Source organism: Chlamydotis macqueenii, chromosome 27 (genome assembly GCF_036417535.1).
Source record: "Chlamydotis macqueenii isolate bChlMac1 chromosome 27, bChlMac1.mat, whole genome shotgun sequence".
Lineage (NCBI taxonomy): Eukaryota > Metazoa > Chordata > Aves > Otidiformes > Otididae > Chlamydotis > Chlamydotis macqueenii.
The window spans coordinates 4,822,828-5,097,368 of NC_141582.1; the positions used below are offsets into that span (position 1 = coordinate 4,822,828).

Sequence of the window (274,541 nt, forward strand, 5' to 3'; positions counted from 1 at the left end):
TTTATTTCAGTGGGAGCCCAGGTGCAGCTGGTGGTAAACGTCGAAGCCCTGTTCCTCAGGGAAAGCCCGGAGCCCCGATGTCTGTGGTGCTGTAGATGCGCTGGGAATGGCCGGTGAGGGGTAGCAAGAGCTTGAGTTGCTGGCACTTTTGGTGTGAGAGCAATCGTCCGACGTTCGTGATATTTGGGGATTTTTTTTCCAGTGGGCGCCTAGGTTCAGCTGGTAATAAACTTCTAAGCCCTGTTGGTCAGGGAACGCCCGGAGCCCCGATGTCTGTGGTGCTGTAGATGCGCTGGGAATGGAAGGTGAGGAGCACCTACAGCTTGACTGGCTGGCAATTTCGGTGTGGGAGCAATCGTCCGACGTTCGTGATTTTTCGGGGTTCTTTTCAGTGGGCGCCCAGGTTCAGCTGGTGGTAAATGTCGAAGGCCTGTTGGTCAGGGAAAGCCCGGAGCCCCGATGTCTGTGGTGCTTTAGATGCGCTGGTAATGCCCGGTGAGGAGCAGCTAGAGGTTGACTGTCTGGCACTTTCGGTGTGGGAGCAATTGTCCGACGTTCGTGATTTTTCGGGGTTTTATTTCAGTGGGCGCCCAGGTGCAGCTGGTGGTAAACGTCGAAGCCCTGTTGGTCAGGGAAAGCCCGGAGCCCCGATGTCTGTGGTGCTGTAGATGCGCTGGGAATGGCTGGTGAGAAGCAGCATGAGCTTGACTGGCTGGCATTTAAGGTGTGGCAGGAATCGTCTGATGTTCGTGATATTTCGTTTATTTTTTTTAGTGGGCGCCCATGTGCAGCGGGTGGTAAACGTCGAAGCCCTGTTGGTCAGGGAAAGCCCGGAGCCCCGATGTCTGTGGTGCTGTAGATGCGCTGCCAATGGCCGGTGAGGAGCAGCAAGAGCTTGACTGGCTGGCACTTTCGTTGTGGGAGCAATCGTCCGACGTTCGTGATTTTTCGGGCTTTTATTTCAGTGGGCGCCCAGCTGCAGCTGGTGGTAAACGTCGAAGCCCTGTTGGTCAGGGAAAGCCCGGAGCCCCGATGTCTGTGGCGCTGTAGATGCGCTGGGAATGGCTGGTTAGAAGCAGCATGAGCTTGACTGGCTGGCACTTTTGGTGTGGGAGCAATCGTCCGACGTTCGTGATTTTTCGGGGTTATTTTCAGTGGGAGCCCAGGTTCAGCGAGTGGTAAATGTCGAAGCCCTGTTGGTCAGGGAAAGCCCGGAGCCCCGATGTCTATGGTGTTGTAGATGCACTGCCACTGTCCGGTGAGGAGCAGCAAGAGCTTGACTGGCTGGCACTTTGGGTGTGGGAGCAGTCGTCCGACGTTCGTGATTTTTCGGGGTTTTATTTAAGTGGGCGCCCAGGTGCAGCTGGTGGTAAATGTCGAAGGCCTGTTGGTCAGGGAAAGCCCGGAGCCACGATGTCTGTGGTGCTGTAGATGCGCTGCCAATGGCCGGTGAGGAGCAGCAAGAGCTTGACTGGCTGGCACTTTTGGTGTGGGAGCAATCGTCCGACGTTTGTGATTTTTAGGGGTTTTTTTCAGTGGGCGCACAGGTGCAGCTGGTGGTAAACGTCGAAGCCCTGTTGTTCAGGGAAAGCCCGGAGCCGTGATGTCTGTGGTGCTGTAGATGCACTGCCAAAGTCCGGTGAGGAACAGCAAGAGCTTGAGTTGCTGGCACTTTCTCTGTGGGAGGAATCGTCCGACGTTTGTGATTTTTCGGGGTTTTATTTCAGTGGGCACCCAGGTGCAGCTGGTGGTAAACGTCGAAGCCCTGTTGGTCAGGGAAAGCCCGGAGCCCCGATGTCTGTGGTGCTGTAGATGCACTGCCAAAGTCCGGTGAGTAGCAGCAAGAGCTTGAGTTGCTGGCACTTTTGGTGTGGGAGCAATCGTCCGACGTTTGTGATTTTTCGGGGTTCTTTTCAGTGGGAGCCCAGGTGCAGCTGGTGGTAAACGTCGAAGCCCTGTTGGTCAGGGAAAGCCCGGAGCCCCGATGTCTGTGGTGCTGTACATGCGCTGCCAATGGCCGGTGAGGAGCAGCAAGAGCTTGACTGGCTGGCACTTTCGCTGTGGGAGCAATCGTCCGATGTTCGTGATTTTTCGTTTATTTTTTTCAGTGGGCGCCCAGGTTCAGCTGGTGGTAAACGTCGAAGCCCTGTTCGTCAGGGAAAGCCCAGAGCCCTGATGTCTGTGGTGCTGTAGATGCGCTGCCAATGGCCGGTGAGGAGCAGCAAGAGCTTGACTGGCTGGCACTTTTGGTGTGGGAGCAATCGTCCGATGTTCATGATTTTTCGTTTATTTTTTTCAGTGGGCGCCCAGGTGCAGCTGGTGGTAAATGTCGAAGCCCTGTTGGTCAGGGAAAGCCCGGAGCCGTGATGTCTGTGGTGCTGTAGATGCACTGCCAAAGTCCGGTGAGTAGCAGCAAGAGCTTGTGTTGCTGGCACTTTCGGTGTGGGAGCAATCGTCCGATGTTCATGATTTTTCGTTTATTTTTTTCAGTGGGTGCCGAGGTGCAGCGGGTGGTATAACGTCAAAGCCCTGTTGGTCAGGGAAAGCCCGGAGCCCCGATGTCTGTGGTGCTGTAGATGCGCCGCCAATGGCCGGTGAGGAGCACAAAGAGCTTGACTGGCTGGCACTTTCGGTGTGGGAGCAATCGTCTGATGTTTGTGATTTTGGGGGTTTTTTTTTTCAGTGGGTGCCCAGGTGCAACTGGCGGTAAACGTCGAAGCCCTGTTGGTCAGGGAAAGCCCGGATCCCCGATGTCTGTGGTGCTGTAGATGCGCTGGGAATGGCCGGTGAGGGGTAGCAAGAGCTTGACTGGCTGGCACTTTTGCTGTGGGAGCAATCGTCCGACGTTCGTGATTTTTCTTTTATTTTTTTCAGTGGGCGCCCAGATTCAGCTGGTGGTAAACGTCGAAGCCCTGTTGGTCAGGGAAAGCGCAGAACCCCAATGTTTGTGGTGCTGTAGATGCACTGCCAAAGTCCGGTGAGGAGCAGCAAGAGTTTGAGGTGCTGGCACTTTTGGTGTGGGAGCAATCGTCCGACGTTCGTGATTTTTCGGGGTTTTATTTCAGTGGGAGCCCAGGTGCAGCTGGTGGTAAACGTCGAAGCCCTGTTCCTCAGGGAAAGCCCGGAGCCCCGATGTCTGTGGTGCTGTAGATGCGCTGGGAATGGCCGGTGAGGGGTAGCAAGAGCTTGAGTTGCTGGCACTTTTGGTGTGAGAGCAATCGTCCGACGTTCGTGATATTTGGGGATTTTTTTTCCAGTGGGCGCCTAGGTTCAGCTGGTAATAAACTTCTAAGCCCTGTTGGTCAGGGAACGCCCGGAGCCCCGATGTCTGTGGTGCTGTAGATGCGCTGGGAATGGAAGGTGAGGAGCACCTACAGCTTGACTGGCTGGCAATTTCGGTGTGGGAGCAATCGTCCGACGTTCGTGATTTTTCGGGGTTCTTTTCAGTGGGCGCCCAGGTTCAGCTGGTGGTAAATGTCGAAGGCCTGTTGGTCAGGGAAAGCCCGGAGCCCCGATGTCTGTGGTGCTTTAGATGCGCTGGTAATGCCCGGTGAGGAGCAGCTAGAGGTTGACTGTCTGGCACTTTCGGTGTGGGAGCAATTGTCCGACGTTCGTGATTTTTCGGGGTTTTATTTCAGTGGGCGCCCAGGTGCAGCTGGTGGTAAACGTCGAAGCCCTGTTGGTCAGGGAAAGCCCGGAGCCCCGATGTCTGTGGTGCTGTAGATGCGCTGGGAATGGCTGGTGAGAAGCAGCATGAGCTTGACTGGCTGGCATTTAAGGTGTGGCAGGAATCGTCTGATGTTCGTGATATTTCGTTTATTTTTTTTAGTGGGCGCCCATGTGCAGCGGGTGGTAAACGTCGAAGCCCTGTTGGTCAGGGAAAGCCCGGAGCCCCGATGTCTGTGGTGCTGTAGATGCGCTGCCAATGGCCGGTGAGGAGCAGCAAGAGCTTGACTGGCTGGCACTTTCGTTGTGGGAGCAATCGTCCGACGTTCGTGATTTTTCGGGCTTTTATTTCAGTGGGCGCCCAGCTGCAGCTGGTGGTAAACGTCGAAGCCCTGTTGGTCAGGGAAAGCCCGGAGCCCCGATGTCTGTGGCGCTGTAGATGCGCTGGGAATGGCTGGTTAGAAGCAGCATGAGCTTGACTGGCTGGCACTTTTGGTGTGGGAGCAATCGTCCGACGTTCGTGATTTTTCGGGGTTATTTTCAGTGGGAGCCCAGGTTCAGCGAGTGGTAAATGTCGAAGCCCTGTTGGTCAGGGAAAGCCCGGAGCCCCGATGTCTATGGTGTTGTAGATGCACTGCCACTGTCCGGTGAGGAGCAGCAAGAGCTTGACTGGCTGGCACTTTGGGTGTGGGAGCAGTCGTCCGACGTTCGTGATTTTTCGGGGTTTTATTTAAGTGGGCGCCCAGGTGCAGCTGGTGGTAAATGTCGAAGGCCTGTTGGTCAGGGAAAGCCCGGAGCCACGATGTTTGTGGTGCTGTAGATGCGCTGCCAATGGCCGGTGAGGAGCAGCAAGAGCTTGACTGGCTGGCACTTTTGGTGTGGGAGCAATCGTCCGACGTTTGTGATTTTTAGGGGTTTTTTTCAGTGGGCGCACAGGTGCAGCTGGTGGTAAACGTCGAAGCCCTGTTGTTCAGGGAAAGCCCGGAGCCGTGATGTCTGTGGTGCTGTAGATGCACTGCCAAAGTCCGGTGAGGAACAGCAAGAGCTTGAGTTGCTGGCACTTTCTCTGTGGGAGGAATCGTCCGACGTTTGTGATTTTTCGGGGTTTTATTTCAGTGTGCACCCAGGTGCAGCTGGTGGTAAACGTCGAAGCCCTGTTGGTCAGGGAAAGCCCGGAGCCCCGATGTCTGTGGTGCTGTAGATGCACTGCCAAAGTCCGGTGAGTAGCAGCAAGAGCTTGAGTTGCTGGCACTTTTGGTGTGGGAGCAATCGTCCGACGTTTGTGATTTTTCGGGGTTCTTTTCAGTGGGAGCCCAGGTGCAGCTGGTGGTAAACGTCGAAGCCCTGTTGGTCAGGGAAAGCCCGGAGCCCCGATGTCTGTGGTGCTGTACATGCGCTGCCAATGGCCGGTGAGGAGCAGCAAGAGCTTGACTGGCTGGCACTTTCGCTGTGGGAGCAATCGTCCGATGTTCGTGATTTTTCGTTTATTTTTTTCAGTGGGCGCCCAGGTTCAGCTGGTGGTAAACGTCGAAGCCCTGTTCGTCAGGGAAAGCCCAGAGCCCTGATGTCTGTGGTGCTGTAGATGCGCTGCCAATGGCCGGTGAGGAGCAGCAAGAGCTTGACTGGCTGGCACTTTTGGTGTGGGAGCAATCGTCCGATGTTCATGATTTTTCGTTTATTTTTTTCAGTGGGCGCCCAGGTGCAGCTGGTGGTAAATGTCGAAGCCCTGTTGGTCAGGGAAAGCCCGGAGCCGTGATGTCTGTGGTGCTGTAGATGCACTGCCAAAGTCCGGTGAGTAGCAGCAAGAGCTTGAGTTGCTGGCACTTTCTGTGTGGGAGGAATCGTCCGACGTTCGTGATTTTTCGGGGTTTTACTTTCAGTGGGCGCCCAGGTTCAGCTGGTGGTAAAGGTCGAAGCCCTGTTCGTCAGGGAAAGCCCGGAGCCCCGATGTCTGTGGTGCTGTAGATGCGCTGGGAATGGGCGGTGAGGAGCAGCAAGAGCTTGAGTTGCTGGCACTTGAGTTGCTGGCATTAAAAGTGGGTCCCCAGCGATAAGAAATAGAGTTCCTAGTGGACTCTGGAGCAGAAAGTTCTACTGTTCAAAAATTTCCCCGGTGGTGTGAGACATCCTCGGAGAAAGTAGAAGTTATTGGAGCAAAAGGAGAGCCTTTTGGGGTTCCCGTAATAAAAAATGTGGTTTTGGAAAGTGATTCTAAATTTGGGGTGGGGTCCTTGCTGTTAGTGCCTGAGGCGGACTATAACTTATTGGGCAGAGATTTAATGATAGAATTAGGGATTGGCTTAGAAGTCATAAAAAATGAACTAAGAATTAAGTTGTGTCCTTTACGGACAGTTGATGAGGGGAAAATAAACCCTGAGGTATGGTACACTCCGGAGACCATTGGAAAATTGGATATTGAACCTTTTTCAGTGACAATAAGAAACCCAGAAATACCAGTGAGAATAAAACAATACCCCCTACCGATGGAGGGGAGACAGGGATTGAAACCTGAGATTCAAAGGTTAATTGAAAAAGGAATATTAGAACCTTGCATGTCCCCTTTTAACACCCCCATCTTACCTGTAAAGAAACCTGATGGGACATACAGATTAGTGCATGATTTACGAGAAATTAACAAACGAACGGTTACCAGATTCCCTGTAGTGGCAAACCCTCATACACTTTTAAGCCAGCTGGGCCCCAATGATCAGTGGTATAGTGTAATTGATTTAAAGGATGCCTTCTGGGCATGCCCCTTAAAGAAAGATTGCAGGGATTATTTTGCTTTTGAATGGGAAGACCCGGACACTTACAGAAAACAACAATTACGGTGGACCGTTTTACCTCAAGGGTTCACCGAGTCTCCAAATTTGTTTGGACAGGCATTAGAACAAATATTGAGGGGGTACGAATTAGGTGGGGGGGTGACCCTTGTCCAGTATGTGGACGATTTACTGTTGGCCGGCAGCGATGAGGAGGCAGTTAGGGAGGAGAGTATTAGGTTGTTAAATTTTTTAAGTTTACAGGGATTAAAGGTGTCGAAATCAAAACTGCAATTTGTCGAAAAGGAAGTGAAATATTTAGGGCACAGATTGAGTAAAGGAACTAAGAAGTTAGACCCAGAAAGAGTTCAGGGCATATTATCATTGCCGGCTCCAAAAACTAAGAGACAGATCAGACAATTGCTGGGCCTTTTGGGATATTGTAGACAATGGATTGAAGGCTATAGTAGGAAAGTAAAATTTTTATATGCTAAGATATCTAAGGATGGCCTATTAAAATGGTCTAAGGATGATGATGAACAATTGGAAGTTTTAAAAATGGATTTGGTAAACACTCCTGTTTTGAGTTTACCGGATGTCAAGAAACCATTTTATTTATTTATTAATGTTGATGAAGGAACAGCATATGGGGTGTTAGTGCAAGAATGGGCAGGGAAGAAAAAGCCTGTAGGATACCTTTCTAAATTGTTAGACCCTGTAAGCAGAGGATGGCCTATCTGCCTACAAGCTATAGTGGCTGCGGCTCTGCTAGTGGAAGAGGCTCACAAAGTTACCTTTGGGGGAGAACTGAAAGTATTATCACCCCACAATATTAGAGGAATTTTACAACAGAAAGCTGAAAAGTGGATTACTGATGCCAGGCTCCTGAAGTACGAGGGTATCCTGATATCTTCACCTAAACTAGAACTTGAAGTTACTGGTTTACAGAATCCAGCACAATTTCTGTACGGGGAACCGTCAGAGGAGATAACTCATGATTGCCTGCACACTATTGAAGAACAAGCCAAAATTAGACCAGATTTGGAGGAAGAAGAGCTAGAGGATGGGGAAAAACTTTTTGTAGATGGATCTTCCCGGGTAATAGAGGGGAAAAGAAAATCAGGATATGCGATAATTAATGGAAAAACATTTAAGGTAATAGAATCAGGGCCCCTGAGTCCCAGTTGGTCGGCTCAAGCATGCGAGTTATACGCAGTTTTAAGAGCTTTACAATTATTAGAAGGAAAAATCGGCACCATCTATACGGATTCCAAATATGCCTTTGGAATAGTGCATACATTTGGGAAAATTTGGGAAGAAAGAGGCTTAATAAATTCCCAGGGAAAGGGATTGGTTCATCAGGAGTTAATAATTGAAATTTTGCAGGCTTTACGGAGGCCGGTAGGAATAGCAGTGGTCCATTTAAAAGGGCATCAGCGGGGATTAACTCCACTGACAAGGGGAAACAATCTAGCAGATCAAGAAGCAAAACGAGCGGCTTTAATGATCTTCAAGGAAAAGAAAGATAGAAAGTTTCCTTGCAAGGATTGTTGGAAGAGCACACTTCATTGTAGCTGTGCGAATCCTAATTATCAGTTTTGTTGTGCGCATGGGGAAGAGTACCACCTGTACAGCTTCACTGTGCAGGAGAAAGACAAGTTAGTCCGAATGGGGGCAAGGGAAGTCAAATCTGGAGAATGGGAACTTCCTGATGGACGAGAGGTCATTTCAAAAACTATGGCTATAAGAATCATGCGCAAGTACCATGAAAACACCCACTGGGGGGTTCAAGCACTAGTAGATCAATTTGCCATAAAATATGCTTGCATTGGGGTATATAATATAGCAAAAAGAATAATTGGAGATTGCCTAATTTGCCAAAAAGTGAACAAGCACCAATTAAGAGAAAGACCATTAGGGGGAAGAGATTTGGCTCACCGACCCTTCGCCAAAATTCAGATAGACTTCACCGAACTACCGAAAGTAGGCAGGTATAGATATTTGTTGGTAATAATAGATCATTTAACACACTTTGTAGAAGCATTTCCAACAGTCAGGGCCACTGCCCAAACGGTGACAAAACTATTGCTTGAAAATGTGATACCTAGGTATGGCTCTATTGAAACTATTGACTCTGATAGGGGACCACATTTTGCTTCAAAAATCATAAAAGAAGTTTTTACTGCTTTGGGGACCAAGTGGGAATATCATACACCCTGGCACCCACAGAGTTCAGGAAAAATAGAGCGGGTAAACGGTGAGATAAAGAAACAACTGACCAAATTAATGATGGAGACCAAATTATCTTGGGTAAAATGCCTTCCCTTAGCCTTATTAAATATTAGAATCCAACCTCACACGGATGTGGGAATCTCCCCTTTCGAAATGTTATATGGAATGCCTTATGATTTGGAGGTTCCCCGAGATCATCCCCAGGCTGAAAATTTACAACTGAAACAGTACATAATCCAACTCATGTCTATGAGGAAACAATTGCGAGATAAAGGCTTAGCAGTACAAAGGCCTCCGTTGGACATTGCAATACACAATATACAACCTGGAGATAACGTTTTAATTAGGCCATGGAAGGAGTCCTCACTAACTCCCCGCTGGGAAGGGCCTTATCTTGTTTTACTCACTACAGAAACCGCCATCCGGACTGCTGAACGGGGGTGGACCCATGCCAGCCGGGTAAAAGGACCCATCTCCGAGGAGCAGTGGGAGAGCTCTGGAGACCCGAATACCTTGAAATTAAAACTGCGAAGAAAAAGACAGACTAATAAATTGAACTGAGCAATGAACATGTATCGGTAAGGCGGAGACGCTTCGCTTGTTAACCTTTTTTTTACAGAAGAACCACACTTGGAGACCTGGAAAATACATGGATACGTAAGGACTATATTGAAATCAGAATTGTGGTTGTAATTGTAATTATCATTATATATATGAGCCTTTAAGAAAAGTGATGTGTCACATAGTTCATATTAATTGTAGCAATAAGTTTGGTAGTAGCAGGGAAGGAACTTACATATCTTTGGAAGTGCCGAAAACAGGAGTAGCCTCGTTTAAACAATTTAAAAATAAAATACCAAAGTGCTACTCCCAGGAGAATCGGGAGCCGAACAGAAAATAAATAAGTGAGGGCCGATTCACTGTCACATTTCTCCTGAAGATTGTCCTTGCCACCAAGAAGATGACATTCCTCGTAGCTCGAAGCAACCGAGTTGACGAGCGAGGTGGAGGGACAAGGTGCTGTGGAGAACTGACCCCTGTCACTGCAGATGATTTAAAGGCCCTCCAAGTGAAAAGGCCCCGAGGTTCCAAATGGGAAAAAGGCACTAGTCAAATTGGCTTAAAACAAAATTGGAGGCTTCACCCTTTTCGGTACGTCCTGACTATTCTGTTTTTAATGTTACCACAAACATGGGGGAAACGGAGCCACCAAGCTCATCAGCCATTCGAATGGACACTGCATCAAGTGGGCATTGATGATGATAAAGTCATACAAACTATAATAACTCCAGGGGCCCCTGCCTTTAAGACCACTCTGTGTCAGTTAGCGCCAGTAGATGGAGCGTGTAAAAATGAAGGTACACCATTTTATCTATGCCCGAGCTCTAACCCTGGGAAATCGTATTGTAACCAACCAGGACAACATTTTTGCGCATACTGGGGTTGTGAAACAATTGCTAACCGGTGGATTCCAGAGCCTGGAAAAGATCCCTTCTTGAAGGTATCTTGGGCCCCTTATGGATGTAAGCCGCAAGTGGTACGTACACTGGATAGAAGTGGGTCTGTCAGTATCGCAAAGTGGAGTTGCAACTACTGGCACTTGAATGTGACCCGACCTCAGGACCCTAGCTGGCTAGTAGGAAGAACTTGGGGAGTTCGTTATAATAAGGAACTAGGGCAAGATAGAGGTGGGCTAATACACATTAAAAAGAAACCAGCCTCGAATGATCCACTGCCAGTAGGCCCCAAGCAGGTCCTGACTGATGATTTGGCTAAGAAAACAGACCCCGACCAGACATTGACTGATAGTTTGGTCAAGGAAACAGAGGGTGATGTAACGAAAGTTATTGTAATGAATAGTACCCAAGCCATCCAAACCCCTGACGAAAACTCTGGGGATAACCCTCTTTGGAAACTGATGCAAGCCAGTTACCTGGTATTAAACCACACAAACCCAAATTAAATCACACAAACCACACAAACACAAACATTGCTGGGTGTGTTGCGATACTAGACCTCCCTTCTATGAGGCAATAGGCATCCACTCAAAGGCGAAAAGGGTAAATGGTTCAAACCCAACACAATGTTTATGGGATTCTGAAGGTCGAAAACCAGGCCTGACGATGCAACATGTATCGGGACAAGGGAGATGTATTGGGAATGTACCCCCAGAGAAAAATAAATTATGCAAGATAAGAGCTTCCCTGAAAGGGAAGCCCCCTGCTGATTGGCTAATACCAGCCCGTAACACCAAATGGATCTGCTCCAAAACTGGAATCACTCCCTGTTTATCTCTTAAATTGTTCAACGAATATGAGGAATATTGCATCCAAGTGATGATAATCCCCCGGATCATATACCACCCTGAGGAATTTGTGCATAATAACCAGAATACCCAGAGTCACCACTTACAGAAACGAGAACCATTTACCTTTACGGTTTTGACAATAGCCACTTTGATAGCTGTAGGAGCAACAGGCGCGGGCACAGGAATAACGTCATTGGTCCAACAAAATCAGAAATTTCAATCACTTAGAATAGCAGTAGACGAAGACTTGGTAAGAATTGAACAATCAATAACTGCCTTGGAAAAATCTGTTAGATCATTATCAGAGGTGGTGCTACAAAACCGAAGGGGGTTAGATTTAATGTTTCTACAACAAGGTGGGCTATGTGCTGCCTTGGGAGAACAATGTTGTGTATATGCTGATCACACAGGGATTGTAAGGGATACTATGACAAAACTTCGGGAAGGCCTAGAAAAACGAAAACGAGAACAAGAAACGCAACAAAGCTGGTATGAGTCCTGGTTTAACCACTCTCCTTGGCTTACCGCATTACTATCTACCATTGCAGGACCCTTGATTATATTAATACTGGTATTAACTTTTGGACCCTGTATATTCAATAGAGTAGTTACAATTGTAAAAAACAGATTGGAAGCAGCTCATTTGATGCTTATGAGAGCCAAGCATGAACCTCTGGGAGGAATACCGGAGGTGGAGGAGACCCTCATTTTGAGCCAGCAGGTGCTTAAGCGATTTGATGAACAAAATAGTGAAAAGAAAAAGGGGGGATTGTAATAAACTGTGAGCTGTTTGTTCATCAAACCTTGTCAGAACAATGGAGAGTTATATGAAATACACAAAGTCGGCCACAAGAAAGTTACATTAAATACACAAGGTCAGCCACAGGCACCTGGCTATGTAAAAACGGCATGCAGGACTGCGAAAGGAGGGAGCGGGGGGGGCTCATAAAGATGAAGGGTATAAAACCAGTAACTTTCTAACCATATAGTTTGAAGAAGCAATTAGTGGGAGGGGGAAGTCTGGTTTGGAGCAAGAAACAGTCTCACATTATCTCGAGGGAGGGAGGGAGTGATTAAAAGGAGCAAGGATTCGAGAACAGGATGGCACCCATCACATAAATCTCCTTGTTCAAGAAGGACACGAATCGGCTCAGACTGATAAGGACACTGCCAACTTGTGGGAACAGCACATTCCAGGCAAAGGTGAAAAGTACACCGTGAAGAAGACCTACGGCCTTCCTCCCAAAAGACCCCCGAAGACCCTCGCCCACAATTCCTGGGAGAATTTGCGCAAGCGCGAAGGACTGATAAGCTAATTAGCATACGAAGCGAGAGTAGGTGGGTTTAGGTAATGAATATGTATAAGCATCAACGGAATATTTATTGTTTTTACTGTATAAGAATGGGGCGGTTTGCTATCTCGGCGCGCGCCGTTGGCGGAGCAGGAGACTCCCCGGCCGCCCAGCGCTGTTTTGCTTACTGGTCGCTTGCTTTAATAAACCAAATTTTTAATTGGCCAATCTCTGTCAGTTAATTGGACAAAGAGGGCAGATAAACTATAACAGCAGGACGCCATTTTATGGGGGCAGGACGCCATTTTGGGGGGGTAGAAGGCCCAGTTGTGGGGCAGGGGGCCACTTTCGGGGGCAAGAGAGCATTTTGGGGGGCAGGACGCCATTTTGGGGGGTAGAAGGCCCAGTTATGGGGCAGGAGACCACTTTCGGGGGCGAGAGCGCATTTTGTGGGGCAAGGAGGCCATTTTGGGGGTCGCCCCACCCACGGCGAGGGAGGACCCGAGACACCCAATCGCGGCGAGGGACGACCCGAGACACCCAATGGCGGCGAGGGAAGACCTCCGGTGTCCAATGGCGGCAAGGTGAGACCCGAGTGAGCTCCGCCCCCCACCCCCCCAGCTTATGGGCGGGGCCACGTTGGGTTGGCCAACCTGGTTGAGCTCTCAAGACCCGCGATGGCCCCGCCCACGGCGGCCATCTTGGGACAGAACGCTGGGCAGAGATGAGAGGCGGGAAGGGGCCCAGGGGAGTTTTTACTCGTGGCCCATGCCGCGCTGGCAAAGCAGCGCCGTCCCCTCCTCTTCCTCGGAGGAAGGGGGTGGGCGGGGCTTCCTCCCGGCACGGGGCCGTCCGCGGGGGCTCAGCCCTCGTCGCTGCCGGAGACGCTGGCCATGGCGTAGGCGCCGGCGTCGTCCTTGTCGTGCAGCCCCTTCCAGTGAACGCCGCCTGGCCGGGGGAGGGGGGCGGGGCCTAGGCGGGGGGTGCAGCCGCGATGGCCCCGCCCCCTCAGTGAAAAACCGGGTGGCCCTGCCCCCTTCCCGGTTTTATATCGCTCGATGTTAAGCTTGGGAAGAGGGAGGGGTGGAGGGAGGTTATCTTGTTCTCTGTCTCATTATCTTGCTGTTTGTAGTAATAAATGAATAGTTTTCCCCAAGTCGAGTCTGTTTTGCCCGTGACGGTAAATTTAAGGATTTCTCCCTGTCCTTATCTCAAACCTCGAGCCGTTTTTCCTTACATTATCTCCCCCTGTTCTCTCGGAGGGTGGGAGGAGTGAGAGAGAGACTGCGTAGTCTGGTCCTGATCGGGGCTGAACTACGACAGTGTTACTTTCTTAAACAGTCTCCAAACCCATAGGTACAGCACAATAGTTAATATTAATAAAACCCCTAAGCTAATCAATAAGATCACAACGGGGCGCACCATAGTATTAAGGATCCCTGTTGCCTCTGTCCCAGCCCCACTCATGCCCTGAGTACATTTCCATTTTGTGCATAACCACAGTGGCCAAGTTTAAGCCCGACCGTTTAAAAGGTGGTCCCATGCTTCCTGTAAACCCAAGGGAGGCGTGAGACCACGGCCATTTGGTGTCCTTTTGATTACAAGTTAGTGGTAAGATGCAGGAAAATATTGTAAGCCCAATCACAATTCCAATTAAACAATTGGTCATTTTAGGATTTAGTTGGTCTAGTGGATTAGTACAGCTACTTCTGTAGATAATGTACTGCCTTTGGTGACCTGCTAAAATGGGTTTTATATTTCCTATAATAAAATGACAAATAAGATATAAACTGTACCGATGACAGATTTGGGCGAGATTAGTTACTGGCCGGTCCCGGTTTCTTTGTCCGGTATCGTTTGCTGTGGTGTCCCTCCGGTTCACTACTGCACTGTTCCCGCCCTTATCCGTTCGAACGAGTTTAAGTCTCAAGTCTTCGTTGTTGTCTGGAGTTACTTTCCACAAGGTTGCAGAGGCTCTCTTGATCCGAGTATGGTGTATCCAGGAGTTCTGTCCCTTTACCTTAATTGCCGTGTAGGTGGAGAGGAGGACTTGAAAAGGTCCGGCCCACTGTGGTTCCAGAGTTTTTTCTGTAAGAGACTTAACATATACATAGTCCCCTGGTTGTATATCGTGAACAGGCCCATCCAGACCCCTACGACGTGTTCCCATTGCATGTTTTTCAATTCTTTTTAATTGTTTGTTTAGTGCCACCATATAGGAGGTCATTATTTCTTCACCAATTTGTGAAGACGTTCCCTTTTGTACCCCATAGGGTCGTCCATATAGAATTTCGAATGGACTAAGCCCTTCTCTTGCTCTTGGTCTGGTTCGTATTCGTATAAGAGCTAATGGTAAAGTTAGATTAGTTTCCTGACCCAACTTGACAATCTGTTGTTTGATTAGGTGATTCATTTTCTCCACCTGGCCACTTGATTGTGGTCGGTAAGAGATATGTAATTGCCACTCTATCCCTAGATGGTGGCTAATTGCTTGTACTATTCTGGACACAAAATGTGGTCCTCTATCCGATGACATTACTGCTGCAACTCCAAACCTAGGTACTATTTCCTGGAGCAGTATTTTGGTTACTTCCCAGGCTTTAGCAGTTCCGCACGGGAAAGCTTCTGGCCAGCCTGAAAAGGTATCCGTAAGTACTAATAAGTATCGATACCCCCCTTTTCTAGGGAGTTCTGAGAAATCAATCTGCCAACGTTGTCCCGGACCATTCCCCTTTCCGATTTTTTCAAGTTTCGGCCCTTTTACAACTTTAGGATTAGTCTGGAGACAAAGATCACATTGTTGAGTTACTTGTCTAACGGTAGTGGCTAAGTTTCGCGCTATTATGTTCCTGATGAGATCTTTATATAGGGCTTCTGCCCCCCCCTCCCCCCAGTGTCTTTTTCTATGTTCTTCTCGGACTACTGACCATATCATGTAGGAGGGAATTACTACCCTCCCGTGTGAGGGGTAGTAATTGGCCCACCCTTCCTCATTATATGACCCCTTTAGATCATTAATAAGTTTGCCGACTTCCTTTGTGTATTCTGGTTTACCTTCTAGAAATACCTGTCCATCAGGTATTAGCGCACCCTCTACCTTGATTGTTTCTCTAGCTGCTTGTTTTGCTTCCCTATCTGCCAGCTCATTTCCTCTTTCCAATTCTGTGCTCACTTTCTGGTGTGCTTTAATATGCATAATTGCCACCTTTTTGGGAAGCTGGACTGCATTCAGGATTTTCAAAATCCCTTCTGCGTGTTTGATGGTTTTTCCATGAGAATTTAACAGTCCTCTTTCCTTCCATATTGCTCCATGGGCATGTACCACCCCAAAGGCATATTTAGGGTCAGTCCAAATGTTTACAGTCCTTCCCTGGGCTCTCTCCAGGGCTCAGGTAAGGGCTATGATCTCGGCCTTTTGGGCTGAGACGTCGGCTGATAGTGGCCTGGACTCTATCACCTTTTCAAAAGTGGTAACAGCATATCCGGAATGTCGCCTTCCATTTAACATATAGCTGCTTCCATCGGTGAACCAATGTTCGGCTCCATCGACAGGGACATCTTTAAGATCCGTTCGACTAGAATACATGGTTTCAATTGTTTCCAAGCAGTCATGACTCACCGGCTCCCCGATGTTCCCATCAAGGAATGAGGCCGGATTGATGATGTTTGTGGTCACGATTTCAACATCATCCTGTTCAACCATTATAGCTTGATATTTCAGGAACCTTTGTGGGGAAAGCCAATGCCCTCCTTTTGCTTCAAGGACCGCAGATACAGTCTGGGAAACTAGGACAGTCATTTTCTGGCCTAGAGTGAACTTTCAGGCTTCTTGAATGTTTAGAATGACAGCTGCTACTGCTCTCAGACAGCTGGGCCACTGTCGCAGTTCAGCCCTGATCAGGACCAGACTACACAGTCTCTCTCTCGCTCCCCCCACCCTCCGAGAGAATAGGGGGAGATGATATAAGAAAAACGGCTCGAGGTTTGAGATAAGGACGGGAAGAAATTTGTAAAGTTACCGTTACAGGCAAAACAGACTCGACTTGGGGAAAAACACTCATTTATTTCTAAAACTAGCAGGAGAATGAGACAGGGAACAAGATAACCTCCCCCCACTCCTCCCTCTTCCCGGGCTTAACATTATCTCTACTACCTTCCCCTCCCGAGCAGCATGGAGGGGGGGTCGGGGGCGGGGGGGGGGGAATGGGGGTCGCAGTCAGTTCATCACGCGTTGTTTTACGCCTCTGTGTCATCGTTGGGGGAAGAACTACTTGCATTCCTCCTCTGCTCCAGCGTGGGGTCCCTCCCACGGGCCACAGTCCTCCGTGAAACTGCCCCGGCATGGGTCATCTCTTCCACAGGGTGCAGTCCCTCTAGAACAGCTGTCCCAGCGGGCCCTCCACGGGGCACAGTCTCCTTCAGGCCTCTACCTGTTCCGGCGTGGGGTCCTCCACAGGCTGCAGGTGGACCTCTGCCCCTCCGTGGACCTCCATGGGCTGCAGGGGGACAACCTGCTCCACCATGGTCGTCACCACGAGTTGCAGAGGAATCTTGGCCAGAAGCCATATTACTCCTCCCCCTCCTTCTTCACTGACCTTGGCGTCTGCAGCCGTTCCTCGCAACAGGCTGGCAGACGCCTCTCAGGATCCTTTTTACATCTTATTCACTTCAACTGCTCCTCTCCACTTCTTGCAGCCAGGCCGGGCCGAGTTGGGCCCAGTCGGCTGCCCGGCGGGAGGCCAGAGGGTGAGGCCTGCAAGGCCCACAAGGCTCGCGCTTCCCCCTCTCTGCCCCCCGCTCAGCTGCTTCACATCTCTCCCTTTTTTTTTTTTCTGTTTCCCCCTTCTTAAATATGTTATAGCAGAGGCATTATCACAGAACATTCTGCTACCAATTGGCTCGGCCTTGGCCAGCAGTGGGTCCGCCCTAGGCCCGGCCAAGTCCACTGAACAAAGGGGAGCGACTTCTAGCAGTTTCCTACAGAAGCTACCACCTTAGCACCCCCCCACTAACAAAACCAGAACAGCCACCCTTTCGCAGCGGCATCCAGCTGTTTGGAGAAGTATGCTACCGCCCGTCTGTATGGTCCCAAATCTTGTGCCAATATTCCTAGTGCCATTCCTTGTTTTTCGTGGGAAAATAGAAAAAATGGCTTACTCACATCAGGAAGTCCCAATGCTGATGCCGACATCAGGGCTTTCTTCAGCTGATGGAAGGCTCGATCTGACTCAGCATCCCACTGGAGATCCTTTTGGTTAGCTGCTATCAGGGAATAGAGTGGCTTAAACAGGCAGACCATAATCACATATCCAAAGTTGGCACCACCCTGTCATTCCTAAGAATGTCCGTAGTTCCTTTATAGTTTGTGGTCGGGGGCTTTGGCATATGGCCTCTTTCCGGGCTTGTCCTAGGATCCGTTGTCCGGCACTGATCTCGTACCCCAGGTACGTGACCTGGGGTTGTAACAACGCCTGTGCCTTTTTCTTAGAAACCCGATATCCCTGTAGTCCCAGGAAATTTAACAGACTCACGGTCCAAATGACACAGGATTCTTTGGTTCTGGTTGCAATAAGAAGGTCGTCTACATACTGTAACACCTTCCCTTCTTCTGAAGGTGGTTCCCATGATTCCAAGTCCTTTGCTAGCTGAGTCCTCAAAACTGTGGGGCACGAGAAGTGCCTGCTCCGGAGGCTTCTTGCGAGCAGCGCTAAAAGCACGCGAACATCGCGTTTCTGTGCTTTCCTGAACAGCTTGCGCTGGGACAGTTACAGCCGCGTTTTGCAAGCTGTCCGGGGTTCTGAGGCACTAAAAGTGCGGATGTGTGGCGACTGTCCAAGACGAGAACCGGCTGCTCTGAAAGCCCTTCCTGCTCTTCACGTACGCTTTCTAGCAGCTCTACGGACACACACGCGTCAGCCTCTTCACTGTCCTACACAGCTAGCACGCTGGCACTTACCGTCAACTTGGAAGCAGCCGCGCAGAAGGCAGTCGCCCTGCAACCGGCGAACAGCGCATCATCGCGGCTACACGCGAGCTGGCCGCACTCGGAGCTTTCGCGGCTCTTCTCTCGCTCTTTCCCGCAGAGCTCCGGCGATGCACAACTCGAACCGCGAAAGCCGCAATGAGCTTTGTGCAAGCTGCGCAGAAGAAACAAGGCACTAAACCGGCAAATGTCCAGCTAATCTCCAACGTGAAAAGGGTCAGCAAGGAAAGCTCTTGCTAACAGCCCAGAAGCATTGCGACGCTTCTCTGGATGATTTGCCCACCAACACTTCACATCAGCTCAAGCCGGCTGCCCGGAGGAAAAGAGGCTAGGAAAGATCGTAGCAGGCACGGTTGTTGCTGCACGAGAAGTGCCTGCTCCGGAGGCTTCTTGCGAGCAGCGCTAAAAGCACGCGAACATCGCGTTTCTGTGCTTTCCTGAACAGCTTGCGCTGGGACAGTTACAGCCGTGTTTTGCAAGCTGTCCGGGGTTCTGAGGCACTAAAAGTGCGGATGTGTGGCGACTGTCCAAGACGAGAACCGGCTGCTCTGAAAGCCCTTCCTGCTCGTCACGTACGCTTTCTAGCAGCTCTACGGACACACACGCGTCAGCCTCTTCACTGTCCTACACAGCTAGCACGCTGGCAGTTACCGTCAACTTGGAAGCAGCCGCGCAGAAGGCACTCGCCCTGCAACCGGCGAACAGCGCACATTCGCGGCTACACGCGAGCTGGCCGCACTCGGAGCTTTCGCGGCTCTTCTCTCGCTCTTTCCCGCAGAGCTCCGGCGATGCACAACTCGAACCGCGAAAGCCGCGATGAGCTTTGTGCAAGCTGCGCAGAAGAAACAAGGCACTAAACCGGCAAATGTCCAGCTAATCTCCAACGTGAAAAGGCTCAGCAAGGAAAGCTCTTGCTAACAGCCCAGAAGCATTGCGACGCTTCTCTGGATGATTTGCCCACCAACACTTCACATCAGCTCAAGCCGGCTGCCCGGAGGAAAAGAGGCTAGGAAAGATCGTAGCAGGCACGGTTGTTGCTGCACGAGAAGTGCCTGCTCCGGAGGCTTCTTGCGAGCAGCGCTAAAAGCACGCGAACATCGCGTTTCTGTGCTTTCCTGAACAGCTTGCGCTGGGACAGTTACAGCCGTGTTTTGCAAGCTGTCCGGGGTTCTGAGGCACTAAAAGTGCGGATGTGTGGCGACTGTGCAAGACGAGAACCGGCTGCTCTGAAAGCCCTTCCTGCTCGTCACGTACGCTTTCTAGCAGCTCTACGGACACACACGCGTCAGCCTCTTCACTGTCCTACACAGCTACCACGCTGGCAGTTACCGTCAACTTGGAAGCAGCCGCGCAGAAGGCACTCGCCCTGCAACCGGCGAACAGCGCACATTCGCGGCTACACGCGAGCTGGCCGCACTCGGAGCTTTCGCGGCTCTTCTCTCGCTCTTTCCCGCAGAGCTCCGGCGATGCACAACTCGAACCGCGAAAGCCGCGATGAGCTTTGTGCAAGCTGCGCAGAAGAAACAAGGCACTAAACCGGCAAATGTCCAGCTAATCTCCAACGTGAAAAGGGTCAGCAAGGAAAGCTCTTGCTAACAGCCCAGAAGCATTGCGACGCTTCTCTGGATGATTTGCCCACCAACACTTCACATCAGCTCAAGCCGGCTGCCCGGAGGAAAAGAGGCTAGGAAAGATCGTAGCAGGCACGGTTGTTGCTGCACGAGAAGTGCCTGCTCCGGAGGCTTCTTGCGAGCAGCGCTAAAAGCACGCGAACATCGCGTTTCTGTGCTTTCCTGAACAGCTTGCGCTGGGACAGTTACAGCCGTGTTTTGCAAGCTGTCCGGGGTTCTGAGGCACTAAAAGTGCGGATGTGTGGCGACTGTCCAAGACGAGAACCGGCTGCTCTGAAAGCCCTTCCTGCTCGTCACGTACGCTTTCTAGCAGCTCTACGGACACACACGCGTCAGCCTCTTCACTGTCCTACACAGCTAGCACGCTGGCAGTTACCGTCAACTTGGAAGCAGCCGCGCAGAAGGCACTCGCCCTGCAACCGGCGAACAGCGCACATTCGCGGCTACACGCGAGCTGGCCGCACTCGGAGCTTTCGCGGCTCTTCTCTCGCTCTTTCCCGCAGAGCTCCGGCGATGCACAACTCGAACCGCGAAAGCCGCAATGAGCTTTGTGCAAGCTGCGCAGAAGAAACAAGGCACTAAACCGGCAAATGTCCAGCTAATCTCCAACGTGAAAAGGCTCAGCAAGGAAAGCTCTTGCTAACAGCCCAGAAGCATTGCGACGCTTCTCTGGATGATTTGCCCACCAACACTTCACATCAGCTCAAGCCGGCTGCCCGGAGGAAAAGAGGCTAGGAAAGATCGTAGCAGGCACGGTTGTTGCTGCACGAGAAGTGCCTGCTCCGGAGGCTTCTTGCGAGCAGCGCTAAAAGCACGCGAACATCACGTTTCTGTGCTTTCCTGAACAGCTTGCGCTGGGACAGTTACAGCCGTGTTTTGCAAGCTGTCCGGGGTTCTGAGGCACTAAAAGTGCGGATGTGTGGCGACTGTCCAAGACGAGAACCGGCTGCTCTGAAAGCCCTTCCTGCTCGTCACGTACGCTTTCTAGCAGCTCTACGGACACACACGCGTCAGCCTCTTCACTGTCCTACACAGCTAGCACGCTGGCAGTTACCGTCAACTTGGAAGCAGCCGCGCAGAAGGCAGTCGCCCTGCAACCGGCGAACAGCGCACATTCGCGGCTACACGCGAGCTGGCCGCACTCGGAGCTTTCGCGGCTCTTCTCTCGCTCTTTCCCGCAGAGCTCCGGCGATGCACAACTCGAACCGCGAAAGCCGCAAAGAGCTTTGTGCAAGCTGCGCAGAAGAAACAAGGCACTAAACCGGCAAATGTCCAGCTAATCTCCAACGTGAAAAGGGTCAGCAAGGAAAGCTCTTGCTAACAGCCCAGAAGCATTGCGACGCTTCTCTGGATGATTTGCCCACCAACACTTCACATCAGCTCAAGCCGGCTGCCCGGAGGAAAAGAGGCTAGGAAAGATCGTAGCAGGCACGGTTGTTGCTGCACGAGAAGTGCCTGCTCCGGAGGCTTCTTGCGAGCAGCGCTAAAAGCACGCGAACATCGCGTTTCTGTGCTTTCCTGAACAGCTTGCGCTGGGACAGTTACAGCCGTGTTTTGCAAGCTGTCCGGGGTTCTGAGGCACTAAAAGTGCGGATGTGTGGCGACTGTGCAAGACGAGAGCCGGCTGCTCTGAAAGCCCTTCCTGCTCGTCACGTACGCTTTCTAGCAGCTCTACGGACACACACGCGTCAGCCTCTTCACTGTCCTACACAGCTAGCACGCTGGCAGTTACCGTCAACTTGGAAGCAGCCGCGCAGAAGGCACTCGCCCTGCAACCGGCGAACAGCGCACATTCGCGGCTACACGCGAGCTGGCCGCACTCGGAGCTTTCGCGGCTCTTCTCTCGCTCTTTCCCGCAGAGCTCCGGCGATGCACAACTCGAACCGCGAAAGCCGCAATGAGCTTTGTGCAAGCTGCGCAGAAGAAACAAGGCACTAAACCGGCAAATGTCCAGCTAATCTCCAACGTGAAAAGGCTCAGCAAGGAAAGCTCTTGCTAACAGCCCAGAAGCATTGCGACGCTTCTCTGGATGATTTGCCCACCAACACTTCACATCAGCTCAAGCCGGCTGCCCGGAGGAAAAGAGGCTAGGAAAGATCGTAGCAGGCACGGTTGTTGCTGCACGAGAAGTGCCTGCTCCGGAGGCTTCTTGCGAGCAGCGCTAAAAGCACGCGAACATCGCGTTTCTGTGCTTTCCTGAACAGCTTGCGCTGGGACAGTTACAGCCGTGTTTTGCAAGCTGTCCGGGGTTCTGAGGCACTAAAAGTGCGGATGTGTGGCGACTGTGCAAGACGAGAGCCGGCTGCTCTGAAAGCCCTTCCTGCTCGTCACGTACGCTTTCTAGCAGCTCTACGGACACACACGCGTCAGCCTCTTCACTGTCCTACACAGCTAGCACGCTGGCAGTTACCGTCAACTTGGAAGCAGCCGCGCAGAAGGCACTCGCCCTGCAACCGGCGAACAGCGCACATTCGCGGCTACACGCGAGCTGGCCGCACTCGGAGCTTTCGCGGCTCTTCTCTCGCTCTTTCCCGCAGAGCTCCGGCGATGCACAACTCGAACCGCGAAAGCCGCAATGAGCTTTGTGCAAGCTGCGCAGAAGAAACAAGGCACTAAACCGGCAAATGTCCAGCTAATCTCCAACGTGAAAAGGCTCAGCAAGGAAAGCTCTTGCTAACAGCCCAGAAGCATTGCGACGCTTCTCTGGATGATTTGCCCACCAACACTTCACATCAGCTCAAGCCGGCTGCCCGGAGGAAAAGAGGCTAGGAAAGATCGTAGCAGGCACGGTTGTTGCTGCACGAGAAGTGCCTGCTCCGGAGGCTTCTTGCGAGCAGCGCTAAAAGCACGCGAACATCGCGTTTCTGTGCTTTCCTGAACAGCTTGCGCTGGGACAGTTACAGCCGTGTTTTGCAAGCTGTCCGGGGTTCTGAGGCACTAAAAGTGCGGATGTGTGGCGACTGTGCAAGACGAGAGCCGGCTGCTCTGAAAGCCCTTCCTGCTCGTCACGTACGCTTTCTAGCAGCTCTACGGACACACACGCGTCAGCCTCTTCACTGTCCTACACAGCTAGCACGCTGGCAGTTACCGTCAACTTGGAAGCAGCCGCGCAGAAGGCACTCGCCCTGCAACCGGCGAACAGCGCACATTCGCGGCTACACGCGAGCTGGCCGCACTCGGAGCTTTCGCGGCTCTTCTCTCGCTCTTTCCCGCAGAGCTCCGGCGATGCACAACTCGAACCGCGAAAGCCGCAATGAGCTTTGTGCAAGCTGCGCAGAAGAAACAAGGCACTAAACCGGCAAATGTCCAGCTAATCTCCAACGTGAAAAGGCTCAGCAAGGAAAGCTCTTGCTAACAGCCCAGAAGCATTGCGACGCTTCTCTGGATGATTTGCCCACCAACACTTCACATCAGCTCAAGCCGGCTGCCCGGAGGAAAAGAGGCTAGGAAAGATCGTAGCAGGCACGGTTGTTGCTGCACGAGAAGTGCCTGCTCCGGAGGCTTCTTGCGAGCAGCGCTAAAAGCACGCGAACATCGCGTTTCTGTGCTTTCCTGAACAGCTTGCGCTGGGACAGTTACAGCCGTGTTTTGCAAGCTGTCCGGGGTTCTGAGGCACTAAAAGTGCGGATGTGTGGCGACTGTGCAAGACGAGAGCCGGCTGCTCTGAAAGCCCTTCCTGCTCGTCACGTACGCTTTCTAGCAGCTCTACGGACACACACGCGTCAGCCTCTTCACTGTCCTACACAGCTAGCACGCTGGCAGTTACCGTCAACTTGGAAGCAGCCGCGCAGAAGGCACTCGCCCTGCAACCGGCGAACAGCGCACATTCGCGGCTACACGCGAGCTGGCCGCACTCGGAGCTTTCGCGGCTCTTCTCTCGCTCTTTCCCGCAGAGCTCCGGCGATGCACAACTCGAACCGCGAAAGCCGCAATGAGCTTTGTGCAAGCTGCGCAGAAGAAACAAGGCACTAAACCGGCAAATGTCCAGCTAATCTCCAACGTGAAAAGGCTCAGCAAGGAAAGCTCTTGCTAACAGCCCAGAAGCATTGCGACGCTTCTCTGGATGATTTGCCCACCAACACTTCACATCAGCTCAAGCCGGCTGCCCGGAGGAAAAGAGGCTAGGAAAGATCGTAGCAGGCACGGTTGTTGCTGCACGAGAAGTGCCTGCTCCGGAGGCTTCTTGCGAGCAGCGCTAAAAGCACGCGAACATCGCGTTTCTGTGCTTTCCTGAACAGCTTGCGCTGGGACAGTTACAGCCGTGTTTTGCAAGCTGTCCGGGGTTCTGAGGCACTAAAAGTGCGGATGTGTGGCGACTGTCCAAGACGAGAACCGGCTGCTCTGAAAGCCCTTCCTGCTCGTCACGTACGCTTTCTAGCAGCTCTACGGACACACACGCGTCAGCCTCTTCACTGTCCTACACAGCTAGCACGCTGGCAGTTACCGTCAACTTGGAAGCAGCCGCGCAGAAGGCACTCGCCCTGCAACCGGCGAACAGCGCACATTCGCGGCTACACGCGAGCTGGCCGCACTCGGAGCTTTCGCGGCTCTTCTCTCGCTCTTTCCCGCAGAGCTCCGGCGATGCACAACTCGAACCGCGAAAGCCGCAATGAGCTTTGTGCAAGCTGCGCAGAAGAAACAAGGCACTAAACCGGCAAATGTCCAGCTAATCTCCAACGTGAAAAGGCTCAGCAAGGAAAGCTCTTGCTAACAGCCCAGAAGCATTGCGACGCTTCTCTGGATGATTTGCCCACCAACACTTCACATCAGCTCAAGCCGGCTGCCCGGAGGAAAAGAGGCTAGGAAAGATCGTAGCAGGCACGGTTGTTGCTGCACGAGAAGTGCCTGCTCCGGAGGCTTCTTGCGAGCAGCGCTAAAAGCACGCGAACATCGCGTTTCTGTGCTTTCCTGAACAGCTTGCGCTGGGACAGTTACAGCCGTGTTTTGCAAGCTGTCCGGGGTTCTGAGGCACTAAAAGTGCGGATGTGTGGCGACTGTGCAAGACGAGAACCGGCTGCTCTGAAAGCCCTTCCTGCTCGTCACGTACGCTTTCTAGCAGCTCTACGGACACACACGCGTCAGCCTCTTCACTGTCCTACACAGCTAGCACGCTGGCAGTTACCGTCAACTTGGAAGCAGCCGCGCAGAAGGCACTCGCCCTGCAACCGGCGAACAGCGCACATTCGCGGCTACACGCGAGCTGGCCGCACTCGGAGCTTTCGCGGCTCTTCTCTCGCTCTTTCCCGCAGAGCTCCGGCGATGCACAACTCGAACCGCGAAAGCCGCAAAGAGCTTTGTGCAAGCTGCGCAGAAGAAACAAGGCACTAAACCGGCAAATGTCCAGCTAATCTCCAACGTGAAAAGGCTCAGCAAGGAAAGCTCTTGCTAACAGCCCAGAAGCATTGCGACGCTTCTCTGGATGATTTGCCCACCAACACTTCACATCAGCTCAAGCCGGCTGCCCGGAGGAAAAGAGGCTAGGAAAGATCGTAGCAGGCACGGTTGTTGCTGCACGAGAAGTGCCTGCTCCGGAGGCTTCTTGCGAGCAGCGCTAAAAGCACGCGAACATCGCGTTTCTGTGCTTTCCTGAACAGCTTGCGCTGGGACAGTTACAGCCGTGTTTTGCAAGCTGTCCGGGGTTCTGAGGCACTAAAAGTGCGGATGTGTGGCGACTGTGCAAGACGAGAGCCGGCTGCTCTGAAAGCCCTTCCTGCTCGTCACGTACGCTTTCTAGCAGCTCTACGGACACACACGCGTCAGCCTCTTCACTGTCCTACACAGCTAGCACGCTGGCAGTTACCGTCAACTTGGAAGCAGCCGCGCAGAAGGCACTCGCCCTGCAACCGGCGAACAGCGCACATTCGCGGCTACACGCGAGCTGGCCGCACTCGGAGCTTTCGCGGCTCTTCTCTCGCTCTTTCCCGCAGAGCTCCGGCGATGCACAACTCGAACCGCGAAAGCCGCGATGAGCTTTGTGCAAGCTGCGCAGAAGAAACAAGGCACTAAACCGGCAAATGTCCAGCTAATCTCCAACGTGAAAAGGCTCAGCAAGGAAAGCTCTTGCTAACAGCCCAGAAGCATTGCGACGCTTCTCTGGATGATTTGCCCACCAACACTTCACATCAGCTCAAGCCGGCTGCCCGGAGGAAAAGAGGCTAGGAAAGATCGTAGCAGGCACGGTTGTTGCTGCACGAGAAGTGCCTGCTCCGGAGGCTTCTTGCGAGCAGCGCTAAAAGCACGCGAACATCGCGTTTCTGTGCTTTCCTGAACAGCTTGCGCTGGGACAGTTACAGCCGTGTTTTGCAAGCTGTCCGGGGTTCTGAGGCACTAAAAGTGCGGATGTGTGGCGACTGTCCAAGACGAGAACCGGCTGCTCTGAAAGCCCTTCCTGCTCGTCACGTACGCTTTCTAGCAGCTCTACGGACACACACGCGTCAGCCTCTTCACTGTCCTACACAGCTACCACGCTGGCAGTTACCGTCAACTTGGAAGCAGCCGCGCAGAAGGCACTCGCCCTGCAACCGGCGAACAGCGCACATTCGCGGCTACACGCGAGCTGGCCGCACTCGGAGCTTTCGCGGCTCTTCTCTCGCTCTTTCCCGCAGAGCTCCGGCGATGCACAACTCGAACCGCGAAAGCCGCAATGAGCTTTGTGCAAGCTGCGCAGAAGAAACAAGGCACTAAACCGGCAAATGTCCAGCTAATCTCCAACGTGAAAAGGCTCAGCAAGGAAAGCTCTTGCTAACAGCCCAGAAGCATTGCGACGCTTCTCTGGATGATTTGCCCACCAACACTTCACATCAGCTCAAGCCGGCTGCCCGGAGGAAAAGAGGCTAGGAAAGATCGTAGCAGGCACGGTTGTTGCTGCACGAGAAGTGCCTGCTCCGGAGGCTTCTTGCGAGCAGCGCTAAAAGCACGCGAACATCGCGTTTCTGTGCTTTCCTGAACAGCTTGCGCTGGGACAGTTACAGCCGTGTTTTGCAAGCTGTCCGGGGTTCTGAGGCACTAAAAGTGCGGATGTGTGGCGACTGTCCAAGACGAGAACCGGCTGCTCTGAAAGCCCTTCCTGCTCGTCACGTACGCTTTCTAGCAGCTCTACGGACACACACGCGTCAGCCTCTTCACTGTCCTACACAGCTAGCACGCTGGCAGTTACCGTCAACTTGGAAGCAGCCGCGCAGAAGGCACTCGCCCTGCAACCGGCGAACAGCGCACATTCGCGGCTACACGCGAGCTGGCCGCACTCGGAGCTTTCGCGGCTCTTCTCTCGCTCTTTCCCGCAGAGCTCCGGCGATGCACAACTCGAACCGCGAAAGCCGCAAAGAGCTTTGTGCAAGCTGCGCAGAAGAAACAAGGCACTAAACCGGCAAATGTCCAGCTAATCTCCAACGTGAAAAGGCTCAGCAAGGAAAGCTCTTGCTAACAGCCCAGAAGCATTGCGACGCTTCTCTGGATGATTTGCCCACCAACACTTCACATCAGCTCAAGCCGGCTGCCCGGAGGAAAAGAGGCTAGGAAAGATCGTAGCAGGCACGGTTGTTGCTGCACGAGAAGTGCCTGCTCCGGAGGCTTCTTGCGAGCAGCGCTAAAAGCACGCGAACATCGCGTTTCTGTGCTTTCCTGAACAGCTTGCGCTGGGACAGTTACAGCCGTGTTTTGCAAGCTGTCCGGGGTTCTGAGGCACTAAAAGTGCGGATGTGTGGCGACTGTCCAAGACGAGAACCGGCTGCTCTGAAAGCCCTTCCTGCTCGTCACGTACGCTTTCTAGCAGCTCTACGGACACACACGCGTCAGCCTCTTCACTGTCCTACACAGCTACCACGCTGGCAGTTACCGTCAACTTGGAAGCAGCCGCGCAGAAGGCAGTCGCCCTGCAACCGGCGAACAGCGCACATTCGCGGCTACACGCGAGCTGGCCGCACTCGGAGCTTTCGCGGCTCTTCTCTCGCTCTTTCCCGCAGAGCTCCGGCGATGCACAACTCGAACCGCGAAAGCCGCAATGAGCTTTGTGCAAGCTGCGCAGAAGAAACAAGGCACTAAACCGGCAAATGTCCAGCTAATCTCCAACGTGAAAAGGCTCAGCAAGGAAAGCTCTTGCTAACAGCCCAGAAGCATTGCGACGCTTCTCTGGATGATTTGCCCACCAACACTTCACATCACCTCAAGCCGGCTGCCCGGAGGAAAAGAGGCTAGGAAAGATCGTAGCAGGCACGGTTGTTGCTGCACGAGAAGTGCCTGCTCCGGAGGCTTCTTGCGAGCAGCGCTAAAAGCACGCGAACATCGCGTTTCTGTGCTTTCCTGAACAGCTTGCGCTGGGACAGTTACAGCCGTGTTTTGCAAGCTGTCCGGGGTTCTGAGGCACTAAAAGTGCGGATGTGTGGCGACTGTCCAAGACGAGAACCGGCTGCTCTGAAAGCCCTTCCTGCTCGTCACGTACGCTTTCTAGCAGCTCTACGGACACACACGCGTCAGCCTCTTCACTGTCCTACACAGCTAGCACGCTGGCAGTTACCGTCAACTTGGAAGCAGCCGCGCAGAAGGCACTCGCCCTGCAACCGGCGAACAGCGCACATTCGCGGCTACACGCGAGCTGGCCGCACTCGGAGCTTTCGCGGCTCTTCTCTCGCTCTTTCCCGCAGAGCTCCGGCGATGCACAACTCGAACCGCGAAAGCCGCAATGAGCTTTGTGCAAGCTGCGCAGAAGAAACAAGGCACTAAACCGGCAAATGTCCAGCTAATCTCCAACGTGAAAAGGCTCAGCAAGGAAAGCTCTTGCTAACAGCCCAGAAGCATTGCGACGCTTCTCTGGATGATTTGCCCACCAACACTTCACATCAGCTCAAGCCGGCTGCCCGGAGGAAAAGAGGCTAGGAAAGATCGTAGCAGGCACGGTTGTTGCTGCACGAGAAGTGCCTGCTCCGGAGGCTTCTTGCGAGCAGCGCTAAAAGCACGCGAACATCGCGTTTCTGTGCTTTCCTGAACAGCTTGCGCTGGGACAGTTACAGCCGTGTTTTGCAAGCTGTCCGGGGTTCTGAGGCACTAAAAGTGCGGATGTGTGGCGACTGTCCAAGACGAGAACCGGCTGCTCTGAAAGCCCTTCCTGCTCGTCACGTACGCTTTCTAGCAGCTCTACGGACACACACGCGTCAGCCTCTTCACTGTCCTACACAGCTAGCACGCTGGCAGTTACCGTCAACTTGGAAGCAGCCGCGCAGAAGGCACTCGCCCTGCAACCGGCGAACAGCGCACATTCGCGGCTACACGCGAGCTGGCCGCACTCGGAGCTTTCGCGGCTCTTCTCTCGCTCTTTCCCGCAGAGCTCCGGCGATGCACAACTCGAACCGCGAAAGCCGCAATGAGCTTTGTGCAAGCTGCGCAGAAGAAACAAGGCACTAAACCGGCAAATGTCCAGCTAATCTCCAACGTGAAAAGGCTCAGCAAGGAAAGCTCTTGCTAACAGCCCAGAAGCATTGCGACGCTTCTCTGGATGATTTGCCCACCAACACTTCACATCAGCTCAAGCCGGCTGCCCGGAGGAAAAGAGGCTAGGAAAGATCGTAGCAGGCACGGTTGTTGCTGCACGAGAAGTGCCTGCTCCGGAGGCTTCTTGCGAGCAGCGCTAAAAGCACGCGAACATCGCGTTTCTGTGCTTTCCTGAACAGCTTGCGCTGGGACAGTTACAGCCGTGTTTTGCAAGCTGTCCGGGGTTCTGAGGCACTAAAAGTGCGGATGTGTGGCGACTGTCCAAGACGAGAACCGGCTGCTCTGAAAGCCCTTCCTGCTCGTCACGTACGCTTTCTAGCAGCTCTACGGACACACACGCGTCAGCCTCTTCACTGTCCTACACAGCTAGCACGCTGGCAGTTACCGTCAACTTGGAAGCAGCCGCGCAGAAGGCACTCGCCCTGCAACCGGCGAACAGCGCACATTCGCGGCTACACGCGAGCTGGCCGCACTCGGAGCTTTCGCGGCTCTTCTCTCGCTCTTTCCCGCAGAGCTCCGGCGATGCACAACTCGAACCGCGAAAGCCGCAATGAGCTTTGTGCAAGCTGCGCAGAAGAAACAAGGCACTAAACCGGCAAATGTCCAGCTAATCTCCAACGTGAAAAGGCTCAGCAAGGAAAGCTCTTGCTAACAGCCCAGAAGCATTGCGACGCTTCTCTGGATGATTTGCCCACCAACACTTCACATCAGCTCAAGCCGGCTGCCCGGAGGAAAAGAGGCTAGGAAAGATCGTAGCAGGCACGGTTGTTGCTGCACGAGAAGTGCCTGCTCCGGAGGCTTCTTGCGAGCAGCGCTAAAAGCACGCGAACATCGCGTTTCTGTGCTTTCCTGAACAGCTTGCGCTGGGACAGTTACAGCCGTGTTTTGCAAGCTGTCCGGGGTTCTGAGGCACTAAAAGTGCGGATGTGTGGCGACTGTGCAAGACGAGAACCGGCTGCTCTGAAAGCCCTTCCTGCTCGTCACGTACGCTTTCTAGCAGCTCTACGGACACACACGCGTCAGCCTCTTCACTGTCCTACACAGCTAGCACGCTGGCAGTTACCGTCAACTTGGAAGCAGCCGCGCAGAAGGCAGTCGCCCTGCAACCGGCGAACAGCGCACATTCGCGGCTACACGCGAGCTGGCCGCACTCGGAGCTTTCGCGGCTCTTCTCTCGCTCTTTCCCGCAGAGCTCCGGCGATGCACAACTCGAACCGCGAAAGCCGCAATGAGCTTTGTGCAAGCTGCGCAGAAGAAACAAGGCACTAAACCGGCAAATGTCCAGCTAATCTCCAACGTGAAAAGGGTCAGCAAGGAAAGCTCTTGCTAACAGCCCAGAAGCATTGCGACGCTTCTCTGGATGATTTGCCCACCAACACTTCACATCAGCTCAAGCCGGCTGCCCGGAGGAAAAGAGGCTAGGAAAGATCGTAGCAGGCACGGTTGTTGCTGCACGAGAAGTGCCTGCTCCGGAGGCTTCTTGCGAGCAGCGCTAAAAGCACGGGAACATCGCGTTTCTGTGCTTTCCTGAACAGCTTGCGCTGGGACAGTTACAGCCGTGTTTTGCAAGCTGTCCGGGGTTCTGAGGCACTAAAAGTGCGGATGTGTGGCGACTGTCCAAGACGAGAACCGGCTGCTCTGAAAGCCCTTCCTGCTCTTCACGTACGCTTTCTAGCAGCTCTACGGACACACACGCGTCAGCCTCTTCACTGTCCTACACAGCTAGCACGCTGGCAGTTACCGTCAACTTGGAAGCAGCCGCGCAGAAGGCAGTCGCCCTGCAACCGGCGAACAGCGCACATTCGCGGCTACACGCGAGCTGGCCGCACTCGGAGCTTTCGCGGCTCTTCTCTCGCTCTTTCCCGCAGAGCTCCGGCGATGCACAACTCGAACCGCGAAAGCCGCAATGAGCTTTGTGCAAGCTGCGCAGAAGAAACAAGGCACTAAACCGGCAAATGTCCAGCTAATCTCCAACGTGAAAAGGCTCAGCAAGGAAAGCTCTTGCTAACAGCCCAGAAGCATTGCGACGCTTCTCTGGATGATTTGCCCACCAACACTTCACATCAGCTCAAGCCGGCTGCCCGGAGGAAAAGAGGCTAGGAAAGATCGTAGCAGGCACGGTTGTTGCTGCACGAGAAGTGCCTGCTCCGGAGGCTTCTTGCGAGCAGCGCTAAAAGCACGCGAACATCGCGTTTCTGTGCTTTCCTGAACAGCTTGCGCTGGGACAGTTACAGCCGTGTTTTGCAAGCTGTCCGGGGTTCTGAGGCACTAAAAGTGCGGATGTGTGGCGACTGTGCAAGACGAGAGCCGGCTGCTCTGAAAGCCCTTCCTGCTCGTCACGTACGCTTTCTAGCAGCTCTACGGACACACACGCGTCAGCCTCTTCACTGTCCTACACAGCTAGCACGCTGGCAGTTACCGTCAACTTGGAAGCAGCCGCGCAGAAGGCACTCGCCCTGCAACCGGCGAACAGCGCACATTCGCGGCTACACGCGAGCTGGCCGCACTCGGAGCTTTCGCGGCTCTTCTCTCGCTCTTTCCCGCAGAGCTCCGGCGATGCACAACTCGAACCGCGAAAGCCGCAATGAGCTTTGTGCAAGCTGCGCAGAAGAAACAAGGCACTAAACCGGCAAATGTCCAGCTAATCTCCAACGTGAAAAGGCTCAGCAAGGAAAGCTCTTGCTAACAGCCCAGAAGCATTGCGACGCTTCTCTGGATGATTTGCCCACCAACACTTCACATCAGCTCAAGCCGGCTGCCCGGAGGAAAAGAGGCTAGGAAAGATCGTAGCAGGCACGGTTGTTGCTGCACGAGAAGTGCCTGCTCCGGAGGCTTCTTGCGAGCAGCGCTAAAAGCACGCGAACATCGCGTTTCTGTGCTTTCCTGAACAGCTTGCGCTGGGACAGTTACAGCCGTGTTTTGCAAGCTGTCCGGGGTTCTGAGGCACTAAAAGTGCGGATGTGTGGCGACTGTCCAAGACGAGAACCGGCTGCTCTGAAAGCCCTTCCTGCTCGTCACGTACGCTTTCTAGCAGCTCTACGGACACACACGCGTCAGCCTCTTCACTGTCCTACACAGCTAGCACGCTGGCAGTTACCGTCAACTTGGAAGCAGCCGCGCAGAAGGCACTCGCCCTGCAACCGGCGAACAGCGCACATTCGCGGCTACACGCGAGCTGGCCGCACTCGGAGCTTTCGCGGCTCTTCTCTCGCTCTTTCCCGCAGAGCTCCGGCGATGCACAACTCGAACCGCGAAAGCCGCAATGAGCTTTGTGCAAGCTGCGCAGAAGAAACAAGGCACTAAACCGGCAAATGTCCAGCTAATCTCCAACGTGAAAAGGCTCAGCAAGGAAAGCTCTTGCTAACAGCCCAGAAGCATTGCGACGCTTCTCTGGATGATTTGCCCACCAACACTTCACATCAGCTCAAGCCGGCTGCCCGGAGGAAAAGAGGCTAGGAAAGATCGTAGCAGGCACGGTTGTTGCTGCACGAGAAGTGCCTGCTCCGGAGGCTTCTTGCGAGCAGCGCTAAAAGCACGCGAACATCGCGTTTCTGTGCTTTCCTGAACAGCTTGCGCTGGGACAGTTACAGCCGTGTTTTGCAAGCTGTCCGGGGTTCTGAGGCACTAAAAGTGCGGATGTGTGGCGACTGTCCAAGACGAGAACCGGCTGCTCTGAAAGCCCTTCCTGCTCGTCACGTACGCTTTCTAGCAGCTCTACGGACACACACGCGTCAGCCTCTTCACTGTCCTACACAGCTAGCACGCTGGCAGTTACCGTCAACTTGGAAGCAGCCGCGCAGAAGGCACTCGCCCTGCAACCGGCGAACAGCGCACATTCGCGGCTACACGCGAGCTGGCCGCACTCGGAGCTTTCGCGGCTCTTCTCTCGCTCTTTCCCGCAGAGCTCCGGCGATGCACAACTCGAACCGCGAAAGCCGCAATGAGCTTTGTGCAAGCTGCGCAGAAGAAACAAGGCACTAAACCGGCAAATGTCCAGCTAATCTCCAACGTGAAAAGGGTCAGCAAGGAAAGCTCTTGCTAACAGCCCAGAAGCATTGCGACGCTTCTCTGGATGATTTGCCCACCAACACTTCACATCACCTCAAGCCGGCTGCCCGGAGGAAAAGAGGCTAGGAAAGATCGTAGCAGGCACGGTTGTTGCTGCACGAGAAGTGCCTGCTCCGGAGGCTTCTTGCGAGCAGCGCTAAAAGCACGCGAACATCGCGTTTCTGTGCTTTCCTGAACAGCTTGCGCTGGGACAGTTACAGCCGTGTTTTGCAAGCTGTCCGGGGTTCTGAGGCACTAAAAGTGCGGATGTGTGGCGACTGTCCAAGACGAGAACCGGCTGCTCTGAAAGCCCTTCCTGCTCGTCACGTACGCTTTCTAGCAGCTCTACGGACACACACGCGTCAGCCTCTTCACTGTCCTACACAGCTAGCACGCTGGCAGTTACCGTCAACTTGGAAGCAGCCGCGCAGAAGGCACTCGCCCTGCAACCGGCGAACAGCGCACATTCGCGGCTACACGCGAGCTGGCCGCACTCGGAGCTTTCGCGGCTCTTCTCTCGCTCTTTCCCGCAGAGCTCCGGCGATGCACAACTCGAACCGCGAAAGCCGCAATGAGCTTTGTGCAAGCTGCGCAGAAGAAACAAGGCACTAAACCGGCAAATGTCCAGCTAATCTCCAACGTGAAAAGGGTCAGCAAGGAAAGCTCTTGCTAACAGCCCAGAAGCATTGCGACGCTTCTCTGGATGATTTGCCCACCAACACTTCACATCAGCTCAAGCCGGCTGCCCGGAGGAAAAGAGGCTAGGAAAGATCGTAGCAGGCACGGTTGTTGCTGCACGAGAAGTGCCTGCTCCGGAGGCTTCTTGCGAGCAGCGCTAAAAGCACGCGAACATCGCGTTTCTGTGCTTTCCTGAACAGCTTGCGCTGGGACAGTTACAGCCGTGTTTTGCAAGCTGTCCGGGGTTCTGAGGCACTAAAAGTGCGGATGTGTGGCGACTGTCCAAGACGAGAACCGGCTGCTCTGAAAGCCCTTCCTGCTCGTCACGTACGCTTTCTAGCAGCTCTACGGACACACACGCGTCAGCCTCTTCACTGTCCTACACAGCTAGCACGCTGGCAGTTACCGTCAACTTGGAAGCAGCCGCGCAGAAGGCACTCGCCCTGCAACCGGCGAACAGCGCACATTCGCGGCTACACGCGAGCTGGCCGCACTCGGAGCTTTCGCGGCTCTTCTCTCGCTCTTTCCCGCAGAGCTCCGGCGATGCACAACTCGAACCGCGAAAGCCGCAATGAGCTTTGTGCAAGCTGCGCAGAAGAAACAAGGCACTAAACCGGCAAATGTCCAGCTAATCTCCAACGTGAAAAGGCTCAGCAAGGAAAGCTCTTGCTAACAGCCCAGAAGCATTGCGACGCTTCTCTGGATGATTTGCCCACCAACACTTCACATCAGCTCAAGCCGGCTGCCCGGAGGAAAAGAGGCTAGGAAAGATCGTAGCAGGCACGGTTGTTGCTGCACGAGAAGTGCCTGCTCCGGAGGCTTCTTGCGAGCAGCGCTAAAAGCACGCGAACATCGCGTTTCTGTGCTTTCCTGAACAGCTTGCGCTGGGACAGTTACAGCCGTGTTTTGCAAGCTGTCCGGGGTTCTGAGGCACTAAAAGTGCGGATGTGTGGCGACTGTCCAAGACGAGAACCGGCTGCTCTGAAAGCCCTTCCTGCTCGTCACGTACGCTTTCTAGCAGCTCTACGGACACACACGCGTCAGCCTCTTCACTGTCCTACACAGCTAGCACCCTGGCAGTTACCGTCAACTTGGAAGCAGCCGCGCAGAAGGCAGTCGCCCTGCAACCGGCGAACAGCGCACATTCGCGGCTACACGCGAGCTGGCCGCACTCGGAGCTTTCGCGGCTCTTCTCTCGCTCTTTCCCGCAGAGCTCCGGCGATGCACAACTCGAACCGCGAAAGCCGCAATGAGCTTTGTGCAAGCTGCGCAGAAGAAACAAGGCACTAAACCGGCAAATGTCCAGCTAATCTCCAACGTGAAAAGGCTCAGCAAGGAAAGCTCTTGCTAACAGCCCAGAAGCATTGCGACGCTTCTCTGGATGATTTGCCCACCAACACTTCACATCAGCTCAAGCCGGCTGCCCGGAGGAAAAGAGGCTAGGAAAGATCGTAGCAGGCACGGTTGTTGCTGCACGAGAAGTGCCTGCTCCGGAGGCTTCTTGCGAGCAGCGCTAAAAGCACGCGAACATCGCGTTTCTGTGCTTTCCTGAACAGCTTGCGCTGGGACAGTTACAGCCGTGTTTTGCAAGCTGTCCGGGGTTCTGAGGCACTAAAAGTGCGGATGTGTGGCGACTGTCCAAGACGAGAACCGGCTGCTCTGAAAGCCCTTCCTGCTCGTCACGTACGCTTTCTAGCAGCTCTACGGACACACACGCGTCAGCCTCTTCACTGTCCTACACAGCTAGCACGCTGGCAGTTACCGTCAACTTGGAAGCAGCCGCGCAGAAGGCACTCGCCCTGCAACCGGCGAACAGCGCACATTCGCGGCTACACGCGAGCTGGCCGCACTCGGAGCTTTCGCGGCTCTTCTCTCGCTCTTTCCCGCAGAGCTCCGGCGATGCACAACTCGAACCGCGAAAGCCGCAATGAGCTTTGTGCAAGCTGCGCAGAAGAAACAAGGCACTAAACCGGCAAATGTCCAGCTAATCTCCAACGTGAAAAGGCTCAGCAAGGAAAGCTCTTGCTAACAGCCCAGAAGCATTGCGACGCTTCTCTGGATGATTTGCCCACCAACACTTCACATCAGCTCAAGCCGGCTGCCCGGAGGAAAAGAGGCTAGGAAAGATCGTAGCAGGCACGGTTGTTGCTGCACGAGAAGTGCCTGCTCCGGAGGCTTCTTGCGAGCAGCGCTAAAAGCACGCGAACATCGCGTTTCTGTGCTTTCCTGAACAGCTTGCGCTGGGACAGTTACAGCCGTGTTTTGCAAGCTGTCCGGGGTTCTGAGGCACTAAAAGTGCGGATGTGTGGCGACTGTGCAAGACGAGAACCGGCTGCTCTGAAAGCCCTTCCTGCTCGTCACGTACGCTTTCTAGCAGCTCTACGGACACACACGCGTCAGCCTCTTCACTGTCCTACACAGCTAGCACGCTGGCAGTTACCGTCAACTTGGAAGCAGCCGCGCAGAAGGCAGTCGCCCTGCAACCGGCGAACAGCGCACATTCGCGGCTACACGCGAGCTGGCCGCACTCGGAGCTTTCGCGGCTCTTCTCTCGCTCTTTCCCGCAGAGCTCCGGCGATGCACAACTCGAACCGCGAAAGCCGCAATGAGCTTTGTGCAAGCTGCGCAGAAGAAACAAGGCACTAAACCGGCAAATGTCCAGCTAATCTCCAACGTGAAAAGGGTCAGCAAGGAAAGCTCTTGCTAACAGCCCAGAAGCATTGCGACGCTTCTCTGTATGATTTGCCCACCAACACTTCACATCAGCTCAAGCCGGCTGCCCGGAGGAAAAGAGGCTAGGAAAGATCGTAGCAGGCACGGTTGTTGCTGCACGAGAAGTGCCTGCTCCGGAGGCTTCTTGCGAGCAGCGCTAAAAGCACGCGAACATCGCGTTTCTGTGCTTTCCTGAACAGCTTGCGCTGGGACAGTTACAGCCGTGTTTTGCAAGCTGTCCGGGGTTCTGAGGCACTAAAAGTGCGGATGTGTGGCGACTGTGCAAGACGAGAACCGGCTGCTCTGAAAGCCCTTCCTGCTCGTCACATAGGCTTTCTAGCAGCTCTACGGACACACACGCGTCAGCCTCTTCACTGTCCTACACAGCTAGCACGCTGGCAGTTACCGTCAACTTGGAAGCAGCCGCGCAGAAGGCAGTCGCCCTGCAACCGGCGAACAGCGCACATTCGCGGCTACACGCGAGCTGGCCGCACTCGGAGCTTTCGCGGCTCTTCTCTCGCTCTTTCCCGCAGAGCTCCGGCGATGCACAACTCGAACCGCGAAAGCCGCAATGAGCTTTGTGCAAGCTGCGCAGAAGAAACAAGGCACTAAACCGGCAAATGTCCAGCTAATCTCCAACGTGAAAAGGCTCAGCAAGGAAAGCTCTTGCTAACAGCCCAGAAGCATTGCGACGCTTCTCTGGATGATTTGCCCACCAACACTTCACATCAGCTCAAGCCGGCTGCCCGGAGGAAAAGAGGCTAGGAAAGATCGTAGCAGGCACGGTTGTTGCTGCACGAGAAGTGCCTGCTCCGGAGGCTTCTTGCGAGCAGCGCTAAAAGCACGCGAACATCGCGTTTCTGTGCTTTCCTGAACAGCTTGCGCTGGGACAGTTACAGCCGTGTTTTGCAAGCTGTCCGGGGTTCTGAGGCACTAAAAGTGCGGATGTGTGGCGACTGTGCAAGACGAGAACCGGCTGCTCTGAAAGCCCTTCCTGCTCGTCACGTACGCTTTCTAGCAGCTCTACGGACACACACGCGTCAGCCTCTTCACTGTCCTACACAGCTAGCACGCTGGCAGTTACCGTCAACTTGGAAGCAGCCGCGCAGAAGGCACTCGCCCTGCAACCGGCGAACAGCGCACATTCGCGGCTACACGCGAGCTGGCCGCACTCGGAGCTTTCGCGGCTCTTCTCTCGCTCTTTCCCGCAGAGCTCCGGCGATGCACAACTCGAACCGCGAAAGCCGCAATGAGCTTTGTGCAAGCTGCGCAGAAGAAACAAGGCACTAAACCGGCAAATGTCCAGCTAATCTCCAACGTGAAAAGGCTCAGCAAGGAAAGCTCTTGCTAACAGCCCAGAAGCATTGCGACGCTTCTCTGGATGATTTGCCCACCAACACTTCACATCAGCTCAAGCCGGCTGCCCGGAGGAAAAGAGGCTAGGAAAGATCGTAGCAGGCACGGTTGTTGCTGCACGAGAAGTGCCTGCTCCGGAGGCTTCTTGCGAGCAGCGCTAAAAGCACGCGAACATCGCGTTTCTGTGCTTTCCTGAACAGCTTGCGCTGGGACAGTTACAGCCGTGTTTTGCAAGCTGTCCGGGGTTCTGAGGCACTAAAAGTGCGGATGTGTGGCGACTGTCCAAGACGAGAACCGGCTGCTCTGAAAGCCCTTCCTGCTCGTCACGTACGCTTTCTAGCAGCTCTACGGACACACACGCGTCAGCCTCTTCACTGTCCTACACAGCTAGCACGCTGGCAGTTACCGTCAACTTGGAAGCAGCCGCGCAGAAGGCAGTCGCCCTGCAACCGGCGAACAGCGCACATTCGCGGCTACACGCGAGCTGGCCGCACTCGGAGCTTTCGCGGCTCTTCTCTCGCTCTTTCCCGCAGAGCTCCGGCGATGCACAACTCGAACCGCGAAAGCCGCAATGAGCTTTGTGCAAGCTGCGCAGAAGAAACAAGGCACTAAACCGGCAAATGTCCAGCTAATCTCCAACGTGAAAAGGGTCAGCAAGGAAAGCTCTTGCTAACAGCCCAGAAGCATTGCGACGCTTCTCTGGATGATTTGCCCACCAACACTTCACATCAGCTCAAGCCGGCTGCCCGGAGGAAAAGAGGCTAGGAAAGATCGTAGCAGGCACGGTTGTTGCTGCACGAGAAGTGCCTGCTCCGGAGGCTTCTTGCGAGCAGCGCTAAAAGCACGCGAACATCGCGTTTCTGTGCTTTCCTGAACAGCTTGCGCTGGGACAGTTACAGCCGTGTTTTGCAAGCTGTCCGGGGTTCTGAGGCACTAAAAGTGCGGATGTGTGGCGACTGTGCAAGACGAGAACCGGCTGCTCTGAAAGCCCTTCCTGCTCGTCACGTACGCTTTCTAGCAGCTCTACGGACACACACGCGTCAGCCTCTTCACTGTCCTACACAGCTAGCACGCTGGCAGTTACCGTCAACTTGGAAGCAGCCGCGCAGAAGGCAGTCGCCCTGCAACCGGCGAACAGCGCACATTCGCGGCTACACGCGAGCTGGCCGCACTCGGAGCTTTCGCGGCTCTTCTCTCGCTCTTTCCCGCAGAGCTCCGGCGATGCACAACTCGAACCGCGAAAGCCGCGATGAGCTTTGTGCAAGCTGCGCAGAAGAAACAAGGCACTAAACCGGCAAATGTCCAGCTAATCTCCAACGTGAAAAGGCTCAGCAAGGAAAGCTCTTGCTAACAGCCCAGAAGCATTGCGACGCTTCTCTGGATGATTTGCCCACCAACACTTCACATCAGCTCAAGCCGGCTGCCCGGAGGAAAAGAGGCTAGGAAAGATCGTAGCAGGCACGGTTGTTGCTGCACGAGAAGTGCCTGCTCCGGAGGCTTCTTGCGAGCAGCGCTAAAAGCACGCGAACATCGCGTTTCTGTGCTTTCCTGAACAGCTTGCGCTGGGACAGTTACAGCCGTGTTTTGCAAGCTGTCCGGGGTTCTGAGGCACTAAAAGTGCGGATGTGTGGCGACTGTCCAAGACGAGAACCGGCTGCTCTGAAAGCCCTTCCTGCTCGTCACGTACGCTTTCTAGCAGCTCTACGGACACACACGCGTCAGCCTCTTCACTGTCCTACACAGCTAGCACGCTGGCAGTTACCGTCAACTTGGAAGCAGCCGCGCAGAAGGCACTCGCCCTGCAACCGGCGAACAGCGCACATTCGCGGCTACACGCGAGCTGGCCGCACTCGGAGCTTTCGCGGCTCTTCTCTCGCTCTTTCCCGCAGAGCTCCGGCGATGCACAACTCGAACCGCGAAAGCCGCAATGAGCTTTGTGCAAGCTGCGCAGAAGAAACAAGGCACTAAACCGGCAAATGTCCAGCTAATCTCCAACGTGAAAAGGCTCAGCAAGGAAAGCTCTTGCTAACAGCCCAGAAGCATTGCGACGCTTCTCTGGATGATTTGCCCACCAACACTTCACATCAGCTCAAGCCGGCTGCCCGGAGGAAAAGAGGCTAGGAAAGATCGTAGCAGGCACGGTTGTTGCTGCACGAGAAGTGCCTGCTCCGGAGGCTTCTTGCGAGCAGCGCTAAAAGCACGCGAACATCGCGTTTCTGTGCTTTCCTGAACAGCTTGCGCTGGGACAGTTACAGCCGTGTTTTGCAAGCTGTCCGGGGTTCTGAGGCACTAAAAGTGCGGATGTGTGGCGACTGTGCAAGACGAGAACCGGCTGCTCTGAAAGCCCTTCCTGCTCGTCACGTACGCTTTCTAGCAGCTCTACGGACACACACGCGTCAGCCTCTTCACTGTCCTACACAGCTAGCACGCTGGCAGTTACCGTCAACTTGGAAGCAGCCGCGCAGAAGGCACTCGCCCTGCAACCGGCGAACAGCGCACATTCGCGGCTACACGCGAGCTGGCCGCACTCGGAGCTTTCGCGGCTCTTCTCTCGCTCTTTCCCGCAGAGCTCCGGCGATGCACAACTCGAACCGCGAAAGCCGCAATGAGCTTTGTGCAAGCTGCGCAGAAGAAACAAGGCACTAAACCGGCAAATGTCCAGCTAATCTCCAACGTGAAAAGGGTCAGCAAGGAAAGCTCTTGCTAACAGCCCAGAAGCATTGCGACGCTTCTCTGGATGATTTGCCCACCAACACTTCACATCAGCTCAAGCCGGCTGCCCGGAGGAAAAGAGGCTAGGAAAGATCGTAGCAGGCACGGTTGTTGCTGCACGAGAAGTGCCTGCTCCGGAGGCTTCTTGCGAGCAGCGCTAAAAGCACGCGAACATCGCGTTTCTGTGCTTTCCTGAACAGCTTGCGCTGGGACAGTTACAGCCGTGTTTTGCAAGCTGTCCGGGGTTCTGAGGCACTAAAAGTGCGGATGTGTGGCGACTGTCCAAGACGAGAACCGGCTGCTCTGAAAGCCCTTCCTGCTCGTCACGTACGCTTTCTAGCAGCTCTACGGACACACACGCGTCAGCCTCTTCACTGTCCTACACAGCTAGCACGCTGGCAGTTACCGTCAACTTGGAAGCAGCCGCGCAGAAGGCAGTCGCCCTGCAACCGGCGAACAGCGCACATTCGCGGCTACACGCGAGCTGGCCGCACTCGGAGCTTTCGCGGCTCTTCTCTCGCTCTTTCCCGCAGAGCTCCGGCGATGCACAACTCGAACCGCGAAAGCCGCGATGAGCTTTGTGCAAGCTGCGCAGAAGAAACAAGGCACTAAACCGGCAAATGTCCAGCTAATCTCCAACGTGAAAAGGCTCAGCAAGGAAAGCTCTTGCTAACAGCCCAGAAGCATTGCGACGCTTCTCTGGATGATTTGCCCACCAACACTTCACATCAGCTCAAGCCGGCTGCCCGGAGGAAAAGAGGCTAGGAAAGATCGTAGCAGGCACGGTTGTTGCTGCACGAGAAGTGCCTGCTCCGGAGGCTTCTTGCGAGCAGCGCTAAAAGCACGCGAACATCGCGTTTCTGTGCTTTCCTGAACAGCTTGCGCTGGGACAGTTACAGCCGTGTTTTGCAAGCTGTCCGGGGTTCTGAGGCACTAAAAGTGCGGATGTGTGGCGACTGTCCAAGACGAGAACCGGCTGCTCTGAAAGCCCTTCCTGCTCGTCACGTACGCTTTCTAGCAGCTCTACGGACACACACGCGTCAGCCTCTTCACTGTCCTACACAGCTAGCACGCTGGCAGTTACCGTCAACTTGGAAGCAGCCGCGCAGAAGGCAGTCGCCCTGCAACCGGCGAACAGCGCACATTCGCGGCTACACGCGAGCTGGCCGCACTCGGAGCTTTCGCGGCTCTTCTCTCGCTCTTTCCCGCAGAGCTCCGGCGATGCACAACTCGAACCGCGAAAGCCGCAATGAGCTTTGTGCAAGCTGCGCAGAAGAAACAAGGCACTAAACCGGCAAATGTCCAGCTAATCTCCAACGTGAAAAGGGTCAGCAAGGAAAGCTCTTGCTAACAGCCCAGAAGCATTGCGACTCTTCTCTGGATGATTTGCCCACCAACACTTCACATCAGCTCAAGCCGGCTGCCCGGAGGAAAAGAGGCTAGGAAAGATCGTAGCAGGCACGGTTGTTGCTGCACGAGAAGTGCCTGCTCCGGAGGCTTCTTGCGAGCAGCGCTAAAAGCACGCGAACATCGCGTTTCTGTGCTTTCCTGAACAGCTTGCGCTGGGACAGTTACAGCCGTGTTTTGCAAGCTGTCCGGGGTTCTGAGGCACTAAAAGTGCGGATGTGTGGCGACTGTCCAAGACGAGAACCGGCTGCTCTGAAAGCCCTTCCTGCTCGTCACATACGCTTTCTAGCAGCTCTACGGACACACACGCGTCAGCCTCTTCACTGTCCTACACAGCTAGCACGCTGGCAGTTACCGTCAACTTGGAAGCAGCCGCGCAGAAGGCAGTCGCCCTGCAACCGGCGAACAGCGCACATTCGCGGCTACACGCGAGCTGGCCGCACTCGGAGCTTTCGCGGCTCTTCTCTCGCTCTTTCCCGCAGAGCTCCGGCGATGCACAACTCGAACCGCGAAAGCCGCAATGAGCTTTGTGCAAGCTGCGCAGAAGAAACAAGGCACTAAACCGGCAAATGTCCAGCTAATCTCCAACGTGAAAAGGCTCAGCAAGGAAAGCTCTTGCTAACAGCCCAGAAGCATTGCGACTCTTCTCTGGATGATTTGCCCACCAACACTTCACATCAGCTCAAGCCGGCTGCCCGGAGGAAAAGAGGCTAGGAAAGATCGTAGCAGGCACGGTTGTTGCTGCACGAGAAGTGCCTGCTCCGGAGGCTTCTTGCGAGCAGCGCTAAAAGCACGCGAACATCGCGTTTCTGTGCTTTCCTGAACAGCTTGCGCTGGGACAGTTACAGCCGTGTTTTGCAAGCTGTCCGGGGTTCTGAGGCACTAAAAGTGCGGATGTGTGGCGACTGTCCAAGACGAGAACCGGCTGCTCTGAAAGCCCTTCCTGCTCGTCACGTACGCTTTCTAGCAGCTCTACGGACACACACGCGTCAGCCTCTTCACTGTCCTACACAGCTAGCACGCTGGCAGTTACCGTCAACTTGGAAGCAGCCGCGCAGAAGGCAGTCGCCCTGCAACCGGCGAACAGCGCACATTCGCGGCTACACGCGAGCTGGCCGCACTCGGAGCTTTCGCGGCTCTTCTCTCGCTCTTTCCCGCAGAGCTCCGGCGATGCACAACTCGAACCGCGAAAGCCGCAATGAGCTTTGTGCAAGCTGCGCAGAAGAAACAAGGCACTAAACCGGCAAATGTCCAGCTAATCTCCAACGTGAAAAGGCTCAGCAAGGAAAGCTCTTGCTAACAGCCCAGAAGCATTGCGACGCTTCTCTGGATGATTTGCCCACCAACACTTCACATCAGCTCAAGCCGGCTGCCCGGAGGAAAAGAGGCTAGGAAAGATCGTAGCAGGCACGGTTGTTGCTGCACGAGAAGTGCCTGCTCCGGAGGCTTCTTGCGAGCAGCGCTAAAAGCACGCGAACATCGCGTTTCTGTGCTTTCCTGAACAGCTTGCGCTGGGACAGTTACAGCCGTGTTTTGCAAGCTGTCCGGGGTTCTGAGGCACTAAAAGTGCGGATGTGTGGCGACTGTGCAAGACGAGAACCGGCTGCTCTGAAAGCCCTTCCTGCTCGTCACGTACGCTTTCTAGCAGCTCTACGGACACACACGCGTCAGCCTCTTCACTGTCCTACACAGCTAGCACGCTGGCAGTTACCGTCAACTTGGAAGCAGCCGCGCAGAAGGCACTCGCCCTGCAACCGGCGAACAGCGCACATTCGCGGCTACACGCGAGCTGGCCGCACTCGGAGCTTTCGCGGCTCTTCTCTCGCTCTTTCCCGCAGAGCTCCGGCGATGCACAACTCGAACCGCGAAAGCCGCAATGAGCTTTGTGCAAGCTGCGCAGAAGAAACAAGGCACTAAACCGGCAAATGTCCAGCTAATCTCCAACGTGAAAAGGCTCAGCAAGGAAAGCTCTTGCTAACAGCCCAGAAGCATTGCGACGCTTCTCTGGATGATTTGCCCACCAACACTTCACATCAGCTCAAGCCGGCTGCCCGGAGGAAAAGAGGCTAGGAAAGATCGTAGCAGGCACGGTTGTTGCTGCACGAGAAGTGCCTGCTCCGGAGGCTTCTTGCGAGCAGCGCTAAAAGCACGCGAACATCGCGTTTCTGTGCTTTCCTGAACAGCTTGCGCTGGGACAGTTACAGCCGTGTTTTGCAAGCTGTCCGGGGTTCTGAGGCACTAAAAGTGCGGATGTGTGGCGACTGTCCAAGACGAGAACCGGCTGCTCTGAAAGCCCTTCCTGCTCGTCACATAGGCTTTCTAGCAGCTCTACGGACACACACGCGTCAGCCTCTTCACTGTCCTACACAGCTAGCACGCTGGCAGTTACCGTCAACTTGGAAGCAGCCGCGCAGAAGGCAGTCGCCCTGCAACCGGCGAACAGCGCACATTCGCGGCTACACGCGAGCTGGCCGCACTCGGAGCTTTCGCGGCTCTTCTCTCGCTCTTTCCCGCAGAGCTCCGGCGATGCACAACTCGAACCGCGAAAGCCGCAATGAGCTTTGTGCAAGCTGCGCAGAAGAAACAAGGCACTAAACCGGCAAATGTCCAGCTAATCTCCAACGTGAAAAGGGTCAGCAAGGAAAGCTCTTGCTAACAGCCCAGAAGCATTGCGACGCTTCTCTGGATGATTTGCCCACCAACACTTCACATCAGCTCAAGCCGGCTGCCCGGAGGAAAAGAGGCTAGGAAAGATCGTAGCAGGCACGGTTGTTGCTGCACGAGAAGTGCCTGCTCCGGAGGCTTCTTGCGAGCAGCGCTAAAAGCACGCGAACATCGCGTTTCTGTGCTTTCCTGAACAGCTTGCGCTGGGACAGTTACAGCCGTGTTTTGCAAGCTGTCCGGGGTTCTGAGGCACTAAAAGTGCGGATGTGTGGCGACTGTCCAAGACGAGAACCGGCTGCTCTGAAAGCCCTTCCTGCTCGTCACGTACGCTTTCTAGCAGCTCTACGGACACACACGCGTCAGCCTCTTCACTGTCCTACACAGCTAGCACGCTGGCAGCTACCGTCAACTTGGAAGCAGCCGCGCAGAAGGCACTCGCCCTGCAACCGGCGAACAGCGCACATTCGCGGCTACACGCGAGCTGGCCGCACTCGGAGCTTTCGCGGCTCTTCTCTCGCTCTTTCCCGCAGAGCTCCGGCGATGCACAACTCGAACCGCGAAAGCCGCAATGAGCTTTGTGCAAGCTGCGCAGAAGAAACAAGGCACTAAACCGGCAAATGTCCAGCTAATCTCCAACGTGAAAAGGCTCAGCAAGGAAAGCTCTTGCTAACAGCCCAGAAGCATTGCGACGCTTCTCTGGATGATTTGCCCACCAACACTTCACATCAGCTCAAGCCGGCTGCCCGGAGGAAAAGAGGCTAGGAAAGATCGTAGCAGGCACGGTTGTTGCTGCACGAGAAGTGCCTGCTCCGGAGGCTTCTTGCGAGCAGCGCTAAAAGCACGCGAACATCGCGTTTCTGTGCTTTCCTGAACAGCTTGCGCTGGGACAGTTACAGCCGTGTTTTGCAAGCTGTCCGGGGTTCTGAGGCACTAAAAGTGCGGATGTGTGGCGACTGTCCAAGACGAGAACCGGCTGCTCTGAAAGCCCTTCCTGCTCGTCACATAGGCTTTCTAGCAGCTCTACGGACACACACGCGTCAGCCTCTTCACTGTCCTACACAGCTAGCACGCTGGCAGTTACCGTCAACTTGGAAGCAGCCGCGCAGAAGGCACTCGCCCTGCAACCGGCGAACAGCGCACATTCGCGGCTACACGCGAGCTGGCCGCACTCGGAGCTTTCGCGGCTCTTCTCTCGCTCTTTCCCGCAGAGCTCCGGCGATGCACAACTCGAACCGCGAAAGCCGCAATGAGCTTTGTGCAAGCTGCGCAGAAGAAACAAGGCACTAAACCGGCAAATGTCCAGCTAATCTCCAACGTGAAAAGGCTCAGCAAGGAAAGCTCTTGCTAACAGCCCAGAAGCATTGCGACGCTTCTCTGGATGATTTGCCCACCAACACTTCACATCAGCTCAAGCCGGCTGCCCGGAGGAAAAGAGGCTAGGAAAGATCGTAGCAGGCACGGTTGTTGCTGCACGAGAAGTGCCTGCTCCGGAGGCTTCTTGCGAGCAGCGCTAAAAGCACGCGAACATCGCGTTTCTGTGCTTTCCTGAACAGCTTGCGCTGGGACAGTTACAGCCGTGTTTTGCAAGCTGTCCGGGGTTCTGAGGCACTAAAAGTGCGGATGTGTGGCGACTGTGCAAGACGAGAACCGGCTGCTCTGAAAGCCCTTCCTGCTCGTCACGTACGCTTTCTAGCAGCTCTACGGACACACACGCGTCAGCCTCTTCACTGTCCTACACAGCTAGCACGCTGGCAGTTACCGTCAACTTGGAAGCAGCCGCGCAGAAGGCAGTCGCCCTGCAACCGGAGAACAGCGCACATTCGCGGCTACACGCGAGCTGGCCGCACTCGGAGCTTTCGCGGCTCTTCTCTCGCTCTTTCCCGCAGAGCTCCGGCGATGCACAACTCGAACCGCGAAAGCCGCAATGAGCTTTGTGCAAGCTGCGCAGAAGAAACAAGGCACTAAACCGGCAAATGTCCAGCTAATCTCCAACGTGAAAAGGGTCAGCAAGGAAAGCTCTTGCTAACAGCCCAGAAGCATTGCGACGCTTCTCTGGATGATTTGCCCACCAACACTTCACATCAGCTCAAGCCGGCTGCCCGGAGGAAAAGAGGCTAGGAAAGATCGTAGCAGGCACGGTTGTTGCTGCACGAGAAGTGCCTGCTCCGGAGGCTTCTTGCGAGCAGCGCTAAAAGCACGCGAACATCGCGTTTCTGTGCTTTCCTGAACAGCTTGCGCTGGGACAGTTACAGCCGTGTTTTGCAAGCTGTCCGGGGTTCTGAGGCACTAAAAGTGCGGATGTGTGGCGACTGTCCAAGACGAGAACCGGCTGCTCTGAAAGCCCTTCCTGCTCGTCACATAGGCTTTCTAGCAGCTCTACGGACACACACGCGTCAGCCTCTTCACTGTCCTACACAGCTAGCACGCTGGCAGTTACCGTCAACTTGGAAGCAGCCGCGCAGAAGGCAGTCGCCCTGCAACCGGCGAACAGCGCACATTCGCGGCTACACGCGAGCTGGCCGCACTCGGAGCTTTCGCGGCTCTTCTCTCGCTCTTTCCCGCAGAGCTCCGGCGATGCACAACTCGAACCGCGAAAGCCGCAATGAGCTTTGTGCAAGCTGCGCAGAAGAAACAAGGCACTAAACCGGCAAATGTCCAGCTAATCTCCAACGTGAAAAGGCTCAGCAAGGAAAGCTCTTGCTAACAGCCCAGAAGCATTGCGACGCTTCTCTGGATGATTTGCCCACCAACACTTCACATCAGCTCAAGCCGGCTGCCCGGAGGAAAAGAGGCTAGGAAAGATCGTAGCAGGCACGGTTGTTGCTGCACGAGAAGTGCCTGCTCCGGAGGCTTCTTGCGAGCAGCGCTAAAAGCACGCGAACATCGCGTTTCTGTGCTTTCCTGAACAGCTTGCGCTGGGACAGTTACAGCCGTGTTTTGCAAGCTGTCCGGGGTTCTGAGGCACTAAAAGTGCGGATGTGTGGCGACTGTGCAAGACGAGAACCGGCTGCTCTGAAAGCCCTTCCTGCTCTTCACGTACGCTTTCTAGCAGCTCTACGGACACACACGCGTCAGCCTCTTCACTGTCCTACACAGCTAGCACGCTGGCAGCTACCGTCAACTTGGAAGCAGCCGCGCAGAAGGCACTCGCCCTGCAACCGGCGAACAGCGCACATTCGCGGCTACACGCGAGCTGGCCGCACTCGGAGCTTTCGCGGCTCTTCTCTCGCTCTTTCCCGCAGAGCTCCGGCGATGCACAACTCGAACCGCGAAAGCCGCAATGAGCTTTGTGCAAGCTGCGCAGAAGAAACAAGGCACTAAACCGGCAAATGTCCAGCTAATCTCCAACGTGAAAAGGCTCAGCAAGGAAAGCTCTTGCTAACAGCCCAGAAGCATTGCGACGCTTCTCTGGATGATTTGCCCACCAACACTTCACATCAGCTCAAGCCGGCTGCCCGGAGGAAAAGAGGCTAGGAAAGATCGTAGCAGGCACGGTTGTTGCTGCACGAGAAGTGCCTGCTCCGGAGGCTTCTTGCGAGCAGCGCTAAAAGCACGCGAACATCGCGTTTCTGTGCTTTCCTGAACAGCTTGCGCTGGGACAGTTACAGCCGTGTTTTGCAAGCTGTCCGGGGTTCTGAGGCACTAAAAGTGCGGATGTGTGGCGACTGTGCAAGACGAGAACCGGCTGCTCTGAAAGCCCTTCCTGCTCGTCACGTACGCTTTCTAGCAGCTCTACGGACACACACGCGTCAGCCTCTTCACTGTCCTACACAGCTAGCACGCTGGCAGTTACCGTCAACTTGGAAGCAGCCGCGCAGAAGGCAGTCGCCCTGCAACCGGCGAACAGCGCACATTCGCGGCTACACGCGAGCTGGCCGCACTCGGAGCTTTCGCGGCTCTTCTCTCGCTCTTTCCCGCAGAGCTCCGGCGATGCACAACTCGAACCGCGAAAGCCGCAATGAGCTTTGTGCAAGCTGCGCAGAAGAAACAAGGCACTAAACCGGCAAATGTCCAGCTAATCTCCAACGTGAAAAGGCTCAGCAAGGAAAGCTCTTGCTAACAGCCCAGAAGCATTGCGACGCTTCTCTGGATGATTTGCCCACCAACACTTCACATCAGCTCAAGCCGGCTGCCCGGAGGAAAAGAGGCTAGGAAAGATCGTAGCAGGCACGGTTGTTGCTGCACGAGAAGTGCCTGCTCCGGAGGCTTCTTGCGAGCAGCGCTAAAAGCACGCGAACATCGCGTTTCTGTGCTTTCCTGAACAGCTTGCGCTGGGACAGTTACAGCCGTGTTTTGCAAGCTGTCCGGGGTTCTGAGGCACTAAAAGTGCGGATGTGTGGCGACTGTGCAAGACGAGAACCGGCTGCTCTGAAAGCCCTTCCTGCTCGTCACGTACGCTTTCTAGCAGCTCTACGGACACACACGCGTCAGCCTCTTCACTGTCCTACACAGCTAGCACGCTGGCAGTTACCGTCAACTTGGAAGCAGCCGCGCAGAAGGCAGTCGCCCTGCAACCGGCGAACAGCGCACATTCGCGGCTACACGCGAGCTGGCCGCACTCGGAGCTTTCGCGGCTCTTCTCTCGCTCTTTCCCGCAGAGCTCCGGCGATGCACAACTCGAACCGCGAAAGCCGCAATGAGCTTTGTGCAAGCTGCGCAGAAGAAACAAGGCACTAAACCGGCAAATGTCCAGCTAATCTCCAACGTGAAAAGGCTCAGCAAGGAAAGCTCTTGCTAACAGCCCAGAAGCATTGCGACGCTTCTCTGGATGATTTGCCCACCAACACTTCACATCAGCTCAAGCCGGCTGCCCGGAGGAAAAGAGGCTAGGAAAGATCGTAGCAGGCACGGTTGTTGCTGCACGAGAAGTGCCTGCTCCGGAGGCTTCTTGCGAGCAGCGCTAAAAGCACGCGAACATCGCGTTTCTGTGCTTTCCTGAACAGCTTGCGCTGGGACAGTTACAGCCGTGTTTTGCAAGCTGTCCGGGGTTCTGAGGCACTAAAAGTGCGGATGTGTGGCGACTGTGCAAGACGAGAACCGGCTGCTCTGAAAGCCCTTCCTGCTCGTCACGTACGCTTTCTAGCAGCTCTACGGACACACACGCGTCAGCCTCTTCACTGTCCTACACAGCTAGCACGCTGGCAGTTACCGTCAACTTGGAAGCAGCCGCGCAGAAGGCACTCGCCCTGCAACCGGCGAACAGCGCACATTCGCGGCTACACGCGAGCTGGCCGCACTCGGAGCTTTCGCGGCTCTTCTCTCGCTCTTTCCCGCAGAGCTCCGGCGATGCACAACTCGAACCGCGAAAGCCGCAATGAGCTTTGTGCAAGCTGCGCAGAAGAAACAAGGCACTAAACCGGCAAATGTCCAGCTAATCTCCAACGTGAAAAGGGTCAGCAAGGAAAGCTCTTGCTAACAGCCCAGAAGCATTGCGACGCTTCTCTGGATGATTTGCCCACCAACACTTCACATCAGCTCAAGCCGGCTGCCCGGAGGAAAAGAGGCTAGGAAAGATCGTAGCAGGCACGGTTGTTGCTGCACGAGAAGTGCCTGCTCCGGAGGCTTCTTGCGAGCAGCGCTAAAAGCACGCGAACATCGCGTTTCTGTGCTTTCCTGAACAGCTTGCGCTGGGACAGTTACAGCCGTGTTTTGCAAGCTGTCCGGGGTTCTGAGGCACTAAAAGTGCGGATGTGTGGCGACTGTGCAAGACGAGAACCGGCTGCTCTGAAAGCCCTTCCTGCTCGTCACGTACGCTTTCTAGCAGCTCTACGGACACACACGCGTCAGCCTCTTCACTGTCCTACACAGCTAGCACGCTGGCAGTTACCGTCAACTTGGAAGCAGCCGCGCAGAAGGCACTCGCCCTGCAACCGGCGAACAGCGCACATTCACGGCTACACGCGAGCTGGCCGCACTCGGAGCTTTCGCGGCTCTTCTCTCGCTCTTTCCCGCAGAGCTCCGGCGATGCACAACTCGAACCGCGAAAGCCGCAATGAGCTTTGTGCAAGCTGCGCAGAAGAAACAAGGCACTAAACCGGCAAATGTCCAGCTAATCTCCAACGTGAAAAGGCTCAGCAAGGAAAGCTCTTGCTAACAGCCCAGAAGCATTGCGACGCTTCTCTGGATGATTTGCCCACCAACACTTCACATCAGCTCAAGCCGGCTGCCCGGAGGAAAAGAGGCTAGGAAAGATCGTAGCAGGCACGGTTGTTGCTGCACGAGAAGTGCCTGCTCCGGAGGCTTCTTGCGAGCAGCGCTAAAAGCACGCGAACATCGCGTTTCTGTGCTTTCCTGAACAGCTTGCGCTGGGACAGTTACAGCCGTGTTTTGCAAGCTGTCCGGGGTTCTGAGGCACTAAAAGTGCGGATGTGTGGCGACTGTGCAAGACGAGAACCGGCTGCTCTGAAAGCCCTTCCTGCTCTTCACGTACGCTTTCTAGCAGCTCTACGGACACACACGCGTCAGCCTCTTCACTGTCCTACACAGCTAGCACGCTGGCAGTTACCGTCAACTTGGAAGCAGCCGCGCAGAAGGCAGTCGCCCTGCAACCGGCGAACAGCGCACATTCGCGGCTACACGCGAGCTGGCCGCACTCGGAGCTTTCGCGGCTCTTCTCTCGCTCTTTCCCGCAGAGCTCCGGCGATGCACAACTCGAACCGCGAAAGCCGCAATGAGCTTTGTGCAAGCTGCGCAGAAGAAACAAGGCACTAAACCGGCAAATGTCCAGCTAATCTCCAACGTGAAAAGGGTCAGCAAGGAAAGCTCTTGCTAACAGCCCAGAAGCATTGCGACTCTTCTCTGGATGATTTGCCCACCAACACGTCACATCAGCTCAAGCCGGCTGCCCGGAGGAAAAGAGGCTAGGAAAGATCGTAGCAGGCACGGTTGTTGCTGCACGAGAAGTGCCTGCTCCGGAGGCTTCTTGCGAGCAGCGCTAAAAGCACGCGAACATCGCGTTTCTGTGCTTTCCTGAACAGCTTGCGCTGGGACAGTTACAGCCGTGTTTTGCAAGCTGTCCGGGGTTCTGAGGCACTAAAAGTGCGGATGTGTGGCGACTGTCCAAGACGAGAACCGGCTGCTCTGAAAGCCCTTCCTGCTCGTCACGTACGCTTTCTAGCAGCTCTACGGACACACACGCGTCAGCCTCTTCACTGTCCTACACAGCTAGCACGCTGGCAGTTACCGTCAACTTGGAAGCAGCCGCGCAGAAGGCACTCGCCCTGCAACCGGCGAACAGCGCACATTCGCGGCTACACGCGAGCTGGCCGCACTCGGAGCTTTCGCGGCTCTTCTCTCGCTCTTTCCCGCAGAGCTCCGGCGATGCACAACTCGAACCGCGAAAGCCGCGATGAGCTTTGTGCAAGCTGCGCAGAAGAAACAAGGCACTAAACCGGCAAATGTCCAGCTAATCTCCAACGTGAAAAGGCTCAGCAAGGAAAGCTCTTGCTAACAGCCCAGAAGCATTGCGACGCTTCTCTGGATGATTTGCCCACCAACACTTCACATCAGCTCAAGCCGGCTGCCCGGAGGAAAAGAGGCTAGGAAAGATCGTAGCAGGCACGGTTGTTGCTGCACGAGAAGTGCCTGCTCGGGAGGCTTCTTGCGAGCAGCGCTAAAAGCACGCGAACATCGCGTTTCTGTGCTTTCCTGAACAGCTTGCGCTGGGACAGTTACAGCCGTGTTTTGCAAGCTGTCCGGGGTTCTGAGGCACTAAAAGTGCGGATGTGTGGCGACTGTCCAAGACGAGAACCGGCTGCTCTGAAAGCCCTTCCTGCTCGTCACGTACGCTTTCTAGCAGCTCTACGGACACACACGCGTCAGCCTCTTCACTGTCCTACACAGCTAGCACGCTGGCAGTTACCGTCAACTTGGAAGCAGCCGCGCAGAAGGCACTCGCCCTGCAACCGGCGAACAGCGCACATTCGCGGCTACACGCGAGCTGGCCGCACTCGGAGCTTTCGCGGCTCTTCTCTCGCTCTTTCCCGCAGAGCTCCGGCGATGCACAACTCGAACCGCGAAAGCCGCAAAGAGCTTTGTGCAAGCTGCGCAGAAGAAACAAGGCACTAAACCGGCAAATGTCCAGCTAATCTCCAACGTGAAAAGGCTCAGCAAGGAAAGCTCTTGCTAACAGCCCAGAAGCATTGCGACGCTTCTCTGGATGATTTGCCCACCAACACTTCACATCAGCTCAAGCCGGCTGCCCGGAGGAAAAGAGGCTAGGAAAGATCGTAGCAGGCACGGTTGTTGCTGCACGAGAAGTGCCTGCTCCGGAGGCTTCTTGCGAGCAGCGCTAAAAGCACGCGAACATCGCGTTTCTGTGCTTTCCTGAACAGCTTGCGCTGGGACAGTTACAGCCGTGTTTTGCAAGCTGTCCGGGGTTCTGAGGCACTAAAAGTGCGGATGTGTGGCGACTGTCCAAGACGAGAACCGGCTGCTCTGAAAGCCCTTCCTGCTCGTCACGTACGCTTTCTAGCAGCTCTACGGACACACACGCGTCAGCCTCTTCACTGTCCTACACAGCTAGCACGCTGGCAGTTACCGTCAACTTGGAAGCAGCCGCGCAGAAGGCACTCGCCCTGCAACCGGCGAACAGCGCACATTCGCGGCTACACGCGAGCTGGCCGCACTCGGAGCTTTCGCGGCTCTTCTCTCGCTCTTTCCCGCAGAGCTCCGGCGATGCACAACTCGAACCGCGAAAGCCGCAATGAGCTTTGTGCAAGCTGCGCAGAAGAAACAAGGCACTAAACCGGCAAATGTCCAGCTAATCTCCAACGTGAAAAGGCTCAGCAAGGAAAGCTCTTGCTAACAGCCCAGAAGCATTGCGACGCTTCTCTGGATGATTTGCCCACCAACACTTCACATCAGCTCAAGCCGGCTGCCCGGAGGAAAAGAGGCTAGGAAAGATCGTAGCAGGCACGGTTGTTGCTGCACGAGAAGTGCCTGCTCCGGAGGCTTCTTGCGAGCAGCGCTAAAAGCACGCGAACATCGCGTTTCTGTGCTTTCCTGAACAGCTTGCGCTGGGACAGTTACAGCCGTGTTTTGCAAGCTGTCCGGGGTTCTGAGGCACTAAAAGTGCGGATGTGTGGCGACTGTCCAAGACGAGAACCGGCTGCTCTGAAAGCCCTTCCTGCTCGTCACGTACGCTTTCTAGCAGCTCTACGGACACACACGCGTCAGCCTCTTCACTGTCCTACACAGCTAGCACGCTGGCAGTTACCGTCAACTTGGAAGCAGCCGCGCAGAAGGCAGTCGCCCTGCAACCGGCGAACAGCGCACATTCGCGGCTACACGCGAGCTGGCCGCACTCGGAGCTTTCGCGGCTCTTCTCTCGCTCTTTCCCGCAGAGCTCCGGCGATGCACAACTCGAACCGCGAAAGCCGCAATGAGCTTTGTGCAAGCTGCGCAGAAGAAACAAGGCACTAAACCGGCAAATGTCCAGCTAATCTCCAACGTGAAAAGGCTCAGCAAGGAAAGCTCTTGCTAACAGCCCAGAAGCATTGCGACTCTTCTCTGGATGATTTGCCCACCAACACGTCACATCAGCTCAAGCCGGCTGCCCGGAGGAAAAGAGGCTAGGAAAGATCGTAGCAGGCACGGTTGTTGCTGCACGAGAAGTGCCTGCTCCGGAGGCTTCTTGCGAGCAGCGCTAAAAGCACGCGAACATCGCGTTTCTGTGCTTTCCTGAACAGCTTGCGCTGGGACAGTTACAGCCGTGTTTTGCAAGCTGTCCGGGGTTCTGAGGCACTAAAAGTGCGGATGTGTGGCGACTGTCCAAGACGAGAACCGGCTGCTCTGAAAGCCCTTCCTGCTCGTCACGTACGCTTTCTAGCAGCTCTACGGACACACACGCGTCAGCCTCTTCACTGTCCTACACAGCTAGCACGCTGGCAGTTACCGTCAACTTGGAAGCAGCCGCGCAGAAGGCACTCGCCCTGCAACCGGCGAACAGCGCACATTCGCGGCTACACGCGAGCTGGCCGCACTCGGAGCTTTCGCGGCTCTTCTCTCGCTCTTTCCCGCAGAGCTCCGGCGATGCACAACTCGAACCGCGAAAGCCGCAATGAGCTTTGTGCAAGCTGCGCAGAAGAAACAAGGCACTAAACCGGCAAATGTCCAGCTAATCTCCAACGTGAAAAGGCTCAGCAAGGAAAGCTCTTGCTAACAGCCCAGAAGCATTGCGACGCTTCTCTGGATGATTTGCCCACCAACACTTCACATCAGCTCAAGCCGGCTGCCCGGAGGAAAAGAGGCTAGGAAAGATCGTAGCAGGCACGGTTGTTGCTGCACGAGAAGTGCCTGCTCCGGAGGCTTCTTGCGAGCAGCGCTAAAAGCACGCGAACATCGCGTTTCTGTGCTTTCCTGAACAGCTTGCGCTGGGACAGTTACAGCCGTGTTTTGCAAGCTGTCCGGGGTTCTGAGGCACTAAAAGTGCGGATGTGTGGCGACTGTGCAAGACGAGAACCGGCTGCTCTGAAAGCCCTTCCTGCTCGTCACGTACGCTTTCTAGCAGCTCTACGGACACACACGCGTCAGCCTCTTCACTGTCCTACACAGCTAGCACGCTGGCAGTTACCGTCAACTTGGAAGCAGCCGCGCAGAAGGCACTCGCCCTGCAACCGGCGAACAGCGCACATTCGCGGCTACACGCGAGCTGGCCGCACTCGGAGCTTTCGCGGCTCTTCTCTCGCTCTTTCCCGCAGAGCTCCGGCGATGCACAACTCGAACCGCGAAAGCCGCAATGAGCTTTGTGCAAGCTGCGCAGAAGAAACAAGGCACTAAACCGGCAAATGTCCAGCTAATCTCCAACGTGAAAAGGCTCAGCAAGGAAAGCTCTTGCTAACAGCCCAGAAGCATTGCGACGCTTCTCTGGATGATTTGCCCACCAACACTTCACATCAGCTCAAGCCGGCTGCCCGGAGGAAAAGAGGCTAGGAAAGATCGTAGCAGGCACGGTTGTTGCTGCACGAGAAGTGCCTGCTCCGGAGGCTTCTTGCGAGCAGCGCTAAAAGCACGCGAACATCGCGTTTCTGTGCTTTCCTGAACAGCTTGCGCTGGGACAGTTACAGCCGTGTTTTGCAAGCTGTCCGGGGTTCTGAGGCACTAAAAGTGCGGATGTGTGGCGACTGTCCAAGACGAGAACCGGCTGCTCTGAAAGCCCTTCCTGCTCGTCACGTACGCTTTCTAGCAGCTCTACGGACACACACGCGTCAGCCTCTTCACTGTCCTACACAGCTAGCACGCTGGCAGTTACCGTCAACTTGGAAGCAGCCGCGCAGAAGGCACTCGCCCTGCAACCGGCGAACAGCGCACATTCGCGGCTACACGCGAGCTGGCCGCACTCGGAGCTTTCGCGGCTCTTCTCTCGCTCTTTCCCGCAGAGCTCCGGCGATGCACAACTCGAACCGCGAAAGCCGCAATGAGCTTTGTGCAAGCTGCGCAGAAGAAACAAGGCACTAAACCGGCAAATGTCCAGCTAATCTCCAACGTGAAAAGGCTCAGCAAGGAAAGCTCTTGCTAACAGCCCAGAAGCATTGCGACGCTTCTCTGGATGATTTGCCCACCAACACTTCACATCAGCTCAAGCCGGCTGCCCGGAGGAAAAGAGGCTAGGAAAGATCGTAGCAGGCACGGTTGTTGCTGCACGAGAAGTGCCTGCTCCGGAGGCTTCTTGCGAGCAGCGCTAAAAGCACGCGAACATCGCGTTTCTGTGCTTTCCTGAACAGCTTGCGCTGGGACAGTTACAGCCGTGTTTTGCAAGCTGTCCGGGGTTCTGAGGCACTAAAAGTGCGGATGTGTGGCGACTGTCCAAGACGAGAACCGGCTGCTCTGAAAGCCCTTCCTGCTCGTCACGTACGCTTTCTAGCAGCTCTACGGACACACACGCGTCAGCCTCTTCACTGTCCTACACAGCTAGCACGCTGGCAGCTACCGTCAACTTGGAAGCAGCCGCGCAGAAGGCAGTCGCCCTGCAACCGGCGAACAGCGCACATTCGCGGCTACACGCGAGCTGGCCGCACTCGGAGCTTTCGCGGCTCTTCTCTCGCTCTTTCCCGCAGAGCTCCGGCGATGCACAACTCGAACCGCGAAAGCCGCAATGAGCTTTGTGCAAGCTGCGCAGAAGAAACAAGGCACTAAACCGGCAAATGTCCAGCTAATCTCCAACGTGAAAAGGCTCAGCAAGGAAAGCTCTTGCTAACAGCCCAGAAGCATTGCGACTCTTCTCTGGATGATTTGCCCACCAACACGTCACATCAGCTCAAGCCGGCTGCCCGGAGGAAAAGAGGCTAGGAAAGATCGTAGCAGGCACGGTTGTTGCTGCACGAGAAGTGCCTGCTCCGGAGGCTTCTTGCGAGCAGCGCTAAAAGCACGCGAACATCGCGTTTCTGTGCTTTCCTGAACAGCTTGCGCTGGGACAGTTACAGCCGTGTTTTGCAAGCTGTCCGGGGTTCTGAGGCACTAAAAGTGCGGATGTGTGGCGACTGTCCAAGACGAGAACCGGCTGCTCTGAAAGCCCTTCCTGCTCGTCACGTACGCTTTCTAGCAGCTCTACGGACACACACGCGTCAGCCTCTTCACTGTCCTACACAGCTAGCACGCTGGCAGTTACCGTCAACTTGGAAGCAGCCGCGCAGAAGGCACTCGCCCTGCAACCGGCGAACAGCGCACATTCGCGGCTACACGCGAGCTGGCCGCACTCGGAGCTTTCGCGGCTCTTCTCTCGCTCTTTCCCGCAGAGCTCCGGCGATGCACAACTCGAACCGCGAAAGCCGCAATGAGCTTTGTGCAAGCTGCGCAGAAGAAACAAGGCACTAAACCGGCAAATGTCCAGCTAATCTCCAACGTGAAAAGGCTCAGCAAGGAAAGCTCTTGCTAACAGCCCAGAAGCATTGCGACGCTTCTCTGGATGATTTGCCCACCAACACTTCACATCAGCTCAAGCCGGCTGCCCGGAGGAAAAGAGGCTAGGAAAGATCGTAGCAGGCACGGTTGTTGCTGCACGAGAAGTGCCTGCTCCGGAGGCTTCTTGCGAGCAGCGCTAAAAGCACGCGAACATCGCGTTTCTGTGCTTTCCTGAACAGCTTGCGCTGGGACAGTTACAGCCGTGTTTTGCAAGCTGTCCGGGGTTCTGAGGCACTAAAAGTGCGGATGTGTGGCGACTGTGCAAGACGAGAACCGGCTGCTCTGAAAGCCCTTCCTGCTCGTCACGTACGCTTTCTAGCAGCTCTACGGACACACACGCGTCAGCCTCTTCACTGTCCTACACAGCTAGCACGCTGGCAGTTACCGTCAACTTGGAAGCAGCCGCGCAGAAGGCACTCGCCCTGCAACCGGCGAACAGCGCACATTCGCGGCTACACGCGAGCTGGCCGCACTCGGAGCTTTCGCGGCTCTTCTCTCGCTCTTTCCCGCAGAGCTCCGGCGATGCACAACTCGAACCGCGAAAGCCGCAATGAGCTTTGTGCAAGCTGCGCAGAAGAAACAAGGCACTAAACCGGCAAATGTCCAGCTAATCTCCAACGTGAAAAGGCTCAGCAAGGAAAGCTCTTGCTAACAGCCCAGAAGCATTGCGACGCTTCTCTGGATGATTTGCCCACCAACACTTCACATCAGCTCAAGCCGGCTGCCCGGAGGAAAAGAGGCTAGGAAAGATCGTAGCAGGCACGGTTGTTGCTGCACGAGAAGTGCCTGCTCCGGAGGCTTCTTGCGAGCAGCGCTAAAAGCACGCGAACATCGCGTTTCTGTGCTTTCCTGAACAGCTTGCGCTGGGACAGTTACAGCCGTGTTTTGCAAGCTGTCCGGGGTTCTGAGGCACTAAAAGTGCGGATGTGTGGCGACTGTGCAAGACGAGAACCGGCTGCTCTGAAAGCCCTTCCTGCTCGTCACGTACGCTTTCTAGCAGCTCTACGGACACACACGCGTCAGCCTCTTCACTGTCCTACACAGCTAGCACGCTGGCAGTTACCGTCAACTTGGAAGCAGCCGCGCAGAAGGCACTCGCCCTGCAACCGGCGAACAGCGCACATTCGCGGCTACACGCGAGCTGGCCGCACTCGGAGCTTTCGCGGCTCTTCTCTCGCTCTTTCCCGCAGAGCTCCGGCGATGCACAACTCGAACCGCGAAAGCCGCAATGAGCTTTGTGCAAGCTGCGCAGAAGAAACAAGGCACTAAACCGGCAAATGTCCAGCTAATCTCCAACGTGAAAAGGCTCAGCAAGGAAAGCTCTTGCTAACAGCCCAGAAGCATTGCGACGCTTCTCTGGATGATTTGCCCACCAACACTTCACATCAGCTCAAGCCGGCTGCCCGGAGGAAAAGAGGCTAGGAAAGATCGTAGCAGGCACGGTTGTTGCTGCACGAGAAGTGCCTGCTCCGGAGGCTTCTTGCGAGCAGCGCTAAAAGCACGCGAACATCGCGTTTCTGTGCTTTCCTGAACAGCTTGCGCTGGGACAGTTACAGCCGTGTTTTGCAAGCTGTCCGGGGTTCTGAGGCACTAAAAGTGCGGATGTGTGGCGACTGTCCAAGACGAGAACCGGCTGCTCTGAAAGCCTTTCCTGCTCGTCACGTACGCTTTCTAGCAGCTCTACGGACACACACGCGTCAGCCTCTTCACTGTCCTACACAGCTAGCACGCTGGCAGTTACCGTCAACTTGGAAGCAGCCGCGCAGAAGGCAGTCGCCCTGCAACCGGCGAACAGCGCACATTCGCGGCTACACGCGAGCTGGCCGCACTCGGAGCTTTCGCGGCTCTTCTCTCGCTCTTTCCCGCAGAGCTCCGGCGATGCACAACTCGAACCGCGAAAGCCGCAATGAGCTTTGTGCAAGCTGCGCAGAAGAAACAAGGCACTAAACCGGCAAATGTCCAGCTAATCTCCCACGTGAAAAGGGTCAGCAAGGAAAGCTCTTGCTAACAGCCCAGAAGCATTGCGACGCTTCTCTGGATGATTTGCCCACCAACACTTCACATCAGCTCAAGCCGGCTGCCCGGAGGAAAAGAGGCTAGGAAAGATCGTAGCAGGCACGGTTGTTGCCGCACGAGAAGTGCCTGCTCCGGAGGCTTCTTGCGAGCAGCGCTAAAAGCACGCGAACATCGCGTTTCTGTGCTTTCCTGAACAGCTTGCGCTGGGACAGTTACAGCCGTGTTTTGCAAGCTGTCCGGGGTTCTGAGGCACTAAAAGTGCGGATGTGTGGCGACTGTGCAAGACGAGAACCGGCTGCTCTGAAAGCCCTTCCTGCTCTTCACGTACGCTTTCTAGCAGCTCTACGGACACACACACGTCAGCCTCTTCACTGTCCTACACAGCTAGCACGCTGGCAGTTACCGTCAACTTGGAAGCAGCCGCGCAGAAGGCAGTCGCCCTGCAACCGGCGAACAGCGCATCATCGCGGCTACACGCGAGCTGGCCGCACTCGGAGCTTTCGCGGCTCTTCTCTCGCGCTTTCCCGCAGAGCTCCGGCGATGCACAACTCGAACCGCGAAAGCCGCAATGAGCTTTGTGCAAGCTGCGCAGAAGAAACAAGGCACTAAACCGGCAAATGTCCAGCTAATCTCCCACGTGAAAAGGGTCAGCAAGGAAAGCTCTTGCTAACAGCCCAGAAGCATTGCGACGCTTCTCTGGATGATTTGCCCACCAACACTTCACATCAGCTCAAGCCGGCTGCCCGGAGGAAAAGAGGCTAGGAAAGATCGTAGCAGGCACGGTTGTTGCCGCACGAGAAGTGCCTGCTCCGGAGGCTTCTTGCGAGCAGCGCTAAAAGCACGCGAACATCGCGTTTCTGTGCTTTCCTGAACAGCTTGCGCTGGGACAGTTACAGCCGTGTTTTGCAAGCTGTCCGGGGTTCTGAGGCACTAAAAGTGCGGATGTGTGGCGACTGTGCAAGACGAGAACCGGCTGCTCTGAAAGCCCTTCCTGCTCTTCACGTACGCTTTCTAGCAGCTCTACGGACACACACGCGTCAGCCTCTTCACTGTCCTACACAGCTAGCACGCTGGCAGTTACCGTCAACTTGGAAGCAGCCGCGCAGAAGGCACTCGCCCTGCAACCGGCGAACAGCGCACATTCGCGGCTACACGCGAGCTGGCCGCACTCGGAGCTTTCGCGGCTCTTCTCTCGCTCTTTCCCGCAGAGCTCCGGCGATGCACAACTCGAACCGCGAAAGCCGCAATGAGCTTTGTGCAAGCTGCGCAGAAGAAACAAGGCACTAAACCGGCAAATGTCCAGCTAATCTCCAACGTGAAAAGGGTCAGCAAGGAAAACTCTTGCTAACAGCCCAGAAGCATTGCGACGCTTCTCTGGATGATTTGCCCACCAACACTTCACATCAGCTCAAGCCGGCTGCCCGGAGGAAAAGAGGCTAGGAAAGATCGTAGCAGGCACGGTTGTTGCCGCATGAGAAGTGCCTGCTCCGGAGGCTTCTTGCGAGCAGCGCTAAAAGCACGCGAACATCGCGTTTCTGTGCTTTCCTGAACAGCTTGCGCTGGGACAGTTACAGCCGTGTTTTGCAAGCTGTCCGGGGTTCTGAGGCACTAAAAGTGCGGATGTGTGGCGACTGTGCAAGACGAGAACCGGCTGCTCTGAAAGCCCTTCCTGCTCTTCACGTACGCTTTCTAGCAGCTCTACGGACACACACACGTCAGCCTCTTCACTGTCCTACACAGCTAGCACGCTGGCAGTTACCGTCAACTTGGAAGCAGCCGCACAGAAGGCAGTCGCCCTGCAACCGGCGAACAGCGCATCATCGCGGCTACACGCGAGCTGGCCGCACTCGGAGCTTTCGCGGCTCTTCTCTCGCTCTTTGCCGCAGAGCTCCGGCGATGCACAACTCGAACCGCGAAAGCCGCAATGAGCTTTGTGCAAGCTGCGCAGAAGAAACAAGGCACTAAACCGGCAAATGTCCAGCTAATCTCCCACGTGAAAAGGGTCAGCAAGGAAAGCTCTTGCTAACAGCCCAGAAGCATTGCGACGCTTCTCTGGATGATTTGCCCACCAACACTTCACATCAGCTCAAGCCGGCTGCCCGGAGGAAAAGAGGCTAGGAAAGATCGTAGCAGGCACGGTTGTTGCCGCACGAGAAGTGCCTGCTCCGGAGGCTTCTTGCGAGCAGCGCTGAAAGCACGCGAACATCGCATTTCTGTGCTTTCCTGAACAGCTTGCGCTGGGACAGTTACAGCCGTGTTTTGCAAGCTGTCCGGGGTTCTGAGGCACTAAAAGTGCGGATGTGTGGCGACTGTCCAAGACGAGAGCCGGCTGCTCTGAAAGCCCTTCCTGCTCTTCACGTACGCTTTCTAGCAGCTCTACGGACACACACACGTCAGCCTCTTCACTGTCCTACACAGCTAGCACGCTGGCAGTTACCGTCAACTTGGAACCAGCCGTGCCGAAGGAAGTCAGACAATTACTCTAACACCGGAAGTGCCTGCTCTAAAATTTCTTGCTGCTCCTCACCGACTCTTCCCACCACATCTACAGGCTCAGAAACATTGAGTCTGTGGGCTTTCCTCCACCACCAGGACTCTGATGCGGTGGCAAGAGCCACTGAGGGGTTTTCAGAGCTGGCACTTCTGGTGTGGGATCTGTCATCCAATGTTCATGATATATAAGAGTGTTTTCACTGGGTGGCCATAAGTGTACGGTGGTAAACGTTGGAGTGCTGGTGTTCTAGGAAATCTCGCAGTCCCAATATTTGTGAGCCTGTAGATGCGGTGGCAAGAGCCGGGCAGGAGAAGCAAGAGCTTTCAGAAACGTCACTTCTGGTGTGGGAGCAGTCTTCTGACGTTTGTGATTTTTAAGATTTTTTTCAAAAGGGACTGCTGAGTTGAGGTGATGGTAGACGTCGGAGTCCTGGTGTCCCAGGAAATGCCGGATCCCCAATGTTTGTGAGCCTGTAGATGTGGTGCCTAGAGCTGGTGAGAAGCAGCAAGAACTTCCAGAGCTGACACTTCCAGTCTGGGAGCAGCTGTCCGACGTTCATCATTTTTAAGCTGTGGTTTAACACTAGGCGGACAGCTCGAGCTGGTGTTAAACGTCGGAGTCCTGGTGGCCTAGGAAATCCTGGAGCCCCAATGTTTCCTGGCCTGTAGATTTTTTTTACGCCTGTAGATCTTTACCACCCTGTCCTGGTGGTCTAGGAAAGCCCGGAGCCCCAGAGTTTGGAGCCTGTATGTGTGGTAGCAAGAGCCGGTGAGGAGCAGCAAGGGTATTCAGAGCTGGTCACCATGTAACAAAAGGTTCAGGATTTTTAAGATTTTTTCCCACTGAGCAGTAGGGACTGTTTCTCACTCCTTACAAATGAGTCCTTCGTCAGGAAAAGAAAAAACAACATACTTCCTCTTCCATTAATTGTTTCTCTAAGCTATATGGGTACGTGACTATGTTTTATAACTGTATTCTTGTCCTGGTTCTGGCTAGGATAGAGTTAATATTTACCTGAGCTGGGTGGAGTACTGAAGCTGGTAGCCCCTATGGCTGGGATAGTTAACTAATTAGCTAACTGCTGGGGCTCAGTATATAAGTGAGGAGGGTGGTGAAGGGAGCCTCCTGCTACTTGGAAGAACCTAGGTGTGGAGATTTGTTGTAAGCCATTATACTATATTTGTATTGCATCACTGTTTTGTTTTCTTCTGTCATTACTGTTAAATTTACTTTTTGTTCAATCTCAACCCACGGGTTTGGTTTTTTTCCTGGTTTTCTTTCGTTTACCAAATCTCCCCCTGTTCTCTTGGAGGGTGGGGGTGGAGTGAGAGAGAGACTGCGTAGTCTGGTCCCGATCGGGGCTGAACTACAACAATTCTTTAAGTGCATACATATATAGTTGTGATTAACTTATTGTCCCCTATATCAATCCCCCCTTTTTATCACACTAAGTAAATTCTTTTACTTAAACAGTTTCCCTGAATGATATGAAGCATCGTACATGGTTTTGTTTAGTGACGGGGGGGCCTAAGGTGGTAGCTTCTGTAGGAAACTGCTAGAAGTCGCTCCCCTTTGTTCAGTGGACTCGGCCGGGCCTAGGGCGGACCTGCTGCTGGCCAAGGCCGAGCCAATTGGTAGCAGAATGTCCCGTGATAACGCCTCTGTGATAACGTATTTAAATAGGGGAAAACAGAAAAAAAAAAAAAGGGAGAGATGTGAAGCAGCTGAGCGGGGGGCAGAGGCACAGAGGGGGAGGCGCAGGCCTTATGGGCCTTGCAGGCCTCACCCTCTGGCCTCTCGCCAAGCGGCTGACTGGGCCCGAATTGGTCCGGCCGGGCTGCAGGAAGTGGAGAGGAGAGGAGAAGTGAATAAGATGTAAAAAGGATCCTGAGAGACATCTGCCAGCCTGTTGTGAGGAACGGCTGCAGATGCCCAGGTCAGTTCAGAAGGAGTGGGAGGAGTAATGTGGCTCCTGGCCAAGATTCCCCTGCAGCCCGTGGTGACGACCATGGTGGAGCAGGTTGTCCCCCTGCAGCCCATGGAGGTCCACGGAGGGGCAGAGATCCACTTGGAGCCCATGAAGGATCCCGTACTGGGGGAGGTGGATGCCTGAAGGCAGCTGTGGCCCATGGAGGGCCCGCTGGGACAGCTGTTCTGGAGAGACTGCACCCGTGGAAGAGATGACCCATGCCGGAGCAGTTTCAGGAAGGACTGTGGCGTACGGGTGGGACCCCACAACGGAGCAGGGGAGGAATGTGAGGAGTTCTTCCCCCAACCATGAAGTAGCGGTGTAAAACAACGCGTGATGAACTGACTGCAACCCCCATTCCCTCTTCCCCCTCCTGTGCCACTCGGGGGGGGAAGGTAGTAGAGATAATGTTAAGCTTGGGAAGAGGGAGGGGTGGAGGGAGGTTATCTTGTTCTCTGTCTCATTATCTTGCTGTTTGTAGTAATAAATGAATAGTTTTCCCCAAGAGGAGTCTGTTTTGCCCGTGATGGTAACTTTAAGGATTTCTCCCTGTCCTTATCTCAAACCTCGAGCCGTTTTTCCTTACGTTATCTCCCCCTGTTCTCTCAGAGGGTGGGAGGAGTGAGAGAGAGACTGCGTAGTCTGGTCCTGATCGGGGCTGAACTACGACAGTGTTACTTTCTTAAACATTCTCCAAACCCATAGGTACAGCACAATAGTTAATATTAATAAAACTCCTAAGCTAATCAATAAGATCACAACGGGGCGCACCATAGTATTAAAGATCCCTGTTGCCTCTGTCCCAGCCCCACTCATGCCCTGAGTACATTTCCATTTTGTGCATAACCACAGTGGCCAAGTTTAAGCCCGACCGTTTAAAAGGTGGTCCCATGCTTCCTGTAAACCCAAGGGAGGCGTGAGACCACGGCCATTTGGTGTCCTTTTGATTACAAGTTAGTGGTAAGATGCAGGAAAATATTGTAAGCCCAATCACAATTCCAATTAAACAATTGGTCATTTTAGGATTTAGTTGGTCTAGTGGATTAGTACAGCTACTTCTGTAGATAATGTACTGCCTTTGGTGACCTGCTAAAATGGGTTTTATATTTCCTATAATAAAATGACAAATAAGATATAAACTGCACCGATGACAGATTTGGGCGAGATTAGTTACTGGCCGGTCCCGGTTTCTTTGTCCGGTATCGTTTGCTGTGGTGTCCCTCCGGTTCACTACTGCACTGTTCCCGCCCTTATCCGTTCGAACGAGTTTAAGTCTCAAGTCTTCATTGTTGTCTGGAGTTACTTTCCACAAGGTTGCAGAGGCTCTCTTGGGGATGGGATGCAGGGCTCATGGGGAGGGAGCGGCTGTGGGGAACGTGGCTTTGCAGGCAGCCAGGCTGTTTTTGCCCAGCGTTCGCAAAACCAGAGCCACCAAGGCTGCGGCTCCTTCCCTTACTGCTTTTCCAAGTTTCTGCCCTTCACGCCCAGTGTGATGAGCCACTGAAAATTTTACGCGGGGTTGGGGCGAAGCTTTGATCCAGCGCTTGCAGTCATCTCCTTCACGAACACATCCCTGCCGCGCTCAGCCCTGCGCCGCCTTGCCGTTCTCACAGGGCAGGAAAGAGCCACTGAGAGCACATGCGGTGCCCGCCAAAGCATTTCCTGCGGTAACTGCCTCTGAAGGTGAATATTTCCTCCAAAACATCCTCGCTCTTCCTCCAGCCCCGGTGCCTGGCTGCAGCAGAGTGCCGGTGTCCTGCTGCCTGCTCCCAGGAAAGGGCAGCTCCGCCAAAGTGCGACTTGCAGGAGAAACACGCCACCGCTGGCTCCTGCCCCAAATCCTTGCCCCAAATCCCTCCCCGCCATCCCCCTTGCTCCTGCCCTGCCGGAGGGACATCGGGTCCTTGCAATGAAAAGTGCCGCAATAGGTTTTGCAATGAAAATGGCAACTGCAGTTTTCTCCTTCACTGTAACAAACAGCTTTGCATTTTTCTCAGCGTGAGGAAGAACGCAGGAGCCGGCGCGCTGTCCTGGGGCTTACAAAAGCTCGGCTGGGGACCAGGAGGGGGAAGTGTCCCGAAGCCAGCGAGGGTGCTGGTGACTAATTTGCAAATATTTTCCACAGGCAAATCACATCCCTGCTGCACCCTTGAAAACGGCAGCGGTTGGTTCCCGCAGCCAGAAGCATGAGAGGAGCCGATGCACCGAGCTGTGCCCCAGCGCTCAGGTCTTTGCACGCACACCCACAGCCCTCATCTTGTGGGCTTGCAGCAGATGCAAGCTGCAGAAAGCACCCAGAATTTCATCACAGGCAGATTGTCTTGAAAAAAAAGCAGTTCGTGGTACCAACACGGCTTCAGCCTGTGTCCCATCTCCACCCTCTGCTTCCCAGCAGCTCAGAGTCCCTTGGCCTTTTTTTCTGAGGCACCAACTGAATTTACACAGGCTCTGTGCAAAAAAAAAATTAATTAACCTGAGAACGGGCAATGCAGAAATCCAGGATGCTTCTATAACTATGTGGAGATTTGGAGATTTCTCCACCGCTGTCCTGCAAGCTTCTGCACCACCCAGGGTCTCATCCTGTGCATTGCTGTGCATCGCTGAGGAGCAGTGCTTCGTCTGGGGCCTTGCGTGAAGCAAGTGGCTTGGCCGTCCCAGTGAATGCAGCTTCGGACAGAAGGCCAAATCGCCTTTGCAGGAAAACCCAGCCAGGCCAACCTCGTGAGCTGACGCAAGGTGCAGGGCGGAAGAGCTTGGCACGCAGAGACCAGCTTGGTCAATCTCCCCGCTGCAGGGAGAAATCAAGTTGCCAGGGTGTGCTTTGTGTGCTTGACCATGTTTTGGCAGCAGGACCACGGACGCCTTTGCCTCTGTGCGTGCGCAAGGCTGGGCTTGCGCACCCCTTCTGCAACCGCAGCGTCCTCACCCCAAACCCCCTCCTTGACTGCTTCACCCAAAAGCAGCCATTGGCTCCGCCGTGGTATTTTGGCGCAGAGCCCGCCGCAGGGATCCCTCGCTCCTTCCCAAAGGCATTCTCAAGTGGTTTTCACGCTGGAGATGGATCCCATGGCGGAGGAGAGCTGTGCACAGCCTAGGCAGAGGCGGGAGGTGAGTCAGGAACTCCCGCAGCAACGCTGTCCTGCAGCACGAAGCCCGGCGTGGGCATCAGCGGGCTCCTTACCACCGGTGGGAGGAAACCAGTGACATCAGGGTGGGCAAAGAAACCTGAGCAAGAGCGAGATTGCTTCCTCCAGCCTGCACCGCTCTGTCCTCTTGGCCTGCGCTTGACCCCCTGCAAGGCTGGCGCCAGAAGAACAAGCCCATGTGGTTTAAATCCCCTCCCGAGCCTGGATTTTGGGTGGCAGCAGCCCCACGCTGCCAGGCCCCCCTGTTCCCCACCCTAACAAGAGAGCCACGGCTCCAGCCCCCAAGCCCAGCCCTGGCCGTGCTCCCACAGCATCCCTTGGTGACAGCTTTGCAAATCACTTCTTGCAAATCATTTGCAAACTATCTGCGTCTTGAAAGCGGTAGCTGGGGCCAGATCCCCCCGCCGAGGCCAGAAGTGAGTTCGGGCCTGGGCCGTAGCCGAAACGGCAGCTGGGCCTGGCTGCAGGCACCGCAGCGGAGCCGGCCTGCACCTGAAGGGCTGAAGCAGAAACGGAAGGGCGTAAGGAAACCGGCACGGTACCTATTTTTGCAGCATCCATTTTCAGGTTGAAATCCCAGTTGCATGGCAGCTTGAGGGACATTTTGGATCAGGATGGGCTTTTTTTTTTTTCAAGAGGAGCTTGCTTAGGAGATGGGCTGAGACGAAGCTCTGCGAGTCCTGTGGGGATCCTGTGCCCGGGGTGCGATCCCGGCCACGAAGAGCGACGGCTCGGCAAGTGTCGATTTGCCAATGTACTTCCTCCTCCCTCCTCCAAGAGCGGCTGTGAACAACCCCATAAAAGTACTTTCCTGCCCTGCTTTCCTGCAAAGTTCTCGTCCTGCTTCCCCGACGACGCCAAGGGGATGCTGCCTCTTTTGCTCCCGTTTTTGCAACCCCCTTTCGCTGGTGCGGAGACGCAGCGGCCCCAGCCTGCACCGAAGCGTGGCCGCCTGGGGTTGCTCTTGGCACGCTGCTCGTTGCATTTGAGGAAGTGGGTGTCCTTCTGGGTGCCGTTGGTGCGCTAGAAAAGTGCTCGTTGAAGGACACGGCCCAGCACAGAGTTTCGGGAAATGTTTTGCTCGGCAGCAGAGCAGAGCAGGCTGTGGCTCGGGTGGCTGCGGCTGAGCGCCACGGGACGGTGTCTCTGAAAGTCCGAATGCATCCCCGTGTGCGTGGCCCGGACGACATGGCAGTCTTTTGCGTTTTATTTTTGCTGAATCGTCCCCACAGCTGAGGTTTTTACACCCACTGTGTAGCGGCGGTACGAGCGAAATGGGGATGAAATGAGGCTGCTCGTGGAGGAAAGGCCGCGGGTATCAGCAGTGAGGGCCAGGGACGCGGGCACAGACCCCGCCAGGACCACCAGGTCAAGCAAAGCCCCTTTCCCTACTCACACCAGTGGGTGGATCCTGTCTCACATCATGTAATTCTGGTTTTCCCCCAAATAAACGGCTGTGCATCCGCAAAGCGGACTGCAGTGCAATTGGACGGAGACGCAGCTCCAGAGATGCGGGATGAATGCACGGAAGTGTTGTTGCATCCACAAACACCCAAACGGAGCAAAAAGCAGCGAGGGCGGTGTCGTAGTTCAGCCCCGATCGGACCAGACTACGCAGTCTCTCTCTCACTCCCCCCACCTTCCGAGAGAACAGGGAGAGAAAATATAAGGAAAAACGGCTCAAGGTTTGAGATAAGGACAGGGAGAAATCCTTAAAGTTACCGTCACGGGCAAAACAGACTCGACTTGGGGAAAACTATTCATTTATTACTACAAACAGCAGGATAATGAGACAGAGAACAAGATAACCTCCCCCCACCCCTCCCTCTTCCCAAGCTTAACATTATCTCTACTACCTTCCCCCCCCCGAGCGGCACAGGGGGGAAGAGGGAATGGGGGTTGCGGTCAGTTCATCATATGTTGTTCTACGCCGCTGCTTCATGGTTGGGGGAAGAACTCCTCACATTCCTCCCCTGCTCCATTGTGGGGTCCCTCCCACGGGCCACAGTCCTTCGTGGAACTGCTCCGGCGTGGGTCATCTCTTCCACGGGTGCAGTCTCTCCAGAACAGCTGTCCCAGCGGGCCCTCCACGGGCCACAGCTGCCTTCAGGCATCCACCTCCCCCGGTATGGGGTCCTTCACGGGCTCCAAGTGGATCTCTGCCCCTCCGTGGACCTCCATGGGCTGCAGGGGGACAACCTGCTCCACCATGGTCATCACCACAGGCTGCAGGGGAATCTTGGCCAGGAGCCGCATTACTCCTCCCCCTCCTTCTGAACTGACCTTGGCGTCTGCAGCCGTTCCTCACAACAGGCTGGTAGATGTCTCTCAGGATCTTTTTTTTACATCTTATTCACTTCTCATCTCCTCTCCACTTTTTGCAGCCAGGCTGGACCGAGTCGGGCCCAGTCGGCTGCCTGGCGAGAGGCCAGAGGGTGAGGCCTGCAAGGCCCATGAGGCCTGCGCCTCCCCCTCTGCGCCTCTGCCCCCGCTCAGCTTCTTCACATCTTCTCTCCTCTCTCTCTTTTTTTCTGTTTTCCCATTCTTAAATACGTTATCGCAGAGGCGTTATCACGAGACATTCTGCTACCAATCGGCTCGGCCTTGGCCAGCAGTGGGTCCGCCCTAGGCCTGGCCAAGTCCCCTGAACAAAGGGGAGCGACTTCCAGCAGTTTCCTACAGAAGCTACCACCTTAGGCCCCCCCTCACTAACAAAACCACGACAGGCGGTTGCAGAGGTGGCAGTGTGCCCCGCGGGGCTAACAGGGGCCCTTTTCCCCCCTGTACTGGCCAAGCCCAGGCCCTGCGCAGAGGGACGTTGCCCTGAACAGAACAGAAACAGCGATGGGGGGAGTGCAAGAGGATGCAGCCACCCGTTCCCGTTCCGATTTGCAGCCCAGCCATCGTGCCCGGGATGCACCGAGCCGTTCACAAAGGCTTTTTTTTAGTGTTGTAGCGTAAACTGAGGATGTGCCTCTCGGGGAAGGAGCTGGAGCCTGCGCTGACCGCCCAGTGGCAGCACAGCCAAGGCGGACCGCAGTGGGCTAATTGCAGCTGAAAAATGAATTTGTTGCTTTGAGCAGCGGCGTGGTTTAACCCCAGTCGGCCATTCCAGCCCAAACCAGGACACGCAGTGACTGGCGCCAGCTCAGAGATCCCCAGCTCACAGATTCCACTGCCGAACATCCGGAGAACATGACAGCGTGGAAAGCGGTGCTATCGCAACGGGGCACCCAGCGTGTACCCAGGCCTGAACTGGATTAACCCCAATACCCTGCTCTGGGCCCAGACTGCAGGAATTAACTCTGCTGCTGCTGAACCCTGAGCAGGGGGCCCTCAATGAGCTCTCAATTAAGCATCATTTTAAAATCTTCTTAATAATACTTGCAGAAAGCTGTAAGACCTCCAGGAGGTCATGCATTTGGATCCTTTTTTTTTTCTCTTCAACCTGTTTTTGTTTTTTTTTTAACGAAAGCCCAGCAGCAGCTTGTGCACAGCCGCCTTTCCCACCTGCCCGTGTGAACAGGATGTCACGCGGCGCTTTCCCCTCCTCTAGAAAGGAAAGAGTAAGCGCTCTCCGCTCCAAATCAGGCAATCCAGCCCAATGCTGTGCGGCTACACCGCAGCAGCTCAGCCCCCTCTGGCACCCCAAACCAAGCCAAGCAAGCGCCCAGCGAGCTGTTTCGGCTGCTTCCCGCTTGCTCCCGTCAGGTACCAGCTGGCTGCCTCCAGGTTTGGGAAAGGACATCACAGGATTAGGGGGTTTTTGTCTTAGCAATCGAGGTGGGCAGCCTGTTCCTGAACTGAATGCCCCAGGGGAACTTAAAAAGGGCAAATCTCAGCCCATAAGGTTGTTTATTTTGTTTTTATATCCATCTTCCATCAGGATGTCATGGAAAACGTGTCCAGACAGAGGTTTACGTGAGAGCTGCTCGCAGAGGCAGCCTTGGTTTGAGGCTCACTGTCTTTCCTAGCACCAGGATCTCCACGGGGAATTTGCAGTTCTCCATGTTTGGTTTCATTAAACTGGCACAGGACGGGGAGAAACAAGGAGGGATGCGCAGCTGAAGAGCTGAATGCGAGCAGCGATGCAGATGTGCCAGCCGCAGAGGCTGTCAGATGATGCGTCTGACTCACTGCGCGGCACGGGCACGCGCGTGGCCCTGCTGTCGGCCAGCTCGGCAGCTTGCAGAGAGATTTCGCAGTCCATTTTCCAAAAGATTTAACACCGAGGGGATCTCTCAAGACCTCTCGGTAACGGCCTCTGATTGCTTCACAGGACTGCTGGTTATTGCATGGGGCTGCTTAGCTATTCTCTGCTTCACTGCCCGGCCGCTGTGAGGACAACGTGTCGTAACGCGAGACTGGGGGCTTTAACGTAATTTTACGAGGTTGCTATAGAGAGGGCCTCGTATTTTGTTGCTGTTGGGGGATTAATTTGTCTGAGAATGCCCACAGTGTGTGACAGGAAGCAAAAAGAGGGCTGCTGATGGGTTGGCTTGGCTTAGCTGGTAAGTCAAAACCAGCCACGATAACACAAGCGCTAAAAATAGTATGTTTTGCTGGGTAAAGAGGATTCTTCTCTCTGAACCCCACGCAAGTCAGGAGAAATGGGTGAAACGTAGGAATAATTTGTCTTAAGTGGAATTCCAACAGTTTTTCACACTCCCAATGAAATCTTCAGGGCAAAATGAGCTATTTGCAGGGTGCGGCGGTGCCAGCACTTCCCTCATCTTTGGTCAAGATGGGCCTGTACGATCTGATCGCAGCTTCCACTCCAAACACCCTGGAATCGCAGCCGTTTGCGTCCCTCAGGACACAGAGGGTCCAATACCGCCTGCACGCTCAGCCCATCTACAGCCTCCACGCACGCCTTTGCCACAGCCAGGTCTGCTCCTAGGAAGATCCGCGAGGAAGGAGAGCTATGGGGCAAAAAATGGGGGAAGCTGAGTTTAAAACAGACCAATCTGCTTTGCAGAGCATGGAAAGGCGGTTTTCAGCATCTCCCTCGCTTGCCGACAGCGCGGAATAAAACTCCACTACAGATAATGGAACTTATATTTATTTAACAGAAACATATAGTATATAAATAGGGTAAATACTTTAAAATATACAATATCTCACATTCGGACATTCGGTCAAAGAAAGGCAACTCTACGTGTGTAGCTAAAACGTGAACGGAAAGAACAATGCACAGAGAAAGAAGCAGATGGCAGAAACACACCTGGTCTGGAGAAGAGGAGCACGCAAAGATTGCAGCAGTACAAAATGCAGCTCCGGGGCGGTCACAGAGGGCAGGAACCATGAGCGCTTTCATGCAATGCTTTTGGTGACAAACACCCGTCCCCAGGAGGGTCTGGCCGGACTGCACGGATGCTTTCCACACAGCTTTGCCCTCTGCACACTGCACAAAGCCGGTCAGAGGCGGGGGAAGGATCCCAGGATCCCTCCACAGCTTGGGGGAACTCGCTGCACACGTCGGAAACGGGAGACACCTTGGAATACAAGGTACCGGCATTCCAACCTCACGAGCCGCACAGGGTGCTGTAAAGCCCAGGCGATGGCTGCCCCTTCAGATCAGTGTCACCTGACTTCTGAGCCCATCACCCCTAAGAGCATCTGAATAACACCTGCTGATCAGCACAGAACATGACACCGCGTGCAGAAACCAGGTTTTGATGTTCTGCTGAGCACTGCAGGCCAGGGTTTGGCCGTGCATTTGATCTGCAAACTAATTTGGGCTACAACCACACTTGGAGAAGTGAGTTCCTATCACAGCACCCCAAGCGCTCGTCTACGCAGCCCTAGCCCAGCCGTGCCTGCTCAGAGTCACCTGCCAGAGTCACCTCACCAGAACAGCCACCTCCTCACGCCATGCGGAAGCACCTTTCTCCCCAGGTGCCATCCCTTTGCTCTTTAAATACGCTCACCTCCCTCTCTGTCTGCTCCAACTGGAAAAGCGGTAGCCACTCGTGAAGAGTGGTTTCCGCGCCAGCCAGGCAGCAGTCCAACCCTTGTAAGCCTCACATTGGCCAAATCCTACTTTTCCTTCCAAGCACATGCACCGGCTGGTCTCCCACCTTGCTGGTCTGCTCTCAGTTATTTCCACCTTGCCGGGCAGAGGCAGGAGGAACTTCTCCAGTCATGGAGCCCACTGTGTACAAAAAACCATCGTGCAATGCCAAGCTCCAGCCCCGCAGCTGGAGAAACTTCACCTGAGCATCCCTGCATCGCCTTGACTCGATGTCCCTGCTGCCAGTGTGGCCTCTCCAGCAGCACTAAAAGCCAAGCAGTACTATTCCACACGTTCATACCAACACTGCGGAAGTGGGTTTGCCAGCCACAGCTCTCAGCTCGACGGACAACACGCTGCAGTGCTCACCAGCATTTCGTAGCAAGATCAGCTGTACAGCTTACAAGTTATCCTAATGACCCCCATCTCCTCCTTTCCTCCTCCGTTTCCCAACTGGACGCACTGTTCCCATCCAGTGCAGGATGCTGGACTCTTTCTGCGTAGCTGTACTCCTCAGGGTCAAAGCAGGCTGGGAAGTCCACCCTGTGCCTGCACTGCTGGGAAGGAAGCAAGCAGAACCCTGCAAGCTCCCCAGGAAAGCCACCCGCAAGCACCACTGCTGCTGCCTCTCTCCCAGCCCGAGGAAGCCACGCAATGCAACAGCTTTGCCCTCCAGCGTCCACGTCCAGCACTGCACCCCACAAAACGGCCCAAACGCTCCTTCGAATCAAAAGCACGCAGAAAAGGTCCGCGTTCGATTTTCACCCCGCTAATTACAACTAAAGAGGTACAAAAGGTTTAAAGCAAGACAAGCAGGGGACTAAAGACCAGGATGAAAAATTTCTCAATATAAAGAGCAGTACACCTCTGTAAGATTTATCAACACGACAGCTTCTGCTGATGCCCGGCTGCTGACTGAACAGGGCACTACCAGGGATTTTGGCAGATGTTGGCAGCGGGCAGGGAGAATCCAGGAAAGCACCAGCTTGTCTGACCCCACAGGGCAACCTGCTTCACAGGGACGACACGGAACCCCAGCACTTCCACACAGCGTGCTCCCTGCAGGCGCCCTCACTTTGCCTAGCTACGCTCAGCCAAATTGTCATGAAAGAGATCAAATATTCTCCCTGGGCAAAGCAAGATGGAAGCACCTTAATTCTCCCCTCCAGTTTTCAAATTAGGGGCTGGGACCAATATCCTTCAAATCAATAGAGAAGAAACCCCTGCCTAACTCAAGCTGGAAGAGAACCAGTCCAGGGAACCCTCTACGTATGCCACTGGCGTTAACCAAATGCGATCCCAAACTGGCACCATCGTAGCAGCCCTGCCTGCTGCCGGAAGCCAGCACCTTTGCCAGCGCCGCGCTGAAAACACTTTGTGGAAACGGACCCTTCTTCTCAGCAATCTGTGCTTTCCATCAAATACCTGTCTCTGCAGCACAACAGGCACAAACCTCTGCCCCTGGCTCCTGTTTAGGGAGATGAAGCAGAGCTTAGGACACAGGAGTCCTGCAGAAATGCAAGAGAGAGGTTGGTATCCATTAACGTATTTACACACGGCGCACGCGCTCCCTCGCTCGCTCAGGGTAAATGAAAGCAGCGGCAGAATCAGAGGATGCAGCATGATGTACAAAGTATTTTCAGGCGGTTTATTTTCCATCTATGCTTAGCCAGCTTGCAGCGTGTACACGGCTCCGTTTGGAGGGTGTCTGTGTACAAGGTTTATGTCAGCAATTGTTTGAAAACAGCAGTGTACTTCTGTGTTATCTTTCCCTGTCACTCGTTCCCCTAGCGAAAATAAGGTAAAGTTTCTCTCTCCCATGCACAAACTATGGAAAGAAGTAAAATCAGAGTCACCTTGTATTTGGGAATGTTGCGTAAGGTATAAATCGAGGATATTTTCACTATCTGATCACAAAAGAAAAAGAGAAAAGTTTTACAATCTTTAGGGCTCTCATTTTTAAATAATAAAAAAGTACGACAAAATAAAGGAAAGTACTTAGATAAAACTTGCAACTATTAATTACAAACTATTTACGACAAGATTTAGTAAGCGAAGCAGGACAGAAGCCTGCGGGTAAATGAATCCAGACTGAAATGCAACACAGACCGTGATAAACTCAGCAGCACGACGCCTAGAACTCAAGTAACAAACAGGTGATAGATGTGATCCCTGAAAGAAACACAAAATACCCAGCTGACAGCACCAGCGCGGTGCTGGAGCCCCAGCCAGGAAACTTCAGGAAAAAAAAAAAAAAAAAGTTGGAAAATGCTCTCCAAATTAGTGAAAAAATCTCAGTGTGGGGTTTCCAACCATGGAGAAATGAAAAAGTGTGGTTCAGTCTCTCTTAAAGGTTATTGAATGGGGGAAAATGGCCCAACTTATTTAAGGGGTTGTTCTTACTTGGCAGGAATTAATGAAACGTCAATGTTCTGTAAAACCCATTTACTTGATTCAGTTTTGAAGCCATTTGAACCTCCCACACTCCCACAAGCAACTACCCCTTCCTTGACTCCTTGTCCTCAGTTTATTTATGGTTTAATTGGTTATAAAAATCTTATTTGCCAAAATATCACCCATAAGGGGGGAATGTGAGAGGCACTGCAAAAACCAGCAGATGAAAACAGATGCATGCGCCCGGCTGGGTGGAGGAAACGTGGCCGGATTAGTACAGGGTTCTCTTCCAATTAACTGAGCCTTGTGCTCGCCGCGAGGCTGCACACAGGCATAAACGTGGCTTTCTGGGAAAATGAACGTGGCATTCACAGTTACCGCTGGAGAAAACGATGGTCCCCAGAGCTGTCATCGGGAACGCAGCCCGGCACAACGGCCAGGGGAGCTGCACGGCTTCACCTTCCCTGCTGGCTCCCACGCGCAGAGGCGGTCGTACGGACAACGCTTTGTCTGTTCCCTGCGTAAACACACTCACAGGAAAGGTTCAGCTCTGCCCACATCCACCGAAGGTTCCGAACAGACCGTGAGGACGGCCGTACCCTCCTACTTCACCCAACCGTCCTTCCGAGCCTTAACTCCTTTTCAGCTACAATCCCAGTATTTGCTCATTTGAACCAAAGCTATATAAATAGATAATTTAAAAAAACCCACAAATGCAAACATTTACCAAGAAAGGAAAAAAGTTACAGTGAAATGAGGCCTTGTTATTGTCTTAAATCAGGCAAGCCAGGAACTTCCTTGAGGAGGCTTGTCTGGTCTCAGTCCCATTCCAATCGCCTGGCTGTCTATGCGTCCTCCAGATCTCCTAACATACCCTTGTCAACAAGGTGTGCTTTTAGCGTGTTGAAGATGTGGAGCTGCTGGTCTGGCCGCAAGGTTAAGAACTGTTGGATCAGTTTGCTTGGGTTAGGACCTCTGAAACACAAAAGCGTCATTATCAGAGAGTCACACTGCTAAATCTCAACGATCTGGGAACCCAAGTGCAATTTCATCAAAATAACGGGCTTAAAGTAACAGCCGTGCTGACGTTGCTTCGCCGGTTCTACCCGGGGAGCCGAACTCCATTTGAGATGTGGAAAGGCACAGGGTGCTGAACTGCGAACGACAGAACCACCCCAAACCCGATCTGTGCATCTTCTCTTATCAGCTGATGTTGCCCCTCAAAGCAGCCGCATAAAGACAGTTCCCCAGCTCCTTCAGCACATCTTTTATGCACCTGTAGGCTTTCTTCTGTGCTTCGCTACTTGTTAATGCTATAAAATTGTATTTTTCTGCTCGTTGAACTCTGGAAATTCTACTCAAGACTCACGGGGATGGAGAAGGGACATGGGAATTTCAGAGGGATGGGAATAACAGACCTTGGGAAATGGGGGGTGTGTTTCCAGCTCTGCATTACCCTGACGAAAGATGCTTCTCTTCTTCAAGCCTCCATTTCCTCTCTTTCTTTATCTTGTATTTTTAGATGTTAATCTCACAGAAGCTGTCTCTTATTACAAGCCTGTCCGTCACTTGAGTTTGACAGGGCCCCCAGACCTCACCGCAAAGCAATAAATACCTGATAAAGCTTGCGATGTACACGTTAACAAAGGTAGCCATCAGGTACTGACAGTCGAAGCGGTCCATGATCCCTCCGTGCCCCGGGATTGTGTTGGCAAAGTCCTGTGCAAAGCAGAAGGGATTGCATTTAGCACTCTCAAATACCTGCACTTGCTTACGTACCGCTACGCACGACACTCGTACCCTCGCTCTAATTCTTCCCAGAAGGCAAAAGTCAGACTAAGAAGACATTTTGTTTAATCTCTCCCCGGTTTTAAAAGGTTTTCCTTTATGAAGGCTACCAGTGCCTGAGGGACATCAAGGCTTAACTCAGATCTGTCACTCAAAAGTGACGGAAGGCAAATGTTTATCTCTTGCAGTGCTATCTTGCCTTTCAAGGCATCTTAACCGAACACGGACTGTTTATACATAAAACCAGCCTGCACGACATCAAGGGAAGCCTCAGATTGCAAAATTTGCTGACTGGGTCTTTCTTCCTCTACCTCAAGTTCTGCACCAAAGCAGGGTTTAGAGTATAGTTTTAAGGTCTCTCCTTATTCAGTCAAAAAACCCTAGATCCTGCCGCAGCATTTTATCTGAACCGGAACAAACCTCCCCTCCTTCCACAAAGCTCCCAGCCTGCCACTCCTTGGAGCACAGGAACTGTTCAGACTAGTAGCAACTGTTTAGTCTTTCCTTTCCCTTAGTCTTTCCTTTCTTTCCTTTTTAAAATGTCAATGATCTTCACCATCCTCACCTTGATTTTGAAGGCTCTCTTAAATCCACTGGCAAAGAAGCCTCCGAAAGGCCCAATGAGGGAGGCAAACGTAGACAGTGCGATGCTGTGGATTTGGAAGGGGTACATCCGGACTGTCTTCTGCAGAACGAAAAACATGTCAGAAAAGGATTTTCAATAATAGCACCGTGTTCTTTCTGTGCTCTACAGGCTTTAGAGCAGTTGGTTTTCAAGTGGGTTGATGTCCCACCAGGTTTGGGACAGTTCCTTTGAGTCGTCAACCAACATGGAGCTAAATTCCCTCTTTTTATGGACATACCATCATCCCTTGTCATGTTCCTTTAGAGACCATAAAAATAAAGCCCTGATCTCTTTTCTTGGTGTTCCTATCCCAATAAATAAGATCCAACAGACAGAGAGAGTCCTACCCAGCCCACCACGGACTGCAGCACCAAGGGGATGTTGTACTCCTGTAGCTGGAACAGCTCGGACGGCTCACAGTCCACTGTGAAGCTGTTGGTGTCGTTGTTGAACTCCACCGGACAGGTGAAGCACCGGTACCCAGACATCACGTAGGACAGCTTCAAGGAGAGAGAAAGAGAGATGTGGCAGGAGAAAGCAGGATTAGTATTTTCCTGAGCAATGTGGCAGAGCCGTTCTCAAGGAAAAAGGCCACTCAGGGAAACACGGTGAGGAGGGAGCCACACTCCCGGCTTCATTAAGAAGATTACTCTCCTGAGAAGCAGTAATTGGTTAAAGGCAGAGTAAACATTTTCGTTTAGTCAGTGCATCTGTTCGGCAAGCAGTGATCAGAGCCGCACAGAAACAGGCTGAGACAGGCTGCACCGCTTGGCTGACAGGATGGAAACAACCAGACACAGAGATCATCATAAAAACAGCTAAGAGCGTTCCAGGAGTGAATTCCCCGCACAGCCCTTGAAATGATGCACAGCATTCATCCGTCAGCAGCATAGAGAAAGTTAACATGTAATTAACATGTTACAGGGACTGAGAACTTCCTCCAGTGCCCTGCTCCATCCGCAGGATCTGCACGCAGCACGAAACAGAGCCACGGACCAGATCAGATCCTGGTCAGTAAGGGAAAGGGGAAGTCTCTGACAAGAGCTGGGAGAGCTTAAAGCTTGCGTGCATTTTTCAGACAAAGCCATGTCACCCTACAAAGGGAAAAGACCGATGAAATAAGCACCATCATTGCTACTTACCAGTAATCCAAACAAAACGGTGGCAAAAAATCCTCCAATAAAACCCTCCCAGGTCTTCTTTGGGGAGAGCTGCCAGAGAGAGAGAGAGAGACTTACACACTGTACATCTCCGCACACCACTGCACACCTGTGCAGCCTTTGTTCGCTCGTGAACGGCTGAGGCAAATACAGGTCCCAACAACCAACAAGTGTTTGGTCAGAACCTGACATTAACGTCTCGGTGTGAAATGATTCATTTCACTTCACAGCCTTGTGAAGACTGGGACACGCTTCAGGTGCTTGCTTCACACCCACAACAAGCCACAGAACTGGGGAGGAGGGAATGCAGGACTAAGACCCAAAGAAGCCAAAATGCATGTTTTGTCCACCAAAGTGTTACGAACCTTGATGAGTGGGGTGCGGCCAAAGAAGAAGCCGAACATGTACGCCATGATGTCATTGCAGATCACGCAGGAAATTGGGACGATGAACCTAGATGGGAGAAAAATCAAACCGTTGGGAAGTGCCAAGATCAGACAACTCCATGAGCAGCTGCTTCTTGAGATGCTTAGCAGTGCCATCACATCAACGTCTCTCCCTCCAATGCAATGCAAGGAGCAACCACCTGAAACCTAGGGAAATCTGGGGGCCTACTCTAGTGCTCTGGACTAAAAAGCAGGTCGTGTGCCCAGAATGGCCTGGTTTAAGCACATTTTCTTTTGCCACAAGTGACAGACAGTCACTCCCAAAAGAGGCTGCATTTTAGCTGTAAGCAGGTGGCTCCCAAAGCGCTCTGGGCTGGCTGTGGCGCTCAGAAGAACCCAAATGCGTTCCTAGCACTGCTGGTTTTGGAAAGAGCACCAAAGGGGCTTCCCCTCTGCACAGCAGCTGCAGTAAGGTGGCAGGTTGCAACCTCCTTCCTTTCACAGCACTGCTTTTAACATTATGCCGGCAGCATTGCCTCAAATCAAGTGCTGAGCAGCCCTTTCCCGTCTATTTGCCAGGTGTGGGTATAAAGAGAAAGCACCTACAGAGGCCTGACGCTGCCTGAAAGGTCCCTGCTCCCCACAGCAATTTTCAGATGCTTCTTTACAACAACTCTCTATCCTGCTCAAGTAGCACAAAGCAAGCCCTAAGTCACTGAGGTATCACTCAGCTTTTCTGTTCCAAACAGGTTGGTCCCTCACAGGGAGCACCTTCTCCTTGGCCATTTGTTTTTTGAAAGAGCAGTTTTAACTCAAAACACGGTCATTTGTTTCAGGCTGCAGAATCAAAGCAACTCAGAACACAGGGCAACTCACCATATCATTCCTTCAAACAGGTTGTGAATGATGAGGTGTGACTGGGTAACAACAATTAGCAAGGTCACGTGGGTCCATCCAAACTGGAAGAGAAGACAGCATGCAGTCCAGCCTGCCTAGAGACACTGCCCATATGCACCGCGGGCAGAAAGCGGGCACTGTTAGCTACCTCTCCCACAGAGAACAGCTCATGCACACTGCATTTCTAGCATGCACCTTCACCACGACAAACGCCAAGGGTCACCAAGAGCAGGGAGCAGTCACCCGTAGAAATTTACAGGCATGTTCTTCAGCTCGAGCCCAGAGGTGACCTTCAGTGGGAAGACTTCTGCGGGACCAAACACTCTTCAGCCCACCCCCATCCCATCCATCTCACTCAGCCTTCTGCCTACAGAAGAGCAGAAGACTGATATCGAAGCCATACCCCTGTGTGCTGAATACACCGGAGAGCAAAGCTAGCCGCGCCGACGGTCAAACACAAGGAATGCCTTACTGATGTTTGGGAAAAGGGGGACAGAGCCAATTAAGGCTGGTGGTGATCTACCCTCAGTCAAATAGCCTTCTGCAGTCCTCTCAGCATGCAGAAAGTTTCTTAATAGCATCCGCAAGCGCAGAGACAATAGAATACGTGTCTGCAGGGAAATTCAGTCAGAACCACCTTCCTAAAAATACAGGCTGCTCGCAGTAACGTTTCTTCCAGGCAGCGTTACAGAAGCAGCTACTGACACGTAGTCCTCTACAGAACATTTTCAAGCAGCCTACATTGTTCCTCCTTCTGCCTCCAACCGGGGGCAGCCAGGCCCTGCAGTTTTCCTTACCATGTAGAATTGCAGGCGATAGTGTTTCTTCACCAGGCTCAAGACAAACATGCAGAAACCTGATGAGAGACAGAAGGAAAGTAAATGGTGGGAACGTATGTTCAACAGTAAGAAATACTTTTTTCCCATGACATTGCACCGCTCCTTAGGATTTTCCTTGAGTAAAGCAGCAATCCGGAGTGGTAAAGTGACTTTTGAAGTCACAAAATACCATTGCCTACAAGTACCACTCGAACAGAGGAACAGTCAAGCCTGGCTGTCCCATACAGATTACGGAGTTTTCTTCTACAGAGCCTCATGTAAGACATTTGCCGCCACTAGTCAAACCATGCAACCAAGTTACAGCATCGCTGAAGACCAGAAATAATTTGCTATGGATACTGCGTTGGCCACAATACTCAGGACAAGAGTAGTTCAGGAAGATCTCTTCCCTCCAGCCCAGACAAGATTTACCAACAGAAAACGTGGTCTTTACCTGTTAAGTACAGGGCGAAAGAAATGAAGCGGTGGTATTTGCTGAGAATTCGCAGGGGCTCCTCTCTCTGAACCAGGGTGAAGAAATAATCTGTCACGGTCTCGCCATAGAAAAAGTAGTTTACGCAGAGCAGGAAGTACCTGTGAAGGACACAGATGCTTGTTAGCAGGAACTCTGAAAGGGTCCTGGAGAAACACAGAAAGTGACTGATCCCTACGGTCTCTACGTTGCTCTGGTACACTGCAATCAGGCTTTCTTCAAGTGACAGCCAGAGCTTTATTTCCCCCAGTTTAGAAATGTCGCCTTCGTTCGAACTAGTGGCTGCACCATTCAGCTCTGCTTTGCGGCAGCTCACACCATCCAGGTTCGGTTTTGGCCTCCTGATGCACAAGGCCGTTCTGCCTTTAGGTGGCACTCCTCAACAGGCCTCTGCGAGCTTGCGTGCCCTAAAAGCGCCCGCGCTGCGCTTTCTGAAAGCGCGGCTCCTGCCCTCTCCCCAGCCCTTCTGTCCTAATGTTCAACCCTGTTTCACAACCACCTACAAGCTCCCATCCCACCCAAGCAACCATGTCCACCTCCAAGCGGTGACGCCTGTCAATGCTGTCCCCTGCTGTTCCCTTCGAATCACGGGATTTGAATCTCTGCACTTTACTAACGACAGGACAAAGTTGATCAATATGGGCTCTTTCAAGACATTGATCTATCAGGATGTGTAGCGGCTTTTCCTTTACGAGAGCTGCTAGCACGGGACACTGGTCAACACACAGCAACCCCAAGGTCTCTGGTTTGGAGGCAGCCAGGTGATCCCCTTGCCGCCTGTCTGCAATGAGAGGAAGCATTGCTGCCGCACGGAAGCCCGAGGAGAGGAGCAGCCCCCTTACTTACCAGCTGAGCGTCCTGAACCAGGGCAGGTCATACGAGTGGTACACGTTATAGCCAATAGTGATAATCTCGTGGAAACATTTGATCTGGACACACATCACCTGCACAAAAAGACATCCGGAAGCTGTAATACCTGTTGGTTAAACATCTCTTTCGTCCAGGAGATTAACACGCACGGGAGGAGCAAAAGGTCCTTAAGCAGTTGCTGTCAGTCTGGCAGGAGTCTCCTAATCCATCATGGGAAGCTCACCGTGTCGTTTTTCCCCCCACTTTGCCCTGCAGGAGCTTTCTAACAACCCCTTGAATTATTTTCAATTGCAGCCAGATGCTGACCGCCGGGGCAAGCGGTCACAGGTTCCTTCCAGGTTTCCTCCACGGAGAGAGAAATCCAGCAAGCTGAATATGGATCTCTAAAATAAGAGGCTCTGAGCTGCCCACCCCAGCAACCTCCCCCCCCGCTGCTGTGAACGTCAGAGCATCTCTCTGGAGCACTTACTATCATCATTAAGACCATGGGTCCCAAGTAGATGATGATGAAGAAGAAGGTGATCATTGCTAGCGTGAGGATGCCTCTTACCCACCAATTCTTCCATCTAGGCCATCAAGAAAGAAAGATATTAGAGAAAAACAAAACAAAGCAAGGAAGCAGGAGAGCACTTCTGCTCTCTGCACATCACAGGAAGGAAAGGGAGCCCTGGAACCCCCAAATTTTCTTTCGGTGCTGCAGGGAGACCTTGATCCACTGACGAAGGCCTGGTTGCAGCAGCTGCAAGGCTACGGTTCAGCTCAGTCTTCCCTGCTGTCAACCTCACTAGATGCAAAAAGCATTAGCCGGGTGCAGAGCATCTCCAAGGGCACTGAAACAGGACAGGAGTGTCTGTTCCCATTCTGCTAGAGCTTTCCCACACCACGGACAATGGTAAGTTCAAATAAAATAGGGATTATTACCCCTCTCCGCACTACTTTCAAGAGGGCCGTGGCATGTTGTACCCTCACTGCTCTCCAACAGATCCTGCCTTGAGCCTCTCCCATCCTGACAGCACATCCAGGAGAGACACGTTCTCCCGTGACAGCAATAAGATGCTTTTTCCCCAAAGCAGTCTGTAAAAACATTCCTGGTTTGGTCTTAAATCTTGCCCGTATCAGCATGCTTTTCTCATGCATTCCTGCAGAAGTAGGTCACACTAGTGCTTAAAAAACATTACAGTTAAAGTCTTTGCTGGGAGTGCTGTCAAAGCTGAACACAACTGCCTTTTGCCCCGCTCAGGCCTCCTTTCACCCGCCAAGACCAAGCAGGCAGGGAGGCGGCCGTCCCACAGCACTCCTCTCCCACGCACAGCAGCCCTGAGCGCTGCACTCTGCTCTCCCCGCTAGCATCACCGTCATCTTCTGCTTCCTGTGGCCTCAGGGGCACCTTCCTGCTTGCGCGGCAGGGAGGGAGAGCGCAGCGCTTCCGAGAGCTGCTTCTTCAGCTTCTAGCAGCCACCGTGGGGCTAGGAAAGCTGCAGGGGCCCTGGCAGCAGAGGGGAACGACGCTCAGCGAGTGCTACCTTGAGGACAGGTTGGAGAGGGCTCTGTTCAGGACCTCTGGAGTGTCATCCGATGTCGGCACCGGGGGCGATCCTCCAAATTCAGATTTGCTTTCGCTGTCTGATGCTGTCTCTCCATCCAGCTTGTTCTCAGACTCTGACTCCTGCAAATTAAGGAGAGACAAAGAGCTTTACCAGACACAGCGCTGGCACTCTTTGAACAGACTCAGACCAGTCCACCAGTCAGACCAGTAACACCTACCACCGCTCTACTTCTGCACAAATGAGAGAAAGAGAAGAAAAGATTCTGGCTATTACCTGGGGTTATACCCACGAGAAACAACACCAAGTGGTTTAGGTGACATACATGATGGGTTTTACTCGCCGTCAGTCTCAGCAGCAGCCACAGGAACGGATCTGTTCCCTCTGAACAACTAGAGACGCCGCGCAGTTGATTAGCAAGTATCTCCAAGTGCGGCGAGCGCTTAAGGGACACAGGCTTGTTAGCAGGAATTTTTACAAGGTCTCCCAATCGCCAGGCAGATCTCCAAGTATGCAACGCTGCCCAAATTAGACAGAAAGAAAGGCCTCCAAGTAGGCAAGCTCAAGGCTTCCAGACAGGCTTTTCAAGTGCTGACTTTACACGCAGGCACTAAAAATAACACCGAGCTCATCCTCAAACAGCTGAAGAGGAAGAGCATGGCTTATCGCTCAGGCCCGACCATCCTCTCAGCCCACAGAAGAAACCTGATGAACTGGAAAGAAATACACGTGCTTTCCCTGTCCCTTGTACCACCCCAGCACTTTGCTCAGAGCGAAGTCATGTATTTAGGGGTAAATAAATACAGGCGAGGCAGGAGGTTACTGAAGGCTCTGCAACAGGCCAGCCATGGAAAAAGGATTACAACTGAGCTCCTGGCTCCCAGTCAGTCCCATGCCCTCTCCCCAGTGGCAGTTTTTCCTCCAGCCCAGCTCCTGAATAGAGAATGGATCCGAACTTCCACGTTTTGCCCCTCGTTTCAGCAGCAGAGCTTCATCCTGCTCCTCAGTCCTTGAAGCAAGGAAGGAAAACGCCACTCCCTGGGAAGCGCTCGTGCGTCGAGCAAGACAGAGCCCATGCATTTGGCCTCAGACCACGGGCCAAACTCCCGGAAAAGAGAGCATGTTTGCAGGAAAAGCAAGGAGGGAGCCAAGCTGCCAAACACTGGGAGCTCTGCAAACAGAGCGACTTCATCCCCTGGGGCACCCAGGCAGAGCTGCCCCCTGCTCAGGGAGGGGGGACCTCCACCAAAACAAGCATCTGCTGGGCCTGGTTTGGTGTAACCAAATGGAGGGGTATTTGTAGTTCAGTAGAGCAGTAAGACTTGAGGAGCTCTCTTATTTAAGGCAGGAAAAGATAATTAATCCCCAGGCTGTGACGTATCAATGGCTGCAGGCCAGGTTCTCAATACAGACAAGGACAGTTAGACGCTGTCAGGTGGAGGCGGCTAAAAATATGACGGTGTTGTCAGTGATGACTTCCGGGGATGAGCGAAGCACCGGCCGTCACACCCTGCGTCGCCTCTTCCTCGCCTTGCTCCGTGCTCGCTTCTTTCCATTCCCATCAAACTGGGAAGGAAGAGGAAAGCAAAACAAAACACCTCTGCCAGCACCCACGTGGGTTTGGAGAGCTGGCAAAGAAACACAACTTGGCTTTTTTCCAGCTGTTTTTAACTGACCTGTAAAATCCCTTGGACTTCAGAGAGATTTAGTGCCGTTTAGCCGGGAACATAGAAAAGATCAAATCTGTAAGGTAGCTGCAAATGGCAGCAGGCAAAAAGACTGGAAATTATAAAACCCCCTGAAGACCACGTAGGGCATCCTACAGCACAGCGCAGGTCAGGGACCCTGTTCTTGAGCCGGTTTCGGGAAAACAGCGCGCTGTATTTACCTACAGCCTCTGTCTCCCACTGCAATGCTTTCTCTGTGCTTTCTCCAAAAAAAGGACTCTCCTCAAGCGAGGAATGTAAATAACAGAGAAAAGCTTCAGCTCCAGCCTGACCCAACTCAGTTTCTCCTTCCAGCCTTCTAGATTAGGTTAAGGAAAAAGAGATTTGGCTTCTCTCGTTGCACATTTCTAAAAAAGAAAAAATAATGTGACTGATTCAGATTAAACGGGCAAGGAAGTGCTTGGGTACTTAGCGCAACCACCATTATCTGCAGAGGCTAAAACCAAAAACCTTAAGCAGAATTTATAATGCAGTCCAAGCCTCCATCACCTCACGCAAGTCCCGGGCTCGCCAGCCATGCGATAAAGGGACTGAGCGCTGAAACGGGAAGCGGACCCAAGCCAGCATCCCCGCATTTCACTCCCCAAAGCACTAACATTGCAGGGCCAAGTGCAAAGCAGGCAAATTACTCCTCGCCTTTAGCCCAGAGGATCAGAAATTTCACAAAGTGCTCAGAGCCCAAAAGGGAAAGAGCACTGACGCCCTCCTCCCTTCCACTCCTGGCCAAAAACATGAAGGATGAAAGCAACTGCATAGCTCAAGAGAAATCTGATGTTGCAACGGAGCTAATCTAGCAGCTGCTGGAACGGGCAGTCGCAATCTCTGCTGCAGCCCAGCTGATGATTTCTTGCACCGACATGGATTCTGCAGCTGAACTGACGTGAACCACATCCGCAGGTACCTGATCCACCAATTGCAGTGCAACGCCAAACCAGACCTCACGCTGCCAAGTGTCCCGGCCCCCAAGAGCAGGAGCAAAGCCTCACGGGATCAGCCCAACGGTGCACACATCCCACTGCTCCCACTTCATCCTCAGCAGCGGGAACGCGAGAGGTTGTGCAACGGACACGCAATACCCACAGCTCCAACAAACATCGCTGCGTGATTTCCAGAGAGTTCAAAGAGGGCGATTGAGAGGTTTGTCAAGATAAAGGGATCTTGTTAGGGTTCAACGTTAAACATATGACTCCTTCCTCCACATGCCTTGCTTGCTCAATTTAAGCCTGATGGGAGGTAGAAGAAAACGTTTTCCCTGATGGAAGAAATGGCCAAAGCGAGGGCTAATACACATTTTAACGCCTTCATTTTGAAACAACTGAGCAGCATCGGGAATCAGCTCTTCTCCTACTTAGATCTCTCTCTGAAATGGAGTGTTGCGATTATATAGGACACTGTGCCAGATACCGGCTACGGAGAGCGCTCAGGAATTGACACTATTTTTATACCTTTCATGCAAATTCCAACCATCAGCCTACAAATCACCAGTTTAAGCAGCTGAGCAGAATGCTAAATAACTTGTTTAAACCTGGGCATGATGCACCCTGCGCTGGGCTACTTAATCCAGCTGTGGCATTGCCTTGGTAACACCGTGCCGCAGACTCCCACTGCCATCTCGCCAGTCCTCCCGCCGAGCCAGACGGATCCCCGGCCCCGAAGCACAATCGTCTGATAGCAACGCTCGCCACAAAGCAGCTCGCAGTAGCGAGCAACGAGCGCAAACCGGCACGGATGACAGGGAGCGATGCTCACCGAGGGCTATCGCCGGTGAAAATTTAAGCTCGTTACAGAGCCGGTGCTTCTGCAAAGGGCTTGTGAGTGCGAGGGGCAGGTCTGGGCTGTGTTCAGCTGCAGACTCCAAACACAGTGTCCTGCAATGCCAGTATAAACAGCGTTTCGGGGAAGCTGGGTCTAATAGACGGTATTCTGTCACCAATTCTGCTGCTGCCCTAAGAAACACCAGGTTTCTGACGCCTCTTCTGTGCTGTTTCCTCCTATTTCTGCCCTTGAAACAGAAGCCTGGGGAGACTCAGACTTGCAGCAAGTTAACCCAGAAATCACGACGCATCTCCTTTCCCAGCCACTGGGCCGTACTCCCTCCTTGACCCTTCAGTAGATCTGCGTTCTGCCTTTTTTTGGTTCTTGTTTAGGTTCTTCCTAAAATGGAAGCTATTTAGCCACAGGCTGATCCTCACAGACATCTGATCACGTCTGAATCAGCTACGACAGCGAGACAGCAACTAACACAGCACGACACTGGCATCTCAAAGCTTCCATCTTGCAGCAGGTCTCACTGAACCAGACGCTGCCCAGAAAAATGAAAACACAACCCCGTCACCTTTCAGCAACCGCTTTCCACTGGTGCTCCTGCACTGGGACATAGCTGTCTCCAGCTGTATTTATTCCCTGTTCTCTTACCACGCCTCTCCCTCACCGATCTTTCCTGTTAGTTCAGTTGTTGATATTCCCTCTGCCCTTCTCCTCCCAGGCAGGAGGGCAGAGCACTGAGTGCCAACGTGTGCCAGGACATTAGAAACCCACGTGCGTGATGCAGAGCCGGGAAACAATTAAAACCCCTTAGTAAGAGCAAAGCAAACTTTCCCTCCTTGGGATCCAGCCTTATTTTTCCGTTCCTTTCACGGGGTAAGCATTGAGTCTATCAGAACACAATCAGATGCAGTAGCTTTTACTGCTTTTTAACCAACATGGAGTTATGAAACTGAAGGGCTCTTTTCTGTGCAAATCTGCCTGTTCAGCTCTGTAGGCAAGCCCAGCGCTCCTTCCATTTATCATCTCAATACTGAAGGCTTCTTAAAGAATCAAGGGAATAAGTAATGCAGGAATAAAATCAAGGCCGCAACGAACATTTTATCCTAACTCGTTCATTTCGACACAAATTGTGGTGAGAAGGAAGAGTAAAACCCACAGATGTCTGTGAGGGCTGTTTCTCCTGACTGGTGAACCCGAGCAGACGGAGGTGAAAACCCAGATTCCTGCTTGCTTGTTGTATCTGCGAAACCAGTAGATCTCAGCAACATTTGTGAACAAGTATTTTATCGCCCTAAAGAAAGATACACGGAGAAATGAGTTATCTTAATTTTCTATAAACAGCTGAACTCGCACAAGCATGCAGTAAGAAATCCGTGCTCACATTTTAAATGGCTTTCTCGCAGCGGAAGCCGTGAGCGCTCATTTTTTTTTGCCTAAGTATCCATGACATGATCTCAGTTGCCATAGAAACAAGCCAGCTATCGCCCTGCCAAAAATTTTCTGCCCAATACAGAGATACAGAGAAGTATCCATGCTGGTAGATTAAATTAGTTTAAGAAATCCCATTATTTGTGCACCTTTCTTGAGGCAAGGCGCTGTTTTATGTAGACATCCTGCCAGACTTTAACAAAAAGCAGTGATGGAAAATGCTAAAGAGAAAAATAAAGTTGCTTTTTCAGGTAATAAAATTGACAGCTAGAACAACAGGGACCAGCAGTACTAAAGGCTCTACGATTCTCACCTCTGAGCACGTTTGCAGGACCAAGGCCAGTATAAGTGGTCTAATGGACACGAACCCGGCGGCTTCAGTCAGGAAAATCTCAGTGTTTTTCTAAAGTGGTTTTACTTCCTACCTCCGGGAAAACTGTCTGCTCCATTCCCCTCTCCCCTTCTTCTTCACCTACATTGCACCTGCCCATCTCCAACGGCTGCCGTGCCACAGCCACCCCCGCCTCAGACCGATCACCAAGGGGACATCAAGGCAAAAACCCCTCTCGTCACTCGCTAATTAGGATATCCTCTTTTAGAGGTTTACAAGCTCAGAAGGGTGAAACGAGAGCAAAGTTTGGAGATCACTGACGCTACAAGGGAGAAGCAAACAAGCGTCCAGGCTTGATTTGTACTAAGGGCCCAAAAAGCACTACTGTTTTGTAGGTGGGCACAAAGTAGCTCATGTCCTGGTGCTGGTCTAGGGGAAAGTGCTTGAACTTCTTGGGCGGTGACGTTATCTGCAGGGCAGTTCAATTCAAGTTTCTCGTCTCTCTCCATCAAGATATTCCACCAAGCTGGCATCTAGTGGTGACTGCTTGATTTGCTGTCTCAGAAAAATCAGTGAAGCTCAGGTTTCATTTATGTCAATCTGGGACTCCCTTCTCCATCCCAAAAAAACATCTCCCAATGGAAAGCATGCACAGAAATTCGGGCATGCCTAAAAATGGAGACCATTAGCAGAGAACATCACAAAAAGCAGAAATGTTTGCACAGTGGCTGAAATAACTCAGAAAACTGCCACGGCCACCTCACGTTCCCGAAGCCGCCCGCTTTGTTTCGAACACAAGCAAGCTCAGCTTGTGGGACGTGACGGGAGGTGTGCACAGTTTGCATTCAGCAGAACAACAGTCGGATACAAGAGCCTGATCTCGGTGTCAGCAAATAATGATTCACGCGAAGTCACATATCCCTGCGACTCACTCGGCAGAAGCTAATCCTCTGCCTGGCCCCCAGCACAGCACCCACTCTGGGGTCTGTTTATTCCAGGAAATCAAGAAGATAAATGCATCAGGCTCCAAGTCCTTTTGAGAAGCTGTTGTATACAAAAGAGCACAAAAATAGGTTGCTGGTTCTGGCATTCCCCCAGAATTTCCTACTGCAAAGAAAGGAACCTGCCTGCCCCTCTGAAGCACACGACAGAGATGTTTTAAAGACAGGCTTCACTGCTGGGTTCTCCTGGATCTAACCAGCATCCCTCTGCTAGCACGGCATTTAGCGAACCAGCAGACGTTGCTGTCCCTGCAGAGACAGAGAAACAGGTACAGAAACAAGAAAGCACAGCTCCCAAGCGCCTCTTGGAAGCGGTGTCTGAAAGAGGCTGCCCCAGCGTGGAGCTGCGTCTGCACGGTTCTGCACAGACATTTCGATCGGTTGTTATTTGGAGGAGATGTGAGAAACACCAGGGAGAACAAACGGCTCTGCAGCAACGGGTACGCTGTTTGCATCGGAAGGTTAGTGCAGGAAAAGTCTATTTTTGTCCTTCAAAACGAGAGCTTGCATCACGCCAAGGCTGATGGCTCCTGACCCTCAGTTCCTCTGCGATGATACATATTTTTCCAAAACCTAATTGCAAAAAAATCTTACCAGTCTATTTCATTTGCTGACTATAAGGTGGTACTACAATCTTGTTTACATTTCTGTACCAGTCACTCCCGTGGGCTTTATCTGAACTGATCAAGGAAAGGGACCACGCAGGACTTGGTTTAGATGTAATCCTGACAAACCCACATCAGCAGTTTTCTGAAGTCACAGCTATCATCATAAACCTACGGACTATCACATGACTTGTTCTAGAGAGAAATCTGTCAGTCTTCGTGGTCCTTTATAATCCTGGAAAATATAAATCAGAGAAAACTCAAGTGAAGCAGATCACCAGGAGGGACACACGCTAACACAGACCACACTTTCGGGGGGAAACAGCAGAGCTGTTGACAGGCACTGTAATAATTTTCTGTCCAAAATTCCTGCAGATGTGTTCTGGCCCATAAAAAGAGAAGTGGCAGCATTCTTTTATTTCAGAAAGAAAATATGGATTTGCTTGGAAACACTGCATGCTCAGGTAAGTGGGTTTCCCAAGGGTTTTATCTCCAAGGGTAGTCTACCCCTGGTGTACATCACGGCTCATTAAAAGCAAGCAGGAGGATAAAATGGTTTTCTTGCCACTTAACGTGTGGTATGTGGTTGACAGACAGTGAAATTAATTGGTCCTCGGTTTTTCTGCCTGCTAGGAAGAGAAAAGCAAACATCTCATCACAACTTCCCTCTTTTCAGCACTAAACATCCCTCCATTCACAAGAATCACCCCCAACATATCATTGCGAGCACACGGCTTCGGAAGTGCAGGCGGAGACGCTGTTCACGTACAACACAGCACATCCGAGTGCTGAACAAGAGCCCTGACCTCAGCCTGCAACACGGTGGGGTCAAAGACAGCGCCAATATCCCTTGACAGCCAAGGATGTGCCAGTCTCCCTCCATCACCACGTGCTGACCTTACTGTACACAATGACAAGAGACGGTCGGGAGCGAGGACGGACTGCTGGAGTGGCAAGACGGAACTCAGTAAGAAGCTCCCAGATCCACCGAAGCCAGCGAGAACACTTCAGGAAACAGGTCAGCCATCTGCCTGGAGGTAACGGCGACTTTTCAGATACTGCCAAGGGAGACACAAGCTTAGGGAACGTAGCCCTCCAGACCAGACAGAAATAAATCATCTAGTCGCTAAATAAGGACAGAAAACAGAAGCCAGCTCTGAACGATCCAAAGGGCTGAGGAACAGAAACACAATGTGCACTTGGGGAGGTTTAACCTGAGCTCTGAGAATTTCCATGCTCGCTCTACCATGCATGAGTGCTGCACACACCTCCGTGCAGCCTGGGAAGGAAAGGACCTCCTCCGCCCCAGGAGGAGTCATCCAAGCCTTAAAATGACAAAATCTCCCTGGGATCAAACTCCTCTGGCATCACCACAGATGAGCAAGGAAACGGGCAGTTCGAAGGAGAGCCTGCGAGTTTTGCAAAAAGCAGTCGTGGTCCCGTCAAACGCCATCCAAAGGAAACGCTGAGCAGCCTGCCGCTCTTTCATCGGCTCCAGGGCGGGCCAGAAGCTGGCGGAGGCATCACGTTTGAGAGCCGGTTATAATGAGCTCCATTAGAAATGCAATCGGTGCGATTTCTCATTGCCACAATTAACGGTCACGGATAACAACGCGCTCCTGTCGGCACGCAGACAGAAAGCTGAGCGTCAGGCAGCACCGACGGCTGAAATGTATTCTTGCATCAGCCCTGAGACTGCTGCCATCTCTCAAGAATAAATGAGGCTCATGCTTCAAAAGAAAAGCAAATTGATGCTTGGTATCAAGCCCAAAATAATATTAAGAGCTATTAAAAAAATAAGCCTTCGGGGTAGGGCTGAAAGTGGGCTTGTACTTCTGCCTCTCTTAATTGTGGATGAAGATGAAGATGTGGATGAAGATGAAGATGAAGAGAGGCATCGCTGCCTTGGTTTTGGTTGTACAAGAATCTCATCTTGTTATCACAAACTCCCAGCTACTAAGAGCTCTCCTGTGACCTGGCAAGTAACAGGATTTGAAATTGCCTAAACCTTCAGAGCGCCTGCACGGCTATTTCTCTACGCCTTGCACCCTCTCCCAAGCCAGACACCCAAACCGGAGCTGCTGCGTCCTTTCCAGGCAGCCGTTCACATTTACCCTTCACCCTCCCAAGCAGACCTAAGGGACAGGCACTCGTCAGCACTGGCGTTCCAACACCCGGCACTTACTGAGCTCAGCATCTTCAAAGCACTTTAGATCACCAAGGAAGTCTTGCAAAATGCCTGGAAGCACAAGAAGTCACGAGGCTCAGAAGCCAGAGTCTTTCACTTTTTGTACCACATGGTACAGATGCAGCCAGATAAAAAACCACATTGTCAGCCCACTGCGAAGCCGGGCTGGAAAGAACAAGAGCATCGAACCCTTCGTAAGTACGGAAACATTTCACCCCTGCACTCTTCTTGCCTGCGCTTCGAGGCCTCGTATCAGCGGAGCGATGCTCCTGCAATCACCGTCACCCCTTTTCCCATAAGAAATGAGCATCCCCCGCTGCTGCGGCTGCAACAAGGTGCTGAACACTGCACGGTGGAAAAAATCCACCTGTGCGGGCCACTGCCCGAAAACGCCTGCCAGCAGAGCGGCTGCAGGACTCTTCCATTTGCCCCCGCACTGCCACCTCTCTTAAAAGGGACAGTATTTCCCAGCAAGACATTACCGCCAGTGACAAAAGGGTTTGTAAACAAAGCCATAACTGATGTAGCGGTGTGATCTGCAGCCCAGATAAGCCTTCCTCTAAATAGACCTGCCCTCCTCCCCTTCCACGGGACGTCCTAGACTGCCCCTGGATTTCAGACAACTACTAGCACAAGGTCCTAGCAAAAAAAGGACAGAAAAGGAAAAACCCCTCTGTCCTCACTGTCAAGGCACATGAAGTACAAACCGCTACTGAAAAACGATCTTAAAATCCCATTAAACCAGCAGAAGTGTCCAGGAGCTCTGCATGCATCGTGAAACCATTTTCTTTTGCGCTTTTCCCGTTCTCTCTGGAAGCTGGAAGAGAAAATGTGATTTAATGGGATGCACACAACACAGGAGAGAAGGCATCGATCTCCAGTTTTAGATAATGAAGGTGTTTACACAGCAATGGAATGAGCCTACAAAGACCAAGGAGAATGGGGTCTGTAAGGTACCAAGAAAGGAGAACTCGTTTCAGTCACCTGATCTCAGATATCCACACACTAACAGCAACAGTCAGCAGCACCTAAGTCCTTTGGGCTAAGAAAACGGGTACCAAGCACAAGTAACACCAGGGCAAGCTTCCCTGTTCTTTCGCTGGAGAGATCAGAGGGAGCTCACTGACCAGAGTAAACAGCCATTGCCTTGTTCCCCTTGGGACGAAGATTGTGCGTTGCACAACGGTTTTAACAAAAATCGATTTTAAAATGTTCCGGCACGACGGCCTCAGCCGAAGCAGCACGGTTTCTGCTATAAGCACTGCCCTGTGCCAGCGGGGAGGAAAACATCAAAGCTGCGACACCGTGCAAGGGTTAAGAGGACCAGAAAGTGAAACCAGCCTGTCTCCTGCCACTATCAAAACAGCAAAGTGGGAACAAATACAAAATACAACTTTCTGGGTCTAACCTTAAAACCAGCCTTGAGTTTACATCTCATTTTGACTCATTTAATATGCTGAGAGCTCTTTTCAGAAGACACGAGGGTTTCTGTAGAACACAATATCCATTGCTAGATTATTTTTCTTGGCAAGGCTAACTGAATGACAAAGCAGAAATGGGAATCTCCCCTCTCGACGCACCGGGCAGGCCAAGACCACCGATAAATAGGACACGCACGAGCAATTTTTGCTGCGTTGGCTTGCTACTGATGTTATTCCCAGGCTCTGCCAGGCATTTCCCCGAGCACTAAAAACACAACGGCTTGATCTCAGGGGAGGAAAGAAAAATCTGCCACTGAGGTCTGCCGCCACAGAAAGTACGACGCTGGAAGGTTTTACTAACAGCAGGATTACTGTTACCAGGTAACTTGCTACCAGGCTGGATTTTAACAGTTTGGGGGAATTCTCTGCCTCCCGTAACTGCTTTCCATTGTTAAGAGGGGTCGCATTCAGCACCTCAGAGGAGCTGTTCTTCACTGCTGGGAAACATCTTTTTCTTTTTTTTTTTTTCCCCTTGCAATGCATTTGAGCTGCTTTCGGATGAGCAGTATGACATTACCGGTCCCTCTCTCTGGTAAGGACCCTTCAAGTCAGGGACTCAGAGGAACTATCAAAGGAGCCCTTCAGAAGGCTCGCTCTACATAAAAAGCATACTTGCCTGGAGATAACAAGATTGCACTCAAAATAGCGGCCCTCTGACCTTCTTTAGGAGTAGCTAAAGCAAGATCGCAGCTTGGCCTAGGGAGTTTGTTTGCATACCAGTTAAGCAGAGCTGCTGAGGGACATCGTCCAACTCCCACAAAAGTTCTGGAATATAAAAGTCCCTGAAGATTTTCTGCTGCAAAGCAAACTCCAACTGAGACAAAAGTACTTATCTAGAGGATAACGGCTTTGCCCTGCACACAACGACCACAAAACAGGAGCCATCTTATTGCTCTCTCAACAGATGCTGGTAAATCTGGATGTCAGACAGCTTCAGGTAAGCTACAAAAAAGGCAAAAACTTCAGATTGACATCAAGACAATCCATTCTCGACGCTGCCAGTGCTTTCTGTCCCAGTTCCCTCTCTCATCACATTGGAACAATAAAGCTGCACAGCTCCTAGCAGGTGTCAAACTGGCATTCAAAACACCATTAAATGTGACATTTAAATTGCAAAAGACATTTTGCCTGATGATTTCACGCTTCTCTGAACTGCATACTTCATGCATTAGCAGAGAAAACATCAATACGACGCTACTCAATGGACAAGGACAGCATTGCTCCCAAAATACGTGCATTAAACACCAACGCAGCGAAGAACCGCTTTTCCCTCCGGCTTTTGCCCTCTGCGAGCCTGCAAATATTATTTACAAAATTTTTCTTGACTGCTTATTCCTCTCGTTCCTTTCCTCTTTGGGGAGGCGCAGGATGACAGGGATGACGCCACAACTCAACGGAGCGACGCCAGGGTCGCAACATCCAACTGGGCTCGGGTTTGGAACAGAAGAGGCGTTACAGGAAAACAGGGACGGGTTTTCTTTTCCCGGCTTTTCTTCGGAGGCGCACAACCGTTGAATTTTATTAAACTATCGCCGGAGACCACGCACCCCGCTGCAGCGGTGGGCATCCTTTGGGAGATACCAAAGGGAACCGGCCCCCCCGCTTGAGATTCCCCAGAAAAACAGTTTATGCCCACATCTCCACGCTCCTAGAAGGTGGAATCGGGACCGGTTGTCCAGCCAGGGACAGAAATTCCTCCCCCCCGCCCCGGGGCCGGGCGTTGTTCGTTCAGGGCCGGTTTGGGGGCGGGGGGGGGCAAATAAACCGAGAGACGGGGCCCCGAGGCGCTGCCAGAGCACGGGCAGGGTGCGGGGGAGGACGGCGGTCGCAGCAGCGGCAGCGGCCCCGGTCCCGGCGGGAGGAGGCGGAGGGTCCCTCCCCCCCCGCCCGCCGCCGCCGCCGCCGCTCTCCGCAGGCCGCGCAACCAGCCCGCCGCAGGCCCCGCGCCCCGCGCCGCCGCCGCCGCCGATCCCCGCTCCCCGGCTTCCCTTCCCCGCTCCCCGGCCCGCATCCCACCTTCTCCTCTGGCTCCCGCGCCCCGCCGGGCTCCCGGCCGGGCCGCTGCCGCAGCTCGCTCATCCCGGCGCCGCGCCCGCCGCCCCTCCGCGCCGCCGACGCCGCTGCGCCCCACCGGGGGCCGCCAGGGGGCGGGCGAGGGCGACTCGCCGCCGCCGACCAATAGGCGGCGCGGGATGGAGGAAGGGGGCGGGGTTGGCCCGGTTCTGGCTCCGCCCAGGTGTACCCGGATGTGCGCCCGCCGGCGCCATGATGGGTGGGCGGGAGTGCGGAGCTGCCGCTGGGGGGAAGGCCCCGTGCGCGGGAAGTGCACGGGCTCTGGGACAATTGTGACGGAGTTGTCTGAAGGAGGAGACTGTCAGTGGTGTTCACGCAGGCCTCCTGGCAGGAACCGGCGCGCCGAGCTGTCTCTACGGCCAGGCCCTGCGTGTGGCACGACGGGTTGCAGGGACCGGAGAGGCGCCGTTCAGCCCGGACAGGGGGCGAGCGCGGCCGCCCGGTGCCGCCATTCCCGCTAGGCCCCGCCGGCCATCGCCGCACGGCTCCCGCCCCGGCGGGCGTCTGTAACCCGCGTTGGTGATTGGCTGTCGCCGGGCGAGGGGGCAGGATTAAGGAGAGGAACGGCGTGGGGATTGGTCGGAGAGCAGGGGGCATCTGCCACCGGAGGGTGTCGCTGAGGAAGGAGAGGGCCGCTGGCGATTGGTTGCGGCGCGGCGGCGGGCGGGGAGGAGGAGGGTATAAAAGGGGCGCTGGGCGGGCCGCCGCCGCCGGCGGTCGCAGTTCTGGTGTTGGTGAGTGGTGCTCTGCGCCGCTGCGAAGATGTTCGAGGCGCGGCTGGTGCAGGGCTCGGTGCTCAAGCGGGTGCTGGAAGCCCTCAAGGACCTCATCACCGAGGCCTGCTGGGACCTGGGCTCGGGCGGCATCAGCCTGCAGAGCATGGACTCCTCGCACGTCTCCCTGGTGCAGCTCACGCTGCGCTCCGAGGGCTTCGACACCTACCGCTGCGATCGCAACATCGCCATGGGCGTCAACCTCTCCAGGTGCCGCCGGCGGGGCCGCTCCGGGCGCTGGGACGGGGTTGGGCGCGGGCCTCAGGGAGGGTAGGCCCGGGCCTGAGGGGCGCGGGGCCGCCGAGCCGCGGGGAGGGAGGGGGCTGTGACAGGGAGGCGAGGGCCGAGGGGCCGTCTCTGCCCTCGCCGTCCCTGGGGAGTGGCTGCTGGGGCGGGTGGGGACCGTTCCGAGCCCTTCGCGGCCCTTCACTCCCCCTCCATTTTCCTCAGAGCTCTCGCGCCATTTTTCGCCGCGCGGTGACGTCACTGCCGGCGCCGAGCGCGCGGCGCGCTGTGGCGGGAAAGCCTGGCGGGGAGGGGAGAGGGGGAGGCGCAGCGCTGCCCGCCATGGCCGCTCGCCCAGCGCCCCGGCCCTCGCCCCGCCGCCCTGGCAGGGGGATCTGGCGGGGGGACGGGAAGAGCTCCGGCTCTGCTCCTTCTCCACAGCTCCCTGTGCCGCGTCCGCGGGTGGGGGTTGCTTCTTGCTGGCCGTGTTTTCACCCCGCGGTAGGTGACGGGCGGGTGTTCTTGCTCTGTCCGCTTGTCATCCTGTGAGTGACCTGCCCGTTTTTCCCTCTAGCATGTCCAAAATACTGAAATGTGCTGGAAACGAAGACATCATAACCCTGCGAGCAGAAGACAATGCGGATACTTTGGCTCTAGTGTTTGAAGCACCAAGTGAGTGTTAGGTTTGGGAACTAATTTGCTACTGGGATGTTTTCAGGGAGTCTTCAGAATCCATACAGATGCAGGGGGGAAGAAAGTGACAAGAAATAGTTCAGAAGTAGGTAGGGTCACCTACCTATAATTGCAGTGTTTTTACATGGCGAGGGGGAGAAGGGACAAAAGTTAAATTCAGGGTGATAACTAGCTGTTAACACTTGGTCAAACTCTGCTTTGTTTCTTCAGATCAGGAAAAAGTTTCTGATTATGAGATGAAGCTAATGGATCTTGATGTGGAGCAGCTTGGAATCCCAGTAAGTAATGGCTAAAATCACTGACTGCACTGTCTCTTAGAAATGAGTTCTTTTCTACGTTCACATCAGACTTAGAGTTTGAGGTTGTAACAGAACTTCCTTAGGAAAGACAAACTCCAGTGTAGTGACTGCACCAAGCCTCTTGGTAGAAGCTCAGTTGTGACGCTTTCTTGGCAGGAACAAGAATATAGTTGTGTAGTGAAAATGCCTTCTGCTGAATTCGCACGCATCTGCAGAGATCTCAGCCACATCGGCGATGCCGTTGTTATCTCCTGTGCAAAAGACGGTGTTAAGTTTTCAGCCAATGGAGAGCTGGGCAACGGAAACATCAAGCTGTCGCAGACCAGTAATGTGGATAAGGAGGAGGAAGCTGTAAGTTAAGCCTTTGTGTTTACTGTGTTGAGGTTTCTACTGATATGACCAATTCTCTGACCTGTCGGGGGCTAAAGCTTGGTGATTGGATTGTGATTTCTCTGGTTTATAGATAAGACTCAGCAAACTGTTGCCAGCTTTAGATTCTTACCCCTGGGGTCTGCAAGCAGTGCTCAGCAAAACAGTGTAAGGAGTAGCACTGCCTGCCTTTGCTCTAGATGTCTGAATTATTTGAGAGGCTTGAGGGAACTTGTTGCATTTCTTGAAGTCTAACCTGGCTGATGGTTTTCTAGGTGACAATAGAGATGAATGAGCCAGTCCAATTGACCTTTGCTCTGAGGTACCTGAACTTTTTTACCAAAGCCACTCCCCTGTCACCTACAGTAACACTCAGCATGTCTGCAGATGTTCCTCTTGGTAAGTAGGCACAGCTCTCCTTGAAAATACCCTTGTAGGACTTAAAACCACTGTAGAGCACTAAGAGCTCTTGATTGAATGGCTCTTCTGAAGAACCTTCTGAATACTCGTTATTTTTTTTTCTTTTCCAGTTGTGGAATACAAGATTGCTGATATGGGACACTTAAAATATTACCTGGCTCCAAAGATCGAAGACCAACAAGAAGGCTCTTAATTGGAGTAGGACTGAGGGGGAGTTCCGGTCAGCTCTCTGGAGAGCACAACTGACCTTGAGAAGGAAATGGTGGTGTTAGCAATTTCAGTGCGTTGGGGCATCGTATGAGCACTGTTAGGCATGTTGTGTAGATATCTTTGTAAATATTTTTCAACTTACTATTTTGCTATACTGGTGTCATTGGAAATAGGAAACTTTGGTTTTTTTAGTCTATTTCTGTACTTCCAGTAATCTCTTAGATGCTGTTTTAAGGTGAAATACCTTACTCCTCTCAACTTGTGTTAGAGAAGGGGTGCAATATTTAACTTGATGTTTCCTAGAGTTTCACCTGTGGAACTGTAGTTGACTGTAGGGTTGCTGTTCAGTTATGCCACGAGTTTATTTGACCTTACTTCATCCTCTTATTTTTGAAGCTGGTATTATAACTGAAACTTGGAAAATGGAAATAAAGAATATAATTTCATGGTTTTTATCCTGTGTAAATGTGGATGGGTGAATCAATGCTTTGTCAAGCTACGCTGATGTTTCCTTTTTCGAAGGAACTGCAACAGGCAAGCTTGTGCTTTTTGTTTGTTTGGTTTTTTTCCCCGCTGGACTTGCCAGCTTCTGCTTTGATAGTTTAGATGTGTTGAAATGGAGGGGCGTGGTTACAGTCTGAATAACTAATTGGTCTGTGATGCTGTTTCCTTTAAGCAGAGGAGGTTTGTGGAACAGGTTTTGGTTAACGTGCATTAGCTGTGGCTGATGCCAGAGCTGCTGCTAGCACAGACTCTTCCCGCGGCTGTCACTGGTGAGGTCTGAGAGTCTGAAGGTTCCTTGGTCTGGCGATGAGCTGTGTGAACCCTTCTTGGTTTTGGCTCTGCCATTTCTGGCTTGTTAGTGTTAAGCTACTCCTCAGCAGGTCTGTGCGTGCTGCATCCATTGAGTGCTTTTGTCCCATACCTTACACACCCCTGACAACTGTAGTGCACTTGCCTGTGCCACCAGCAGTTCCTCGCTTAAGGCCATCTGTGATCACCTTCATAGTCACTGGAGATGAAGATGTAAGGTTTACAGCATGCTTCACTCTGAAGGTTTGATCATGAAAAATAGGGTTTGAAAGCAGTTTCAGGCAGCTAGTGTTTGGTTTTTTTTTTTTTCCCTTACCATATTGCTACCAGCTAGCCATAAATCCTCCTCCTCCATCTGGAACCCGAGTGACTGCACTTTGTCACAAATCAGGAAACACTGAAAAGCAATTCAGCAATGCTCATGTTTTAGGAGGCTGTGTGCTTCCCACTAGTCAGCAATATCTTGAGTATCTTGAGCATGAAGTTGGAAAAGCCAACTGATTTAGCTAAGCATCACAAGGTGGCAGTACTGGTTAAGAAACAAATTCTGCTGTGTCAGAATAAGGCCACCATTGTGGTGAAACTTGTCCCTGCTCAGAGCTGGGGGAAACGGGATTTCTTACTGCCCTGCCCTTGATTCTTCATTGCTGGTAGCACTTCTTCACTAGCAGAAATGGTTTAGACTGGTTTTCTTCTGCTGTGATGCCGGAAGCTCCCTGCTTGGTTTTTAGCTCCCATCTTGAGCTTTGTCTCACATCTCCAGAGCATGCCCCATTTATTCACTTGAACTGTCTTAGCTTGCCGATTAATTCATTACCTTTAAGAAAACATCTCGAAAGCAAGATCTGTAGCTGCCCTGAAGTTTTTCAGCAATTGCAGTTATTGCCCAGAACAGTAGCAGTGGTTACCTTAAACAACCGGGAGTCTTTTTTCCCTTTAAACGTGATGCTTCTTGGGTTGGATCACCATTGTGGTATGTGTCCAGCAAGCAAATACCTGCTTCAACGAAGAATCAAAGACTGACAGTGCTGAAATACGGAAGGATTCGGATTTCCAATGATGTGTGTAAAGCTGGGCTAGTGATTGAAGCAAGTTCTTCTTGGTGTAACCTCCTGCTGTAGTGGGGGTTACCAAACTTATTTATTCTACTCGTAAACACATTGTGAAAAGAAGCCAGATCGTTTAATTGCGTATTTTCACAGCTGTAATGGCCCAAATTGGGTTGCCTCATATTGTAAGAAACATCCTTTTACTTCAGTACTGTCTGCTTTCTGGATAAATCCTGAAAGCTGAATGTTTCCTTTGCCATTGCCATACCCAAATACTCAAAGTTAAGATGTTCCCTTTAAAAAAAAAAAAAATTACAAACAAGCAAAAAAACCCATCAGGAACCCCCCAACCCCTTCACCCAAAAAAACCCAACTGGGAAAAAAAATATGGGAGGCTTAGTATGTGCTGTGTATCTCCATGCTTGAGACTAAGCTTTTGAAGTTTATACATTTAGACTTTTTTACTCGGAAGAAAAGAAATAAGAGGGGGAATTCTTTGAAACGTGGAGATGAGGCTTTCCAGGCTCTAAATCAGTGCATATTTATTAACTTGCAGGAACTGGAACCCTGGCAGTTCCCACAGTTTCCTCCTTCGGAGCAGCTGGAGGAGCGGATCCCCAGCTGTGTTCCGCCTGAGGGGTTAATGCTGTTCCAGGCGCCAGGGATAATTTTCTGGCTACGTCCTTCGCCCTAATGGAGGGTCGTGCTGTGTCTGACAGTTCAATTATGTCCAGATCTTCCTTTAGAAAATCAACTTTATTTTAAGCTGCGTGCGGGAACGATGCGTATGAAGGTGCTGTCTCATAAACCATCTGCAACTGTGTCCCCGAAATGACAGATGAGCTCCGCTGGGCCCGGGTGGCCGGGACAGGCCAGCCGAGGACGGCTCATCCCGAGTGCGAGCCTGGAAACAACCCCGCTGCCGTAACCTGGAAGGAAATGACGGCGATCCGCGATAAACTTCCTGGGGTGCTCCGCGGCCGGGGCAGCGCGGAAGAGACGCGGCGGCGGAGCGATGGGTTTGGCCGGCTGCGCGGACAGGAGGTAACGGGCCCCGCGTGTTTTTCTGAACGCTTTGGAGCTGCGCGAGGAGGGCGTGCGGAGCTGGGGAGCTCCCGGAGTGTTGGGAACTCTCAGGACCAGGGAAACCATGTCGGCTCCGGGGGAGGGGAGCGGGGGTGTTTGTACCGCCTTAGTGTGAGCTTTGAGCTCCCGACAGGGCGAGAAATGACGTTCCCCTTCCTTCCTTCCTCCTCGGCGGAGCGGGAGGAAACGTATATCGCTCTTATTTAGGGGATAAGCGGGATTTTGGCTGGAAGCGCTGTGCCTGCGCTTCCTGGCAGGCTCCCCTGTGAGGCAGCGCCGTGCCCCGGCAGCCTTGCCCCGGCAGCCTTCCCCCGGGCAGTGCGCGTTCTGTGTCTAAAACACCGCCGTAACGCGTCGAACTAGAAAACTTGAGTTACAGTCCTGATTAACCCCTGGTTTGCCTCTTAAAGAGCACAGCACCGAGCTTGTGTCTTATCTTGAACCGATGTAAAGCACAACAGGAGTGAAGCTTAGTAGGCTTGAACTCGGCCATTAAACGTGAGGTCTGAGTATTATTTTTTTTTGTCATTAATAGCCTGTTTCTTGTTGGTGAGCAAGGTAATGGGAAGGGCAGCACAATTTAAGCAAGTGTAAATTGGAAAAAAAAATTCCCAGGAAGCCCCTAGGAATAGTGTGGGAAATAGTGGGACAGTCAGTAAGAAGTCCTGTGGTGCTGGAGAGTAAGATGGGGCAGAGTCAGGAAATCTGACACATTTTAGATGTGCTGGTTTCTTTTGGCTTCTTCCCTTCCTGCCCATCTACCCCCCCCGGCATGTGGGAGGCCCTGGGGGTATTTGAGTACTGGGACCTGAAAAACACGAATTTGTAAGAAGCTGAGGATGTGTCACCACCCTGTGCCTGGGTGGTATTTCTGTTATCAGTGGGGCTAGAAACGTGTTCTGTCTGTGCTCGGTTTTTGCTGCAGAAAAAAAAGCAAAATGTTCAAGTTAAAGGTACAGCTGAGAGGGGTTAAGATCAGAGGGTGTTGGTTTTTTTATAACAAATTTACAGCAGGAGGAACAAACCTGATGGCAGAGGAATGTGTCGGCAATTAGCAAGAGGGAGACAAGGGGTTTCATTTCACGTGGAAACTAAATATTTTGAGGTGATGCTCTTACCTTAGATGTCAAATAGTGCTATGGAAAAAGCAACTTTGTCCCTTCTTGTTGGAACAGTTGGGATATGCATTTTTGTTTTCCTTCTTCCGTACTATCTCAGAAAATAAAAAAGCTGTTTAAGTTGGGAAGCGTGGGAAGCCTGTTTTCTGCCTCCCTTCTGGGAACGGTAGCCCTGGGCTACGGTGCAGGCTCAAGGCTGGGGGTGAGCAGACACCTCATGCACAGTTCCTGCTGGGAGGAGTTGTCACGCCCTGGTAAATGGCTCTGCAGTCAGTCAGGCATGTGTTGGCTGGCTGGATCCAGGCTTCATCTCCTGAGAAGCTGGGCTCCAAGGTGCAGAAGCAAGCTGGCTCTGCTCCTCTCCCCGGGACTGTCACTGCTGGCAGCAAATCCGCAGGGCTTGGCTTCACAGCGTGGTGAAATTGCAGGGTACAGCTCTGGTGTAACTAAATAAAGCTCTGCCCTGAACGCTGCCTCCCCCGCAGCTAGACAGACAAGTGACTCGGGCTTTTTAGGTCCTTGATGGTTTTTGGTTACCTCATCCACCCCATCCCCTCGTCATGCTCCCTCTGAGTCACGACTCGAGCTGCCTCGGGAATGACAGCTCCATTTCATTCTAGTTTCCAGCGAGGTTTTTTTGCAAAATGGATCTATTGCAAAACATCCGGCTGGTTGAAAAGCTGCGTTGTTTAGTTCTGGTTTGGGTTTATTTGCTAGTGTCCCTGTTTAGAAATAGCTGGACCTCAGACACCTCCCTGCTGGAAGTGTCATCCTCTTGCGAAATGAGAGCTGGTTTATACATTCTGTATTACTCTGGAATTTCTGTCTTGTTTTAAACACCAGTTTTACCTCAGTTTGACTTTGCTTTCAAATATTGACAAATCCCTGTTGCAGCTATATCCACGCTTTTGTATTTTAGGCTTAAATACAAAGCTTTGTTTGAAAAGACTTAATTTATGAAAAAGAACAAAGATGCCTTTTGGTTAGTACAGGCTTGACACTTTTGTTTCTCTTAAGAAACTTGATCCGTGTCTCTGAGGCTCTATCATCCAGTTTTCTTTTCTTTTTTTTTTTTTTTTTTTTGCTATTCTCATTGTTTTCCAGGTTCTAGCTGACACCCAGGCTTCTTTGTAATGATGCCATCACGTACAAATCTGACTGCTGGGATTCCCAGTAGCAAAGTCAAATACTCCAAGCTCTCCAGCACTGATGATGGATATATTGACCTGCAGGTAAAAAGTGGGGAAGAAAACCTCTTTTTGTTGCTGCCCTGACTGTAAACTACTAGGAAAGGCTGCTGTAGCTTTGCGTGTGCACGGGAGGCTGCTTTTCTGTCCATCTCCCGCAGAGCAGCCTCGGCGCAGAAGGGTACAAAGCTAACTGCCAGCTGCCACTTCAACTCCAGAAAGCCTCCAGAGCTTAACTGGAAACACGATTGCTTGTTTAGTAGGGGTGGGTGTGTTTCTGTGGAGGGAGGTGAAAATCAGGGCGGATCTGGAAGCAATGGGTGTGAACACTGGCTTAGCAGGGTCTCTCTGGGCAGGATTCCTCGCAGAAGGGCCATTACAGAGCCCTGCAGTGGAGCTGCTGCAACAGTTTGTTCTGTGTCATCTCTGCTAGCTGTGCGATCTGCATCTCTGCCGTGGTGGGAGGGGAACTGCGCTGAGTTAAGCTGTTTAATGTGTGTTCTTTCCCTCCAGTTCAAGAAGAGCCCACCAAAAATCCCCTACAAGGCAATTGCACTGGCTATTGTGCTCTTCATGATCGGGACCTTCCTCATTATCATAGGAGCCCTCCTCTTGGCAGGATACATTAGCAAAGGCGTAAGTGCTTTGACACTTTGACACTTCTCCTACCAGTTTTGCGTTGTTTGCCCATTCCTCAAAGCCTGCCATGAACAGTCTGCGTTCAGTGTAGAGATTCAGGGCAAAGGGCCTGTAAGCAGGAAAGTAATCCCCTCCACGGCCTTGCTGGTGTTTGGCAGCCCTATTTCTCTGGCAGCAGAGCCTTCTGATGTCTTCAGTTAGCGAGTCTGGAGCAGGTTCATAGAGGGACTGGAGATCTGCCAGGCAGGGCTGAGTTTCCGTAACCTACTGAGAGTACAGTTTCATTTTAATGCTACATCCCTGCAGAGGTCAGCTTGCTGTCCTGGAAAAACTTAATGCTGGGATCATCAGCTCTTCTGGTACCTTCTGTGGGAGATACCAGACTGCTCTAGAGGACACAGCACCGCTTTTCTCATCCCTGTGCATTTATGACCCATTGAAAGGGTATCTGTTGTTTGTAGTTGACTCGGTGCTCCTCTCCGGTGCACTTCTCCTTTTACCTTGTGCCATATGGAATCGCTTTACGGTTGGTGGCTGCTGCTTATCGCTGTGGAAACGGCAACGTTTTGGCTGTATCGGAAACAGTCCAGGCACAGACAGGAGAGCTTGCTCTCAGCCAAGCGTGCAGCACCCAGCCTGTGGCTGGCAGTTTGGTAATGCGGAGGAGCCGCACCTCCTGTCCAAAGGAGAAGTTCAGTTGAGGGTTTCCTGTAGCAAGGAGGAGACGCCGGGGAGAGGACTTAGAGCTCAGCCTGAAGAAAACGGAGATATTTCTGATTTAAGATGAATTTTTCTTTTTTGTCAGCTAGCCAGGCTTTAGGGATCAATAGTTGGGGCAGGACTTAGAAAAAGGAAAGGACCCCCCCCCACACACAGATCTCTTCTTACCACACCTGCATGTCTCTTCTCTCTGCCACAGGGAACGGACCGTGCTATCCCTGTGCTCATCATTGGGATCCTTGTGTTTCTCCCAGGCTTCTACCACCTGCGCATTGCATACTACGCTTCCAAAGGCTACCGGGGCTATTCCTATGACGATATCCCGGATTTCGATGATTGAACAATGTATTTAATCGCACTTATAATTAGGTTGGTGGTAAGAGCTGCTAGTTACCCTGGATGTCAGAGGGAGCCTGTCAGATTCTAGATGAAGTACATCAGTCACAAGAAGCCAGTTCCTGGTTTTGAGGTGTTGCAGATTTTTCAGCTGGGGGCAGGGTGGAGTCTTGAAGATGGAATTGACCAAATGGATTGCGACATTAGGTGGGAAGAACATGTGATTTATTGTGTTTTTCCTCTTTTGATTACATAATGCAGGTTGCTTGTAAGAAGTTCTTCTTGGGCAAGGCAATTCTAGCCGTTATCCAAAAATAGATGAGCCAGTTTTAGCAGCGAAGGTATTTGTTTTTTCTAACTCTTCCGTAGAGTTTATTTTCGTTTTCAGTGAGATTGTGGTTATCATTAGGTTTACCTCTGCAGACAAATACCATGGTTAAATTCTCCTTTTGCTCTCTGTTCATTAGAAATGCTTCTGATCTACTTGTCCTGTGCTTGTCTGAGGTAACAAAGCCAGATGTATACACGAGGGGGAAAACTGCACTTGCATGAAATAAGTTGCACGTAGTGCATTTGCTGTACAACTCCTCTTGTCAGGCTGGCCAAGCTTATTTACTCAGCAAGCACATTCTTCACAAGCAAGCGGTTTCCCGTGCCACTGTTACTTTTGGCAAAATCAGCTTATCCTTTAAAAGGACTCTTGTTGAATTTTGCTTATTATTTTAAACACACCAAATGGATACAGGGAGAAGAATTGGAATCCGGACCAGGACTCAAGTGTCTAAATACCAAACATCTTGGGTTTGACTAGTGTGAATTGGAGACACTTGAATTCCAGCTGTCTTTGTCTATACTTGGAATCATTTTGTCCTTGTGCATAACTCCCTGGACCTGTAAAAAGAAAATCCCTGTGTAGTTTGTACTGACTAAATCCCATCTGTATTGTTTTGCTAGCCCCAGTGATATGTTATTCAGGGAACACAGATTGGTAGCTCAATTTTATGTAAAGTAAAAACAGTCTGTCTCCTGAAGTGGGAATGAACTCAGTGTGACAAGTAGTGATGCAAGCTGCAGGTGTATGTATTTAATATGAATAAACTTCACTATATTCTGTGTACAAATCATAAGCTTCTCTTCTTCACAGTCACAGATCTCGGCGTGCGCTTAAAAACTGCTCTGGGCAACCAGATTAAGGCTTTAGCTGAATCTGTGGTTGCCTGCTGCTTCCCATTGCTAATGTAGTCACTGCAACCAGCATTAGGCTTTGCTGAGCCAGCAGCTTTGGAACAGCTCCATCTGCTCTCCAGGACCCTTGGCTGGCTTTGGGGCAGAGCCAGGGAGCTGGGATTACCCTCCCTTGTGCACGGGGTGCGACAGGGAAATGCGCTGCTTCGGAAGGTCAGGATTCGCTCTTTGAACCTCACATGCAGTCCTTACTAAATGTGCAAAGACCCCAAACTCTTAATTGCTTTGTTTCAGGGTCCAAATACCCAGCTGCTTTTGTTGTGCGGTGTCACAGGAGCAGTGTCTGGATGTGGCTTGCAGGCTGGCGCTGATGCTGCAAAACTGTCAGGTGTGCCTCATGTGGACTGAAGATTTGTGAGAACAAGAGGGGCAGGTATTGCTGTTGGTGGAGGGCAGGTCTGTGGAGATGCTGAGATGAGAACAAAGCTGGAGGAATGCCTTGCTCTGAAAGTACTTGTAAAATTGCCTTTTTTTCCTCCTCCAACGTTCTAGACTAAAGCCAAAGCCTGAGCCAAGATCTTTTTTTAACCTAAATCTTTTCCCTCGTTTGACTTAATTGGCTTGCGTGTGCCCCAGTGTTGCTCTCTGAGGAGTAACTGATTGAATTCAGGATCTCCCTTTCCATCTCTGAAGGCCACAACTATGCACGTTCTCTGCTGTGTCACGCCGGCCCTCACCTCATCTCACGTTCCTGACGCCGACGGCAGCCCTGCTTCCCAGATATTGTCACATAGAGCTTGGCAGCAGCTGAAATATGTCCATTAAAGCTGAGTCTGGCCAGGAGAGCGGCTGCTGACGCAAAACCATGAATCAGCCTCTATTAGGGGGTAAGAATGTGAGTTTGGTTTTTTGGATGGGGGAGAGGAAGTGGAAGTTTAGATGGAAAAAAAGAAAAGAGGGAGGGAGAAGATGTTTTCAAGTGGGGCTGATAAGATGCAGAAAGTTTGGAACCCTGGGTTGACTAAGAAGGATAAGTAGGGGACAGGAGAATATGCTGACATTTCTGGAGGAAAGGCAATTAATTAATTAACGTTTTATTTGACAGAAGCAAAGCCCTCAGGCAGCACAGTGTATAAATAAGAACAGTCCCTGCCCTTGTGCTCAGAGCTGTCAGTACGAGGGATGGCCACAGGGAAATTTTCCTCTCTGCAGGGATTGTTTTATATCTAATTTGGAGAAAAGGAGACACTCCTGGAAAAGAAAAAAGGTATGCGGACCGCTGGAAAAATCCAGACAACTTTGTTCTTTGAGTTGACACATTGCATTCTAAGCATGGCTTTCCTCCAGAATATACGTCTCTAGATGTTCAAATGTCTATTAATTGTCTGGCTGTAGTGTAGCTAATAGCCAGGGTTCAGTTTTCTCTTGCAAAATAGCTTGAGTTTACATTTATTTCAAGATACTGGAGAATTTCACTGCAAACATTTTGTTTCTGTGAGCCTGGTCCGTACCGTAGCAGTGGTGCTGCTCTGGTGTAGGTTTGAGTGTAATGGGTGCTGTCAGCTCTGGTTTTTTGGTTTGTTTTTTTTTTGGGTTTTTTTTTGGTTAACATGTTACATAAGGATAAAGCTTTCCTCACAAATGGGGCTGTTGCCCATGTGCTGTTGTTTCGGTGCCTCTGTGCTGATACCTAACAACAGGATCTTTTTAATTTTCATCCTGCTCCTGCCCCGCTGTCGACCTGCACATGTGACTGTGCACGGCTGGCTTGACTCCTTTGTGTTCCCTGAACATGAAGCTGCATCCCTCCCTTGACCCCGGTGCCAGATGCTGCTGCCAAGCCCCACAGTGAATGGTGCTGTGCCTCGGTTCCCCCTCTGTAAAATCAGGGGTGCCGTGGGTTTGGGGAGGACCGGCTCACTGCAGTGGTCAGGGTGATAGGGAGATGCCTGTGAAGAAGTTTCTGGTTGTAGCACAGGGCTTGAATGACAAATAAGGCACTGGGCAAACGCTGAGGAATGGGGGTAATACTGAACAGCTCCTTCCTTTATTGAGCATCATCCATTCTGGGCACTCGGCAAGGCAGCTGTCTCAGAGACAAAACAGCCAGCAGTGATATCGCTTGGTAGGGTGGTATGATGCACGGGAGCTCTGGAGAAAGAACAGGCACTGGATTTCAGGCTTTGCTCTAGCCTGAGTGCTTGAATTCATGTATCCTCAGCGATCATCTTCTGTTGCTGTTGTATGGTGTATTTATATTATCACGTGCTTAAGTTAATAGCATAAATTTGCTGGAAAGACATTTGGAAATCTGATTCTAGAGTCCTTGGGCCTGAGCTACCAGCAGTCCCAGAGAAATGCCCCCCGTGCGTTATTTATAAAAGCCAAGACTCATTTTAAGTAAATCTCTTGATTTTATCTTCTTTTTTTGACTGTCTGGAGTGAACAAAGCTGATGAAAGTTCCCAAGCATCCTCACATCAGAGGAAACTTCCCTCATGCAGACAAGCTGTTTGAAACATATAGGTGAAGAAACTGGGGGGACCAAAGAAGGTAGCAGTGGAGACAGGCTGGGGTAGCTGCAGACATCAACTGGAAACTGATGCTAAATCCAGAATGGTTCTTTCTCTGCTCCTCGTTCGCACTGGCTCATTTTTAATAGCATATTGTGCTCCCCAGGGCAGAATGGGGCTTGTTCCTGCCCTCTCCAGGAGGCTCCTTACCACTGTTGGTGGTGCCGATGCCACCAGCCGAGAGAGACGGCCACCAGTGGCTCCTGCCTTCAAGATGCCATGCGTAACCGATTTTCTAACACTTCCCACAGCCAGTTTCTGCTGAGAAGGGAAGTCAGGCAGCAGACTTGAATGTCACCACTTGGTACAAGTGTAGAGCTGCCCGTGCGCTGGCTGAGGGACCTCAGTGGGCTCCCAGGAGAGGCTTCACAACCAGAGATGCTGCTAAAAGCAATGCGATGGTCTCTGCCAACTCAGGCACTGGATGAGGCTGGGGGCTGCGAGGGCTTATAGCAAGTATCGCATCCAATGGTGCCTCTCTGAAGTCCTGGTTAATGCCCATTTTGGGAGATCCTATAGGAGGATGCCTGCCTGAAAGGGGCTCATGGCAAAAACAGGAGGGATGGAGATAAATTCAGCAGTGGAAAGGGGCAACAGGAAAAGCCAGAATTATCTGAAGCATTGTGCAAACAGTTCTCAAATCTCTTGAAAGGAGAGGCAGAAATCGTGCTTCTGTAGGCTGTGTGAAGTGCTGGAGTTGTGAGGTGCTTCACTAGCCTGGAGACTCTGGTGAGAGCCTTGAGTCCAAGTGAAGCTGTACCCCTGAAGGGCTTATCGCCCTCTCCTGGTCTCCTGATTCTTAGTTTTTAAGGTTTGTGGGGCCAATAATGTTGTGATTCTTACAGGCTCATGATTTTGCATCTGTCCATACGGAGAGCCTTGTAAGGAGACATCATTCCCTCTAAGGGAAGCAGCTGCAGCCTGATCCTGGAAAAGGTAGCAACTTTCCATGTGCTATATGTGTTTCTTGACATCCCTGTTGATCATTCTCTTGGAGGTTCTCCACGTGCTTGTGCTGATGGAGGTTGGGGAGAAGAGCCAAGCCCCATCGCTGGTCCCGTGGTGATGTAGCAAGAGGAGACTTGAGTTTCTAACTCATTGTCTTTTCTCGGCAGTGATCTGTATTTCCTCTTACTCTTTTGATAACCTCATCCTTGAGACCTGGCTGAATGTTGTATCGTTTGACTGTCTGCAGAGTGGAGTGGTTGTAAGGAGGCTGGGCTGGCCAGCAGGTTACTGATCTTAGTCCTGAAAATATTTTAGTAGAAGTGGTGTGAAAAATCTGTGGAGATGAGGGAGAATGTGATGACTCACTCGGAGCATGCTGGATGTGACCCCCATGCTATAAATATAGCTGTAAGCCAAATGCTTTGTTTGAACAAACAGCTTTTCTGGTACCCATTGTGCAGGAACACTTAGACCAGCCCCTGTGGTCGGGGTTTGCTTGCTTTCTGTCAACTGCAATTAGCCAAATTCAGCAATATTTGCCACTGAGAGGCTCAGCACTACACTGCTGCTCTTATGGCAATATGAATTTTGCTTAGCGTAAAAGATGACATGAAAACCCTTCAGGGCAGGAAGAAATGACTCGGCACAACAGTTCTGTCCCTTCTAATCAGATTTGTGCTACGCTCCACTTAGACCGTGGCCCAAATGAGTTTCTCCATACTCCTCCCCCTCGTGCCTAGTCCTTAAAAGTCCCAAGCATCAGCCCATTCATACAACCACCGCTCACGTCTTCTGCCTCTCAGTAAAGCACTCCAGCCCTTCCCCTGGAGTGTTTGTCCTGCTCTTCCCAGCAAGATCTCTACCTGTGAAGCACCTCCAGGACCCGTTGCTGATCCTGCCTTTCCGCTTGGCTCTCTCCTCACTGCCGTGCTCTGGAGCTGCAGCTCACCAGTTTAGTGGGTAAGTGCAAATCGCCTGGCCCTCGGATCTCTCTGGCCTCCCAGATGCTCACGGAGACCTTTGGTTTGCCTCTTCCAGCTCAGGGAAGTCAGCAACCCTGTCCTCATTTTCTGCCTTTTGTACCTGGTGAAGAGAAATGTTCTTTGTCTTTGTCCTAGAGCTCTGCGTTCAGCCCCAGCTAAGCTTTCATGCTGGAGGCAGCTGGTATGCTGTGTTCTGTGGTTCTGCGCGCCCTTTGTGAAATGTGGATGTGCATGTTCACAGGGTTTCCTTTCTCCTTCCTTCATACACAAGCAGCTTGAGATTTTTAGGAATGCTGGCTTTAACTAAAAATAGTCCAGACAGGTCAGTGGGTCATGACGGATTCCTCCCTCCCAAGAGAATTGACTTTGTTCTGAGGTGGAGCCAATGGTCAAGGAAAAAATAATCTTGGGGGGAAAAAAAGCTTAATTGTAGGTTAGAAATGTTTCCAAATTATTTCATTGACTGTTTTGCTTCTCCAGGCTCAGGTAGACCTTGGTTTGTGCTGGTTAGGTACTTGTTACCTTGAGACTTTTCCTTCCATGCTTTCACACGCGTCTAGGAAGTTGTTAAGAAACTTCTTTTAATTGGAAGTAAGGCAATTAGGAGGTCTTTTTTTTTTTTGTGCCCTGTGTAGACTGAGCTTACTTATGACAAGAATCAGGAAGCAAACATTTCCTTCCTTTACACTGTACTTCTGTTGGATACTGAGCCGTGACCCTGTCGTCCTTCTCTGGAGCAGCATAAAGGCTGCTCTTGGAGCTTGCCTCTCTGACAGTAACACAGACCGATGAGATTCATAACGAGCTTTCCCAGTCCTGCTGCAGTTACAGTAAGGAACAAAATTGTGATGAATCTTCTTGGAGACGAGTCTCTCTGCTCCTGTGAAATAGCAGTTTTGGCATTGAAAGCATTAGTTCTGTGGAGAAATCACCATTTCAGACTGGGCTGTTAAAGGAAAAAAATCCACTAGTCACCACTAATTAATTTTATTTTGAAATATTTACTTGGACTGAAGTCATAGCTGCTCTTAGATCCGTAAAGGATTAGCTGCCTGTTAGTCTTTCATGCCTGCAACCATTTCTTTAAGCTGTTGCTGCAAATCATGCTGTTAACATGTCATGCGAGGTTTTAACCTTTCTTTCCTTGTCGGTGGGAAATGCATGGTACACAGGGTCTTGCTGACATGATAGTGGGAAGTTTATGCACCCACAGTCAGGTCTTCTGGGTTCTTTCCCCAGCTTGAAAAGCTTCTTGAAGGAGGGGAAAGATAGAAGATGAGTATAGTAATAATTGTGTACTTTAGGATATTGCAAAGCCTAACGAGGGGCTGTAAAAAGCTTAGGCAACACGAGATGTTTCCAAATGCATCCTCCCCCTGCCTCTGTGCTTTTCCATGTGCCCTTACCAGGGCAAATAATTCCTCTCGCTCACCTGTCAGATAGGACGCAGCATTTCCATTGCACTCCATCTTGGTGTGCGTGTGCCTTTGTCAAACCGCGTTGCATCACGTTTAACACAAGTGGTCAAACCAATCGACCAAAACCTAGCTGCCAGGGGAGGCTGTGCACATGTAAGAGCATCAGTTTCTGAGCTGAAAGCCATCTTTAGCAAAGGAGATGTCAGGGGGATCCTTGAAGAAAGCTGAGAACTCACCTCAGCAAGGATTATTTCTTACTCTTATGTGTCTAGTGTATTTAGTGTAAAAGGGAAAGATCTCAGGTCTTTAAACCCACAAATACTTGTTAGCATCACCATATAATTTTCTAGCAGCTGTTTTCATTAATATGTCGTTAGAAAAAGTCTATCAGCTCCTACAATATTATTTTTTTCTTGTGTCTCGACACTAACAGTTCATGTTGCAGCATGATGTCTTCACTGCTTTTTTGGGTGATTCTTTTCCAGACAAATGTCTTATTTTCTTTGTATTTGATACTGCAGGTCAAGTGAATCCTCTCTGCATTTTATTGCGTGAGAACAGAGGCAGGATTGTAACATGTATGCCTAAAAATAGCCCAGTGGAGGGTCTCCAGCTTCGAATACAAAAAAAAAAATGTATTTGTAAAGGTTTCTCTTTGGGTGATTGCATTTCAAATTGGTAAGAAGAAAGAAGACACTTCGAAGTTCAACTTACAAACAGCTTGTGTTTTAATCCTCCCCATGAAACAAAGAAGACTATCTTTGACTTGCACACGCAGTCGGCTGAGACACTGAACCCTTGAGGCTGGCAGCCTGCTCAGTTCCTAGGATTTTATCCTCCCTTTAGTGGGATCAGCGCACCGGGATGCTGTCCTGGTCCAGTGCTTCCTGCCCTGTCCATGGGGCACGGGCCAGGTCTCAGGAGGGAGTTAAGGGCAGGCGTGCATCCCTTCTCCCACCTTTGCTGTAGGGAAAATAATTTAACAGTGGCAAGTCAGGCCAGAGCTTGCGAGAACACTTCAGTGACACTGTGTCGGAGTGTTTGGCACTGATGATGAGTAGCGGAGAGGTGGCACTTCAGGCAGGGAAGGGGTTAACAAAGCGAAGGGCAGTTTGCCAGGGAGAAGTTGGAGTTCATTGTTCCAGGCTCTGCTGTGGATTTCCTTTTTATCCTTTCATCTTTGAGTCTTGGCTCTCATCACAAAAGGGGCTGCTAGTCCTTCCTTTTTCTGTTTTTATTTAGACCGTGAGCCCTTCAAGGCATGGACCGTACCTTAACCTGCGCAGCAGCACAGGGGGAAGCTCTGGCAGGGAACTATAAATAGTGAGCCTGGCCAGCCCTGTGGCATCCATGCTTGCTATAATTGCCTGGTTTGCACTCCCGTGACAAGCGTTAGCTCAGCTGTCAGGGAAAGAAGGAACTGAAAAGTATTGCTACAGACAGTTTCCAGCTCTCCATTTTCCTGCTGAGCTTCGGTTTGGGCCCAGCGCTCCCTCCTGCCTCAGGGAGCAGTTGTTTTTTCCTAGCTGTGTGCAAATGCTTCTCCATGCCTGCCCAGTGTGATTTGGACAGTTCAGTTTCAGAAGCAGCTTTGTAGAGGGCTTGTTGTGGTGCTGCCTATCCCAATCTTTAACTCGTGCCTCCACACCATGCTCATCTACTTTGTCTTTTGCCACTTGCTGGCGGAGGTTGGTTCTGCAGCGATCTTTTTGTTGTTCCTGACATCACTGTGTGGTTTTGTTACTCTATGCTCACATGAGGAATTAAATGAGTCATGGGGAGAGTGGATAAAAGTGATGACAACATCCAGACCATCCTTCCTCTCTGAATATGTCGTGGATGCTCTTTCAGAACTGTTTGCAAGTGGGTTCAAGTGATGAAAGGTTGAAAGAGGGATTCTCTCTCCGCTATCACTTCTCTGCTGAGATACAAGTAAGCAACCACGAAAGTGCTGGTGCCTGTTCTTTGCAAAGCAAAGGACCTTCATTTGAACTCCCACGGGAGGTGGCTTAAGAAAACCTGTCGCATTCTCTGCTACAGAATTCCTCTAATGGACTTTAAGATGATTTTGTGCACCATGCCCACACTCTTTTGGAAGTAGCCGAAGTGGAAATAAGCTGTTCTGGTCGTGTCTATACACATCTGCAATAGAAGCTGCCCTTTATTGCCACAGCCACGCATGAACTTGATGCAAGGTGGCAAAACCCAGCTTGTCTCCTGCTTGGAGACAATCTCTCCAAATGACATAGGTTTCATCTGATGGGTAGCTGCAAGCAAAACACCAGTGTGAATGTGCACCGGCAAAGCAAAAATGTCAGGAGCTGTCAGCCGCGGGCTCTTGCAGTGCCTTTTCTGCTGCCACAACATCTCAGAGTCAAAAGACGTGGCTCCAGCGATTCAGCAGCATTGGCAACTAGAACCTGGTGGGAAAAGACAACAGGGAGGATAAAGGCATGCTGTTTTCCTGGCCCCCTCCTGCTCCCGCTCTTCCCAAGATGTAAGGAAGCCCCTTGGCTAGTTTCAGGGGCTGTGCATGTGAAAAGAGGACTGGGAATGAACTCAGGGAGGTGACTAAGCCCATCTGCTCCTTCCTCTGCCAAATACAGGACTTAGTCCTGACTCAGCAAGCTACATCACATCTATTTGATGTCTTGGGTACCAGACATCGCAGCATCAAAAAAAATCAGCTTCTCATCTAAAGCATGAGCTGTCCTTTTGAGTTAGTGTTCCTGGAAGCGTTCTTTATTACTCTTCCTTATATTCCCTGATAAAGTTTGGATGAATACCACCTGGCCAATGCGGTCTGAGCAGCCCTATAGTGAGAAGCACAGGAAGCTGTTCTAGGTTGGTTGTATTGTGCTGGCGGCCAGAATCTGGGCTCCATTTACAAAATATTTTGCATATACAAAGGTGAAGAGGAAGCTCTCCTCTCTCTGGTTTTACCAGAAGTAAAACCATCTGGATACAAACAGCAGGGATCCAACAATTCTGCAACTATACAGATTATTTTTTTCTCCTGCTTACCTATTGATTTATTATGGGAATTCGGGCTACTGTAATTTTGCAACCCCTGCTATTTATCTTTCTGTATAGCAAGCACAGCAGTACATCTGCCTCCTGGATTGCTGACTGAAGCCTCAGTAATTTGAGTACTTGGACCAAAGTAGTCAGAGATCCTTGGACTAAAAGCCCTATTTGCTATTAAGAGCACTTTGCGCTAATTAAACTTCATAAAATTCTTCCTGGGTCTTCCTATCTCCATTTTGCAGATGACAAAACTGAGGATTTAGCCCACATGACAGACCAGGACATATGTCATTCAGTTTTAGAAATAGTTCTTAAAAATAAATAATTTTTTTGCTAACTGTATTTCTATATAACATTGGAGGAGGGGGAAACAGCGATGAAGTCCCGACTGTCCCCAAGAGAAATGATAAATTTATGTAGGTCAAGGAACCTGAGGTGGGGTTTTCCACTAGGTGGTGGTAGACAGCATTTTTAAAGCAGGGTTGCTCACCGTGCTTTATTTACCTCGTAGAATAGAAACTCAGGGTCTGCCCAGGTCGGTATTCTCTTCCTCTTACAGTTCCTACTGCATATTCCAGACAAAGAAGCAAAAGCATCACTGCTGGTGAGTTGCTAACGTTTTTTTGCTTTTTTGGGGGGAGTTTTCTTTCACCTCCTAGGCAGCTGCTGAAATGCCAGGGCTTCATTTTTGTTTTGTGTAATCCAGTAACAGATATTCCTGTTATCCCCATGTATGTGTGCTGGGTGGTTCTTAACTCCTGGACTCCATCTGTCAGATTCACATAAAATATTGTTAATCTGATGTGAGGGAAATTATTTTTTTATTTCTTTGGTTTTATGTTGTTAAAAAAAAAACACAAACAAATGCAAAACACATAAAGAAAACAAGATAGGGAATTGGAAATGAGCTATGGATCCCAGACCCAAACCAAGCATCCCTGGATATAACTGGATGTGAAGTTTTGATTTGGTTTTTTGGAGATCCTGTGCTCAAATCAATGATTCATGTCCCAATTGAGGCAACACTTTGGGTTAAAATGGAAATTTTGAGTGAACAGGAGAGATGCCAGCCAGAAAGGCTTCAACGTTTAAATTTATGCTGGTAATGTACATGCTCCATCTCAATAAAACCTTGACCTTCTGTAGTCCTGTCCTTAACATTTTATTTGCACAGAGCAATGAAGAAACAAACAAAAGAAAGCTGACATGCTTGGGGAACATACTCATCAGTAAAGGTTACCTCAGATTATCGCAATAGTGTTGTATCCTCTGGCTGCAGAGAAGGCCACACAGCCCGGGCTAAAGGCTCGGCTGTCCCACTCCACGCCTTCTGGAAACTTTTAGCTCCACATGGGCACAACCACACCACAAAATCAAGTGCCTACATGCATGCTGTCGTGGAGATGTGCAGTGATTCAGGCTGGCAAATACCACAAAGCACTATTTGCTCATGCGCTCTCTGATCGTTACTACTGCGGTTACATTAAAACTATAATATTTATCCTGCATTGTGAAAGCAAGCGCAAGGACTGATTAGTACAAAGAGGAACGGGCACTCCGGGTCTGTAGTCCTAGCTGAAGAAAGTCAGCGTTACAGGAATTTAGGCCAGTTAGGGCAATTACAGGAGGAATTCAGGCTATATATTTTTGATGGACAGGTATTTTACACTGGTTGAATTGGGAAGACTGGCAGAAGCCTTCTGTTGTGACTAATTGCCTAGACCCAGCTAACACCTCACCTGTTCAGGTAAATCCCCGAGTGAGCTTTGGGGAGCTCAGATAATCCCCTAAATTAGATGTAGCAGAGAAGAGAAAACTACAAAGAGGGTGTGTCTCCGTTAGGATCTCAAAGGTCTGCACACTAAATGATTAATGACTGCTAATTTCTCCTGATAGCATTGTTATGAAGGACGTGTGCATGCACATCCTGTGTCTCTGATCCTTCCACCTTTTTTACTGGTCTTGTGAATCATCCAGGTAGAAGTGACTAAATGTTTTTTAAGGAATACCTTATGGCTCCTCACTCCACTTTAATAACAGAAACTATATATGCCACTAATTGCAGTAAAATTATTTTTACTTCTACAGCAGGATAGTGTGACAGCACAAAATGGGCTCTGGCTCCCTGAACGAATGAAATGCCGGGGCATTTTCTGAAACTTGACAGAACAGAAGGCCACCTAGAAGGTAATTTATCTATTTTAAGAGTAACAAAGGCCTGAAAAATGCTTTGCTGGGTTTGAGCCCGTGGTTCCAGGGGGTCTAGCTATGTCAAATTCAATTCTTGGCGTGCTAAATCCACCTTTATCATTTTTCCCCTGTTTGTCCTCAGGATTATCATGACCTCAAGGTCTCTTGATCTGTTAAATTTCAATCTGACTGATGCATGTGTCTGAACTTCCCACTTGCCCATCTCTTGCCCCATTACCTGCATTTCGCGCTGCCATCTTCCACCAGGGGAGGGCAGGTTAGAAAACTATAATACTTAAAAAAAAAAAAAAAAAATAGAGCTGTATCCTTGCCAATGATTTCTGAACACAGAAAGTCCTCGTAGGGAGACTGCATTGCTGAATGTGTACGATCCATCTTCCTGTACAAACTCCTGTCAACGGCGAAACTGCTGCAGTCTCAATCAATCTTGCATTACTAAAATGTCCCTTACATCATGGCTCGGTGCTCCTCTACCCTAACAAACAAAGGCTATTAACATTTGAAAGCTGCACGAACTCTACGTGTGTGTTTGGGATGAGGCCAGGTATTGAATCATGCTAAGGGATCGATATTCATAATCCAGAGCAGCGGAAGACGTATGTTGTGACTTATCCCTGTCCTATAGAGTTCTCCATATGGTTCATTTGAAAGCCTTTTAGAAGCTTAACAAGGAGAGTCTTGCAGTGAATGTGGAAAAAGTGATGCACGAAGATAAGAAGCACAAATGCCCCAGAGGCCTCGCAGGGTCTGTAGTCTTGAAATAAGCTCCTGGGGTTTAGTGGGGTCCGATGAAACCCTCTGTGGGGACAGCAGGATGGAAGGGGTCGGACAGCTGGTGAACAAATACTCCGTAAACCCTCCTGGCAGCCAAACTCTGCGCAAACTATTAAGGCAAAGACCTGAAAGATCAACAAAGAATTGCAGGTCTGGGTAGAATGATGCAATGGATTACAATTAGTGTCACTGGTCTGGGGAGCACAGGTTTTCCTATCGACTCACAGCTGTGAGGCACCTTAATCAAATAATGAAGGGGGCTGGCGGGGGAGAAAGCTCAGTGTGGGTCAATATTATCTCAAGGACACCTACTGTAAATTAGCAGGCTGATGTTTCTAGCATGGTTTTGTTGGGGGAGAAAAGGTAGAAATTAGCAGAGGTTGCTGTGGGGGCTCGGCCCTGGCTTCTCAGAAGAACATTGAGCAGCAAGGGGTTTTGTGAGCTGGCTGGCTCTTGGCATGTCCAAGAACTGCATGTACTGGAAAGGGCAGAAACCAAATTAAAGCGAGTTAATGTCAAAGCCCATGAGGAATTTCAGGTTTTGCTGAGAAGGATGCAAGACAGGTGGTGTCCATCTTTGGTATGGGGTGTTGAAGTGGCAGATGTCAGCAATATGTCTGAAAATGCCCCACTCCATGCACTGTTGGGGGATCACAGGTTTGCCCTCTCCCCCCTCCATGAAACCACGAAAATCTCGGGAAAGTGAGAATTTAGGAAGAGGGATGGCCCCAGAAAGGGCCAAGGCTCAGGGCAGCCTGTGGTGACACCAGGTGACTGCCATTTTCCAGGGGGTTGGGGAGGGACCCCCCGCTCAAGACGAAGAGCCCCGCGGAGGGGAACCGAGCCCCGCCGCGTGGCCGGGAGCCCTCCTCGCCCCTCAGCCCGGCGCTCGGGCCGCCCGGGGCCGCCATGGCGGCCGGGCCCTGAGGGGAGAAGGGCGGGCGCCATCTTGTCGGGGGCGGAGCGGGGCCCGGCCCGCCCCGTGCTCTGCCTGCCGGGGCCGCCCCGGCTGCGCCGCACTCGCCGCTGCCGACCGAGCGGAGCGGAGCCGCAGCCCGAGGCGCCATTGCCGCCCTCAGCCCGCTATGGCAGGTGAGCCCGTCCTCCTCCTCCCGCGGGCAGGGTACCGCCGCTCGCCCGCCCTGAGGGAGAAGCCTCGCCGGCGGCTTCCCCGGGGCGTTCTCCCCTCAGACCGCCGCGGTCGTTGCTCTCGCCACCCGCCCCCCCCACCACCACGCCTGCTGTCACCTCCATCCCGGCCCCCGCCGCCGCTTGAGAGCCGCCCTCCATCCGCAGACACTCGGCGCTCTCCCGTTCCTCCTCTCGGGGCGGTGGGTCGGGGCTCCCCGGCAGCCTCCACCATGTTGCCCGGCCGCGGTTCACCTTGGCCGGGCGGCTCCTGCGCCGTCCGTACCTCTCCTCCTCTCCTTTTTTTTCATATTTATATTTTAAACCTTTCCGTATTCTGTGTGCCGGCGTTTTTTGGCTCGGCATCGCCTGCAGCCCGCGCTGGGCGGAGGGGAAGGGGCTCTGCCTGGGGCACGGCCTGGGCGGCCGAGGCGCGGTGGATGCCTGAGGTGGGCACCTGCGGCGGGGTCACCTGCCCTGCGAGGCAGAGACACCGCTGGGGACTGGTGTGTGTGGGAGGAGGATGTTGTCTCTGTTCCGTGCCGATCGTCTGCTTTTTGAATTATTTTTTTTTTCTATACTCTGAAACAAAATGGGTGGCAGAGTCGTCAGCTTGCAAATGGGATGGAGAAATGCAGGTTAATTCTCCCCTGGTCGTGAAAGGGTGGCCTCGATTTCTTGTCTGATCCTGTTCTCGTGATACGCTTTGAGGTTGTTTTTTTTCTTTTTTATTTATTTGTTTGCTTTTTTGGTTGGCTTTTTTTTTTTTTTCAGTGCAGATCGAGGCAGTCAGTATTTCTGTTTTCTGCTTTTGACTTGCAAGCCCCGTTCAGTGTCGTGTGTGATTTTCTTTTGTTTTAAGGTACGTTTTGGGTAGAAATAAGTGATGTAGGTAATGCCCGGACAGAGCTTGTTGAAAACCTTCGCTTAGGTTTCCCTACTTAACGGACAATGGCTAAGTACCTATATTGTGCATTTCTCCTCTTAGTGGCTTTTGCCTTTTTTTCATAGAAGCTGGGAATGCAGGCAGAGGCTGGTACTGTTCCATTCCTGTCCTTTCATTTTGGAGCCACCGTTGTCATTTTGTAGACTGGGAAGACAAGTGCTTAAGGCAGTCTGGGGGCCCATGCAGCGGGTCCCTGAACCTTGCCAGGTGAGCGCAGGCAGGGGCTGACCCGAAAGGGAGCTGCAGGCAGAGCCAGCAGAAGATTCTGGCAGGAAAGGGAAATCCCCAGATGTATTTAAGGCAAGGTAAAGACCTCGCCTGTGCATTTTTTCCATCTTATCGTTTGCCCCATGCAGCTGACTCTTAGCATGAGTTCAGTGCCAGGTAAATGGTAGGCCCCTGTTGCTGTTGAAGTTGATCAGGTGAAATAAAAATACCAAATGCTCTTGTTTTTGCAGGGAGCTTAGTATGTCTGTGTATCCTCACTGCAGCACAGTGTTGCAATACTTAAGTAAGCTTTAAATTACCCAGTTTAAGCTTAAAATCAAACCAGTTTTGGGTAGTGGTTTTACTGGCAGCTGGAGTTTGATGCCGCCTGTAAGACCTAGCAGAGAAGCAGAACAAATGCTGGAGCGATTAGCTACTGATGTGCTGCACACTGCCAGAGCTGGACTCAACGCTGCACACCTTGATCTGCCTAGGGATTTCACTATAGGTAAAAGATTATTGCAACAAGTAGCTCAGGTTGGTTAACTGGAAAATAATCCTTGACATGTAGAACAATTGGATTAGTAGTTGATGAGCTCTTACAGCCCTACTCCTAGCTTCAAGTCGTGATCCAGATAGCTTGAAATTAGAGCAGTATTAACATGGAGATGCGCTGGAACAAATTCAACCTTGGGCTAGGAACGAGGTTAAACAAGCCCTGAGATTTTAGTCGTGGATTTAAACAAGCCTTTGGCTTTAGTAAAGATGCAAATAGGAGTTGAAAATGTCATGTCAGAGCCCTGGGAGTAAGGGAAGGAGGCAAGGACTGCCATTCTCAAGGGTGGCCTTAATAGGCTGAGGAACAGGCTGCATTCATATGGTTTAAAATCCATCCCAGTCTGTCACTTGTCTGTAAGCCCTGCTCTTAGTTAGGCTTAGACTCAGTGAACTGCTTTCTCAAGGCATTTGGCTCTCGCATTGAGTAGATGTGAGGAGCTGGATGGAAAGAAACTTCTCTGAGTACGGGCCTCTTGCTTCAGTACGGAAACAAATCTGAAGGAAAACCAGCTTTTCAAATGGTAGGGTAATTTGGGGTGCAAGTTGATGAGTGTTTTCTTTGGTGGCAGCACCAAGTTAAGCAGCCTTGCGATGATCCCCTCCGTGTGCTGGTACCCCGGTACCGGTGGCTGCTCAGTCAGTGAGGTCAGGGAGCTTTTTTGGGGTTAGCTGACAAAAGTCTTGTTTTTATACTGACGCCAGATCTGCTTGGAGAATTTTTACCTTGTCCTTCCCCTCCCCGAGCCACGGGTAGACCTGTGCATACATCCCTAAAGCCATACTGAGTCATGTGTGTGTATGGAGGTCTTTTTTTTAAAGACTGCTAATAGTAGAATTTCTGTCGTCTGTAGTTGAAGGTAATGGGAAGTTGAATTCCAGTGGAGAACTAGAAGTCATGTCTTTGTTGGTGTTAATGGTTGGAGACTACTTTCTTTGTGGGGAGCATCAGGGAATGTAAATGTTTGAGGATATAATTTTTTTTTCCTAACAAAACTTTATGGATTTTCCTCACATTTGTTTAGAAGACTCTGGAGAAGATACTGCATTTCTATCCGGTTACTATTTAAAATATTTTTAAATTAAACCAAGTCGAGTATTCTTTCTTTCCTTTTGTCAGTATGTTTCTTTTTTTTTTAATTCCTGATATAGCCAAATCTGTCAACTTCCTCAATATAATGGACTTTCTTTCTGTACTATGAAGTGGCTTTGTTGTGCTGTTTAGGTCGATTGGGGGCAGTTGAAAACTAAATGGCAGAAACTTCACCCGAGTCCTCAGTGCACATTCCCCCAGAAGTGGCTGTTAAACGGCTCTAAGGAGCTAATCTGAACTGCAGCGGTTAACCTTTTCTGATCCTTGTGTGGACAGGGGGAAGTCAGCTGGCACACCCTCCCGAGCTATTCCAGTTCGTAGGAGATCACAAACCACTGCCCCGCGCAAGGTGATTTTTGGAAGATCTCGTGCTGCCGTAGCTGTTCCTGTTGGTGTTTTTGTGTGAACCGAGTAGGAAAAATAGTGAGAAAACTCAAGCCCAAAAAGATGCCGTGGGGCCATTTCTTCAATAGATTTATTTTACTTTCGAACACTTCTTTATGCGTTTATCCTTAAAAAGGAAAATGCAGATGGCTGTGCAGAATGGTGTTTCTTCCATTGAAGATGATGGTTCCTGTATTGCTCGAAAAATTTATTTGTATCAAATGTTCTTATTTATGAAGCCTTTAGTGGTCACAAAACAGTTTGACAGCAGTTGCAGCGTGTTTTATTTTACTTAAAAGCTGCAGGAAGAAAATACTGACAGTCGGCATGAGTAAAGAGAGATGCTTCATGATGTGGTGTAAGGCAGGAGTAAAATAAATCGTCTGAAATGAAAGCTATTTGCTGTGTTCTCTAGCCGTTCCCAGGGGTGAAGTGCATTAAGACATTGTGCTAACTTTGTGGTACTGCACATAATACTTCTGTCAGTACTGGGGAGCACATTTTCTTTGTGGCTAAATATTTTTCGTTCTTACGGGCCGTGTTATGGCAATGTTTATTTGAAGCAAAAAAGAAATCTGGTGATATTTGGCCATTTTCGTGTTATGGGAAGGAAATGCCTGCTATTTGAATGTTCCTCTATTAGAGAGGAATCTAAATGTAGATTGCTTGCCATGGTAATTTGGCCGTGCAAGGAATAAAACTACCTCCTTGGGAAAGGGAATTGGGGTGTTGAAACGCCACTGGCACTTGGTGGGGAAAGGAAATAGGAGGGAGAATAGTCCTCTGGTTGAGAAGTCTCCTGCCCTAGTTTTATTTCTTGCACTCAACATTATTCTGGGCCATTTCTGTTGCCAAACACAGCAATAAAAATCAGCATCAGAAATACAGTGTGCCTGGCGGTGCTCTGTGCATCTCCTGCGGTGTTATAATCCAGTGCGCTCTCAGGGGTTTGCTGAACTTATTTTTTGGTCATGACTGTTGTCATCAGTCTGGTAAATAGTGAATCATCATTCGCCTCGGGTCTGCAGAGAGCTGTGACTTTTCCTGGCTGTGCCGTGGCCCCAGAGTAGAGCTGGGCCGACCGGGGTTTGAAAACTCTGGGTTGGTTTCGGGAAGGACGAATTGGCCACCGAGGTCCCAGCCAGGCTGTTGCAAGGCAATCCCAAAACGCACGTTTTGGTTGTCTCCTTCCTGCGTAGTGGGAACGTATTGAAATATTCTTTGTTCCTATCTGACAACTCCATTTTATTATTTTCAGAGGAATGGCTGGGCTTGGGGTAATTGTAAAACTAGTCTTTAATGGGTTTATAATTAGAAATTCAATGATCTAAACCTCCTTGTGCCTCAGTTCTCGGGCCAGGAGATGAAAGTGCTGGTTATGGAGCGGGGGGGGGGGGGGGGGGGATGCACTCACCATCCAAGTGTTTGGTCTTACTTTTTTTTTTTATTATTTATTTAAAAATAAACCCAAACCTGCTTCAAGAGAGAATAAACTTTGTCCTATTCTGGTGAAAGGGAATTTCTTCTCCCCACATTCAGGATATTTTATTCTTCCCCCAAAACTGACCTAACTAAGCAAGTAATAAAATTAACGTGTATTGGTAATGTCACGTGCACCTTAGAATGATAGCGTAGCTGGATTTTAGCTTGTGTGTTACGGAGACCAGTAAATCTTTCTCCTCTGAATGACTGATGTTCTGATCTTCTACTTGCGTCAGCAAAATGCCTGAGAAAACCAGCTCTGTCTGATAGTTGTATTTTTAGGAGCAGATGGGAGCAGATTAGCCCAGTTGTAATTGTGTTTCAGGAGCTGTAAGCAGCAGCATGGTACCTGTGAGTATTTTTGAGCATTTAGGCTCTGCGTGGTCTGCAAGCAATAACTGAATTTGTTTGTGCGTGTTTGGATTTAACCGGCGTTTGCTTGTTATCTCCTTTGTGATAAAAGGGACAGTTCTAATTAGGCAGCGGTTTCCTTGATGCTTGCTTTAGATTAAAATCACTTGAAGTATGGGCTGAAATTAGTATAAATGGTGAAGGAGAGATTGACTCACCATTATTTTGGTTTTGACTATTTTGAAGTGTGGTGACTCACCAAATTGATTTTAAATGGCTGCATGTCCCCCAAAGTTGTTGTCTCAGTTTATATTTATATCAAGCTATTGCAGTGCTTGTGTCATTCCAACTTTTCGGGAATGCATGGTAGGCAGCAGTGCAGGCTGGCAGGAAAGTAAGCAAAAAGGGACTTTGGGGGGGTCTTACGCGCTTAAATTCCTGGGCATTGGCCTCAGGTGTGGATGCTCTGGGTAGTTTGGCCTCTAAGTGTAGCAACACGTTTTAATTGGATTTACTTTTATTTTGCATGGCCGTGAAATGGCAGCCGGGGGCAATAAGACCTGTTTCAGTGGTGTGCTGCTGTTACTGCGCTCGGAAGATTGTGAAAGTCCGGCAAATACAGTGTGGTTGGGAAAAGGTGGCTTAAACACTGCGTCTGCTAAGCGTGCCCGTCGCTGTGTGCGTACGGTGCAGCAGTAACGTGCCGCTGGTGAATTCATCCCAGCCTTCCCACGCTGGACGTCCTTGTTGACTTGGTATTAGCAACGAGAAAGAAATGCTGCAGATTTTTGACCGCTGGACTCTGCCGTTGAGCGTATCTTTATTGAGCACGCTTGCTTTTCTAGCGCAGAGGGGTTTTTTCTTCCTGGCCTTGTTCCTTTTATCGCTTACCTGTATTGTCTTGTATGTAAGCATATAGTTCAGTGTTTCTGTTTTAATGTGCTTTTAAAGAGGAAAGTGTGCATGTGTTCCTGTCGGTATTCAGGGTCACGTAGAGTATCTGATGAAAACCGACTCCATGTCGCGACTTTCACTTTTCGTTTAGAAGCTTGGAATGGAAATCAAATGCTGCACAGCACAGCTAGCAACCCCTTATTTTGTGTGCTGAGTAAAAGGGAAGTGTCTCAGAGCTAAGAGCGCTTAACGGGCTGTGCTGCGATAAGGCTTGAATTTCCATGGGGTCTTTGGATCCCAATGGCGGGAAAATAAATTTGTAAATTTTAAAATTTTTGCTGTTTATTACTTGCTCTTTGTGTAGAGAATCGTGTATTCAGACCTGCACCATACTGAGCAAAGAAGACACATCCTTGGTTTTGCAGACTGTGTGCTCTAAAGCACCAGCAGCTTCATAAGTTATAGCCACTTTTTTTTTTTCTTTTGAATTTTTTATTAAAAATTAATTGTTTCTGAAAGTTGAGCTAAGTATTCTTGGGGCAAGAAGCATTTGCTTGGTCATATTGTAACAGACTGGAATTTTTTGGTAAAAGCTGAAAGAGCACAATTTGCTGATGCGCATTTCATTGTATAACGGCCAGACGAAAGGAATAGTGGGGATTGAGACTGACAAGGAAGGAGTTGGAGCTGCAGGTCCCTGTTGCGTAGGACCAGACTGCACGACATAATTGCAACTTTCTCATGCTGTTCTGTGTCTTTTCATATGTGGGAGCAATACCAGTTATCAGTCGTTTGCTGATACTGGAAGTATGTATTTGCATGGGTACCATTTAATTTTGCCGGTGGAGTTTTGGGAGATCATGCTGAGCACAATTACTTTGATAATAACAATATAACTTTACAGGGCTCAGTTCTGGTTTATTCAGACTGTTAGACACCTGTTGGTTACCTGTAGCTTGTTTCAACTTACTTGTAGATGTTTTTAAAACTCAAAAATATTACATGGGTGAGGGAGTGGCTGTTTTTCTTGATAGCCAAGTGTTGTGTTTTCGTTGTAGTAAGATAGTGTATCTATTTATTTGCTCTAGACAGAGGCTGAAAATTGAATGGGAACAGCTCGGTCGGTGCTGTATTCATTTCAGAACACAGACAATTCAACTTGCTGTATAAATAATAATCTTTACTGTTGACTGGCCCTGCGACTTGAATTTTCCTGGATTGCCAGTTGCGTACTGAGGTCTATAAACTGAGTCAGGATTTCAAACAAGCTGGCATTTTCATTGTCCATCTGTCTTGTTTGCAAATAATCAGAAAAAGCAAAAGATGGAAGCTCTTTCGGAGATGATATGTGATCCTTCTCATAAAAACATGGATCTAAGAACCCCTTCTGCAGAAGGGGAAATTGCTCCTGTAATCTTGAGCCCGGGGTACTTGTAAACATCCATTGCTAATGAGTCTTCCTCTTCTTTGGAAGGGATCAAACACATTTAATGCTTTTCATGAAGATGCCTAATAAGGCACAACTGAATCAAGCCAAGCTGTCAATTAAGCCTTCTGTTAAGTTTCTTAGTATAAATGAGCCTAAACCCAAAGTATTACCTGAGCTCCCGTCCTTGACTATTCGATTTTGGTAAAGATTTTACGATCAACCTTAGCCCAATTTTTAATCTCACTTAGGTGCACTGTTCCTTGCTTTCTAAACTCCCTGAATCATAGAACGCAGAACAGTGCACCGAGTGTATTAAGATCCGAGTCTAATTGCTGGTTTTGTTCTGGAGGCTGTTGTGACATAATGTTTTGCTGAATGGCAGGTAATAGATTTATTACGGAGACAGCACAGCATGTGAGTACCTTCAAAGGAGACTCTATCTGTATTGGTCTTTTCTCCTCTTAATTATTCAAAGCGAACATTTTGTTTGAGGGCAAAATGTATGCTTAAATGATATTACTCCAAATAGTAGCAGCAAAGAATTCTCACATTTCAGGCAATGCCAATTAAGTAAGGATAATTACAATTTTTCTTTTTTTGAAGTAGTGCTATACAGACATCCGCAAAAGAGCCCTGAAGATCCTGAAGGAACCAGTAAGGTGCAATGTTGAGACTGCAGTATTTGGGCTAAAAAAGGATTGTTTTACTGGCGAAAATCACAAAAAAAAGTATTCCACTAAATGCTGCCAAAATACTTTTTCGTAAAAGGCATGTCCTGCTGAAAAGAAAAGCTTTCCTTCAATAAACTACAGTTGGCATAAATATTATTATAAGTAATGTGAACTCTGTCAAAATGTTAATTTTTTTTTTGTGCTTTTCCTGAGCAATCAGTTCGGTATTGTGGACTGTTTCACTTCTGTCCCTTCAGTTGCAGAAGAATTCACGTAGACTTCCTTAACAATTTTGTTGCTTACAGGGATATTTAATGCATTAATATATATTTAATGCATTCTTAATTAACTGCTTGCGTATGGAGAGAAATCTTCAAAGCTGTTGAACCAGATGACGTCTCACATCTCTGCGTGGTAACATGCTACATGATGTAGAGGTTAGATGTCAGCTGGGTTTCAACAGGTCCCGGTTACCTCCTGTCTCTGCTAATTGTCCGTGTGGAGCCAAAGGGCTGAACCGGCGGCGGCACGTTACATTCCCGAGCCGTGAGCAAGATGTACAAGTGGACGTTTATAGGGATATAGTTAGCGATTGCTGTGCGCGTAAACACTTTCACCTAAGCCTGCCTGAAACATGAGTACGGGAAGTTAACCAGCAAGTCTAGTTAAACGCAAGCCTGTGTCCATAAACACTTCCAGGCTTGTTGTGAAATTAATAAATTGGTAATTGGTTGGCTTAGCGTGTGGGAATCAAATGCAGGGTTGCATACAGTTGTTTAGTGTGTGGGCAGAGAGTAAGTAGTGCTGGTTTAACTTAAAAATCGTTACTGGCAATAATGACTTAATTTTTCCCCGTGGCTATGGCAAACCAAGCTATGCTTAGTGACCAAAACTCATGGGACAAACAGTTGGTCAGCACTTAATGGTAGTAATAATAGCGTCTGTTATTGCTAATGTAATTAATAAGAGCATCTATTATTGCTCTGTGGCACCAAAGATGATCTACTTATGCCCTGCCTTTTGCCAGTTCCAGCAGAAAGACATCCTCTACCGTTTTGGGGGCTCCACATAAGGACTCAGGGGCTCTGAAACCCAGCATGGTGACAACTTCTGGGAAGGTGTTTGAGCGGATGTGTCGGGATTGTGCTCGCAGCAGTCAGCGCTCTGAAGCCGGAAGATGCTTGGCCCATGGAACGGAGGGTACTGTGTAACACAGCAGAGGATGCCTGCACAAAAGCACACGGAGAATCGTGCTGTTTCTCCCCCTCAGCGCTTGGAAGCCTTGAAATATTTCCTCTGCAAGTGGTATAAGTTTGCTGATTGTTTCTGAGAGAGATTTGTTGAAATAATCTTGAAGGAGCGAAAGGTCACTGAACAAGGAGGGCATAACTCTCCCAACTGGATAATTAAAAAGAAAATTAAAAAGCGTGCTAAGTTTGAGATTGACTTGTGGCCATGCTTTGAAGATTAAAAGAGCTTTTTTTAATTTCAGATGAAGGAGGTTGGGATTGGTGGGAGGAGGAGCTGTGGCTGCTGGGGCGGTTGGGCAGTGGAGCTGCGTTTGCCGTTGGCTTACTGAAGCGAGAACAAGATCCCGGGATCACTGAACAGAAGTACGGCTGTCTGCTCTTTTCCCCCGTCCTGAGACAGCTAGTCTTGCAGGTGGAGCTTTCAACCTGGCTGCTCACTATTTAGCGCAGGTATATTTGAGGCATCAGAGCAAATGGCATATTAAATGCAAAAGTGTATGAACGTTTTTTATATAAATGTGTTTTGCCTTTAGAAACTGAAAATAATGGCAACGTCAGCTAAAGGATAGAACTTTACGTGTTCTTCACACAGCCTGTAGCAAGATCAGTCAGCTGTTTTTTTCTGTACAGAGATTTAGCCTGCACTTTGGAAACTATTTGCGGTCACAAAAATAAAAGAGAAAGAGGTAAAGCTAAAATATGAGTGTCCTAACTGAATCGTAGTAGCAAAATAATGCCAAAGTCATACCCCAAATTGTGACTTTAGCAGGTAACACCAGCAGATGTTTGAAGTCTAGACTTGGTGTGTGGATTTACATATCCACTCTGTTTTGCGGCATTGAATAGGTCAGAGCTGTTGGGTTTTTGCTGGTAGCTAGAACCCGCAAGCGCACCTAGCATGTGCTTCTGTGGTGTGATGTTTGAGAAATGAAGAGGTTGAAGTCACAGATGTGAAATCTTAACTGTAGAGTTCGCGTTTGTACCTTATCACGTGTAGGGTTATTAGGTCCTGGGGCTGACTAGGTCAGTTGTGTGTTGCTCCCTTGGCTGAGTGACTGCATACTTGATTTTGGGCCATATGCTGTCATCTCCTAAGCGCATGTTGATGTTGACAGTGTTTCCCCGGGCATCTGGGAAGACTTGGAAGGAAATGATGCGCTAAGGGTTGCAGTCAGCAACCTCGCATGATGCTATGTTGACCAATAAACAGGTTTTACTTTTGTCTGTTCTTAGAAGAAAAACAATTAGAGCTTTTGGCTTTAATTACAAGCTTACCTGGAGGTCCAGGAAAGATGTAAGCGTCTGACTTATTATGGACGTGATGAATACCATAGCGGGTCACAAGAAGCACATTCCTTCTCCATTAATTTTTAAGCGCTTTGATCTATGCCTGTGGAGTGTATGGCTTTGGCTTCACTACTCTTTTGTTGTTGCTTTTCTTTGGAAATGATTTCTTATTTCTTGCCCAGACATCAGCCGTGGGTATTTCTAAAGGCGCTTCCGTCTTGTAATTACTTCTTTACGTAGAAGAACCGTCGGTCTCCTTTGATGTGCATCTCGGACCCTAGATTGTTCTTACAAGTTCTAAGAAACACTGTAGTGCAAGCTGTAACTGAATTCAGGATTCACTTCCCAGAAGTGGAGCACAAAGCGTTGCATTCTGTCACTGGGAAAGGGGAATTGGCTTAATGCGGGCTGCCTTCAGGTATCCTTTCTGCTCGACGAGAGGGATGTGCCGGGTGTGCGTTTGAATGGGTTGAGTCACGTCCAAGGGGTGTGTGAGTGGTTCCCGGGACCATGCCTTGCTCATTGAATGAAATGTAAGCTTTCAAAGCAGTTTCAGCAATTCGTTGTGTATATTTGATACCACGTTAGAGAAGAGAACAATAGATGTTTTTGTATTAAAGAATATCTTCTGCGAAGTGCTTTTTCAGTGAATTTATAATCCAATGGATTTATAAATGTCCCTGTAAGATCAAACACAGTGGCTTAATCTCTCTGCTGTTCCAGGTTGTGGGTGGAAGTGGATCTATTTATGCTACTAATACGTGATGCTGTTTTCTTGTGTTTGCTGTGGTTAGTTCATTCTGGAAGACGTTCATGGGAGGCTGCTGTATAAATCAAATCTTTTCAGTGCTGTAAAAGATGATGTATTTGTTATGACTTTGGTAGGAACAATACTTAACGTAGGAGATTGCTATAAAAACATGGTCGAGAGACTCATTTGGCCATCGTAAATGAGGTGTCCTACACCTCGCCCTCCCGATGAAACAGGACGTTCTTGCAAAGGTGTGCCTTTTTGTGACCATGCTGCTCTGAGAAGGGTGCGTTGCCACAGCTGAATATTTGTGAGGTGTCTGCTGTGCTGGTACAGGCTTTTTTTTTTTTTTCTTTCTTTCCTTTCTTTTTGGATAAGTTGTGGAACAGAGGACCTCTTCTTAACAGTTTTTCAGTGACTGCATCAGACTTGCCATTTTATGTTGTGTGTTTTTCTTGTTATTACCTGGGGATATAGTTACCAGATGTTTACAGTCACTGAGTCATATTATTACCAGTTGTGATCGTATGAGATAACCGCTGTGTGCCTTCCCTATACACAAGACACGCTTTTCAGCACAGTGGAAACAGATGACTTCAGAGAAGGATTTTCTCCTGACTGAGTGCTGCAAAAGCAGGGAAGGATGGCCTCAGAATAAGTACTGAAACTCGGAGCTTGCCTGTAAATTGTCAGTTAGTTTATGCATGTGTGTCTAACAGCAAACATTCGTAATTTGACTAGGGCACTCTGAAGTATTTGTTTCATCCTTAAACTCAACACTGTATATCTGAGAAAGCAGCAAAAAAAATTGGATTTTCTCATAATAATCAGAAGTGAACTCCTGGGAGTAACATTCTCAAGCGAGAGAAATGCTCCCATCACTTTAGATTTCGGATATTAAGCAGGTAATAAAAATGATGACTAGCTAGGTAGGATCATCTCGACAACGCGTCCTGCACTGGAGTAGAGCAAGATGAATTGTCTACAGTGATTTCACTTCCATCAACAAAGTGCAGCAATACGCAGAGCTGCTGATCTGTTTATTCCCACCTGCCTTTCACTGTATTATGGAGTTTGAAGATGCACTGAGAAATAGTCCACTGTCTTGAAACAGTAGTTGCAAGAGTTACGTCTTGAATTAGCATTCATCTCCAGTGTGGCAGTGATTAAGCACCCATTCACGGCAAGGAATTTCAACCAACCAACCTGCGATTAGATCTGTCCGGACTGTCGATCATGGAGGCTGGGTGTAAGTGAAGGCATCTAGATTAGTAGGTGGTTTATTTGAACTAAATTATTGAGTGTAAATACTCAGTAATTAGAAATAAATCTTTCGAATGATTAAATTCTACACTCACCAATGATGAACTTTGGAGCAATTAGTCTTAATGGTAAGGTAAATAGACAAGTCTTGCTTCATTTGATACTTAAGTAATGTTACTTGTGTTGAACTCAGTTATACTTTGAACTGTGAGATCAGGGCAAGCAGCACTTGAGTCCCTGGCATTGTTTAATGCAACTATTTAAAAAAAAAATAATTCTGGACATTGGAAGAAAAAAGCAAATGGCTTATTTCTTTCAAAACTGTACATTTTTTTCTTGTCATTGATCACGTAGTCCTATAGCTCCCTATGAGCACATCAGATGCCTCTAATCTAAAATAATTTCCAGCATATTCCTCAGAAGTACTGTAGATAATTCTGTTCTGTTCTGTTGATGATTAATCCTACAGGCAGACTGTGGATCTGCGGTATAGCAGTTTGTATTTTATGGTCTTAAAACTTCAGGTACAGTGATGCTTGCATTAAGGGCTGTAAGCTTTTTTCCTTACTGAAATTAGCGGATATTTTGTGAAAACATTTGGAATTGAGAAGAGCAAGGGAAAGAATCTGATAATTGGAAAAGGAGCAAGTGAAGGAGGAAGCTTTTCAACATCTCTTTGCAGAGGAGATTGAATGTGGAGCCCAATGTGGTTTTGTATACACACACACTGCATAAAATCATCAGTGGAGATAATTTGCTTTCTTCCATGCATCCAAATGATGAATAAAGAGCATTGCCCGTAATAAGTGTCAGCTTTCAATTAAATGCGCCCTATTCAGTAGTTGGCGCTTTCATGCAAGAACAAGCGCATGCCGATTGCTGATCTGCTGACCATCCGCAGCTCTCGAGTCTGGACAATTAAGCAAGCTTGGGGGGCGTATGAGAAACTCCTAGACGCGCGCAGTGCTGGCTTTGCTCTGTGGGCGCAGGGAGCTAGATGGCGCCGTCGGCCTGTCTGTTCCTCCGCAAATTTGGGTTCAAAAGGTGTGTTTCAGGTAAAGTGAGCTCATTGTTCTGCCCTCCAGTGCTTGGCCGGCTCTCAGTTGCACCCAAATGGAAGAGATGCTGCGTGTAAGCGTGGGCAGCGTCTGGTAGTTGGGTGCTGCTTTCTGGTGGCCTGTTTTAATTATCACTTAGGGTATCGGTTGTGGAAGTGGTGGTGTCTCATAAATAGTGCAAGCACATGATGTGTTTGGAGAGGCTGCTGCGTAATTGCTTCCCCGTGGGGTAAGGGGATGGTGGGCAAACTCGATAGCACGCCATCACTTGAGGCAGGGGCTGGGGTGTGATGAATTGTAAAATGATGTTTAGAAGCGTCAGGGCAGGTTTAAGACAGGGCTGTTCTGTAGAAAGAGGGAGGTCAGGGAGAGAAGAACAGACTCATGCAGAAGGACTGCGCGTTAATTAATGTTTGTTGTTGTTTCAAGTCTCTCACTTTGCTTCCTACCTCCCTTTCCATCTCACTTTGCTCTGCAGCCCTGAACATCACTTCTGTGCGATGTGTTCCGTTAGGAGCGCGAATGAGCCCGGCACAAGTTGTTGTGTGTTTTCAGTTCTTGGTAAGGTTGTGGATTGCTAAACCTTGTCTTACGGAACAGGGCTTTGAGATCCAGGACCTCTTGAAAACTGGCTAATTGGTAATAAAAATATTTCCATGCAAGTTGCACAACAGAGGCTTATGGAAATGCTAACTTGGTGGAGAAAATCCCAGTCCTGATTACAGCTGTTGGAGTCAGGCATGTAAATATTTATGCAACTTGAATTTTGGGGGCCCCAGCTGGGTTTTCTCCCTGTAGCATCGCAGGCTATGTCAAACCCTTGAACCTCCTTGTTGGGCTTGATCCGTACGCGCTCTGACGTTACTCAGAGCGACTCTCCATTTGCGTCTCGCAGCTATGGCAGAGGCGTGCAGTAACAGTTTCTGACCGTGTGGTGTGCTGCCTTTCAGCCGTTGTGTAACGCGCAGGGGTTGTGATTGGACACGGTACAGTTATACAATGTAGTGAGCCCAACCAGATTATAAGAATCCTGCTTCGGTATGTCTGCATCCTCTCGGGCTGCGGCTGGCGGCTCGGGCTGCGGCAGGGAGCGGTGGCTGGAGGAAGGGCAGTGCAGGAGCTGACTGAGGCTGTCTCTAGAAGCTGGTACAGGTTTCTGGAGGTAGGAGCTTCGTGGAATGCAGATATGGATGGGGATGATGACAAAACTTCAACTGCTTCAGTGTGGACATTATGAAGCAAGAAAACTTAAAGCTGACAAACTCTGTTTTTTAATTAACTAGGTTTCCGTGTCTTAAAAGATTTGAGGACTTAATCTTTCATTTAAAAATTGTTATAACTGTAAAGAGAGACTCAAAAGTATTTACACTCTTTCCTGTTTACCTTTAAACTTTGTCTTCCTTTTAATTTTTTTAACGGGAGAAATTTTTGAGGGGTATGTAATAAAAAAGGTTTTAAGAATGCTTGACCCCAAGCGTACAGCATGTTTGCTAGTTTTTGAAAGTTTCTTGAGTTCCAAGTCTTATTAAGTAAGTTATGTTAGTAGAAGTGAAATATTTATTTCAAGACAAGCTTAATAGGTCAGCTCAGTGTAAACTTTTTCAAGTGTAAAATCAGTTACTGGTTTTATATTGCTTACTGGACTAAACTGGTTCTCTTTCAGCAAGGGGTGAGTATCTGTTTCAAAAGTAGATGCAGGAATGCCTAAGCCTTTGGAGAGGAACTTCATATTCAGAGTTGAAAAAGTTGGCACATTACAGTGATTTGCTTAATAAATGGAATTTTTCCTAGATGAGTCTCTAACTTCACCTTTATTTTCATGTGATTAAGGTCTTGAGGGGAAAAAAAAAGTAGCTTTCATCAAAGTGCCAAGTCGAAGTACAAAGAAAGCTGAGAGAGAACCAGTGTGTGCTCAGGTTGCTTTCTGAGTGCCATGAAGGAACTTAATGAACTGTGTGTTAACATCCATAATAACGTGGAGGTATCTGAATTCTGAGATTATTAATGCTCCACGGGGAGACTGTAAGGACTGTGCGCTACTATAAATCAGGTTAATGTGTACCATAAGCAGTGAGGGAGGTGTACTGCGCTGCAGGTAAGACTATAGAGTAGTGCTGTGTTTTATAAAGAACAGTGATACCCTGTTCTGTTTTTATTTGCCATGAGCCTCATTGCTATCTGGAGAACACTCCAGGTGTTATTTGCTATCAGTCACTTGATGTCAAGCCGTAAAATTGTTATCTCCTAGATTTTGCTTACACGTCTTTGAAATGTGATCTTGTGACTTTTGTGTGCTTCTTGGTCTTCACTAGGGCTCTGTTAATGCAGACCATTGTGTACGCGGTGATGGGATCTCCTGTGGAGGGTGGCACACACGCTGCACGGAAATTTGGCAAAACTGTTGCCTATTGGAACAATAAAATGAGAGAGTAATGGGGTGAAAGGTGAGCGAGGAACGGCTTGGCCAATAATGCTTTTGACCAAACGCACCTTCAGGTTGACCTGTACTTACTGGAAATATTCATATTTCTGCTATTTTGGTTTCAAATTACAACCTAAGTAAGCTCTTTAATAATTTGAGTAACTGAACATGTAGTTTTTTGAAAGCTGCGAGATCCTTTGTTAAACATCTCATTCAGTTGGATTTAAGTCCCCTTCTCAACAAGCTCATTCACACAGGAAGTTAATGAGATTTAGCTAATGTGCTTTAAATCAACGGCAGGTTTGAGCTCAGCATAACTTTCCTGTGTGTCTTTGTGTAGACATGCCCTAATAACATTGGTCAGTTGTTAAGACGTACTATTCTGGATGGCGGTCAAAATACCAACCACTTAAAAATTCATTAGTGCCTACAAAGAAAGAATATGTTTGCGCTTGGAAGACGTGCTTTGAAGTGAAGTGAGAAGCTAACTCAGGACTGAAACTTCTTGAAGTGCCCGTCTGCGCTTGTTTTTTAAAACCTAAATGTTAGGAAGCCTGGGCATATTTAAAATAGATGTACTTTGTCTGCTGCTGCTGCAGGTAAAAGGAAATGATGTGAAGTGTTGCGTTAGGAATTTGAAGTATACTTTTCTTTTTTAAGTGTGGATGTAGTTTGCTCTTGAGTGGGAAGATCTTCTCTATAGCATTTAAGGACGTGATAGCATTTCAGTGCAATTTCATTTAATGAGAAGGAACTCTGGGTTCAGGAGGCACCTGGTAAAGACAAATCATGACTATTTTTTGGACCGAAGAGGCTTGGTTTCAAAACAGCCTGAGGAAAAGCTCTACTTAAGACTGAAGTGGGAAGACGTTTTTTAATGTAGCAAGAAAAGATTATACAGGGGTGCTGCGCAGCTTTTTTCGCATCTGTGAGATGGTCAGGATCCCCCGGAAGGTTGAAAAAAAGGCCTTTTGGGCACACCTACATAGCTGGAACAGTTTGTGGGGTAGAGGACCTCGCGGGCACCGTATCTGGGTACCCGATCTGGAGATGTAATACTCGTGGTCAGCACTGTGAAGCAATTGGACCTGTGGTTGCAGGTCTGCAGACAGTACTTTGGTTGCATCATGTTGAGTACTTGTTGGGCTTTATTAGCCTCGCTGATGAGGTATTCTCGATGAATCCTTTGAAATGGGGAGGACCATTTTGCTCTGTAGGAAAACATCAAGCAACTTTATGGACAACTTTAAGTAGCAAAGTTGCTGCTCTTTTGATTGCTTGTAGTTTGGTCATGAATATTTTAAACCTCCTTGATAATGCATTGTTTAATTTTTAACAATTTCTCAGAAAACAGTTTCTCATGCTTACTGCGTTGATGCTCTTAAAAAGCAGATGTGAACGGCTGTGGCAGGCAGGCTGGAGAGTGAAATGGGGGATCTTGTTCTAAGGATCTTCTGGTAATAAAAACAGCGTGACTCAGGACTTGTAAAAGGGAGGACACGTGTTAAGTGCAAACCACAGTGCTTGTGGCTTCCATCTGATGCACGGAAGACAAGATGTCCCTAATAACAGGAAGAGGAGTCTTTTTTTTTTTTTTTTTAATACCTTAATGGCACAAAATCAGTACAGAAATTTTGTGCAACAGGCCTAACAAGAGCCAGTAGCAATCTGGAGAAAGCTGCTGTTCCATAATTAACTGGGAGTTGCCCTGCTTTTGTGTTGAATTGTGTGTCTGGTCAGCTGTATCCTGTGAGTAAACTTGTCTAATTGGAGCCTCCACAAAATTCCTTAATTGTCTTGAGAGCGCAGGAGCACTCCTGTTCCCTTATCAGTTTGGTACCGTGTTTTGGTGAAGGAGCTTCTTCCAAAACTTCCCTGATCTCTTGGCATCCCTCCTGCCACCTTCTGCAGCCATCTCCATCTCCCTGGATACTCTCGTGCCGATCCAAGCTGTGTGTCTGCCCGTCTCCCTTCCCCGTGTTTCTTGGTGAACGTCGGCTGGCAGCGAAACTGTAAGCAGCTCTGTCCCACAGCATCCAGTTTCTCTGCAGTGTGTCCCTAGTGCTGTAGAGTAAGATTAGCTGCTTGGCCTTCACTTTTTTTAAACTGAACAAAGTAAATGTGGAGCATTTGTTACTGGCTTCAATTCCTCACAGCTGTCCAGCGCTGCAGGAACTGAGAGCGTCTCTTCAGTCGCAGTCTGCAGCGTGCCCCTCACACAGACAGCTCTGCACTGCTCACAGTACTGGGTACTGAGCAAGGGGAGTGGATTTTTAAACTGGTTTTATCTTCTGCTCAGACTTGGTACGTTTTAACAATAAAATAGCCTGATGAGCAGAGCGTCCAAGTGCCTTTCCACACCTCTGTTGTGTGTCTGTTGCCAAAAATGTGATTGCAGACGTAGAGGATGCCTTGATATGTATTTAAACACATCGTGTGCTTGAGTTTCAGAGATGCCAGACACTTGAAACTGCCATTGCAGGTGGTGAAACTCCAGATGTACCGCTGCAGTTTGGGTTCTTGGCCAGAAGTGTTGTGGGTTTATTTAAAATTTAAGTGAAGCGAACCTTGATTTATGTAAGGTTGGACAGCTTTTGGCTGAGTGTCATCTCTGCTTGCAGGGAAAAGTTGTTGTTATTCACATAGATCTGACAGCTAATTGGAAATAATAAATTGAAGATTGTAATTAAGCTGTCGCCTTAATTCGGTTCTAATCTCCTTAATGTATGCAAAAGACTGAGCTCTCCTGGCTCTTCAGCCATCTCTGAAAGCCAGAAAGGTCCTGGGTTGGATCTGACACCGCTCCTTCCTCGGGGCGGTGCGACACGTGCTTCCCAGGTGGCGTACCTACGCGGGTGCTCCCGGGAGCTTTTCCATCCCTGTGCTCTGAAGAATGTGCTGTTTCATTCCAGCTTGTTGTGTAACCAGGCCTGTTGTGCCTCCTTTACAAACACTGCCCTCGCACAGCGGGGTAGGGCCACCAAATGTAGGTCAGTTCCTGATTTTCTCTGGTCAGGGTGGAGAGGAGAGGACCACAGGTATTGATTAACTATTTAATTCTGTTTGACACTTCTACTGTGCTAAGAAAAAGGAGGGAATACACTTACTTTTCAGACTGCCAGGGGTTCTCCTTTTAACTCTTTTACCAGTGAGTTTACTTGTGTCCTGGACCTCCTCTAGCAGAACTTTGTGTTTGAGGAATACAGCAACCGCAGCTATAAGGTAGCCGGTTTCCATTTGTCTTTGCAGACAATTCTGCCACTTCACAGAGCAGTAAAACATTTGTGATTGTCCGGCAGCTTCTGGTTGCGGCTGTGGTTTTAGGGGGCCTGGTACTAGTTCTAAAATTCTGCAGCCCCATCACGGAAAGGACTAAATCAGGCTGCTTAAGTTGTGTTCAACTCCGTGCCCATTGCTCATGTTTATCTGCTCAGCTTTATGCTGGGTCAGCTGTCTCCTGTCCTCTCAAAGCAGCTGCACAAATCAGTATGGAAAGTCTAAAGTATTTTGGCTAACATCTCTGCATGGTGGGCGTGGCTCAGTTGGTAGAAATTTGAGATCCAGTTGGGATTTGGAACGACCCTCATGGTTTTAGAAAGTTTTTGGTTTGAGTTTGATGAACAAGGAAATACATAGAACTGCTTCCATCGTAAAGCTTCTGGGGGAAAGGGAAAAAAAAAAAACCAACCCTGCATCATTCTTACACTTTGGAAAAACAGTAATTTTCAGAGTTGAAAGTCATTGTGACGATCATGGGGGGAACCTGAGGTCAAGAACAAACTTCTCCCGAAGGGCTGACCTCTAGCTCTGCTTGCTGCAAACGTGGGGCGATGAACTCTGTGGTATTGACGGTGTATCCTGAGCACGGCACTGCTCCCAGTTCTTGGCAAACTGTTGACTCTTCTAATAGAAGAGAACCAAAATAATAATAGAACAAAACAAAACAAAAAAAAAACAAAGAGAAAATCCCCAGCAAACCGTTGCCCCAAGCACGTTGCAATGTGGAGGTCGGGTTGATATTGCTTTCCCCAATCTTTGCTTTGCTGAGCTCTAGATTCGAATGTTAAAGGCCCTCGAACGTACCGCTGTAGAGATTAATGCCATCACAGCAAATGGGAATTATTTTTTACGTTTGTAGTTGTTACTGGGTATTCTCAGACTAATACAAAAAAGTAGGGAACATTTTTAGTGTACTCCAGCCAAAAACTGTATCGAATGAAGCTGCTTCTAAAGAAAACAAAGCATGCAAGGGAGAATTTTTTGAAGTATTTTTTTTAGACAGGCTTGCATACAGTTTGGTACCCTGTGAAGCAGGTTTTCGTGCAGCCTGTCTTGGTATAAAGGCAGATTTCTCTGTAGGAAAGCCTTTGTTGTGTACTTGAGTGACTGTTTTTATTTGTGGTAGAGGTTCCAGAGTCATGACTTGCAGACGGAAGCTGCAGGGAGAAAAAGAAAAGTATGTTTTATTAGTCTTGCATTTTACAATTCAATCTCTGATGATTTTTATCTTTTTTTCTTTCAGTGAACTTTGAAATGCATTGTAACTTGTTTAAACAAAATAGGCACTCCCTTGGTCGTATAGAAAGTGTGGTACTGGTAGTTACGAAAATACAAAGCGTAAGAATTGCCATGTTGAGTCGAGCCAGGCACTCCTGTAGCTTTGTGTCGTGTCCCGATGGTGCCAAATCTGGAAGATTTGTGTGTCGAGGATAAGATAAGTATGTCAAAGATGCAGAGTGGCCGTTCCCCAGCCGGAAGGGTTTTCCTCCTGGGATCTTGCACCTGGACATCCCCTGCGGTAGGCTGCTGGATCCTGATCTTATCCAAGGCGTTGTGTCAGCTTTTGGCGTTCTTGGGTTAATCATGTATGAGCACTGCAGGTAACGTGGTGTAGAAACAGATGAGGGCTAATCGCTGTCCTGGTGGGGATTGCACTCCTCGCCTTTCTGCTTGATCCAAGGGGCAGGTAATTCATCGTACTATATGTGCATAGCTGGTGTTGAAGGAGTTTTATCTCTTTTTACAGGACTTTTCAGCTTCTGATCACTTCAGTGTTACAGAGGGCTGTAAAATACCTGAGTCGTCTTGTTTGGCTATGCTCCATTGGTGGGATAAGAGATCTGATAAAGAAGGATGATTCTTTCAGATAACCTGATCTCCTGCTGCCGAAAGCTTTCTGTTTCAGTTTGACACTTCTGATTGCAGAACTGAAAGTATTCTGAACATCTCTGGTTATCATCTGCCGTTAAGTGCAAGTTTAGTTGCCGAGTAGAAGCCAGAAGTGTTTGGAAGCTCGTTCTCCTCATTTTTCATTTCCCTGACACACGTATGTGCAGTGTTTGTGTGCGTGTATATGCGTGTACACAAACACACAGTCCCTCCCTCTAGGAAAAGTAGCAGATCAGACTATTTTTGCCTGGTAATTTGGAGCTGCTTGTTCATCATCGTCTGGGAACCCTCATCCAAACGCTGTCGTTCTAGCTGTTGTGTTTCAGCTCTCAAGAATTAATACAAAGCACTGTTTATTTGCGTGCTCTCCTGATGTAATTCTCAAGAACAATTCCTGAGCAGTGGTCACATCTTCTTTGAGAAGATAGCAGCCTTACTGTTTTGCAATGCAAAGTAAAATAGGATTATATGGTCTTTCCTCTTGCCTCAGTGAAGATGCTAGTTAATGCTAATTAAGAAGCTTATCGTGCTGGTGTACCTTAAACCAGCTCTCCTGAATGGCAGGTTTCCTGCTGGTGTTTATTGGCCTGGCTGCCTTTGTTAGGGAGGTGTAATTCTGCCCTTTCCCTTTTCGTTTCCAATCTGAGATGATAAAGCTGCCAAGGTAAACTACGCCTGTCTCCATCACTGATTTTCTTGGAGAATAAAATAAGTCTACATTGACAGAAAAAGGCAAATTCTTTTATTTTTCCTTTTCTTTTTGTATGTGCTTCAAAAAAGCCCTTGTGCCTTTGCAGTAAAAGTAAACAAAACCCCTCAAAAAAAAAAAAATAAACCCCACCCCAGACACCCCCACTGCCCCCAAAGCTTTAACTGGTGTCTGTCTCTTCCTCCTCTCTGACCTGTTCACGTCCGCTCTCAGACCTGCACAGGCAGCTTTGAGACAAGCTTTGAGGAGACATCACCTGTGCACAAACTCAGAAGCAGACAAACTCATTTGAAGTTGCTCTTCCTGTCTGGAGATTTGCACTTTTGAAGGGGAGTCTGTGGTTACTGTAAAAATGGGAATGCCTTTTTTCAGAACAGTGTGATGGTGAGTACTCAAAGTAGTCTTCTCCTTTACTCTGAAGTTCAAGTGAGAAATAATTAATTTGCTGTCTTAATATTTCCTTTAAGAAACAAGTCTTAATTAAACCCATGTTTGAAGGCACTACTTTCCATTCCATTTTTATTTAATTAGGAGTGCTTCAAGGGTATCTCAGTGCCCAAGTAGTATTTCTTATGTACGTGTATTTTCTCTCTTGAAAAGTTACATCACTTTGAAAGATTAATATCTTTCACCTCAAGTAACCAGAATTTGCTAGCAAATGGGCAATTAACAGCTATTAAGAGGTTCTACAATATTAGTACTCTAATTTTTCAAACAGTCCTAAACTGCCCCTAGCAGAAGGGTTATTGTCAAGTTTCATTATTATTGCAATTACACTAGACGTTCAAGCTGCTGGCGTTTTCCTGAGCAGTGTTTTGGAAGAGAGGCTTAAGAAAAAAACCCAAACTCTTCTTTTTCACTTTCTAATACATACAGAACTGTGTTTTTTGAATGTCCATTAGCTGCATTTCCACCTCTAGCAATTAAGTTGAAAATGTCATTAACTTATTTTTGAAGTAACGCCAATGTGCAGTGGGTTTTTTTTTCTTGAATGCATTCCTGACTTGGCAGAAAATTCACTCAATATGATTCTGAAGAGGCCATTTTTGAGGTCCTGTCATGACTTTCATCTGTAGCTTAGCTTGTTTCATCTGCAGCTGTCTGCAGCTGCACTTTCTTTTTTTGGAGCTCGGTAATCACAGGTTTATGGCGGTTCTGTGCTGACCTGTGGGAAGTTTAGGTTCAAATCTGTTTATTCGTGTTCCTTAGTCTTGGAAATGGCAAAAGGGCGCGTGACCATGGACTGGCAGGTCTGATTTAAGGAGCAAACGTGGGAAAACTATACTGTAGTGACTCAGCTGGGAAAACAAAAGAGGACCAGTAAGCTGTGCGATCTTTCCTGTTCCTGTGCCAAAACAGTAGTGATGCTAATTAAAACGCACAATTTTATCCTGAAGCAGTTCCTTCAGCGTCATCAGGCAGATGACTTGGAGCGTCTCTCGTACTACTGGAATGATCCCGGGTAGGGGGTGTTCAGCAGAAAGGGCTGTTTCTGTCTGAAACAGGCTCGCTGAAAGTCAGGTGTGCTTCGCTGTCCATCTAGTCTAAGCGTTTTGGGGTGCTTTTTATTTTAAAATAAGTTGTTATAAAATGAAGGATTTAGTTATACAGAGGTGAACTTGTAAGTCTACAAATCTGTGCTCTTTGAAGAAGCACGAGTATTGTTTGCAGTGGATGTTCAGTAGCAAGCTGTTTCGTGTCGCCGTGTAGCTGGAGTATGGGTGTACTTTGTTCCCAAAAAGTTCTATGGAAATGACTGTGAAATTGAAACAAAACCAGAGTTTAGATATACCACTAATAATTGAAGACCATAAGAGAAGAATCAGAGAATAATCACAGTATTCCCATCCTGAAATAATTTTAAATACCATCAGCTTTATCTTTAAGTGATAATCTGCTAATTATCTGTCAAAAAGGAATGATAAAAGTTGGTGAGTCATCAGCATGAAAAGAAGCCAAGGCTGCGCAGCGTGTGTGTTTGTACATATATCTTGGGTAATCAAGAAAAAATTAATTTGTTCGATTCTAGGTGCCATCGATGCTAATGATACTTAGAAAAGCAACCCTAATGTTCCAGCCAGATTACTGAGCACTTCGTGATTCCTGGAGGTGCAGCTGTTTCACTTGGAAGTTCTCCTTAGTACCCGTACTCTCATCCCAGAAGCATCCTCTTGCGTACTGTATGCAAGTCCTTGACATTCTGGAAACGATGGGGATCGGTAAGAACACCGCTTCGAAATCGGTGGAGGCGGGAGGCTCAACAGAAGGCAAATATGAGGATGAATCGAAACATCCCACCTTTTTCACCCTGCCCGTAAGTAACACGTTCAGTTCCAACATAGTCAAGCTGGGTGTGAATCGGTGAACAACGCTTTGTTCCAGTCATGCTGTACAAACCCTTTGCTTTCCCAAGTAGTTAGCAAAGCCTCTTTTGCCACTTGTTACTGTTTATGGATAAACACAGTCGGTTATGGTGGCTGTATTTACATCACGTGTGTGCTCCAAAGCAGTGCTGTTTGCAGGACAGGAGATTCCTCCAGCAGTTTGTGGTTGGAACAATTAACTGTCCTACTGCAGGATGCACCTGTACATCCTGAATTTCTTGACTAAGAGTAGCAGGCAACAGCAGGGAAACATTTGTTTGTTGTCTTTTACTTACCCAGATTTTCAGTTGTACATGCCTGCTTCTTACGAATTCTTCCAGTCAGTCTGCTGCTGGTTTCTCCCCACCCTCAGCTGACGCTGCCTGGGCTTTGAGGAGCTGTGTGCGATGTCTTCCAGTTTCTGTATATTCCTAGACCTGCTGTTAGAGAAATGATTGCTTGCCATGCCCGTAACATTCTCTGACAAAATGTCAAAGGCAGATGTCAAGTGCCAAGGGAGAACACTGAGTGACATGAGGTATGATTGCAGAGGAAATGTTTATTTTAAGACCTTGTGTTTCTGGTTTTTGTTTTACTTTCAAGGTCGTGATAAATGGTGGAGCAACATCCAGTGGTGATCAGGATACAGAGGACACGGAGCTGATGGCCATCTATACTACAGAAAATGGCATAGCAGAAAAGGTATGTAGTGATTTCCTTCTAGGTGAGAACTCATTCTTGCTTTTTCAATTCTGTTATTTGTTCACATTGGTTTTACTTGTCTGAGAGATTTTCTTCCTCTAATCAAACACGCTGACTTGCAGATTCAGATCAGGCTTGGGGGAGTACTGTCCTCATGACTCTTCTGGTCACACGTTGAGGTTGCAGAACATGCGGAATGACTCAGCAAATGTTAGAAGCAGTTAATGCACTTTGACCTGGCACCCAAATTCATAATATGCAATTTTTTGATGTCTTCATTTCCACTGGCCTTTTGCATGGTTTTCCTGATAAGGCCATTCTGTTCTGTTCGTCAGTTCTTGACTTTTTCTGCATTTAGTCAAGTGAACGGGTGGTGTTAAGCACCTTTAACAGAGGAATCTTTCCCACTCTCTTTCCAAATTTATTCCAACCTCCAGCCTCGTGAACTTGATTTTTCTAATCCTTCTTTCAACAGGAGTGCTTTTTATGATTTAGTTACAGTTTTGTGAACAAAGTTTAGATGTTCTATAAAAACCCTTGAACGTTTTTCCTTAGGATAATGATGATTGTATCTTGGGTATTCAGAAGGACCTAGCTGAGGCCTAAAAGACCAATTTCGTTTTCATTTTACCAGCTTTTCTCAATTCCGTCATTCCTCAAGCCTTTTTAATAATAATCTTGCAAGAAGAGACATGTGAATCTAAGCTTTTGTTTAAAATAAGGAAGAGGATTACAGTAAATCTGAACAGCAAGTTCTTCCAAAATGTTTCTGTCTAATTGGCTTTGTGGTTAAGCCTTATCTCTGAAAAGCCTCAGTTTGACCGAATGTCCTAACTGAAAGAAGAACAAAACTCTTGGTTTCAAGCAAGAGCATCATGATGATCATGTCTTTGAGGCTGTAACTTCTATTGAGGCAAGGATGATACCAAGGGGTGTACTTAAGGTTTTCTGACGTGGACATTAAAACTTACTTCTGAATTTCATGTATAAAATGTACCCTAAACAGGTGGTCTGACAGAGGTCTTTGTGCGTTACGTGAATGAATGCCACAGCGTGCCTTTGTGTAGTCTCTTACGGATAGTCTGCCTGGATGTCTGAATACATCTCCGCGGCCATCTTGGTCGTGCTGATATCTGAATGGACAAATTTTGGCAACCGTTGACATGAGTACGTGTGTGGTGGCTGAGTTCTGGAGCATGCTCAGGCTAGCGTGGAGAGAGATAATCTGATAAAAGCCTTGAGCAAAAGGGGTTGGGATGAAATTGTGCAACTAAGATTAGCGATCTCTAGACATTAAAACATGTCTTGATGTCCTGTTTTTACCAAGCATGTATTTTTCTCCTTTCCACTTGATCCCTGTGATCAGAACTGTGATAATTCACCTTAAAGAGAACAGGAGCTTTTAATTGACCTAATCTGAGTTAAAGCTTTGCTGTAGCTGGATGAACAGTGAGAGGAGGGACTGTAGCAGTTAACAGCCTCACGTATTAAGATATATTAAGTATTTGGGGCAAGTATTTCTGGTAATCTGGGCAAACCTCCTGCTTTTCACTTACAGTAAGTGTGTGCATGGAGCGTGTTTGTTCTCGGCTTTCCATTCTTCTTGAGAGATCATTCACCAAAAAAGCAAATGAAAGGCCTTGAATAAAAAGCCTTTAACAAAGAGGACTGAAATATACTTAATTGCTGGAGAATGCCCAGTGCTTACATTGTCTGGCAATGTTTGTTAGCTGAAACAATAAACTCTTAGCCCAGGTGAGAAATAACTGTATTGCTGCATCCCTGTCAAATAATCAATACTATGTTGCTTATTGCATAATATAATTAATGTGAAGAAGATGTTGACTCTTTATTTAAGGTATTTCTCTAAAGGCCTTGCTCCCCACAGATCATCAGTTTGTTTTTTTTTTTTTGTCCTTCCCACTAGTACTTGATAACAGAGCCTTTGTCTTGCTCTGTTGGTGTCATCTTCTGGATTTTGGAGTCGGTTTGTTGGTTGGTTTGGGGGTTGTGGTTTTTTGTTCCCCAACATTTTTGCTCCACCTTTGTCTCATTTCCCCCCTGTTTATACTTATTCTGTGCTTTTTTGTGTTGTTACATTTAAAATAATAACTTAAAAAAAACTAGTCTCTGATCGGTATCGTGTTCCAAAGGTGCAGCTCCTTCCCAGCAGTTCCCTACGGCACGCTGTGGCACACTTGGCAAGCACCAGCACCCAGTCAGTACGTTAAACCAGCAGGCACACGCTGGAGGTGTGAAAGGGCCGGTGACTACCCAGTGACTTGTCAGCGGGATGCTCAGACCTCGCCCTGGTTCTCAAATTCCTCATTGTTTCGTCTTGGACATTTTAATGTCAGTTCACTTGAGCCATTATCTGCTAAAGGTTTAGATCAAGGCGAAAGCTTCCTCTTCCAAAGCAGAATAAGTCTGGCATTTGGAAGGAATGAGGAGTACCCTGGAATTTTTTCAGTTGGTGTCCAAAGAGAGCTTTCTACTTGCCATGGATGAGTTGGCTTGTTCCTTGGCCTGGTGCCTGCTCATCTTTTTGTTCTTTGCAGACAAATGTAATCACAGGTGGAAGGCTCTGAAAGGATAATAAACTTACTGGACGCGCCATGGTCTTCCTGGTCAAAACAGGTCGTCATTTCTGACTTCTGCTGCTGCCCAAATATGAGAGGGAACATAATATAGTATAATAGCAGGTGATAAAATACAATAGCAGGTGGAAAAGTTAAGGAATGTACTTCATGCAACCTTATACAAAGAAAAAATAGTGTTTGGCACTAGGTGGAACAATTGGGTAGCTACTGAATATTGGTCTGGCAAAGTTAGGAAAGCTAGAAGAGAGCCCAAAAGATGGGTTTTCAAAAGGAAGGGGCCAAAACAGAGTCACCAATCTGCACAGACCACTTACTGGCTTTTTAGAGGATCTGGTGTCCTGCATGGGAACATCACGAACTTTGAAAATCCCGTTTCTGTCTGTCCTTGGAAGGAGTAATGCAGGTTGCTCAGATGGGGAACTCTCTACAGTTTGTTCTCCTAAAGTTATGCTGCTGTTTCGGTTGCTTCAGCGAATATTGATGTGATTCATGAAGCCAGCAGTTAATTTCTCCTGATACCTCTCTGTTCCTTCCTCAGGGGCAGATGTTGTAACCATTCTTACTCTTCTGTCATGACCTCTGCCTCCCTGAGGTGTGTGATAACTCTTAGTCACAATGTCGAATTAATAGGCAGTAACATTGGTGGGCGAAGTTCTCAGGTGGAGCCAGTGATGCAGTGAAATAGAGGGGAGGTGAGGCAATCATACGCATATTTTTAAATATATATGTGTGTGTTTGTATAGCTTCTGGGGAGAGGTTAACAAAACTGCTTTATAAAAACAGAATGTATCACAGGAGCTTCTCCGGGTGAATCTTCGTTTTCCTGAGCAAGTTCTAAGAAGCAGCGTCTAGTGATGATGAATATCCTGCTGTTTGTCCATAACTACGTAGGCTGTTGAGCCTTCCTCCTTGTGGGTCAACCGCTTTGTGCCCTGCCTTGGATCTACACATAATAGCATTGACATGAGGATGTACATGTTTTTCCCTGAGTTCCAGTTAGAGACGAGACGTGTACAGGTTTACTGCCGTCAGTGCTCTCCCTCCAGTATGAGGTGGGGCTCTAAAACTCAAGTTCCTGATTTTTATTATTTGTTGTTTTCAGACAATCAGCTCAGGAGAGCGGTCTTTCATTTTTCAGTCAATGAAAAAGTGACGTTGGTGCTGCAGATTGGCAAGGATGAGCTGTGCAGTGAACAGTTTCCCCTGTTGCTCTGTTTAGGAACTGTACCTTATTTAAACTAGCTCTGGTGAGCAGATTGCGCGGTGCTTAACGTTGTTTAAAAGACTTCTGAAATTAGTGTTTCTGTATTGTGCTTTTCCGTTGTAATGCCCTCAGCTTTTCCATAGCGGTGTGGTCATTTACACTCTCTGAATTTGAATTAATCCAGTGGCAGTTGTTTTCCCAACAAACTGGCGGTAAGAGGGAAGTACCGTGGGTCAGTGTGGCTTCCCTGACCTTGTAGATGATAAACCGAATGGAGATTATCTAAGCATAATCTGTGGATGTGTTGTGATTTTTGAAGAAGTAGAGACCATTTGAGGCCAAGTCACAAGCCTGGCAGAGTTCCCAGTCTTTGTGTAAGGCTACTTCGCATGCATTTGTTGTGTTCTAGTGTGGATTAGGTCCGAACAGTAGTTATATAAGGGATTTTTGTGGTAGTTGAGCTGAAATGATAAAATCTGATATTTCCTCCTGCTTTTGTTGCTGGGCTTTGGAGCATTGTGGTTTTGTTCTCAGGAATTTCAAAACCAGAGAGTTTGAATGAAACGATTCCACTTCGTTATAAAGGAGAAATTACTGAGCTGAATCTTGTTTTAATGGAAAATCTGCAGGGACTGTGATGCGTGTGTGGTCAGGTGTCTGTTAATCTCTGCGAACTGGGGCACATGGCGGGCCGGAACGCGGTCTCGCTGAAATTCCTGCAGGTTTGGAGGAACTCCGCTTGACTAATGCAAACTGGCAGTGGGTGTATTTAGTTATAATGTTTAGCGTTTTTTCTCAACTGCCTGAATGTGGAGTGGAAGCAAAAATAATAAATCTTGTGGCTAAAAAAGGTTAACCAAGAATGAAATTGAGTAAGAATTAAGCGGGGAAGCAATTACTGTAATGACAAACTGTCTTGCCTGTGATTTTGGTCTCTTATGCAAGGATAGCCATTCTGCTTTGAAAATAGCCATTGTTGACTCTTCTACTTAGTTCTGATTCTTCTTTTTTTTTTTTAAATAAACAGTTTTGTCATGATAATCCCATTTTTTGGACACCTTTTAGCTGCCAGATCAGTTATATCATGAAAGAGCAATTGTTGTGTTAGTATAAATAAGCAGGGCATGGCTTATAGAAGCGAATGTGTTTGGTGCAGACTCAGTGGCTACAGCTGGAGATGAGCTTGTCATCATCAGAGGTAAAAGGCTTTAAACATGGAACGTATCAGCATTGCTTGGGAGTGCTACAGTGGCCTTGGAGTATCTGGGAACGGCCTGATAGCTCAAATTCATTTATTCGTGTGTAACAGTAACCTACTGTTGTCCTTTGTGTTCTCCCCGCTTTTTCTTCCTCCCCACCTTTCCACCTTCCTGTCCCAACAGAGCTCTTTGGCAGAGACGCTGGACAGCAGCGGCAGTTTAGACGCACAGAGAACTGACATGATTTACACTATCGAAGACGTTCCTCCTTGGTATCTCTGCATATTTTTGGGGTTGCAGGTAATGTTTCAAAACAGCTATAGTATTTTTCTCTGTAACTTTTAAAGCTTGGTTAGCGTTTTCTGTGCAGTTTACTGCCTTTGTGTGTATGTTAATTTTATGCTTCCCACGCTCTCGCATGTTGGAAGAAAGTGTTAAGATAGCTTCTTCTGAAGCAGATCACAAATATTACTGTGTTGATAATGATCTATATTATTGTTTGCTGGCTTATGCACTTGGGAGATTCACTTTAATATTTAGCCTTTGAAGCAGCTCTTAAGAAATAAGCTTCGGAAAGTGACATTTGGCACCTCTGGAATTAAAGATAGAGAGAGATAATGATTTAGTCCTGAAATCTTGCATATTAAAGCTGCTACTGTCACCATTTCAATTCTGCAAGCTCGATAGCATCATCCTGGACCTGTGGGCTCGCTAGGAAGCGGGGCAGGCAAATTCTGCACTCCTTGGAGCAAGAGCGAACGCTTCCCGCAACGAGTAGGGCTGTAGTGGTGAGCTGGACCCTGCTGCCAGCTCAGCCAGTCACTTGTGTGAAGCGGAGCAGCGCATTTCACCTCCTTTCCTTCTCCAGTGGTAATAATATCTGTCCCACAGGAATGCTGAGAATTTGTTAATATCTGTAAAGTATGTTGCGATTACCAAACAAGTGCATTCCAAAGCATCCTTTTTATTTCTGTCTTTCCTCAAGGATGGGCAGTTCTGTAGGGATTATATTTCTATTTGCATTTTTGAATATGATGACTCTTGCTTGTTTGTTTGCTTAATATATTTGGATCAAAAAAGAATTAATGAGTACCTGAGTTCTGGTGCTTGTGAGCTTACTTGCAGCCTAGTTTGTGGGTGCTCAAGGTTTGTTTTTAAGCTAATGCTTTTTCACACGGTTGAAAAGGGAGTTACTTATCTGCTTGTCTGAGTTAGAGGCTGTTTTCAGCGCAGTTACCTAGATACCTCCTCAACAAGAGCAGTAGCCATGCAGCGATGTAAATAACCTACTTTATCCTGCAGAAATAGCGATCATTAGCGACAGGCCAGTGACAGCTTGATGTGGAAGGAGAATACTTGAAGAAATGTTTAGGAGCAGGAAGCGAGAGCTTTGGTAGCTAATTCAAAAGCAAAAGTATCCAATGCAAAAGAAGAGATGGTCATACCTTTATTTACTTATTAATATTGACTGCAGTATTAACAAACCGTTTTTCTCTTCCCAGCATTACCTAACGTGTTTCAGTGGAACTATAGCAGTGCCCTTTTTGCTCGCTGATGCCATGTGTGTTGGATTTGACCAGTGGGCTACCAGCCAGTTGATCGGGACCATTTTCTTCTGCGTGGGCATCACTACGTTGTTACAGACAACTTTTGGGTGCAGGTGAGATTCGGGACTTGTTTGAAGTTGTTGAGATGGTGATAAGACTAAACATCTGTGGGGATTTCCAGGGTGCAGTCCGAGATCCAAGAGGGAGGTGTAGTCTGTTTTCAAGGGATAAACATGAAACGGGAGATGGCAGGTCAAATACAGGGCGGTTAGGGAAAGCTTTTGGAAAGCTGCTCCCAAAAAAAGGTGGATCTGAAATCAGAGAAGAGGCGTTCCAAGGGTAAGAAAATACAGCAGGAGCAGGGAGAGGGAAGAAGGAGGAGGGAAATTCCTGGGGACAGAGAAGGTGGAAGTGTTTCTGGGGGAAAGGAGAAATTCATACACCTTGGTAAGGAGGAACTAATTCTGGTGGTGGTAGTAGTTTCTTGAATGATACTGTATTCTTGCCGGTGTTTAGGTGGTTGTGATTAGTCCTACAGCAAATTGTATGCTTGTTACCGTGAAGTGGCTGTCAAATTAAAAAAGTAGGGAAAAATGAGGAGGGTAACTCTTTGTTCTCTGAACTGAGTGTCTGTGTTACCTTCCAATACAAACAAACCATTTGTTTTTATTTGGTGGTTGCTCTGAGTTGCAGGCAATGATCCTTACAGGGCTGCCTGCACCTCTCCTTTGGTCTGCCCTCCTTAGGAGGATCCGAGAGGCCAATTCAGGTGTTAGCAAATACTTGTAAAAATCTGGTGCTGGTGAGAACAGGGTGTTGTAAGCTTTATTAACATGAAGATAAATCTTTTTTTAAAAAATGTGTATTCTACAGTAAACACTGCAGAGAGATGTTTGACATGTTTACTTAAACTTCTGTTGACTCTGCCTGTGAGAACCAGGAATAGCTAAAACCTGCAGAGTTATTTCGTCGTCTTCTTGAATAAACCAAGAGTGCTAAGTAAAACCAGAAGAAAACTGCATGTTTTAAGAGTATGCCCTCATATGGTGACTTGAGTCATTCAAGGGTCATTTAGTTCAATTTAAGAACAATATGAGCTGAAATCTTACGTTCCAATAGAAAATGGACAAACACCTCCCCACATTTTAAATGATTTATCTAAGAAACAGAATCTTTGGGTGGAAAATGATCTCAGTAGGGTGCAGAAGGCAAGCCTGTGGTAGTTCACTTGCAGTTGTAGATCAGCTTTTCACTGAAAAATTTCCCAAATATTTCAGGTTTTCCAAGGTAATCTTTAGCTGCTATTTTAGTTAGCTTTCTTGTCATTTTTCCTTTTAAAAAACCCTTCCCTTTATTTTTTATTATGTCCCACTGAACTTAAAAAATCGCTCCGCTGTTTTGTATGAAAAGTTCATTCTGATGGCAAAGCAGCATCATGAAAGTTGTTGAAAGAGAAGATTTCCTTTCCCTAATGTATTTTCTTTTAGTCAAGACTACCTGCAGTTAATAATCATATTTTCTGCCTGATTGGCTCTTTGTCCTCTTAGAATCATAGAATCATAGAATAGTTAGAGTTGGAAGGGACCTTCAACGGTCATCTAGTCCAACCCCCCTGCAAGGAGCAGGGACATCCCTGACTAGATCAGGTTGCTCAGAGCCTCATCCAGCCTGGCCTTGAACGATTCCAGGGATGGGGCTTCCACCACTTAGGGTAGCTTCCCTTAGCTGTAATCATAAATTTTCAAGTACTTCATCTGAAAGGAGGCAGAGCTGTGCCCTTTGGTGTTTCTAACCTCTCTTTTAACAGGAGGGATGTATTTTTTCCCCATCTTCTATTTATGCTCTGTCTAGGGAGTCCAGGGATTGTTGGCCTAGGCAGGAACTCGAAGATCGTGTCTTTTATTGCTCAAATTTGAGTGTCTCCTCTCTGGATTTACTGAAGTTTAAAATCTGCCGGTTTTGTGAGAAGTGCAGAGTTGTGGATGGAGACGAGCTCGGAGGGGAGCTTGGCTTTCCTGTGCTTTTTCCAGCTTGCTGCTTCTGTCTCAAATTTATCAGAAAAAGCTTTGTTTTTGTGCTTCCTGAGACTTGTATCTCTTCACAGAACTGAAGTTTGTCATACTTTGTTTTTCCCCCTCACTAACCTTGGGCTCTTTGTCTTTATTTCTTACTGTAGAGTGATCTGGGGCTCTTGCAGAAACCGGTGTGGTCCCGTCGGTTCGAAGTGCTCTGTCCCTTCTGTATAATCCCACCTCTGCCCTCTGTGGTGTTTTGTTTTGCTTTTCTGTGGCACTGAACGCTTGCATGTGCTTATATAGTGAAGAGGCAATTGTGTTTGGGTCTTAAAATAAGTGAACCTGTATTTAAGGAGAAACTTTCCACGGCTGAATGTTTTATAAGTATGTAACATCGGATTCTGGTTTTATGTAAGGGTGGGAATGAGATATAGCAGTGACGTTCTCGAAATAAGATTTTAAAGTATTTATTGGCGAGTCTGTCAACTGCAAAGTGTTTCAGCAAATAGAGCCGCTACAGTTTCAAAAGGTCAAATTCCGTGGCTTAGAGGTCCTTAAAGATGAATTTAGCTCAATTACGAGGCGGGGTTGTGGTCAATTTGGTACCCGTACTAATTTTAGGAATTCGAGCTATTTATTAGATTATGTAATAAGCCAAAGGATTTGGCGAGGATTCAGGGTAATTAGTATGACTGAGACGATCAAATACAGCTTTAACATACCTAAACACTTTAGATTTTTTGTGTGCCCATCGCTACGTTGTCTAAGCATTCTTACATCTGTGTGAAATGTTAAGATAATGAAGACATTTCCAGATGACTTTGGCTGCATAAAAAGCTTTGCCTTCACGAGGGCTGCTGCCACAATTGAGCAACTTGACAATTTAGATGTGAAATTAAAATGATACCCCAGCCATAAGCTGGTGGTACTTCAACCCACTAGCAATGAATGCCTGGCTTAGCAATCGGCAAGATGTTTCGTAAGCCATGTTCCAAACTGCAGCTGTCTGGTCAGAAAGAGACTGATAGTAGTTGGCTGATTTTGAGTAATAAGTTTAAAAAAAAAAAAGTTTTTTTCCTGCTTAGGGGGAAAAAAAAAAAAAGAAGCAATATTTTGAGCCTTCTAGCCCTTTTGGTAAATATTCCAGGTTACCCATCTCAAATAAAGGCTGAGCAGATAGCCAAGCGAGATGTACTAAGATCTTGTTATTCGATGTGTATGCAGTGTATTTCACGTGAATCAAAACTCACAGCCTGGATCGGAGCCTCAGTACAACTGACTTCATTGCTGCAGAATGCCTTTGTAACGTATCTTTACAAAATCATTAGGAGAGGGGACAGAGTGCTGTGTAGGTGGGATAGAGGAGTAACAGCTTGTTACAGGTATTGCGTATTTCACTGTGGGCACCACCTTGCCCAGTTTGCTTAATAAACCTTGAACAATAAGGTGAATCATTCACTCGTAGCTACCAACTGTTTCTTCACCAAAGGTAAAGCTTTGATTTTTGCTTGAAGAACCTTAGAAGGGAATTGTGTGCCAGTCGGGTGTGCTCGGATGGCTCGTGTATTTTATGAGGTTTGACTTTCTAACACAGTTTTCAACATTTGTAGTAGGTAGGTCAGCTTTTCAGATTGCCCATGGCCCAAACTCCTCTCCGGTGGTAGTTTACAACTGCTCAGGCTTCCTGCCTGTGAACTTTACAACTGCTGTTAGTAACATGCTTCTGGTTTGATCTTTTCTGTGTTAAGGGTATATAGGATTTTTTTTCCACACACTTTTTTTTTTCCTTCTTTATGCATTTTCTGATCTTTATCTAAATCTGCTACAGATTTTCCTTTACTGGTGCTTGCACTGGCATCAAGGCGCTTCATTGCGGCTGTAAAACAGCCATAAACACGGTGCGGTAACCAGAGCCGCACGAGCGATTAGGCATTCCACGTGTTACGGTTTGAGGTCTGCTGTTAAAGAGAATCGTATTACAATCCATTAACGACAATATTTATAGAATAGTTCAAAGTGCATCTTCTAGTTAAGTAACATCTGGATATTTGTGACGTTACACAAGCTACAGTTGATTCAATGAATACGTAGTTGGTGTTCGTAGATGCTGTTTGGATCGTAACCCTTCTGGGAAGTGTAAACACCAATGCTAAGAATCTCATCTTGAAATTCTTGCGGCGTTTGTTTTAATTGTTGGTAGCCACCTGGAACATCTAAGCAGCTCTTATCGACCTGATAGTTGTTTACACATACACTCAGAGATGAATGTGTAAGTGACTGCAGCTCGAGTCGGGCAGAGGGAAGGTAAGGTGTTGTGCGTGCAGCGTGCGTGCTGCTCTATCAAAGAACCTTTTAATGTGGGGAGGTGTAAAAGCCGTGTGTTCAGCAGTCTGGCTGGTGCTTACATCAGAACGTGCGTCTGTATCCTTCTTGTCCTTGAGTCAATCCCTTAAGTCAGTGTCTGGTACCTGCGTGCTGGTATCATCTGTTACAGACGTTGTCGTAATGACTTCCTGCATGTAGTGTCTTCTGGTAGGTCTTCCGTTTGTGAAGTCTTCGTATTTCTACGGCTGTTCTTTTTCCTAAGAAATTCTCATATTTCACATTTTTAACAACCCCAAATAAAGGATGGTTTTGAGGATGAGTAAGCACCTAACTGGAATTGATATCCTGACGCAGAACCGTGACACTGAGAAATGTCAGCATCTCTTCTTTCCCTTTCCCCCAGGTTACCCTTGTTCCAAGCCAGTGCTTTTGCATTCTTAGCACCTGCGAGAGCAATACTCTCCCTGGAGAAGTGGAAGTGTAATAATACAGGTAATTGTCGTTTATGCTCGTTCAGGTTTAAGTGACAAATGATCCAAATCACATACAGTGCTAAACGTTTTGATACAGAAACTGGAGGTAATAAGTGGGGAATACGAAAAATTCTCTCCTTTTACAGTGTTAGAACTTTGTGCCTTGGAAAAAGATTCCTAAAAATTCTTGTGGAATTCTGTTTCTGGGGTTTTTTTTGTGTGTGTTTTGTTTTGTTTTTTTTTTTAATATAGAAAATATTGACAAAAGAAATCTAGCAGTAGCATAAAACAGTTCTTTTGTTAACAATGTAGAGGAGGGCAGAAGGGTTCTGTAAATGTTTCTTTCCGGTATTTGGAAATAGTGAGTTCAATTAAGCCTTTTTAAGTTGAGTAGTAGTAAGTTTGAGCAATGTCCAGCATCACATCAAGACCAGCATTTTTACCTGTTTAACTCATACCTGACAGGGTTTGCAGAGCAGTCTTTGACAATATTTGGATGTTAATTTTAACTGTTTCTTTGCTAACATCATCATCCTGAAAGGTTTTGAATTTGTTTGGAGTGAAAATGTGCCATTAAACTGGTTGGGTAGGGGGCTTTAACTTAGGTTAGAAAGCTGCGGTGCGGTTATCCAGTAATAAGGCTGCGGGCTTTGCAAGACAGCAGTATAGAGAAGCAGGCTGCTTGCTTCCGACTAAAGTTCTTCCCAAGGGTCCTTTTGATTCTCTAATAACTTATATTAATATTATTTATGTGTTTATACGTCTCTCTTGAATCACTTGCAACCATCTAATTGGTTTTCCTGATGTTTTTCTATAGAAAGCTACTTAGCTTTGAGCATTCACATTTTCTCACTGGGGGAGTCAGGTTTAGCTACTGGGAAACAGCGCATGGGTTTCGGTGCCCAGGACGCGCAGACGAACGACGGTGTGCTTCAGCAGCGCTAGCTGTGTTGGTTGGTTTTGTGCGCCAAAATGTGCCGTTGTCCTGGTACACACCTTGTTGAAGGAAAATAGTCTGATAACCTTTGATGGCAAAGCAGTTTTTCCACTACTGCAGCAAAGGCTCTTTTTGAAAAGCTGAATCTTGCTCTTGAACCTTTTAACCTTCAAAAGGTGTCAGGTAGGGTTGTTACTATGGGTCAGTTCATCGTTTGGTGGGTGACCTAAATTGATGAACAACAAACGTTGCAGTACTTGATTCCTAGCGTGCAGTTGGGTAATTCTCCATTCATCCATTTATTGGAGCAGGAAAATAATCCCCAGTTGACCTCTCTTTCTGAAAGTTACCTTTTTTTTCCACTTTGGTACAGTGGGTAAAATTAGTGGTTAGCTCTTGGGGAGTGTAAGCATGTTATTACTTGATTTGTAGCACTGCAGAACTTTTATCTGGTGTAAATCACGGCTCATTTGTCTGCCACAGCTTTAGGAGAGATTTATTTTGTGTTAAACCATGGTAAAGTGGCCAAGGAATAAATACTTGTGTTTTTTCTTTTCTTCTTTTTATAAGATATAACTGTTACGAACGGAACGACAGAACTGCTTCACACTGAGCACATCTGGTATCCCAGGATACGAGAGGTAATGCAGGAGCGGCCTTTAGCTGTTGATTTGTCCGATTCCAGTTAAGTTTCTCACCTAACCATCTCTGTGTTCTCGTCTTTAAGTTGGTAATTTCTTCTTTCACTGCAATTTCATTTGAGTATATGCCTTCACTCGTTTCATGGAAGTCTTCATCTTTTCAACTTGTTCATTGCTGGACAGCAAATACAAGGAGTTAGTTACCACATTCCAAAAGATGCGCAGTAAAATGCACAAGCGAGACGAATACTCTTCGTGTAACACTTTGTGCTCACTGGGAGCAGTTCAGCTGCTGCCAGGCCACTTGCCTGCTGTCACTGTGCAGTAGGCTGTCCCGTGGAAGGTAAATACGCAGCTGGAGAATCTGGTTCATCCCTAGGTGTCTTAAGTTGGAGACTATTCTGCTGAGACATTGATTCTCCCAAGAGACTTGCTGAAATATATCAGACTCCTTCTCCACTCACAGCACTGCCGTCTGAGCTTCTCATGCTCTGCAGAGCCCAGGGTGAGGGTTATGCCCAGGCGTCACACGAGAGTGGTAGATAGCGTAGTCCAAATTCAGGCGTGTGTCATGGAATTTATCTCCCATCCCGTTGCTTTGGGCTGCCAACTTTTTCTTAATTAAAAACAACCCCTCTCTCTTCCCCATGTTCAAACCATAGCTACATCCTGCCAAGAGCCCTGCAGCCAAGAGGGCTGACAGTCTCCTGAGACCACAACGCTGCTCTAAACCAGCTTCTAAGGAGCACTTGTGAACAATGCAGCATACACTCTGCCCCTAGGAGCTAGGAGCATCACCTCCGTGGCGCCACCAACCCTTGCCGGTTCGATCTGAGAGCTTAAAGGTTAGCCTGGAACCCAGGTCTCCTGTCTGACAGTGTCATGTGCTATCCACACAACCACCAGACTGGCCCACTGGTCTGTTGTGTAATAGTTTTGTGGAGAAAACCATAAGTGTTATGCTTAAGCAATAAGTCACTTAAACATAATGAGCTGTTTTATGACGAAAAAATTGCTGAGTTCTTCTGTGTCACTGAATTCTTTTAACTGCAGTTTGTAATCCAGAGCAGAAAAAGAAATGTTTTGGCTTTACTTTTAAGATTTGACTGAACTGTCTCTTTCCCGTTCTTGTGTGTTCAGATCCAAGGTGCTATTATCATGTCCTCCTTGATAGAAGTGGTGATCGGTTTGCTTGGCCTTCCCGGCGCCCTGCTGCGGTACATTGGGCCTCTCACCATCACGCCAACCGTTGCTCTCATCGGCCTCTCGGGTTTTCAAGCTGCGGGAGAAAGAGCAGGCAAACACTGGGGTATCGCTATGTTGTAAGTACTCCTGGGTGTTCTTGGCTTAGGCCAGGGCGTCCCGGTTGGTAAGGCGTCATGCAGGAATTCTGGAGTGCCAGGAAAAAGCCAGAGTCTGCTTGGCTGCCAAAGGTAGCGTTGCCGTGCTCCCGGCACGGAGAAATACCGAGAGCAGGAACATGAGTGGGTCTGGGTAGGGTCAGCTGGCAACTGGGGAGTAAGGACAGCAGCAGCTCAAGAAGAGGAGGAGGGAAAGGACAACGGCTGCAAGTGAGGTGTGGAGACAGAGTTTAATAAATCAATGCTTGGTCTGAGAGCCATTGGCCGGGGCTAATTCAGCGCTTTAGGAAACGCGATTTACTAGATAGATTAGTGAACAATTTCTATTTCTGTTTTTATGGTGCTGTTGTATATGTTTCTTACGCTGCAAAAGTGAGCAAATACCACTGGTAGCAGTGATTTCTCATCATTACTGGTTGGCTTGTCTATAGCCAAGAGAAGGGTGTATGATGGCTGAGAGCACGTATGTTTCCCTGAATGCCGTCCGTCGATGAGGCGTAAGCAGGCAGATTTCTGTTCAGTAGATAAAAAGGCTTTTGGAGTGAATCTCAGGGTGTGCTTCTGTAGGTATAGATGCCAGGGAAATGAAAGAATTGAGGTGAGTGGGACTAACTGAGAGAAATGAGATGAAGAGAAGACAGAAGCTCCCTGCGACATGCTGTGGATGGGTACTGCATTTTAGGGGCAGGGAAATTGGCTGAAGCAGTTGCTGTATTCAGTGTATAGTGACCAGCTTTGTGCTGGCTCTGGAAGCGGAAGGAATGACTTGTTGAGATCAAATTCTGATCTGACTGATCTGTTTGTACAGTACTTTGAACATGTAAAGTATTCTGTAAGTGCAGCTTGTGATTAAAAGGGCTGGTTAATTCTCTTTTATCTCAGATATTAGCGTCATTAATATTTTTGTAATTCTATTATGTGAAGCAGCTGACCCAAAGGAACGTTTTATTTTCCTGTAAAACAAATTCTATGCAAGTTGGGACTAATTTTAAATCAATCAAGCAGACCTTTGGTGAATTGGACATGGAAACTTGTAATTAAAGTTGACATTTTGCAGATGGAAAAAAATAAATCAATTTAGGAATGGGATTTAAATATTACCCAGTCAATAAGTATTTCTGGCTTCTGCCACACAAAAATGTGCACTAGATAGTTGAAAATAACTCCATAGCCATCTAGAGCCACTCAAAAGCAATTTGATCTCTACCAGAAGCGGCACTTGAAATTGTCTTGACTTTTCTGGTGAGATAAAAATGCTGTATTGCTGTCTAGCACGGCACAAGAATACCTGTGTAAGAGCTGTTATCCTGAGTGAGCTGCAGATGCTCTTTGACAAGATTTCCCAAACAGTTTTCTGACCTCGCTTTTTCTGCCGGTGCCAGGCCGAGAGAATTTAATCCATAAAACGCATGGCATCGTGATCTGCAAAAAGGGAAGTTATTCCTGAATTGGGCCTTGCCTGTACAGCTGGCGCCCAGAGCTGTTTCTCTGGGCTTTTGGAGACTGGGTAATATTTGACAGAGTGGCAGTAAGCTATTGCCATGTAGCAATATAATATTATTTACAATAATATAATATCACATGATTTACAACTCTGTACGAACTAAATCAAAATCAAGAGCCGCCTGTCCGCACAGTTAGCATGGCAGGAGAAGAGCCGCTGTTGGGAGCGGAGCCCACCTTTCCGTAACGGGCTTTGGGAGAGATGCCAGGAAGTTTCCTGAGTGCAGGGAAAGGGTGCCGTTATCGTTCGACTCTGGTCGGGGTAAAGGCTATAAATGACACCCTTCTTGTGCAGAGCTCTTTGTTCTTGCGGACTGAGGGAGAATAAAGCTCTGTTTTGTTTCTTACAGACTGAAACTGATCTCAGACAGAGAAGGGAGGGAGGCTTAAAATTGCCTTTTTTTTTTTTTTTTTTTTCTTTAAGTCAGCTGATAAAAACATAATCTCAAATTTCAGAAAAGCTTTGCTTCTTCAGACAGCTTGATTCTTTGTGTAGCGTTTTTATAGCCAAACTGGTTTTGGTTTTTTCAGAATTGAGCAACCTGCCCTGGCTTTTTCTTTGTCATTGCAGTGGATGGTTATTTTAGCTGTACAGTTGAATTAATTTTTGACATGTAGAGGAGCTTAGCAGCTTTGACAAGGCGGGGAAATGCATAAGACTTGAGACATCTAGAAACTGTAATAAATTGGGTTACTGGCGAACTGCAGTTGCATGGAATCCAGATTTTTCAGGCTCTATTCCACTTCATTTACAGCTGTTTAGTGAAAGATGCATGTACAAAAAAAATTGGGGGTTATTAAGAGTTAAAGAAAGAATTTCCCTTGACAGAAGTTTTTCAAGTGCATTGGATTTTTACGTAAATTTTGAAATTTTAAAACTGTTGTATACTGAAGTCCAGTTCTCCCTTCTCTTCCCATTTGCTAGCATCAGCCTTTGCGCTTCCTACGCGGAGCAGACCTGGGCACAGTTAGAGTCGAGAAGAAGCAGGCAGCGCAGCGCCGCTCTTAGCTAACACTGCCGAGCTCTGAAGATCTTTCTTCAGTCTGATTCATTTTCCTGGTTTCATCTAGCTGTTTGCTGCTGGCCGTTGTTGCAGCGCTTAAGAGTACAAATCATGTTGCTTTGGCTTTCGTGGAATAATAATTTATTTAAAATATATTCTCTTATGATACCTTGTCTTCTGCTAAATTTGCAATGTACATTTATAGTTTGTGTCTGAGGAGCCTGAACAGCTTTGTGCTGAGAAGAATTCTTAACATATTGGTGCTAATGACATGTCTCTCTTGTCCCTCCCTCCTCCTCCTTTTCTCTCAGGACTATTTTCCTAGTATTGTTGTTTTCTCAGTATGCCAGAAATGTCAAATTTCCTTTACCCATTTACAAATCCAAGAAAGGATGGACAGCATACAGACTGCAGCTTTTCAAGATGTTCCCTGTAAGTAGTTGAACTTGTCTTCAGTTGGCAAAAAAAAACCCCTAGTTTTGTATTTTGGGGTTTTTTCTTATTTTTTATTTTTCTTAGTAATACAATAGATCACAAAGGTGAGACAAAAGCTTAAATGGGCTTATGGGAAACTTAACTAAATGGCTCATTTGCCACAGGAAATAGTCTCATATGGTAGTCTTGCCAGCTCCCATTCTGATGTCCGTCTCTGATGAAGAGTCGTTGGAGTGATGAAGGTCATGGAGGGGAGGGAAGGGGGTGGAGAAGAAGGTGCAGTGAAAGCCTAAACTGAGCCTTCCAAAAAGGGATGGCGAGGTCGTTATCTGCCGGTTTGATGAAAGCAGTACTCCATTCCCCCACATGAAAGACTGCTTTTTGTTTCTCTGATAAAGTTGAAACTAATTTACTAGTTTGTCTAAGTGCCCGTTTGGAGCCTTTCCCATTTGTTAGGTAAGAGAAGAGGCTTGCTCGAATTCTAAAACTTTTCTAACAGCACCTTTGTTAGGAAACACCTAACGGATCTATTACAGGATTTACTGCTTGTTTAGGCTTAAAATATCACTTGAGATCACGCTAGATACGTGATAGATAACTGTGCAGGAGCTGTTTGCTGGTGGTGAATATTGCCAACAATAGTTTATTTTAAACACCTCTTTTTGTCCTCTTTCACAGATTATTTTAGCTATTTTGGTGTCATGGTTGCTTTGCTTCATCTTCACCGTCACAGACGTCTTTCCCCCTGACAGTTCGAAGTACGGCTTCTACGCTCGCACAGACGCACGACGAGGAGTGCTGCTGGTAGCTCCGTGGTTCAAGGTTCCTTATCCTTGTAAGTGTGGCTGGGTTTAAGGGCTCTTTTTTCTAATTATATGCCTGTAAGTATCATTTCTGTTGTTTTCAGAAATGTTGCTTTTTTTTCTATTCTGATGCACTTTAACATGCGCTGACCTAATGACATCGTAGGTGGGGATGATGGGATTTTTCTTGTTTTCCTCTTTAATTTGATACCTTAAGGTCTCACGCGAGAAAGACACCTGAATTTGTAGAAGCCACTTGCAGGGTTTGTCTAGGTAACTCTTGACTTGTAATAACATAGAGTGGCTGTATATAAAACATGGAATTTCAGGGAAGGGTTGCTTTATCTGTATTTGTCAATATTGTGGTCAACTGCTGTTAATGTTGTACAATAACAGGGATGGGTTGTTACAACTCCTGGAGAGCTCCTGAAGTCATTGACTCTCCTCTTCTAAACAATCACTAGTGTGTGGAGTTTTTTCCAGCTTAATGCACTTCCCTGCCCCAAACACACCCGTTCTTGAATTAGCGCAACTGCTAACAACTATGCAAAAATGTCCTGACTTGCAGAAGCGGCGTTGGAATCAGGCCGATGGGCAAGTCAGGGAATGCCAGTCAAATGCTTTTCAAAGGACAAAAAAGTATTTAGAACATAAAACGCTTTACATGACATCTTGGATGTTTGTATTCTTTTGCTGGCCACCTCTTAGGTTTAAGTTTTTTAAAGACTATTTCTTATGGCAGGAGATAGAGCTGCGCAACTGCTTCACCCTTACGCTGCTCAGAAGTTAATGGGGTAAAAACAGAATAATATTCTTCTAGAACAGAATAATAGAAATTGTTAGGAATACCACTGTGTTGTTATGAGGGAGAATCACGGTGATTTTCCATAATGCTTTGGCTCTGATTAGCTCTTAAAAGAAACCACTTCTAAAGCAGTGCTTGCAAGATGTCTAATAGAAGCTTTTGGGAAAGAAAAGGAGGAAAACTTCTCCACCCTGATTAGACCTTTCTTATTTGTGAACAGTGTTCATTCACATTTGTGTGACTTCAAGTTCCTTTTGTTGCAGGAGGCTCATCTATTTCAAAGAGATAAAAGCATCAAGGCAATTGCTGTGGAAAACTTGCCAAGCTTTTCTACAGGCTTAAATTAATCTTATTTTCTCTTCTGCAAAAATGTGGAGTTGGAAGGCATTTGTGCAGTGATCGTAGCTGGTTGTTGGACATTCTCTTTGGTAGACTAAACTTGTAACCAAAGACCGAGATTTTAGAGCAATAATAATGAAGTAGCATTCGCCTGACTGATCAGAATTGTTTTTTCACAAGCAGTAGTTTGAATTCCTTCCTTCTGAACAGGAGGAATTTTTTTGGTGGGGTTTAGGGGTTTCTGGGTTTTTTCCAAGCATGATCAAAGCCGTTGGTTGGGCGGTTTTTCCTTTGCTTCTTTCATCTACTTGGACTTGCCAGACTGCGTTACTGTGAAGGGAGTTTGTTGATTCCATTAAAGATTAATAAATTGCTGAATGTTTTGATATCTAAATTGTTTTCTGTGGCACGAGAGATTTCGGTTTTCTTTTCTTCACAGTTCAGTGGGGACTGCCAACAATTTCAGCCGCTGGAGTAATAGGAATGCTTAGCGCAGTTGTTGCAAGCATTATTGAATCAATAGGAGACTACTACGCCTGTGCCAGGTTGTCTTGTGCTCCTCCTCCCCCTATTCATGCAATAAACAGGTATGTCAAACAAATATTTTCCAGTGTCCTAAGCTACTTTTTTTTAACTTTCTATTTTTTTTCCCTTGGGATGAGATAGGAATGTGCTCTGAGTTTAAATGTTCCAATTTGGTCAAACGCAAGGGCCAAAGATCTGAAATATAAAATTCAGCTGTCGTGTTGAATTATTTTGTTGCAAGTGCAGCATTGGAAGCTTAGTCCTCTTCCTGCTGGAGTCTGTGGAAGTCAGTAGTACAGTTTCCTGAGGGACAGAACTCTAAATCAGCTCTGGAATCGGGGTAGCTTGTCAAATTTACTTGAAATGCAATTCTAGAAATAGAGAGCAGCTCTAAGTGTGACTTGAATTATTTCATAATTTCCTCAGTTTAAGAACCAGATATCTAAGACATAGAAAACAGGACTCGAGTTGGTTTTCCAGGTGTGTTGGAGCTTGAAACATGAATTATAATAACTCATGTGGGACAGATGCCTTAACAGGCACCCACGTAGCGTGCGGTCATAAAGCACCATCTGAAGTTTGTCGACGCTAATACAAGTTTGATTTCTGTTTGTGATTTACAGAGGGATTTTTATCGAGGGTCTCTCCTGTGTTCTGGATGGAGTATTTGGGACGGGGAATGGATCCACTTCTTCCAGCCCTAACATTGGTGTCTTAGGCATCACAAAGGTATCTGCTTTACCTTGATTACTCAGGGACTCGAGTGTTTTCTCTCCTGTGGTGGATGGCTTATGCCATTTTCACGTTTCACAGCACCATCTTCCTCCAAAAAACTGTACTACTTAGTACTTTGTGCAGCCAGTCTTTACACAGCATTCTGAATTTACATAACCTGTCTGTACCAGCATTGTCTAATTAGAGTGCATTCTAGATAAGGACCCCAAAAACCTTATTTTCATTTGGAGTGAAGGGCAGTTAGAAAACCTACATAAAGCAGATGATGCTAAATAAGCTATCCCTGTGAAAACGAAGAAGGCAGTCCAGGGCTCTAGGCTGTTCTGAGTCGGGGCATAAACACTGTCAGCTGTAAAGAAATTGATGGTCTTTTCGACATCTTGGCTCTGAAAGCATTGCTAGAGAACTGACAGTTTTTAATGTCTCACTTGAACACACAATGAAACGCAACTTGAGGTCCTTGGGTCTTATCTGCGTCTGTCCTAGGACATTGCGCTGACCAGCTAGGACAGGAGCTGCGGTCAAGGTAACTTCCAAGCTAAATGTACCCGAGGTGTTTGTTTCCATCATGACAGGGTTTTGAAGCACCGAGTATGCTTAGGGCGTTACATGTTGGGGGGGATATCACTCAGCAAAATCGATAAGCACTTGAGGAATTCCTTTGTTCACATGCGGAACTGGCTGAGCACTTGCTGAACTGGGAGACCTTGGACTGCAGATAGATTCCCTTGATATTGTTAATTTAACCTTGTTAAGAAATATCAACAGAATTGGTAAGAGTAATTTATGTTGTAAATACGTACATCTTGTTGCATGTTTCACTTGGAAGCCATAAATCTGTTTCTTGCGTACAAGGTAAAGATGCGTATTCTCCGTTTACAATAACTCATCCCTCTGACTTACTCCATTAGATGATGAATTTATCTTCAGCCATTTTTTTTTTTTCTGCACAAAGGATGATTCTGTTCGGTTTCAGGGTGGAATAGAAATACTGATAGCACCATCTGCTGTCTGTACAAGTCTTCCATTCAGCTGCTGATGGAAATTTCCTACAACAAATTTTGGTTAGAGGAATCCTTAATGAAAGGTTTCTTCTGTTCTGTTCCCTTTCTGTTGTTACTTAATAGAACTTGATATGAATTAACAGCACTTTTTTTTATTCACAGACCACAGAAATGAGTGTAGGGTTTGCTTTGGGACTGTGAAAAATGAATGTTAAACTGGCAGCTGTTAGAAGTAACAGAGTTAACTACAGTTGGGTCTGTTCAGAGCGCATGATGGAAGAATGAATGTGTTTTATCCAGAATGGCACAGCTGGATGGCTGCGCGCCAGTGTTTTGTCTTGTTTTCCTGTCTGCATACTCATTCCTAAAAACCTGACAGTTTTTCAACTTCAATTTATATCAAAGTAGATTTTTGGCATGTAGATACTGTGCTGTTTATTTCTTTAGTGCTCCTGAGCAGAGACTGCATAGTCCTGGTGATCCTGTTACACCAGTGCAACATTTGCAAAGGCATTTCCCTCCCTTGAAATCAGTGTGCGCTTACGCTTAGAAATTAGATTTGAGGCTTCAACTGCATGCAAATACTGCAAAGTCCTGGGGCTAGCCTGTGAGCGACTTTCGTTTGATGAGAGGAGAATCAATTAAAGCTGGTTAGTTGGGGCAAAAACAGAGGCAGCTTGTGCCGTAATGTTGGTGATGAAATGGATGCTCCAGCAGGTAGTAGGTACCACGTCATGCACTCCAAATAATCACGTAAGCCTGTGTATGAGTGCCTGGGAATAAATATTTGAGCTAAATGCTGACCAGGATGCTTTCAGTAGCTTGCAGAAGGAGCTTAATTTGTTTCCTTGTAGTGATTGACCATTTGCATAATTAAATGGCACTATCATGCGGATTTTTTAAAGAATCTGCCTATTTTGTGCAGGAAGGTAATTTTAGAGCAAGATACTGGTGGTCCTAAGGGAATGAATATCTTCATAAAAACAGAAAGGTGTCGGCTAGCTTGTGGTGTTATTCTAGTGAGCACCCTCATTTACTGGTCTGGCTGCTGTCTGTAGGTGAACACATCTCACCTAACAGTTAAGGAGTGAAGAACTTGTACCCTAAAGATGTCTGCTGTATCTTTTTTTTTTTTTTTTCCTCATTTCACTCATTTAGCTCAGTCACACATGATTAACAAATCAGTACCTACTTCTTTTTGAAGCCTAATACTGTGTAACAGGACACCTGCGAAGGGCTTTGTTTCCACCTTCCCAGCGTAACGGGGGGGGGGGGGGGTGTTTTGTACCTGGTGCACCTCTCTAGGTACTTATAACACTCCTGAGATGTTGAGTATTCGGGTTTATCAACTACCACTACAACACAGTGCTAGAGAAATACTGCCCTGAAGTTTGAACACTTAAAATAAAACTGGGAAGGAAGTGCAGGCCCTTCGTTTCACAGTGTTAGCACAGCCATGATTTGCATATGGAGTCAGTTCAGTTCTGATCTCACAGAGGGATGTTATAAAATCACTTGATAATCTCTGCAGAGAAAGCCTCCAGCTCCTTCAGGTGAACTGCATGGCAGGTAACGAGTGCATATAATCTTGTGCAAAAGGGCACCAACACATGGATTTGTGGGGTTTTTTTTCCCCTACTTGCATTGCAGTCGATCCATTTGCCATCTCTCCTGGTCTGTTTGTTTCCTTTGTTGTAGATGGGACCGTTCTGCATTTCATGGCTGTTGTGACTATAGAAGTTACAGATTGGTTTAAAGCTGACTTAATGAAAACAAAATGAAATTAAGTTATGTTAGCGTTGGAGTGCAGCCATGTTACAGCTGAGCTCTCCAGGACGTTTGTAGAGGCTCTGCAGCCTGTGCTTTAACACACAAAACAATACGTGTGGAGGCTCAGAAAGAAGTTTTAAACAAAAAGAGAATAATAAAATAAAATGCAAGGCTTGAAGTTGGACTAAGTGCGGACTTGTTCCAGCATCCTGTGCTTTTTGTTCTCCTGCAGGTTGGAAGTCGCAGGGTTATCCAGTACGGGGCGGCCTTCATGCTCTTGCTTGGGATGGTCGGCAAGTTCAGCGCGCTCTTTGCATCGCTGCCCGACCCTGTGCTTGGTGCCCTCTTCTGCACTCTCTTTGGTAACGTATGGTTTTTGCTCGTCTTTGTGTACTGTGTGGCTGGTGTTATATGTATGGTGCTATTTTTTTTTAAGAAGATGGCTATATAAAAGCTGAGATTTGTTTTGTTTTGATTTAGGAATGATTACAGCCGTGGGTCTGTCTAACCTCCAGTTCATCGATTTAAATTCTTCTCGTAACCTGTTTGTGCTTGGATTTTCCATTTTCTTTGGACTTGTCCTTCCAAGCTATCTCAAACAAAATCCACTGGTCACAGGTACGTGTTCCTGCTCATTTGCATGAAGCATGCTTTGCCTTTTCCTCATCTGCAAAGTACGTGCAAGTACAAAGTAACGTAACGGGTAAATAAGAGAAGAAAGGAAGTATTATGGAGACAGCAAAAGCTCTAGATGAGAGGGCAGGAGAATTCACTGAGATGTTGAGACCTGAATTGAATGTACCAGTGGGACACATCCAAAGTTGTCCTGCCTCCTCTGGGTACGACTGTAGAGCAGTGGAAGGAGGCGATCGCCAGTGGGACTGGAGCAGACTGAAAGGGTGGGGCTGAGCTGTAAATGATGCTAACAGAATAGGGAGAGATACCAAGGTACAGCTTGGGAGCTAGGGATTTGGTTTGGGTTTTGACGTTTTTTGTCATTGCAGATGTGTTCTGAATCTGAATTTTAATGAACTCAGTTGCAGACGGTTAGCCAAATTACAGTTCAGGTGAATTCATGGAGAAGGTTTCCTGCTTTAATACTGCCTTCTCTGTAGCGGTCGTGGAAGTGTATGTCACCAAAGGAAGACTCTCTGCAGGAGTACTTAAGTTGTTTGGGCTTGTTTTTTGTTTTGTGGTTTGGTTTTTTTTAAATGAAATATTAACTAACTTTTTATAGTTATCACTTCAGAACCAGATTTAAGAGCATATCTTAATTTATTCAGAAAAAGAGATCATTCAAGCAGAGTTAGGTGATGATACATTGATGTAATGTTCTTCCGTGAATTGGTGCTATGAAGTCTTGCCCTTATAAAATCTAAAGGTTTATAAAAGGAATTCTTTCAGTCCACACGATTTTACATTATGAACATTTCTTCTTTTCCACCTTGCAGTTTTCTACTTAGTTTAAATTAAGCCGTTGTGTCTGCAGTAGGAACTGAAATGGCATTTCATGACGTTTTTGTGAGCAACTGAAAGTTCATGGAGTTACATTTTGAGTAAGAAGGGGTCCCCATGGTGGACTACATTAGTTGAAGGTTCTTCTGCATCTGCTCCCACATGGTTTTGAGTCCTGTCTGAGCAAATTCCTCAGTGAAGTCAGTAGCAAGTTTTCCCACTTGATGTGTGTGTAAATCAATAGGATGTGTATATGTATGATAACAATGCAAATCCTAATTTTTTTGGTTTTTTTCCTCCTGTTCTTCTAGGAATAGCGGGCATTGATCAAGTATTAAACGTTCTTCTCACTACAGCCATGTTTGTCGGTGGCTGCGTCGCGTTTATTTTGGATAATACCATTCCAGGTCAGCATGCGATCTTTTAATTTTATCTGAAATAGTAACTGCCTTTCTGAATGAAGGTAGCACAGCATTGTGTGGAGTCAGGAGATGAGGAAGAGATGGCTGCTTTTGTTGTTGACTTCTTTGACACCTAGAGCAGACTGCTTAACACCTGCATGCCTCAGCTTCCTTGAGAAGGCTTTGAATCTTCTTCATCTTAAGTTCTCCATCCTGTTAAACATATAAAATAGCTGATTAAAATCAAAGCAGAATATTTTTCAGAAGAAAGAGTAAAACTATTTTAAGATCCAAACCTTCTTCTGTTAATTTAAGAGTAAAGCTTTACCTCAACTTCCAGTTACAAAATAAAACAGATAATAGCCATTTCCAATGAATATTTTTTTCCCCTCTTCCTGCCTCTGTCAGGAGTCTAGATCTTTCCAGTGCTTTGCTGAACATGGTGTCTGAGACCTGGGGTTTTCTTCTCGGAACCTCTACTATGCATGTGTGTGTTTACATAAAGATGTTAACGGTTGGGATTTTTTTCCTTTTATTTTGACTTCCAGGAAGCCCTGAAGAAAGGGGAATACGGAAATGGAAGAAAGGGGTTGGTAAAGGAAGCAAGTCACTGGATGGCATGGAAACATACGATTTGCCTTTTGGCATGAACATTATTAAAAAATACAGATGTTTCAGCTTCCTGCCCATCAGCCCTACCTTCATGGGTTACACATGGAAAGGCTTCAGGAAAAGCAGTAACTGCAGGAGTTCAGATGAAGACTCAGAAGCTACAGTATAGCCTTAGCTGAAATTCTATTATCTAGTTGTAGTAAAAGATGTATTTGCAGTTTCTTGCTGATTAAGAAGCATTAAAATATATGTTTTGTATATCTGCATTTAAATTCTGGAACCAGAGCTGAGACGGATTTAAAAAAAAAAAGAAAATAAAAAAAAAAAAGGAAAAAAAAAAAAAAAAGCTTTCCTGTTGTGGGTGGTGGTAGCCAGATGTAGTGTCTCTGGGTCAGATTCACAAATGCCCCTCTGGTTTCTCAAAGTTATAGGTACCTGCGCACTGAGTCTGTTTATTTAAAATGGGGCTTGGGTTCTGGAAGTATGCTATTGAAAAACGTCACTTTTTAGGGCGATTTTATTTAAGTCATTGATGCTGGCATTTTTGGCGCATTTGTTGCTGGCAATGTTAGTTACGCCACAAAATTTGAATCCCGTGAGGAGAAGGGAAGGGGAAAAAAAAAAGGGAAAAAAATTTACTTCTAGTCATGTCAAATCCCATATACATAGTTTTCTTCTCCCTGAGTTGCACATTCCGTATTTTCAGCCCCCTGGAAAGTAGGCAGGTTGATACTGGCAGATGATGAGAGCATTCTTTAGAGTTACCGATAGTTCAGTCAGGTGTCCGGTGTTAAGGCAGAAAGTTTCTGTCGTAACTTTGCCAACAAAAACTACGACCGGCTTCTGATTGCTTAGTGCTGTAGAAGGAACCGCTCATGTTGTGTCGGTTCACATTTTCAAACGCTTACTTTGTTTAACCACCTGATTGCAGTGTCCGGGGGCAGGTTTCTGTAAAGGGACACGTGTAGCTTGAGTTCCACAGGGACGGGGATCCCGCGTTTAACTTCCAGATGGGACCCAGTACCAGCTTGCACAGTGCAGTGCCTGCGTCCTGCAAAACTGGACAAAAAGGTTAATTTCTTGAGCAGTTCTAAGCAGTTCTCATCGGTGTACACGCAGCTTGCCTGCAGGGAGAGCCACGCAGTCAAAACGCTGCCAAAATTTGCTGGGTTGGATCGGCACAGGGTTTTTTTGATGGGATGTCGAGAGGCGATGCTGCCTGTGAGCGGCTTACCCTGCATCGCCGCCTCTTCTTCTCTCGTTGTGGGGCTTCTGCAAAAGCTCGTTACTGCTGTGGAGCTGATCTTGAACGGCAGAGACACCACATCTGACGTCCTCACCCGCTGGATGGTTTAACGGGTATTGGGTCCAGTCAGGGCACCATTCAGAATTTTTTTTTCTTCTTCCCCCCCTGGAATAGTCTCAGCTCTGATGTTATGTGATGTTATGCTCATCATGCATTCATAATTAAAAGTTTTATTCATGTTTAATGTTCTTACTATTGCAAGTTAGTTTTAGACTTCAGTGTGGCCCCAAAAGCGTTTTCAAGCTGTGGAGATCATCAGGGAAATGTAGTGTGATGTAATTTCAAGGCCAGTATGCTCTACGGTGCTTGCGTTTTGTATTCCTGGAAAATCCCTAACGGTAGGTCCTGTAATTCGCTGATGTATTTATCAAAGTTTGACTACTGGACAGGAGCGCAGGAACTCTGTTTTCTCCGAGTCTACTTCCAGGTGAATGTGTTATTGGTTATTAAAGCATGGAAGGGTTGGGGTGGGGAGGGCAAGGAAGGAGCTTAACGAGTCAGTGCTGAATAGTGTAGAGTCGGAATGGTTCCGTTGGTAGCGTTCCCAGCATGCCATGGCTGTTTCTGGAAACTGTTTTATACCGCTTTTCCCATAACAAAGCATATGTTTGGTCCTGCTTCAGGGAACTTTCAGTAGTTTGCAGTCTTGGTGTCATTTGGACTATCTCGAGAGCTGGTCAGAAGAGTTACTGTGTGGTAGACAAGGTTAGTTTGCCTGTGAAACGAAGTCATTTGTACCGTTTGTCAAGTTTTCCTCGTCAGGTAGCGAGGTGTTAGATTTCCACATCCACCTGCAGGTAGTTTGAGTGCGGAGACCTCTGATCAGTGGCGCGAAGCTTCCAAGTTTCCCAACTTGATGTGCAACCAAAGATGTGTTGGAGACATGGGGGAGTTAAATAAATATATATATGTATTTAAAAGGAAAAAAAAAAAGCCACCTATGTACGGTGGTTGTAGTGATGTAAGATGCCAAAGGTGGTTATCTTGTAAATGTTGAGAAGGGGAGGCAGAAGGTTTTGTTTAAAACAGTGCCACCTGCGAAATACAGAAATGTCAATTCCAGTGATGCTGCTGGGCATCAGCCCAGTGCTGGGGTTCCCGAGGCTTTTCCAGCTGCTCCCCCCAAATATCCTCTTGATAACTTGAACGCTTACGCAGCCAGAAGGCGAGGCGGTGAGAAACAGCATTTGTCTTCTTCAGCCACAGGCGAGAGTAACGCTGGGTGTGTTCTGTCTTGCCGCCACTTGAGAATTGCCAAGATGACTTGTGACGCTTCAGTTCAATTACAAGGCAACGAAGCCGAGGATATTTTTTTTTTCTCCACGGAGCAGAACATCACCCCTTTCCCGCAGCGTAGGGAAGACTACTGGAATAGGTGAGGTCCGATTGCTCTGTTTTGCTGTTGGATTTAATTGTTTTTGTGGCGTTGGGTCCTGCTGTGCCGATTCTGTTGCCTGGCAGAGTACAGTGGCGTTCAGCTGGCACGTTTGCTTTTCAAGCCGCTTCCCTTGGTAACACTAACATAAGTAGCTGTAGTTAGCAGTTGTTTTTGTAGCCAAATCGTGTACGTAACAGCTCTCCATCTGCCTACGAGCGCGAATGTTAGAGCGTGTGTCTCCCTGGCGCTGAGAGGGGAGCAAAGCGCGGAGCTGATGCGCGGGGGCCTCGGAAGGAGACGCTCCCTTTCCTCTTTCCCACGCACCTGCAACCATCGTGGAGCTGCCGGGCGAAGACCATGCCTGGCTTTGCTTGGTGAGGGACGTAGCGGAGTTGCCCCAGGTTTTGTGCCGTTTCGTGTTTGCTGGTTACGTCCAGGCTTTGCTGCGCGAGAGTGGCTGGATGTAGAAATCCGACTGAAGATGCAATAGTGTATTTTCCTGGATAGGTTACTGCCTGCCTTTCAAACAGCTGAACTAAACAAATCCGCAGAGGGAAGACGACACCTGAGGGTGAATTAAGAGGCGATGAGGTGTTTCAACCGAACTTGTAGGACAGAAGGGCAAATATTCATGGTAGAAATATCATTTTGTCATATCAAAGATGGTATCAGTGTCTGCGAAACAAAATAACTTGGGACTTTTGTAATTGATACTCTATTGTATTTTTTTTAGGTTAAATTAAGAATTCTTGCTAACATGTTGAAACACGTTTTCTAAAGCAAAATACTTGCAAATTGTACCTATAGAAATCTAGGTCTCGTAGCTAACGGCTATGATTAACGTTGTCATATTAGAGTACGTTGGCGGAGGAGCTTAATCAGGTGCCTCGCTCAGAAAGTTCAAACTTTAAACCCAGAATTTGCTTTATGCCTTTTAATACTGACTTTAAATATGGCAACTTGGTTTGTACATGAATATTGCAGTATTTTATTTCCGTATATTAAAAATAACATTTCCGCTCAGGAGAACGATGCCGTTTTCCTGGGAGGGAGTGGTATGATTGTCATGACAATGTCATGTGATGGTAGAATTTCTTCATTGACGAATCTATAGTAGTTGTGTATACTTTATTTACCCATCTTTATGTTCCTACCGAAAACGGAAGGGTTTCTTTAGTGTTCATCTCCCTCCTGAGATCTTGGTACTCCTGATGCAGAATTGGAGCTTGCAGACTGGAATCCTCAGTGCTGCTGACACCACAGGGAGCATCGGTGAGCGCGGCCGGTCGTTTTACAGCATCGCATCCTCCGTAAGAAGCGTTAAATTGCGTCATTTGTGGTATAAACAGCACTCCAGGCACACGGGGTTTAAAACAGCCGGCTTCCAGTGGTGTGAGCGAGCCGCTGGGTGCTTACGCGCGATCTAAACCAGCCTGTGCTTGACAGGATTTGTGTATCGGTGTAGAAAACGCATGTGACAGACCAGCACAACCTGCCGTGTTTCTTTTCTGTGGCCTTCTTAAACCAAAAGCGACTTTTTGTAGTCTTTTTTTTTTTTTTTTTTTTTAGGGGTTGGGGGGAAGTGGTGGGTCACACTTTTGCAGAATTGTCCCACTGGGTGCATGTTTCTCAGTATTTCTTACGGCTAGCGGCCGTTTGGGCCATGGGGTGACAGGTTCCCCCGCTCTCACGTCTGCAGAGCTGCGGTAGGTCACTGCAGCATCGGAGGAGGCCACCAGTTCGCCAGCGTTTTGCTTCTGCCCGCCAGTCCACTACAGCGTCGTGCTGGGCCGCTTCTGCGTATCAGGGAGCCGCGTTCAGAGCCATCCCAAAATAACCCTGTCTGGTTCAAATTTGACTGTGGCTGTGCATTGTCATCCGTACATATTGATAGGAGAGATATATTTAGAATTGCCTTGTGTACTCTGGCGTTTACATCTTTCCAGGTAAATCATCTTGCTGCCAGTCCAAATTATTGTATTTTGTCTGTTTCTAACAACCTTCGGCGTAACAAACTATTGACTGTTCTTAGGCAGTGGGGATAAATATTTTTTTTCCTGACTTTTTGTGACTGACTATGGCTGTAAAACTTTTTTGTTCAACAGCAAGAGGTTTTTTGGGTTTTGTTCTTGGTTTGTTTTTTTTTTTTTTTTTTTTTGTTCTGAGATGTGTAATTCTTTTATGGAGGTTTTTTTTAATTTCGTATTTTTTTTTTCTAACATTGCTTCATTAAACAAATATTTAAAAATGTAATATTTGGACCAGATGTTGTGAATAATAGTAGATAAAGCTATTTTATTCTGTATTTTTAAAGCTGTTCAGTATAAATAAACGCGGGCATAGATGCAACTTGGCAGTGTGGCATCACATTCGTTAGAAACGTCTCCTTCGAAGCAGAATTGATGGTGTGGGAATCCAGGTGATGTGAAGACCAAGCGCCACCCAAAAATATGCCCCCAGCCATCTTCCCGACCCTTCCAGCTCTGGGTCCGCAGCTCCTGCCACGAAGACGCGTTACATTTCCTTGGTTTCTTTGGAAGAGGCGCTGCTCACAGTCCGTACCCCGTATTTCCTGGCTGTCCCTGCTTCCATGGGGCAGCTCCCAAGCTCCCTGGCAGCCGAGGGGCAGCGAAAGCCCCTGTAAAGCAGCTGCAGGGTCAGCAGTGTCGGGTGTCTGAGCAGTGTCCGTGTAGCAAAACCCAAGTGACTGATTTCCTAATTAAAATAGAAAGCAGCCTTCCACGTTCTCTTCTTAATTTCCGCTGAGCAGAGGCACTGAGTTACCCCGTCCCGAGTACGAGCAGCAGAAGTTACCAGCAGAGAAAAAAATCTCTGGTTTAGGGGGGAATTTGTCTAACTTCTTGCCTCGCCTTAGTCCTGTCGTTCCCCTTGGGCAGCCCGTAAAGATAAAGGAGCTGGGAATCGCCTTGCCTCATCCCCAACCGTTTAATGAACTCGTTTGTTTAATGTGCAGCTCTAACATGAAATTCCTGACGCCAGCCTGGAGCAGCACTGCTGCGCGGCAGCAGACGGCGCTGAATTGGGACCCGGAAAGGTCCGGCTGAGGATGCACAGCACCTTTAGACCTCTGTCAGCCGTCAGGGTGTCTGAGCTACTGCTGGTTTTAAGGGGAATTAAGACACTCAAGTATTTTTCTTAACTCGGGTGTAGCCCAGCATGATGAGTCCAAAACCAGCATCGTCAGATGGGAAAAAAAGCGGCAAAAAGCCACCAAAATCAGCAGCGAGAGGAGGTGAAAGCAGATCTGGTATCAAAGCCGGTGGAGCAGCTGTTTGAGCAGGGCAAGGGATTTTTAATCCTTCCCCAGCTGGGCTGGGTTTGGGTCCGGGATGGAAACAGCTCTGCTCTTAATCCTGATGAATCCTTTGTGCTACTGGGTCACAGCTCTGGAAATAATTGTGTTTTCTCCTCGAGTCGCCTGAATCAAAACTCAGCATCAGCCGCATCGACCCAGTAAGAAGGGCTTTACCCCAGGCAGAATCTGAAAACCTGAGGATTTTCAGAATGACTGAAACACCCTCAAACGGGGACAGCGGCCATGTTTGGAAGAAACACTTCCTAGGTACGAGCAGAGGCCTCTGCAAGAGCCGTGTCTCTTCCCGTCTGGTTCCCGGAGGCTGCGTAACCGCTAACAGATGCTCCCGAGCTAACGTGTATCCAAATGCGTGATAGCGTTTGGTATTTACTGAAAATTAGCTTGGGGGTCTTAAAGTTAAATAATGGGAAGCTGCCAGGGTGTGAAAGCCGGGAGTTTGGAGGCTTGCTCGGTCTGGGGGGAAATACTTGGATTTGGAGCTGGTGCCTTACGTTTGGGTCGGAGCGAGGTCCCTGACCTCCGGGCTCAGCTGTGGGAGCGCAAATGGAAGTAAATCCTTCGCAGCCAGCAGTTTAAAAGGCATCAGCCACGTTCCCTGCGTGGCATTTAGCACCAGAATGCTGATTTAACCTGCGAAACAGGTGCGGTACGATCCCTGCGCGGCAAAACGCAGGCTCTGCCTTGGGAGCATCCTTTTCCCAGGGGATTTTCGGCAGCCGGGAGGGATGCTGGGGCTCTGGCGGGGCTGAAGTTTTGGGTTCCCTTCCACAGGGGTTTGGTTCCCCTCGGGTTCGTGCTCACAGCGGCCGCGCAGGCCGAGAGGGGCCTGTCCCACCCTCGCAGATCACAGGGTGTCTTCACACGGTAGGAGCGGGTCAAATTCCTTTTTTTGTGTGTAAATAGATCCCTCTGTCCAGGCTCGATCCTTCCCGACCCACCGCGTGTGCGTTGAAGGCAATGAGCAGGATGTTGCAAAACCAGGATTTAACCCCAGTTCTGCAACCAAGTTCCTCCTTGGGCTTGCACACGTGCCCACAGCAAAACTCTATTTTTTAATATTTTTTTTCCTCCGATGACATCCACCCCACAGCCTGGGAGATACGCTAGAAGCTTTCTCTCTTTGGGGCCAAACCTCTGGTTTTGGGGGCTGGGGTTTGCGCAGCGCGGGCGGCCGTGGCAGCTCTGCTCCATTGTGCGGCACGGCCGGGCTCTCCCCGCAACAAAGGGCCTCTCATCTCTGCCAGCCCTCGAAGATGCTGCTGGAATATAAATACTGACCCCATCCCGGCTCGCTTGCGCCGAGTCAGTGTTTCCCTGAGCCAGATGGCTCCTCCTGAACTTCTCATATTTTCCATCCAAGTCAAAAAAAAATAGGGGGGGGGGGGGGGGAAAAGAGCTGATTACAATTCATGGTTGTAAAGACTTGCTTGTTTTGCTACAGCAGCTGTTTAGATTATTTCTCTGGTTTTGTTTTTTTGGGTTTTTTTTCCCTTTGTGTGGGCTGTTTCTAGGCAAATTCCTTAAAAAGAAAAAAAGCCCGGAGACGCCACAAAGCGCTGGGAAAGGTCAGGAGCAGACAAAGGCGGAGGGACGCGGCCGCGCACCGCTGCTCTTGTGAATACGTAACGTCTCCCCGCTCCCCCAAACCCCGCAGCGGCGCGGGGCGCGCGGGCAGGATGGGACGCGCAGCCCGGGAGCGGAGGCTGGAAGCTGAGCGCCGTGGCGAAGGTAACCGTGACCCAGAGCTGCAACATCTGCTTCCAGGCAGATTATTTTATTTTCATTTATTTCCTCTTTAATCCCCTCATCAGGGGCTGTTTTGGATCCGGACGGGATCCCATGGCTGTTGTTGGGAACCGGTTGCTGCCAACGCACGGCCGCGTTGCTCTGTCCCGAAGGCAGGACGGCGAAGTGCGGTCTGCGTGGCTCTGGCGCTGGATATCACCGGGTTTGGGGCATTTTAGGGCAGAAACAACCACTTTAGGTTGTGTGATGGAGCCCACAAAGCTCCCTCCGGAGCTGGAGTCATTTGTAAGAGCATTTCCGGATGCATGGGATGGGGAATCCTTTGGGATCTTGGTCATGGCACCTAGGATGGGGAATTCTTTGGGATTCTGGTCTTCGCACTGGGAATACTTGGGATCCTGGTCCTGGCACAGGAAATCTTTTAGGATCCTGTTCCTAGCACCAGGGTTGGGGCATCCTTTGGGATCCTGGTTCAGGCACTGGCGACAGAGAATCCTTTGGGATCCTGGTCCTGCACTGGGAATCCTTTGGGATCCTGGTCCTGGCACGAGGAATCCTTTGGGGTCCTGGTCCTGGGGTGCGACCTGGGTGCCAGAAACAGGCTGTCCTTTGAGAACCCCATCCCAGAGCCTCATCCAGGGCTTTGAGGAGGAGCATCCTTTGGGATGCCAGTCCAGGATGGGGACACAGAGACACAAACCGGGTGCCCGAGGCAGTGCAGCCCTGGGGGACCCCCGCTCCCGGCACCCGGTCAGGTGAGCCCGCACTGCCGGGGTGACCCTGGGTGCCGCAGAGGGGTGATCCCCCCCCCCCCCCATCGCCCCTCCCCGGGATTTCAACCCCGCGGCCCCGCCCCGCCCCCCGCCCCGCCCCGCCGAGGGGCGGCCCGAGCAGGGGGTACCGGTACCGGCTGCGGCGCCGAGAGGGACCGGGTGAGTGCGGGCGGGACGCGGCGTCCCCATCCCAGTCCCCATCCCATCCCATCCCATCCCCATCCCGTCCCCGGCATGGCGGGGATGCCGCCCCCGGGCCCCATCCGCACCTGCGGGGTTAAAGGGTGGGGGCATCCGGTCCCCACGCCCCGCGGGTGTCACCTCGGCACCCAACGGGCACCCCCCTCCCCTTTCGGGCCGGCTGCTCTCCCGGCCCGGACGGGAGCCACAAGCACCCACGGGTCCCCATTCCGGTCCCCGCTGCGCTCCCCATCGCGCTCCCCATCGCGCCCCGGCCGGAGACCCCCCAGCTCCTTTCCCGTAGCCCACAAAAAGCCGTCGAGGCTCCTGACCCGCTGAGCGCGGCCAAGGTGTCCGCTCCCCCGTCCCCAGGCCAGCTGCCACCCCGACGGCATCGCCGGCCGCTGCCTCTGCCCCCGCTCACGGCTCCTCGCTCCCGGCCTTTCCCCTCTCGCAGGACAGGGCTGAACAACCGGGCTGGCGAACAATAGCGGCGCTGGAAAACAATGGAGCTGCCGCGCCTTCGCGCTTAGGGACGCCGGCCGGACGCTCGGAAGAAATCCTGGCTCCAAAATAACGCCTGGGCCTCGACCACCGCCGCGCCGGTTCCAGCGAGCCGAACGCCATCGGTGGAGCGAAAGGTCTGCAGGGCCGAGGTGAGAGCGCGCGGTTGTTCTCCGCCGCCCAGCAAAGCTCTGAGGGGCTCGGCGAGAGGAATCGTCGCCACCCGATGATGCTTCGCTATGGATGGCGCTGGGATGGATGCACTGTTGGGCTGGTCGAAAGCCGCCCTGGGCTGCAGGGAAGCGGCGGGGTTCATGCGGGAGGGAGCATCGCGGCCTCCCTGGGGAGTGGGATATTCCCACAATCCCTCGCGTGGCCCAGGGGGAACCTCAGCTGCGCTGAAACCGCGTCTCCCGCCCAAGCAGGGACGTGCCGGAGCCACAGCCTGGGTGCTGCTGAAGCATCCGCGTGCCCGGGGAGGGGACCAAGAAAGCAGACACCCCCCCCCCCCAGATATCTAATTTCTTCACAGAAGCAGGGGAGACCATCCCTCTTCTGCTGAAAATATGATTTTTGGGGTGTTTTTTCCTATTTTTAAATTTTTTAGTTGTATTTGAGGTGTGCATCTCCCCGGGAGCGACTGCGGGAGCAGCCGCCTGCTCGCGTTGGAAGGCAGAGCGGGCTGAAACCCTCCTGCCACGTGTGCGGGGGGAATCGATTTGATCTAATGGGGTTTTTTTTTTTAAAAGCGCTTTGCAAGAAAGCAGCAAAAAATCGGTCCGCGCCAGGCGCGGAGGAAGTACGTCAGCTCGGAGCGGGGAAACTGAGGCATGAGGGGTGCCGGGAAAGGAAACTGGTGCCGAGCTGCTGAGGCTGAGAGATTGGGCAGCTTGCACCTTGCCAGCACTTTTATTCTGGTGATTTCCAGCTTTTTGCCCAAGCCCTGGCCGAAAATCAGGGCGGTGGTGGTAGCTGGTCCCCGTTTGGGGATCTCCAGGTGGCCGCAGCTCCCTTCCACCCACGGCCTGTGCTCTCGAGAGCCAAAAAAGGAAGCGTTTGCCCCTTTCCTCGCTTGCTCGAAAGGGGATGTGGTGACGGAGGCGAAGGTGGCAGCGCCGGGGCGGTAAACAGGAAACCGGGCTCCTCGGCACAGGGGGGTGAAGCTGCGGTTCGGGGCTCCCTTTCCATCCCAAAATGAGGGGTTTTTTTTTTTTGTTTTGTTTTGTTTTTTTTTTTTTTGGCTGGAGTTCACCCCGATCTCCCTTTGAGGGAAGCAGGGCTTTGGCCTCACCGCTTCGTATCGCAGGTGCCACACGGCCGCCGCACCAACGTTTATCCCAGAGCCGCAATGCCAGCTGCAAAATCCCCTCCCGAGACCATTTTTGAGGGATCAGTCGGATTATTAGTGGGTTTATTCCCAGTGGGAGGATGAATGGATGTGGGAGAGGTGACCGCTGGCCACAGGAGGAGGGTTGATGCCGGGCTTTGCCGGGATGCTCGCACGGTTCCTGGGCTCGTCAGGAAACCCAAAGCTTTGTCAGCTTTTCCGTTGCGACGTGCGATTTTTTCGGCAGCGGGTTTCTCTTCTGCTTTCTCCGGGCGCAGCTGGCTTCCTGCCCTTCCCCGCCTGCTTAAACACCGCCTTTGCTTTTGCAACCTCTTCTGTGGTTTGAAGCCTGACACAGAATATTTCTGCTGTTGTGTAGAATTTATTCGCTTAGAATCTATCCCGACGCGCGGCGGTTTGAGGGGCACGTCCTTCCTCCGACACGGGTTTTGCCGCATGGCCTTGGTTGAGTCATTTATCCGGCTGGATGTCAGTGTGGGACGGATTTTTTTTTTTCCTCAGGAAAACAGGTTTGGTTCCCAGGGGATCGGGAGGAAGCACGTGGCGGTGCAGGAGGTGGAAGGAAACAGCCGTTTGTGGATGAAATGCTCTTTTCTTGCCTCAGTTTGTCTTTCTGGAGAAGGGAAGGGAGGGGAGAGACCCCAGGAAAATGAAAGCCTGTGTGCAGGAGGGTTTGCACACCCCAGGAAAAGCACGACCAGAGAAATCCTTCCTTGTCGCTCAAATCCGTCCCGACGTTCCCCTTCCAGGTCTCTCAAGTGCCTGATTTCCAAGGTGCTCCAAGCGACCCCGAGGCCTTCACCCCAAATCTTCTTTTAATTCCACTTCGCAGCATCCCGAACTCATGCTCTAAGCCGGGGCCGCTCCGAAGGTGGGATTTTGGGGGGAGTTTCTGAGTGCTTGCACAGAGAGCAAGGGAGGTGTGGTGATGCTAGAGGGAAAACACGAAAATTCAACTGACAGCTTAAAAAAAAAAAAAAAAAATAAAATAAAGGAACCAGCCCGGCGCCTCTCGCTGCTTGCAGGAGTCAGCCCCCGTGCCCGCGCGTCCGAACCTTCGCAGCCAAAACCTTGTGAAATAAACGGAGCGAAGGAACAAATCCTGCCTGTAACCCTTCCGCCGCCGGGTCTGGCACGGCCGGGGCGGTCCCTGGATGCTTAAAATGCAAATGCTGGCGTAAGCGTATCTCTGCCGGTATTAAATTTTCAGTGAGTTTACAACGCTTCTCCCCTTATCTGATTTCCCCTCCCTCCCCACCGCTTTTCCCGGAGGAGCCACATCCAACTTTCCCCGTGGCCGTATCCGCCGGAGCCTTTTCCCAAGAATTCTTCCAAATCCAAGCGAGTTTTGGGGTTTTTTTTTCCCTTCCCCCCTGTTATCAGGGATGCGATAACGGGGCGGCTCAGCCGATGCTTTTCTCTCCTCCCTCTGTGCCGCAGCTCCCATGAAAGAAGAGCGGGAGGATGGATTACGGCGGCTGCGAGCACCTGGTCCCCTGCGGAAAAGACAAATACATCGCCAAGTAAGATCCTCGAAATGCAGAAATGCAGTCGGGGCGGGTGGCTGGCGGGGGTTATTTGCGATATTCCCGGAGGCTTTTGCCCCCGAGCAGGGGAGTGACCCTGGGTTTTAACTCAATTGGGAAAGAAAAAGCCGTTCTGGGGCAAGAAACGGCGATTTCCTTTTAAAAAATAGCTTAAAAAAGGGGTTTTGATAGGATTTTGAAATTTTGTCCTTAGGAGCGTGGCTACGTGCTCTATAAACTGTCAGGAAACACAGATTTTGCTGGAAAAGGTCCCGAGTAGTAATTGCTCTGTTACGTTTCGGTAAAGAAGTGAAAGGGTTCCGAAGTTTCCAGGAAGATTTTGGAGGAGATAAAGCATATACGTGATTTTTCCCCCCCTTTTTTCTCTCTCATAACCCCAATCCCCGTTATTTCTGCTGCTTTATACTCTCTGATGGTGCTGAGCATCCTTAAACTCCACCGGCCAGCCCGGCTGAGTTAATTAATGGCAGCTTGACAAATTCATGCCAGAGGCATCAAAAATCCCCGTGATTCAGAGCTGTGCTTAGCCAGCCTGGGTTGATTTTTTTTTTTTTTTTTAATTATTATTTTTATTCTTTGTATTCGTTTCCATCTGGAGCGGGGCTCACCCCGAGCTGGATGTCGGGGTTCGGAGCGACGCGCCACCGCGTTGAACTCTCCTGTGATAACTTGTGACTCCAGCATGACCCAACGGGCTTGGGCGCTCCAAAAATGTCCTTGTTTTTCAGCCTTGTGACCAATTCCGCCAAGGCCTGATGAGGTTTTTTTACGTCTTTTTGCAAGGTTTCTGGAGGGCAGGGTTGCAGGGCAGTTTGTCGCCCCGCCCCGATCACGGCTGGAATGGGCAGCCTGGTTGAACCCATGGAAGAGCTCCTCAGCAAGGGTGGTCTAGAGGCAGCAAAAGACCCAAATTTGCCCCAAATGAAGCTGGTTTGGGTCCCCCAGCAGCGCAGTGGGTTCATTGCCCAGCCCAGCCCCGGGAAGGAATTCCTGCTTTCTCCCAAATTCCCAAAATTTCCCCCCGGCCGGCTCAGGGGGTACCACGCTGGGTACGGAGCGGCGCCTGCGTCGTCCCCCCTTGCTCCTTCGCGTCTCTCCTCAGCATCTTTCTATCTTTTTTTTTTATTATTTATTTTTTCCTACAGAAATGAGCTGCTCTTACACTTGAAGACCTACAACATCTACTACGAAGGGCAAAACCTTCAGCTGCGGCACCGCGAGGTGAGGAACCCTTGGGTCGCGCACCCGGAAACAGAGAAAAAAAACAAGAATTGGGTTTGATTCAGGCTTGGGAGGTCCTAAAAATACGGCGTTTTGGTAATATTCCTCGCGGAATCTGTATTTTGGGTCTGAGCCGCCCGTCTCTCGCGCAGGAGGAAGGCGAGCTTATCGTGGAGGGGCTGCTGAACATCTCCTGGGGCCTGCGGCGTCCCATCCGCCTGCAGATGCAGGACGACAACCAGCGCATCCGCCCGCCGCCCTCCTCCTCCTCCTGGCACTCGGGCTGCAACCTGGGAGCCCACGGGTGAGCGGCGGAGAATGACAGGCACCCCCTGCTCCCCCGAAAAAGGCAGCGCTTGCTGGGTTGCAACCCCGGCCACTTTGTCTGGGTCCTTTTTTTTGTTCCAACATGCGACACCCTGAAGAAGCCAAGTCTGAAATAAAGGAGCTTGGCTTCATTTTGCGAAGATCCCCCCCCCATTGCAAAGATCCCCTGCTTTTGCAAAGATCTCCCCCTTTTTTGCAAAGACCCCCCTATTGCAACCCCTCCCTTTTTGCAAAACTCACCCTTTCTGCAAAACTCCCTCCTTTTACAGACCCCCTTTTTGCACCCCCTCCCTTTCACAACCCCCCATTTCTGCAAAACTCCCCCTTTTTGCAAAACTCTGCCTTTTGCAAAGACCCCTTTGCCTGCAAGAAGCTCCTTACAAAACCATCTGGGGTTTAACTTTAATACCAGTTTAATGCTGGACCGTGCTGGGGCCCTGGGCACAGCCGGTTCCCCACACCCTCTGCGAGCACCCCGCAGGCGCTCGGTCCGCCAGTGCCCAGAGCAGCAGGGCCGGGGGTTGGTCCTTGGCAGTGGGGAGGGGTCTGCTTGGTTTTTGCAGGATTATTTTTTAGATATCAGCAAGGAAAAAAAAAGAAAAAAAATAAATTGGGCAGGTTCAGCTTTGCTTGTTCGCGTTGGTGCGCTGGAGCTTGGGAAAAGGCCGGTTCGGGCTTCAGCGTCCCTTCTTGGGAAGAGGGCAGCGGGGATAAGATGCTCCAAAGGGATTTTGGGAACGGGACGGGATGGGATTCAGGATTTAGATTGCAGCTAGCCTGTGCTGGGGCCCACAGCGATGGTTATCTGCCAAATCCGCAAGCAGAACAGCTTCCCAGCTTGGAAACATCAGCGTGAGAGCTCGGAGGGGAAATTACCCTGCTTCTCGTTCCCTCTGCACGCTACCGGAGCACTCAGCTTTTTTTAAATTATTATTATTTATTGCCAGATCTGTGCTGAAGCCCAGCACCTTGCCAGACATCCAGGTTACGGATGTGGATGCCACGCCGAACGCGGAGGCTCCCGGGAGCGGCACAGGTGAGCTGGGCTCGGATCCGGATGGATTTTTGGGTTTTCTCTAGAAGTCAGTGTCCCCATCTTGCTCCAGGTCACTTAAAGCCATTTCCAAAGCACCTATTTTAATTTATTTAATTACAGCAAGAAAAATCTTAGCCCCAATGGCCCAAAACCCCTCCAAAGAGTTTGGGTTTTTTTTGCTCGGGGAAGGGGCTGCGGTGAGATGAGGTGAAGAGGAGCTTGGAAAGAAACGGGATGGAGCAGAGCCTCACAGGATCGTAGGGAAAAGGATGTTGGTGCTTCCCCTTCCCAGCGGCTCCGCTTTTAGGGAAGAAGAATGGGCGCTGGGAAGTGCCGTTGCCACGGGGAAGTCAGCATTTCTGCAAAGTTGGGGTTTTTTTCCCCTCCCTGGTTTTTCCTCTGGACAGAGGGGGAAGAGCTCGTCCCTTCGTTAACCCCTTGTTTTGAGCAGGAGGCAGTGCTGAAGGGGACCCAAGCTGTCCCGCTGGCAATTCGCACTGGAAAAACCTACTTTGTGCGTTTTTCTGATTCTATTGGGCCTTTTTGCAGATGTTCCTGGCTGGTTTGGTTTTTTGGGTTTTTTTTGATGCTTTTATGGTAATACACCCTGGAGGCAGATAAGAGCCAGCTAATTCTTTCGGCTTTGGGACGCTCATCCACATCCCGGCTCGGGGAGGAGCTGAGCGCTCGCCAAACTCATTAATCCATGAAACGCTTTGCCCCATCCTTGATCTCTCAGCTTTTCCACTTTCTCTTTTTCATCTCCTCACGCATGACACTTTTTTTTTTCCCCCCTCCCTTAATTAAAGCCTGCCCGGGCGATCTCTGCAACTCATCGCACCGCAGAAATAACCCCGCGGCTGTTTCAGCCAGCCGTATGACGTTAATCCTCCGCCAGCGCCTAAGAAAGGAGTCTTTTATGATATTTTTCCCCAAAAGCCTGTAAAAATCAGTGCCTGACGTGCGTGCACAGCTCCTCGTGAGCGCTTAGTCACCGCAGCCCGTGGCGTGGGTCTGGAGCGGCGCGCACCGGAGATTTTTTTCTTGCGGCAGACGTGCTCTGAATTAAAACATCCCAGCTCGGGCGCGAGGGGTTCATTAAAAATGGATGGAGAGCTGGGTTTATAATAATCTGGACCCCGGCCAGTTTTCACGCAGAGATCTGAGGCGCTGGCCTCGTTTGCCTGTTCTCGTTAAAGGAAAGAATTAAAGAAAAAAAAAAAAAGGGAAAGTTAGATTATGAAAAAGCGAGTGAGGATGCTCGAGTCCCCTGGAGAAGGGGCTTTATCCAGGTAGCAGCCCGGATTTACGCAGTGAATTTTGAATTAATAGCCTCCTTCAGGAGCTGGGGAGAACGAACCAGTAGCTGGAGTGGTTTAAACTGGGGGTTACATCTGTCCTGGGAAGTTTGGGATGGGGACTTCTGCACCCGTGGGGATCTCCCGTGTTTGCAGCAGGGAGATGCGGGGGTAGGACCCCGGAGGGTTCCCACGTGCCCCCGGTCCTCAGCCCCGTCCTGCCACCGGGTTTTTTTCCAGCTGCCAAATCGCAGCCGGAGGAGACGCCGCAGCTGATGCGGACGCGGAGCGACGTGGGCGTCCGGCGTCGGGGCAGCACCCGCACCCCCAGCGAGCAGCGGCGCATCCGCCGGCACCGCTTCTCCATCAACGGGCACTTCTACAACCATAAGGTGAGCCCCGAGCCTCGCCGGCTCCCTGAAACCCCTCCCAACGGATCGCTGGGGAAATCCAGCTTTACGTGGACTTTGCGGCCTGTAGACGTCCGTGTTCACGCCGGCGTACGGCTCCGTCACCAACGTCCGGATAAACAGCACAATGACGACGCCCCAGGTCCTCAAACTGCTGCTCAATAAATTCAAGGTGCGTTGGATATCCCCCGCCTCGTGCTCTGCACGGGGAATTTCTATCCCATGGGTGTAAAATGCAATGGTGGCATGAAATCAGGGGATTTTTTTTTTTTTTTTAATCGCTGGGAAAGGCTGGGATGGAAAGTGATTCGTGTCTCCCTTCAGATTGAAAACTCTGCGGAGGAGTTTGCGCTGTACATCGTCCACACCAGTGGAGGTGAGTCTGCAAAAAAAAAAAAAACCAAACCCCCAAAAACCCCCTCCCGGCGGGTCGGCTGCGGCAAAGCCCCCTCGTCCACCAAGCCGACTGCCGCTGCTTTTGGCGTTGCAGAGAAGCAGAAGCTGCGAGCCAGCGATTACCCCCTGATCGCCCGCATCCTGCAGGGCCCCTGCGAGCAGGTCTCCAAGGTCTTCCTCATGGAGAAGGACCAGGTGGAAGAAGTCACCTACGACGTGAGTTTGCCAGTGTGGGATGCTCGTTGCTTTCCGATGGGCTCGGGATGCAGCTGGAGCCGGAAAACCAGGCTGGGGGGACGTCTCTGTGCTGAGGATGCCGGAATCGCTTTGATTTATTGCTGCGTCTCCCCTAGAAGCCTCACTGTCTCATGATAAAAACCATAAAAACCTTGTTCTGTGCTTAAAGAGCAGCTTTAAACCGCAGGCGCCCCCAGCCCCAATTTCCCACCCCACCAAGCGATTGCTGCGCAGCCTTGGGTGGAATTGATTTTTTTTTTTTTTCCCCAGCTGGGGAAAGCGCGGCGAGTGGGAGAACAGCTCGGTTATGCCATCTGCAGGCTCCCTCCCGCCCCGCCGCTGCGTTGCTCTTAAATCAGAGCAGAAATGAGGCGTTTGGGGGTGCCTTTGGGCTTAAACGGCTCTCAGTGATGTCCTGGGGACGCGCGGGGTTCTCCGTATGAAGGAACCAAGTCTTGCAGCCAGTGGGGAAAATTAAATAAACCTGAAGTGGAATATTTTTTTTTCCCAATAATTAGCTAGCGCTCGCTTGCACAAGCTGATGCTCATGCTGTGCAGAGGAAACGTGGTTTATTTTAGGGTTTGTCGTGAAAGTCGGGGAGGGTTTTGATTTCCCCAGTTAAATCTGGGGAGGGGATGCTGGGAGGTCGCCTTCTGCCTCGTGGGGTCGGTGCACCGCCCTCTTCACCGCCCCGCTTGGCGTTTCTCCCCCGCTCAGGTTGCTCAGTACATCAAATTCGAGATGCCCGTCCTCAGGAGCTTCATCCAGAAGCTGGAGGAAGAGGAGGATCGCGAAGTGAAGAAGCTGATGCGCAAGTATGCCGGGTTGGGCAGCATTGAGGGGAGATGCTAAGGACGTTGTCACGGGGTTATTTCAGCGCTGAAAATTCATCTGCACGGCCTTGCATCCTTAATTCACACACGAGCCATTGGCTTTTGCGTTATTCCGGAGTTTTCTTGGCATTTTGGGTTCAAAATCCTCTTTTCCTTGTCGTTCCCCTCTCCAGATACTCCATCCTCCGGCTGATGATCGAGCAAAGGCTGGAGGAAATTGCCGAAGGTCCGACGGCGATGTGAAACGCTTGGCCGGCGCCTCGGCCTCCGGGTTGCATCTCACGAAGAGCCGTTTGCCCGCAGGCTGTACTGTACCAAATCCCAAAGCCCCGTCATTCCCGGAGCGCTCCCGGAGTCCGCCCGGATCGCTCCGGCTCTGAGCCAAGCCATCCTCCCGCGCCAGCATCCTCAGGGGATTCCTCCTCTGCAAACAGAGTTTTTGCCCAGCAAGGCTCTGGCCAGTGGCAGCTTTGGCCAAAACCTCAAATCCCTGGAAATAACCCGGGGGGAAAAAAACAAAAAAGAGGTAAATCCACGGGCAGCACGAAGCCGCCGAGGACGGGGACGAGCGAAGGCTGCAAGCGTTCGAGAGCGAGAATTTTGGGCTCAGTTTGAAGACTGCCTCGCAGTGGAGTTCCCGCTGCTCGGTAGCAAGAGAGCACAAATAATTCCTCTTTTTTATAAAAAAAAAGCACATTTCTATTGCAATAATTCGCAGGTGATGGGAAGATTTTGTATATTGATAAGGGTTCGCTGAGAAATGGGGTTTTTTAACAATTTTGCTGCCGAAAGCAAACCTGAGGACTGATGGTTGGACTTAGAGCGAAAGTAAATCGCTTTTTTCCGGTGTGTTCCCTTAAGCTGCATCTGGTCGCGTAACCCCCTCCGTCCCCCGTTTCTAATTTGCACTAATTTTACGGATTTTTAGACAGAACGCCATGATGTCAAACCTCTCCGGCAGGCGCCGCGTGCCAAACAGCACTCGCAGGGACGGCTGACGGCGCTGAGCATCTCGCGGGGGATGCTGCGCGGAAAGCAGGGGGGTGGCGGGGGCACAAATAAAAAGGGTTTTATTTTGCAAAGCGGTTTTGCAGCGGTGCCGGCACATCGTCCCGGCGACATCGGGACCGGGACCGGCTCCGTTACCACCATCACGCCTCTTTCCTCCCGCGCTAAACCAGCAATATCACTTTTATACCTCGATGTGAACTAAAACTCTGACTTCCTCCCTCCCTTGAGTTTTTGCAATGTATCTTTGTAAATTTTTTTTTTTTTAATTTTGATGGTACCTTTTCCACCTTTAACACGTGTTAGGGAAAGTACTGTACAGCGCGAAGAGCTTTTTATGTGTTTGGAGGACGACTGTGGCATCGCTTTGTTGATTAACAAGAAAACAAAATATGTAGCAACTTAATACAGAATGAAAGCCGCTGAGCTGGAGCCTGGTTTGTTCAAAATAAAGCACTTTGCGGACGGAGACGCTGCCAAAACGTGCTCCGCGTGGGCTGGGAGCGATGAGGGAGAGGAGCAACACCTGCCTGAATCCCGGCGGAGAGGTGTCCCAGGGATAAATGCTCCTGCCTTGCGGTTTCGGAGATGGACAATTGAATTGCTGGAGGATTTTGGGGGCTGTTGTAGGTTTTACCCGGCCCTTAGAGACGATTTATCCCCACGCAGCGTGGTCGGCGGGCTCCGTCCTCTGGGTGTTTCCCTTCCAGAAGGTAAAACTCGCTTCTAGAAGAAAACCTCTGCGTTGCTGAGCCTTGTTTTAAAAACATTTAAGTTTTAAAATTTGATATATTCAGGTTTTTTCGCCTCCTTGAGGCTGAGCCCGAGGTTATCCCCAGCCACACTCTGCTTTCTCCCCGCAGCCGCCGGTCCCGTGTCACCCGGCCCATCGAAGCCTATTTATCCCTCCCCGCGCAGGAGGAGGGATAGGAGTGACGTTGGCTCCGCTTGCCAAAGCTTCATCCGCCAGGAAAAGCCCGAGGCGAGTCGAGCCGGCGGGCGCAGACGGGAAGAGCCATTGCCGGCGCGGCACCGGGTGCGAGGGTAAGTGCGACGTCCTCGAGCACGGGGTCGAGGGCCGAGGAGAGAGGGAATTGGGTCGACGGGAAGGTGGAAAGCGTCGGGTTTTGGGACGCACCTGAGCCGGAGGTTGGGACGGGGAGAGCGGCCCCGGGGAGGCAGCGCGCCCTGCCCGGCCGCTTCGGCACCAGGGTTTTCCCTGGGTTGGGATCCATCAGCTTGGATGCTCCAAGAGAAATAAAGAGGGGGGGAAAAAATATGTCTTAATTTTTACGGGGTTTGCTACATGAATTTGCAGCGTTTCCAGCGGTGGCGATGCCGCTGCCAACACCTGGAAGGGGGATGCGCGCTTCTCCGGGCTTTCCTTAAAATAAACCACGTCAGTTGGAGGAGCAGGGCAGCGAAACGAGGCAAATTAAATTCATCAAGCCCTACTTTTTTTTTTGTTTTCGAGGGGAGGGGGTCAGGCCTGGCACCTTCTAGCAGGGGCCGCAGGAGGGAAACGCTGACGCAGGGATGCTGCAGCCGGGGCGGCCGGCCAGGGGGGCTCTGCTTTTTCAAAAGGCTTTTGTCAACATCGGCTCCTGCTATTTTTGGGACGATTTCGGGGCCGCGATGGCTCAGCAGCTTCGGTACAATGAGGCTGTTGGCTCAGCCGCTGGCTGGAGGGGTTGCAGGGTGGGGGACGGGGACGGTGATGGGGTGGGGAATGGCATCGTGATGCTCCGGCGCTTTGCAACGGGGTGGAAAAAAGAAAGCGCAACTTTTCTTGGGATACTGGGAGCGTCTGCACTGCACCACGCTGGAAAATATATGAAATGATAGATATTGAATGTGGTAAATATATTAAATATCGCATTAAATGTATTAAACTGTTAGCTATATTAAATGTAGGCTAGCCCGAGCCAAAGGCAAGCCACGCGCGCGCGGAGCCGGGACCCCTGCGCTCACCATCCCTCCTTGTGCCCCTTTCGCAGGTCAGGCAGGATGAGGCCCCGCGACGCCTGGTGCTGGGTGGTGATGCTGCTGCTGGCCCTCTTCAGCGATGTCGCCGGCGGCCGCCGCGGCGCTGGCGGGAGAACCGGTGGGCGAGGAGGCGGTGGTGGCGGCGGGCTGCGTGGGGGATTTCGGGCCATCTCCCGCAGCGGTGGCACCCCCAGCCGTGGCTCGAAGGTGGCGGGGGCCATCGCAGCCGGCGCTGCCGCGGGGTACGGCATGGGCCTTTTGGGGCGCCCACGGCCGTCCCGCCTGGGTCACGGCGTCCCGGCAGCCCGGCAGCCCCCGCCGGCGGGCGGCTTTCATGCCCCAGGTTGGCCAGACGTGGGTGCAAAGCGGGGACCCCCGAGCCGAGCCCCCGGCGACCGGCGCGGAGGCATCGGCCTCGCTTTGCTGCTGGCACCCATCGCCTGCCTCATCGGCCACGGGCTGCAGCGCTGAGTGCGGGGAGGGGAACCCCGGGTGACCCCTGGCCGGCCGAGCCCGCCGGGATTTCTTAGTTGAATGACTTTCCTGGGAGATTAGATGTGGCTTGGGGAGGTGGAAGAGATGCTCCGCCGCTGCCTCGGTTTCCCCCCACCGGCACGACGCGCCATCCCCGTGTGCGTGGGGCCAGCCGGGGGCCGGCTGCGCCCCGCAAACCCCCATCTGCAAGATGTGAGCAAATCCAGCGCTGCGAGGCCGTGTGGACGTTTGCACCCGGAGAGACGCTGGATCAGCCCCCACAGCGCTCGCTTCCCGTTTCCCACTGCACAGCTTTACCAAAAAACGCTCCTTTTCCCTCAAAAGAGTGCTGGGACTCGGTGAGGGGGGGGGGGGGGGGGATGCGAGGCTTGAAAATGGACCCATCCGCCTTGCAATAAAGTTTGGCCTTGAGTCATCCTCTCTTTTTTTTTTTAATTTTGACCCAAATCCAGCGTGTTTAGCACCGGTCGCAAGCCAAGGAAGAGCCGCATCCTTGAGCGATGCTGAAGGGAGGGTGGCGGGGCGGGGTGAGCAGGGTGCTTGGGGGCAAATCCCCCCCACCACCACCCCATTTCTCTGGCTTTGAGATGACCAAACACGTCCCAATCTTCAGCATCCCCCGCCCAAACGACACCCAGCTGCGGGACTGGCCCTCAGGTGCCTCGTGTTGGGCAGAGAGGATGCAAAGCCGCCCTGGGAAGAGCTGAAAAGGAGCAGGGAGGGATGCTTTCCCCTCTGGCACCTGCGTTTTCTTCTCTGGTCCCTGTCTTGGGTGGTTAAACCCTCCCCAAAACCTGGTTTAGCTGCAGCAGCTTGAGCATCGCTGTGAGCAAAGAAGACAAAAAGGCGCCAAGTGAAATATTTGGGATCCCCAAGATCACGCAGGTAAGTCCCTCACTGGAGTGTTTTTGAGCCTGGGTGTCTGTCAGCGAGTCGTCTCCCCGTGGAATTCATGGGTTTTTTTGGGGGGGGGGTCTGAATGTCCTCACCATCTCCCTGGGAAAGCCATTGAGTCAGGCCCCACCTCTGTTGAGGGGTGGAAGGAGCCTTGGCCAGCGTACGTTGATTTTCTGGGCTCTTTCGCAACAACTAGCTAAATTTCACGGAATTCACTTGGCTCCCGAGGGACTTAATAACATTTTGGAGCAGGTGAGCACGTGATGGCCCCGAGTCCGATGCTGTCAGAGCCGCCGTGCTCTCTCCCCTGGCTTAGCAATGGCTTTTGGCGTGAACAAATCCAAATTTCCTACAGTGCGCTGAGGAGTTTTGGGTTTTTGTTGTTTTTTTTTTTTTAATGTGCTTGTTTAAAACACTCCACCCACAGCTCCAATTCACTTTTTTCCTGCGTATATTTTACATCCAGTCAGGCTTCCATGTCTGCACCCCGTTACGGGCACCCTCCCCTCACGGCCCCAACTTGCAGACTGCGCTCAGAAACGCCCCAGGGACAATCCCGCGCGTTCGACATCACATTCCCAATTTTTTTTTGTTTTTTCCCTCCTGCCAACATGCGTTCAGTGGGGACACGCGCTGATCCCCCCCGCAAATTTATTTTCCAGCCTTTGCAAAGAAAAGGCCTTAAAAGCAATTAACGTCCTGGTTAATCACTTTGTGCTGGGGAATTTTGGGGCTACGTGCTCGGATGAGGGAGCGCGGCTGCTCCTGAGGAACCCCAGACCCCGCGACCCCTCGGAGATGCGTTTTCCTAGGCGAGAAATTGCAGGCAAATTCAAGGCGTTTTCACACATTTTGCCCCAAAAAGGCAACCGAGCGAGTGCCGGCCTCCAAGCTGCGAAGCTGGGCCGAATTTTTGGAAGGTTCTTTAGGAGATCCAGCCTTGTGAAAACCATCCCCAGGGCTGATGCTGGGAGCCGGGGCCGCGCTCAGACAGGAGATGGTGCTGTGTGCTCGGCAACGAGGCTCCTCTAATTCATCACCCTCAGAAGAGGTTTGGCCACTCGCTTGGCATTTTAGGCCTTTAAATGAGACTATTTCTCCTCACGCTCTCTGCAAACTGCACCAAAAATCCTTGTTTTGCAGGGTTTTTTGTTTTGTTTTGTTTTTTAAGAAAAGAAAAATAGATTTGGTTGCCCTGCCTGCACGGGGAGGGGATGCTCATCTGCGGCGACGGGGGATGCGAAGCGCTGCGGGATGGGCGATTTGGAGGAGGGTTTAACAAAAACCAAGCCCCAGGATTATCGCGTTTACACTTTGAGGTGTTTTCAGGAGCAGCCTGATCTGTCAGAAACGCTTGTGCGAGGGGTGAAGGGGTTTTTCTTTTGAGCTCGTTGTTTTTTCCCCTTGCTTGGGGGGTTGGAGCAGCTTCCCCGTGCTGGGAAGAGGGGGCTTTGGGGCTAAAAATTGGGGGTTTGGGGCTAAAAATCAGTGGTTTGTGCTGCTGAGGTCAAATCCTGCCAGCCCCTTCCTGGCAGTAGCCACGCGCTCACCTTGGAAAACAGAGGGTTTTCCTTCTTCTGGGTGTTTTTCTTCTTTGGGGGGGACATGTGTCTTTGTTGGGGAGGATTCTTTCTTTGTGTGGGATGGTTTTTCTTCCCCCCCGCCCTTCTTTGCTGGGGGGGGTCCTTCTTTGTTGAGGTGGATTTTTTCCTTCTTGTGGGGTTTTTCCTTCTTTTTGAGGGTGTTTTTCTTCTTTATTGGAAGGGCATTCATTCTTTGTTGGTTTTTTTTCCTTTTTTTAATTTTTTTTTTCTTCTCCTCCTTTGTTAGTATTTTTTTTTCATTTCTTTTTTTTGGGGGGTCCCTTCTTTGTTAGGGCTGCTTTTTTTTCCTCTTCCTTCTTGTTTTGTTTGGTTTTTTTTTCCCCTTCCTTGTTGGTTTGTTGTGGGTTTGTTGTTATTTTTTTTTTCTTCCTTGTTGGCATGGAGTTTTTTACTTTCCTACTCATTTTTTTTTCCCTTCCTTGTTTTTCGTGGGTTTGTTGTTTTGGCTTTTCCCCCCCCCCCCCCCCCTTTGTTGGTGTCCTGGTTTCAGCAGGGATGGAGTTAATTTTCTTCTCAGAAGCCGGTGTGTTTTGGATTTCGTGTGTGAAGAATGTTGATAAAAACACTCTGATGATACGAGTTGTTGTTAATGAGACCAAGGACACTGTCTGGCTTTCCAAGTCTCGTTAAGGTCTCGTTAACGTGTAGATGTGGGAAGCTGGGCGAAAGACAGACAGAATAATTGATCCAAACTGGCCAAAGAGAGTATTCCATGCCATAAACGTCATGCTCAGTATGTAAGTGGGGGTTGCCCGTGGGAGGGGGTATTCCTTTTCTGGCATTCTGTTCGGGTATCCGTTCGGGCACCCTTGGCATCCTTTTCTTCTCTCTTGCTTGCTGGCATCGTTCCCTCTCCCTTGCTGGCTTGCACCCGCCTTTGCTTGCTGCTCGGTGTTGTTCCTGTGATCGCTGCTCAGGATGGGCTGCGTCGGTCATTCAGACATCAGGTGGTGAGAAATTGTACATTGTTCGTTTTGTATATTTTGTATATATTAATATCCTTATATCCTGGTAGCTTTGTAGTTTTTAGTATTTTTAGTAAACTGTTTTTATCTCAACCCACAAGTTTTCCTCTCTTCCCAATTTCTCTCCCCCGTCCCACTGGGTAGGGGGAGGGTGAGTAAGAAACTGTGTGGTGATCCAGGCTAAACCACCACAGCTGGGGAGGTTTTTCTCCTACGGCTGGGCTGCAGCTCACCAGTGCGAGGTCCATTAGGGGATGGGTCCTCCAAGCCCCATCACTGAGGGACCATATCTTCATTGCTACCTCTTGCTCTCTTATTTTAAGTTTGAAATCGCTCTCGGTTTAGCTTGAAAAAAAAATCTTAATTAATAAGAAGGGGTACATAAACCCCCCCATGGCCCCGATCTGCAGGGTCCCCCCTTTGCAGGCTGGAGGTTGGGGACCAGTGAAGCCGATTTCCCCGGTCTTCTCCCAGGGCTGGAGCTGGGGGGATCTTGAATTTATTTGCCCCCCTCCCCTAAAACGACCTGGGGATAAGTCTGAGATATTCAGTTGTGAGTATTTAGGGCAGAATAAAACCCTGAATAAAATGTTCTGGTGACGTTTGGAGCTGGAGAGCTTTTGGGACGCAGCTGGACGCTGAGGTGGTGTAGGATGAGCAGCAGTCGTAGGGATGCTTAGGACAGACCCAATAACCTCACGGGGGCTTTTATTCCCCAAATCTTCCTTTTCACCACAATTTTTAAAATTGCTTTTGCGCAGGGAAGATATGAAGTGCAGGGTCCTGTCTTCCCGCCCCCCTCCCACCCCCCCCCCAATTTTGGAAACTAGCTCCCAGTACTAAATGCTGCTGGTTTGCTGTCTGCCAGATATTTATTTTGCCCCACTTGCTGCTCCACTTACCGATATTCAGAGATAACGTGGTGATGCCCAGTAGCCAATTTCAAGAGAAAAAAGCCTTTATTTTGCTCTTTCCAAGCACCTGGATCGCCATTACGGACCTGTTGTGGATTATTCCTGCGTGCAAGCAGCTTGCACACTGGATTAAGAAAAAACCCTATTTAGCACTAAACAGATTATTTATTTTGCCACCCAAAGTATGAAAGAAAGTGACGTTTGGGGTTTACCTGGAGCACCACGTAAGGACCAGATTATTTAGCATCCTTAGGGGCAAAGGGGTTTTCAGCGCAATAAATCACATCCTGTGTAGGCTTAAACCTAACAGGTCCTAGGCTTGGTCCTGAGCTTAAAATAAAAGCCCCGTCCGGCTGAAGGGTCCAAAATCTTCTTTTTATTTGTAATTTTTAGCCCTTAGCCTAAGTCATTTAATGGTGATGCCGGTTTAGGTACTGGGGATATTTGGATTTCTGACAACTTTAAGTAGGGCTTGGGGCTTCACGTGAAGGTGGTCGGGCTTAACGCCACTAAAACAGCAAATGTAAAAACGCTTTTATTAGACAGAAAATAGGTGGAGTAAATACAAGGTATAAAGGGGTGTTGACCTCCTACGGGGAGAAGAAATCCCTGGCCCCACCCAGCGCATTGGCTTTATTAGGAAATACTTCTCGGATGGTAGTGAGACCGTTAGTGGGAGCACGGGCGAGAAAAGGTTAACTGAAATTGCGTTTTTTTTAGCTGAAGTTGTGGGTTTTAGGCCAAATTTAGTGCCGAAAGGGAACAAAGGCGCCCACAGGCTGGCGAGGCAGGGACAGACAGGGTGAAAAATGCCGCTTCTGTCTGCGGCGCTGCGGGGATGGACGGGAGCTGTTTGCACGAAGGAGGCTGACGTGCATCTCGGCTTCATCCGTTTTAATTTGTACCAGACGTTGAACACTTAGAAAAGTATCGGAACGGCAAATTTCGTACATGCACCGTTACGGATTTACAAAACATTCGCGTATCACAAAGTACGGGTTACCTCAAAGCCCTGCTTTTCTGGTGAATATCCTGAAAGATTTCTTTTCTCTATATATTTTTAAATATATATTTTTATATATATATTTCTTTACTTAGCTTACGCTGAGGCGAAAAATCCTCTAGGACGGTGTCATTCAGTGCCTTGCAATAAAAATACACAAGATATTAAATAGAACTCGGGGCGACTGGTTTGACAAGCGCGACTTTACAGATGCTACAGGTTATATACAACCCAGCATTGCCTCAAACACAAGAAGCAAGAATTTCACCTGCCACTTCCACAAATTACTTGCAAAAGGTGGTTTTTTTAAAGCATCTTCCATCCCTTAGGCTTGATTTTCCCGATGCTGCTTGCTGTAACCATCGGATTTAGCTGATTAAAGTCTCTTGCGACGCGCTTGACCCTCCGAGCATCCTTTCTGCTGTACTTTAACGTCCTTTAGGTGAAGGTGTGAGTGTGACTCGTCACCTATAGCGCATCCAAAATAGCTTTTTCTCGGGGTGTAACACACCAAGCGCTACCACTTTGGGGGTTTTTTGGGTCATTTAGCAGCACTTTTTGCCTTTAAGAAAGACAGCGAGGCTCAATCGAAAGCAAAGCGGCGTGGGTGGGGGTCAATCAAAACCCAGCCAGGGCTTCAGCCTCGCTGCGGACCAAAAAAAAAAAAAAAAAAAAAAAATCACTTAATTTTTGTGTATTGCTGCAGGAGGTATTTGCAGCATGCAAGGTGCGGAGCAGGCAAGTCCATATGTACATGAAGAGTGGTTTTTAGGATTAAAGGGTTAAAATGGAAATCTGGCAGCCTGTTGCTTGAAAAACCCATATCTGACTCTCCTCAAACCCTTGTGGGGCACACAGGTGCTCGGGTGCAACGCCGCGGCGTGCCCCGGGGGAAGAGGTTTTAGTGGCAGTGGGCCTAAGGGGATTAGGTAAAACCCTGCTTGTTAGCAAAGAAGATTTTTGGAAACGCTCTTGCAAGGATGCCAAGGACCAGGTGAGCTCCTCTCTGCCCAGTCCCTCTCGAGGTGGCCGCGAGGAGGAGGAAGAGGTGGTGAAGGTCATTTTTGGGCATCCAGCTCCATTACTGTTCCACCACACCAGGGATGCGTTTGGGGTGGAGAAGGAAATTTTCATCCAGTTGCCTAAACCAAAGCCTCCGAGGAGGTGATGGGGAGCGTTGGTGCCCGTGCGCCCCAAGGGCTCTTCACCAAAAACAACCGCAAGCAAGAACGGAGGGGTTTGGGAGGTCCCCACGGGGACACGGGTGACATCTCAAAGCCGTGGGGTCCGGAGCGCATCACTGCATGGCGAAGAGGGTGATGAGGAGGAGGGCGGCGAGGGAGGCGTCGGCGAGGTGCAGCCGGATGCCGGAGGCCAGGCGGTACTCACGGTACTGTTGGACGCACATCTCCCGGATCACCTTCGTCACCACCTTGGTCTCCAGCTCCACTTCTGTTTGGTTCACTGCCGCACCAGCCTCCGACACGTTCTTCTTGGCGGCGGGTCCAATGTTGTATTCGGTCACCGTGATGTTAAAGCAGTCAGCGACGAAGACGTCCTGTGAGACGGGGCTGCTGTAATCCCGGTAGTAAACCTGGTTGGGGTAACGCGCCGAATTCTCGTTCCACCATCGGTACTCATCAGGGCTGTCGAAGCGATAGTGCATCCCCGACATGACGCGTCCCATGGCGTAGCCCCCCAAACCTCCCACCACGGCGCCCGCCGCCGCCGCCCCGGCCACGTGCTTGAAGTTGGTCTTGGATTTGGGGGGTTTCCATGGCTTTTGGTTGTGGTAGCTTCCTCCGCTGGATGGGTTGTAACCCTGTCCCCACCCCGGGTTGTGGGGGTACCCCGGGTTGTGGGGGTACCCCGGGTTGTGGGGGTAGCCGGGATTATGGGGATAGCCGGGATTATGGGGGTAACTGGGCTGGCGGGGGTAGCTGGGCTGGCGGTGGCTCCCTGTGCCCCAGCCGCCTCCGCTGGGTTTGCCTTTGCCCTTCTTGGAGAAGGCAACGTCGGTCCAGGCGCCGAGGAGCAGGGCCACCAGGTAGCAGGTGACAAGGAGCCTGGCCATGGCTGCGGGACACAAGGACAGGCAGCGTTACGGGCAGGAGGCTGGAGGCCTTTTTATATTTGTATTTTGTATTTGTATTTTAATTTTTTAAATATATATCCCCCACCTCCCCAACAGGCCCTCTGCTAGTAATGGCAATTTTAAGTAGAGGAAGAAAAGCTTTTTTGGGAGAAAAATGCTTCACTTGTTTGGGAAGTAAAAATCCACTTCTCAAACCTGCTCCGTGCAATCAGACGATACAAATGAGGTTTCTGCTGCGCAAGGGTCGGTGGCGACGGACAGATTCATCCAGTCTCAAAGCTTTCCAGTTCCCAGGGCTGTGAGGAGGGCAGCGCCCAGCCTTGCCCCGGAGGTTTTTGTTTTGTTTTTTTTTTCCAAAGAATGAAATTCAGCATGTTTTTCCCAAGTCCCTGTTTATGTGCAACAGGCCTTAACTGAAGAACAGCTTTTTTTTTTTTTTTTTGGTTTAATGTGTTTGCAAGTATCTGCTTACTCGGTGTTTTCCTGCTGGCATCCCGGGGGCATGCCAGGCGTCTCCCACGTTAGCTGGTGGGCTGGCGAGGATGAAACCCCATTTTAACGAGCCGTTTCGCTCCCTGCGTATAATCCAACCTGTACAATACACTGGCTCTGCAAATCCTTTGGGAAGACCTTTGGAAAACACCTCCCAGGCTGCAAAATCCCTTCGGATGCCTCCCTGCAATGCCAAGGAGCACTGAATTGCTGCCAGCCCTCCTGATTAATATGCAAGTCCAGCAATAGCAAAGGGGTTTTTCGGTCCTGCCCGAGGCCGAGCTGTCCCCAAAAATCTCCCCGTGCAGCCAGGATGCTGGGGAGGGAGAGCCAAGAGTTTCCGGCAAAGCGTGAGCGGGCATTTCGCAGCATCCTTGGACACTTCGGATGCACTTCCTGGCTCGCGTTACAGCAAGAAACAATTAAGGCTTGGGTTCTGAGTGGGGTTTTTTGCAGCAATTAACGGACTGGCTTCCCTAAGAGTCATCACCCCACCCAGAGGTAAGCTTAGTGCAGAGCAGAGATGGCAATCTCACCCCTGTTTAAGCCAGAAATTCCTCCGTTGCATGTTAGCTATGGTTTTCCAGCCCATAAAAAGCAAATTAATCTCTCTTTGGGTTCCGATAATGATGCTCTCTCCTCCCTGCCTCAAAAAATCCGGTCTTATGTCCAGAAATGTTTGAATTAAGGTCCTTTAATGTCAGCGTTTTGGTCGGGATCGTTAGCAAGAGGCTTAATTAAAAGAGCAGGGAAGATGACAGGCCTGTCCCTTGTGATGGGGCGGAAAGCCAGGCTCGGACTGCCTGCTCCTAAAAAAAAAAAAACATTGGGTGCAAAGCGCCCGCTTTCGAGCGGGTTTGCTGTCTCCCTTGCCCCACAGCACCCACTCGCCGGGAGCGAGGATGAGATCAGGGGGTTTAAAAATAGCCGAAAGACGTGGCAAAACCTTGGATGGGCGAACGCTCCTTGAGCACCCAAAAAAAAAATAGGAAAGAGGGGAGAAAAGCAGCAAATCGGCAATATATATATATGGTTTTGTTTTGTTTTGTTTTTTTTAAATGAAGTGACTCCCCACAGTGATTTGCGAGGGGGAAAAACCAATCAGCCCCTGGATGAAAGCAGATTACGGCAAAGCCCTGGAGGATATTCCAGCCTGGCAGCACCAACCTGTTCCTCTAATTGCCTTCAAAGAGACCAGCTCTGATAATCAGGGCAAAGGCTTGTTTGCGTTTGCGCTGCTAATTACCTCGGGCAGCTAAGCTTCAGCCTAAAACAAATGCGGTCGCTGGCACAAAACCCCCTGCGTGATGGGGACCAGGGAGCCGCTTCCTTGGGCTCAGAGATGGTGTCTCTCTGCTTGGAAATAATATTTACCATGCAACCATAATATTAGTATTAAATTACATTATTGAGCGGCTTCACAGGTATTTTTTTTTCCCTGACTCTCTTTAACCTTCTTCCCCCAGTGTGGGCAAATGTAGGCGATGAGAATTTAATTCAGGTGATTTATACCGGAGCGATTTCCGCTTGCGTTGGTGAACCAGAGGAAACCTGGAGCTCCTTCGGGGCAGAGCGGGGAGCGGAAAATGGAGGATGAGAAGAGCGATCGCAAGCAGCAATTACGTCCTCAGGGCTGGCAAGAGGGCGGCTTCGGGAAAACCAACACCCTGGTGCTAAAATAACCTGGGAAATAACCTTGTTAAGGTGCCCAATGGGGGAGAAGAAAGGGAGGGAGGTGGGGAAGGGGAAGGCTGAGGAGCGATGTGTCGAGGAGGGTGGGAAGACGCTCGGGAACAGGGGTGTCCAGACCCTCCCGGTGATGCTGGGCAGCTCCTGGCTCATAGGGGGTGAAAAATCAGGGCTGGGGCTGTGGGGAAGGGAGATGCAGGCTGATGGCTTGCTTTCTGAAAACACTACCCTTATTTTTTAGAAATCTCCCTTTTATTTTATTTTTTAAAAAATTTAAATAATGAGGGAGCACAGTCCTGCACAGCAGGAAACAACAAAACCCTCCAGCTATCTCTGGGAGGAGAGAGGGGAAAGAAATTTCCCACCAGCGTCAGCTTTGCATCGGCCCTGAATAAACAAGCGGCAGCGAGAAGCAGAGCTCTGTCTTTTAAGGAGGACGCTCGCCTTCCTTGCTGGAAATGTCTATTTTTAGGCAGCGATGGTGTGGAGAGGAGGCAGCCCTCCCATTCCCCTGCAAGGCTGCTCAGTGTTAAAAGCCCCCTCACCTCCAGGTCAATCCCACCCGCAGTCCCTGCATCCCATTTTTCCCGACACTCACCGGCTGGGAGCTCGTTGCTTGCTCGGTTCGGAGTGATTCAGCCTCGGCCGCAGAGTGACGGGAAGGAATAAATAGCGAGAGGGAGGAGCTGGCTCCTGCGCAGCCCAGCTCTGCACAGCCTGACCAGCATCCATCTTCCCTCCCCAGGGAAAACCATGGCCAGCATCCCACAAAATTTGGCTTCACCCCCCCCCCCCCCATCCCTCCTGACAGATACAGGCACGGGATGCAATGACGGTGAACAAATGGGGGGCTGGAAAACTGCAATTTCTTGGATTCAAGAAATATTGGTGGGATCGGCCGGGTTTGGGGCTGTTTGGAGATCTCGGGGTTGTGGTTCTGGGAGAGGAAAGGATGCTTTTAGCGGTTGCCGGCTGCATCTCCCAATTCATTATCCTGTGAAACAGAGAGATGCTCTGAGGGCTGATGGATGGAAAATCAAATCGGCTCGGACCTACAAGGGAAAGGATGAATCTCTCTTTGCTCCAGAGCAGTAAAACTCTCTCCTGCGCAGAGCGGTTGTGCTTTATGTTGAGGTACTCCAATATTTAATGGGAGGAAACGCCACAGCAGGCAATTAAAAATGGTATGGGATGCTCATGCTGAGTGGGGGGGGTTTACAGCACCCTTTTTTGGAGAACAAGGCCATGTGTGGCTATAGACACCTATGTACTCCCACCCCCGGACCACAGAGCACATCTGGCCATAAAGATGATTTCCTCTACAATGCCCCATACGCTTGTTTATCTATCTGGCCGGATTATGTTAAAAAAATAATAATAATTTCTGTCTAGCAGGGAAATAGGTTGTTCTGGGCACTTTGGCTGCACCAGGGAGACATCTGTACTCATTTCTGGAGGAGAAAATTAAATAACGAGGGCAGAATTAAGGTCAGCGAGTCTGTTGGAGCGCTCTCTCACAAGGCACAGGTGTATTTATTCCTCGTGCGGACGCGCAGACGGCTCCTGGCTCTCTGGTTTTGGTTTAGACACTCTTCAGTGGGCTACCTAAAATCCAACAGCAGGAAAAGAAAGAAATACAACACTGGGAATGGGATGGTTTGGATTAATTCATCCGTGGCTTCTGAAAATCAGGATTTTTTTCCATAATAACGTATTTCAGAAGTTTTTGTCTTGTTTGGGGAAATACAGAAACTCTGTCGGATCCCAGCTGCAAATCAAGCAGGAGTAGGCAATTGACTATTAATTAATTTTTAATTGTGGAAGCTAGCAGTGCTAAAACCCCCCAAACCAGTGTACCCACAGCATCTATTTAACGGAGCTGTGCGCCACGAGGTTTCTTTAGCATCTCGGGGTAAAATTTCTGCCAGCAGCCAGCCAAGAGCTGCATCGATCTGCGCTGGAGGTTTGGCCCTTCTTCACCCGCAGCTCAGGCGGTGACGGGGGACGGAGGAAATAATGCAACGTTAAGTGCGACGGGGATTCGTGCCAGGTTAGAAAGCATTGATGGGATGGGGTTTTCTCGTAACAAACAGAAAACACCGACTTTGGTTTAACAACAAGCTGGAGGAGACCTTGCTTCATTGCTTCTCATTGATTTTTTTTTTTTTTTTTTTTTTTGCTTTAATTCATTCAAAACACTTTAATTCACATAACTCTGGACCTGCCTGGAGAAGCTTGCAAAGGCAGGGGAAGGCATTGAAATAGTCTGTGGGAGATTTCCTGGGGTTTTGGGGTAATTTGGTGAGGTTTGGAGGCAGGGAGGGAGTCCCACAGCCTGTCTCCATCCCGATGTTGCTCCCTGGAGCCAACAAAAATTGCAGCCTCAAGCTCACCTCATCTCAAATCACGCTTAGCTCACTGGGAAACCTCTCTAAACCCTCCAAAGGCGGAAAAAAGTGGAAATAAGTGCTGCGTTCAGAGGGTTAATGAGATGCATTTTGCAGAATTTGGTTTATTTTCTGATCTCGCCACGGAATATTCGCTTTTACGTAAAATTCCTCTGCCTTGGCTTTTTCTTGGGAAGCAGATGTCTCTCTCATACTTGGCTCCTGCCTGGATGAGAGCAGAGAAAATGTAATCTGGGGAATAAACGAGGTGACGGCAGGGCAGGGCAGGGAAGCACGGGGGGCACTTGCTTCCCAGCAAAGATGCTGCTCGGTCAGGCTGTTATTTTCCCATGTCAGTGTGTAATTAAAAAATTGAAACCTTATTAGGGTGGTTTTTGTTTTCTTTGGTGGTGAAGGCTTCATCGCACGCATGGGGTGAAGCTATGCAAGGGCTCACGGCCCCGCGGACCCCAGGAAGGGCAGCTCCCCTCTGAGAGAACAGAAATGTCATTTTTTGGGCCCGTTTTTAGTAGAAGAAGGGGTTTTCGGTGTGTTGCACAGAAATCTTTACCTGCACAGTTATTCTGTATTAAACTGCAGGAGAGGAAAGCACAGCTCACGGATGGCATTCCTCCTTTGCTTTTGAAAACCATAAGTTTTCCTGTAAAAAGAAAAAAAAAAAAAAAAAAAAACGACTGTATAAATTTTTAGCCTTTTGCCCAGGATGGAAACAGGCCAGGATGCAAAACTGGCAGGAGCAGGACATCAAATACACACGCTTCCAGAGAATCATCGGTTATGCAACCCGTGACGTGGGGAGGAGAAGCCCCAGCGAGTCCCTAATCCTGGCAACGTAAGGGCACGAACAACATGCCAGGAGAGGAACCATCGAGGGGAAAAAGCAGGCAACCCAAACTTTCCACGCGACATCTCGTGCTGTTTCCAGGAGAGTTGGTTTTTTTGGGTTGTTGGGTTTTTTTTTTTTTTCCCCCAGATATAGCTCTGCTATAAAACCAAGGAGTGCACAGCTAGCATGGGAAAAATAAATCAGTTGATGACTGCTCTCGTAAGTGAGACTCATTGCAGCCACGGAGGAGTTTTTTCCCCCCATGTTGATCACCTTTCCATGTCGCTGATGGTTTTTCACAACGCGATCTACGGGCAGATGTGACTCAGGCAACGGGATCCTGCTGCATCTGCCTGCTGGGGCAGTGGGGGATGATTGAAAGGTGGGTTTGGGGCAGAAAGCAGCAAACAAGGCAAATCTTTTTCTTGTGTTTCAAATACAAAGCTAGATCCTTGAGGAAGCAGATGAGTCGCGGTAAATTAACGTGAATTTTTTTTCTGCAGGGAGCAGCAACTGAATACAAATTACCGGAGGCTGCGCGCACCTTCCTTCTCTTTACTCACAGACAATTGTCTTAAAAAGGCAATAAATGTTCATCCAGCCTGCTACAAGCTGATTAGGAGTATAATAACCTCTGCCGGTGAGCTCGCTGCTATTCCAGGCAGGGACACACGTAAGCTCCTTATGGATGGCAGGGACCCACCTTGGCCGCAGGCTGACGCCTTCCCGGTGATGCGCTGCGTCTTTAGGAGACAACCCGCACGGGACACAGCTCCCAAAAATGTGCCTTCAGCCTTACCCAGGGCTGGTGGCATCACCCAGGTGTGCCAGAAGGTAAAATAACAGCTTTTATTTAAAGAAAAACATAAAAAAACCCAAAAGCTTTTTTTTATTTTGGAATAAGCACTGATGGTGATTTGAAGGGGAAAAAAGAAAAATAAATCACTTTTGGGTATTTGGGATCCCCTGCTGCCACTTGGATTAATTTATGGGAAACGGGAGAAGTAAGTCACGCTCGTTTGTGGAAGATGTTCAATTTGGTTTCAGCCCAGCGCTTGGTTTAAAAATAACTTGTCCCGTGCCTTGGGAGCAGCCGCTGCGGGACACACGGAGTTTGTGCCTCCGGGCTGAACAATCCGCGGCTGTGTCTGGGAGAATGCGCGCGGGGAAGAGCCGTGACCCTTTGCAGAAAGGGCTCCTTATGTCCTTTGGTACCAGCAGATCGCCTGGCTGTCGGACAGACGAGGACAGGCTGGTGTTCGGGCTCTTTCAAAACCCCATGCCCCTCCGTAAAGCTGCAGGAACAAATACTTTCCTAGCGATGTTGTAATCCAGCTTCCCATAAACTTCCCCAAGCAGTGCAATACCCACCAGCTGGCTCCTTCGCAGGAAAAGTTGAATATCTGTAATTTTCTTTTTTTTTTTCCCTCGCAGCAAGGCTCGTAATACATGACTCACCAGGAGGCTTTCCTTTGCCTCTCCCATTTATTTTTAACTCGCAATCCTCTTGGAAGACTTTCCGAGATCCCAGCAGCGGCGTAAGCACGCTGCATGACATAACGTGGCTGCGCTGAGGTCACCTTCTTAAAAATAAACTGGGGCACACCCGGGATGGGCGAAGACGCTCCCATTTCCATCGTTTTTACATCAATCATCCGCGCCAGCCTCGGATCCTGCTTCGGGGAGTCACTCCTATCCCGAAACACGTCAGCTGCGTGCCGAGAGCTTGTAGGAGCGTGCCGAAATCCCAGCTGATGTATTTAAATGTTGTATTCCCCAAGCAGAGACGCGGCATCTTCTTTCGGAGGTGTGATTGGTAGAGGGATAACGCCACGGTCCTTGGGGGTCCCTGTGGATTCCTGACTGGGTTGCACCGGGAAAGAGCCAGGAGAAATCAGTTTTTTCCAGTGGGAAAAGGGGCTGTGGGGTGAAATGGGGAAAGCTGAATGCCAGGATATACAGACAATTGTTTGATTTTTAATTTAAAAAAAAAAAAAAAAAAAGGTCAAGCAATAGAGTGAAACAAGGACCAGGGTGGATAAATACTTAAAAGCATTGTTACATCTTTCTCTCAGCTGTATGTTTTTCTTTTACGCACATAATTTTGGTCCAGGCCTTCGCCTTGTTTATTCACGTGGGAAGGAATCGAGCTTTCGCATCCCGTGACCTGGTTTCTGACTCAAGTGCTCGGCAAGGATGAGATGATTACACCCAACTCACTCACAAAATAGTCGTGCAAATCCTCTTAGCTGAGCCGGTGAGTACGTGTCCATTCCGATTTTCCCCTCTCCCTCCAAATAAAGGGTTCCCAGGGCCAGGGCTGGTTTTATGAGGTTTCATCCTCCCCCCCACCTTTTTTTTGTTTTGTTTGTTTTTTGGTTTTTTTTTTGTAAAACGTGTACCCAGGGGGAAAATCGAGGTTTTAATTTATCAAAAGAGTTTCCCATGTGATATACATCTCTCCATCCGTTTTGGAGCATCTCCCAGCTGGGATGTCGACACAAGACCGCACGTGACTTAGTCCAAAGCTTTTCTTTCCCCTAAAGCAACCAATTAAAGGCTCTTTATGAAGCTTGTGCTGAGGATCAGGCTAATATTATATACCAAAGAGACATTATACACCAAATATTCAGGCATTATATGCCAAATCTGCTCCGTATGTTTAATTCTCTGCCCTTGCATCTAGGAAAGGGAGCTGCTGATGGAGGAAAGCTTTACCAGTGCCCGCGTGGGAGCAAGAACAAGCCAATAATCGCCGTCTGGCACGAGGAAAAGCCCAGGGAGAGGTAAGGCTGCTCCAAAGATGCTCAAGATGCTCAGGCAGAGTTGTCATGGGCACCACGCTCCCTGTAGTCATCTCCATGGCTACCTCAGCGCTGAGTGGAGAGGATGCAAGGGATGCGGGAACGGTGTCGTTAGCTTAAATGCTGCACGCTCTCTCTCAGCTGGTGTAAATAAGTAATGCTTGGGCTCATCCATGAGGTTTATCTCCAGGGAGGATGGCTGGTTTTTAGCTGGAGCTTGAAGGCAGCTGAAATTGCAAATGGTTTTATTTAGGGAAAACTGAGATCCTCAGCATCTCCCCTGAGGTATTTCCGTAGCGGATGCACTGGAGTACAAGTGCATTATGTACTCACATGATGTTCAGGTTTTTTTCACTCATCCTTAGACAACGAGGTCGAAAAACCCAGACAATATTCCTGCTTCTGACCCAAGATTACACGATGGGAATGGCTGCCTTAAGGCAGCTGAGTTTTGACAAGGGTGTGGAGAAGGAAGCATTTTGAAATTAGTTTTTTCCCTCAGCTAGCAATATTTTTTTGTAAACAACAGCAAAGATCATGCACATTAGGAACACCTAGTGAATACAGGCTGGAGCTGAGATGCGCTAGCTTTAGCGGCTGAGTGAAGATGCCAGAGCTGACAATTCCCATAAAGGATTTCTCCTTAATTTGATCTCCTTAACTTTTCCAAAGCAACTCCCAACGCGGTGCGAACGCCTCAGCTCACAGCTTGCATGGAAGAAAGCTGAGACAATAGAAGTCATGTTAAATCTGTGCAGAGGGCTTGAATGACAAAGGAAGAAGGCCAAAGGCTTTTCAGGGCTTGGGGTTGCCATGATCTCTGTGCTACAAAGAGAAAAAAAAAAAAACCAACAGAGATTTTAAGCACAGGCTGCAAAGCATTTTATCTAGTGATGCTTCAAGAGAATGGAGGAAAAGTTTATAAGATGACGAACATAAACCTTGCTATGAGCTTGAGCTCACGTGCGGGAGCAGCACTGGAGGACAAACCCCAGCTTGGGCAACAGCATTTTGCTTCAGTGATGGGCAAAGAGTTTGTGGGTTGTTTTTTTTTCTCTCTACAATTATCCCTAAAGCTGCATCTGGTTGAACTGCACAACTCTAATGTCTCCTTTTCCCAGCGGCTCTGGCGACCTTGGCCCCCAGCTTGTTTCTCAGCAAGCCTAGCGAGGCTCTGGGGAAGGAATAACGATCGAAGTACAGAAACTGGAGGAAATTAGTTTTGCATTTACGGTGGCAGGTCAAGACCGGCTGTTTATCCTGATCCTGGGCAGGGATTGAACAAATTGTTCACATCGAGCTCCGTGCAAGGAGGCTTCCTACAAGCAAAGCCTCATTCACAGCCATTAAATAGAGCAAATAATAATCAGCACCAAAAATAAAACACTGTTGTTTGGTTTTTTTTTTTCCCCAGGGTGTTTTCTTGTCCATATTCTAGCCTGAAACATCTGTGCTGTCCAAAATATTTTTCTGGTCTCAATAATCCAAGGAGCTTGTCATGTTAAAAATAAAGCCTCTAGGCCTTGATTTCTCACAAAGCTTAGCCTGTTTGGGGAAAAAAAAAAAAAAAAAAAAGGAAAGTTTGACATAATTACATCAACTCCTTGGCTAAATTAAATGAAATAAAGCTGAGAATTGGGATCTTATTGCTCCCGCACTAATCGCTGGAGCTGTCCTGCCCAAGCAGCTTTAAAATGAACATTCTGGGGACTGGGATGGGAATGAAGTTTTGAACAACTCTTCATGGCAGCTGTTTTGTATCTCAGCTTTCTCAGCTGTTTTCAGGAGATGATGAGAAAAGCAGATGGAGGAGGTCAAGGATCCTGTCTCTGGAGAGAAAGGAGATTGGCGTCCCTTGAAGAATGGGGCTGTGGAAAAAAAAAAAAGGGGAAATGAAATAACAATGGTAAACCTGGATACTATTTTAATTCCAGAAACAGGCTGATTCTGGAAGAATTGGCTGCAAAGGCTTTTCCTGTATTTCTCCTTAGTTCCGGGAATAGAGCGAGCGATTTATATCCTGAAATAGGTGTTGGTGGGGAACCACACCTGGGCCGAGCAGAGCTCTCGGCTCACTGCAGCAAACCCAGCCCAGCAAGGGAGAGCCGACAGCACTGCTGCCCTCCAGCCCTTTGAATTATTGATCTTATATAGATTAATTATAGGCACTTCTCGGGGTCAGCAGGCAGAGCATGAGGAAGTTTTGCTGGGTGAGGTGTCGCAGGAGTTGGATTTCAAGGGAGGAGGATTTGAGAAGGGAAGGGGTTTAATCAACACAAGTTTAGTTGAGTCCGTATAAGTGCACAAAACACAGATCCCAGATAAACTGAGACAGGAAAAAAAAAACAAACCTCTGGTGGAGGAGAGACTCACTTTTTGTGAAAAAACCCCACCACATCCGGGAGAAGGAAATTTCAGTCTTTAATTTATCATATAAGTAATTAAGCAAAGAGAAGTTGTGTTGGCCTACGCGAGAGGGTACCTTTGGGGAGGGATTTGAGGTTAATCACAAAAAATGACCTTCCTTTGGGTCAGAAATCATTATCCAGCTATGTTTGGTTTTTTGTTTTTTGGTTTTTTTTTTCTAAATAATGTGCCCTCCAGTTGGTTTAGGACAATTTTCTGGATTATTTGTTGGTGATTTACTATTAACTCAGAGATGCAACTGCTCACATTCTTAATCCATTTGCCTCCCAGGCTGGGAACGGAGATATGGCACTGGCGACCACACATATTTATAATATGCATCTATTTTGGGCTGAATTCCTCTGTTATTTGTTGCTTATCTGTTATTTATTGTGACTCAGCTACAAGAAATAACTTTAGGAAGCAAAGCTAGCTGAAATCAGCTCATTGGTTGCAAATCTGTATAATTTTTCAATCAATGGATCAGCGAAACAAACACTGCATTTGTAATTTACCATTTAAAGCAGATTATGCTCTTCCGCACGACATAGTGGGTATTATTTTATTTAAAATGTAGTACTAGTGTTAAGAGGGGCTTATAAAAATGAGGCAGCCCTTTCCATTTTCATTATCGCAGAATTTCATGATTGTAAGCCTTCAAAATACACCCAGCTGGGAGCAGAAGGGTCTTGGGCATATTTTCAGATTGAATCCCTGGTACCATTACTTCTCCCCAGCACCAACCTTCCTCTGACTATAAAATACTACATTTTTAAAGCTGATTTTTGCAGATGACACCACTGGATAGTTTCCAGATGGGCTGGGGACATCCCTGGGTGCGGAGGTTCCTGCAGAAATCCTCATTGGGGCTTCAACTCCCCAAATCCCGTTTGGAAAGAGCCTTTGCAGTGCTGACCTCTGCAGGCAAATAGTGCATAAAACCAGCTGACTCTAGGCAGCAATAACCTAAATAATGCATAAACCAGGTGTTTTCTGCATTATTGCTGGCTGCGGGTAGCAATAGCCTTTTAATAATGCATAAAAATGGGGCACTTCTCTGTTGGTTAGCAAACAGAGCATTTTGGTGAGGGAAATACTGGGAAACCCTCTTTTGCTGAGGCTGATTGCTAACTCCTGTATAGATGTTGTAAATAATTTGCTGTTTGGACAAAGCGTGTTGAAATCAGGGGATGAAGGATATGAAGGAAAAGCAGGCGTCTCACACCGTAAAGACATCGATGCTACGAACTGGGAGTCAAAGGCCCTGCCTGGGCCTCCTTGGGCGGGGGAAGACCCTGAAATTACCCTCCCTGCTTAACCTGCAGCTTTGCCCCTGAGACCCCACCTCTAATTACACACTAATTAACAGCACCCTAAGCCCTGTGGTGGAGCAGGGTTTCCTGGGCTGGGTGTTGGCTGGAGATGGGGGTCCCGCGGGCCCAAGCCCAGGAGCTGGGCCCTGGCCCAGCCACCTCCTCCTCAGGGAGGAGCTCCCCCAGCCCCCGGAGCTCCCCGGGCCGCGTCCTCCCCTCACCCTCGGTGGGCCTGGCGCCCACCCGGCCCCGGCAGCCCCTCAGCCGCCACGCCGGGGCTTCCCCCGGTTCCATAGGCCCTCCAGCCCCGGCCTCCCCTCACCCTTGCTGGGCCTCGGGCCCGCCCGGCCCCGGGGCCTTTCCCCGGCGCCTCCCAGCGCCGGCCCAGCCCCGGAACCCCTCGGGCCTGCCCGGCCCCGGGCCTCGCCCCGACCCCGGTGCTTTCCAGGCCGCCTGCGGGAGCGGGTGTGCCCAGCCAGGCCTGCTCCCCCTCAGGGCTGCCACCCACCCCTCGGGCCTGAGGGGTTTCTGGTGGAAAGCGGGGGAGATGGTGGCTGCGAAACGAAACAGGCGGTGACGGGTTTGGCTGGAGAGGACTTTAATGCCCCCCTGCCCGGGGGTCCCGGGTGTGGGGAAGCATCGTGGGGCAGCAGGCGGGCATCCTTCCCTGGGGGGTCCGCAAGGGGCACGCCAGTGGTTATCGAGAGCTGTGGGGACCCTTCCCCTGCACCCTGCATCAGCCGGGCTCCGGGAGCGTCCCTGACGGGTGCTCGGACCTCGAAGGTAGCCGAGGAAGAGATGTCGGAGGGACCCAGAGCCCCACGGCATGTGGACATGAGTGCCCCATGCCTGGGAAGGATGCTCAGACCCTGAAGGGCACCGAGGAAGAGACGTCAGAGGGACCTCGAGCCCTACAGAGTGTGGAGACGTGTGCCCCACACCCAGGAAGGATGCTCAGACGCCGAAGGACACCAAGGAAGAGATGTCGGAGGGACCTGCAGCCTGCAGCACTTAGGCACGAGTTTGGCAGGAGCCTCTGGGGTGCAGGGCACGCCAACGTACCCGTCAGACCCCCATCCTAGAGCTTGAGCGCCGTGACACGGGGGATGTGGAAGGGACAGGTCTCCTCTGACCCTGTGGAGCTGCAGAAGAAGGAAAAAACATCAAAGGGTCAAGGAGGAGCCCACATCTCCCTTCCCTGCATCCTCCCACCCTGGCAGCCCACCGGCCCACCCCATGCCTGCTGCTTACATGAGCCGGTTGCGGATGGGGCGGAAGTGTTTGGTGAGCCTAACGGCGAAGATGATGTTGGGGATGAGAAAGAAGGTGCAGCATCCCAGGCTGAACCAGAAAGCGTTCTGCAAGGAGAGAGAATGAGGGTCTCTGCCGAGCTGTGCAGGCAGAGGCAGCCCCCAGCATCTGGAGGGGCTTGGGGAGCCTTGCAGTGCCTGGCCCCAATAGTGTGGGGGTGTTGGGGCTGCTGTTGGCCCCAGTTGCCCCAAATTCATGCTGGTTGGTGGTGGGATGCTGCACCACGCAGGTCCCCACCGGACCCCTGCGGAGGGATGGGGATGGGATCCTTACCCAGGGGTCGGCGATGCGATCACACAGAATCACCCGCCCATTGTCCAGGGCCGTGGCAAGTGGCTGGCATGAAGCCACATCCTCCCTCAGCTGGAACAAGAAGCGGAGACAAGGTGTAAACTCACTCCTGCCTCGGGTGGGGGGATGCATTGTGCTGCCTTGGCTCGGGGCTTGTATGGAGGCTCCCGGCCCCAGAGAATCCCTCTGCGGCGAGGATGAGTACCTACCGTCTGCCCAACCCAGTTCAGGTATTGCGCGAAGTACCGCAGCTCCTTCCTCGTGAAGCAGCCGATCTCCTGGGCAGAGGGAAGGCAGCATGGAGGGCGAGCGCCGTGCTTCCCAGCCTGGCTCCAGCCCCACTCCAACCAGCTCCAGGCTAACGTCAGGCTTGGAAACGAGGGCTGCAGGCTTCAGGTGCCCCTACCCCTCTTGCAGCGCCCTGTTCTCACTCTTTCATTCTGGCTGTGGGGAATTTTTTACCCCCTGAGGGCTAAGCCAGCCCCTGCTTACCTGCCGGAGAATCTGCTGGGCTTGCACAGGCAGCCGGGCTTCCACTGAGGCCGTGGTGGCCAGCGTCCTCTTCACCCGCTCCTGGGGAAGCACGGGGAGGGGGCAGAGCATGCTTAGAGCACCGAGCAGCACGACGGGTGCCCCGGGGGTGCCGGGAGTGCAGTGCCACACGGGTGCCGAGCTTTGAACTGGGTCTGGTTGCCAGAGGCAGGGAAAGGGGGACATGCCCGCAGCAGAGGGGAAAGGGGGACCTGCCCGCAGCAGAGAAGCCCCCTGGCAGGGAGCCCCCTGGCAAGATGAAACGCCGTGGGACGGCTCTGCCCAGGTCGCTGAAATGTCCTGAGTGCTGCAGGGGGATTTTCGATTTACAGCAGCAAATCTGAGCACTAAAGGAGACGGATCCTCCCCAGATGGCATTTTTCCTGGCTCTCCCATCACCCTCTTACTGGCTTTTTGGGTTCCTGGCAGGCGGGACCCGTATGGCACCACATATTTTTCGGAGCTGGAAGAAACCTTGCAAGTACCTGGAGGTGCGGCGCCAAGCGGGAGAGGAACTGGATGCTTTCCCCCAGCTTTGCCTGCAGGACAGGGAGGTGAGAAGCTTGAAAATCCCCGTCCCCCATTTCTCGGGGACACTACCGAGCAAACGCCGGCAGCATGGCAAGCCACCAGCCCGGCACAGACTCACCACCAAAGCCTCCTGTGATTGTACCGTGGAGTTCTGCATCTGCCACAGGGCCTGGGCCTCAGCGGCCAGCCGCCCCGCCACTGTGCCGTTCCTCTGCAGGGGGACAGCGGGGTGACGATATTTCTGTGGGCGCGCGGGCGGCCTCCGTCACCCACCCCACCCCTTCACGCTCACCTGCATTTTCTGCAGCCCCTCGAGGCTCCTCGCCAAGCCAGGGAGGCTGGTCTGCACCACGGGGTTTTTCATCTGGGGGAAAATGGAGTTGGCGGCTGCCTGAAATCCGACGCTGGAAGCTGGCCCCGACGCGGCTGGGCTGATCCTGCCCACCGCAGCAGCGACCAGCTCCTGGCAGGCATCCCCTCACCTCCTCCTGGAAGCGCCTGTAATCCACCTCGTCCACGCCGCTGCGGGCGAATGTCTCCAGGTCCTGCCTGCCCTCGCTGCGGAGGAGCCGCACATCGCCCAGGCGCGCCGTAAAATCGCCCAGGCGTTTTTGGAAGTCGGCCGTGTACTGCGGGGGTGAGATGCCGGCGATACTACAGGGCTGGGGCCAGGCACCGCCATTCCAGTAACCCCAGTAAAGTTCATGAATCCTCGCACCATTACCAGAAGCTCTGGCTGCAGCCAGCCCTCACCTTGGGGGTTTTTAGATGCTCATCCAGGTCGTAGGACCTGTCGAGCTGCAGCACCTCCCACAGCCCTGCGCCGCTCTTGCACTCCCTGGAAGGCAAAGGGACGTTGGTGGCGTGACCCCAAATTAGCCCTGCGATGTGCGAGGGTAGAGGTGGGCTCCCGCGGCACCCACCGGTACGTGGCGCTGAGGTTGGAGTCCCTCCTCAGGTTGAGCTGGCGGGTGAGGTTCATGGATGGAGGCAGGTTCCCAGGGGTGTCGATGAACTGGGCCAAACGGGAGGAAAAAGAGGGTCAGGGTCAAGCACAGGTAATGATTTTGGGGGTGCTCTGCCCTCACAGGTGCATCCTGGGGTAACCCATCCCAGCCAGCGCTAATCTTGCTTTGATTTCTACAATCCCAATTGCTGAGCCTTGCCGGGCGGCGTTCGGAGAGAGGGCAGCGGAAAACGCCCATGCAGGACCCGCCTGCGTGTGTGTGGCTGCTGGACGAGCCCTGGTCCCGTTCTCAACCCTGTTCCCAGCCCGTCACAGCGAGCCGCCGACCCGAGCACCCCAGAGGTCCCCAAGAGCCGGAGGACAGGGATCCTGCAGCTAGGAGTGTTGTCACCTCGAGCGGATTAACAGCACAAGGGCAATTCCCACTGCTGCTGCGAATCCAAGGACCTAATCCTGAGCTTAATCTTCTGGTTTAGGATGGAGCTTTTCCAGAAAGGTTTAGGGGAGGATGTGGAACGTTTGGAGGCATTTCGGTGCACGCAAGCAGAGATTTATGGGGCTATCGATGGGTGGATGCCTGGCTACCCACCTTATAAATCTCCTGATTGACCCAGTTCCTGCAAACCAGTGTCTGGATGTTGCCCCCAACCACGAAGGTGGCGAAAACCAGGAGGATGAGGAGCCAGGAGAACAGGAAAGCCAGGCCCACGCCGCTGAAAAAGAGGGAGAGGAGGTGTCGCCAGTGGCTTTGCAGACCCAAGTGGGCAGAGAGGCTTGTGGAGACGTGCCCGGCCAGCTGCAGCCCCGCGGCTCCCTCTCGCGCCCGGGCACGCCAGCCTGCCTGGGAACGGCCCGCGGGAGTGGGGTGTGCCAGGCAGCGGGGCTGGGGTGCAGGAGCTGCCGGCTCCCAGGGAGGAGCAGCTTCTCCCAAACCCGCCGGCGCAGGCGGCGGCTTCAAAAGCATTTCCACTCGGCTGACTCCCAGTTCCTCCCTCGGCTTTGCCCCTCTGGTTTTGGGGTGATGTGAGATGGCAACAGCCCCCTCCAGCACCCAGAGAGATGCTTACACCAGAAGAAACTTGGCTCCGGCTTCTCCTCGGCACTCGTAATCACTCGGGTCCTCCCGCTTGGAGAGCCCGTACGCCCCCAGGGCCATCCCTGTCACGTTGCAGGCGAGGATGAGGAGGATGATGGAGCACAGCACCGTGCCCGCGATCCACCTGGAGGGAAGAGCAGCAGGGCATGGCCTCCAGATACGGGGCTGATGCCCCAGCTGGGGTTCGAGGGGGTCTCAGCACCCGTTTCTGCCTCACCCCCTGCACCCCTTCATGCTCCCCGGTGTCACCTGTAGCGCTCGAAGCGCTCCACCTCCCGGAGGTATGGCTGGCTCCGGTCCTCCGCCTTCACCAGGGCTTCGCTGACGGGCCGGGTGTAGTCAGGGAGGGGAAAGCTGTCGGCGATGGACTGCACCTTTTCCGTCACGTGAGCCATCTCGTCCCGCAGATCTGCGGGGTCAAGGCCATGCTGGAGGGGCAAATGGTCCCCGCGTCCTACCCTATGTCCCCAATTTGGAATTTGCCCCATGGAGGGTGTCCCCGCTTGGTCCAGCTGTCCTACTCACCCTGGATGACCTGCGCCATCCTCTCCACTGCCAGCTCCGGGATGGAGTTGAAGGTGCCATTGCCCTGTGAGGAAAGATGAGGTGCTGAGTGGCTCAGCTGGGGCGACCTGCAGGCACCAGACCCCCCTGCTTCACCCTGAGCCCCCCAACCTGGCGAATCATCTCCGCAAAGTCACTTCGGGGCAGACCAGCCAACGCCTTCAAAACTTTCTCCACGGACGGCACCTTGGGGTGGAAGAAGCAACCCATGAGCCGCGACGCTGCCGACGATGTGGTGGTGACGGTGGGGGCCCAGCACCCCGTCCCACCTTGCCATAGTCAGCACCCAGCTCCAGGCGCTGTGCCCTGCCCAGGACGCTGGCGCAGGACGTGCAGCGCGGGTCGTCCAGCAGCGCGACCACGCGCCGACGCCGGTCCCGCAGCACCGGCTCCAGGTCAGCGTGCGCTGATGCCAGCGCCCGCGCTGTCTTGTCGAGAATCTGTAAATGGTGCAGCGAGGTCTGTAGGTCTTAAAGAGAAAGCCCAGGGCTAGTTCACGCTGCTCTGCTCGGCCGCCCCGCGTCTCCGCCAAGGCTTTGGCACCGGCACCGGCCCCGGGGAGAACTGCGCTCGGCCGTACCTCCAGCCCTGTCCTGCAAATCCGCCAGCGCCGCGTAGGTCATCGCCTTCAGCTGCGTGTGGATGGAGAGCCCCACGCTCCAGCTGAGCCCTGCAAGGCGTCGGGCAACCCGTCAGCGTCTCATCCCGGTGGGAAGCTCGGGACCGTACCCGCCGGTGCTCGGTGCGGTGCTTACCACCCAGGTCGGAGATGATCTGCTGTCGAGGCACCTCAAACTGGTCTACCACCATCTGCACCCCCTGCCACAAGAGAGGAGCCGGTCGGCCGGGCGTAGCAGCCGCCGGGAGGGGAGGAAGCCCCACGTTGCCATTCAAAATCCATTTTTAATGCAGCCGCGCCACCTCCTCTCACCTCCCAGACTGCTCCGGGAGGGAAAGGCGGCCACCCTTGGGCTGCACCCTGCTCCAGAGGCCGCTCCGGGACCCACCTGGGGGACGTTGGCGATGTGCTGCCGCAGGGTGCGCAGGGTGGTGGGCACGGCCCCCAGCCCCGGCTCCATCTGCCCCTTCACGCGCTGACTGGTGACGAAGGCGCAGACGACGCTGATCCTGCCGGGGACGAGCAGGCGGTGACGGGGCTGCCGGCAGAGCCTCCCAGCCCTGTCCCACTTGGGACACGGTTTCCCCCGGCCCGGGACAAGGGGACTGATTCGGGGGACTCACAGGATGACGAGGGAGGTGAGGGACAGGCAGACCAGCAGGCAGTGGCGGCGGCAGCCCAACGAGCGCCGGTGGGCGCGCAGGCGTCCCCCGCACCGCCGGCGGCTCCGGCAGTAGCAGAAGCACATCCCGGCCACTGGCACGGCCACGGTGAAGAGCAGAGCCACCGCGGCGCAGACGACGTAGCCCAGCTCATACTGCACCACCTACGTCATGGCAGAGTATGGTCAGCACCGGGGCACCCAGCTTTTGGGGTGCTCCCAGTGCCCCGTCCCGGGTGGGTGTCGTCCCCCGCCCCACACCTTGGCTCACCTGCGATGTTCGCACCGAGCCAGGGTCGTTCAGGGCCGCCCTGAGCAGCTCTGCAAAAGAAACCGCGGCACCGGTGAAAGCGGTCCCGCTCGGTGCACCCCCAGCCCTCCCCGGGCAGCAGGGCTGGGACACGGCAGCGTCTCCCTCCGTGAAGCGGCTCAGGTCCCCCCGGAGCAGCTCCGGACACAGGGATGGCAGCCGGGAAAAGCCCGATCATCCCGGCACCCGCGGTGGTGGGGTCCCGGCTCAGGGCTCACCTGTGGGCAGGGGGTTTTGCTGGATGAGATCCAGGCAGCGGCGGATGAGGCCGTAGAGCGGATCGAGCGAGCTGGGTACCCGGTGCAGCGCTGGCACCCGAATCTCAGCGTGCGTGTCGGTGAAACGCAGGACGCCCCCAGGGCTGGCGTGGTGGCATTGATGGGCGCTGGCCGGACGAAGCAGCGCCCAAGCCAGCAGCAACCCGGCCGCCTGCATGGCTTTGGCGGCGAGGAGAGAGCCGGGGGGGTTCCGTCAGCCTGCGAGCGGGCGGAGGGGCATGCCCGGGCCCGGATGGCTCTCTCCGGCTCGGCTCGCTGCTCCGGGAAACCTGCCTGACGGGTCGGCCTCCGTCGCGCAAAGCCCAGACGCTGCCGTGGCTTGTTCCCCCGCCGGGCTCCCCGGGGCGCCTGGGCTTGGTGGGGCTGCGCGGAGGCGTCTCCCAAACCATCCCAGGCCTGTTTCGCAACCCCCGCTGTCCCTGAGTCACCACCGCGGGGTCCCCGTGGTCAAGGCCGTTCCCCAAAACGGACAGCGAAGCCCCTCTGGGGTTTTGGGGAGAAGGCCAGGCGGCGGTAAACCCCCTGTCTGAGCACGAGGGTGCTCGTCCTCACCTTGGAAGGGGGGATCTGGGATTTGGGCATCGCTCGGGACAGCGGAAAAGCCTTTGCAGGTGGATCCACATCTGCAGACGGGGTCCCCGCGGGGGCGAGGTGGCCCTTTGCAAAAACGTCCCAAGATCCGGGGTAGCAACGGGCTGGGAAGGAGAAGGGAAAATGGGGGACACACACGGAGGGGGATGGTGAACCCCAGCCGGCGATGCCTGCCCACAGGCCAGGTGTGAGATGAGTTTTCCGGGCTCAGCCGGTCCCTGCCTCACCCCCCCGGAGGCGACCGTGGCTCCTTCCCGAGGCCGGATCCTGCTTGCTGACATGGGCTGAGCGCTAATTACAGGGTTGGCTGGAAACGAGGGAGGTTCAACCTGATTTCCCCGGCGTGGGGGGGAAGCAGCCCCCGTGTGCCCAAACGGCCGCGGGGCACCCCGAGAGCCGGGCCCCCTCCTCGGCCGGGCCAGTCGAGCCAGCCCTTCCCTGCCGCTGGCTCTCCCGATGCCTCCGTCCTCCCGGCGTTGACGCTAATCCGTGTGGTTTTCCTCCCTCCGGAAAAAGGGAATGTTTTCCCAGCTGGAGACGCTGGCAGCAGCTTTCCAGGCTGGGCGCGAGGGTGCTACTCCCCACCACCCTTTTGGGAATGAGGTGCCGCAGACTGGAAAATCCTGCCCCGGCCTGGCCGAGTCCCCATCCCGGGACAAAATTCCCAGGGCCAGGAAAGCGTGGGGTCCAAAGAGCCACCACGTGCACAGTGCATGTGCGTGTCTACGTGGCTGCGCATGGCAAAGGAGCCCCAGCTGCCCGCGCCGGTACTGGGGCGGTGACGGCAGTGCTGGTGACGGTTTCCCAGCCCCGTAATGGTTTTCCAGCCCCATAATGGTTTTCTATCCCCGCGATGATTTCCCATGCCAACAATTTTCCATCCCAACGATGACATTTTTTGGGAGGGGAGGTGATTTCCGTACCCACCAGCACCAGTGACCCTGCGGTGCCGACACGTGTGCTGCCCCAGTGGGGGGGATTTGGGGTAATTTGGGGTAATTTGGGGCTTTGTCCTTTCTCTCTCTGCCCCTGAGGCCCAACTGCGGTTGAACCGGCCTAGTCCTGTGACCATGGGCTGGCCGTTTTGGGAGGGGGTTCCCGGGTGGGGGTTGCACCTACTGGGATGGGGGATGCTGGTACTGGGGATAATGGTACTGGGGACGGCAGTACCAGGGTGGGGTAGAGATGCGGGGACCAAGGATGTTGGTATCGGGATCGGGTAGGGGTGCTGGTACTGGGAGTGCCAGTGCCAGCATAGGGGGGGATGCCAGTACTGGGGATGCTGGTACCAGTGCTGGCGCAGGGTGGGGGTGGCAGTACTGGAGCTGTGATGCTGGTGCTGGTGTGAACTGGCGTACTGGTACTGGTATGGGGGTGGTGATACTGATACTGGCACAGTGATGCTGGTACTGGTACTAGGGTGGTGATTCTGGTACTGGGGAGGTGATGCTGGTACTGGTGCTGGTACTGTGGTGATGATTCTGGTACTGGGATAATGATACTGGTACTGGGAAGGTGATGGTGGTGCTGGGATGGTGATGCTGGTACTGGGGCGATGATACTGGTATCAGGACGATGAGGCTGGTACTGGGAAACTGATTCTGGTACTGGGGTGGTGATGCTGGTGCTGGTACTGGGAAACTGATTCCGGTACCGGGGCGGTGGTGCTGGTGCCGGTGCTGGGGCGGTGGTGCCGGTACTGGGGCGGTGGTGCCGGTGCCGGGGCGGTGGTGCCGGTGCTGGGGCGGTGGTGCCGGTACTGGGGCGGTGGCGCCGGTGCCGGGGCGGTGGTGCCGGTGCTGGGGCGGTGGTGCTGGTGCCGGTGCTGGGGCGGTGGTGCCGGTGCCGGTACTGGGGCTGTGGTGCTGGTGCCGGTGCCGGTGCCGGGGCGGTGGTGCCGGTACTGGGGCGGTGGTGCCGGTGCCGGGGCGGTGGTGCCGGTGCTGGGGCGGTGGTGCTGGTACTGGGGCGGTGGTGCTGGTGCCGGTACTGGAGCGGTGGTGCCGGTGCCGGTGCCGGGGCGGTGGTGCCGGTGCTGGGGCGGTGGTGCCGGTGCTGGGGCGGTGGTGCCGGTACTGGGGCGGTGGTGCCGGTACTGGGGCTGTTGTACCCGTTCGTAACCGCTAGGCGGCGCCACAGCCACAGATGGAGCAGCTCGGGGGCGTGGTCTGGCCATGGGGGCGTGGTCTCCGGTTTGGGGATGGGGCTTGGGTGTGGTTTTCCCCGTTCGGACGGCGGCCGCGTGGGATCAAGCCACGGGAAGCGGAAGTGCCGCTCGGTGGGCGGGGCGCGGGCGCCGTCGCCATTGCTATCATGGGGGGCAGAGGGGCTTTTCGCATACCGGACCGGTCAGTGCGCCTTCCCTGTCTCCTCCTCACGCTGCTCCGCGGCTTCTTGCCGCCCCGGGGCCTCCCCGGGGGCTGTCCCGGGGCGCTGCAGCGGCGTACGGCCCGGTGCTGCCGGCAGCCGCGGGGCCCGGCCGGGCCCTGACACCGGCTTCGCTGCGTGGCCCTTTACGTTTATCGTACCGCACGACCGGGCGGCGGAGAGCCACAGCTTAACGTTTGGGGGGAACCCAGAGGTGGGGGTCCCCGGGTCTGGGGGGTTTGAGGGTCCGTGGGCCGGGGGGAGCGCGGGGCTGGGTCGGCGGTTTAACAGTTCCGTGCTGCGGGGTTTAGGTGGACCAACTACATCCCGCTGGGCAGGAGGCTGCCAGGCACCCGCTTCATCGCCTTCAAGGTTCCCCTGAAGAAGGTAAGCGGCCACCGATGCCCTGGGCCTGTCTGGGGTGGAAAGCGGCTGTGGGAAGGTGTCATTTTGTGGAGAAGCCATGAGTGAATTCCTTCCAAAAAGTGACAAAGAGTGTCAGTCGGTCATTTTGGTGTTTATTTTTGGCAAGTGGATTGTAACCTGGGGGAGAGAGGAGTGCAGCACCGTCACTGCTGCTTGAGCAGTGAGAGTGTGTGATGGGAGGGTGTTTACCAGAAACGGCTGCTGGAGGGTGTTGACGTTTTTTCGGGTGCTGGCAGCACCGCCTGGGCACCCAGGATACAGGGAGGTCTCTCTGGGCTGGCTGCTAGGGCGGGAGGGCTGCTGCTGGGCGCCCGGAGCTGCGCAGCCCGCTGAAGGTGGTGCCAGAGCCGAATTTCAGGAGCAGAGGCTGCGAGGTGTCGGTGCGGTGACGCCGCTGTGCCTGAGCTGCTCGCCTGGCTGTGCCTGGAGGGCCCTGATGCCGCGTGCTGGGGGCGAGCTCTGCTCCTGCGTGGTCTGAGCACAGCAGTTACGCCTAAAACAAACATCGTGGGTCACATCCCTGGGGGCTGTGGTGCTTGTGATGGGGAGCAGTGCTGGTTGTTCACCTCCATTTGAGCTTAATGCCTATTTTATACCTCTCACCAAACGAAAACTTCCGTTTCTGGGGGTGTTTGTCGCGTGGCAGTGTTTTGCCCCGGTTTAAAGTCGTCAGTCACTCCTGGAAACGCTCAGCTGAGCCGTTCCAAAGAGGCGAGGTCTTGAGTGTGTTCTGGTTTGGCTCAGTGTAACTTGCGTGTCTGTCTGCGTCTGCCCCTGCTCTTTGCCTGCGTCTTTCTCTTTGAAGGGCTGATCTTTGGGAGGTTCGGCAGCACAGACCTTTTCCCACCAGCCACAGCGCACCTGAGTTTAATGTCTGCTCTTAAACATTATTTCCCCCCAGAGTTTTGAGCAGCACCTTCATCCAAGGGAGAGATTTTCGCCTCGTGACCTCATTAAGAAAATCAAAGAGCAGAAGGAAGAACTGGGCCTGATCGTTGACCTGACGTACACAACTCGTTACTACGGGCCGGAGGTCAGTCTTGGTCTTGCTGTCGGGGAAGCGAAGCTCTGTGTGAGCCCTGATATTGCTGGTAAAGTGGAAGATGTTTCTTGCAAGAAGATAACTTAAAAGCGCGTGAGTCGCTCGGCTCCTTCGGGTGGGGGGGCGAGGTGAAGCGTTGCAGGCCCGTCGGGGTGGGGTCTTCGTCGGAGGAAAGTGCGAGAGCAGGAGAAATAAAAATGTAAACAGGCTGCTCTGGAACAGGGGTACTGTCTTGGGGGGGTGAAGCAGAAGCTTCCTTACCCGAAGTTGTGTTGCTGCTCTTTTGGGCTTCTGATCTATGGATCTCTAATTGATGAGAATCCTCGAGCTTTTTCTGAAAATTATTTATTTCCTTTCTTGTAGGAGCTCCCAGCCACGCTCTGCTACTCAAAGATCTTGACAATGGGACGTGAAATACCAAACCAGGAGACCGTTTTTGAATTCAAACGTGTCGTGAGAGACTTTCTGAGAGAAAACAAAGACAATGGTACGCGTTTGTTTCCCTTCCCTTGCTGTGGTCGGGAAGGGCGCTGCAGGCGCGGAGGCCGGTTTTCATGAACAGCATGAATTTATTTTCCTTCTCTTGGCTTGAGAACGTCAGGGCAGTAAGGCTGGTGTGTTACATGCTGGCTCTTTGATAATTTGGCAGTGAGTTGAGCTTTAATTAAGCTCTGGACTGGCTGTAAATGCTGATTGCTTTTTGGTAGCAGTGTAAGCAGCGAGCTGTTAGTGCTCGGGAAACGTGGGACAGCTTTTTGTGGCGCTTTTAAAGACGCCTTCCCCGCAGCGAGCTGTGTGACCACGCAGGTGAGCTCACAGAATTAATGAGCTAACGAGCTGAATCAGTGGCGCTAATTAGACATAAATGCGGGGGTGGTGGTGTTGCGCGGTCTTTTGTGATCATTTACGCTGGTGTCGCTGTTGGGGGACGAGTGACGACAGGCTTACTGCGTGTGAGTTTTGCAGAAGGAGTGCTCAAACATGACCTGGTTGTTCTGTGTTACAGATAAACTGGTCGGCGTCCACTGCACGCATGGCTTGAACAGAACCGGCTACCTGGTCTGTAGGTGAGTTAAGGGGTGGCGTTGCCAGCTTCCCGTCGCGCCAGGAGGAAATGGTGTAAAACAACGAGTCGGGCGACGTGCGTGATCCCAGACTCGCAAGGATTTAAAGCTTTTCAGCTTCCAGAAGGTGGTGGTTAGGGGGCACTTTTTATCCCTGATTTCAGCAGACCAAATGCTGATTCTCTGTTCTGGCGTGTAAACAGAAGCCCTAAAAACTCCTCAGTTGTTGTTTCTTTTTGAATCTCACTGACTTGTCGATGTTTCCGTAGCTAATTGTGTAATTAGAGCTTTCTTGCTGATCTCCTCAGGTACCTGATTGACGTTGACGGCATGGAGCCGAACGCTGCAATACAGTGTATGTATGCGTCCGTTCTCGTTTGGATACGAAACGTTGATCGTGGGCTTGTGGTTTTGGATGGTCGGAAGGTTTGGGCCGCTCCAGGGAGACGTGTGTGTGTGTTTCCCCGTCGTGGAGAACGGGAGCTGGAGGAGGAGAGGCATTGGGGGTTCTGCAAAGTGATTGTCGCGGCTGCTGTGCGAAGGGCGGCATGCTGAGCGGGGTCACCTTACCTGGCCTGAGCTGGGAAGCGTTGGCTGAAGGAGTTTAGAATTCTTAAAGTTGAAAATGCTCTGCAGCCCCGAAGATTACTTGTACAGTTGTTCTGACTCAGATCTGACTCTCTCCAGTGTTCAACAGGGCTCGAGGGCATCCTATAGAGAGAACCAACTACATCCAAGACCTTCAGAAGAGATCTGTGAAAAAGTAAGTCTTTGTGTGCGTGCGTGAGCGAGTGCGCGTGCCCGGGAGAGCTGGGGTCAAGCAATGGGTGTTAAACCTGACTAGCTTTGAGGAGGGGAAGTGGAACGGGCCGGTGGGTGGTTGGGAGACCTGGGTTTAAAGATCTCCAGAGGCTCCTTTTTTTTTTTTTTTTAGGGAGCAGTGATGTGAAGGGATGGATTTTTTTTTTTTTTGGTGAATGGTTTGTGGACACAGTCAAGATGTACAGAATTCTTTTTAAGGAATGGCGGACTAAAGAATTTGGGCTTGGGCCCCGTCAGAGAGAAAGCCGGCACCACACCAAACCCTAAAAAGCAGGTGGTCAAACATCAGCCGCATCGTTTGGACCAACCCTCCTTAGCGGTGCCCAGGTAGGTTTTTTGCTTCTTGCCTCTGTGCATGCCTTGCAGCTGAGCAGAGGGAACAAAAAGAGCTGCTTTCTCATTTTTTAAGAAACATAAAGTTGGACTTTTACAAGGCGCAGCTCATGCAAGAGAGCGCCCGTTGCCTTGCCAGCCCTGCAGTGTGTGTGGGGGGGAATAAAAACACCTCCCCGAAACTTGTGTGGAGCCTACTTATCAACGCTGATGTGCTCCTTGTGACTGCAGCAGCAAAGCTCTCTGCCTCTTGGTAACGTGCTCGTGCCTGTAGATGCGGGGTGACACAACTGGCAGTGGTGGCGCTGGGACGTTCTCGAGGTGTCTGAGAGCTTTCAGGGACAAGAGGAGTTTGAGTCGGGCGCTCTTCCCTGAGAGAGAAGCGGTAACTCTCCGTTCCCGTCTTGGCGGGGACGGCAGGGGAGCAGTGAATGCGGGTAAACACAGGTTCCTCGTGGCCTGGGGCGGGAGGTGACTTCTGGCAGCTCGTAGCTGCAGGGGAGCTCCGAATCCATCTCGGGAGCGGACGCAGGGTAGCCAACGCTTGCTTCTGGCAGAGCAGTGGCTCGTTCAGCCCCGTCCTTCGGGGCCCCGCAGAACGTTTCCTGCTGAAAACTCCCCTTGCTGTAAGAAAGCAGGGAATAAGCTGCTCCTGGCTGTCACGTCGTTGAGGCTGGAGCGAAAGGAACCCGTTGAACGCGAGGGAATTCACCGCCAGCCCTTCCGGGCTCCGCGTAGAGAGACTGAACGAGGTTCGTGGCTTTTCCTGGGACTGACTCTTGGATTTTCTTCCAGAAACTCCGGCAGCGCCAAGAAGAACCGCAAGCAGGGTGCCAAGGCGCAGGCACAACGCCAGGAGCTGGCGCACAAGCACAAGGCGGTGGAGCAAAAGCGGCCGTGCGGTTTGGCGGCGAGGAACTGTCCGGTGGCGTTGCCCGCCAACAAGCGGCACAACGGACTCTGCTTTCCCCCCCGGAGCTCCCCCGTCTCCCCGCCCCAGGAAACGCAAGCGGTCAAGAAACGCAAGCGCCGGCATAAGAAGCCTGTTGTGACGGCATAGGGGAGCGTTGTACGCGACAAAAGCTCGGCCGGGGCTGCATCTTCGGCCCAGAGGCGCTCCGAGACGGGTCTCTCGCCGCTTGAACGAGCGGCTTTGCTGTAACCTCCACCAGCAGTCGGGAACTGCAAATGCAGGTGTTCTTGATCTTAACACAGCAATTCGGGTTTTAAAATTTTTTAATTTTTTTTTTTTTTCTCCCCCTCCTGGTACTTTTACGAATCTCACAGAAATTTTTTTAATCCTGTGTGGTACCGGAGTCGTAGCTCCGCTCCTCGCGGGGTGCGGAGAGTAAACGTGGACGCCAACGGAGTTGGAATAATCCTAAAGAAACATCCTCAAGAGCATCTCTAAAGGGCTTTTCCTTGATTTCCCCAATTCCTAACAAGAAACAGGGTTCGGCCTGACACGAGACGATTGTTTTTTAACTTCCCCCCCGACTTTTGCTAAAGTAAATTGCCGTGGTGCGCAAACCTGGAGCCCTGGCTGTGCAGCAGTTCTTTCCCCCTCTGTGGGCTGGACGAGCCCGGCGGGGCCCGCGCTTGGGCTCCCCGCTGAGCCACAGGGGTGCTGGGCGGTGGGCGCTGGCCTGGGCCTCCCCGCCGGACCGTTTTGGGGTGAGAACGGGCTTTTTCGGGGGTGGGACTGCCCCTTTAAATGGGAGGCCTGGTCGCTGACGTCATGACGCCCGGCTTTCTGCTAAGGGAAAGGAAGCGGCCGCACGGCCGGGCGGAAGTAGGTGGTGGCTGCGGCGTGCCCGGATGTCGCGGCGGCTCCTGATTGGCTGCTGGAAGCGCAGGCGGGGTGGTAGGGTCGGCGTTTTCGACAACAACCCGGAAGCGCGGAGGGGAGGCGGCGGCCGCCAGGTCAGGGCCGGGCCGGGCCCGGGCGCTGGGGCTGCGGGGGGGGCCCTTCCGCACCGGGGGGGCGGGGGAGCGGCAGCTTGAGGGGCTGGGGGCACCGGTCGGGGGCGCCCCTTCTTCTCCTGGGGGCCGGGCCTGGCGGGCTCCGGCTGGCGGGGGTCTCGTACCGGGGTTCCCTCGGTGGCGTCCGGTCAGGGGGGGCTCTGGCTGTGGGTGTCCTTTGGAGGGGGGGCCGGTTTGGGGCTCCCCTTGCGCTGTTGTGGCGGCTGGGAGGCCGTGGAGGCTTTGCCGGGGGATCCTCTACTTTTTTGGGGGTTTTTTGTTATTTTTTTAGAGGAGAAGGACAGAGGGGGACTGTTCCGGGAGTTACTGGCAGCCCCCGGGAGCTTCTCCGCTCTGCCTTGCGGGGGAAGGGCTCTGGGGGGCTCTGATTTGGGAGGGAGGGGGGTTGTGCCTTCCTCTCTCTTGCTGGGCGACGCCTGGGGGGGGGTGTCTGTCGTTTAGGGGCTCGCAGCTCGGGAGGGGGTGTGGTTTGGGCAGTTTCTTTATTTTGAGGGGTTCTGTGGGAGTTAGAGGTGGAGCTCTGGGTTGGGGGCACCGGGGGTTGGAGCTTGGCTGGGGGGGCTTTGTTTCGGGGAGGTGGCTGAGAGCTCTGACTTGGAGGGGGCTGGCTGAGCCCCCCCGCCCCAGCAGAAGCACCGCTGAGGCGAAGCTGGAGCCCCCTCTGAGGGGGGGCGAGTGCTTTGGCGCAGTAGCCGCTGGCAGGACCAAATCCCACAGCCCTTACCTAGGGCAAGAGGTTCGTGGTGGCCCCTCCGGCACGCAGGCTGAGAAACGCGGGCCTGCCCGCCTTATAAAGGGGCTCCTGCTCCAAGCTGCCCCCAGAAAGGCACCTCCTCCGCCCCTCGGGATCCTCGGCAGGTGCTTAGCTCAGCTCGGCACCTTCCCCGCGTTTAGGAGTAAACCGTGACGCCATCGCGTTGCTGGAAGGCTTGCGAGGCGCTCCGGGTTCAGTGCTGTGATTTCACAGGGAGTTTGACCCTTCTGCTGGTCCGGGGTGGCTTTTTTAGGGGAAAACTGCTTTTGGTGTGAGGGGAAGAGCCTTGTGGAGGGATTCTGGGCGTGCCGCCCCTTCCTCAGCTTCACATTTATTGGCTTCTGCTGCGGGTGAGAAGGGGTTTTTTTTGGAGCCAAGCAGGAGGCAGATGCACCGATCAGGTCGAGGTGCATTCCTGGGGTGCCGGGTGTGCCTCCCGCGGCGCGAGGGAGAGAGCGGTTGTGACTGCGCCCGGGCAAGAGCGGTTTGGGATGGAGCGTGTTGGGCAGGGACGGGCCTGCTGGGCGGCAGCGGCTGAAAGGACAGCCCGCGGCTCCGTCCTCTTCTCGCCGCCGTGTCGGCAAAACGGTGAACGCTGGAGCGTTGAAACCCTGCGTAAAGCCACTTCGGCTTGAGTTTGAGTGAAACTCCTTGGCCATCTCCACCCAAACTAGTGACTGGCACTGGTTTTGGTGTGCGGAGAGACAGCTGGGAAGGAAACACTCCCTCTGGTAGGATTTGGATGGGTCAAACCCTAGCGTGAAATCACTTACCGAGGGCTGATCTCGAATTTGTGGCTGCCTTTCAGGTTGTAAAGATAAATATCCAAGTGCTGTGCCCAAAAAGAGCTCGGCTTCTCCCAAATTCCTCCCTCAGGACCTAACTTGGCCCATGTATTAAATGTTTTTCTGCCAAGGGGGGGGTGATTTCTGTCAAGGAAGGACAGTCCTGAGGAAACTGGATGCGTTACCTGGTTTCCGCCGGTTTTGATGCACCCAACTTTCCTCCCACCGCAGCGTTCGTCGGCCTCGCGGCAGCTTTGATGTGCGGCATTATGCCCGACCACGCCGACGTCGGCCTCCAGCCGGAGGAGCGAGTCCGAAGACTGATCCAGGTGGGAAGCGCTGTGGAAGTGAACGAGGATGTCCCGCCGCGACGCTACTACCGCTCCGGGGTGGAAATCCTCCGCATGGCGACCGTTTACTCGGAGGAAGGCAACATCGAGCGTGCCTTTATTCTGTACAACAAGTACATCACGTAAGAGCAGCCGTGCTTCGTTTGCCAGTGACCCGTGTCGGTACGAGGGGTTGTGGGTTTGGGGTTGCGTATTTGGAGCGTGTTTAAACACCGTGAGGCCTCGTGGAGCTGGAAGAACTGGATTCTGTCCAGAGCTCTGCTCCTTTTGGATTTCGGTTCCCACAGAGGTGAGGACACAGCTGGTTGGACCGACCGGAAGGTGTCGTAAAGGTGTGAGGCACAAACCCACACACGCGGGAGATTTGTAAAAGTTCCCTTCGAAACCAGGCTGGTCTTGTATTTCTCTGTCCCTCTGGCAATGGGACGCCTGTCAGCAGGAAGGAGGGTTTTGCTCCCTGTGTGTTGAAGCCTAGCGGTGTTTTAACCCCGCAGAGTGGCTGGATGGGCCTCGGTTGTCGCTAGGTTGGCTGTGACGTCGTACGGATTGGCAAGGATGAGCAGTCAAAGGCTTGGTGTCGGGTATCTGCCTGGAAAGGGTCTCGGCTGCTTGGCGGTTTCTCTAGTAAACCGCTTTCAGAGGAGACGCCTGCTTTACACCTAGGTTACTACAGCCTCTCACAGCAGGCAGCCAGTTCCTCCTTCAGTTGCAGGGACCAGCAGTAGGCTTAGTTTTACATCTGTAATCCCCCTCGCCCCAAACACGCACGCGTACACCCAAGCCCTTCTCAGGAGCGATGTGGGGAAGAGTTCTGGCTCCAGAGAGCCTGATCCCAATCAACTGGTGAGTTCCTTGGCTACCGCGCACCCTTCTAGAAAGCCCTGGATTGCGTGCGAGCCCTGCCAGCGCCCTGTTTGGTGTTTCGGCTGCCAGCTCTCCGCCTGTAGGGTCTACGTTCCGCGTAGACAACTGCAGAGCTGCCTGTTCTTGTCGTCGTCTCCGCAGCTGCCCAGAAACAAGCCACCTTGGGTCCGAAACCCCTCCGCCGTGCCCGCTGAGCCGGAGCCTATGCCGCACTGATGTGGCGTCAGCTCTGGATTGTGTCTGAGCAGCCCGGGCTACGAGCGGAGCAAACGAGTGCCTCTCTGTGTAGCTGTGCCTGTCGGTGTTTAAAGGGCTAAAAACTCCACTCAGAAAATATCCCAGCGGCACGGAGTGTCCTGTTCCTCTAGGTTTTTTGGCCAAAAGCCTGTTCCTCCTGCTTTTGCCCAGTGCTGCTCTGGTACGCTCTCTCCTCTTATCCACAACGCGATTGTCACCTTCGTGGGCATTTTCTGTGCCCCGTTGTGCAGGGTTCTTGCCCCTTAAGTCCAAGACATTTTTCTCTGATTAGCTTTTCTTCCTGCCTTGCACTTCCTGAGCTTTTATGGGCATCATAGCGAGCGCCCTGGGAGGCTGCACGGGGAGCTGGGAAGTGTAAAACCCTCGGGAAGGTTTCCAGGCCGGTTACGTAGCCGGGGCCGAAGGAGAAACTCTTTAACTAAACAAATGAACTAGAAGCACCTTCGCTGTTTCGTTACAGTAATGACAGGTGCTGGCGTGTTTTCTCTCCGGCAGCTTTCAAACGCTCACAGCGTTTATGTTAGCTTGGCTGCTGGGCTGCTAGGAAGGTGAAAAAACTTTCTCTCAGTGGTGTGATTTCTCCCGTGCTGATGAATATGAGCTTCTGCCCTGCGTTGTCCGGAGATACGAACTTAACGTCGCTGTCTCGTTTCTTTAAACGAAGATGTGAAGCTGTAGCTCAAGCAGTAGGCTTGCTGTAAGGGTTTTCTAGATGCCCTTCGCCAAGGGGCGCGATCCAGAACGCGAGAGTGAGGCGTGGGTAACTGGAGCCTCTCTGGGACTTGCTCTGCTCTCCCCTCTCTGGAAACGGGACCCCAGTTCTTCCCCTGGTGCTTCAGCCCGCATCTGCAGTCGGTGCTGCGGCTGCCCTTTCTCGGCGCCCAGCTCCCTGCCGCGGCGTTGTTTCCCCTACAGCACTCCCCAGGGCTGATCTCCTGAATTACACGCCGAGATCTGTGTTGTTAGGCCTGACTTGGAGAGCCGTTGCTTTTGGGACAGTCTTGTCTAGACACGGGGTAATCTCAAGACTGAGATTCCCGTTGAGGCAGCCTCCGGCCGCCTGCTCAGTCTTGTGCAAGTTGTTTGGCTGCACAGCACCTCTCTTTCCCACGTGGCGCTGAAGCTCGTTGCCCAGCGCTTGTGGTGGGCAGGAGGATGGCACGGCTGTCTCTAAGATTAACCAGGCTGGACTTCTAACACAAGCATCTTGACACCTTCTAAGACATCTGCTTGCTTGTCTTCTTGAACAGCTGCTTCTGCATTGATCTGAGTGGATGTTTTCCATGAATCACCATCAGGCACGCTATGTTTGATTTTGCTAGAGCCAAATAAGAAAGGAAAAAAAAAAAAAAAAAAAAGAGATGAATTTTCTGTGGTGTTTGGGCTCCTGGTTTGCCTGCATGGCTCTGAGCCGCTCGGATTGGCTCCGGGGCTTTGCGTGGGGCGTTGCAAGGGACTTGAGAGACGCCAGCTTGGCGTGCGTGCCGTAGCAGTGCTTAAAAATAGCCTGTGATGTGGCTGCTCGGTGCCAAACAGCTGCTGCTCATCCTGAACTCGGGAGCAGGCGGAGGTCTGAACAAGCCCAAAACTCCTAGCGATGGGAGCCGCAGGTTTCAGTCTTGCCAAGCCTCAGCGGGGCTGTCCGTAGGAACCGTGAGCCGTTCCTGCCCTTCCTCTGCCTCCGTCCCCAGCCTGCCGCTGCTTGGTCTTGCTCTGGAGTTTTCCTCTGCCTGACGGAGTCTTCCTCGCATCCCGCTGCCCACTTTTTTCCCCTCCTTCCTGACTTGTAGAAACCCAGCTGTCTCTGCTGGTTTTTCCGTCCTTCCCCAGGCCAGCATCTGCTCTTAATCCTTCTTAATTAATCCCTTCCATTTTAATCTGCTAGCTGTTGGCAATGATCGCAGCCTTGTTTTGTCTCCTCGACACAGTGACCTACTTCGCAACCAGCAGCCGGGAGCCGGGACCTCGCTGAGCGTTTCGGATGGAGCGCCGGCTTCTCCATGGCTCGGGGCGGTGACGTGGTTGTGCTGATCCTGCGGTCTCTGGCGAGAGCATCCTCGTACTCGCCGTGGCAACCAGGAGCGTTCGGGATTGCAGAAAGTCCTTCCTTTTCCCAGAGGAGTGAGGTTTTGAAGCAGCTGGGTTTATTTACTGCGCACACAGAGGCTTATCAGCGTGAAGAGCGTTCTCACTTTGTCCCCTCTTGAGTTTTTCCTGCTTAGCTCTGCTTGGTTGGTTTGTGCTGCTCCCTAACAGCGCGGTTTATTCCTCACTGCCCTTCTTCCTTGTGCCTGGCCACCAAGCTGCTCTCTGAAGGAGCTGGAGAGCATCCTTTGGATGCTGGAGAGGCGTAGCAACGAGCTACGGAGGAGGGCAGGGTTTTTGTGTTATGCCCACGGGGTTTGTGGGCGCTCGGAGCGAGCACAGCTCTGCTTGCAGGAGACAAGGGCCCGGCTGAGCACGCCGTGAGCTCACCGTGAGCACGCGGTCAGCTGGTGCACCGCTGGAGACTTGTTTGCAGAGACAACTCAGGGTGCATCAAAGAGCTGAGCCGGAGTGAATTGCCCCATGTTTGCAGGCTTTTTTTTTTTTTTTTTTTACAGAGCTCCCTGGCAGGAGGGAACAGTTACCCCATTGTAGAGAAGCCGAAGATTAGCCTGTTTGTAGTTGCGCTGGGAGCAGGGTGATGTTGAGCTCAGCCTTCATTTCCGGGCCAGAAGCCTGCTCAGAAACAGCCCTGCTGCCTGAAATACTGCCCTGGCCTCAGGCCACGGAGCCCAAAGGCTTCTAACGCAGCGCCTGGCGATGCTGTGAGCTTGCTTTTAGCTTACCTGCAAGTTTTCTCTTTTCAAGGTCTGAGTTCATTTCCCCGTCTCTTGCACAAACTGCTCGTTCCTCCGAGCAGAAGGACGGTGTGAGCACTGAGTCAGCCAAGTCCTTGAGCTTGCGTGTGATCCCCTTGGATGCTCGCAGCGGTGTAGGCAGGTGCCCAAGGACCTTCCTGAATCGCTGGCAGCGTCCTTGGTGTTTCAGACTAGCTTATTGATGTTTCTGTTCAGAACAAATGTATTTATCCCTGAGGATCATCTCCAAAGTCCAGGTGGAAGAAAAATCTCTTGTGCAAGGTGCTCCCCTGACACTGAATGAGATCTCCTGTGGGCCATGAAGAGCTCAAAAGCCGTTATAAGATGGAGGGTCTCCTGCAGAAAGGCAGACAGCGGTCCTGGTTATGGGGAGCGCAGGGCCCAGGGAGGTGGTGGAGCAAGGGGACGGTGCTGGAGGGGAATGATCCCTACCCCAAAAATGCCCCATACTGTCTTGTGCTTGTCTCTTTCTGCTGTCATTCAGAAATAGTTTCTCTCCTGTGTTTACAGGCTCTTCATTGAGAAGCTGCCACAGCACCGCGATTACAAAACTGCTGCCATACCAGAGAAGAGGGAGACAGTGAAAGTGAGTAGTAACATTGCCAGGTCTTGAACAGCTGCTGTCGGAAAAGTTTTGGCGTCATCAGTCTTGGGTTCTCGTGGTTCTGGGATGAGCGATCCACACAAACGCTGAGAAGCCTGGCCTTGACCAGGCAGTCCTGACCCCTTGGGACTTACTGTTTGGGTTCTTCTTACCCCGTCGTACTTGTCCTGGGCTGGCTGTGGTTGTCCAGTGTGCTTTCTGTTGAGTGCTGAAGCGTCCTTTTTTTCCTGTTAAACTCCTTGCTTTTTTAAACACCGCATGGCTTTTCCATGCATGGTGGCTGGATGCCCGGTGTGGTGGTCCTCAGGGGATTTGCCTGAGGATCCTTGGAGATTGCTCACAGCACTCCTCTGCTTGACGTTGACCAGAAGAGCAAAGCACAGCACTGCCAAAGCTCTTGCTCAGTGTTGTTGGTGGTGCTGTCTGTGCCATCTGCCTACAACATGCCTGTCTGTGGTCTGCCAGCCTGTCCACACGTGGCGGTGGAGCTGCTCATGAGCAGAATAATATAATAATCTGTATTTTATAATCTGGATAATAATCTCTGGTTTGTTGTCTCTGGGTGCTACATGTCTATTGATGCTTGCACCTGTTCAGGTCTTATTTTTCTTGCCTTGGTGTTATCACACTCTTATGACTGCGCTTCCTCCCTTCAGAAACTGAAGGAAGTAGCCTTCCCCAGAGCTGAAGAGCTCAAGGAGGAGCTGTTAAAGAGGTACGCCAAGGACTATGCTAAGTACAAGGAGCAGGAGGTGAGTGAGAGGAGACTGGAGGCCTGTGATCCCCAGGAGACCCTCAGCCACAACGGGTTTGGAAGAGGGCAGGTCTCCAGGGCTCCCTGGGTGCTCTGAAATGTGACGTCTGGGTGGCCGCAGCTTGCAGGGTCCAGCCTTGTCGCCTGCAGCAGAGAGCTGTCGCGATCACGACTCTGCTGCCATTGTGTGGGCGAATCTGTCGTAGACATCCCTGCGTTTCTTTTCGTTGTGCATCCAAGGTCATCTGAGCTGGCGCTGTTATTTGTTTGCCTGTTGCCTTTGTCCCAACATGAGGTCTAGGGGATCCAGAAACTCAGCAGGCAGCTGGAACAGCACGGGCAAGGATCTGGGGTTCTGTGGGCAAAGCTGAAAACTCTGCACTCGGTTTTACTGTGGGCAAGCGCCATTTTAGAGACAGGATAGAGGGAAATCAACCTGGAGTTGTATTTCTGTGGAAGAGGGAGGGTGAGGCGGCAGTTTTGCTGCCCTCGGCTTGCCGGCTGTCCTGATGGAAGTGCAGATCTCTGTTTTGCAAGCTGAAGCTTCCGTGCAGGGAGTGCTGTTTACTGGTCACCGTTTGCAGACCCTTTAGAAGTAGTTTGGGATCGCTGAGAGTCTGCAGTGCACAGGCTTCATATTCTGCCGCGGGCTGGTGTCCCCCTCTCCGCTGATGTCCCTTGGCACATTTCTTCTTGCAGAAGGAGAAAGAAGAGCAAGTTGCACGCAACTTGGCTTTGCAGCAGCAGCTGGAAAAGGAGAGAAATCGCGTAGCCCTGATGAAGCAGCAGCAGGCAGAGCAAGAGCAGTTTAATGCCTTCGAGGAGATGATTCGCCGACAGGAGCTGGAGAAGGAACGTCTGAGGATAGTGCAGGAATTTGGAAAGCCAGAGCCGAGTCCCGAGTCTCTGGACGGGCCCCTCATCCCTGGCGTGGAAAAGCCCCCAACTGATTTTATCCCAAAGGTTCCCACCTCTGCGGTTCACCCTGCAAGTCCGTCAGCGGAGACTGTCTCGTCCAAACCTCCTGTTGTGGACAGATCTTTGAAACCTAGCGCTCTGGGGAGCACGGAAAACAGTTAGTACCTCTCGGTGCATCCTTCTCACTCGCTGGGGCTGAGCCGTACACGGTGGAGGAACTGATTTGTCTGGGAGGCTCTTGGAGGCATCTGCCCATGGCTCCATCCCTCCTGGGGGTTTAACCTTCCGAATCACTGGATGTTCTCCCCGTTGTCCGGTAAAGGTTTGCAGGGCCGGGGACAACTGTCTTCTCTTGGGAGTCGGTTCCCCACGTTTCTGCAGCCCAGTCTCTCTGCTCATCTGGAGTCTACGGCCTGTTTGGCTTTTGATCTTCCCAGATTCAAATACTGGTTGGAGATTGGGGTTTAGTTCCTGACTAGGCTAACCAAATTCTCCTCCTGCCCAAATTCTCTTCTTCTGCCAAATATGGCTCCAAAATACCAATTTGGACATTTCCAAGTGACTGGTTCTTGACCAGTGACACATGTTACTTTAAATGACATTTTGTAAGTGTTTGTGGTTTCGTTTTCTTTAACAAAATACTATTTTTTTTTTGACACACTGCTGAAGTTCTCTTTCTCTCTGCCTTTTTCCCTGTTTTGAAAGAGGTAGTGACTGTGCGTTATGACTTGTCACAGTGACTTCATTTATCTGTGAGAGTAGTTAACGTTTCCAGGCGGAATTTTTTCAGTCTAGTCCCTTCAGACCTGAGGGAACACTTCTCCAGCGTCCCCCGCTGTCATTACCCTCCCATTTTCCCCACAGATGCAAGTATGGATGTCCTTCGCCAGGTCATTGTCCCCAGGGAGCTCTGCCAGAAATTCCTCCAGCTGGCTGATGCCAACACAGTCCGGGGCGTGGAGACGTGTGGGATCCTCTGTGGTAAGCTGGTAAGGTGATAATCCGAATTCAGACCCTGGAAGAGGCGCAGGGGCCTTTTGTCGAGGTGCAGTAGTTTTGAAAATGCCTGGAGGATGCTGATTTTTGCCACGGAAGGCTGCGGTGCGGTTTCACTGATGGCTGGGCTTCCATGGGAGCGTTAGGGGTGATCTGCTCGTCCTTTTCTCCCTTTTACGTGAGGATTTCCTCACGCTGAGCGAGGTGCCAGCCGCCGAGTCCCCGTGGGTGTTCGGTTTCCACTCTCCTGTTGATGCCTCTCTGCTGGGTGCCTGCCTCCGGCGCTCCTGCTGCCGCTGCCAGGCAGCTCCGGTGACATGTCCTTTTGGTGCTGGCAGGACGGAGGTGTCCCAGCTGTGCACTAGGACCCCCACCCAGACAAAGCTGTGCAAACGCCACCTGGAGACAGTTAATTCTCCTCCAAAGAGTTTGCGTGTGCAGATTTCTATTGACAGCTCTAACCTGTCTCCCCGAGCCACTTGGGGCTGCAGAAGTTTGCTTTGAAATGAAGTTTTCTGATGTAGCAACTTTCTGCAGTCCAGCTGCTCGCAGACACTTGGTGATTATTTAATTGTGAGGCGTCATGTCTTAGTAAGCAGAGAAATTCACTTCGGTGGGAGTCCTGGACTTCTCTGAGCTCTTGTAGGTGCTCTGTGCAACAGGGAAAATGAAATAAAAAGCCGTGGGTCATGCTCAGACTCAGAAAATCCTGCGACTCCTTTGGCAGTAACCGGCAGTTACCGTTTCTGGGACCTGTGAATGCATGGTAGATGCATCCGTGGGCTTGTTTCCAGAGCTGCCCTTCCCCTAGCTGGGCCCCTGAGCGATGAATACAGAAGCACCGCGTTCCCGAAGAGTAGGAAATTACCTTTGCGCCAGTGGGCGGCAGCAGTTTCCTGCTCGGGGGTGTCCGGTGGGTAACAGCCTCCTTGCGCTGCCTTCCAGATGCGGAACGAGTTCACGATAACCCACGTCATCGTTCCCAAGCAGCACGGAGGCCCCGATTATTGCAACACGGAGAATGAAGAGGAGCTCTTCGTGATCCAGGATCAGCACGGCCTCGTTACGCTAGGCTGGGTCCATGTGAGTCAGTCCTGTTTCACTTCCCACCTGGCCTCGCGTTCAGCAGGAGGGAAAGGGTGTGTGGAGCAGAGCTGGAGGAGGTGGCAGGGAGCAGGCAGCATCCTCCGGTTGGATTTCTCCCTCTGGTGCAGTCTCAGTCACTACTCGCACTGCTGGAGAAATCCAGGCCAGTTTTAAGTGTGAGTTTTAAGTCCGAGTCCCTTCCTAAAGCATCGGGCCCTTTGGAAGCGGGATACTGGGCACGAAGCTCTTCTTTCACCCAGCTGAAAGCTTCCTCCAGAGGCTGTGGGGCATCCCAAGCTGCTGCTGTCAGCGCAGGGCCTCTCCTGTGCTGCGTCCCCGTAGTAGCGCTGCGTTTCGCAGACAGCTGTGCGCCGCTCTGCCGTGGGATGTGCCAGTTCCAGATTCCTCTGCTGGCTCCAGCGCTGCCCTGCTGCCTGTCCCCGCGGAGCCTTTGGCAGTCGGATCAGCGCCAAGGAAAATGTTTGGTGCTGCTGAGTAATCTCTCGAAAGCAGCAGCTGCCTCGCAGTCTTTGACAAATAAATGCCTGCTGCGTGTGCCTGATACGTGTGGGGTGCCTGCTTTTGGTGTTAACTCTTCGGTGGCGGTCCTGCGGTCTTCGGGGACCCTCCAAAATCCCTTTGACCTTCCTGCTGGTCTTGGCAACAAAAACCTAACGGGCAAAAGGAGGAAGACCTTTCAGCAAGAGTTAGGCTGTGAAATCTAGCTGTCCGCCGGTGTAGGATAAGGTGGTGGCTGTCTGAGATCGTACCACCCTTGGCCACCTCGGTGGATTGCGGTGCCTTGCAGCGCCTCGGCAGTTTGTTACGCGCCTGGCGACGCTGTGCCCCAGGGGCAGCTGTGCGTCGGAAACGTGTGAAGTGCCCTGCAGGGCGGCAGGCGTGAAAGCATGGACGGCGTTGTGCCTTGAAGTGTGACTCTGTGGGATGCGGGCAGAAATGTAGAGCAACTCCTGTACTTATTCCAAAAGGAAAAGAGGAGCGGATGTTTTGGGACAATCCAAAACCATTTTCAGTACGCGTGTCCTCTGTGCCATCCCGGGAGCCGTGTCTCTTCTCTGTTACGACCTTCCCTTGGCAGACGCATTTCCTTTGGATGACTTCCGCGGTAACTTTCTCTCTTCCACGTTGCCCTGTGTTTCAGACTCACCCCACGCAGACAGCCTTCCTCTCCAGCGTCGACCTGCACACCCACTGCTCCTACCAGATGATGCTGCCGGAGTCCATCGCTATTGTGTGCTCTCCGAAATACCAAGAGTAAGTGCAGATGTGGGGCGCAGAAGGCCTTTCCCTCTGCCTGTGCTGCCCCACCGAAGGGTTGGGCAGGGGGTCTAGCCTCTTCAGAAGGTATTGAGGGGCTTTTACCGCGATTCTTCCTCTGTCGGATTCCTGATGTGGGACTAAAATGTCAAGTCACACAATGAAAGTTTTACCGAAGGAGGCTGGAAGAGCTGCTGAGCTGGTTCGAGGGGGTCCTGTCTGGGCCATGGTTGCCCACCCATGAAAGGAGAGCGATCCAGAGCTGCAGAACTGGGGAGAGGAGTGTCCTGGGCAGGGGAACATCCCACAGCAGGCATCTCTGCTCGAGATGAGCACTCAGGCATGCTCCTCCAGACACAGAGGGAGGTGCTTCTATTTGCAGAGGCTTGAGCTACACAGAGCTTGTGTTTGTTATCTAGGACGGGGTTTTTCAAGCTGACGGAGCACGGCCTGGAGGAGATCTCTTCCTGCCGGCAGAAGGGATTCCACCCACACTCCAAAGACCCCCCTCTCTTCACTGTAAGTCACCTCACGGGGCAGCAGGGGCCGTGGGGCCGCGAGGCGGCGTACTGGGCGCTTCATTTGAACGTGTGTCTGCGTTGAGACGCTGGGCTGTGACCCAGGACAGGAGGGTCAGCCCCGCAGGGGCTTCTCTCCTCCTAGAGCTGAGCTGCAAAAGCTTTCTGACTCGTTAGCGCGTGGTGGAGGTGCGGTGTGGAGCACTTCTCTGCAGAAGCAGCTCAAGGCAGCGGCGAAGGCTTGTGTTTGAGAGAGAGAAAGAGATTTATCCTTGTGTCCTGCCAGTTCCTGCTCCGAGAGGGCTGTTTGGCAAAGGACGCTGGGTGCAGGTTGTGTCGGCAGGTAGAAGACACTCGCCTGAGCTGTGGGAACATCGGAATAACCCCCGTCCTCTCTTTCTCTTTCTTCCAGACCTGCAATCACGTGTCAGTAGTCGAGAGAGACGTGGTGGTGATGGATCTCCGATAGGCCTCTTGCCTTTAACGTTTACAGAAAGCCATCTGCCTTCCCTCCAGACCTAGGGAGATGGTTTTTTTCCTCCTGTAGCAGATGATTTCTACCGTGTAGCGATCCTTCCCCTTCCTCCCCCGATAACTGTGGTGAAATCAGTACCCTGCCCTCAGCGGGAGCACGTGAAACCTCAGCGCCTGCCATCAGGCTGGCAAAGTGGTGCTGAGGTTGAAGGTGTGGGGACAAGCTAACTGGAAATTCAGAGACAGAAGCTAACACTGAAGCAATCGTTTAATACTCTAATCTATGGCTTGGACAGCTGCTTGCGGGGAGTTCCCTGTGATTTGCTGCAACCGTGAGGTGTGGAAACCTCCTCAAGTGCTTTCCAAAGTGGGACTTGCCCGAATTAACCCCTGCTTTGTTCTGGCTCTCTCTGGGTTGCTGTGGTCTTGGTGCAGTTGGTTGGATTAGATAAGCCTTTGCTATAGTTCAAGATTAACCCTTTCTAGCCACGCTCACCCCGGGCGAGAGCTTGTTCCCACGGAGCCAGAGCGAATCCTGCTCTCTGGCACTCAGGTGAGGTGAGGAGCGGCCCGACCTCCTTTGGGAAACCCCCGTTCCAGCGTTTCGGGGGAGAAGGTGCCTGGTGCGGCACTGCTTTGCACAAGCTGCTTCATTCCAGCAGTGGTGAGGCGTCTCTGGTTACTTTATTCTGTTTTCCTGGATGTGGGATTCTACTCCGGCTCTCAGGCTGCCCGGCGAGGGCTTGAGTCCGGCTCGTTGCTGGCGGAGGAGGCTCTCGGTCTCTCGGCTGCGGCGCTGGCATGTGAAGGCTCCGCGACGGCCATCGCCTCTCTGAGACGGGACTCCAGCAGCTTGTGCCGCTTCCGTCCTCAAAGATCACCGTCCCCGGTCGCCTCTGCCCTTCTCAAAGCAGTCTGAAGTCTGGCCTTGCCAAAAACAAGCGCCGTGGTGCGGTACGCCAGCTGGGACCTCCTCTGTCAGGTGCCAAGCAGCGATGTTCCTTCCCTGCGCTCTCCGGGCCGAGCCTCCGCCCTCGCTTCTGCCGGCGCTGGAGGGGAAGGTGGAAGGCGTCTGGCCTGGAAGGGCTGAGCGTGACCCCCAGCGCCCCCCCGTCCTCTGGCAGGATGCTGTGATGATCAGCGCGGGGTAGGGAGGGGGGCTGGAGTTGCCTTCCCACCTGGCACGCGTGCATACGTGTTCCATATGTCCCGTCCTTGTACGTCAACATATGGAATTCTTCAGTTTAACACGGATGGATCGTGTTATCTTGGCTGGGTTTCTTTTGCCCCTTGTTTTCCTTGAGCTCGCTGGGTGGGTTGTGGAGGGGTCTGGAGTGGCTGAGGGTGGGGAGGGAATCGATTTATTTCGGGGCTGTGTTGATTTGCAACAGCCGCTTCCGTGACAAACTGCTGCTGTGATCGTTTTCGCGGTGGGTTTTGGAAACGGGCTCCCCCCCTCCGCCCCCGGCAGCGGGAGGGCAGGGAGGGGAGTTCAGGACGTCTGGGAACCAACTTTGGGACCTGATTTATTTCAGTTGTGCTCGGGGTGGGTTTGCAGCGTCGGTGTGGGGGTGTTCATCCCACAGCTCTGCGCGGAAGGGAGCCGTCTGCTCCCCCAGAACGTCGCGGGGCCACGGGGTGCGAAAGCCCGTCTTGCAGAGCAGCGATTCCTCTGAACTGGAGGTGAACATCACAAGGAATTATCTTGGCTTCGCGTCCCTGGAGGTCTCGGGTCTAAGCTGAGCCCAGCGTAGAGCAGAGAGCGCCAGGCAGGGAGAGGAGCTGGTGGCGAATTGCTGCTTTGCTCCCAACTCATCCCAGTGACCGATAAACCCTCGCGGAGACTTTTTCACATACCTCCCAGCGCGGCCGTATGCAAGGGCTGCATTTTTCGCGTCAGCGGCCAGCTGCTGCCTCACGCCCGGCCCTGCTCTGTGAGCTGGCGGCTTTTTCATCGCATTTTTTTTTTTTTCCACTTAAAAGTCGCTGAGTCATCAGTTTGTGTGTTGGGGTGAATGCTGATACCCCGGCACCGCTGACGTCACTTTAAACCTTAAAATCACTCGAATGGGGGCTGGGTCGAAGCTAAGCCACCAGGCTTTGCGGGGATGATTTATTTCCGCGGTAAGGCGGGTCGCGTGTTTTGGGGAAGTTTCCTGCAGGCGGGGAGCGATGCTTATCTCTGCCTTGGCGATGGGAACGGCCCCAGATCCCCGCCCCAGCGCTCGTTCCCGGTTTGTCCGTCCTTGGCGGCCACCCCAGAGGTGTAAAGTGCGAAAGTTACCCTTATACGGAGGTGCCGCCAGCCGGCCCGCGCACCGGGACTTTTGAAATCCCACGGCGAACCGGGGATTGCCCCCCTCCTCGTTCCACGCTCGTCCCAGGCCTCGCCGGGGCCGTGGGATGCTTGGCGTTCCTGCGAGCATCCCAGGGCTGCCGAGCGCCGGGAGAGCCGGAGGCTGGATTGGCTGCCGTGGCCCAACTTTGCCTTTTTAGGCTGCGCGCCTGCTCGGGCTTGGGGCTTTGCTGCCGTGCTCCCAACTTCAAACTGGCCGCGCCAAGGCTGCCCGTCCCGGCTGGCCGCGGTGCCGGGGCGCGGGGCGGTTTGGGGATCCGTCGGGGAGATCCGCAGCCTCTCGGGATGGGGAGGTGGGAGCTGACGCGCCAGGGACGGAGAAGCGATGCGACGCAGTGCTGGGGTCGGTACCCCGGGGTTCACACCAGCCCCGCGGGCCAGGGCGGCTCCCTGGGTTTGGGCAGGGACCCCCCCCGACCCTGGGACGGGACGGGGTCCCGCCACCGGCTCCGTGCAGCCCCCGCCACGGCTGAGCTCCCTCCGCACGGAGCTCTCCCAGCGCAGGTCGCTGCCTCCATCCAACCACCCCCCCATTTTTTTTTTTTTTGTTGTTTCTTTTGAGGTTTTTTTTTTTTTGGTTGGGGTTTTTTTTTTCACCCACTCTGCTGGGTTTGGGGTTAATTTTTTTTTTTTTCCTTGCAGCATGTCATATATGGCAACCTTTTGCCTCGGTGACCTCATCTTTGGCCGTAGACCAAGGGAACCGGGCTGCGACGCGAGGCGGCAGCGGGTCCCCGGGACTCGGGGCGTGCGGCGGGGACGCCGACAAGCGCGCGGCCGGGTGACAAATCCAGCCCCCGGGTGCTGAGGTTTCCCCGGAAGATTGAGGGATAATCGGGGCAGAGCCACGATGGGGGATGTTTTTGGAGGTGCGGGGGGCTGGCCGTGCGGGGGAGATGCCGTGTCCCTGTCCTGCCGCGTGGGGTGACAGCCCAGAGTCCCCTCTGGAGCAGGAGGGACACCAGGGCTCCTGGATCCCTTTTGGTGGTGGTGGCACCCTGCAGGTCTCCGTCCTCATCGCTGCGCCCGTGCCTCGACGTCCCTGCCCCGCGCACGGCTCGGGACCCCGCAAAGCAGGAGAGGCAGCCTGGGCGCCCCGTGCCTCAGTTTCCCCATCTGCAACCGAACTCCTCGTAGCTCTGGGTGGTGGCCCCGGGGCCTCCTCCCTGCCCTGGGTGCCCGGGGAGTGTCCCCGCTGCGGGACCGTTGCCCTTAAAAAGGCAGCTGGGAGTTTGGCAGGCGCTGGTTGGCCTCCGCGAAGGCCGCGGGCCTCTGTGACTGCTCGCTGCCTGCCAAGGCTGCATCCGCAGGGCTGGGGGTGGCTCCAGCCCCTGTGTCCTGCATTCGGACAAGGGGGCCAGGGGACAGCACCCTCATCGCTTCCCGGGGGGGGGTCTGGGCTCATCCTGCCTCCAAAATCGTCCCGGGGAGAGGGCGAGAGCTGGATGCGCCCACCGCGCAGAGCTGGGCTTCGGGCCCACTGGTCCCAGCCCTGTGGGAGCTGAGGATTTGGGGGACGAGGGGCTCGTCCAAAATGGGGGCAAACCCTAGGGAGAGGCATCCCAAAGGTGCCAGCTGCCGGGGAGACTCGGGGGAACCGAGGCAGGGGGGAAGCGATGCCCCAGCCCCGCGCGTTTCCAGTGCCTCGGCGTTCCCATCCCGGCGCCGCGGCGTCCCCCGCGGCAGAGCCCCGCCACCCGCACGGGGTTTCTCCGCGCTCTCCCCGGAAACCGGAGAGACTTTCACCTCCTTTTTGCCGAGACGGTCGCTTATAAGGACTTGTGTTTCGCTTGTTTGTCGGAGCAGAGCATAAAAGGAACGGACTCCCAAACGGGATGCTGCCGCTCAAGCATCCCCGCGTACATTTTTCTTATAATAATTAACCGTGCCGGTCCTACCGTCAGCCCAAGGTCAATTTAATGAAATAAAGCACCTTATATGGCCATATGGCTAACACACCATCACTTAGCCTATTTAGGGTCTTTGTTTAGAGAGGATCCGCCTCTGAGGTTTCACGGGCTCGCTGGTATTTATACGAAAGGCGCATCGGGACTGGGTCCCAGAGGAAAGGATCCCTTGCCTCTGCGGTGAGTACTGCCCAGCCCCGGCTTCTCTTTTTTTTGCAGGAAAGCGGGATGGAAAAACAAAAAAACAACAAACAACAACCCACGCCGGGAGGTTTCGGGGTGCCCTGGCGCTGATGGGGTGGCCCCAGTTGGGTTCGCGTGGCACGGGGTGGGGTGCCAAGCCTGACGCCAGCCCGCAGCCAGGCGCTGCCACGGGGGCGAGGAGAGCTGGGCTGGGGCCAAAGCAGGTCGTGCTCTTCCCGAAATCCTTGCGATTTTGTGGGCTTTTTGGGGTTTTTTTTTTTCCTTTTTGGGCTCCTGAGAGGTTTTTGCCTGCTTCCCTCTGGATTTGGGAGCGCGCCCGCCAGCGGAGGGGGGCACCCCTTGGGAAGGTTATTTTTTTCCTGGGTTTGGGAAAGGATGTGAGGGCAGAGCAGCAAGGGGCTGCTGAGACAGGATAGGACGAGGGGGCTTTGCCCGCTGTCCCCCTGCCCGTTCGGGGGGTACCAGCCGCGGTCGGCGATGCCTCAGCTCCCCGGGGAGCGCAGCTGCCGGGCGAGCGCGGGCGCGAGGCTTTGGCACCCCTTCGGGCTGGCAAAGGATGGAGAAGCAGCGTTGGTGCGAGCAGCGCCCGTGGGGGACGAGCGTCGCCCCGCTCCCAGCCTCGCCGGACCGGGCAGCCGCCCCTCGCCACGGCCTGCGGAGGATTTTGCGAGGCCGCGCGTCCCCAAGGACTCCGACCCTTCCAGCGCCCGAAGCTGGGCGCGGTGGCGCGGCGTGACCCTCTCCCCGCCCACCCTTTAACGCCGGTTTCCCCCTCACCCCAGCTTTTCCCCCAGATCCCCCTGAACGCCAACCGCTGCCGGCCCCACCATGTGTGAGGAGGAGACCACCGCCCTGGTCTGCGACAACGGCTCCGGCCTCTGCAAAGCCGGCTTTGCCGGCGACGATGCCCCCCGCGCCGTCTTCCCCTCCATCGTGGGGCGGCCCCGGCACCAGGTGGGTACCCACGGGGGGCGAGCGGCGGCCCCCAGCCGCCCCCCACCCTGCTTTAATCACCAGCACGAGGCTAACGAGGCCACCTCTCCCGCCGGCGTTAGGGTGTCATGGTAGGCATGGGGCAGAAAGACAGTTACGTGGGCGACGAGGCGCAGAGCAAGAGGGGCATCCTCACGCTCAAGTACCCCATCGAGCACGGCATCATCACCAACTGGGACGACATGGAGAAGGTGAGATACCCCCCCCCCACTGGGACAGGGTGCCGGCTTGGGTTTTGGGGTACGACCCCCATTCCCCTTTTCGCTCGCCTTAGATCTGGCACCACTCCTTCTACAACGAGCTGCGCGTGGCCCCCGAGGAGCACCCGACCCTGCTCACCGAGGCGCCGCTCAACCCCAAGGCCAACCGGGAGAAGATGACCCAGGTAAGGCTCTGCGGGACCCCCAGCCACGGCTCGGCGGGACCCCCAGCCACGGGGATGCACCCTCCCAAACGGCAGGAGGGGCTGGAGGACTGGGGGGTTTGGGAAGCCGGGGTGACCCACACCGACCCACCTATTTTTCCGTGCAACACAGCGATCCGTGTGTTTTTCCGTGCAACGTGCTGACCCCGTCTCTCCGGGATAGGCCCCGTGGGTGGGGTGGGATGCTCTGGGGACCCCCGTGCTCCCCCCTCACCCGCTGCCCCTCTCGTCCGCCCAGATCATGTTCGAAACATTTAACGTCCCCGCCATGTACGTCGCCATCCAAGCCGTCCTCTCCCTCTACGCCTCCGGCCGCACAACCGGTGAGTGGGACGCGCGGCATCCACCGCCCGGGGACCGTACGTGGTGGGGGAGGGACCACGCCGGCCTCGCACCCCTTCCCTCACCTTCCTTCTCCTTCCCAGGCATCGTCCTCGACTCCGGGGATGGCGTCACCCACAACGTGCCCATCTACGAGGGCTACGCGCTGCCCCACGCCATCATGCGTCTCGACTTGGCCGGCCGCGACCTCACCGACTACCTCATGAAGATCCTCACCGAGAGGGGCTACTCCTTCGTCACCACCGGTACGGGGCCGGGGTGGGGAGGTCCGGGGTGACAGGGGACCCCGCGGTGCCGCCCCGGCACCAGTTTGAACCTACTTGCCATCGCCTCCCGCAGCCGAGCGGGAAATCGTGCGCGACATTAAGGAGAAGCTCTGCTATGTGGCCCTCGACTTTGAGAACGAGATGGCCACGGCCGCCTCCTCCTCCTCGCTGGAGAAGAGCTACGAGCTCCCCGACGGGCAGGTCATCACCATCGGGAACGAGCGTTTCCGCTGCCCTGAGACCCTCTTCCAGCCGTCCTTCATCGGTGAGCCCACCCCACGCTCTCCAGGCTCTCCCCTACATGGTTGGACCCCCATCCCCACCTCCCCGCCAGCAGGCAACCAGCTCCCATGGGTGCCCCACAGAGGTGTTTCGGGGCTCCCCCAAGCGCTTTGCACCCCAAATGGGGGGAAAAAACCGACATGTGACCCCCGCGGCTCTTTCGGGCATTGGGTGGGGGTCAGGGTGCTGACAGCCCCCTTCCACCCCAGGCATGGAGTCAGCTGGCATCCACGAGACGACCTACAACTCCATCATGAAGTGCGACATCGACATCCGCAAGGACCTCTACGCCAACAACGTCTTGTCTGGCGGCACCACCATGTACCCCGGCATCGCCGACCGCATGCAGAAGGAAATCACGGCGCTGGCTCCCAGCACCATGAAGATCAAAGTAGGTGGTGGCGGTGGGGGGGGGAACCACGGCCGCCGACACCCCGGGTCCTCTCCGGGTGCGGGTTTGGGAGGGGAGGAGCAGGGCGCGCGTCCTGACAGCTCGTGTCTCGGCAGATCATCGCCCCGCCGGAGCGGAAGTACTCGGTGTGGATCGGCGGCTCCATCCTGGCGTCCCTCTCCACCTTCCAGCAGATGTGGATCAGCAAACCCGAGTACGACGAGGCCGGACCCTCCATCGTCCACCGAAAATGCTTCTAAGCCCCCTCCCCCGCCCCGCAGCGGCCCCCCGTTCCCGGGCTGGGGTGCCCCGCTCCTCCTCGGTCCCCGCTGCTGCTCCCCACCGCCCACTGCGCATTAAAGCCTTTTCTCCAGGTTCTGCCCCTGGTCTGGGAGATTTTGGGGTGGGGCACTGGAGGTAACGGGGGAGGGCTGGGAGACCCCCGACCTCATGCTGGTGCCCGTGGCCTCATGTTGGTGCCCCGATGTCGTCCTGACGCCCTCAACCTGCCTTGGTGCCCTCAACCCCATGCTGATGCCTCCAACGCAGTGTCAATGCCCTTGACCCCGTGTTGGTGTCCCCAACTCCATGTTGATGCCCTTGACCTCATGCTGGTCCCCCCCAACCCCACACTGGTGCCCCCACCATCATGTTGATGTCCCCAACCCCACGTTGATGCCTCCAACCCCGTGTCAATGCCCTTGACCCTGTGTTGGCACCCCCAACCTGGTGTCCTCAGCCTTGTGCTGGTATCCCCAACCCTGTGCCGCTGCCCTTGACCCCACGGTGGTGCCCATGACCTCACGATGGCACCCCCAACCCCGTCCTGATGCCCCCAACCCCCCGTCAACGCCCTTGACCCCAGACTGGTGCCCCCCAACCCAAATCGGTGCCCCGCCCCCACGTTGGTGCCACGCCCCCTCCCTATCCCGCGCAGCCCGGACGCGCAGTGGGCGGGGTTACGTTTGCATAAATTACCATAAATTACCATGCCCCCCCACCCCGCCGCACTGCGCGCGCCTCCACCCGCCCCTTCCGCGCCTGCTCAGCGCCGCCCCCCCCGCCCTTCCCGCGTCTTGACGTCACAGGGCGGCGGCGGCAGCGCGCGCCGCTCGGTGCCATCTCATTAGCATATGACGCGGGAAGGCGGAAGCGGTGGCGGGATGGGGCGGTGCGGGGCCGGGCTGCGCCTGGCCCTGGAGGGGAACATCGGTACCGGCGGGGGGGGGGGCTTTGGGGTGGGGGAGGGTCAGGGGTGCGATGGAAGGGGGCGGATTTGGGGAGGGGGCGCAGCCTGAAGCCTCTCGGGGTCCAATTTAATGTCTGTAATTAATTATGCTCAGCTTAGGGGGGGCACCCCAAAAACCTGTGTGACGTCACAGCGGGGGCCGCGCCTGCGCTGCTCCCCCCGCCAACCCCCACCCAAAATGCTCCTCCTCCCCCCCAGCCGTGGGGAAATCCACGTTCCTGAGGCTGCTGGGCGCCGCCTTCCCCGCCTGGCACGTGGTGGGCGAGCCCCTGGCGCGATGGCGGCGAGTGCCGGGCGGCGGCGACGCGGCGACGGCGGAGGTAATGGCCGGGCGGGGCGGGGCGGGGCGGGCTCCTGCGGCGGCGGCGTCGCCTCGACGCCTGGCGGCCACCACGGCCTCCTCCCGCCTCGCCCTCCCGCAGGCGGCGGCGGCGGCGGCGACGGCGGGATGCGCCAACCTGCTGCGGATGATGTACGGTGAGCCGGCGCGGTGGGCCTACACCTTCCAGACCTTCTCCTGCCTCAGCCGGCTGAAGGCCGCGCTGGAGCCGGCGCCGCAGCCCCCGCGCCCCGTGCGGGTCTTCGAGCGCTCCGTCTACAGCGACAGGTACCCGGCGTTCCCCCACGCCCCGAATTAAAACGGGAAGCGGTGAAACGAGCAGCCGCGCCGCCCAGGTCGCGTCGGCGGGGCCAGCGGAGCCGCCGTCCTCTGTAATCGCCGAAACGCACTGGTTGGGTGATTTGGCGCGGTGTTATCCCTACGGATAATTTTTCCTGGTCCTTGCCCGCGCCGGGTGGCGGCTGGAAGTCCTTTCAGTGATGGGTGGGCTTGGCCGCGGCGAGCCACACACGTGCCCCCCACCGTCGCCCGGCCGTAAATTAAGGATTTCTGCCTTAATTTTAACACCCGCGCCCTCAATTGGTGATGCCCTTGACCCCGTGTTGATGCCCCCAGTGTCGTGTTGGCGCCCCTGATGTCACACTGATGCCCTCAAGCGCGTGTTGACGTCCTTGAGCCCATGTTGTGGCCCCCAACCCTATGCTGATGCCTCCAACGCGGTGTCCATGCCCTTGACCCCGTGTTGGTGTCCCCAACTCTGTGTTGGTGTCCTCAACTCTGTATTGGTGTCCTCAAATCCATGTTGATGCCCTTGACCTCATCCTGGTCCCCCCCAACCCCACACTGGTGCCCCCAACATCATGTTGATGTCCCCAACCCTATGCTGATGCCTCCAACCCCGTGTCAATGCCCTCGACCCCGTGTTGGTGTCCTGAACTCCGTGTTGGTGTCCCCAACCCCATGTTGATGCCCTTGATCTCATGCTGGTTCCCCCAAACCCCACACTGGTGCCCCCAACATCATGTTGATGCCCGTGCCCCCGTGTTGTTGTCCCCAACCCCATGTTGTTGTCCCCAACCCCATGTTGTTGTCCCCAACCCCGTGTTGATGTCCCCAACCCCATGTCAGTGCCCTTGATCCCATGGTGCCAAAAAAGCGGGAATTAAAAAAAAAAATGGGGGCGAAGGCGCCTGGGCATGGGGGTGGCCTGGAGGCGGTGCCGGCTGCCGCGTCCCTTCTCCGCGTCCCGCCCAGGTACGTCTTCGCCAAGAACCTGTTTGAGGCCGGGCACCTGCAGCCAGTGGAGTGGGCCATCTACCAGGACTGGCACGGCTTCCTCCTGCGGCAGCTGGGGCCCCGCACCGCCCCGCACGGCTTCCTCTACCTCCGCGCCACGCCGCAGGTGGGTGCCGGCAGGAGACCCCCCCCCGCCGCCGTGCTGGGCGAGGAAGGGGGGACGCCGCGGGCATTCGGCTCCGCTCGGAGCACGGCGAGTGGCTGGAGTTGCCAAAATTACCCAAAAATTGCGTTTTTTGGCCATAAACGGGCTGGCTGGAGGAGCGGGGTGCGCTCCCGTTCCCACGGGAATGTTGGTGGGGGTTTTGCTATGGATTTGAAAGTGGATTTTGGGGAGGGAGGGCTGCAGCGTCTTCTGGCCCGGCTGCGGCCTCTCCCGCGTCCATCTCCGATCTCTCCCGCATCCCGTTTCTCCTGCCGGCGTCCCGTGCGGCGCAGCGGTGCCTGGAGCGGCTGCGGCGCAGGGCAAGGAGCGAGGAGGAGGGCGTCCAGCTGGGATACCTGCAGCAGCTCCACGCCCAGCACGAGCGCTGGCTGGTGGAGAAGACGACGGAGTGAGTCCGCATCCATCCCCGCCGCGCCCAGGCGCCCGGACCCGCCGCGGTTTTGGGGTGCCCCCCGCCGATTTGGGGGTTTATTTGGTTTAATCTCTCCCTTTTTTTTTTGTTTTTGTCTCTCCCTCCCTTCTTCAGGGTCCACTTTGCGGAGGTGAAGGACGCACCTGTCCTGGTGCTGGACGTGGACGAGGACTTTGAGCACGACGCAGCCGCGCAGGGCGTCCTCATGGCGCAGGTGGGCACGGCTCGGCGGCGTCCGCACCGCAGTCGGAGTGGTGCCGACCTCCGAGCCTCCGCCTCCTCTTCGTTTTTCCGTGGAAAAAACAATTTCCACGCCCGTGGTCCATGCTGGTTTCAACCTCTGCCATCACGTCGCCGTCCCGGCGCCATGGCTCCACGCTCTCGATCGCTTTCTCCTTGCAGGTGGAGGCTTTTGTGGCGGCGCTGGGAGCCGAAACTTTGCCCTCGTGCCCCGACCCCCGCTGAGCAGCGATGGCAGCGTCCCCGCGCGCCGGTACCCGTGCCGAGCGGCGGAGCCGGGAAAGAGGAATCACCGCCGCGAGCTGCAGCCGGACGGTCCCGACTCCGAGGCCGGGGGGTGAGTCCTGGCCCCCAGCCGCCCCCCTCGCCCCTTCGTTTTCGGGGGGGGGGGACGCGTATCGAAGGCGCGGACGGCGCGGGATGCGCGTAAGGCGAATAAGCGGAGGCGCCGCCGTGCGATGAGTTTCGGGGCGGCGCTGTGCACTCCCCACGCGCTCGGGGGGCCGAGTCGTCATCACGACCCCCTGCCCCCCCCCCCATTTCTAGGGCTCCCCCCCCGGGGATGCCGACGCCGGGGGTGCTCCGTAAGGGGGGTTTGAGGCGCTGCTTAAATCCCAACAGAAAATCCTCACGGCTCACGTTTAAGTGGAACCAAGCCCTGTGTTTTATTATTTTCTGTATATAATTTTTTCCCCTTAAATTAAAACCAAATCGACGTCGAATTGGGGCGATTTGGGGCAGGGACTGGGGGGCTATGGGGCAGGGTTTGGGGGGGGTTTGGGGGGGTGGGGAGGCAGGGATTAGGGGGTTATGGGGTGGGGTTTGGGGGGGATTTGGGGGGGCGGTTGGGGCAGAGATTGGGGGGTTATGGGGTAGAGTTTGGGGCAGGGAGGGGGGATTTGGGGGGGGCTGTGGGGCTGGATATAGGGCAGGGGGTGGGTGGGCTGCGGGGTGGGGGGCACTGAAACGGGGTTGCCCCCCCTGGGGTTTTGCAGGGACCCCGCTGCCAACCCCACAATAACCATGGAGCGGGGACGCCGCCGCGGCCCCCCCGTCCCACGACCCCTGGGGACCCACTGCTGGCCGCCCCACAAGCCCTGCGCCCAGTCACCCCAAAGTAACCCCCCCAGCCCCCAACCCACCTCCAGACCCCTCCACCACCGCCGAGGCCTACACCCCCCACCCCAAATCACCCCCCAGACCACTTCACCACCGCCAAGGCCTGCACCCCCTGGGGTCTGGGTGCCCCCCCACCCCAAAAAAGGGGTCTGGGTGCCCCCCTCACTCCACAAAGGGGTCTGGGTGCCCCCCCCCCAAAAGGGGCCTGGGTGCCCCCCCAACCCTTGCTCTCTGCAAAGCATTCTGGAGGGTGGGCGCAGGGCCCCGGCCTCGAGCCTCCCGTGCCGGGGCCGGAGGGTCCCCCTGCCGCGGGCGCCCGCGGAACAAAGGAAGTGGCAAAAACGGGAGAAACGGGAGAAGCGGCAGCAGCGAACGTGCGGCCCGCTCGGGGTGGGGGGGGCAATTTGCAGCCACATTTCACCCCCAATTTCCCTCCCCCCCCACCCCAACACCCCACGGGGCCATGCATGCACTAAGCGGCGGGTCGAACCCCCCCAGCCCCCCGTTTCCAAGGGGGTCCTGTACCCCTTTTTTTACAGTAACGCTCTTTATATCTAAATTTTTGGGGGGGGGATGTGGAAAAGTTGCTGCTGTATGACTGAAGTTGTGCGGCAGCGGGGCGAAGCGGCACGTTTTGTGGGGAAAAAGAGAAATAAAAAAGGAAAATGAGGTTGGAAAAAAATAAAAGGGTGGGATTTTGGTGGGGGGGGGCGGGGGACAACACCCTGGGTTTGGTGGGAGTTTGGGGGAAAGGAGGGGTGGGGAGTCAGCGGGGCCGCCCCCCACCCCGGGGTGGAAACGGCGTGGAAATAAAAAAGTCGGGGCGACTCGCGGCAGCCAGCAGCTTCACCTCCGTCCCCGCAGAATTCACCGGCGTCCCCGTGGCAAGGGGGACGGCGAGGGGGTTATGTTCCGCTCGCCGGGCGCCGCTTCCCCCCGCTCCGTCGCGGCGGGGGGGAACCCCGAAATCTGACGATTCCCCCCAGGAGCGAGATGGAGAGGCGCGAGGGGCTGCGGCGGGAGGTGAGTGTTCCCCCAGCGCCCCCAAACCCACCCATCCTCCCCCCGTCCCAGGACACTTTCGCCTTTTTTGGGGTGATTTGTGGCCTCTTTGGGGGGGTTGTAACATCACCATAACTCATCAGGGTGGGCAGGGAAAGCCCTTTCTTGGCTGGGTGATGGTTTTATTTTTTTTTTAAGGGTATTTCCATGGGAAACGGGAGCTTCTGCTGCCTTAAAACCTGCTTTGATGCCTTAATCCCCCCGCACCTTCCCCAAAATCTCACCTCGTCCCCGGGGCGTCCCCAAAACGCCGCCGTAGGGTGGGTGGCAGCGGGACGCACAGGACAAACCCCGCCTTTAAATTGAATTCCTTTGAATTTCGTGGTAAAAAGGAGCGAAACGCCGCGTGAAACCCACCCGGGTGCCATTGTGGGGTCCCCAAAAAGAAGGGGGCACGCGGGGAGGGCAGAGCCGTGCCCGGGGGGAGCATCGCCGAGCAAACAAGTCGCGGCGTTTTCCGCACCAAAAATTAACGATGCCTTCCTTTGGCGCTTCTGGTTTTACCGGCCGGGGCGGTTGTCAGCGGGATTTTTAATATCGCTCCCAAGCACGGGGCGGGGGGGCTGCTCCTGTTGGGGGGGGGTCTCTGCTTAGGGTTTATTTTTAGGGCTTTTTCCCTAAAAAATTGCTGCTGTTTGGTTTTTTGGGAGGGATATCGCGGGGTGCGAGCGGCCGCCTCACGCCTCCGCGTTGTATCCGGCAGGTTCTGCCCTGGGGATGGCTGGTGGGACGACGGGACGGGGCGGCGGGGACGCGAGGACAGGCGGCTCGGTCGGCTTTTTGGCAGACGGCGGGGCGAGGGGGAAGGACTTTGGCCTTGGCAAAGCGCTGGCGAAAACGGTGGGGGATTCACGCCGCGGCACTTAGGGGAATCTTTGAGGATGCTGCCGGAGCCGGAGGTCGGCAGCGGCGGGATTCCCCCGTGCCGGCGGTTCCCTGCCAGCCGCCGGCTGGTGCCGCTGGTGCCAGCGGCTGAGCAATGGGTGTGCCGCCATTCCCACGTCCCGACGCCTTTCCCGGGGTGGTTTGGCAGACGGAGCGAGCCAGGGAGCCGGCCCTTTTCCCCGCCACCGGTTCTGCCCGTTTCTCCGGCTCAGCCGGGCCTGGCAGAGCCGGCGTCTCCCTTCGCGCGCTCCAGTTGCCGGAGCCGCGCTCGTGCCGGCTCCCGCGGGGGTTTGATTTCCACGCTGGGCTATGCGTCCCCAGCTGCGATTTGGGAGAGGAAGAGGAGGGAAGGTGCTGGAGGTCGAGGCTCCGCTCCGCATCCCGCGGCACCGCCGGACGCTCTCCCGGCTCCGCAGGCGGCTCTCGATTCCTTTGCCATTTGCATAACTAATCAACACCGCTCGTTACGCCGCGGCAAAGTCTCGCTCAGCGCCGGGAAGCCGCCGGTTTCTGACAAAAGCTGCCCAAACCGCCCGGAAAAAAACGGGACCTGGCAGAGGGGAGGATGCTCCGAGCCGTCTCCCCCAGTTTGAGGGGGACAAACCTTAAACAAACCCCATTCCTGGCAAGAACGGTTACACCAGGACCCCAAAACCCCTTTGCCGGGTGGCGGCAGGACGTGGTGCAGCTCAAGGTGTCGCCGGCGTCGGGAACCGAAAGCTCCTGACGGAATTTGGCAGGCTGTCTCAGTGCCAAAGGCTGGAGATTAGGGATAATCTCATTTCAAGCATCACTAATAAAAAGTTACTAAATTTGTCCATCGCGAGGGGTTTCGCCGGTGGCTTGGGGCGCGAAATCGCCCAAAAGCGGGTCTGGCGTCTCCCAGATGGATGACGGGATGAAGGAGCGGCCGGGGGTTCGTCTCGTTTGCGGCTGGCGCATCCAGGCGTCACCTGGAGGCCCGAGGATGTCAGCGGTTAAGCTGGAGCGACGCTCGCCGTTCCCATGCCTCTGCCGAAAATATTTCAGCTCTCGGCTGCGATGTTAACGGCTAAACTGACGCGGGGAGCAAATCGCCGGCTGGGTGCCGGCGGATGCACTGCTCTCTCTGGCCAGAGGAAGAGGAGGAGGGTGGGAGGAAGGCGGCACCTCCGTTAATTAAATCCCCCTCCTCTTGGCTTTCTTTTTTTTTTTTTTTTTTTTTTTTTTTGCAGCGACCTGTTGCACGGCGGTGCTGAGCTCAGCGACGCAAAGAGGGTTTGCGGCCCGCAGTGCCGTGGCGCAAGGTTGGAAATTGGGAAGGAAAAACCAGTTCCCGGCACCAGTTTATCCTATCGATTCCCATGGGAGTTGCCTTGCCCGGAGCAAAGGTCGGATCCCGGCAGGCTGCGGGCTCGGCTCATGCGCGGCCTTCTCGGGAAGAGAGGGGCTCCAGCAAATATCACAGGGACGGGATTTCGGATCTGTGGTTCCATTTTCCACCCGGACTCGGTGTCCGTTTTATCCGTCCCCTGTGCCGCCCGGCCTCGCACGGGCCGGGAACTCCTTTGGTCACTCCAGCTGCAAATCCCTTTGGAAAAGGAGTTCTCACCTGGGAAACCTTTGGGACCTTTTGAGTTTGTGGAAGTTTTGCCGGTGGTGGCTTGGCCAGGAATAGGCTTGGAAAACCCACGGCGGGCTGGAGCATCCCGGGATCCTCACCTGGAAGCCCTGGATGGGGAAGGCTTTGGGGGAATTCCCTTTCCGACTCCCCTTTTTCCTTCCTGCTCCCCAAAAATCCATGTGTGCCTTGTATCCCAGACCCGACAGCTCCGGACAGGGGTTGGAAAAGCTGGAGCTGATCCCACCGGGGCTGTTTGACGGATTCCAGCCCCGGCTTAACCCTTTCGCCGGCCCATTCCCACCGCTTTTCCCCCGGGAAAATGCTTCCCCCTCGCCATCCCCTTTTCTCACCGGGGGCCTGGATTTTGGGGAGGAGGGGGCAGCTGGGTGACGCGTGGGTGCGTGTGCGGGATTGAAGGCTCGCAAAACTCCGATGGCCCCAAATTAACGGTGGCCCCAAATTAACGAGGGTGCTGGGGGTTGAAACGAAGGAAAATATTTAGGGGAGGGGGCAAAGCGTGGTTTTGGGGACCCCCTGGCTGCTATAAGGCATCGAGCCCCCCGCGTGTTTTTGTTCCCACCCACCAGCGTGGGCCGCTGCCTCAGTTTCCCGTGGGGAGGGGGAAACGCACCAGATCGGGGTTTGGGGGCCCTGTTACCCAATTTTTTTTTTTTTTTGGGGGTGTGGGGGGCGCAGCGGCGGGGCTGGGGGCGGGGGGTTCCCCCCGCGTGTCCGTGTCCCACCCCGCCCCTGCGCAGCCGGCGGCCCCGGCGGGGGGAGCGGGGGCGGGCGGTGTCGCGCAGCGTGGGGGCGGGAGGAGGGGGGGGGGTTACGCGTGGGGAGAGCGCGGAGGGGGAAGGAGGAGGAGGAGGAGGAGGAGGAGAAGCAAGAGGAGGGGGGGAGGAAGGCGAGATGCGCCGGTCAGACCCCCCCCCGGCTGCAGCAGGGCGGCGGTGAGGGAGCGCGGAGGAGAGGGAGACAAGATGGCTTCCTCCTGAGGGCCGGGGCCGTGCCGGGGCCCGGCGGGGGCTGCGAGGGGGCCGCGGCGGGGGGAGCGGCGAGGTGAGTACTCCCCCCCCCCCCAAAATACCGCCCCGCGTACCCCCCCACCTCACGCACCCCCCCTTTACATCCCACCCGTGCACCCCCCCCCCCCACCCGTGGACGTGCAAGGGCGGGCTGGGGGGGGGGTGGTGGGGGTTGTGTGTGGGGGGTGAGGGGGGGGTGAAGCCCCCCCACCAAGGTTCTCCCACGCGTGGTCCGCGCGTGTTTTGCGGCGCGGAGGAGCCGCGGCGGGCGCGGAGGCGCGGCGGGGCCGGGAGGACAAAGCGACGTGGGGACACACGCACACACTCGGCACGGCTCGGCACGGCTCGGCGCGGCTCGGCACGCACCGCCCGGCCGGGCCCCGGCTCGGCCTCGCGCCCCTTTCGGGTGATTTTTGCACTATTTTCCCTCTTTTCTCCCTTTTTCTTCCCCTCCAGCAGCTGGGGAGGGGGGGCAGATGGGGGTTGGGGGGTTGATAAACCCTAATACCCCCCCCATCTTTTATTACCCCGTTGCTTTTCAGCGGTTTTATTTATTTTATTTTTTTTTTTCAAACGTTATTTTTATTCATCCCCGAAATGTGCTGAGCTCAGAGGTGCGGCGGGTGATGCTAACAAGGGCGACGAGGCTCCCCTTGGCGTGACGTCACCCTGACGTAACCCGGCCGCTGGTGGCTGTCATCCCTCGCTGTGACGAGGACACCGGGGTCTGGCGAGGTCGGACCCCCCGCTTTTCGTCACGCCGGGAAATCGCGGAGAGTAGGATGGAGGGAGAGAGAAAAAGCGGCTGGTCCTCCTCTTTGGGGTCGCATTCGCCATCCGAGGCGGCGATTTGGGTCATCCCGCTGCCGGGAGCGGCGTGCTTCGGCGACGGGCAGGATCCGAGCGGCTGCGGACGCCGGTGGCACCGGGGGACGTCCCCGAGGTCAGGGAGAGCGCGTCGAACCGCGCGGCCGCCCCGAAAGTTTTTTGAGTCCGCAGCGTGCGGCTTCGGCACCACGTGTTTGCGAGGGAGGCGAGGGGACGCTTCGGATCTCGCACCCGGCACGTGCCGGCGCGTGCACCCGGCCTGCCCGCCGACGCCGCTGCCGCCTCCGCGTCCGCGGATGCTTTGCGAAAAAAAAGACCCCTTCGCGGATGGCGGGGTGCGGGGTACCGCGGGATGCGGTGAGCGTCGGTGCGGCTCCGCGGTTGCATCATGCCGGGGAGGGACGGGCAGCGCCGGAGCAGAGTCCTCGCAGGTTGTGACGGTGGCCCCATAAACGAGCCCCGCTCTTGGCCTTTGGCACCTAATTAGCTGTGACGAGGTTTGTTTTTCGGATTACCGACCTGGACCCTTTATCGCAGGTAATTAAGGGGAGAGGTGGCTCGAGGAGGGGCCAGCTTGGGAAAGCAAAATGTCCCCCCCACCCAACTCTGGCCTTTCCTGGTGGGGCTTTTCTGGCCCCGCTGGGGACGGGGACGGCGAAGCGGTGGCGCGGTGCCGCTGGGACGCGCGGTTGTGCTGCTGGTCTCTGTCCCAAAAAGCCTTTCCTGGGGCGTTCCCGGTGTTGGCGCGCTGGGAGTGAGCTGTCCCCGTGGCACGGGGGTCCCCGGTCCCCTGGCTGCGTGTGCTGGGGTCCCCAGTCCCTGTCCTCATGGCACGGGGGTCCCCACTCCCCTACCTGCATGTACTGGGGTCCCCGGTCCTTGTCCCCGTGGCATCGGGATATCCGGATTCCTACCTGCATGTGCCGGGGTCCCCGGTCCTCGTCCCCGCAGCGGCAGGGTCCGCGCTCCCCTGCTCCTGCGCGCCGGCGTCCCCATCCCTACGGCAGTGGTGTCCCTCGTCCCCCTGCCCCTGCGCGCTGGCGTCTCTGCTCCCGGTTTCTGCAGCGTCGGCGTCCCCGCTCCGCTCCCTGCACGTGTGGGGGTCCCTAGTCCCCTACCCCGTGTCATTGGGGTCCCCGGTCCCCTGCCAGCACGCGCACGGCTCCCTTGTCCTTGTCCCTGTGACATCGGTGTCCTCGGCCCCCTGCCTGCCCGCGCCGACACCCCCGATCCCCGTTCCTGTGGCAGTGGGGTCCCCGTTCCCTGCCCGCGCGTGCCAGGGTCCCCGCCGTGTCCCTGGCTCCACGGGAGCGTTTCTAACGGGACGCCAGCGCCGAAGCCCGCCATCGCCGTCCCCTCGCTGTCCCCAGCGCTGCTTGGGATGCGGGCTGGGACGAGAGCGACGCGCCCCAAACCCAACCCTTCTGGGTACTGTGCCCCCTCTCCCCCTCCTCTGCCAGCTCTTTAATCTTGCTGCTTGCAGCTCGGTGCGAGAGGGTGCCAGACCTTTATTTTGAGGATGAAAGAGCTTTTTTTTTTTTTTTTTTTTTTTTTTTTTTTTTTAATCCCCCTCTCTCCCCGGGCCAGCATCCAAGGGGAGATGAAATGAAACGGGAAGAGGCTGGAGGTGAAACAGCTGCGATTGGCTCCATCCCCGCTCCACATCTGCCCGCCAGCCCCGCAGACCCAGCTCAACCCCGATTTTCTCCTCTCTCCCGGGCCGAAACCCCCTTTTTCGCGGGAGCCAGGGCGCTGGGCAGTGGCGGGATGGGGCTGGCGGCGCGCGGGCGGCGAGGGTTTGCCGGCAGGGTCGTGCCGGGTTGTCGGAGGGAGTCGTGTCGCGGGGACAATGCGGCGTGTTTGTTTGCTACAGCTAAAATGGCAGTTCTTAAGGGGAAGAGAGAGAAAAAAAAAAAAAAAAAAGAGAAGTGCTTCAGTCGCCGCATCTTTTGATTAAATGAGATTTTGCTGTCGAACGGGGGAGCTGGGGACCGCCAGCTCCCGAGCCTGCAATTTCCATCGCAGCCAAATGAGGGGAGAAAAAAAAAAACCAACCCAGAACCACCCCAAGCCCTGAAAATGCTGGTTAAAAAAAAAAAAAAAAAAAGGGATTGAAGCAAGTTGTAATTGGTGCAGTCTCAGCGCGGAGGCTCGGGGATGCTGCGTGACGGCTGGAGGGTTCGGCACCGCTGAGCTGGCGGCACGGCCGTGGTCACCGCAGCCCCCCGCGTCCCCGCCGGGCTGAGGGGGATGGAGGAGCGTGCTGGGAGCCGCCGCCCGGCGCGAACGCGGTGATGGGGTGCGAGAGGGGGGTGAGCAGCGACGCGGCGAGGGGTTTTAAAACCTTGAGCCTCTTAGAAAGCCCAGCTGGCCCTGCAATTAAATCCATTGCAATTAACGCCGTCGCGTTTAACGCCGTTGCACGTGAAGCCCGTTGCGTCCAGCACCGTTGCGTCCAGCGCTGTTGCGTTTCAAGCCCTTGCCCTTAAAGCCGCGCCAATTAACGCCGTTGTAATTAAAGCCCTTGCACCTAAAGCCTCGCCAATTAACACCATCGCCACGCAAGCCCTTGCGGTGTGGCCAACATCTCCCGCCCGCACCGGGCACCTCGCCGAGGCGTCTCCGGTTGGGTTGCCGGCGCTGTCCGTCCCTTGCGCGCCGCCGCGCTCCTCGCCCGCAGCCGGTGCTGCCGGCCGGCGCACGCTGCCTGCCCGCACATGGCTTTTTTTAGGTTTACAAACATGACGGCCCCGTGCACGCGCCGCTTCCCCCCCCCTCCTCTCCTTCCCCGTGAGTCATCAACCCCGTCACCGGGCTGGGGAAAGCCGGAGGTGGCGTCGGCGCATCTCCCGCGGCGCTGATGACCCTAGTTGGGGGGGAAAAAAAAAAGCAAAATTACGTTCCCCCCCCCCCCCTTTTTTTATCATTCCCGTTCCTCTTTCCGCCAGCGAGATGGGGAGCGTGGGGATGGTGGCCTTCCCGGCTGGCGCGTGGTCCACGGTGGGGTGTTTTTTTGGGAGAACCGCGGCACTGGTCGGAGGATGGGAGAGCTGGAACGCTGCCGGCTTCCTCGCGCAGCTGCCGGCTGCGTCTCGGTTACCTTGGATCGGCGGGGTTTTGGGGCTGGGTGAGGTTTTGGAGGGGGGAAGGCTGGTGAGATCCCCAAATTAGTGCCGGGAAGAGCCTCGCGGTGCGGCTCCCGGGGGCCTGGCAGCGCCAGCGCCGTGGCTGCTGGCGAGCGCGGAGGTGCCGAAGCCCCCGCGACAGCTCATCGCCGGAGCCGGTTGACGTTGGGGCTGAGGTGGCTGCGGTGACTCAGCAGTGCTGGCGCTGACTCAGCGACGCTGGCCCCCAGGGAGGAAACCAGGGCTTTAAATTTGGGAGGAGAAAAAGGGGTTTTGGTTTTTTTTATTTTCATACAGCGTGCCGCAAAATGGTTTTGCTGGTGCCCGCGCCGCCGACATGCGTTTTCCACCCTGTGCCTCTTTCTCCGGCCTTGGGAAAAGGGATTTCATCCAGAAGGGTCGCGTCTCCCGCCCGCCGCGAGGCGCTTTTCCCCGCGGGGACAGGTCGTGGCGGTGAAACCAGCTCCGGGTTTGGCAGAGCCGGCGTTTTCCCTGCTCCCAGACGGGGCAGGGCCGGGCTCCCACTCATCTCCCGGCTCTTGCCCGCCGGCCGTCGCGCGTTGACTTGCCCGCGCTTGCCGGGCGGGAGGGCGGCGGCGTGCGCCGTTCTCCTCCTCCTCCTCTGCCGAAACGTCGGGCTGTGCGGCGCGGCAGCGGCGGCGGCGTGAGGAGCCCCCGCGTCCCGGGAAGGGGGGACGCCGCGGGCAGCCCCCAGGTATCATGGGACGGGGACGGAACCGAGCACCTGTGGGTGGCACATCCTGACTTGCACCCGGGGGCCAGGAGGGTGCAGGGACCACCCCCTCCCGGCTCAAACGGGGGGGACAAAGCCTTGAAAACTGGGGTGCGGCTTGGTTAGCGCAGGGGGGTGGGGCGGCGTTCCTCCTCGCTCCCCCAAACCCAGCTTTTCCTCCTCCATTTGCGATGCAAAGCGGTTGGCGGGGTGGAAGTGTCCCCACGGTGGAGGGGGGGCCGGGAGGGGACCGAGCCCCGTGGGACGGGGGCTGCGAAATCGGGCCCAGCCCCACGGGGGCGGCTGGGCTGGGACGGCAAAGGCTGCCGGGCCGGGTGAGAGGCGAGGCGAGGCCCCGGGCCTTTCTCCTGCGGCCCACGCGCTTTCCCTTTGTCCTTCCCAGGTGGGTCCTTTTTCCTTCCCAATACTGTCCCCTTCCTCCCCATCCGCTTCCTCTTCTTCCTCTTTTTCCACTTGTTTCCCTTCCTCCACATCCCCATCTTCCTCTTCCCCTCTTTCCCCTTCTTTCTTCCTCTTTCCCCTTCTTTCTTCCCTTTTTCCCCTTCCTTCTTCCCTTTTTCCCCTTCCTTCTTCCCTTTTTCCCCTTCCTTCTTCCCTTTTTCCCCTTCCTTCTTCCCTTTTTCCCCTTCCTTCTTCCCTTTTCCCTTCCCCATCTTCCCCCTTCCCCATCTTCCCCCTTCCTTCTTCCCCCTTCCCCTCTTCCCCTTCCCCTCTTCCCCTTCCCCTCTTCCCCTTCCCCTCTTCCCCTTCCCCTCTTCCCCTTCCCCTCTTCCCCTTCCCCTCTTCCCCTTCTCCTTCCTCTTCCCCTTCCTCTTCTTCTTTCCCTTCCCCTTCCCCTTCCCCTTCCTCTTCCCCTTCCCCTTCCTCTTCCCCTTCCCCTTCCTCTTCCCCTTCCCCTTCCTCTTCCTCCCTTCCCCTTCCCTGGGGCCGGGGCAGGCACCGCTCCCCACCAGCCAGCGATTTGGCTTTGCCCAGCCGGCCCCGGTGCCAATCTGGTAGCCGAGCGCCGGCACGAGAGGAGCCAGCTGTGTTTGAGGAAAAAACTGCTCCAAGAAACAAAAATAGCGCCGCGGGTTTGTGTTTTTTTTTTTTTTTTTTTTTTCCTCCTCCTTTTCCCTTTCAAGAGCTCGGCTCGCTCCCTGCCCGGCCGGAGCCGGCAGCCTGACGCAGCTCCGTGCCGTGCCAAGCCTTTCCCCCCTGCCCGCGCCAACTGGCGGCTCCCGGCTCGGCTCCGCGCCCTGGTGGGAACGCGTGCCGTAGTGGGAACGCGCGCCGCGGCTTGGCCTCAGCAGCTCGCTTCCCAAAACCTGCTCCGATGGGAGCATCCGCTGGGACATCGCTCGCCTGGCCCTGGTGCTGAGCGTTCCCGACCTCCAGCGTTCCCGACCCTGAGCGTCCTGGCTCCGAGCATCCCGATCCCAAGCGTCCCTTCCATGAGCGTTCCCGCACCGAGCATCCCTTCCCTGAGCATCCCGATCCCAAGCATCCCAATCCCAAACATTCCCTCCCGGAGCATCCCTGCTGCCACCTCTCCTGAAGGGAAAACCCTTTCCCTGAAGGAAACGAGGAGGATGGAGATGGTGACAAATTTTTTTCCACCTGGAAAAAAATCCCCCGTCTCCCTTGGAAGCTCCCGGTGCTGGCGGGATGCCGGTGTGAGAGCCGGGAGCGGGAATCTGTCGTGTTCAAGCGGCTCGTTGTGTCACGGTGAGATGGGAAAAGGGGTGAAATAATTGTCCCAGCGCCGTCCGGAGAGGGGTCACGGCTACGGGGGTCCCCGAAATTGCTCCCGGGGCTCGCGTCAAGCCAAGCCCGGCTTTCCCGCGGCGTAAATCAGCTCGGCTGCCTCGGCACCGGCGCTATTCCGGCTTTTCTCCGGGCTAAATGAGGACAGGAGCGAGTAGCTCAGACCCAGCGCCGGGGTCAGCCGGGGCCATGGAAACAGCTTGGAAAACAAGGCGGGAGAGGCAGGCGCGGCCGCCCGCCGTGCCGGGAGGGAACCGGGGCCGCGAGCCGGCGCGGTGGGTACCCCGGCCGGGGGGGAGCCGGGGGGCGGCCGGGGGCTGTTGCGGGTCCGGCTCGGCGCTCAGTCTTCCCAGATTTCCTCAGTTTTCCATTTTTGATGGCGTCGAGCGTGGATTTGGGGCCATTCGGCTCCTCTGCGGCGTTCCCCCCGCCGGGATCGTGGCGGTGGTTTGGGACTGGCAGGGGGGGTTTTTCCGGGTCTGGCGGGGCGAGTCGGTGCCCCCCAGGAGCATCAATCCGAGCATCGCCCCGTGTGTGCGATTTCGGCAACGTTTTCCCCGACGAAACCTTTGGGCGGCACCGGCCGGGCGGTTTGTTATTGTAGGGTCTCCCGCGCCCGGGGCTGCCGGGGGCTTCCCCGTGACGGTGCCCCCCAACCCGCCGTCCCGCCCAAGGATCCCCCGCGGCCGCTGCCAGAGAAGGAAAACCACAGACCGAGCGCCGGGGCTGGCCGGGCTCCACCGCCGCGGCACGGGGCCGGCAGCCAAGCTGCCTCTTGGCCGGCCCGCGCTGCCGGCTGGCAGCGGCGCCCGCTGACCTCCCGAACACCCCGCCGTGCCCTCGCCGCAGCCCCGGTGCACGGTGGCGTGTCCCCCCCCGTCGCCGCCCAGATGCCGCCGGGAAGGACTCGGCGTCCCCGCCGGTACGGTCCAGCCTTCTTCCGGCCCCCAAATTCTGCACTTTTAATAAAACCAAGCTTTTTTTTTTTTTTTTTGCGGCGGGATGACGCCAAGCGGCACCTTCCACACCGCTTTGCGTGTGCTGAGTTGCTCCGTTCTCTGCCGGTCCCGCCGAGGCTTTAACGAATCCCCCAAATATTTACACGGAGGAATTTTTGGGGGCGAGCGGGGATTTAAAACCCGTTCCCCTGTTGGCTTTGAGTGGGTTTAGTTCATTTTTCTTGCAGATTGAAAGAAATAATTAGAAATACAGATGTATAGACTATAGATATTTAAAATACAGATGTATGGGCTGTAGATATTTAAAATAGAGATCTATAGACTGTGTGATGTATGGACTGCTGGCCATATAGGATGCATAGGGGGCTGGGTATATAGGGTCGCTGGGTGTATAGGACTTGGATATTTAGGGTTGCTGGATGTATAGGTCTTACGGATATAGGGGATTGCAGAGTATATAAGCTCCTGGATATATAGGGTTACTGGATGTGTAGGGTTACTGGATATATAGGGTTACTGGATATATAGTGCTACTGGATGTGTAGGGTTACTGCATATATAGGGTTACTGGATGTGTAAGGCTGCTGAATTACAAGATTGCTGATTATATAGGGCTGCTGGATATATATATATATAGACTGAGTGCTATATATAGACTGCTGTTGGATGTATAGGGTTGCTGGATGTATAGGGCTTGGGTATTCAGGGTTGCTGAGTGTTTAGGGGATCTGTGCTGGATGTATGGGGTTGCTGGACGTATGGGGTTACTATATATAGACTAGGTTGCTATATGTAGGCTGAGCGCTATATATAGACTACTGTTGGATGTATAGGGTTGCTGGGTACATAGGGCTTGGGTGTTTAGGGTTGCTGAGTGTTTAGGGGATCTGTGTCTGCTCGATGTACGGGATCGCAGAGTGTATAACTTGCTGGATATTTAGGGTTGTGGGATATTTAGGGTTGTGGGGTATATAGGGCTGCTGGATGTATAAGATTGCTGATTACATAGGGCTGCTGGATATATAAGATTGATGAATATAAGGGGTTACTGGTGATGTGGGGTTGCTGGATGTATACATTGCTGGATGTATACATTGCTGGATGTATACATTGCTGGATGTGCAGGTTGCTGGATCTGTAGGGCAGCAGGATCTATAGGGCGGTGGCGGCGGGGGCTGCCGTTCCCTGCTGTAGCCTCCTCGCTGGCTGCCGGGGCCGGGGTCCCCCCCGTGTCCCCCCAGGAGAGGCGTCGAGGGGCCTTTCGGGGCTGGCGCGGGGCCCTCCGCCGACCGTCCGTCCGTCCCTACGTGCGCGCAGCGCCGGGGCTAATGGCTTCTCCAGCTGGTTTGGCAGGGGGCGGGGAGGGCCGGGGCGGCTGAGGCTCGAACAACTCGTTTCGTCTTTTCCTCGTCGGACGGTCCCGCCGTCGCCTCCGGCTTCGCCTCCCGCCCCGCACACGTAAGTGCTGCCCGACCAGAGCCGGACCCGAATGCAGCCCCGTGCCCCCGCCGAGGCTCCCCCGGCGCTCGCTGCGTTGGAAACGGCTCCCAGCTCTTCCCAGGGAGCTCAGCCCAGGCTGGAAACCCTCCAAGCCGGGCTCTGCCTGTGTGGTTGTGTGTTTTCTTTTTTTTTTTTTTTTTTCCCCCTCCCTCTGTTTAAGGCATTTAAAACAGGGGAAAAAATATTAAAAAAAAAGAGGAAAACCAGATTAAAAAAGCAAATGTTTTCATCCTCAGGGGGATTTTATCCCTTTTATCCCTGCTCAAGGAGCCGAGCAGCCGCGCTAACCCCAACCGAAGCGTTTATTTTCTCTTTATTTTAATTTATTTCCCTCCCCCCTCCCCAGCTTTTATTCTCTCGCGGGGCGAATGGAAGGAGGTTTGGGCAGCAGCACTTTTTCTGGGGAAAAGAGGCCGGGGCGTGGAGGAAGAGCGTGCCCGCGGCGGTGATGGAGGGGATTTCCGCGGATGCTGCGGAGCGAGTCGGGATGCGGGGCCAGGGGAGGAGGATTGATTTTTGGGGAGAAGCCGTGAGGTCTTTCCATCTCCCAGCCTGCGGGGCTGGGAACAAAAGGAGCTGGATGAAAGAGCCAGGAAAAATATAATTTTTGGGGTTTTTTTTTTTGTTTGTTTTTTGTTTGTTTTTTTCCCCCCACTGATTTGGGGAAGGTTGTAGCTCTCGGATTAACCTTTAGGAGCGGCGGGAGATGCTCACTCCTGCCTCGCGTTTGCGGGATGAACTATTTTCCTGCGTCCCCAGCCTGGGTCGATAACCTGGTTTATGGGATGGAGCAGCCCGCGGCGCCACCGTGGCCCGGCAGCCGGTTTTTGGGGCTTCCCCTGCCCTTACCCCTCCGGGTAGACCCTTGGGGCCAGCGTCCGCTCCCCGCCCGGAGCAAAACAGGTTTGTCATCATTTCTCCGGGCTGGCATCACCAGCGTGACGCCGGGGACGCTTCGGGGTACGAGCGTGTCCCCCCCAGGACTTGGAGGGGGCTTGGGGTGTTTTTCTCCCTGCCACCCTGCGCCGCTTGGGAAAAACCCTTTTGGCTGGGGAGGAGGAGGAGGAGGAAGACGACGGCGTAGGAAGGACGGGTGAGGCTGTTTCTTCCTTGCTTTGCAAAGGAGAGCGGGGGCGGCGTGTTGTCCCCACCCTGCCCGGGCTGCCGTTTCGCTGGCGCGCGGCACAAACCGGCGACGAAGCACTTGCTCCTCAGACCTGATGGACCGGTCCCATGGCCGGCGGCTCCATCGCTTGGCTCCGGGGATGCCGCGGAGGGAGCGGAGCCAGGGCCCCGAGAAAGCTGCCGCAGCATCAGGGTGAGCCCCGCGCCGCAGCGGGGCCGTGGGGATTTGCGCCGCTGCTGCGCTCCCCTGGGAGTTCTCACCCCCGGGGAAGGGGGAATTTTTGGGGTGTGATCGTGCTGGGAGTGGTTCCTCCCCGGTTTCGCCGCCGTCAGCAGCGTGCTTATCTCCGGCGTGGAAACCAGCGTGCGCTCCAGCGTGTGGCTTGGCTCGCCCTGTCGCCGCGAAGGACGCCAGTGCCGTGGGGCTGAAGGGTTAAACGCCGCTCCGCCACCGCCAGCTGCACACTGACAGCTTGCTCGAACACCGAGCGGTAACTCGGGGTCTCCACGCGACTCTGGGCTCCCAATCCTTCCCGCCGGCCCCCAGTCCTTCCCGCCGGCCGGTACCGGCACCGTCCGGGGCAGGAAGCTCTGCCCGCAGCCTTCGCTGGCTTTGTCGTGTTTTTTTCCAGTGAGCTTTGCTGTATTTTCAGCTTGCAGGAAGCTCCCCCCGGTTATCGCCAAACTGCTAAACACACCGCCAGCGCCCGGCGCCCCGGGCTGCCGGAGCGCTAACGCCCCCCGCCACCGAGAGAGGAGAGCGCCACGGAGCGCTGCGATACCCTCTGTCTCTGGCAAAACCCCTTGGCGGGTCTCCACCGGGGCACGCGAGCCCAGACGCCGGGGTGATGGGCTCCCTGGGTGCCACCGCCTGGCGCTGGCGTGGGAGGCTCTGATGGGTTTGGTCTCCTCTTGGCACGCGGCCGGTTTTCTGGATGCTGGTGCCGTAGCTCGGCGTTGCCGGGAGGCCCCAGCCCGCCGTGTTGATGTAGACGCTGGGTTATTCGAGGTGAAAGCGTCCCCGTGCCACCCCTGGCACTGGCGTAGCCGATTCGGCGGCTTCCTGCCGTGCCGCGGCCCCCGGCGAAGGACGGCTGCTCCTGGGGTGTTTGCTTCAGGCGCGAGTCCAAAAAAACCCCCCTTTTCTCCCCGCGTTGCTTCCTTCGCTGGTGCAAACTGCCGCCGGAGCCGGGGGCGCTCTCCCCGTGCCACCCCGCCGCGTCTCGCCCTGGCCGGGCAATGGAAATCCCGAACCGTCCCGTGAGCAATTTCGAAAGCGGGCGGCGGGGTGGGGACGTGGGTGGCGCGGGGCCGGCGCAGTGGAAACTGGCCGCCTTTTGGGCTGAGCTGCTCCTTACGCGGACGGGCAAAACCCGCGTGGGTTAGCCGCCGGTGATTATTTTTTCGTGTGGCTCATCTGCTTCTTCTTCGGCAGCCGGGTCAGAAAAAGAGATGGGAAAAGGGGGAATAAAAAACAAAAAAGAGGGAGAAGATAGGGTGGGGGATGGTGGCACGGGGGTCCTGGCAGGGGACGCTCACGTCTCTCCTCTCTCCCTCCTCACAGACAGGTTCGGCGGGCGACCCGGTTGATGGACCCAGCAGAAGCCAGATGGAAGAAGGGCCAATTAATTATGTCGAAGAAAGGCGGCTGAACGAGGGCAACGGGCTCAACCTGGCGAATGGGGGCCGGCCGGAGGCGGGGGGCGCGGCGCTGATGGAGCCGAGCGGCTGGTCGCCGGGCCAGCCGCCCGCCGCTGGTAAAGCCCACTTGGAAGACGTCAGGAACCTGGTGGCCTTTTCGGCGGTGGCCGAAGCGGTTTCCTCCTACCGGCTACCGCCCCCGGGTTCGCCGTCGCTGCTGTACGAGAAGTTCGACTCGGAGATGAGCCAGGGTGGGCTGAGCGCGGTGGACGGCGTGCCGCGGGGAGAGGACCTGCACGCCCTCAAGGCTGCCCTGGCTTTGGCCAAGCACGGCGTGAAGCCCCCCAACTGCAACTGCGACGGCCCCGAGTGCCCTGACTACCTGGAATGGCTGGAGCAGAAGATCAAGACGGCTCTCGGCGAAGAGCCGGCATCACCGCGGCCCCGCAGCGCTGCCGCCAACCCCCCGCCACCCCCCCAGGAAGGTGCTATCGACCCCCAGCCGGTGCCTGAGACCGTCGAGCCGTGCCCGCCCGACGGCCTCCCCTTTTCCCAGAGCGCATTGACCATCGCCAAGGAGAAGAACATCAGCCTGCAGACCGCCATAGCCATCGAAGCCCTCACGCAGCTCTCGGCTGCTCTCCCCCAGCCCGCCGGCGACAGCAAACCCCCCCCGCCTCCGCCCCCGCCACCCCCCGCCACCCCTTTCGGCCCCGGCCCCCTCGCCCCGCCGGGGGCCGCGTGGCAGCCAGGGGACGAGCCCCGTTACCCGTCGGAGCCGGGAGCAGCGCCGGAGCCGTTTTTTCGGCGCGGCGCCTCCGCGGGGGGGCTTCGCGGCGACGTGGGGGCTGGAGGCCGAGGGGGCGACGGGGGCTGGAGACCCCATGGCGGAGCTGGAGCAACTGCTGGGTAACGCCGACGACTACATCAAGGCGGCTTTCAAGAGACCCGAAGCGACAGCGGGCAAAGCGGCTACGCCTAAACCGGAGCCCCCCGAACGAGCGCCTGTCAAGGATGTGCCGAGCAGCCCCCGTTTGCCGCCGGCGCCACCGGAGCCCGACCTGCACAAGAAGACGCAGCTGGTCCTGCAGCAGCACCTCCACCACAAGCGCAGCCTCTTCCTCGAGCAAAGCTTGGCGGCGGCGGCGGCACCCGCGGATCGGCCAAGCGGCTGGTGGGCTCCCGGCGCCCCCGCCGTGCCCCCCAGGCCCTTCGAAAAGCAGGCCAAAGAGAAGAAGAAGAAAACGCCTCCCGAGAAGCCCCCTCCGGCCAAACCGCTCCGTAAGCAGGTGCAGATCAAGAAGGCGAAGCAGAAGGACTCGCAGCCGCTCTTCCCGCCGCTCTGGCAGATCAGCCTGGAGGGGTTTCGGGCGCCCGCCGAACCCCCCGCCGAAGAGATGCAAACCGAACCGCTGCCGCCGCCGCCTGCCTTCCCCCTCCAGCCTCTTGCACTACCCCTGCCCGCCGCTCGCCCCTCGCCACCGAACCCCCTCGACGGCGGCCCCCCGGCTCCCGACTCTCAGGAAAGGGGTGCCCCCGGGGGGGGCCCCCAAATTCACCCGGTGCCGGTGGGCTCGACAAATTCAGAGGAAGCACCAGCCGCTCCCCCGCCGCCCGCCTCTGCCCCCATCGTGGTGGATGACAAGCTGGAAGAGCTCATCCGGCAATTCGAAGCCGAATTTGGGGAGAATTTCAACGTGCAGCCCCCTGAGACCCCCGCCCCGCTCGCCCCCGGGGCTGCCGAGCTGCCTGGGGGGCCCACACCAGCCCCACAAGTGCCCCCCGCCGCCGCCGCCCCGGCTTCAAGCAGCGCTCCTCAAGCCGGACACAAAAGCTTTTCGTTCTCGCCGGGGAAGGGGCCGCTTTCGGAGCCCCCCTTCACCGCCCGATCCCCCAAACAGATCAAAATCGAATCTTCTGGTGCTATCACCGTGGTTTCCACCACGTGCTTTTACTCTGAGGAAAGCCAAAACCCGGAGGCGGACGACGCCGACGGGACGCCCACCAAGGACGAGGTGCCGCTGACGCCCACCCTGAGCGGTTTTTTGGAGTCGCCGCTGAAATACCTGGACACGCCGACCAAAAGCCTCCTGGACACCCCGGCCAAGCGGGCGCAAGCGGAGTTCCCCACCTGCGACTGCGTCGGTGAGCGGGCGGCCGTGCCGGGGGGTGCCGGGGGTGGCGGGGGGTCGCCCCAGGGGTGACGTTTCCGGGAGGTTGCTTTGCCGGGTGGGATCGCGCTGGATAAACGACGAAGCAATGCCGCGGCGCCGGCAAAGCCGTCGCGTTCTGGGGGGGATTCGACGCTCGTGTGACGAAACCCCGGCGTTGCGCAGGCCTCTTGCGCTCTCTCTTCTCTTCTCTTGTTTTCACGGCCGGACGGCAGCGCCCAGCGACCGCCGCGTCACCGCGGGGGTGGTGCCAGCACCGACCTGGCTGTGCTGGCGAAACCGAATGGCCGTTGGGTTTTGGCTCCACTTCGCCGCCCGGCTAAACCCCGTGGAAGGGCCCAGCGCCGAAACCCACCTCAGACCTGCTTCTTCCGGCTCTTTTACGCCGAATTTGCTGGTTTGGGTTACCCAGAGTACCCCAGACTTCGGCTCGGCGTGCGTTCTTACGCCCAGAGCCGCGTTTCGGGCCAGGACGTTCGGTGGCTGATCCCGCTGGGCTGCGTAACTCTTGGATTTGGGATTTTTTTTTTTTTTCGTGGCGTGTGCTGGCATTTATTAGACTTCACAGCAAGTGATAGAGATTTCCCACCCAGTCCCCGTGGTCCAGCTCTGGGAGCTGGATCTTCCCTCCCCAAAATTTAGACCGGAGCCCCTTTCTCCCCTGGCAGGAACAGGGTGAGGATTTGGAGCATCCAGCTGGGAAAAAACCAAACCCCCGCGCCGCTGGGAGAGGCGGCCGCGGGCCGAGCGCAAGCTGCGCTTTATGATTATTTATTTGTTTGCTCGTAAACGGCAGTAGTCGTTAGCCCAAATGGCACTGGGCGCACAGAGGGCTTTTAGTTTTTTAGCGCGGTTTAGGGGCTGGGATTGGGGGGGATTTCCTCCCCCCCGCCACCTCTCTCGGTTTTCTCAGGGCTGTGAGAGAAGGCGACTGAGCGGGAGCCGAGGCTGGGTGCTTTATTAGGTGCCTGTGCCGTTAGGCGCCGTAATAAAATCAGCCTCCGCTGCGTCCCCGTATTGATCTCGGTCTGGACAGCTGCGGCCCAGCTGAGCCCGGCTTTCTCCTCGCCGTGGCACCCGGCCGGCGGGACGTGACGGGAATGAGGATTGGGGCCCCGGCCGCCGCGCCCCACGTATCCCAGCCGGCAGCCTTGGAGCGTCCCTGCGCGCCGGGGATGCCCGGAGCATCCTTTGCTTCCCGCGCCAGCGCTTTCCTGCCCTGAAAGCCCCGAGGTGTTGGCTGCTGCGGGGGGTGTGTTGCTTGCCGGGCTGTAGCCCCCGCGTCCCCCTCCGTAGCCCCCATTCCTTCCGCCTCTCCCCGCCGCTGCAGCTCCTTCCGCGCGCGGGCTCGGCTCCGGGCGTCCCGTGAGCATCCCCGAACCCTCCGGCCAGCCTCGAAAGCAAGCAGCCGGAGTTTTCAGCCCCAAAAATCATCCCCTGATGGTTTTGATGGCATCCAATCGGGCCAGTCCTGGTGAGCAGGGCCAGGGTGGGAGGTGGCGAGGAGCAGGGGGGCCGGGGATGACCCCGGGGGGGGTTTGCATGCCGAATCGCCCACCGCTGCCGATCGCTGATTCTCGGCAGAGCCCAGAGCCGGGTGGCCGGCGCGATCCCCCCATGCCGGGATGGAGCCATGGTTGCTGCCGCGACGCCTGGAGTGGCTCTGACCCCTCCGGGAAGTTTTGGGTCCCCGAAGGGTGCGGGTCTGAGTGCCCGTCCCCTGTTCCCCAGCAGTGGAGGGAGCAGAAAGTGAAGGGGAGCTGCCTTTAACGAACCCCTAATTGCGGCTTCCCTTCCCCAATGCTCTTAGGGGGCAAGGCCGTCGAGGAACCTTTGATTTTGGGGGCAAAAGTGCTTGATTTGAGGGAATTTGGGGGTTTGGCATCCTCGGGGGCAGCCGGCGGAGGTGCAAACCCCCAAATCTCTGTTCCCCTCCTGCCTCTGCAGAGCAAATCGTGGAGAAGGACGAGGGGCCGTATTACACCCACCTGGGCTCGGGGCCCACCGTGGCGTCCATCCGGGAGCTCATGGAGGAGCGGTGAGGGCGCTCGCCCCGTCCCAGCCTGTCCTGGGGGGCCGCGGGGGCGAGCGGGGTCCCGTGAGGGTGAATGGGTGCTTGTGGGGGTTCGTGAGAGTGTATGGGATCTGTGAGGGCAAAAGAGACTCCTGTGAGGGCTAGTGGGGGCCTGAGAGGGGTCTGTGGGGGCAAGTGGGTCCTGTGAGGGTGAGTGGGGCTTGTGGGGGTGAGTGGTGTCCAGTGGGGGTGCGTGGGGGCCTGTGAGGGCAAGTGGGGTCTCATGAGGGTGAGTGGGAGCCTGTGAAGGAGAACTGGAGCTTGTGAGGGTCCTGTGAGGGCAAGTGGGGGCTTGTGAGAGTGAGTGGGGTCCTGTGAGGGGGAGTGGGGTCCCGTGGGGTCCTGGGAAGGTGAGTGGTGTCCTGTGAGCGTGAGCGGGAGCTCCTGAGGGTGAGTGGGAGCCCGTGAGGGCAAGTGGACTCCTGTGAGGCAAGTTGGGGCTCGTGAGGGGTCGATGAGGGCGAGCGGGGGATGTGTGAGGGTGGAGGAGGGCGAGGGGACTGACGGCTGTCCCCCCCCGGGCAGGTATGGCGAGAAGGGCAAGGCCATCCGCATCGAGAAGGTCATCTACACGGGGAAGGAGGGGAAGAGCTCCCGGGGCTGCCCCATCGCCAAGTGGGTGAGTGTCTGCGCCCCCTGTCTCGTCCCCGCTCGGAGGTAACGCTGCTGCCCGTCCCCTCGCTGCCTGGGGATGAGGAGGTCCCCCCACCGACGGTGCCCGCAGCGGGCGGCGGCAGGATGCCTGGTCTGCGGTTGGCAAGGAGGAAACGCGAGCGGCCGCCGCCCCCGGGGAAACTCTGCGGGACTTCCCGCCCTCGGCACGCGCCGAGCAGCATGTTCTGCAGCCCCTGGGCTGGGCACGTCCTCCTCCGGCGCCCCAAAGCCCGAGGGGGTGGATGGAACCATGGGAGCCCCCCCTGGCTCTGCCACCCAAATCCCCATGGGGCACCGCGGAAGGCAGCCGGAACCGGCTTTTGGGGTCTGCCCCGTCCCGGGAGGCGTTTGCCGTTGGGGTGGTCCGACTTGACCCCGCTGTTTTTCAGGTGATACGGAGACACAACCAAGAGGAGA

The 274,541-nt window shown here is 52.5% G+C and overlaps 13 protein-coding genes and 3 long non-coding RNA genes across 28 annotated transcripts in view; 11 read left to right on the forward strand and 5 right to left on the reverse strand.

Moving 5' to 3' along the window:
• Positions 1 to 75,098: 75,098 nt before the first annotated feature.
• Positions 75,099 to 97,095, reverse strand: CDS2 (CDP-diacylglycerol synthase 2). Its single transcript, XM_086767824.1, has 13 exons — positions 96,991 to 97,095; positions 84,426 to 84,568; positions 83,372 to 83,468; positions 82,879 to 82,976; positions 81,994 to 82,133; positions 81,519 to 81,577; positions 80,701 to 80,783; positions 79,804 to 79,891; positions 79,421 to 79,489; positions 78,626 to 78,778; positions 78,219 to 78,338; positions 77,481 to 77,584; positions 75,099 to 76,840 (listed from the first exon to the last, which is right to left on the reverse strand). The coding sequence occupies exons 1-13, from the start codon at positions 97,051 to 97,053 to the stop codon at positions 76,711 to 76,713; spliced, it is 1,347 nt and encodes a 448-aa protein (XP_086623950.1). The 5' UTR covers positions 97,054 to 97,095; the 3' UTR covers positions 75,099 to 76,710.
• A 658-nt stretch (positions 97,096 to 97,753) lies between these two features.
• On the forward strand, positions 97,754 to 100,482 carry PCNA (proliferating cell nuclear antigen). Its single transcript, XM_086767838.1, has 6 exons — positions 97,754 to 98,030; positions 98,620 to 98,717; positions 98,949 to 99,016; positions 99,194 to 99,388; positions 99,682 to 99,805; positions 99,937 to 100,482. The coding sequence occupies exons 1-6, from the start codon at positions 97,810 to 97,812 to the stop codon at positions 100,017 to 100,019; spliced, it is 789 nt and encodes a 262-aa protein (XP_086623964.1). The 5' UTR covers positions 97,754 to 97,809; the 3' UTR covers positions 100,020 to 100,482.
• Positions 100,483 to 102,479: 1,997 nt separating this feature from the next.
• TMEM230 (transmembrane protein 230) lies at positions 102,480 to 108,111 on the forward strand. Its single transcript, XM_010128829.2, has 4 exons — positions 102,480 to 102,942; positions 105,207 to 105,334; positions 105,803 to 105,925; positions 106,848 to 108,111. The coding sequence occupies exons 2-4, from the start codon at positions 105,236 to 105,238 to the stop codon at positions 106,986 to 106,988; spliced, it is 363 nt and encodes a 120-aa protein (XP_010127131.1). The 5' UTR covers positions 102,480 to 102,942; positions 105,207 to 105,235; the 3' UTR covers positions 106,989 to 108,111.
• Positions 108,112 to 108,190: 79 nt separating this feature from the next.
• On the forward strand, positions 108,191 to 176,942 carry SLC23A2 (solute carrier family 23 member 2). Of its 9 annotated transcripts, none has more exons than XM_086768032.1 (19): positions 108,191 to 108,382; positions 108,464 to 109,064; positions 109,275 to 109,436; positions 119,206 to 119,304; positions 145,181 to 145,465; positions 146,118 to 146,216; positions 151,403 to 151,519; positions 152,722 to 152,879; positions 157,510 to 157,598; positions 159,087 to 159,157; positions 160,298 to 160,479; positions 163,337 to 163,457; positions 164,139 to 164,295; positions 165,847 to 165,994; positions 166,556 to 166,661; positions 169,674 to 169,803; positions 169,922 to 170,059; positions 171,208 to 171,303; positions 171,846 to 176,942. In XM_086768032.1, exons 5-19 carry the CDS (start codon positions 145,334 to 145,336, stop codon positions 172,076 to 172,078), a joined length of 1,977 nt encoding a protein of 658 aa, XP_086624158.1. In that variant the 5' UTR covers positions 108,191 to 108,382; positions 108,464 to 109,064; positions 109,275 to 109,436; positions 119,206 to 119,304; positions 145,181 to 145,333; the 3' UTR covers positions 172,079 to 176,942. The 9 variants fall into 9 exon arrangements, with proteins under 9 accessions (XP_086624158.1, XP_086624160.1, XP_086624157.1 ...); XM_086768034.1 differs by having other exon boundaries at positions 108,504 to 109,064; XM_086768031.1 differs by having other exon boundaries at positions 108,191 to 109,064.
• Positions 176,943 to 179,391: 2,449 nt separating this feature from the next.
• Positions 179,392 to 191,221, forward strand: RASSF2 (Ras association domain family member 2). 2 transcript variants are annotated; one of them, XM_086767995.1, is made up of 12 exons: positions 179,392 to 179,658; positions 181,087 to 181,285; positions 183,922 to 184,004; positions 185,174 to 185,249; positions 185,402 to 185,553; positions 186,524 to 186,612; positions 188,151 to 188,302; positions 188,391 to 188,492; positions 188,645 to 188,696; positions 188,811 to 188,932; positions 189,672 to 189,769; positions 189,961 to 191,221. In XM_086767995.1, exons 3-12 carry the CDS (start codon positions 183,946 to 183,948, stop codon positions 190,028 to 190,030), a joined length of 972 nt encoding a protein of 323 aa, XP_086624121.1. In that variant the 5' UTR covers positions 179,392 to 179,658; positions 181,087 to 181,285; positions 183,922 to 183,945; the 3' UTR covers positions 190,031 to 191,221. The 2 variants fall into 2 exon arrangements, with proteins under 2 accessions (XP_086624121.1, XP_086624122.1); XM_086767996.1 differs by lacking the exon at positions 179,392 to 179,658 and adding an exon at positions 180,537 to 180,608.
• LOC147597426 (uncharacterized) lies at positions 191,208 to 193,687 on the forward strand. The gene is made up of 3 exons (XM_086767997.1): positions 191,208 to 191,508; positions 191,659 to 191,839; positions 192,793 to 193,687. Exons 1-3 carry the CDS (start codon positions 191,208 to 191,210, stop codon positions 193,250 to 193,252), a joined length of 942 nt encoding a protein of 313 aa, XP_086624123.1. The 3' UTR covers positions 193,253 to 193,687.
• A 4,493-nt stretch (positions 193,688 to 198,180) lies between these two features.
• Positions 198,181 to 203,599, reverse strand: PRNP (prion protein (Kanno blood group)). Of its 4 annotated transcripts, XM_086768011.1 has the most exons (3): positions 203,534 to 203,547; positions 202,493 to 202,599; positions 198,181 to 200,735 (listed from the first exon to the last, which is right to left on the reverse strand). In XM_086768011.1, exon 3 carries the CDS (start codon positions 200,731 to 200,733, stop codon positions 199,957 to 199,959), a length of 777 nt encoding a protein of 258 aa, XP_086624137.1. In that variant the 5' UTR covers positions 200,734 to 200,735; positions 202,493 to 202,599; positions 203,534 to 203,547; the 3' UTR covers positions 198,181 to 199,956. The 4 variants fall into 4 exon arrangements, with proteins under 4 accessions (XP_086624137.1, XP_086624136.1, XP_086624138.1 ...); XM_086768010.1 differs by lacking the exon at positions 202,493 to 202,599 and having other exon boundaries at positions 203,534 to 203,599; XM_086768012.1 differs by lacking the exons at positions 202,493 to 202,599; positions 203,534 to 203,547 and adding an exon at positions 202,414 to 202,438.
• Positions 203,600 to 213,294: 9,695 nt separating this feature from the next.
• On the reverse strand, positions 213,295 to 220,008 carry PROM2 (prominin 2). Its single transcript, XM_086767885.1, has 23 exons — positions 219,792 to 220,008; positions 219,535 to 219,584; positions 219,226 to 219,428; positions 218,991 to 219,111; positions 218,739 to 218,802; positions 218,564 to 218,653; positions 218,253 to 218,452; positions 218,095 to 218,169; positions 217,945 to 218,008; positions 217,669 to 217,828; positions 217,391 to 217,543; positions 216,913 to 217,036; positions 216,280 to 216,371; positions 216,110 to 216,194; positions 215,839 to 215,985; positions 215,649 to 215,720; positions 215,475 to 215,567; positions 215,311 to 215,364; positions 214,787 to 214,867; positions 214,504 to 214,572; positions 214,277 to 214,366; positions 213,944 to 214,050; positions 213,295 to 213,834 (listed from the first exon to the last, which is right to left on the reverse strand). Exons 1-23 carry the CDS (start codon positions 220,006 to 220,008, stop codon positions 213,771 to 213,773), a joined length of 2,475 nt encoding a protein of 824 aa, XP_086624011.1. The 3' UTR covers positions 213,295 to 213,770.
• A 2,703-nt stretch (positions 220,009 to 222,711) lies between these two features.
• Positions 222,712 to 228,032, forward strand: LOC147597427 (RNA/RNP complex-1-interacting phosphatase-like). The gene is made up of 9 exons (XM_086767856.1): positions 222,712 to 222,790; positions 223,121 to 223,196; positions 224,137 to 224,268; positions 224,641 to 224,764; positions 225,284 to 225,344; positions 225,650 to 225,696; positions 226,029 to 226,104; positions 226,362 to 226,490; positions 227,292 to 228,032. The coding sequence occupies exons 1-9, from the start codon at positions 222,756 to 222,758 to the stop codon at positions 227,554 to 227,556; spliced, it is 945 nt and encodes a 314-aa protein (XP_086623982.1). The 5' UTR covers positions 222,712 to 222,755; the 3' UTR covers positions 227,557 to 228,032.
• A 251-nt stretch (positions 228,033 to 228,283) lies between these two features.
• Positions 228,284 to 242,252, forward strand: STAMBP (STAM binding protein). The gene is made up of 10 exons (XM_086767853.1): positions 228,284 to 228,419; positions 230,250 to 230,490; positions 234,865 to 234,940; positions 235,615 to 235,710; positions 236,412 to 236,787; positions 237,495 to 237,619; positions 238,572 to 238,709; positions 239,875 to 239,987; positions 240,410 to 240,509; positions 240,921 to 242,252. The coding sequence occupies exons 2-10, from the start codon at positions 230,276 to 230,278 to the stop codon at positions 240,975 to 240,977; spliced, it is 1,296 nt and encodes a 431-aa protein (XP_086623979.1). The 5' UTR covers positions 228,284 to 228,419; positions 230,250 to 230,275; the 3' UTR covers positions 240,978 to 242,252.
• Positions 242,253 to 246,231: 3,979 nt separating this feature from the next.
• Positions 246,232 to 248,525, forward strand: ACTG2 (actin gamma 2, smooth muscle). Its single transcript, XM_086767855.1, has 8 exons — positions 246,232 to 246,403; positions 246,505 to 246,633; positions 246,717 to 246,827; positions 247,105 to 247,189; positions 247,292 to 247,453; positions 247,548 to 247,739; positions 247,966 to 248,147; positions 248,264 to 248,525. The coding sequence occupies exons 1-8, from the start codon at positions 246,278 to 246,280 to the stop codon at positions 248,405 to 248,407; spliced, it is 1,131 nt and encodes a 376-aa protein (XP_086623981.1). The 5' UTR covers positions 246,232 to 246,277; the 3' UTR covers positions 248,408 to 248,525.
• A 142-nt stretch (positions 248,526 to 248,667) lies between these two features.
• LOC147597428 (uncharacterized) lies at positions 248,668 to 250,785 on the reverse strand. Its single transcript, XR_015261209.1, has 3 exons — positions 250,473 to 250,785; positions 248,793 to 248,873; positions 248,668 to 248,731 (listed from the first exon to the last, which is right to left on the reverse strand). It is a non-coding gene; the product is annotated as an uncharacterized LOC147597428 (long non-coding RNA).
• On the forward strand, positions 249,281 to 252,572 carry DGUOK (deoxyguanosine kinase). Its single transcript, XM_086767857.1, has 7 exons — positions 249,281 to 249,359; positions 249,595 to 249,716; positions 249,819 to 250,003; positions 250,991 to 251,138; positions 251,471 to 251,586; positions 251,725 to 251,824; positions 252,013 to 252,572. The coding sequence occupies exons 1-7, from the start codon at positions 249,281 to 249,283 to the stop codon at positions 252,073 to 252,075; spliced, it is 813 nt and encodes a 270-aa protein (XP_086623983.1). The 3' UTR covers positions 252,076 to 252,572.
• Positions 252,573 to 257,489: 4,917 nt separating this feature from the next.
• TET3 (tet methylcytosine dioxygenase 3) overlaps positions 257,490 to 274,541 on the forward strand; it is a 21,111-nt gene continuing 4,059 nt past the window's right edge. Inside the window, 6 exon segments of the mRNA XM_086768029.1 lie at positions 257,490 to 257,581; positions 269,149 to 270,024; positions 270,026 to 271,370; positions 273,344 to 273,434; positions 273,996 to 274,089; positions 274,514 to 274,541. The exon segment at positions 274,514 to 274,541 is cut by the window's right edge and continues 181 nt beyond it. Coding sequence (XP_086624155.1) covers positions 269,194 to 270,024; positions 270,026 to 271,370; positions 273,344 to 273,434; positions 273,996 to 274,089; positions 274,514 to 274,541 — 2,389 coding nt within the window. The 5' untranslated portion in view covers positions 257,490 to 257,581; positions 269,149 to 269,193.
• Positions 257,709 to 258,858, forward strand: LOC147597431 (uncharacterized). Its single transcript, XR_015261212.1, has 2 exons — positions 257,709 to 257,953; positions 258,160 to 258,858. It is a non-coding gene; the product is annotated as an uncharacterized LOC147597431 (long non-coding RNA).
• Positions 258,102 to 261,653, reverse strand: LOC147597432 (uncharacterized). Its single transcript, XR_015261211.1, has 2 exons — positions 261,275 to 261,653; positions 258,102 to 260,262 (listed from the first exon to the last, which is right to left on the reverse strand). It is a non-coding gene; the product is annotated as an uncharacterized LOC147597432 (long non-coding RNA).

Excerpts from the sequence above, each read along its gene's own strand:
- PRNP (XM_086768010.1), bottom strand. The coding sequence starts at position 200,733 with ATGGCCAGGCTCCTTGTCACCTGCTACCTGGTGGCCCTGCTCCTCGGC.
- STAMBP (XM_086767853.1), top strand. The coding sequence starts at position 230,276 with ATGTGCGGCATTATGCCCGACCACGCCGACGTCGGCCTCCAGCCGGAG. Across the intron at positions 235,711-236,411 it reads CTAAGTACAAGGAGCAGGAG|AAGGAGAAAGAAGAGCAAGT; the intron begins GTGAGTGAGAGG and ends TTCTTCTTGCAG. Across the intron at positions 239,988-240,409 it reads TGCTCTCCGAAATACCAAGA|GACGGGGTTTTTCAAGCTGA; the intron begins GTAAGTGCAGAT and ends TTTGTTATCTAG.
- PROM2 (XM_086767885.1), bottom strand. The coding sequence starts at position 220,008 with ATGCAGGCGGCCGGGTTGCTGCTGGCTTGGGCGCTGCTTCGTCCGGCC. Across the intron at positions 218,654-218,738 it reads GATCATCTCCGACCTGGGTG|GGCTCAGCTGGAGCGTGGGG; the intron begins GTAAGCACCGCA and ends GACGCCTTGCAG. Across the intron at positions 213,835-213,943 it reads CCCATCCGCAACCGGCTCAT|CTCCACAGGGTCAGAGGAGA; the intron begins GTAAGCAGCAGG and ends CTTCTTCTGCAG.
- ACTG2 (XM_086767855.1), top strand. The coding sequence starts at position 246,278 with ATGTGTGAGGAGGAGACCACCGCCCTGGTCTGCGACAACGGCTCCGGC. Across the intron at positions 246,828-247,104 it reads ACCGGGAGAAGATGACCCAG|ATCATGTTCGAAACATTTAA; the intron begins GTAAGGCTCTGC and ends TCGTCCGCCCAG. Across the intron at positions 247,190-247,291 it reads CGCCTCCGGCCGCACAACCG|GCATCGTCCTCGACTCCGGG; the intron begins GTGAGTGGGACG and ends TCTCCTTCCCAG.
- RASSF2 (XM_086767995.1), top strand. The coding sequence starts at position 183,946 with ATGGATTACGGCGGCTGCGAGCACCTGGTCCCCTGCGGAAAAGACAAA. Across the intron at positions 186,613-188,150 it reads GGCTCCCGGGAGCGGCACAG|CTGCCAAATCGCAGCCGGAG; the intron begins GTGAGCTGGGCT and ends GTTTTTTTCCAG. Across the intron at positions 188,303-188,390 it reads GGCACTTCTACAACCATAAG|ACGTCCGTGTTCACGCCGGC; the intron begins GTGAGCCCCGAG and ends TGCGGCCTGTAG.
- DGUOK (XM_086767857.1), top strand. The coding sequence starts at position 249,281 with ATGACGCGGGAAGGCGGAAGCGGTGGCGGGATGGGGCGGTGCGGGGCC. Across the intron at positions 251,139-251,470 it reads ACCTCCGCGCCACGCCGCAG|CGGTGCCTGGAGCGGCTGCG; the intron begins GTGGGTGCCGGC and ends CGTGCGGCGCAG. Across the intron at positions 251,587-251,724 it reads CTGGTGGAGAAGACGACGGA|GGTCCACTTTGCGGAGGTGA; the intron begins GTGAGTCCGCAT and ends TCCCTTCTTCAG.
- PCNA (XM_086767838.1), top strand. The coding sequence starts at position 97,810 with ATGTTCGAGGCGCGGCTGGTGCAGGGCTCGGTGCTCAAGCGGGTGCTG. Across the intron at positions 98,031-98,619 it reads ATGGGCGTCAACCTCTCCAG|CATGTCCAAAATACTGAAAT; the intron begins GTGCCGCCGGCG and ends TTTTCCCTCTAG. Across the intron at positions 99,389-99,681 it reads TGGATAAGGAGGAGGAAGCT|GTGACAATAGAGATGAATGA; the intron begins GTAAGTTAAGCC and ends ATGGTTTTCTAG.
- LOC147597426 (XM_086767997.1), top strand. The coding sequence starts at position 191,208 with ATGAAAGCCGCTGAGCTGGAGCCTGGTTTGTTCAAAATAAAGCACTTT. Across the intron at positions 191,509-191,658 it reads GGGTGTTTCCCTTCCAGAAG|CCGCCGGTCCCGTGTCACCC; the intron begins GTAAAACTCGCT and ends TTCTCCCCGCAG. Across the intron at positions 191,840-192,792 it reads GCGCGGCACCGGGTGCGAGG|GTCAGGCAGGATGAGGCCCC; the intron begins GTAAGTGCGACG and ends CCCCTTTCGCAG.
- SLC23A2 (XM_086768031.1), top strand. The coding sequence starts at position 145,334 with ATGCAAGTCCTTGACATTCTGGAAACGATGGGGATCGGTAAGAACACC. Across the intron at positions 151,520-152,721 it reads GCATATTTTTGGGGTTGCAG|CATTACCTAACGTGTTTCAG; the intron begins GTAATGTTTCAA and ends TTCTCTTCCCAG. Across the intron at positions 163,458-164,138 it reads AGCTTTTCAAGATGTTCCCT|ATTATTTTAGCTATTTTGGT; the intron begins GTAAGTAGTTGA and ends CCTCTTTCACAG.
- TMEM230 (XM_010128829.2), top strand. The coding sequence starts at position 105,236 with ATGATGCCATCACGTACAAATCTGACTGCTGGGATTCCCAGTAGCAAA. Across the intron at positions 105,335-105,802 it reads ATGGATATATTGACCTGCAG|TTCAAGAAGAGCCCACCAAA; the intron begins GTAAAAAGTGGG and ends CTTTCCCTCCAG. Across the intron at positions 105,926-106,847 it reads CAGGATACATTAGCAAAGGC|GGAACGGACCGTGCTATCCC; the intron begins GTAAGTGCTTTG and ends TCTCTGCCACAG.
- LOC147597427 (XM_086767856.1), top strand. The coding sequence starts at position 222,756 with ATGGGGGGCAGAGGGGCTTTTCGCATACCGGACCG. Across the intron at positions 224,269-224,640 it reads CTCGTTACTACGGGCCGGAG|GAGCTCCCAGCCACGCTCTG; the intron begins GTCAGTCTTGGT and ends CCTTTCTTGTAG. Across the intron at positions 225,345-225,649 it reads ACCGGCTACCTGGTCTGTAG|GTACCTGATTGACGTTGACG; the intron begins GTGAGTTAAGGG and ends TGATCTCCTCAG.
- CDS2 (XM_086767824.1), bottom strand. The coding sequence starts at position 97,053 with ATGAGCGAGCTGCGGCAGCGGCCCGGCCGGGAGCCCGGCGGGGCGCGG. Across the intron at positions 78,779-79,420 it reads CCGTTTTGTTTGGATTACTG|CTGTCCTACGTGATGTCTGG; the intron begins GTAAGTAGCAAT and ends CTCTCCTTGAAG. Across the intron at positions 78,339-78,625 it reads TGCAGTCCGTGGTGGGCTGG|AAGACAGTCCGGATGTACCC; the intron begins GTAGGACTCTCT and ends TTCGTTCTGCAG.